The 288358-nt window shown below is 45.3% G+C and overlaps 1 protein-coding gene across 1 annotated transcript; it reads right to left on the bottom strand.

The window, feature by feature from the left end:
* Positions 1-63209: 63209 nt before the first annotated feature.
* ADAMTS18 (ADAM metallopeptidase with thrombospondin type 1 motif 18) lies at positions 63210-222343 on the bottom strand. The gene is made up of 23 exons (XM_053271592.1): positions 222244-222343; positions 222018-222099; positions 212017-212333; positions 173950-174232; positions 166397-166596; positions 162073-162156; positions 159946-160105; positions 156872-156977; positions 146150-146287; positions 143627-143780; positions 139280-139375; positions 137662-137810; positions 127481-127653; positions 126323-126453; positions 125695-125818; positions 124226-124470; positions 100848-100989; positions 97736-97862; positions 88085-88289; positions 82462-82653; positions 79481-79693; positions 73977-74124; positions 63210-67715 (listed from the first exon to the last, which is right to left on the bottom strand). Exons 1-23 carry the CDS (start codon positions 222286-222288, stop codon positions 67600-67602), a joined length of 3630 nt encoding a protein of 1209 aa, XP_053127567.1. The 5' UTR covers positions 222289-222343; the 3' UTR covers positions 63210-67599.
* Between the last annotated feature and the right edge of the window lie 66015 nt (positions 222344-288358).

Below are 288358 nucleotides of genomic sequence, written 5' to 3'. Positions count from 1 at the left end.
GCACCAGTGCAGTTAGTTGGAAAGTCCTGTTCTGCTGCTCTTCTGCTGTACCAGTGCTTCCTTGCTTTGTACGCCAGGCAGTCTTTCTAGTAGAGGGTACTCCTGCACACCCCACCCACTGTTGTGTTGAAAGCAACTCTTCTAGTGTGGGATTCTGCCTTGGTTTGTGCTAACAGCACATACTGTAACATTGCTAGGTCGTGGTCATGGAATGCTGCCAACATGAAGCAATTTCTTGGCTGCCTCTATGTGTGCACTTTCACTTGTGTTTGTGTGTGAGAGTGGAGAAATGGGGGGGGGGGGGCTGTAACACTTATGCCAGCCCCAAATGAGTGGGAAGAAACCTTGACACACAGGTAAGTGTGCCAAGTTTGCTTTCAAATGCTCAACAAACTCCTGCTTAATACATAGCCATTCGCTGCATCGAGAAGCTGAGTGTTCAGCTTTGCTTCACTCATAATAAAGAAGCATTTCGACGTGGTGAACGATGTTGTTGTGTTCCGGTAATGAGATCCGTGCAGTTTCATGACCCTCTGGAGCTGCTGTTTGAGAACTCCTTGGAAACAGCTGCCACTTTTTCAAAAGGAACATGAGGCATAACCCCAACAATTTATTGAATTATTCATTGGCTAGAAGGAATTTTAAAAAGCATGTGTGTATGTGCAAGGGAGGGGGGGAGAGAAGGATTCACTGAGTGCTTTTTATTGATAGGTTTACTACCCCTTGTAGTTTTGTCTGTGAGGAAGATACAGTTTTCCTCCTCTGCAGCCATAATTCATAAAGGAAAAGAGAGGCATAAGCATGAGAAAGCTGGGGCGTTCCGGGCCTATGTTCTCCTCTTTTTAACGTGCATTTTAACATGAGGTAAAACATTCCTTTGACAATGTACACGGAGTAAATAAAGATCAGGAAGAGAGAAGAGAAATTATTCAAGTACTGAGGGAAAAATTGCTGCAGGCTACTCTTTCACACATTGTTGCTCAAGTCAGGATTATGATATGACAGTTCTAACTCTCCTGCTGACATTCTTATAGACTCTATTACATTATTTACTTCTCGTAAAATAACATTCTATTACAGCTCCTTCAAGTCCTGCTGCTATGCTGAGTTCAAGGGGAAAAGAATCTGTTCGCCCATAATTCTGGGCTTCCAACTCGCTAATGCGACTCGGTGGAGACTGCTATTAAGAAGACTGATACATGGCTCCTATTTCATGCCTCATTTTCCGTTTCAGAAAAGATGGCATACCTAGACTGTTGGGCTTCTATTAAGTCAGAATGCCACACTGAATGCTTTCTGACGTGTCTCGGAAGTCATACAGATGGATCATCCAGTCTTGTGCAGGTTTTCAAGGCCAGTTTGGAGCACACTGATCCGACCGAGGATACGGGTGTCTGTGACAATGTGTGGAGTCATTCATACTAATACAAATAAGGCAAATATTTATATACTGGTTTTCAATCAAAGTTCCCCAAGTGGTTTACAGAGATATGAATAAATGTCTCTAAAGGGCTCACAATCTTAAAAAGAAATGTAAGGTAGACACCAGCAACAGCCACTGGAGGGATGCTGTGCTGGGGTTGGATAGGGCCAGTTGCTCTCCCACTGCTCAATAAAGAGAATCACCACTTTGGTGCTTGTTTGCTCAGTTAGCAGGAGACATACATTACCTGGTTCTGACCCAAGTCCTCCAGTGCTTCCCAGATGCCCTGGCAGTCCGTATGTTTCTAGTGGCCCACTTCAAACCGCTGGTTTTAACCCTTAAAGGCCCTAAACTGGAGCTGGGCTACCATAATGGCAATCTTTTCCCAAACAACATTGACTCTCCCCTTCCATCTGAAGTATGGAAAAGTAAGTAAGTAAGGCTGGGGGAAAAGGTAAGGCTTTCTTGATTGCAGTGCCTGGATTCAGGATTGCCGTCTACAAAGAAGCCCTGTCAGCACGCCAGCCCCCCACCACTCACTCGGCCAGGCAGAGGGGTCTCAGTAGAGGTGGCCAAGACCCCTGGAGAAGTGGCGGATGGAGCGGTGGCTGCAGATGCTGCCGAGGCAGGCCTTTCATCGGAGGCCTCCCACACCATCGAGGGTCAATGAGATGGTGCAGAATGGACATCAGCGCTGACTGATGATGTCAGCTGGCCAACAATGATAGTGAACACTGGACAAAAGGAACAGGGGGGCAAGGCAGGAGAAGGGAACCAGGATGGGCAGCTAGAAGCCAAGGCCAGGCAGAAGCCCAATAATAAAGGCTGAAGAGAATGGAGGTGCCAGGTGGCAGCAGGATGTCCAACCTGCACCTCTAATGAGGTAGGTTGGAACCAGAGAGCAGGTAGTCCTTGAGAAAGAGGTCAGTTGCAAGGAGGAAACCACTGAAAAATGGAGGAAGAAGGTGAAGCAAACCTCCTCCCAATATAGAGATGGACCATATAGTGCCGAGGCCCTGTTTGACCGCCTACATTTCCGCAAGCCACAAGCTCACCCTTTGGCAGGAGTGACTCTTTAATGAGGTAAGGTGAGGTGATCACCTCCTGAGGCAGCACTTTGGCAGGGGTGGTGGGTTGGCTGCCCCCTGGTGCCCCCACTGCCTGCAGCTCCATCCAACTAGCCATCACAGCTGCCTGTTCCTCTTCCTTCCTACCATGTCCTCCCGCTCCCTGCCTGTTCAAAAGGATGAGGACAGGGAATCTGGAGAAGCAGGAAGTGTGTTGGATCACTTCCTGATTCTCCAGCTTCCTCCAGGTTATCCTATTGACCAAGCAGAGGGTGGGTAGATACAGCAGGAGGGAGGAGGAATGGTTGGGCTTGCTTCTACAATCATTAGGTAAAGGAGAAGTTTGTGAAGATGATACATAGGGGTGGAAGTTTGTGGGCAGCTTCCCTTCTCATGTGGTGGCTTTTAGAGCCTCTCAAGGGTCAAATCAAGAGCTTCCCATCTGAGCCTTGAAAATGCATTGTGTGGAGTGGGGGCAGTGTTGGCAACCTTCCCTCTTTCCCTCCTAAGTGTTACAAAGGTTGAGTGGGGATGCTCCCACCTTAGGGATGTGCCCAAAACAGGTTTCTGAAGTTCAGTCCAAATCCAAACCGGATTCAAACTGGAGCAGACCGGCTCGGTTTTGGAACCTTGGAGCCGGCTCCTGGTTCAGTTCACGCTTGAACTGGTTCGGAGATGGCTCAAAGCCCTACCAGCAAAGGGGGATCTGGCAAAGGGGTATGGGGGCTTCCCTAGCAGTAAACGATAGTAAAAATGGAGTACTTATCAGTCGCTCCAGCGGTGGCTTCCACGATCCCCGCCGGCCTCCCCCCAGAGTTTCCTGGGTCAGCGGCCTACCAATTCATGCCGGGGCCATGCCTGATTTGGGTCATTTCAGGCCTCTGCGCTGGCGTGGAGACCATCGTTTTACCGCCACGCATGCACATGGGACATTTGCATCACCACACATCATCAGGTTCAGGTCAAGGTTGAGCCTTCAAGCCGAGCCACTTAGAAGTCAAGCTGGCTCAATTCTGAGTGGGTTCGCACATCCACCTGAAGTTTGCAATGTGTTTACAGAAGTACCAGGCATGGAGAGAAGCCTGACAGCAGTTTTCCCTACCTGAGCAAGAAAGGAAAACTGCAGTCAGGCTTCTCTCCCCATGTAGTGCCTCTCCAAGCACTTTGCAAAGGTCAGGTGGGAGCACTGTATGGGGAGAAGCCTACCAACTTGCTTTCCCTCCTCACTTGGCATCTTTCCAAAGCATTACAAATATCCGGTGGGGATGCACCCAACTGGACCTTAAGGAGAGGAGGCTGCTTTGGGGCAGTGTTTTCCAGCCCCCTTTCCAGCCTTGAGAAGTGACCAAGGTGACAAGAAGGGGCTGCCGGGAAGCAGTCTCTTCTTCTCAATCTGTTCCCCTTTAAATGTGGCATTTTGTGGCTTCTCTCAACCAGGCAATGGCCCAGACAAGGATATTTTGGAAAGACGTGGCCTAAGTCAAGGGCTCTCAAACCCTGGACCCCAGATGTTGTTGGACTACAACTCCCATCACTCTCCACCACAATGAAGCTGTTCACACAACAAAAAACTGGGTGGGACAAGTGTGCCACCCAGGTTTGGGAGTTGTGCATGTTTTTGATTGTGTGGGAGCAAATGAGGGAGCAGTGATTGTGAGGGATACAGGAGCTGGGCAGGACAGCTTTCCCTCCTACCTTGATCAAGTGCTGGGTATGAAAGCTGGGTAGGAAGGCACTGTCCTACCCAGCTCCTGCCTCCCGCACAATCACTTCTCCCTCCTCCTACCGGGTTGCTTGCTCCCACACAACTGAAAATCGGGAGCTCACACAGCTCCCAAACCTGCGTAGGACCTTTGTCCTACCCAGTTTTCATTTGTGTGAACAACCCCAAAGGCTGAAAGTGCTGGCTGAAGGCGATTGTGATTGAGGATGATGGGAATTGTAGTCAAACAACATCTGGAACTTTCCCAGAGAGCAAGCTTTACTGCTGGTTATCTGTGAGGCTTTACTGCAAGTTTGAAGTTGCCAACAACAACAAAAAGGATGCAAAAAGTGGATTTTTTTACCCTAGATATATATCAAGCTACACGTTAACATGTGTTGAAAAACCTGAATTGTGTGTGAAGTGCTCCCTGATAGCTCACAGGGTCTTTGGGGTAAATTTGACTGATATGTGAGCACACACCTCCATTCCAGAGGAGATATGAATGAAAAGCCAGGTGTGAAAAACATCCTGGGTATCCAAGTTTGAGAACCTCTGAGTGATGTTAAGTGATGCTGCTGATTTGTTTTGGAACTGTTCTGGTCCTTTCTTGTCATTGGCTGTCAAGGTGCTTTTGCTTTTATTGTTTGTTTTAAAGATGGATATGGTAAGCTTTCTTGAGGGTCCTTTATAGCAGGTGGGGGTATAAATGTTTTAAATAACTAAATAACTTGTCACTGTTGCATGTCCTCCACAAATGCCAGTTACAGCTGTTGCAATAGACAATGTGAATTCACAGTTAAGGCTGAAATAGCACACTGAGTGGTTATAATGGATTATAACCTGCAGATAACTTTGGTGTAATGTGGTATGTAAATGCTAACAACTGGAATCCCCTTTTATTTATTGCAAAGGCGAGCACATTCATCAACTTGCCTAATTAAAATTTAGCAATTAACGAGCAGGGGCAAAATGGCACAAAGAGGTCAGAAGCAACCTAAGCAAACTTATCATAAATGCAGAGCATTTTAGAGTTTCTTAAAAGTTCATTCTTTGCTTAATTAACAGATCTAATTACAATCCTGACATAACAGAATGCAAAATGTTCTCTTCAAAAGACAAGAAGTCAAAGGTTTAATAGAGCAGATAACCTTTTTTAATTTTTTTCCAAGCTCACAGAGACAGAACTGCATATTGGGCAGGGGGAGAGAGTTCGCCAAGCAATCAACAGGGTTGAGGCAATGGCTTTGACAGAAATTAAAGCTCAGCAATACACAGAAATCCCAACACAACATGAGAGAGAGTAAAAACTCTCACATATCTTGGGATCTGAACTAACACCAAGTCAAGGCCTTTGATAATCTCCTTTCTTAGCAAGATGTCAGTTTTTATTCTATGACCTCTCCTGGGTTCTTGTGAAAAATGCTTTCACGTAATGGAGGTCGCAAGTTTTACAATTATTCCCTTATTGATCTAAAATATAAACATCAGATGTATTTATTTTCTCTCTCTTCTCTCTATTAAATAAGGATGCATAGGGCAAAAACACACACACACACACAAAAACCCACGCCTGTATATTGATGCTCGCTGACTATAATCATATAATCTAATTTGAATAGAGATTAGAATGTATTCCGTTTGTCCAGATACCTGTGTAGTCTGGGAAATGGAAGGGAATGCTGATTGGGAAATTAACAAAAGGAAGATGGCCTCCTTGGCTAAATGTAGTTTTAAAAAATTGACGTTTTCCAAAAGTAAAGCCTTAAACTCCATAGAGGCAAACCTAGAAGCATGGACACAATGAAAAATAGAAGGTTAGATGGCTTAATTAGTACAGGTTTGGTACCAAAGGAGAAAATTCCAACTAGAGGAAACTGACAGGGTTAAGAAAGTGTCGAATCCACGGGAAAGAGTTGTATGCAAGGATAAGGCAATGGAGTGGAATCAGGAATATTAATAGTTTAATGAAATAGATCTAATGTACAGAGAGGAAAGTGCAGACTGCTTTTCAGTGCTCTTGCTGCTAGCTGTTTGTTAGCCTTGCCTCTCCTCCAGGACTGGAATACAAGTCACTAAAGCCCGATTCAAAAGCTGGCGCAGATCAAGGAATAGATTAACCAAAAAACACCACAGAAAGCATCACAGATTTGTCATGTGTTGTGTTGGGGAGTGAGAATGTGCCACCCGCCTGGACCACCCGTCGAACCCTTGAACTCGGCATGTTTGACGTAGGGCCAGTTTGTATTTGAACTCTTTGCACGCTTCTACTGGATTCCCCTTTACCAGTAGAACCCCGAACCAATCCAGTTTGGTTCTACTGAACTGAGCTGGCTTGCACACACCTAGTTACAGCAATTACTCCTGAGGATTGCCATCAAAGAATTCAGCCTATGCTACAGAGAACTCTGGGATATGTTAGGAACATAGGAACATAGGAAACTGCCATATACTGAGTCAGACCATTGGTCTATCTAGCTCAGTATTGTCTTTACAGACTGGCAGCGGCTTCTCCAAGGTTGCAGATGGGAATCTCTCTCAGCCCTATCTTGGAGAAGCCAGGGAGGGAACTTGAAACCTTCTGCGCTTCCCAGAGTGGCTTCATCCCCTGAGGGGAATAGCTTGTTGATGTTGCTTTCTTAGAGACAAGCCACCAGAACTTCTCCTTCACCAGCTCCAGTAAAATGAATGCCACTGCACATGTGCAATGGACCTCTAAGTGGCTGGGTCATGACCCGAGGCCCATTGCTCAAAATAGCCACTGTCATTACCCTCCAAAATGGCTGCCGGAGAGGCCTACACAGAGGCCTGGAACGGGCTGGAAAACCCCCAAACTGGGTCATAATGGGGAGGCTGACTGGGGGAGGGGGAACATGCAGAGACCTCCTGTGGCTGCGGCAGTGCCCCCAGAGGCAATAAGTTTCCGTTAAACCCCCCAGTATAGCCCGGGTTACATCCCCCCCACATGCTCCAAAAGGCAGGAAGTAGTCATACTTGAAGATCCTTAACCCAGTGCATGTGGGTGGATCTCCTCAGTGCTTAAAACAGCTCAAGCTACGGAATGAAAACCACAGAACACAACAGAGAATATACAACAATATACAAACAATAATGCAGAGAAAGACAGAAAAACTGTCCCCCTACAACCAGATCATCAGCTCCAGCCTAACACAACCCGGGCGGGCCTTGGGTGACCTCTTCTACACCAGCCAGAAGACACCTCCACGGTGAGTACCAATGTACCTTTCTCGGCTGGTGTAGGAGGTCACCCAAGCTTGGGACATACCACAGCACCAACCACGGGAGGGAAAATACCCAAGCTGGAGCTACTGACCCGGAAGGACCTGTTGCAGGATCCTCCGACCAAATGCTGCTCTGGCAGCTTCATGTTCATCCAACTTGTAATGCCTTGAAAATGTAAAAGGCGACGACCAAGTAGCCACCTTGCAAATCTCTTCATGGGACACCGGTGAAGATAACACAGTGGAAGTGGCTGCCGATGTAGTTGAGTGCGCCGTAATCTGACCAGGCACCGAAAGTTTCTGGGCTTCATACAACATCGTAATGCATGAATGAACCCATCGAGCAATAATGGCTGAAGAGACCTTGCATCCCATCTTAGAAGCCTTAAAGGCCACAAAAAGAGCATCTGACTTACGAAAAGCCTGCGTCCGGTTGCACTCCTTCTCTGCAGGGTGACGAGCATCCGGACAAAAAGAAGATAATTAAATGACCGCCTCACGATGAAACTGAGACTTTACCTTAGGGATAAACGAAGGATCCGGGATAAGTCTCACTGAGTCCTTAGAGAAATTACACAAATTACTCTGAACTGACAGAGCCTGAGATTCAGAAACCCTCCTGGCTGATGTTACAGCTACTAAAAAAGGCCACCTTCCAGGACAGCATCTGCAATGATACAGATCAAAGTGGTTCAAATGGCGGAAACTGCAGACCCCACAACACAATATGCAAATCCCATGACGGAAAACAATGGCAGGCCAGAGGAGACAACAAAGCTGCCCCCCTCAAGAACTTGCGTAGAAGAGGGTGCCACGCCTGAACAAACGCTGATGAGGAAACAACATCTGGATCAAGCACGCTGCCTGGTGTTTAAGCGTGTTGGGTTTCAGACCAAGTGCAAGGCCATCCTGAAGAAAACCTAGTAATCCCCTCAACCTGCACTTGTCCAGCTGCAGGGAGAGCTTTGCTGTCCAGCGCAGAAAACTACGCCAAGTCGATTGGTAAATCTTGTTGGCTGAACACTTTCTAGATGCAAGGATGGTAAATCGGACCTTGACACAGCAGAACTGGATGGTCTGGCAAACTGAGTGGATGACCTACGGTCAAGTCGACGATCTCGGAAAACCAAGGCCCTCTGGGCCAGAAAGACGCAATCAATATCAGGGATGCCCGGAAACCCCGCAGCTTCCTGAGGCAACGGGAGAGCAGCGGCACTGGAGGAAATGCATTCAGCAGACACGGAGTCCATGGCACCGATAGCGTATCCGTCTCTTCTGCCCCCAACATCGGGAAACGTGAGTAAAACCTCTGAATCTTGGCATTCTGAGGATATGCAAACAAGTCTATCTGGGGACACCCCAGCTGCTCTGTCAGCCACCTAAATACTTGAGGGTGCAGGCCCCATTCTGCCGGCTGGATCTCCTGCCCAATCTGCCCGAACATTGGAAATTCTGTTTACATGATGGTCCAGAATGGATATTAAGTTGTTCTGTACACATTAAGATATTCCTTCCCTTCACCAAGGGCGTGAAGGCTCTTAGGGCCAGAAAGACAGCCCACAGCTTGAGCCAGTTTATGCTATGGAACAACTCTTCCACCGACCAAAGCCCCTGGGCAGAACTGTTCCAACAGTGAGCCCCCCAGCCCGATAGACTGGTGTCCGTCGTGACCATCACTCTCTCGGGTTCTATGAACAGCTTGCCCTTGTCTAGGTTCCCCGGGCCGTCCAACGAATCGACTCGCGAAGAGACACCTAGAGAGGAATGTTCTTGTCACGTTTGAGGGCAATCCTGTGCTGGTAAGGGAGGAAACCCCACTGTAACTGGCGTAGATGAAAACCTCGCCCAAGGCACCGAGTCCATAGCCGCCACCATGAGACCCAACAAACTTGCTAGATTGAGAAGGCTGGCCCACAGTCTCGAAGCAATCACACGAGCCAGTGACGTTAAGACCTCCATCCGATCCTGTGGCAGAAAACAGTTTGCCTACTGAGGTGTCCATTACCATGACCAAATGACGAAGGCTCTGTGTGGGCATCAGGTGACTCTTGCCCACATTTATCAGAAACCCATGCGCACATAACACAGACATTGTTCTGGACAGAGCCGACTGAACTGCCCCTTCTTGAGCAAGTTGTCAAGGTAACAATACAGGCGGACCCCCTCAGTGCATAAAGTGGCCACTAGCAGACTAGAACCTTCATAAAAACTCGGGTGGCTGATGAGAGACCAAAAGGAAGGGCTCTGTACTGATAATGCCTCCCCATGTAGCAGAAGTGGAGTATATGTTGACTGCGTGGATGAATGGGGATGTGTAAATAGGCCTCCTGGAGATCTATTGAAGTCATGTAGTCCCCCATCTGCAATGCCTCTGAGATGGTACAAAGGGTTTCCCCTGTTTGGGGCCTTCTCTGGCCTGATTCCAGCCTCTGTGCATGAGCAGAGGCCATTGTAGTCACCTCCACTCATGCATGGAGACCATTTGCATGATGATGCAGTTTGTGTAGTGGTCACTAAAATGGCCTCCATGCTTGCATGGAGGACAGAACTGGGCCAGAGAAGACCTGAACTTGGCCACCATTGGCCCAGGCCACCCTGGGGAGGCCAGTGGGGGGGAGCTGCCACTGCCACCCAGTCACCACTGATCATCTTTGTACTTCTGACTCCCCTCATACCCCCTCTAGGAAAGCCCCCTTTACAGCTACAGGGGAATCATCACTTGATTCCTCTTTACCAATAGAACCCCAAACTGGTCCATGAACCAGTTCAGCCAGACCCCAAACCAGACTGGACCAGATCGCTTTGAATCTCAATCAGATTCGAACCAAACTGGCAAAATCTGTTCCGTGCACACCCCTAGTTGTAACCGGTTCTTTGTGATAACATTGGTGCTGCTTCTGAACATTTCACCACTGCTGCTGCTGCTTCAAAGAAAAGTATTTTTGCTCTTGACATTTCCAAAGAAAACTTTTTCTTCCTAAAGGAAAAGCAAAAATAGCCTTTTCTTAATGTCTCAGTGCCCTCTGAAGATGTTAATCACCTGAGCCCTAACTCCAAGACAAACAGCCATTCAGTATCCTGAATTTATTGGAGATTACAACACAGCAAGATCTGCTTTTCTGTTTTGTTTTTCTGCCATTGAAGAGCTTTCAAGCTCAGACAGTACCCTTTATTAATCGTAATCCAAGCAAGCAACGTAGTTAGGAAGAATGTATAGCCCAAAAATGCTATATGAAAGGGCAATAAATCGGACTCCACTGAAAAAGGAGAAACCAAAAACAACCCCCCCCCCCCCAAAAAAACCCCACATTTAGTGATCAATCAGTTTTCACACTTTAAATTTATACACTAAGTTTGGGCTATAAAGCAGAGGTAAAATATTTGGCCTCTTCAGCTACAATCCTTTTTATAAAGATGTGACAGGAAAAAAAGGTACAAAACTGCCTTTGAATTGCCTCTGTAATCTCTTATTTTTATTTCCCCTCTGGTTTCCCCCCCATTTACTTACTTTTGATTGTAGGAAAACAACAATAATAGGATGTCTTATCAAAAAATGGCTTTGATTTCTTCTTTTTAAAAGGATACAGTGTCCTTGTACTCATATGCTCCCCCCTACTCCACACGCACACACACACACACACTGCAAGATGTAAAAGGCACCAGAAGTTTGCAGAGTGGAAGTCTAAAGCATCTGGGGATTTTGCGTTGAGACAAAAAAAAAAAGAACCCAACCGAGTGGGAGCCATTTTATAAAATGATGTGCAGTGAGGAGAAATTTAATAGAGGGAAGTTTTTATCCCTTTCTCATAATACCAGAATTCAGGGATCACCCAATGAAATTGACTGGCAGGAGATTCAGTATAGATAGAAGAATGTTTTTCCATCTTCATACAGTACCTAATTCTATACATATATGCAGTTCACTGCCTTGCCCCATATGTCCCTACCTGTTCCTTCAAGATCTTCCTCAGAGGCCCTCCTCTGGGTGCCCCTGCCAAACAAGATGAAGTGGGTGACTACCATGGAGAGGGCCTTTTTGGTGGTGGCACCCTGTCTACAGAATAGCCTCCCCAGTGAGGTTCACCTGGCTTCATCACTTTGTTCTTTTAAATGCCAGATAAGGACCGTTTTTGTTCACCCAGACCTTTTAAATTCGGGTTTTAAATTCAGCTTTTCAGATTTTATCTGATTTTAAACTAATTTTAAAATGAGTTTTCAATGCTGCTTTGTATTGTGATTTGTTTCCCCCCCCCACCTTTTTTTGTCTGTTATGATTTAACATGTTATGGGTTTTTCTTGTATGTATTAATCCTCTGTTGTGAGCCACCCAAAGAACAATTTGTTATGGGGCATCTAACAAATAAAGTTGTAGTATTATTATTATTGTTGTTGTCGTCATCATCATCATCATCATCATCATGCTGTTTACACACAGTCTACCAGATGTTATCAACTGGATTTAGTACGTTAATTATCGGGCCCTTTCCAAGGGTCTAGGATAACTAAAGAAGATTGAAAGAATTATTGTTATTATTGTTTATACAGGCAAACAGGTGTTATTGACTCATTTGCTTTATCCAGACATCGAGTCCTTCCAAAGGACCTGGGATGGCTGGATTTTATTATCAATATTGTTGCTATTATTATTATAGATATCATCGCAGAATATAGGCTGTTTGTGTTCGGAAGTCCCATAATATTTTTGCATCTCCGTTTTCTACCACTTTTTCAATTTTGTGGTCCCACCAATCTTTGGCTACAGGTAGCTTGTATTTTTTGCAGATGTTCCAGTGTATCATCCCTGCTACCTTGTCATGCCTTTGTTTGTAGTCAGTCTGTGAGATCTTTTTACAACAGCTGATTAGGTGGTCCACGGTTTCATCTGCTTCTTTACAAAGGCGGCACTTGCTGTTTGTTGTTGATTTTCCAATTTTTGCTCTTATTGCATTTGTTCTTAGTGCCTGTTCTTGTGCAGCCAGTATTAAGCCCTCTGTTTCTTTCTTCAAGTTGCCATTCTTAAGCCATTGCCAGGTCTTGGTGATGTCTGATTTTCCACTTATATTGTGCAAATATTGACCATGCAGTGGCCTATTTTTCCATTTTTCTGCTCGGTTCTTGACTTGTTCTTTCTTGTAGGCCTGCTTTGTTTCATTGGTGTTGAATAGTTTCTCGTTCTTGACCATTTGAAGTGCATCTTCTTCACTGTCTTGATATATTCTTCAAGGCCTCTTTTCTCCTCCTCTCCTGTTTGATGGACATGCAGCATTCCTCTTCCGCCTGAGCTGCGAGGGATGTATAGCCTATCTACATCACTGCGAGGGTGCAGAGCATGATTGATGGTCATTATTTTCCTGGTATTACGATCTAGCATCTGTAGCAATGCCTGGGTCCAGTCGATTATTCCTGCAGTGTATCTGATAACAGGTATAGCCCAGGTATTTATGGCTTGCATGGTGTTCCCGCCATTGAGTTTGGACTTTAGGATTTTTCTAACTCTCCTGATGTATTCACTCCCCAACGCCCTTAATCCCTGGCTATTGGCCACAGTGGCTGGGGATTATGAGAGTTGTAGTCCACATACAGCGGGGGGGGACAAAATTGAGCAGGCCTGGTGTATATGGTGCTTTACAGACAGATGTTTGGATTCAGTGACCTCTGAAGATCTTCCCATGCTTGACCTGTTCTTGCATTATAAGATCCCATTTCTGCTTTGTAGGGAAATAACTGATCTTTGGCAGTGGCAAACCTGATGGCTCATCATCTCAGATCTGTCTGTCTTGCATATGCAGGTGTAAGCAAAATGCTAGGACTAAGCAAAATGGATATTGATTCTTATCTATACCAATTGCCTCCCAAACTGCCCATGTCAGCAGTAAAGGAATGCAGGAATACTGATGGTCACAAATGACTTCATCTGGACTCGAAGTGTTCCTGCTCATAATTGCAGGGAGGGCCTTCAGGATAATCCATTATGCAACATGAATTCAACTTTGCCCCAGCTAACCCCCGCCCATGCACCCAAGATTTGTAAGCATGTGCCAGGATTTTTCAGGGTATGAAACAGGCCTCCTTCAGGAAGTGTAAGATATTTGCTTGGGAAGTCAGGAGTTTATGTTTCCAATGTGTGACAATCTTGGACCATGTGACAGAGTCTGCAGTCACACCTCCTTCCTCACACCCAATCAGTGCTCAGACAAGGGCACTTCTTCCCATATCATGGACTGTTGCAGTACTGGAAGTCAATGGAAGAGTCCACCAATCCATCTCATCTTACAATGTGAATAAATAAGATAAGAATCGTTTGGACAATGGTTTTCCTCGTGACTCTCTATGGACGCGAAAGCTGGACTTTGAAGAAGCAAAACAGAAAAAGTATTGATGCTTTTGAACTCTGGTGCTGGAGAAGACTTTTGAGGCAACCATGGACAGCCAGGAAAACAAACAAATGGATCATAGAAAAAAATCAATCCAGAATTTTCACTTGAGGCACAAATGACCAGGCTCATACTATCATACTTTGGAAACATTATGCAAAAACCCAGCTCCCTTGAGAAGTCCATAATGCTGGGGAAAGCTGAAGGACAGAGAAGTAGAGGATGACCAGCAGCAAGTGGATGGACTCGATTATGATAACAATGAATGCACCACTGAGAGACCTAACGGGCCAAATTGAATACAGATCATCCTGGAGAGAATCTATCTGTGTGATTGCTAAGTGTCGACACCTACTTGACGGCACTTAATCACACAACACATACTCAGCTTGTGGAATTCTCTTCCACAAGATGTGGTGACAGCCAACAACCTGGATGGCTTTAAGAGGGGTTTGGGTAACTTCATGGAGAAGAGGTCTATCAATGGCTACTAGTCGGAGGGCTATAGGCCACCTCCAGCCTCAAAGGCAGGATGCCTCTGAGTACCAGTTGCAGGGGAATAACAGCAGGAGAGAGGGCATGCCCTCAACTCCTGCCTGTAGGCTTCCAGTGGCATCTGGTGGGCCACTGTGTGAAACAAGATGCTGAACTAGATGGGCCTACTTGGGCCTGATCTAGCAGGGCTGTTCTTAATGTTCTTATGATATTACTTACATCTATCTATATACACATATTTGGAGTCTTTCTTAGACAAATTGCCTACAGTGTTGCACAGACCCACCTGCTGTCACCCATTACCCGGCTGGCTGACTGTCGTGATGTGAGTGATTCCCCGTCATCCAGCTGTTTGGCTGGCTGGCTGACTCTGATATTGCATATACATGACCCAGGTTGTCAGTGCCCCTCCCTGCTTGGTGTCCTAGACAGCCACCTAGTTCACCTAGCAGGCAGGCCTGTCCTGCCTAACAAGAACTCTAACTGCTAGTGCAGCTTGGGACGATGACTCCAAGGGCCTTTAGGCCCCTGCTCCAAAATTACCTTGGTGCACCCAGGGGAGTGTGGAGGCCATAGATGTCCGTCTGGACTTCCAGGGGTAAGAGCGCCTGTGTGTTCAGCTTCTGTGTACATACCACTATACATGCACAGAACCCATTCTCACATTCAGCCCACTGCATACAAGTTGGACCTGGGGCAGGTTGCTGCAATCCCACCCTCCTAGACACGCATACCAAGCACATGATATGCAAGTGAGAAACTGACTCTTCTGGAATCCATCCAGTGGCTATCTTATGTTTCTTTTTTAGATTGTGAGCCCTTTGGGAAAAGGGAGTCATTTTATTTATTTGTTTGTTTGTTTATATCTTTGTAAACCGCTTTGTTGAAAAGCGCTATATAAAAATCCGTCGTATATTTTTATACTGCTGTGAGCCCTTTGGGAACAGGGAGCCATTTTTAAAATCTATCTATCTATCCTTCTTTTAATATCCCACTCTTCCTCCAAGGAGCCCAGAGTGGTGTATTAGATACTTAGGTTTCTCCTCACAACAGCCCTGTGAAGTAGGTTAGGCTGAGAGAGAAGTGACTGGCCCAGAGTCACCCAGCAAGTTTCATGGCTGAATGGGGATTTGAACTCGGTTCTCCCTGGTCCTAGTCCAGCACTCTAACCACTATACCATGCTGGCTGGCTCTATCTGTCTATCTATCTATCTATCTATCTATCTATCTATCTATCTGTAAACCGCTTTGGGGACTTCTGTTGAAAAGCATTATATAAATATCTGTCGTAACCCCTAATAACTGAGCAAAGAGGCACCTTCTAAAGTGGTGATTCTCTTATATTTAGCAGGGGCAGAGGAATTTGCCTTATCCGACCCCAGCATCCCTCCAGTGGCTGTTTCTGGTGTCAGCCTTATGTTTCTTTTTAGACTGTGAGCCCTTTGGGGATAGGGGACCCTCTTATTTATTTATTGCTTATTTTTCTATGTAAACCTCTTTGAGAACTTTGGTTGAAGAGTGGTATATAAAAATTCGTAGTAGTAGTAGTATTGGTAATGTATTCCCAAGCCAAATTAGTATGCCGTCCATCTAGGACTCATGCCACTGAAGCATATGTCCCTCTGCCACAAGTGTTCACTGGTAGTTAAGTTGCATGGATTTCCAACTGTTTTTATGCAGTGCGTGATGATTTTTTAAAAAAACTTTGTATTTTATTTATGCCTTCATTACACGTGTAGACCACCTTTCTGCCGTCGCACTCAAGACAGTTTCCCCTTTAAAACAATGAATTAAATTCTAAGAGGCAGTATCGAAAAGAAAAGAGGTATAGGAAGGGAATTTTATTTCTTTCACGTATGTCACCTTGAGTGCTTTTAGCTAGAGAGGAAATGTTTTATAAATAAATACGCGGAAAAATATGGTGCCTAGTTTGCTTTGCTTGACACCTAATTCAAGTTATTCAGAGGGTTTTTTTTTTTCCCCCATTCTGAGCACAGCATTTAGGCATAGAACTGACCTTAGTGACAGACCATCATGGGAGGGTTTTTCCCCAGCGAATTGAAGGGGGCATGTTGTTGCCTCTGGCATGCATATTCACTCCACCATGACCTTTGGTAAAGAAATTGTGAAGGTTTTTGTGTATTGCTTCAAAAATTGTAACATAGGGATACAGTATGCTGCCTTACACCAAATCAGACCACTTGTGCATCCAGCTCAGTGTTGCGAACATTGATTGGCAGCAGTTCTTCATGGTTTCAGGCTGGATTCTGCCTGGGGATGCTACCAAGGATTGAACCTGGTACGTACCTCACACATGCAAAGCAGGTACTGTACTTCTGAACTGTGGCTCCATCCCATCCCCAACAGTAGAGCGGATCGTGAGACAAAAGAATCACATACACTATGGACAATGAAGTTCTATCATTACCACCAAAACCCCTTAGAAATCGAATATTTGTCACCAGCCAACATTTCTATTCTTGGAATGTCTGGAACAATACTCCCTTGTCACTGATACAGAGTAGCATAATACATAAATATAAAGCTTGTCGGTCTTCCACTGAAAATGACAAACAGGAGGAAAATGTGGAACTCAGTACTTCTCTGTCATTCCACAGGGTCTGGTTGTTGCAGGGAATCTAAGACACTGTGCTTACATTTTGCCATTAAAACTCTACTGTGATCCTTAGAGACCAAAACACCAGATCCGGCAACAATTTACAGCCTGAGTCAGAGTGTTGTCACCAGGATGGTGGCAAATGTTATCTTGAACAACTGTAATTCTAAATTACGTTGTTGTTTTGTATGAGCCTGCCATCTCAGTATCAATCATTTTAATGCTGGCTTGGTGTTGGAGTCTGGTTTTCCGAGGCTGTCACAGGACACTATTACGCTTGGTGCTTTGTGAAAATAAACTGGATTTACTTCCTACTTGCTCGATTTGTGGGGAAAGGTTTATTGTTGCTGTTAACACAGCTGTTAAGGAGAGACTGGCAGTGTGGAGAGGTGGCACGTTATCGCACAGTTTATATGCAACAACTTCTTACAGCTATTCAATTCATTTTGGGCACTGTGCTGAATTTGGTCCATTACAATTCATCTGCTGTAGTCTATTTGAATCAACTAAAAATGGGATAAATAACTGGATGTAACATGTGGTTTGTGTATTAGTGTATACAAGAAGAGGCTGAGGGAAATCCAAGGGGGAAAGTTGTGGTATGCAAGGACAAGGCAATGGAGTGGAATCAGGAATATTAATAGCTTAATGAAATAGATCAGGGTTTCTTAACCTTGGGCCCCCAGATGTTGTTGGGCTACAATTCCCAGAATCCCCAGCCACAAAGGCCATGTCTGAGGATTCTGGGAGTTGTGGTCCAACAACATCTGGGGACCCAAGGTTAAGAAACCATGAAATAGATATTAAGGCTCTATACAGGATTTGTGTGTAGAGGTGGAAGGGGGTTTGCGGGGAGAGTGGGCTTCACCTGCTCTCCCCACAGACAAGCTTGGAGCTCTACCTGGGCAGCTGGATTGGCTGCCCAGACGATTACCTCCGTTAGGAACTATTTGGGGTTGCAGGGTTTGGGGGCCTTCTCAGGGGCGTAACTATAATGGGGCAAGGGGAGACAGTTGTCTGGGGGCCCACTGCCTTGCACCCCCCCCCCGAGGCAAGTCACATAACTGACTCCCCCAGACACGCACTCACCCAGGCTTTCTTCAGTTGTATTCATCCTCCATAGTGGATGTGAGTGTTAAGACCTGGAGCTACCAGAACAGCATGTCTTTCTCTAGTACCATTAAATTACTTACATTGTCCACAATTTACAAAACCTCTGAAAAAAATTTTTAGGATGATGTTCTATTGTGGCACATAGGAGATAGATAGATATACATTTTACAATGCTTTTTGTTACCACTATTCAGCCTCATTTAAGATTTCTTTACTTCATGAGCTGAGCTTCAGTGGTAGTGGTGGGGGCATTTTAAAATCTTTTCTCTGGGCCCACTCCAACCTTGCTACACCCCTGGGCCTTCTGGTACGCATATGATGCCAGGAGGCTTGTTGTAGCCTCCCAGTTGGGAGGCTACTCGTGAGTCATTGTAGTGTGGCTCCCAGCGATTTTCACACACAGTGGAAAGCGGGCTGGGCTCCCTGGTTTCCAACGTGCATGAGAATAGCCTCATAATTATATACACAGAGGCAAGTGCAGATTGCCTTTCTGTGCTCTTGCTGCTAGTTTGTTAGCTCTACTCTCAGTGTACCCTGAGAGGAAGGCAAGAAAGGAGGCACCAGTGTTCTCTCTAAAAAAATTTCATCTGTGTGTGGAATGAGTTTTGTTCTGGGTGGCAGTATCAAGGCAGTGTATACGCATGTGCATTCAGAGTTGGGCCTTCCCGATTAAACCTGAGCGGGATCTAAAATTAACTGAGCAGACATCAAAAAATGTGTGAGCGCATGCACGTGTGCACGCCTTAGAGGGAACACACTGGGAGGCACCCAAGCAAGTGACCTCTTGTCTTCAGCTCCTGAAAAGACCAACAGCCTAAGACATCATCATCATTTTTATTTTTAATTTTACGTAATTTCCTTGTTTCAAACCACTTGTAAACCACTTTGAGTGCCTTTGTCGAGGCAGCAAGGCAGGATAAAAATGCATCACACACACAAACAAATAATATTCCAGGACTGGAAAACAAGTAATGGATTAACCCCATTTTGCTACAAAATTTTGTACAGGGTGCTGTGCAGGAGCTATTTGTCATGGCTTTCAGTGGCGGGCTTAACGTTCACACAGTTGCACAAAAACACTTGTGAAATTCTTTCATTTAGTGCAATAGCACTCTTGCACAACTGTGCAAATGTCATACTGCAAGGTGCACATAACATTGCACAATATATCGGCCACTGTCTTCACGTCTCCTTCCCTCCTCCTTCATGTCTCCTTCCCTCCTTCTCCTCTGATGAAGCACTAACAAAAAAAACCACAAAACACCTCATCAATGCTATTGCATATTTGATTGCATCAAGAGCCATTTTATGCAGTTCTTACCTATGTACTTGTGTGCACTCATTAAACACCCCACAAAAAAGACCAGTAAGGCAATCATACAAAAAAAGCATTGAGACTGGGTTTTTTTTTAGTGTTTTACCTTGCATGTATATACACTAAAGAGAAGAAACGATGCATGTGACCTGAGGGAACTGAAAGCTAAAGCAATCTGTGCTAGCTTCCATTCTGGAATTAATTTGAGAAAATTTCCTCACTACACCAGAATTCAAGAGAGTGGAATGTGGGACATGATCCAATAAAGGAACTGGCCAGGGGTGAGGGGGAATTGCCTAGAGAAAAAACTGAGTTCAATTTGGAGGATCCTTCATAGTCAAGGCATGTGAGGAATGTAAAAAAAGAGAGAGAGAGAGCTTCAATAAGACCAGCAAAATTTCTTACGGATGGTTTGTATGCTCACATGTCCTTAAGTTGCTGCTAAAATGCACCTAAAGCAAAATTTGTGGAAATCTAAAGATGTGTGAGTATCGTGATCAGGTACTGAGCTAGATGGAGGAGAGAATAACTGGTCTTGTGGTAGCAAGAATGACTTGTCCCCTTAGCTAAGCAGGATCTGCCCCGGTTGCATATGAATGGGAGACTTGATGTGTGAGCACTGTAAGAGATTCCTCTTAGCGGATGGAGACACTTTGGGAAAAGCAGAACATTCCAAGTTCGCTCCCTGGCAGCATCTCCAAGACAGGGCTGAGAGAGATTCCTGCCTGCAACCTTGGAGAAGCTGCTGCCAGTCTGTGTAGACAATACTGAGCTAGATGGACCTATGGTCTGACTCAGTATATGGCAGCTTCCTTTGTTCCTATGGACCAATGTATAAGTTTCCTATTTGAGAAAGGACACGGGAGCATGGTGAGATTAAAGGAGATGAAGGCCCTTATGTTGACCAATATCCAATGTATTTCTAACCTACAGACCTCACACTAGGCAGACAGCAAACATAAATGTAGACACACAGAAGATATATCTGTCTGGCCTGTCCTCCTCATTCTGCCCTGGCCCAGAAATCTCCATCAATGGAGAATGATTTGTGCTTCTTGTGCTGAATAATATGATATTAAATATTTTGGTATCCTCAATCTTTTCTTAGAATTAAGTCTCACTGCGTTCTGTAGGACTTACTTCCATGCAGGGTAAAGAACATGGGATAAAAGATTAAGATCTTCAGGGGAGGTTCTCCTGAGTGTGCTGCCAGTTTGTCTGGTGATGATTCAAAGGAGAGCCATCTCTGTTGTTGCCCCAGAGGTGTGGAACACACTTCCCAATGAGATTAGAGCTCCTCCATCCCTGTTGGCTTTTAGGAAACAACTAGGAATGGGCAAACAGGTTTGATACAAAGGCCATTGTGCAGGTGCGGCAACCTCCAAAATGGCCACTGAACCTGGGGGAAGGGACTTTTTGACTAAGAGAGGCTGGAGGGGTACCTCCAAGGACCTCCCACCACCACCAATGCTGGCTTGAACAACTCCCTCAGAGGGGGTAAGTTTGGGGGAAAAAATTTAAGCTTGTGAACCACCACCCCAGACCGAACTGAACAGGGGGTTGGGTTGGGAGGGGGTGTTGGACTGAACTGGCCCGGTCCAGTTTGGACCAACCGGTTCTGTGCACACCCCTAGAACCACACCGCAGAGCCAGCGTGGTGTAGTGGTTAGAGTGCTGGACTAGGACCAGAGAGACCCGAGTTCAAATCCCCATTCAGCCATGAAACTAGCTGGGTGACTCTGGGCCAGTCACTTCTCTCTCAGCCTAACCAACTTCACAGGGTTGTTGTGAAAGAGAAACTCAAGTATGTAGTACACTGCTCTGGGCTCCTTGGAGGAAAAGTGAGATATAAATGTAATAATAACAACAACAATAACATGTGTGCTGCATTAATAATGAACAGAGGGAAAATAATAAAAAACAGAAGGAATAAAACTGCCCAATGGAAGCAAGATCAAGAACCTGGAAGAGAAAAAAACATTATAAATACTTGGGCATTCTCCAGGCTGATAACATCACACACACTGAGGTTAAAAGAAAAATGGGAAGTGAATACATCAGGAGAGTTAGAAAAATCCTTAAGTCCAAACTCAATGGTGGGAACACCATGCTAGCCATAAACACCTGGGCTATACCTTTTATCAGATACACTGCAGGAATAATCGACTGGACCCAGTCAGAGCTAGAGAAGCTAGATCATAAGACCAGGAAAATAATGACCATCAATCATGCTCTGCACCCCCGCAGTGATGTCGATAGGCTCTACCTCCCTCACAGCTCAGGTGGAAGAGGAATGCTGCAAGTCCATCAAACAGGAGAGGAGGAGAAAAGAGGCCTTGCAGAATATATCAAGGACAGTGAAGAAGATGCACTTCAAATGGTCAATAACGAGAAACTATTCCACATCAATCAAACAAAGCAGGAAGAACAAGTCAAGAACCAAGCAGAAAAATGGAAAAATAAGCCCCTGCATGGTCAATATTTGCACAATATAAGTGGAAAATCAGCCATCACCAAGTCCTAGCAATGGCTTAAGAATGGCAACTTGAAGAAAGAAACAGAGGGCTTAATACTGGCTGCACAAGAACAGGCACTAAGAACAAACGCAATAAGAGCAAGAGTATAAATATCAACCACAAACAGCAAGTGCCGCCTTTGTAAAGAAGCAGATGAAACAGTGGACCTAATCAGCTGTTGTAAAAAGATCGCACAGACTGACTACAAACAAAGGCATGACATGGTAGCAGGGATGATACACTGGAACATCTGCAAAAAATACAAGCTACATGTAGCCAAAGATTGGTGGGACCATAAAATTGAAAAAGTTGTAGAAAACGGAGATGCAAAAATATTATGGGACTTCCGACTACAAACAAACAAACATCTGCCACACAATACATCAGATATAACTGTAGTCGAGAAGAAAGAAAAACAAGTGAAAATAATCGACATAGCAATACCAGGGGATAGCAGAATAGAAGAAAAAGAAACAGAAAAAATCACCAAATACAAAGATCTACAAATTGAAATGGAAAGGCTGTGGCAGAAAAAGACCAAAGTAATCCCAGTGGTAATTGGCACCCTGCGTGCAGTTCCAAAACACCTTGAAGAGCACCTCAACACCATAGGGACCATAGAAATCACCATCAGCCAATTACAAAAAGCAACATTACTGGGAACGGCCTATATTCTGCGATGATATCTATAACAACAGCAACAACATGGGCAATAAAATTCAGCCATCCCAGGTCTTTGGGAAGGACTCGGTGTCTGGATAAAACAAACCAGTCAATAACACCTGTCTGACTGTGTAAACAAGAAATAATAATAATAATAATAATAATAATAATAATAATAATAATAATAATAATAGAAACAGCTAAGGACACATCTCTTCAGCCAAGCTTTTTAGCTATTTGGTAGTTTTTATACGTATTTTAATTTGATCTTTTATATGTTTTTACTGTTAAAATTTCTTGGCTTCTTTTTTGTCTGTAAACCGCCTACAGACTTCAGTAGTGGGTGGTATAAAGATAGGTTAAATAAAATAAAATAAAATAAAAATGATATCATACATACCCCTGGTGTATGCGCCACCAGAGCCCCTGGTGGCGCAGTGGTAAAGCTGCCGCCCTGTAACCAGAAGGTCACAAGTTTGATCCTGACCAGGGGCTGAAGGTTGACTCAGCCTTCCATCCTTCCGAGGTCGGTAAAATGAGTACCCAGAATGTTGGGGGCAATATGCTAAAAAATCATTGTAAACCTCTTAGAGAGCTCCAGCTATAGAGCGGTATATAAATGTAAGTGCTATTGCTATGGTGCTATACCTAGTAATCATACAGCATGATAATCATCAGCTCTAGGAACTTGCCAGGTAGCAACATCAAGCTGACATTTCTGCAGTTTCCTGGCTCTTCCTCCCCCCACCCCCTTTGAAGATATGGTCCATGTTTGCTCATCTCCAGTCCTCCAGCATCTCTCCCATTCTCCAGGAGTATTCAAAGACTACAGTGTTCTGAGATCACATCTGCAAATTCCTTCAGTGCCAGCGGTGTAATTCATTTGGATCTGGAGACTTAAGCTCATGTAAGGTGCGGGTTCTTGTCTGGCTGCCCCGCCCACAACCCAGGCTTACCCCCGAGCAGGAAGGAGACAGAGCAAGCACAGCAAGGCCAACTGGGAGGCGTTGGCCCTGGGCCAGGCAAGAGCAGCATGCTTAACTTACCAGGCTGTGGCCTAGTTCAGGTTTCTGCTTGTGCACAGAGACCATTTGATTGAGCCCAAGCCACTCCAGGAGGCTCAAATCTGGTCTGGATTCAAGCCGAACTGGGAAACCCAGTTCCATGCTCATGGACGTGACCACCTAGTTCACCTAGTGGGCGGGGCAACAGGCCTGCCCTGTACATGTGAGATCAAACCAAGTTTCGTTTTAGAAAGCCGCCATTCTTGATCCCCCTCACTCCAATCCAGGTACAGAATCAAATGAGCTGCTGAAGGAAATGGAGAGGAAGAAAATAATTCCAAGAACATTAATAAAATAAAAGCAATATCGCCATCCAACAAGACACTGTAACTTTTTTAAAAAAAATAGTTGTTTATTAAACTGAATCACAATGTTCTGACATTTTAGGTGGAAATACAGAAACCAGAACACTTTGTTCTGTCTTTCCCAGCCTAGGACTTGAGCTTATTGTGAAAAAGATACAGGGACAAGATAAAATGCAGGGTGAGAGTTCTCTTTATCTACCCATCCATTCATTTATTGCTCCAATCCATCTGTCTTTTTTAGGGGCTTCATGATTGTATCAGGTGTCGCTTTAAGTGCTTCTGTTAAATGTCAAAGGATCTATATAGCACTGAGCTCGTGCGACATTATTCTGTCCTGACTTTTTTTTAAAGCAACATTTTGATCTGGAAGAGTATTTTATACATGTATTTATTCATGTGATTGTACAGCCCTTAGCTGTGTACTCCATATCAATAGAAAGACATTTCCCCTGCAGTAGAGCACATAAACTTTAGGGCTGCAACACAGACTGTTACCCCTACTAACATGGCAAGGAGGCACCTTTTAACGTGGTGATTCTCTTTATTTAGCAGGGGGAGAGTAACTGGCCCTGTCCACCCCCAGCACAGTACCTCCAGTGACAGTTGCTAGTGTCTATCTTATGTTTCTTTTTAGACTGAGAGCCCTTCGGGGACAGGGTTCCACCTTATTTGTTTGTTATTTCTTTGTGTAAACCGCCCTGAGCCATTTTTGGAAGGTGGTATAGAAATGGAATGAATGAATGAATGAATGAATGAATGTTAGGAAATAGGGTTTTTTTTTTCTATTTCGCTCCTCATTTGCCCACCTGCAATTCATGTTTGAATTGGTTGAAAAGGAGATAACAATTAACAGCCAAAGTGCCAGTAAGGCTTCTTTGGGTCATGTTGTGAAGGGAATGCTATTTATCAGCAACCAAGGCTGTAAGAAGCCACGAAGTGGCCTGTGTAGGTTCTCCCCAGGGGCATTCTTTGGATAGGACTTCCGGGATGAGATCCAGTCCCTAGAGCACTGGATTGATTAACTGATTGATTAAGTTCCGTCAAGTTGACTCATAGCATAGATAGATTCTCTCCAGGATGTCTTCAAATTGGCCTTTAACTCTCTCATTGCTGTCGTAATCGAATCCATCCACCTTGTTGCTGGTCATCCTCTTCTCTTTTCTTCAACTTTTCCCAGCATTATGAATTGATTCAAATGAATCCCCACTCTATTCAATGGTTCCAAATCAAATCAATTCAAATTAAATTTGAATATGAACGGAATTCGGTCAAATTTCATGCACATCCTTAGTTGTGGGATTTGGCGGGGGGGAGGAGTCCAAAAGGAAACAGAGAGAAGGGAGGATTGGTGAGAGTCAGCCTTCTGCCCTTGTCAGGATCCTGCTGCCCGATATGATATCATGGACGGGGTGTGGCCCATGAAATGAAAGGATGTCTCTGTTTCTGTTGAAAGCATGTCTCTGTTTCCATCACTGCAATGTTGGAGGGTATGCAGTTGGATCCCCCTGGAACATAAGAACTTTATCGGCTTTCGGGGGATGAAGCAGCAAGGTCTCCTTGGCTCTCGTGTATTCCTGTCTGTGACTTCTGGCTTGACTTATTCATTTTGACTCTTGTCTCCATTCCTGCCTCCTGGCTTGCTTCATGGTCCTGAATTCCAGCTTAACTCCCCAGTTTTGACTTTCAGCTTCAGTCCTGGCTCCTGCCTTGCCGGCTGGTCCTTACTCCTGACAATCCAGGGCTTGCCTATTTGGGGGTTGGTCAAATTCCAACAGTTGCTGCAGCATGTGTAAGGAGGAAAGGAGCATCCCTGAGAAGGGAAGATGCACCCACTCCTTCATCATATGAATGGGATCTAGCGTCCAAGTTAAACAACGGAGTGAGCTTATGATGTTGTTATTGCCATGCTGGCTAGTCACCTCACCTCACGTTTGTCTGGTAACTGAGCACCAAGGAACGGACTGATGAAGTTACAGTTTGGCATCCGTGCATCCTAGCAGATGGCCCCAGGTATCCGGGGGGAATTGGGAATATGCACGAACATTGCACTGAGTGTTGAGGGCATGTTTCCCATACAAGAACACTAAAGCAGCTGTCTGGCTGACTCTTGTGGACCCTAAGAGGAAATGCCACTACTAATCCAGGTCTGCTTCACATTCACTTTCCTCCAAAAAAATAAAATAGCATCTGCCAGCATATCAGACAGGTTATTCGCCCCCGCTGAGCCAAGGAGAGTGAATGGCATAAATAAAGAGAAGAGGAGTTCCTGTGGAGTTTAGCAGTTTGGGCGTGATGGACTGAATGTGAAGAGGAAAACGGAGGGTGGCCAACAGCACCCTACAGCTTTTTGGCAGGCAAACAGCAAATATTTATTAAAAATGAAGGCACGAGGCAATGATCATCTTTTTGCAGCCCAATTGTGACAAGATGTCTCTCTTTTCCTCCACAAGAATGGAATATTAATGCCTTGAATGCTTTTAGCTAAGGTTGAAGTATATGTGGAGGTGCCATAATACATCTAGCTGTGACTCATGCATTTGAAGATCGGGGTTCAGGAACATAGGTAGGGTGGAGCCCTTGGGAGCACTATTCCTCCCTGTGTGAGGATCTCTCTCTCTCTTTTTTTAAAAGACTTTTTAACATTTAGGAGGGTTGTTTTGGTGAAAGTAATGTTCGCTGGATTTTAAAAATCACATGTCTCCAACAAGTGGTTCAGACTGCATCGGTTTCAGGAACAGGATAGATTCGTGTTCCTGAAACCCACCCAGGTGCAATTCCTCGTTGCATCATATTATGGAACACAGAAACATAGGAAGCTGCCTTATAGCAAGTCAGACCATTAGTCCATTTAGCTCAGTATTGTCTACCCAGACTGGCAGCAGCTTCTCCAAGATTGCAGGCAGGAGTCTCTCTCAGCTCTATGTTGGCATGCCAGGGAGCGAACTTGAAACCTTCTGCTCTCCCCAGAGCAGCTCCTTCCCCTAAGGGGAATATCTTACAGCGCTCACACATGTCTCCCATTTAAATGCAAACAAGGGCAGGCTCTGCTTAGCAAAGGGGGCAATTCATGCTTGCCACTACAAGACCAGCTCTCCTCCCCATTAGACTTATCATGATCATCAGCATCCTTATCATGCTATAAAGGCAGTTCACACAATTATGATTAGGATAGGGCAAGAACCCTACCAATGTCCGGGAGCTGTGCATGCTCCAATTCTGTGACTGTGTGTGAGGGAAGCAGCCAAGTGGAGAGGCAGGAAGTGATCATCTGGGAGAGAGGAGCTGGGTCGGATGACAATTCCTCCTACTTCAGTAAAGTGCTGGGTACAAGAGCTGGGTAGGAAAGCACTGCCCAACTCAGCTCATCTCTCCTAGATGATCACTTCCTGCCCCTCCACTTTGCTGATTCCCTCACACACAGCTACAAAACATGAGTGTGTGCAGCTCCTGAATAGGGATGTGTGAAACGATTTGAGTACAAAATGATTTGTGCCCAAATATGGCTGGTTCGGATGATTTGTAGACAAAACAAATCACCCAGATTCAGGTACAAAGCAAAACACTTCAGATTCAGACCTGAAAAATTTGGAGATTCAGACCTCCATTTTGTGGCCAAAGTGGGTTGGGTCGTAGTGCCCAATTGGTGGAAGCTACCACCCACATTTCAAAGAAATTGGGCAAAGGGGTGATTTTTAAAGAAATTTTGAAGTTGGCGCATCTTTAAGTTTTTCCCCATAGGGAATAATGGGGATTTCAGCAGCCTTATAGCTCCATATTGAGGACACCAGGGTGGTCCAGAGTGTGGTGTGCTGTGGTGGTAGTGCGCAATGGGTGCAAGGAAGCTACCACCCATATATCAAAGAAATTGGGCAAAGGGGTGTTTTTTAATATTTTTTTGAAGTTTGCATGTCTTTGTGGCAGATTTGGGGCAGAAAAGAATCCAAAAAGTGGATTCACTCATTTCCTACCAGATAATCTACTCTCAGAACACCACAGACATTGAAAACAACAAAACCCAGTGCCCTGTGGGCTTGCCATTTTGGGGGTGGTTGGCACCCTATGTGCACTACACCACAACCTGCTCTGGGCCACCTGGTGCTTCTCAAGTGGAGCTTTGGGGCTGCTGAAATTCCCCATTATTCGCTATGGGGGAACAGCTTAAAGATTCACAAACTTCAAAAAAGAATTAAAAATCACCCCTTTCACCAATTTCTTTGAAATACAGTATGGGTGGTAGCAGGCACTCATTGAGGCACTACCACCTGGCCACCTCTTCTGTCCCGAAACCCCTTTTCTGGCTTCCTTAGCCCGGTTTTGCCTGTGTGTGTGAATAGCCCCAGTTTCTGATTGTGTGAATGACCTCCGTGTTTCTTGCAAATGCGGGGGTAAATGGGATTTGTGAATGGGGATAAATGTTTGTGTAGCTGCTGGTTTTTAGAAGCATCAGAGCTGTCTTATGGCTCAGCTGTGTTCTGGCTCCATTAGACTGCATCACGTCAACCTCTGATTTTTTTATTTTTTTAAAAAAATAATGGCTTTGGATGACATCAGAACCCAGGAGCTTCAGTTGGAAAATTAAGACAAGGAACCAGGATCGAATCCTGGTCTTATCATGCCATTTGTTATCCACAGTTAAACCCCATTCCTGGGTTTGGACACCGTGCAGAGCTATGTTTTAATTGGCCAGGATTCCTCATCACAGCTCTGTGCCCAGGCTGAGGAGGAGATAAAAGGGGCATGCAAGCTCAGTGCTCCTTGCACTCATGTTCCCAAACCAACAAATCATGTTCTCTTGAGTTGGCTGGTCAATTTATGAGGACATAAGAACAGCCTACTGGATCAGCCCCAAGGCCCATCTAGTCCAGCATCCTGTTTCACACACTGGCCCACAAGGTGCCATTGGGTAGCCCACAGGCAGGAGTTGAGGACATGCCCTCTCTTCTGCTGTTACTCCCCTGCAACTGGTATTCAGAGGCATCCTGACTCTGAGGCTGGAGGTGGCCTATATCCCTCAGAGGTGTAGCCATTGATAGACCTCTCCTCCATGAAGTTATCCAAACCCCTCTTAAAGCTATCCAAATTAGTAGCCAACACCACATCTTGTGGCAGAGAATTCCTCAAGTTGATTATGCATTGTGTGAAAAAGTGCTTCCTTTTGTTGGTCCTAAATTTCTTGGCAATCAATTTCATGGGATAACTCCTGGTTCTAGTGTTATGTGAGAAGGAGAAAATTTTCTCTTTATCAACTTTTCCCATGCCATGCATGATTTTATAGACCTCTAGCATGTCTCCCCTCAGTCTCCCCACCTCGCCAACTAAAAAGCCACAGGTGCTGTAGCCTTGCCTCATAAGGAAGGGGCTCTAGGCCCTGATCATCTTGGTTGCCCTCTTCTGCACCTTTTCCAGTTCTACAATGTCCTTCTTTAAGTATGGTGACCAGAATTGTACACAGTACTCCAAGTGTGGGCGCACTATAGTTTTGTATAAGGGCATTATAATATTAGCAGTTTTATTTTCAGTCTCCTTCCTAATGATTCCTAGCATTGAATTGGTCTTTTCCACAGCTGCCGTACATTGAGTTGACACTTTCAGTGAGCTCTCCACCATGACCTCTCCAGGTCAGTCACCGACAGCTCAGATCCCATCAGCGTATATGTTAAGTTGGGTTTGTTTGTATACGCTTATATGCATCACTTTAAACTTGCCAATCATCACTTTAAACTTGCCAATACTGAACAGCATTTGCCATTTTGTTGCCCACTCCCCCAGTTTTGAGAAATCCTTTTGGAGCTCCTCACAATCTGTTTGGGATTTCACTACCCTTAATAGTTTGGTGTCATCTGAAGATTTGGCCACCCCAACTTCTAGATCATTTATGAATAAATTAAAATGCACCAGCCCAAGTATAGAACCCTGGGGGATCCCACTTCTTACTTCCCTCCATTGTGAAAACTCTCCATTTATACCAACCCTCTGTTTCCTGTCCTTCAACCAGCTACCAATCAACAAATGTACTTGTCCCCTTATCCCATGACTGACAATTTTTTTCAAGAGTCTTTGATGAGGAACTTTGTTGAAAGCTTTTTGGAAGTCCAGGTATACTATGTCAACTGGATCACCTTTATCCACATGCCTGTTGACACTCTCAAAGAACTCCAAAAGGTAGGTGAGGCAAGACTTACCTTTGCAGAAGCCATGGTGGTTCTTCCACAGCAGGGCCTGTTCTTCTATGTGCTTTACAATTTTATCCTTGAGGATGCTTTCCATCAATTTGCCTGGAACAGACATTAAGCTAACCACCTGTAATTTCCTGAATCACCCCTGGATCCCCTTTTGAAAATCTGTGTTACATTGGCTACTTTCCAATCCTCCAGTACAGAGTCTGATTGTATGAATAAGTTATATATATATTGCAAGGAGGGCAGGAATTTCCCATTTGAGTTCTTTAAGGACTCTTGGGTGGATGCAGTCTGTCCCTGGAGATTTGTTAGTTTTTAATTTTTCCAGACAGTTTAGAATGTCATCTCTTGTCACCTCTATCTGATTCAGTTCTTTGCCCTCCATTCCTGAGAAGCCTGGTTCAGGAACAGGTATATGCTCAGTATCATCTGCCGTGAAGACAGATGCAAAGAACTCATTTAGCTTCTCTGCAACCTCCATATCCTCCTTAATAATCCCTTTCACTCCCTCATCATCTAATGGTCCAACCGCCTCCCTGACAGGTTTCCTGCTTCTGCTCTGATGTATTGAAAGAAGTTTTTGTTATTGCCCTTGATGCTTTTAGCTAAATGTTCCTCAAACTCTCTTTTCGCCTCCCTTATTGTATTTCACCTTGCATTTCTCCAGAGTTTGTATTCCTTTCTGTTCTCTTCATTTGAGCAGGCCTTCCAATTTTGGAAGGAAGTCTTCTTCCCCTTTATAGCTTCCTTGACTTTACCTGTTAACTATGCTGGCATCCTCCTGGTCTTGGTGGTACCTTTCCTCCTTTTTGGTATACATTCTAACTGGGCTTCTAGTACTCCATGCATTCTGTAGTGCTCCTGATCTTCCCTTTCAGCTTTCTTTTCACCAAACTCCTCATTTTAGAGAAGTTTCCTCTTCTGATATTCAAAGACATCCTTGGTGATATTCTCTCCGCATGTATGCTGACTTTGATCGCACTATAGTCACTGTTCCCTAAAGGGTCGATGACAAGGATATCATGGACCAGGTTGTGGTGGCCACTCAGGATTAAGTCCAAGGTCGCCCTCTCTCTGGTTGTTTCCATGACCAACTGTTCTAGGGAACAGTCATTCAGAGGAGGAGGAGGAGATGACATTTTTAAAGACTGCATTCCTCAAATGTTTCTATAAGTTCATTTCATTTCAACATTTCATGGTTTTAGTGTGTGTGTGTGTGTGTGTGTGTGTGTGTGTGTGTGTATACAGTCAACTTTTAAAATATATTTCTATTTTTTTTTCATGTTCCAATTTGATATTTGTATTGTTTTAGTGTTTAATAGTTTTGTATTTTTTTTGAGGGGGAAATGTAAACCGGCTTGAGATTAATGAAAAGCAGTGTATGAATCTAACAATAAACTAATATACCTTGCACCATTTCAGCACTTTAGGAGTCAGGCTGAGTGAAACTATCACTTAACACCATGATCTTCACTATTTTTCAAGTTGGGGCTATTTTGACAAAACACCTTCAACGTGAGAGCCATTTCCTGCTACACTGCTGACCTCTGTGCTATGTCTTTCCCCTTTTCCACTTGGAAGTACACGAAGATCTCTGGGAAGGGTTGTCCTGCCTCGCACTTTTACCACAAAGCTCTATGGGGAAAGTGTTGGGAAGGACTACACTTCCCTATGTTATGTGCAGTGCACATCTTCCAAGATGGCCCTGGAGCTTGAGAGGGCTCAGTTTCTCTTAAAGGAGCCCAACCAGTGATGGACAAAGTGCAAGTAGCCACCTGTATGTGCCAGGGGGCTGAATTGAGTTTTGGGCTTCAGCCCAAACTTTGTGCATGTGTAATCAGCAAATCTGTGGGGTGGTGACTACCTTGGTCAGCCTGATGGATAATCTCCAATTGGGAATTGACAGAGGGAGTGTGACTCTGTTGGTCCTTTTGGGTCTCTCAGTGGCTTTCAATACTATTGACCATAGTATCCTCCTGGAACAACTGAGGGGATTGGGGGTGGGAGACACTGCTTTACAGTAGTTCTGCTCCTACCTCATGAGCAGATTCCAGATGGTGTCACTTGGAGACTGTTGTTCTTTCAAATCTGAACTTTCCTATGGTGTTCCTCAGGGCTCTATATTGTCTCCGATGTTGTTTAAAATCTACTTGAAACCACTGGGAGAGATCATCAGGAGATTTGGTGCACGCTGTTATCAATATGCTGATGACACTTAAACCTATTTCTTCATGTCAACATCATCAAGAGAAGGCATAACTTCCCTAAATGCCTGCCTGGAGGCTGTAATCTGAGATGACCTGGAGACCAATCTGGCTGCCGCATTCCATACCAATTGCAGTTTCCTGACTATGTACAAAGGCAGCCCCACAGAGGATGCATTGTGGTAGTCAAGTCTGGAAGTTACCCCCATATGTACTACTGATTGCCAGCTGTTATCATTTATTGATGCTGCATCTAACAGGCCTTGCCTGATCCTCCAAGCCCAGCACTCTTGCTTCTGCATTTTTCATCAAAAATAAAAGCCACTCAAAATGATCAGTGGATAAAGCAGTCTTACATCAAATGGAAGAAATATGGAAGCTAACAGACAAAGCCCTTATTTATGTCCTGGAAGAGCTAAGGGCTGTTTTCACCTTTATCAAGTTGCAAGTATGATTTAAATCTCCTAAACATAGAAGATGGCTTTTGTTTTACTACAAAGCTCCTGGATCTTTTATCTGATTGATCTTTTATCTGCAGCAATGATAATGAGAAAGAAAAGAAATTGATAAAGTCAAGCATTTCCATAAATTATGCAGAAGGCTATATGTAGATGAATATAACCTCTGATATTTGAATTATCATGAGCTCCTTGTTTTGCTATCTGCATAATTCTGGAAAAAACCACAGGAGATGTGCCAAAACTGCCTAAGAAATTTCCCTTGTCGTATAAAAACTCATCTGGCTCCCCTTGAAAATTCTCACGTTTCTCCTTGTCAGGAACCGTGGTATTCATTTTCACTTACTGTGAAATTTCAATACAAATCCTTCGAATGTGCCAAACCCCCTGCGAAATTTCAGTTGTCTTATAGAAACTTCCTTTTTGCTTCCCTTAAAAATTCTCAGATGTTTCTCCTAGCAACTGAAATTCACTTTGAATTTCACTGCTTAGAAGTGTCACTTCTTCTAAGTGTCTTAGAAGGAGAGGAGAGGTCTTGTGATAGCAAGCATGACTTGTCCCCTTAGCTATACAGGGTCCACCCTGTTTGCACATGAATGGGAGACGTGATGTGTGAGCACTGTAAGAAATCCCCCTTAGGGGATGGAGCTTCTCTGGGAAGAGCAGAAGGTTCCAAGTTCCTTCTCTGGCATCTCCAAGATAGGGCTGAGAGAGATCCCTGCCTGCAACCTTGGAGAAGCCACAGCCAGTCTGTGTAGAAAATACTGACCCAGATGGAGTTATGGTCTGAATCAGTATATGACAGCTTTGTTCCTATGTCAGTGTCCTGGAATGGTAGCAGGAACCACCATTCATCATTGCAGGATAATCGAGTGGGAGAAGATGACTCATCTTTACCAAAAATGGTCAGATGTGGGGCAGGAAGCATCTCAGTCAATACCATCATGCAAGCACATGGTTGCTGACCAGCCAACATTCCTGGCTAACACCAGCAACTTGCAGAATGCTACCTACAACCTGTGCTCCACTGCTGCCTTTTGATGATTGGTTGTAGAATCATGGGATTTTAGAGTTCGGACCTTGGATGTCTTCTGGTCCAACAACCCCCTGCTGAGTAATGGAACTGCTACAGGAGCCTTGACAGATGGTTATTCAGCCTATGGAAACCACCAAAGCCCATCAGTGTCCAACAGCTCTTAGAGTTAGGAGCTTCTTCATAAAGAGGTGAGTCCATGATCAGTGGGACCCACAAGAATGGGGTTTGCAGGGAGAGCTGGCTTAGCCCGCTCTCCCCACAGATGATCACTACTGCAGCCCTGGGTGGTGGGATCAGCCACCCACATAACTGCCGGCTCTGTCACGGAGCCGGTGGGGGCTGCAGTGATGCGGCCCCCGGAAGTTCCAGGATGTCCCATGCAAGTGTGTGGGACATGGTGGAGAGACCCCCGAGCCCAGGGGTGTCCTCATATGTTGCCGCGGCACAGAGCCACACCACAGCAATACACGATCAAAAAATAGGGTTAGCAGAGCACTCACTCCGCTAACCCCATTTAAGGGGAGGGGTATTTCAACAGGTTACCTGATTTGGGGAAACCGGGCTCACCTGCAAGCCCAGTGGTTCCCACGATCCGTGGAAAACGGGCTAAGCTCCCTTAGCCTGCTTTCAACTGATTGTGAGAATATCCTCAATGTCTAATTAAATCTGTTTCCTTGTAATTGTAGTGCAGTTTGTTTAACTCTCATCCAGATTATGTGGTAGATTTCCACCCCCAGCTGTGTAGATAAGCAAACGACTGCACTCTTAGCTATGCTCTTGTTGTCCAACTCTTAGCTGGACTGGCACACAATATATCTACAAATATGCCCCTTCATCAGTTACGGTATTTATGATATTAATGCAAATATGACAGGGTAGAAAACTACCCCCAAATGAATAGACTCCCTATGATGGGATGGAATCTCTTCCATTCCCATGTGAATTCAATTGGGAGAAAAACCACCCCAGAAAGTATTGAAATCCCTTTGATGGAATGGTTTCGATCCCATCCCTTTGTTAAGTCAATTGGGATTTTTTTTTAAAGACACCCCAGAAATGAATGGGCTTTTTATGATGAGGTAGTTCTTATCCTGTGCCCATTTTAAGCACTTTGAAATGGCAGAGAACACCGTTTCTCTTGGGAAACTTCAGTTTTGCTTCCCCTTGCAAGCTCAATTGACCTTGAAAGATGTCTCTGCAAAATAGTCTGAGGGACTGCATAGTTTTGTGCCCCTGAGTACAGGAAGATGAAACCAGCCCCTCACACAATGTCAGATCTAGTGAATAATTCAGAAGCATCTGACCTTGCAGAAGCAGGGATTTTAGCCAGCAGAATGAAGCCAAAGAGATCACAACAGCAGCAAACACAACATGTCATCTGCAATAAGCCTGGCCTCAGTGGAGTCCATCTGGGATACAGCCTAGAAGGGGGTGGGTCTGGAGCTTGGTTCAAAGTGGAGAGAGTGGGAAAATGTAGGGATGGGATGTGCTGCACAGAGCAGTCTGCTGAACCTCACTCACCTGTCAGTGAAGGTACCGAGATAGTGGTTTACATGACAAGCAGAAATGGCAAAAGGTGGTCTAAAATCAGTCCATCACTGGCCCAATGCATAGGAACATAGGAAGCTGTCATATACTGAGTCAGACCATAGGTCCATCTAGTGCTGTATTGTCTACCCAGAATGGCAGCAGCTTCTCCAAGGTTGCAGGCAGGAATCTCTCTCAGCCCTATCTGGGAGATGCCAGGGAGGGAACTTAAAACCTTCTGCGCTTCCCAGAGTGGTTCCATCCCCTGAGGGGAATCTCTTACAGTGTTCACACATCAAGTCTCCCATTCATATGCAACCAGGGTGGACCCTGCTTAGCTAAGGGGACAAGTCCTGCTTGCTGCCACAAAGACCAGCTCTCCTAGCACATGTTCATGCATACATCATACATGGACACACAGGGATAGCATGTGGAACAATCAGAGATACCGTCAGTCCCTCACACCACACCCTGTGCCTTACTCACCCAGAAAACGGGAAGCAACATCCAAAGATGTAAGAGTGGTGTGGGTTCCTGCTATGGCTTAGAGGTGGGACCAGAGTGAATAGTGCTGGTCAAGCGATGGGAGGAAGATTGGCAACAGCATGGGGCAGCAGATGCTGGTGTAGCAGCTGGTGTGCACAATGGTGATGAGGCAGGGTTTCTGATACCTTAGATAGCCCCGAGATGTGCTCAAGAAACAGTCAAAGGAAGGTAGGCAAGGAGGTTCACCAGGGAAAGACAGGGATGGAGACAGGAAATGGAGGAGGAAGTAGGAAGCCTTTCAAGCGATGTATAGAACTTACACAAGCAGTGTGTGTTGTGTGAATGGCCCTAGTCTCTGTTAACTTCATTCATTCATTCATTCATTCGATTTCTATAATTTCATCTCCAGAGCCCTATTCAGACTCTGAGGTCATTCACACAATCAAAAACTGTGTTCTATCCCAGTTGGGGAACTGTGTGTGCTCCAAGTTTTCGGTTGTGTGGAAGCAAGGTAGGAGGAAAACCTGGGTAGAAGTGATAGTGTGGAAGCAAGGTAGGAGAAAAAGGTATTTGGGAATCTGTCTAGGAAAGTATCATCCACCCTTTCTGCCTCGAGAAATAGTCTACAAAAAGTTATATTGCTTTTATTTCTCTCTCTTTTTCTTTTTACCCAGATCCTTTTAACTGGGTTTCATGCTTAGATTCCTAGTTTTCTGTGCAAACATATGCATTCTTTACATACAATGCAACCCCACCTCCCATTCTGTTGGGGATATTGCTTTTAAAGAGGATATATCTTTCAAGTTCTCTATTCCAATTATGAGTCTCATCCCACCTATCAGATCATATTTGCCTCTCTGCATTAGGATTTCCTCCTATTTGTTTCCCATACTCTGTGTCTTAATGTTTAGACTTCACTCTGTGCATTAATGTTTAGACATCAGGAGGTATCACTCGAATATTCCTGTTCTCAAGAAAGGATTGAGAGCTGAGGGGCTCCCCCTTTAGGGATTTAATTAAATACTGCCTTACTTGCTGAGACTCACAATGGAACATTAAGGTGTGGAAAAGGAAAGCAAGTCATTTCATTCCTTTTTGTTTTCATTTATTTCATTCAGTATACAATTCATTTCCGTGGCTGAGATACTATGCAAACTTTTTAATGCAAAAAAAAGCTTGTGTAATGGATCGGCCACTTTATTTTCATTTTCCTATTCATCTGACATTGAAATCAGTGGAGACCCATTTTATGGTCAATACAAAAGGGCACACAGTAAAGCTATTAGGGATGTGCACAAATTGATTTTTTTGTTTCAATATGTACCCAAATCAAAATATCCCTACTTGTTTTGGGTCCAAATCTGAGCCCCCCCCCCGAATCACCCAAGATTTGATTTGTACCCGAGTTTTCGGAATCTGAATCTGTAATCAATTTGGATTTTTAAAAAGGGTCCTGGGGCCAAAAGAGTGGGTAGGTGGTAGTGTCCAATGGGTGGAAGCTACCAACCAAATTTCAAAAAATTGGGCAAAGGGGTTATTTCAAAAGAATTTTTGAAATTTTTGCATCTCTAAGATGTTTCCCATAGGGAAAAATGGGGATTCCAGCGACCTTATAGCTCCATGTGGGGGGCACTCGGGTGGCTCAGAGCACTGGGGTGGCTCAGAGTGGTGTGTGGTGCATGGTAGTGCCCAATGGGTGCAAGGAAGCTACCACCCATATTTCAAAGATTGGGCAACGGGCTGATTTTTAAAAGATTTTTGAAGTTCATGAGTCTTTAATCTTTTTCCAATAGGAAATAATGGGGATTTCAGCAGCCTTAGTTATAATTTCCCAGTGGGGGTGGCACCAGGGTGGCCCAGGGTGGATTGTGGTGGGTGGTAGTGCCCAATGGTTGCATGGAAGCTACCACCTGGATTTCAGAGTGATTGGGCAAAGGGCTGATTTTTAAAGAATTTGTGAAGTTTGCACGTCTTTAAGATTTTCCCCATAAGGAATAACGGAGATTTCAGCAGCCCCATAACTCCACTTGGGGGGCACCGGGGTGGCCCAGGTCGAGTGGTGGTGTAGTGCACATAGGGTGCCAACCACCCTCATACCCACAAGCCCATGAAGAACTGGATTTTGTTGTTTCTGAGGTGTTCTGAGTACAGATTCTCTGGTATCAAATGAGAGTGGATTCATTTTCAATGACAAACAATAAATCCACTCTCATGGATTCTATGAATTCAATGAATCCAATCTCATTTCTATTGCTATTGGATGTGTTCTGCTCTGGTTTTAAGCTGTATTCAACTGTTTTTATTGTGCTGTGTCATGTTCTATTGCTTTAATTTGGAATTGTGATGGACTATTGATCCTTCTAGCTCAGTATTGTCTATACAGACTGGCAGCAGCTTCTCCAAGGTTTCAGGCAGGAGTCTCTCTCAGACCTATCTTGGAGATGCCAGGCAGGGAACTTGGAACCTTCTGCATGCAAGCACTAGGGATGTGCAAACAGGTTCGATGTTCGACGCATTCGACATCAAACCTGTTCAGTTCAAAGGTTCAGACTCAAACCAAACCACCCCCTGTTCGGTCCGGCCCTGGACCAAGCACCCCCGACTGTTCGGAGATTTTCGGACTAAAATGTTTTTTAAAAAATTAACCTTTCCCCCTTCGGGGGAGTTGTTGGAGGAAGAGGGGGGGTTGGTGGAAGTTCACTGTTCTTCTGCCACCCAGAAATCTCATTTCTGGTGGCATTTCCTGTCTGGAGGCAGCAAGGAGCAATTTTGTGACTCTTTTACACACACACATAAACACACAGAGAGCTGAAAATTGGAGGGTTTGGGGGTTGAGGGGTATTGCTCGAGAGTAAGATACTGTGTTGTATTTTTCTTTTTCCTGCTTCCTGCCTTGCTGCTTTTTTCAGGAATTTCAGCACACTTTGTGGTTGGGGGACCCTAACCCCCAATCCCTATGGGCTTAAGATTACTTTTTTCACACTTTCTGTTTTCATGTTTGTAGGCGAGAATGAGACTCCTGTGAAAAAAGAGGGCCTTGTGTACACTGAAGAGTCCTCAAAACCTTTTCATTCAAAATAAATTTGCCACCATTTCTCAACATATCCACATGGAGGCAGTCTAGAAACACGTATGTTTTTCTACTTGGCAGAGAATAAGGATTCAAAACTGTGTTTAGTTTTGTTCTTCAACCATGCAGCAGAGGGCAGCATTCTTTCACAAGCATGGCATGAAAGACCATCCGTTCATTTAGATGGAGAAACTGAAAGTTATTCGAATGCACATTCAAATGCTGAATTACTCATATGCTCTGGGATAAATAACTTGCATGTTTTCACAGGTAAATGGGCAAGATCTGAGATTGTGCCTCAGAGCCTTCTGAGAAGCTTTTGATGGCAAATATCTCCTGAACATTTACGTCCGATACTTAGTGTGAACATTTGAGCACAGTGGCAAAAAGTGTGAACTGTGACATTCGAATCGGGCACAAATCCTTACTGTAGATGGCCTTAATTGAGCCCTTGATTCAGTTTCCATGTTTGAATATGGGAATAATCATAATAAAAGGTAAATTGCCATCGAGTTGGTGTCGACTCCTGACAACCACAGAGCGATGTGGTTTTCTTTGGTAGACTACAGGATACCAGCCTATATTACAGGGCTGATAAAGATTGCTAAGATGAATAGAAAATACTTTAACAACAACAGCAACAACAAATACAGTGGTCCCTCTACTTACGAAATTAATCCGTTCCGAATGCACATTTGTAAGTCGAAAAGTTCGTAAGTCGAAAAGCGGTTTCCCATAGGAATGCATTGGGAACGGATTAATGCGTTCCGGAGCCTAGAAAAAAGACCCAGACCCCCAGTAAGGCTTGCAAACTGCACAGGAACATTTCTTTTCAAGAATAAACAGGCAGTAAACAGGCAGGCAAGTCAAGGAAACCGCATGTAAAATTCGTAAGTCGAGGAAACCCCATCTAAAAATTTGTAAGTCGAAAAAACCGCATCTAAAACCGGATCTAAAACTGCCGTTTGTAACTCGAAAAATACTTATGTCGAGTAGTTCGTAAGTCGAGGGACCACTGTACTTATATGCCACTTTTCAACAAAAGGTTCCAAAGCAGTTTACACAGAGAATTAATAAATAAATAAGAACTTGAAGAGTGTTATATAAATGGTAAAGGTAAAGGTAAAGTGTGCCGTCAAGTCAATTTCGACTCCGGGTGCACACAGAGCCAGCCCTGTGGTTCTCTTTGGTAGAATACAAGAAGGGTTTACACTGCCATCTCCCACGCAGTATGAGATGATGCCTTTCAGCATCTTCTGATATTGCTACTGCCTGATATAGAACCAGCAGGGATTTGAACCAGCAACCTTCTGCTTGTTAGTCAAGCATTTCCCCTCTGTGCCAAAACCAATATTGGGCATCCTATGCTATCTGGTTTTTCCTATTGGGCTGGACATTCTCTGTTTTGTCTTTTTGGCATCTGGAGGTTCAAGATGACAACATGGGTGCCCAAGCATGGTAGGAGAGGGTTACTGTACCTTTAGGGATGTGCAAATTGATTCGAATTTGAATCGAATCAACTCTAATCTGGGTGATTTGAGTGATTTGAATTCGGATTGAATCACCCCTTTAAAAGGCAATTCAATTTGAACTGAAATCAAATTTTTGAAATTCAATTCAAATTCGATTTGAGAGCCATTTGGAACCTTTTAAAAACCATTCAGGGCTCCTGATTGGTTAAAAAGGCACCAAAACTGGGTCAAATTGATTAGAATTTGATTTTGACTCGAATCAGATTTTCAGACAGGATTCGAATTTGATTCAAATGTGAAATGAATTTTCAGAATTCAATTCTAATTTGAAATGAATCATAACATTTGTTTTGTGCACATCTCTGGTTACTTTAACTTGGCAGAAATCATTTCCCCAGCTCAAATCCCCCAACCAGATCGATGGGTGTCTTGTGTGGAATGGTGAGGAATGATGAGAGTAATTATGTCCTGTCCTGGTGCTTTGTCAGATGCGCCCAGGGTGTAACTCCCCCTTAAGCTTTATAAGAGTTCTCCTGTCATTTTACTGAACTCTCCCCATGAATAACTGATATCTTCAATCTCTCTCTCCCCACAACAAGTCTATCTGCACCACCACCACCCTCCAATTTAAGTGAAGAGTTCTTCTACAAGTATTCCATCTGCCTGCATCCCTGGAGGTGCTAGTGCTGGATTTCCAGCATACATGGGGAAGGGTGGATTTCAATGACTTCCCCTTTCCCTGTAGGTCCTCTGTGTCACCCAAAAATAAGTCCCTGGGGGCTGCAAGACCCTCAAGGACATATTTTCAGGTGACACAGAGGGCTCTTAGGGGAAAGGGGGCTCATCAAAATTTATTTATTTTACATTTTATATCCCGCTCTTCCTCCAAGGAGCACAGAGCAGTGTACTACATACTTCAGTTTCTCCTCACAACAACCCTGTGAAGTAGGTTAGGCTGAGAGAAAAGTGAATGGCCCAGAGTCACCCAACAAGTATCATGGGCTGAATGAGGATTTGAACCCGGGTCTCCCCGGTCCAACTTACAATTTACAACTTCCGGTCCAAATTCCAACCCCCCTGCACAGCTGCCAGAGCTGCGTTACTCAATCCTGTCCACAGCACCAATGGATCTCATGGAACACCAGTACTTTGTTTGGATCTCTGCCATTATTTTATTTCCTAAATGCCTAAGAAGGTGATTTAAATAAATCACATTAACACTGTCAAGTCTCAGCCAATAAGCTTTCATTCTGAATCATCAAAAGTCCCATCTGCATCTTGCATTTGAGGGGACCTGCACCTAGACTCACTCTCAAAATGAATGTATGTACAGTCATTCACACAAAAATATTTGTGTATATACAGACACCTGCATTCTAACACAATAGGTTTAGCCATATAAGGGAAAGGAAGGAAGAGGGGCTAAGGCAAGGCAATGGAGGAAGAGAGGAACAAAGTTAAAAATTACAGCAAATCAGGGAAGGCTGGAGAAGAAAAAATGGTCCTGAAGTACTTCTTCGTTAGCTATGAAACCTTAATTTTTATTCAGTAATTAGGAGAGAAATGCTGTTCCTTGTGGCGTTGTCACTTTAGATGGAATTTCCCATTGAGGCAAACAATTAAAACTAACAGCAGTTGCTTGTGGGGAGGGGAATCTGGAATTTCCCCACCGTCTCACATAACAGTAAAGACAAATTTACTGCAGATATAAAGCAGAAAGGAAAACAAATAATATACCCCCTTGCGGGGGTCTCACCTTAAGAACATAAGAACATAAGAACAGCCCTGCTGGATCAGGCCCAAAGCCCATCTAGTCCAGCATCCTGTTTCGCAAAGTGGCCCACCAGATGCCGCTGGAAGCCACAGGCAGGAGTTGAGGGCATGCCCTCTCTCCTGCTGTTACTCCCCTGCAACTGGTACCCAGAGGCACTCCACCCCCAAGGCTAGAGGTGGCCTAGAGCCCTCCGACTAGTAGCTGTCAATAGACTTCTCCTCCATGAAGTTATCCAAACCCCTCTTAAAGCCATCCAGGTTGTTGGCTGTTACTACATCTCGTGGCAGGGAATTCCACAAGTTGATTATGCGTTGTGTGAAAAAGTACTTCCGTTTGCTAGTCCTAGATTTCCTGGCAATCAGTTTCATGGGATGACCCCTCGTTTTAGTGTTATATAAGAGGGAGGTGGATCATGTGAAACCAGCCCCAAAGGAAACAATGACCCACCAACATTCAATTCCTTCCAAGCAGTGACTTCCATATCAAACAGCACAAAAATTTAGGACGATGCTAATGAAAACCACTATTCTTGGCTAGGAAACCTCCTGGATTAATATGGGGTTGGTGGGGGGGGGAGTAAGTAATGATATTGGAATAGATTAAAACTTTTGAGTCATCACCTGAAGTGAATTTCCCCCCCAAAGGAATAATAAAACGTGTTCTCAATCTCTTTTCGCCCCTCCTTCTTCATTAGAGATGACTGCTAAGATTTAAATCTCAGCAACTCCTTTATGCAGATTGCAGTTCAAAGATAGTAGCAGGACCATTGTTCCAAAGCCATACGTTTTGATCAGCAGAGCAATCCTGTCAAAGTGGATTATTGCAGAATAGTTTGGTAGAGAATGTTTCTCTACTAAGAATGTGGAAGGGGGAGATCTCGAAAGTGAGGGGGACATGGGAACTAGAGGAGAATGTCAAAGTCCCTTCTCCTAGCATGTTATGCAACGAAATCTATAATATATCAGTGATCAAAGTTTATTTAAAGCATTAAGCACTAGCTAAAATAGCCCGTATTGGTTAGGTTTGTGTGTCAGTTATCAGGAAAAACACTCACTTCAGAGATCCTTTTTTCTTTTTCTTTTTGTCAGTTATAGAAAATTGGCATCACTCCAATAGACGATTGGTTCAGAAAAATTCACGACAAAATCAAGAAGAGACATGTGGAAAAGCCAGCCCCAAGAATAACAAACTTCCTAGCTGCTTTCTAACTTCAGCCCAAGAAAAGAGATGTTGAATCATCTCAAAATGGGGGGAATCTGTCTTAAGTAGACAGCTTCAGAAGAAGAAAAAACATATTATATTATCAACCTTAGACAGAGCATGAAATCATTGTTCTTACTTTTTGGACATGAATTCATTGCTGTTACCAAAACAAAAAACAAAACAAAAGCCCACAAAGAAAGACCAGCAGGAAATGACATTAATAATTCTGGATTATTGTAAGTGCTTTGTTATGTTCTATTCAGGATCAAGATATAGGCTTCAGCCAGCCTTAATGATTACATCTAGAACTGGAACCAACATTTCTCTTCAAAGAAAACTGAAGTCTAGTTCAGGGTTCCTCCCAAGGAGAAATTTCAGAGAATTTTCTCTGAGGGTTTCTCTACCTCCATAACACATGGAAGCTATTCCCACGATCGGCAAAAATCGGGCTAAGGAAGGCTAACCTGATTTCCCCCAATTGTGGGAAGTGATGGGAGCTGTGCGGCTCCCGGCAGCAAGCTTGCTTAATTCATGTGCGAACTGTGCGAACCATGTGTGAACCATGTGCGATTCATGTGCGAACCCCCCCTAAAATGAGGTTAGTGGAATGCACACTCCGCTAACTCCATTTCCAGTTTGTTGCTGCTGTGTGGCTCCATGTTATGGCGACTCATGAGTAGCCTCCCAACCGGGAGGCTACAACAAACCTCGTAGCATTGGGAGGCTCCACAAAATGCCCCGTGCACCTGTGGGGGACATTCTGTCACTTCCGGGGACCAAGAGGCCCCTGAACTCTGCTGCCCCAACCAGTTCCCATCACAGAGCTGGTAATCATCTGGACGACTGATCTGGCGGGTGAGGGGAGGTTTCCTGAGAAATTTCTATTGAGCTTTCAAAAATTCTCCAAAAGCCTCATGACTTCTCTCTCTTTGATACAGCAGCTAGATGTATCATTTTTCAGAAATGTGTTTATTTATTTATCATATGTATATATCATTAGGGGTGTGCATGGAACCGGCTGGTCTGGTTCAGTTCAGGTGTGGCCTCACAGAGGCCATTTGAGCATGCATTGTGACCTCCAAAATGGCCACCACACAGATCTTTGCAGGCCCGAATGGGCCCGAAAATCAGCCCAGGTCTGTGGCGGTGAATTAAGAGGCCGGCGGAGGGAGGGGAAACCTTTGCAGAGAGCTGTTCTTGTGGTAGCAAGCATGACTTGTCCCCTTAGCTAAGCAGGGTCTGCCCTGGTTGTATATGAAAGGCAGACTAGAAGTGTGAGCACTGTAAGGTATTCCCCTCAGGGGATAGAGCCACTCTGGGAAGAGCAGAAGTTTTCAAGTTCCCTCCCTGGCTTCTTCAAAACAGGGCTGAGAGAGATTCCTGCCTGCAACCTTGGAGAAGATGCTGCCTGTCTGTGAAGACAATACTGAGCTAGATAGACCAATGGTCTGACTCAGTATATGGCAGCTTCCTATGTTCCTAAGTTGCTCAGGAGTCTTCCCTGCTTGATTTACCTCTTCAGTGCTGCTTATTAATCAGTTTGTGTCTCCTGTACATATGGGTTTCTCCTGCTATATTCATTCTAAATCCCCCTGTCACCAATTCACAGGGGTCTCTACAAATTGCTCTCACCCTGTACCCCACATATTTCTATTCATTAATGCTAACTACCACATGGGTTTAGATGTGGCTGTGAAGATTCTAGACATGCTGAGATCAGTAATTTTTAAAAACATTCTTACTACAGGAATGAGGTGTAAGGTGTAGGGGATTTAAGAATTGTACCTGTCATGCCTTGGTGCTAATTAGGATTGTGCCCGGATCGTTTTGGCACCTCAGAGGCATCGAAACGATTCGGGCAGCCGTATCCGAAACATTTTGGTTGCTGGGGCTTGGTAGCTTTAAGAATTGTTGTTGTTGTTATTTTGATTTCTATACCGCCCTTCCAATAATGGTTCAGGGAGGTTTACACAGATAAATAATAAATAAATAAGATGGCTCCCTGTCCCCAAAGGGCTCACATTCTAAAACGAAACAAAAGATAGACACCAGCAACAGTTACTGGATGTACTGGGCTGGGGGTGGATAGGGCCAGTTACTCTCCCCCTGCTCAATAAAGAGAATCACCATGTTAAAAAGGTGCCTCTTTGCCCAGTTAGCAGGGGACAGAATGAGGCACACAGGTCCTTTCCTGCTCCTCCACCACCCCACTGCTGTTCTGAATTTGGCACTGTCTTCCCAAAAGGCAGCACACAGCTGAGTCAGGGGTGCAGGACACACATGCGGGGCAACCATTTAAGATGTCAGCATGGTGTTGCTGACCACACAAAAGGCTGCTGCTGTGACACAGCTGTGCAGGGCCTTTTGAGAAGGACAGCACCATAACTGGAACAGTGGTGGTGCATTGGAGGAGCAGGTAAGGACCTGTGTGCCTCATTCTTAAAGCTACTGCTCTCTGCCTGCCCCCCCCCCCCCGCCACGGCTGCCCCAAACAATTCCAGCACATCCCTAGTGCTAAGAGGCGGCAAAAGCTGCTAATCAACCTACTGATTTGCAAATAGAGCTGGCAGGTGAAGAATAACCTTTTAGACTTACAAATTACATTTGTTTAGGTACAGGACAGAAATAGCTATGGGCCCTGAAGCTATTCGGAATTTTTCTGACTGTCAAAAACTGGACAGGTGAGAATGAAATAATGACAGAGGCGCTCTTACCCCTGGACCTTGGGGTCTCACTCCATGGCCTCCTAAGTCCAGGGGGACCTCCAGATTTCCGGGGGGGGGGCTCCTGCTGCCCCATGCCACCATGCCACCGTGCTGCCCATTTTGCCAGTTTTTTGTGATCTTTTTTTTGGGGGGTGGTCACCATGTGCCCGAACGGGTTGTGGGGTGTGGTAGAGATGCAGCAGCTGGTGGGCCCATCTGGCTGGGCCTTCAGTGCCTGCACAGTGGAAATACTGAGCTGCTGCAAGCCCCAGCTGCTGCACTGCTCGGCTCGGCTCATCCCACCCTGGCCACACACATGGCAGCCACAAAAAGGGCAAGGAGCAGTGTGGTAGTTGGGGCAGCAGTGGGTCAAGGCATGGCAGGAGGCCCCCCAGGAGGCCCAATGAAGGTTCACATTGAAAACGTTTTAAAGGGGGCCTCGTGGTCGTGGTGGCTCATGGTGAAGGCTCTGAAGCCCTTCAGATCAGGGGACCAAAATTACCTAGGTGAGCCCCTGTTTAATGATCAGCCCTCTTTTGACTGATATCTCTCCCTTTATATATATATGCTGGAGTTAAGTCACACAAATTACAATACTACCACGAGAAACAAGGAAGGCACGAGCCTTTAAAAGATGCACCTACTTCACACTTCAACAAGGGTTCAACACAACCCAAGTGTTTTAAATATGTTGGTTGACTACTGGTGGGCAGAGAGGGGATGGCAACCCAGAAGAGCCAACTTCTATTTGCCATCTTAAAACAAGTAACCCTTTGAGTATACCAAGTATACCTCCTTCCTGTATATCTTGACTGGTCCTCCATATCTTGAGAAGGAGGTAGATCACAGGATGCCTGTCACACCCCTTTCCAAGAAACAGTCAGGCAATTGGTGATCCTGTTGAAGATGTGGATCCTTGGAAACTTTAAAAATAACTTTGCCGCATTGGCCGATGTATAATTGTGGTTTAAAAACCAAGATTTAGGAAAGGAGAGAAGAAGCCAACTACAACAAAGTGGTGAAAGGCCCACTTGGAGCGTGACTATATTTAAGAAATCTGAGACTCCGGGCTTGGTTTTATGTGCACCAGCCAGTGGTGGCACGTCCACTAAACACTGGTGGGTTTTGATAATGATACGAGTCATGTTAGGAGAAAAGCAACTTGATAATTTGGATTTAAAAATACCAGTCAACGTCCCCTTCCGATGGGTGCAGCACCAGCTGCTACAAAGAACGCCACAACTTCATGTTTTGCAAGGGAAGGCAAAACAAGCCCTTTGAGTGCCATATAGATGCAGTGATCCCTGTAGGACAGTTGCTTTGAACTTATGTTCCAGTTAATGAATGCCAAATGAAGTATTCATTGAGGCAGTTTTCACGCACAGGCAAACCCAGCTAAGGAAGCCAAGCCTGATCTTGCCTACGTGTGAGAACTTCTGAGATTGCATTCAAACCTGGTGGTGCCTCTGTGGCATACCCAACATAGGAAGCTGGCATATACTGAGTCAGACCATAGGTCCATCTATGCCAGTATTGTCTATGTCTATACAAATTGGCAGCAGATTCTCCAAGGAGAAGAGAACTGGTCTTGTGGTAGCAAGCATGACTTGTCAGCTTAGCTAAGCAGTTGCATATGAATGGGAGGCTTGATGCATGAGCACAATAAGATATTCCCTTTAGGGCAGGGATTCTCAACATTGGGTCCCCAGATGTTATTGGACTTCAACTCCCATAATCCCCAGCCAAAGGCCACTGGGGCAGGGGATTGTGGGAGTTGAAGTCCAATAACATCTGGAGACACAACGTTGAGAACCCCTGCATTAGGAGATGGGGCTGCTCTGGGAAGAGCATCTAGGTTCCGAGCTTACTCCCTAGCAGCATCTCCAAGATAGGGTTAGCATGTGAGCATCATAAGATATTGCCCTTAGGAGATGGAACTGCTCTGGGAAGAGCAGAAGGTTCCAAGTTCCCTCCCTGACATCTCCAGATAGGGCTGAGAGAGATTCCTGCCTGCAACCTTGGAGAAGCCGCTGCCAGTCTGTGTAGTAGACAATAATGAGCTAGATGGACCAAGGGTCTGACTCAGTATAGGGACACTTCCTATGTTATTGTTCTGATGTTGCAGGCAGGAATCTCTCTCAGTCCTATCTTGGAGATGCTGCCAGGGAGGGAACTTGGAACCTTCTGCTCTTCCCAGAGCGGCTCCATCCTTTAAGGGGAATATCTTACAGTGCTCACACATGTAGTCTCCCATTCAAATGCAACCAGGGTGGACCCTGCTTAGCAAAGGGGACAATTCATAATGGTTACCACAAGACTACAGCTCCAGACTTAACATAACTAGCTAAGACAACAGCTTTGCACAATATTCTTTCATTTGTGGTGCGTAACTTTTGATGTCAGTCTGTGTTATAATATCCAATAAAATGGGGAACAAGAGAGTTTTCAGAACCTTGGTTGAACCAAGCACCGTTCCATGTGTGTTTGAACGAAACATGCACACAGTTTCACAAATGGAGGTGCACAATCAACGGCCACTGCTGGTGTGGTGTAGAGGTTAGAGTTCAAATCCCCATTCGGCCATCAAACTCACTGGGTGACTCTGGGCCAGTCACTTCTCTCTCAGCCTAACCTACCTCACAGGATGGTTGTGAGAAGAGATATAACCATGTACACCACTCTGGGCTCCATAGAGAAAGAGTGGGATCACTCTTGCGCAGCTGTGTATACATTCCGTTAAAACATACAGGAAGGTTGCGCAGTATGTATCCCCTCATGAATTTTGGCAAGAAAGAAATCCAGCAACTTCCTCAGTACACTTCGGATTTTGAATACTTTCCAGTCTTTCTGAGCCCCATGATCTTACAGTTCTTTGGCGCCTATTCACAAACAATGCCGTTTTGGCGAGCACATCACTCCCGAAAACCTTTGCCAAAAGAGCAACTGGGTCATCTTTCACATGAGATTATGAAGGGATTACTGAACATTATCCTAGCAAAATGCATCCTCTGAAGTCTTAATTTATTTAAGTGATATAAAGGAGCTAGAAATGCCCTCGGAAGACATTGGTGCCAGAAGCCAGAGTTAATATTGGAGGATCAATCCAACTATGAAGCCATCTGAATTTGCCCACATATGTGGCCATGACATTTAATTAAACCTGATGTGTCTGATGATGACTACTTCATTTGTGTACAACTATAAAAAAAATATGGAGAGGTTTGCAGAGGCTGAAGAGACAATTTTTACAGAGAGTTTAAATAAAAATTCTATAAAATTAGGGTTTGTAGAAACCTTGGAAGGGGTCATAGCTCAGTGTGAAGCCCATGTTTTGGACAGAGAGATCCCAGGTTGTAGATGTAGACATCATGTGGAACCATGGTTTATTTCAACTAACTGTTGTTATATTTGAACCCATGCCCGTCAACAAACTGTGGATTATTTGGGGAAGTCAAAGCATGATTTGAGCCCAAATTTTGAATTTGGTTTGTTATTTTATTTTATTTATTCAATTTCTATACCGCCCTTCCAAAATAGCCCAGGGTTATAACGGTATAATCATGGCCAAATCTTGGATTGTTTCAGTAGCTTTGCCCTCAAAAGGTTCTTGCAAAGAGAGAACAAAGCTAGTTCATGGGAGGTAAAAGGAAGGAGCAGGACCTGAACAAACCATGATATGTGGTGATCATCTGGGGTGCCAATCCATGCTTGTGAAGTAACACTTAGGGGCTATTCCCACAATCTGCAAAAATCGGGATAGGAGAGCCTAGCCGGGTTTTTGCAGATCATCAGAACCACTGGGCTCGGCTGCGAGCCCAGTGGTTCTAGAGCAGGTAACCCGCTAAACTACCCCTGCCCTTAGACCGGGTTTGCGGAGCGAGGACTCTGCAAACTCGGGCTGCCTGATCATGAATAGCTGCAACGTGGCTTCACGCCATGCCTACTTATGAGTAGACCCCCGGAGGGGAGGCAAAAAGCCACCTCCCAACTCCAGGGGTCTCTCCAGTATGCCCTGCATGCTCACGCAGGGCATACTGGGGCTTCTGTGGGCCGTGCGGCCCCCGAGCTCCCCAGCCCCCACTTGCTCCGTCTCAGAGCTGGCAATCGTGTGGGTGGCCAATCCGGCCACCCAGGGCTCCCTCCTCACTCTTGTGCGGGAAGAGAGGTGCATGGGAAGGAACTGGGTCTCACTGATCATGAGTTCCAGACCTTGTTAAAACAAACCATAGGCCATTTCAGACTGTGAGGTCATTCACACAATCAAAAACTGTGAGGCGAGTCTTACCATCAGTCTGAATGGGGTTAGTGGGAGCACACTGACAGCCCTGGGTGGCAGCCACAGCATCAGCCGCGCACACGACTGCCAGCTCCGTCAAGGAACTGGCGGGGCCTGTGGGGACCGGAGGCCACGTGGCCCCCGGAAGTTCCGGGATGCCCTGCGAGAGCCTTAGTCCGCTTTTGGCCAATTGTGAGAATCTCCTCTGTGTTATATGCAGGATTGGGAGCTGGGTTTGCTCACAATTTTGGTTGTGTGGAAGCAAGGTTAGAGGAAACCTTGGATAGCTTCTCCTTCTACCTTGCTTCCACACAATCTCTCCTACCCAGGTTTCCCTCTAACCTTGCTTCCACACAACCAAAAATTGAGCACACACAGCTCCCAAACCTACACAGAACACAGTTTTTGCTTGTCTGAATGACCTCATTATGCTGTATGAGGGTACAGATGTCTATACACTCGTACATGTGTTTATGTGAAGGAATGTACCTGTGTTCATTTTAAAAGTGAACCTGTATACAGGACCTTCAAATGCATGGTAGAGATAGAAAGTGTACTTCTGTACCTGTGTAGCTGAACATGTGAATGACTGTACCTGTGTACAGATCCCTGCTTGTGTACACTATACACTCGCTGAATGTGTGTTGAACATAACATGTGAATGGGCCTCATTTCTGAACCTGCTCATTCTTTTAATTTGCGGGTTGTAGTTTCCTTTCCCTTTGTGACCAACAGGTAACTTCCAGCCTAGAATTACATTTTCCCAGGTTACTTCAGTCCTTTCCAATCAGGTTCCTCCCCCAAATAACCTGATTGGCAGTTAAGCTCATGTGAGGAAAGCTGGTCTTGTGGTAGCAAGCATGACTTGTCCCCTTAGCTAAGCAGGGTCCACCCTGGTTTGCAGGTGAATAGGAGACTACATGTGTGAGCACTGTAAGAGATTCCTCTCAGGGGATGGAGTCGCTCTGGGAAGAGCAGAAGCTTTCAAGTTCCCTCCCTGTTAGGGCTGAGAGAGATTCCTGCCTGCAGCCTTGGAGACGCCACTGCCAGTCTGTGAAGACAATACTGCGCTAGATAGATCAATGGTCTGACTCAGTATGTGGCAGCTTCCTATGCTCCTGTGTTCCTATGATGCTCCTATTCATGTATGGTGGCAGTCAATGCAGGTCTTGATGAATTTTAATCCACTTGGGATCACGGTCCACACATATCAAGAGGTGTCAATTAATCACAAGACACAACAAGGCACCGCAATGAATGGGAACAATTTGTCAGACAGCCACAGGCCTTGAAGGCTGCTTGCCAGTCAAAATAATTTGCAAATCAATCCAAGCATCACCCACATTCCTTTCATAAAGAGTTGTACATTTGCAGATGTGTCCTTTTCAGCCCATCTGCTGTTTCAGCCAAACCACTTGCCTCCTTTATGGTGCTTCAACTCATTTCACTGTGGTTGTCTCGTTCTTTTGTGGGATGAAGTTCTTCCTGACTATGGCTTGTGTTCCTTCATGGTTATGAGGAACTCCACAATTTCCATGTAAGAAATGCAATGTACATTTTGCTTTGGAACTTGCCCTGAATGAAACTATTAGCACTGAAAATAAGATGTAGTGAGCATGAAATGATACTTGGGCAGACAACAAACAAACCAACCCCAGGGTGAATTCTCTCCTGTCCCCAAACAACATTTATGCAAAGATAAAAAACATAAGTACATAACAATATAAGAACAGCCCTGCTGGATCAGGCTCAAGGCCCATCTAGTCCAGCACCCTGTTTCCCTCAGTGGCCCACCAGATGCCTCTGGGAAGCCCACAGGCAAGAGCTGAGGGCATGCCCTCTCTCTTGCTGTTGCTCCCCTGCAAGCGGTATTCAGAGGCATCCTGCCTCTGAGGCTGGAGGTGTCCTAAAGCCCTCAGACTAGTAGCCATTGATAGACCTGTCCTCTGTGAATTTATCTAAACCCTCCTTAAAGCCATCCAGGCTGTTGGCTGTCACCACATCTTGTGGCAGAGAATTCCATAGGTTGAGTATACCTTGTGCGAAAAAGTACTTCCTTTTGTCAGACCTAAATTTCTTGGCAATCAGTTTCATGGGATGACACCTGGTTCTAGTGTAATGGGAGAGAGGGAGGGAAAATTCTCTCTATCCACTTTCTCCACATCATGCATGATTTTATAGACCTCTATCATGTCTCCCCTCAGTCATCTATTTTCTAAACAAAAAAGCCTCAGATGTTGTAGCCTTGCCTCATAAAGAAGATGTGCTAGGCTCATCATCATCTTGATCTTCCATGCTTCTTACATTTCTCCACCTGCCCCTTCCATGTTTCTTTATTTAAATTTCTAAATTGATTCGTGCAAATAACTACCACAGTTTCCTTCCTAAGGTGAAGGAACTATCCAACTTCTTACTCTTCATACCTCCAGACAAACCATGTTGCTAATGAAAGTTTGTGCTCTGTCAACTCACTTCACAATAATTATTGTTGTCCATTATTAGCAGAACTGGGCCTAATTTTTCTGTTAACACCATCCATCCATCCATCCATCCATCCATCCAATCTACCAAACAATTAAATAGCAATTCCCTTTGCTTACTATCATTAGATATCACACATGTGTAAAAGGGCCTCACTTGACTATCTCCACCACCTTGATTCAATTTAGAAGCTCAGGACTGTAACGTGTTGAAGCCACCTAATGGCACAACAGGAAAGTAACTTGCCTAGGGAAGCAAGAGGAACAAAGGAACATAGGGAGCTGCCATATACTGAGTCAGACCATTGGTCTATCTAGCTCAGTATTGTCTTCACAGATTGGCAGCGGCTTCTCCAAGGTTGCAGGTGGGAATCTCTCTTAGCCCTATCTTGGAGAAGCTAGGGAGGGAACGTAAAACCTTCTGTGCTTCCCAGAGCGGCCCCATCCCCTGAGGGGAATATCTGACAGTGCTCACACTTCTAGTCTCCCATTCATGTGCAACCAGGGCTGACCCTGCTTAGGACAAGTCATGCTTGCTATCGCAAGACCAGCTCTCCTTGCTGCTTCAAAGCCCCACTGATATGTTTCCCAGACTATTTGAAACACCTATATCAGGCAACAGCAATATAGGAAGATGCTGAAAGGCATTATCACATACTGCACAGGAGATGGCAATGGTCAACCCTCCTGTATGCTACCAAAGAAAACCGCTTGGCTTTGTGGTCACCAGGAGTTGACACCGATTCGACGGCACAAGCTTTTACTGTAATATGTTAACTAGGGGAGGAAAAATGCCCTTGGTTTTCTAAGCAATAGTGTAACAAATTTGTTGAATGCACCAAGGCATAGTAGACAGCTGGAACAGAGCAATGAAAGAGTTGGGATCCTATTATACTAACAGCACAGAACACTATAACACATGTAAGTTATAAATGCTAGAGATGTTCCCAGACCAATGTCAATTTTTTCTTACATCTGATGGGCTTGCAATAAGGGTCACTCTTTTGGGGGGGAAATGTTTCTATATAACATTGGGATGATAGATGGATATGTAGTGACACTAAATCCTTTGATTGTGCTGTTGGACTAAAGGTAAAGTAAGGTAAAGTGTGCTGTCAAGTCGATTTCGACTCCTGGTGCCAACAGAGCCCTGTGCTTTTCTTTTGGTAGAATACAGGAGGGGTTTACCACTGCCTCCTCTCATGCAGTATGAGATGATGCCTTTCAGCATCTTCCTTTATCTCTGCTGCTCAATATAGGTGTTTCCCATAGTCTGGGAAACATACCAGCGGGGATTCGAACCGGCAACCTTCTACTTGTTAGTCAAGCATTTCCCCCCGCACCACTTAAGGTGATACTGTTGGACTACACAGATGGAATTTATGAACTGAGCAATACAAGATGTCTGAAAATGGTCTGCAGTTGAAATACTTATTGTTAGTTAATTGCAAAGTAAGAATCTTTCGTGTAGAAATCACTGGATTGTAAAACATGGGAAATGGCGGAAATGGCATAAGTGACTAAATAAATTCAATTACTTAGGGACCGTCTGCTCCCACAGGTTTTTGCTTGCTTAACGAGGTCATCAGAAGGGGTTCTGCTTTGCATGCCAACAATGAGGGAGACTGTCTCTCATGCATGTGGGACGGGGCCTTCTCAGTAATTGCCCCCAGACTTTGGAATGCTCTCCCAGTGGGCATCCACTCCTCAGTCTCCATCACAGTTTTTAGAAAGCAAATGAAATCTTGGCTTCCACCTCAAGCTTTTATGTAAGTGTTTTATTTTTGTTGCTGCTCTGTATTTTATGGTCATATTTTGTTGGTTGTTTTTTTTAAACAACCTTTTAATTAGTTTTATACTTTTATATTCTAATTTAATATTTTTATTGTGTAACTTTTATAGTTTTGTATTGTTTCAGAGGTTTTGTAAACTGCCCTGGGATTGTTTTAATTAAAGGTGGTCTATAAATTTAACAATAAATAAATACAATTAAATAGTCCACCATTATTAATATCATGAAGATAGAAGATAATTTCAATATTGGAGGTAAAGTGTGCCGTCAAGTTGATTTCGACTCCTGGCACCCACAGATCCCTGTGGTTTTCTTTTGGTAGAATACAGAGGGGTTTACCATTGCCTCGTCCCACGCAGTATGAGATTATGCCTTTCAGCATCTTCCTATATCACTGCTGCCTGATATAGTACCAGCGGGGATTCAAACCGGAAACCTTCTGCTTGTCAGTCAAGCATTTCCCTACTGTGACATTAGGTGATATTAGTATAATTTAATGGGCTATTTAAATGTGGTTGTATCTTTCATTTTCATCTTCATTTCAGAAATTAGCAAGAGAGGGAATCTTGGGCAACATCCAGAGTAAAGAAATAAATGTGGCATTAGCCCTGAGGATGGTCAGTTGCATTAAGAATTGTAATTGACTTGGTAGTAATTCACGAGATTCTATTGTTGATACATTCAATCTAATACAAGGAGAAAGACACTGTTCCAGTCAATGCTAGTGAGGAAGACCCTTTTGAGACTGAAATGCATCTGCCTCTCTGTGACTTTTGAGATGGTCTCCTTTTGGAAGTTGCCAACAGGTTGATTTGGAGTTTCCCCTTTGTAGCTCATTCTTCAAGCATGCATGCGTAGTACAACAGGAGTCTGGAACATAAACTTCAGATTTAGCAGTACTTGGTGGAACTTAACAGATTGTTAACCACCCTGAGCCATTTTTGGAAGGGTGGTATAGAAATTGAATAAAAAATAATAAAGAAATAATAATAAGATCACTTTGGGAACTTCTGTTGAAAAACGGTATATAAATATTTGTTCTATTCGTATTTGTACTAGCTAGCACAGCAGTTTTATGTTAAAGTCCTTCCTGTAGCTGTTGACATCATCCCCTCATTTGAGCATATAGGGTAGGATGTTTTGTATTCTCCAGATATATGGAGAGGAAACACACAAACACTGCTCCCCCCCCCCCACACACACAGATGCTCGTACCTTTGACCAAGCTTATAATGTCAACCATATCTGTTGGAGTTTTCTTATTTGGATAAGTGGCTTTGATAACTTTTATAATAAGGGCACAGCACCATATAGAAGAAACATGAGCAACTGAGTGAGAACGGGACCTTGGAAATATTGTGAAAATTTATTCAGATTAAAAGGAGTCTGGAGGCACCATGCCCTCATGAGAAAAATATATGGAAAGTTACTGAGGAAGACTACGAGTCGAAAAACATCTGACTTCATAAGGATCGAGAAGGACTCAAACTCTACTTGAGCGCCCTATTTTAGTTAGTTGTTTTACTTCACATTTTAGCTATTTCCCCTTATGTAACTATGAATACCTTCATATTTACCCTTGTTTTATCTCTATTTTATTAGGCCCCCCCTACATTTTTTGGAGTTGTATTTTATTAGGCATAATTTTATAGTCTATTAATGTTTAGGAATTGAGTTGTAATTATTTCAAGATAATTTGGTCTATAATAAATTTAATGTAATTGCCACATAATCTTTTATTTTATTGTATCTGTTTTATATCCTGTGCTGGTCTTTGACTGTAATAAAGACGATTGATTGATTGATCTAGTCAACATATGTCTGAGGACTTTTACAATATTTGAATTAATAACCTAACCAGCACATGTCTGAGAACTTTTAATGTATTATGACTTTTTAAAACAACCCTTGTTCCATTTTAAGCATTTTTATGCAGCATTATTATCCTTTACTATTAAAATACCAATTTATATTTGTATCTTTTGTAAAGTGTGCCGTCGAGTCGGTGTCAACTCCTGGCGACCACAGAGCCCTGTGGTTTTCTTTGGTAGAATAAAGGAGGGGTTTATTACCATTGCCATCTCCCGCGCAGTATGAGATGATGCCTTTCAGCATCTTCCTACATCACTGGTGACTAGTCTGGGAAACATAACAGCGGGGATTCGAACCGGCAACCTCTGGCTTGCTAGTCAAGTCATTTCCCCTTTTGTAGTTATATATTATTAACCTAGGACCATATTACATTTCCCCCATATCTTTTGTATTCCTTTGTTTTTCACTTCAGATGTGGCTCCATGCTATAATCTGAAAAAGCTAAGCAATTCATCTACATGATTTAGTGTTAGCTCTCAGATTCGAAGGATCAGGATGGATCATTCAAAGGGCAATGCTGAAAGCTAAGCAATGCTAATTAGTGCAATCACTTAAATGTGTTTAGCTCGGATTGCAATTTTTCCATATACCAAATTATAGCCTCTCAGTTCTTTGAGTATCAACATGGTGGGAGACTAAAGAAGGAAACAAGCTTGTTGGTTCTGTTTTTGGATCAAGGAACGATGTGTTCAACCAAAGTTAAGGCTTGAGACAGTTAGTTGCTCAGTTTTTTGTATTTGTATGTGCAGAGAGGACAGGGAAGACCACTCCTAGTCCTGGAATGCCTGTGATGCAGAGGCTGACATACCACACAAAGCTGTGTCTACTGGGCCTTGAATTGCACAAATTCAGTTCGGCGACAGAAATCCACTGGAAAGCATGGCCTCCTTAGGTGGATTAAGGCATAGGCAGAGGAGGTGTCTACCTATGGCGCCAAAATCTGAGGAGCGGCAAGTTGCCAAATTTTGTCGGGTGCCTCTGCGGTAGCTGTGGGGAGGGGGGGGCACGAGGGGAAATCCTGCTAGTTGTCTATTAAAATTGCCGCTGTCGCAGCGAGATGGGGCGCGCTGTCAGTGGCTAACTGCAGGGAAGGTGGAGGGGGCAAGAAGGAGACAGTACCCTCCCTTTACCTCTTAACATGCTGCCCATGCCCAGCGTGGCGCCCTCTCCCCTCCAGTAACATCCATCTCATCCCTTCCTGGCAAAAAGGGTGTGAGCAAGCGGCCGGTGAGTGAGCTCTTCTCCCCTCATTTCAGGCAGCCATTTGCTGCCTGAACGCCGTTTATTTAGCTTTCTCTCCTGAAATGAGGGGAAGAGCTCGCTCACCAGATGCCTGCTCACACCCCCTTTGCAAGGAAGGGACGGGATAGATGGGAGGCGAGCTGGTCTTGTGGCACAGGTGGAAGATGATCTTTGTCTAGAGATGGGTTGTCTAGAGATGGAGAGGAGAGCTGGTCTTGTGGTAGCAAGCATGTGTCCCCTTAGCTAAGCAGGGTCTGCCCTGGTTGCATGTGAATGGGAGACTTGATGTGTGAGCACTGTAAGATATTCCCCTCAGGGGATGGAGCTGCTCTGGGAAGAGCAGAAGGTTTCAAGTTCCCTCCCTGGCAGCATCTCCAAGATAGGCCTGAGAGAGATTCCTGCCTGCAACCTTGGAGAAGCCACTGCCAGTCTGTGAAGACAATACTGAACTAGTTAGGCCAATGGTCTGACTCAGTATATGGCAGCTTCATATGTTCCTGTGTTGATGTTCCTGTGTTGATGAAAAATCATGGGCGGCACTTTAAGAGGTAAAGGGAGGGGTACTCTTCCCTCCTCGCACCCTCCACTGTCCCAGAGAGTTAGCCACCAACAGCACACCCCATCCCGCCGTGAGAGTGGCAATTTTTATAGGCAAAAGGGGGGAGCTCCCCTCACGCCGCCCCCCCGGCAGCAAAAATCCTCTTTGCCTATGGGCAGCAAAGAGGTTAATCCACGCCTGATGGCCTCGATCACACAACTGTGCACATTTCTAGCATCCCGTGCAACTCTTGCACTGTGCAAGAGTCAACAACTGCACAAACGCTTCGTTGCTAGGCAGATGGGGCTTTACATCAAACGGCAGCACCAATTCGAAGGCAGGGTTGGTTGGGGTGGAGGGAGGAAAGAGGCCTGATGTTACCACTGCAATGTTTGCAGGCAAAAGCTCAGTTGTGGATAAACAAAGCTTCACCCACGCTTGGCAGAAAAAGCAGGACTTCACCCCCATTTTGATGACAGATATGTCCCCGATTGCAGACCTGTCTTCTTTAACTTTTACTTGTTTGGAATAGATGGACTATAAAGTGCCCTTTTCATTCTTCATTAATTCAGACAAATCTCTCTCTCTTTTTTTGAGCTTTACCCTGTCAAAAGGGCAGAGTCCCCTGATGTTTACCATATACTGTAACCAGTGGTGCATTTCAAAAAGATTTGTCCAGAAAATGAGTGGCATCCCACCCCCCCGCAAAACTGGAAATGGAATTTGACCTTCAGTCTTATTCAAGGAAGCTACTGATCCATCCTGTTGGATTTAACTCTTCCATTACCCTGTGGGTTTTCTTTCCGTTGGGATTTGTACTGTACATTGGCAGATGCTTTCTTATGCTTATTAATATTTTACCACCTCTTCTTGTCTTTCTGCACTAAAAAGTGGAGCATGCAAATTATTAACTTGAAATTGTTAATAGGAAAATGTGCAAAGTTCCTGGCATCACGAAGTTTAGAGAATGAATCATCTTGTCACATTCAGGAGATCTAACTGGCCATAAAGAACCATGCACATACACAGCAGGGATTAGAGGATTTCCCCCATTCCATTCTTTGATTTGTTACTCACGGTTTGCTCTGGCCTGCATTCCATTCCTCTTGAATTCTGGTTTAACTCAGAGCTTTTCTAACATTAATTTGAGTACTGAAGCATACACGGTTTGTTGAAGCTTTCCGTTTGTGGCTCTTTCCCTTCACTGCGTCACCAATATGCAAGAGTGCATTGATACAATAATGGGGAAAAATTAGTTTTGAAGAGATCCTGCGTAAGATTGCATCCATATTCTTTTTGTGCAGGGTTTTCCTGGAACATAGGAACATGGGAAGCTGCCTTCTACTGAGTCAGACCATCAGTCCATCTAGCTCAGTATTGTCTACACAGACTGGCAGTGGCTTCTCCATGGTTCGAGGTAGGAGTCTCTCCCAGCCCTGTCTTGGAGATGCCAGGCAGGGAACTTGGAACCTTCTGCATGCAAGCATGCAAATATTCTTCCCAGAGTGGCCCCATTCCCTAAGGATGAGGCTCTCACATGTAGTATCCCATACAAATGAAAACCAGGGTGGACCCTGCTTATCAAAGGGGGCAATTCATGCTTACTACCACAAGACCAGCTCTGCTGATGCTTCATGATGTGCATGATAGTACACCATATAGTGGCTGGCATGTCCAGCAACACAATGTGGGCCCTATAGATCCCCCTCCATCAATGTGGGGCTCTAACATACATGACAATGCTTTTGTGCAGTAGGGCTCTTCTGGTACAAGAGGGCTCCTTTGTAAGATCACAGATTGTGTGCTACTTTCACTGTGTGTGTGTTAGAGCCTCATGGTGGAAAGGTCAGGTCTGCCCTACTCAAGTTACATTGTTGGCCAATGTGTCAATAAACACACACACACACACACACACACACACACACAAATAAAATGTACTTTTTGCAATTTTTTAATCAATGCAGACAAGTGCGTCAGTTGCACAGAAGGAATCTTGATGAAGCCATGCATACAATCACATCAAGATTGTTTGAGCTTCTTTTAGGTGTGTTATTACGAGCACAATCACATCAGTAGTACAGTACAGAAAACAAATGCATCAAAGGATCCAAAAGATGCAGCAACTGCACATGCATAGTAAAGGTAAAGTGTACTGTCGAATCGGTGTCGACTCCTGGTGATCAAAGAGCCCTGTGGTTGTCTTTGGTAGAATACAGGAGGGGTTTACCATTGCTTTCTCTTGCACAAGTACGAGATGATGCCTTTCAGCATCTTCCTATATTGCTGTTGCCCGATATAGGAGTTTCCCATAGTCTAGGAAACATACCAGCAGGGTTTCAAACAGGCAACCTCTGGCTTGCTAGTCAAGTAATCGCCGCGCCATTATGGCACTCTCTACTAAATTTGGAACTAAAACAACAACAAAAAAAGGATAAAGGCTATCCAAGGTATTGGTTCTACTTCAGAAATCAAATCAATCAATTTGGAACACACACACAAACCCAGAGAGAAATCCAGAGGGAAAGCATTTTGGACACACTCCCCATCCTATGAAGCTGTTCTCGCATTCATCCTAACCCAAGATAGGGAAGGGCAGCCTGGGTTGGGCTGTGAGGCCATTCACACAATCAAAAACTAAAGCTATTCTCACGATGACTTAAAAGCGGCCTAGGGGAGCTTAGTCTGCTTTCCAGGGATCGTGGGAACCACTGGGCTCGCAGGTGAGTCCGGTGCTCCCAAGGCGGCTAGCCCACCGAACTACCCCTCCCCTAGGACGAGGTTAACAGAGCGAGTGCTCTGTTAACCTCATCTTTTTGCTCGTGTGTTGCCGCAGCATGCGGTGACATGAGTAGATCCCCGACCGAGAGGATGCAAGCCTCTCGGTCTCTTTGGGATGCCCTGTGCTCGGGGGTCTCTTTGGGAGGCTCGGGGGTCTCTTTGGGATGCCCTGTGCACTCACAAGGGGCATCCTGGAACTTCCGGGGGCCACACGGCTCCCAATCCCCACCACCACTGTCAGCTCTGTGACAGAGCCGGCAGTAGTGTGTGCGTCTGCACAAGCAAGTGGGGCATCCTAGAGAGACCCCCACACCCGGGAGGCTGCTTGCAGCCTCCCAGTCATGGGTTTACTCGTTTGTCACTGCACATCGCGGCAACACACCAGCAAAAAGATGCGGTTAACGGAGCGCTTGCTCCATTAACATTGTCTTAGGGAAGGGATATGTTTGAAGGCTAGCTACCGGGAGTCACGCAGCTTCTGTTGCAGCACACAAATGCCCCAAAGCAGGCTAGGCTCCCCTAGCCTGCTTTTGGGTGATTGTGAGAATCGCCTCACAGTTTCATTATTTGTGGTTGTAGGCATGGAACCTAACCCCCTCGAATAACAAGGTCTGCCTGTATACAGTACACAATTTTTTGAAATGAAAGTGATATAGTAGCGGTTCTTTTGGTGTTGGAGAAATTATGGTGGGCAAAACTTAAGAACAACTTAAGCATTGTCCGTTTTTCAATTACATCTTAGAAAATGAGACTTGTGCTTCCATGTGTATTTCCCCCCCAACTTTTTCTTTCCGACAAATAATCTGCAGGGACAAACTACAGGGACAGAAAACCCAGATCCTCAGGTTAAAATTTGGAAGACTAAACACAAAAAAAATATGGGGAAGAATTATCTGGAAGTGTCTGCTGGCGAGGTGACAGGTCGTGGTGTTCAGCTAGGAAGCAAATTCAATTTAAATCAGTGTGAATTAGAGTTGCCAGTGACAGTTGCTGGCTCTTCAAAACAGTGGAGGAAATTTGAGGGAAGTGAAATGAACTTCTGGTAAGTGTTGTGCAATTTAGCAGGCAGGAGCTGTGCCATAAATGGCCATTGATCAATACCGCACAGATTTCACGTACAGAAAATCTCTAGGTCCGTCTTTCTAACTGGGCAAAGAGACACCTTTTTTAACATGGTGATTCTTCTGATATAGCAGGAGGAAAGTAACTGGCCCTATCCACCCAAAGCACAGTACCTCTAGTGCCTGTTGCTGGTACTTATCTTATGCTTCTTTTTAGGTTCTGAACCTTTTGGGGACATCTTATTCATTCATTCATTCTCTATGTAAACCACTTTGGAAACTTTTGATGAAAAGTGGTATATAAATTATTATTGTTCTAATAGGACCAGAGAGGAACCCTGTTAAAACAACACTAATGTGAACGGCCCCCAGAGTTTTCAGAAATATCTTTACTGCACTTATATGTGACTAATATATGCTCTCATAACTTGCTCTGGTCTGTGGGAGGGGAGCTGGTCTTGTGGTAGCAAGCATGACTTGTCCCCTTTGCTAACCCTGGTTACATATGAATGGGAGACTTTGCGAAGCGGGGTCTGCCTTGGTTACATATGAATGGGAGACTAGAAATGTGAGCACCGTGAGATATTCCCCTCAGGACATGGAGCTGCTCTGGGAACAGCAGAAAGTTCCAAGTCCCCTCCCTGGCATCTCCAAGAAAGGGCTGAGAGCGATTCCTGCCTGCAACCTTGGAGAAGCTGCTGCTGCTGCCAGTCTGTGTGGACAATACTGAGCTAGATGGACCAATGGTCTGACTCAGTATATGACAGCTTCCTATGTTCTTCTAGAGCTTGAGTTCTAGACTAGTTTTGCACAGGCACAAGCCTGCTTGTGCAACAGTTGTACAGCTGTGACAGGACTCATTTGCTTTAATGGGAACATTTGTGCAAGGTTCTATCATGCTATAGAATAGCAATAGCATTCTAGTGAATGACTCCATCTTAGCATTGCTAAACCATCCTCTTGATCTAGTGCAACAGTGCTTGTTCTGCACATGGTTCTTTGATTTGGATGTCAGATTGGAAATGTGCTAATGCATCTATTTCACAAATATAAAGATATATGTATTAAGATGGCAGCAGATAATTTGATCACTTACCATGGTTAAAAGGATTAATCCGGCAATGTTGTCCGTGACTGATAAGATGACATTACTCTGAGTATACATATACTCCATATTTTATTCAAGACTTGTATGGGTAGCAAACATAATGGAACCATTAAGAGTACTTTTATTATAAAACTTACTTATAAAATAATTAAATAGTACACTTTATACTTTGTGGGTTTTTTACACCATAATCCATACTTTTTTTTTTGTAAAACTTTCAGAATTGCTGCCACTTACTTGGGAAGCAAGTGATGAAATAAAAAGGAAAAAAAAGCTATGCATTAATAAATTAATATTTTTACATCAAATAAAAAGGACACCATTCTAGAACAAAATCTTGGCATTTATCGGGTGAGGAAAACACCCCCCCCCCCCTCGAAAGTATCAGCTAAAAATGTTCAGTGTTCAAGACACAGAACATTTACGAGATGAGATATGGTTCTAATAATAATTTCTTAGGGTATCAGAGAATACATGTTTTCTCTCCATTTAAACTGTTGCAAAAGCAACTGTTAATTTTAACTGACCAACATCTACCATTAGTGCTGATGTGGCTACTTTTAGTTTGGAAATGATACTTTACTGTAAGAAACAGTAAAGTTGAGTAATATTCATCAAATGAAGCTGTGGGATGGGTGGAAGCAAAAGAAAAATTGGTCTTTTTAGCCACTCCCCAGAAAATTACAGCAGGACACAAATCTGCCTTGGCCATATCGGTTTTGGCAAAGACATGGGTGCCTTTTCTCCCTCGGTTTGCACATTTACCATTCAGAATCCATTGTGCTCAGATTCCGAAGGATACTCAATCTGCAAATATCAGCAGCACTGGAAAATGATAGCATCAACTAGATCTATTTAACAAGAGCCAATTAACTGGTAGTAGATATATTTCAAATATTTTGTCTACATTTCCAGTAAAGACAAAAATTACTGTGCTTGGTAGCCATATGACTGTAATATGATAGGATACATTTAACCGGCTAGTGGGCTTCAATGTAAATGTCTATCATTTCTTCTTCTGATCCCAGAGGTACAGGGCAAAAGGAGAACGTGAACAATCGCATTTCAAAATGCAAACCTTAGAAATCATACCGATAATTTCTTTCTCATTGTATTATGTAATTATAACAATAATAGTGATAATAATACTTAGCATTTGTATTAGGGATTGTTTTGGGCAGCCATGGGGAGGGGGAGCAGAGAGCGGTAGCTTTAAGAATGAGGCATGCAGGTCCTTACCTGCTCCTCCGCCACCCCGTCGCTGTTCCGATCTCAGCACTGTCCTTCCCAAAAGGCTGTGCACACTGTGTGCATGCTGCCATCACAACACAACCACGTGCAGCCTTTTGGGAAGGATAGTGCTGTGACCGGAACAGCAGCAGAGTGACAAAGGAGCCGGTAAGGACCTGCATGCCTCATTCTTAAAGTTATGGCTTGCCCCCTGCCAAAACATTTCAGATGCGGCCACCTGAATCATTTTGGAGATGATTGGGGCTCACCCCTAATTTGTATAACACTTCCTAGTTTTCAAAGAGCTTTACATGCATTATCCTGTTGGTATTCTTACAACAAACTTTTAAGGCAAGTACTATTATGCCCAGATTGTCAGCTGATGCCGAGAGGGCGCTTAAGATTACATCCTGAGTTAGAGATCAATGCAACTCTAGTGCAATACCTTATTACCGTGCCTCCAGCATGTAGAATTGAATTGCAGTAGTGACCTCCATAGTGACCAAAATGCTTTCCAGTTGCCACATAAATATGGCTCTTTTCATGCCCATTTGTATCTACCATTGTGCCATGTTACTGCTACGTACAACTCAACTATGCTGATCAAGGTTATGGTAAACAGCAATGCCAATGTACATTGGGAGTGTTTGCTTCCAAGCTGGCTTGGGAGATTACCACAACCACCACAGATCATAGGCTTGGATCTAGAGATCCCAATGCATGACTGAAAGACATTTATGTTCTTTCCAGGGGAATATGATTCCTTCTTCCCATCCATTGTCTCCTGAACCCATGCAAAGTGGTTCCAAATTTCCAAATGGTCAGCAGAACTTCAGAGTGGCTTTTGAGGGGAGGAGGAGGAAATCAGGGATCCCATCTGTAATATCAGAAGTGCCTTCCACTTGTGCCATAAGATCATTGGATCCCAGCCATTATGTTGCACTGGCGCAAGAACCACTGAACTAAATAATGATATTTGTTCTTGTATATATTGATAATATTATAATATTAGCAGTATTATCTCAGCAGTAAGTGAAAAGCATCTTGTATCTTAATAGTGCAGCATTATGTATTATGTCTCGCAATGCATCGTTTTACTCCTAAGGGCAGTGAGGAAAAGAAGCCATATTTGAATTCACCATTCTCATTCTGAAAACAAAATCTGGTTCATGTTTTCTGCAGAAAATTCCACTTCTCTGGCAATGCTTGAGCTTCCTTGCTGGGTCTTCATGCCAGAAAACTCAAATTTTACACTTGGAAAACTGGTTTTCACATGCAGCACTCAAGCCAAGATTCTCCAAGAGCTGCAAATATTCAAAACAGAATTCAGTGATAACATGCTGGAAGTTCATAGTATTTTGGAATTCCAGTGGTCATTTGTTTCAGCACTAATGATAATGAGGTACACCAGCAATTGTTTGAGTTTCATGGTTTAGGTGAAACGTGGTATTCTAGTTTGCTCATATCACAACACAATGCTCGAAAGAGCATCCCGTGTGTGTTCTGTTTGGTAGGCACCTCTATGAGTGCCTCTCAAGTGGTTTTTCAATCATGCCTGAGTTACTAATCCAAGTAGAAAGGGCAACAAAGTAAATTTGAAATAATAAAGCACTTGCTTCCCCAGCAGCAAGTGAAAAAGCACCTTTTATCTTGATAGTGCACCGTACGCTCGGGTTATGAATCACATTAGACCTGTGTTCTGTTTGGTGGCAATGCATAATTCCAGCAGCCACTCTTCTTGCTTTGAGCAGTTGTGCTCACAGATGTTGAAATGGCCACCATCTCTCTAGAGTAGGGGTTCCCAACCTTTTTGAACAAGTTAAGTGTAACTCCTCTATCGCAAACAATTACCCGAGGGGGAGAGGGAGAGAAAGAATACAGCTGAACCTCAGTATTCATGGAGCTTCTGTGCTCTGCTATTAGCAGAGATAACAAAACCGCAAATACAGAATTATAATGTCTATGGCATTGTGGGGTTTAGGTTCCTGGTGCATGAACCCCCCCTCATACCCCAAAGGTCCCCCAAATGGCAACATAGGGCCCTACCATGTTCTGTGGGCCTTCAGCAGTCTAGCAATACCCCCCACCCTGGCCAAAAGTCCAAATTTAAAAGCAAAAAATCATAGAAGAATGTCATTTTTTCCCATCAAAATGAGCCACAAGATGGCTCCTCGTCACAAAATGGCAGCTGGAAATGACCTCGGAAGTCATTTCCAGCCATCCTCAACCCATGGATATGCAGAATTAACCCTTTATTTGCTGTTTTTTTACCCACATATACCAAGGCTGGGTTAATTACCCAACCATGGATACGAGAATCCGCCGATAACGAGTCCGCAAATATGGAGGTGCTCCTGTATATGCATACACAAATTTAAATGTTACACTTATGAGACAGGCTACACCAGTCACTGGCTTACATCCAGACTCTATCCAGACTCTACACCAGTCACTGGCTTACATCCAGAACTCTCAGAGTTCTCTAATGAGAACTCTCATTGAAATTAATGGGACAAGTCTACTTGTCCTATTAATTTCAATGGGAATACTCAGTGCTAATTTTCTGAAGTCTGTCAATCAGGTTGAGGAAAGGGGTACACTGAACTTCAGCATGTAGCCAGCCAATCAGGAGCAGAGGAGGAATTATGTGTCCTCTGTAGTGGATACATCACTAAGGATGTGTCGACTTCAAGCAGGTGATTTTCAGTTTGGGAACAAATAGCTGCAACATGGAGAGGCAGGAAACCTCTGAGTACACCCTGGGAGGCTTTCAAGTACCACTAGGATACAAGTACACCCTGTCGGGAACCGCTGCTCTAGACAGTACTGCCATGTTGCAGGTTCTTCATCCTGGGCAAACTAGGAGCATCATGCAAAATGTGCCGATCCAAGATCAGCTATGGATGTTAACAAAGTAGTGTAGTTTTCTTGGCTTCCAACAAGGGACATTGGAAATGACAAATAGACAGAAGACTAAACAATGCCCCCACCTGCTAGTGTTCAATGATACCCTGTGCATTTGGTGAGAATCCAGTCCTTGTACACCCATCATTCATCAAAAGTCGTACCACCACAACTATTGCTCTATGCTATCTGAGTCTCTTCAATTGAAAATGTACAGGGTGTTTGGATCAGGAAGGCAGGCCTTTAATTTCACCATCAACTGAAAGGGAAACTCTTGCCATCAAAGGGTCAAATGGAAACAATTTTTGTCAGTTCTTTCGTGTGCACGATTTGCAGCACTGCTTGCCGTAAAATTTGTGATTGCAGACGCCATGTTGGGGAACCAGATGGCACCAACTGAAGAAGTCCACGCAAGAAGGGTCATCTGCAATGGAAAAATTCTAGATAAGTATATTTAGTTTATAGCACACCTCAGGAATGTTGGAGCTCAGCTATTTTATGACACCTGGGCTGGCTGATATGCAGATTTCATTGCTCCCATTTATGCATAGTCTGCTCAAACGCACAGCATTAAGAATGGAGAAGAGGATTCATGGAAGATCAGCGAGCACTTTCTGTGAGCATGCAGTGCTCCTGAGTGTGACTCCGCAAGCCTGGAAGCCTTCTTCTCAGCAGTTACAGGACCATTTGTGTCAACAGCTATATGTTCATATTGGTGGGATCACTGAATGTATGAACCATCTCCAAGAGGTCTACTTTTTTCATTCTCCTTTTGCAACTTCCTTTGTATTGGTACAACTTCAAGAGCTGGGCCTTTGCAGGGAGGGAATTACCCATTACACAGAAGCGCCAAGGAGCAGATGAATTCCCTCGTTAATGCGCATCTCACCTCAGCAAAGTCATCCATAGAACTCTGTAGGGCAGTCCTCACAATCATTATTAGGACAGGATACTTCTCCTATCCAATTCTGGAGCCGTCCGCATTTCCAGTATTTGAATATGTGTTTGAGAAAAGTAAGATCAGAAGCAGAGAACTTGTTTGTCAGAAGCTGGGACAAAGTCCCAGTTGGGTAGGACAAGCACACCTTACCAGATTCCAACCCCAGCTTCGGAACCAGGTAAGAGGAAAAGTTTTCCTACCCAGCTGGGGCTTGACAGAGGAGCAAGATCCTCACCTCCGACCTTACTTTTGTCTAACACAGATCAAATATTGGTGGCGCGTTGGGACTCCCGGACAAGGTAAGAGAAGCCTCCTACCATAATAATAACTGGGAGAACAGCCCTCATACCTGTTTGAATGAAGTTTGGAGAAGATCATCCCTATACTTAAACCGTTACCATTATTTGAAGAACAAATGAGGAAAAGGTTTCTGGTTTTTTTAAAAGATTGCCCTTCCCTTCTATGCACATGAAACGGCTTCCCCCATAATGCCAGCTGAGTCTTCTCTTCCTTCCCATGAATTGTACCCCTTGTTCAGCTGGGTCTCCCCTGGTTTGCATTTAAATGGGAGATCACATGTGAGCAATGTAAGATATTCCTCTCAGGGGTTGGGGCCACTCTGGGAAGAGTATCTGTATGCTTGCATGTAGAAGTTCCAAGTTTCCTCCTTGGTATCTCCAAGATAAGGCTGAGAGAGACTCCTGCTTGCAACCTTGGAGAAGCTGCAGCCAGTCTGTGTAGACAGTACTGAGCTAGATGGACCAAGGGTCTGACTCGGTACAAGACAGCTTCCTATGTTCACTTTATCTCACGTGGGATCATCTGGTTGCTCAGACTCCCACTTTTTATCGAACAGAAATACATTTTAAAATTCATGCTTTCTGTGAGCACAGCCTTCATGCTAGGGACTCTTAAATAACTGCAGAGGCTCCTGCAAGATTATGAATAGCCAGCAATGTTACTTCGTGACCAGCAGAGAACCCACAGAGGGCTGATGGGAGAGAGGGAAGCAAGAGGCCCTCCATGTGCAGAGGAGAGAATGGATTGTGTCCCACATTTCATTAATTTCTGTATATTGCATTTTTAATGCAGTGATCAGTTGGATTAAAATATCACATAGCGAGTTCTGTGGTTTGGTCATAGCTGATTTATGCTTTACATTTTGTACTTAAAGGGAATAGCAATGAATCATATAGATGCTCTATAAATAATTTTTTTAAAAGAAAGAGAATTAAAACACCAAAGTGAGTCTAGGAAAGATTTACAGGCATCCAGCTATTATAAGAACATGGGAAAGCATTCCGGTATAACCTCAGAACTACTGCGGGAGTACATAATAAAGGAAATTGATGTGGATTTTAATACAGACAAAAATCCCAGTTGCCAATTCTTTATGCTTTCTGATCAAAGTCATAACATGGATGGCACAGATGGAAGTGCTCTCATTTGTAAAATTCAGACATTCACATCTTCACATAATATGTAGACTACCAGCTCTTGCCCCAAATCTCCAAGAAGTTATTCTGTGACTTTAATTGCTTAGTGGCAGAGAACAGTTTGGCTGTTACAGCTTTCCCCGAAGTGGAGCTGCATTGGTGGGCTATCCCACATGTGCTGAATTTCTCCAGCCGTGCATCTGTTAAGGACACAGGAGCACCCCATGGGACAGGATATTGGCAACTCCAACAATTCTCTAGCCCCCACACTGTTTCCATCCAGTTTCATTATGTTAGAGAAACAAGGCTGAGTTCCTACAGTTTTGGGTCAATCGCAGTTTGCATGACTTTTGCTTTCCACTCTAAGTGAACCAAGTTGACTTATGGGCTTAAATTGGAAATGAGGAAAAATGAGCAGAGGAGCAGACCCAGCTTGTCAAGGGGAGCATGTTAACTCTCCTGAAAGGCTCATTTCTTTCCCGTGATCTCTCCCCAATGACTCACCGAGCTGGAACTATGTGGTGGGTAATTGAGAGTGATTGGCTTCAATACAGATCTAACACAGCTGGCCCCATTCACTGGTGGAGACAGAGACTTAGAGCATGGTGGAGAGATAATTGATCTCCAGAGCCTGAAGACCTAGTTACAGTAAAGTCAAAAGGACTTCTACAGCTGCAGGGAGGGGGAAGGGAGAAGGCAGCAACGAAATGAATAACAGACACTGGATAAGAAATACAGCTAGAAGGGGGAAAGGTACTGTAGCAGCACAGAAAGTGGGTATTGTTTGAATGGTGCAAATATTGAGGCACTTCACACCACACGTGTGAAGCACCACAAAACGTGTGAAGACACGACACAACACAACACAAGTGAAGTGCCTGAGGGGATTCTGTGAGGAGAGCGGGCTTAGCCGATGAGCAGCCACTAGTAGCTAGGCAGCTGGATAGGCCACCCACATGACTGCCGGATCCATCACGGAGACAGGAGGGGCTGCGGAGCTTGGGGGCCACACAGCCCCCAGAAGTTCCAGGATGTCCTGCGTGAGTGCGCGGGTCATCCTGGAGAGACCCCCAAGCCCAGGAGTCTAATCATGTGTTGCCGCATGCCATGGTGATACATGAGCAACAAAATGAGGTTAACGGAGCGCTCACGCCGTTAACATCATTAAGGGGAGGGTGGTTTAGGCAGGTTAGCTGCCTTGGGAGCACCAGGCTCGGGCGGTTCCCACGACCACTGGAAAGCAGGCTAAGTTCCCTTAGCCCGCTTTCTAGTGATCGTGAGAATAGCTTCGTTAAGTATGGGTGAAACCAGTCCAGAAGATTCTAAGAAATAATCAGCTCCTGGGGATTCTAGGGGCAGATTTCCATTTTTTAAAAAATCTGGGGAAATGATATTTTGGGTGGAATTGTAACTGATTTCTTCAAGTGGTTGTCTGCACAGTCACACCAGTGGGATCTGTGTCTGCACAGAGAAACTTTGGAAAATTCTAGAGCAGAACCAACAGGATCTGGCAGTTGGGAAAGAAGGCAGGAAACGGGATGGCAAAGATGACCACTCAACCATATGGATCAGCAAAGTATCTTCCTTCCCTTTGGTTCTGTGCAGTCACACTAATGAGAGACTAGTGAACTGACCAACTTGGTGTCATCACACAAGGAATCCCTGAAGAGTGGAACATCCAGAAGTGACATCAGCATAGTCCTTTGTTTAAGTCAAGGATGGGGGGCACACAGTCACTCTGCAGGCAGTGCCACACCTACCTGATTTTGGCACCCGGACTGCCACTGCCAGAAGACACCCCACAGACACCCCTGCTGCAATGCCCCCCTCTGCTGCCATGAGATCTGGCCATGCTGAACCATGGCTTTTCTGTACTTTTAGCTATGAAGCATGGGGGTGGGGGTGAGCTGAGCAGGTCTCCCCCCCCCCCAACGTGGTGGCAGTGGCGGTGGGCAGAGTGGCTACTGGGCCTGTCCATCTGGCCCAGTGGCCCTCAAAAACTGTGAGGTGTTCCAATAGATCGCTGCAAGCCCATGACGTGAATTGAGGAAAAACCAAGATAGGAGGGGAAATGGACGAACCACCTTGGTATATGTTTTATGAAAGGTGGTATACAAACCAACCAACTAATCGGGTAGAGGAGGGTCCAGACCATGGTGACACTGATCTGCAATCTCCAATGGGTGTCCCTCCTGATACAGAAGTCAAAAGGTTGTCACTGAGAGGAGGTGGGCACCACCCATGGAACATTAGATCTAGGATGGCTTGGGGCAGAGACCACTCACGCCCCACAGAGCCCAACCTGCTGATGGCATTAGTGACGGAATTCAGATCATCCACTGGATTGCTATAAGAGCATTGTCAGCTATGCACCAGTTGCTGTGAAGTAAAGGTTGGCAGCACAGGAAGCAACAGCACAGCAGGCAACCAGAGCTGGATGGGACTGCAGGGATCGGGGGCTGCCTGGGCCCCAGAAGTCCCAAAATGCCCTGTGCAAGTGCACGGGGCATTCTGGGGAGACCCCTGAGGCCGGGAGGCTTGTTGTAGCTTTCTGGTCGGGGTTTTCCTCGCAAGTCATCAAGGCGTGGAGCCACACCGATGCACGATAAAAAAACCGGGGTTAGCGGAGCGTTAACCTCGTTTAAGGCAGGGGGAATTTTGGCGGGCTAGCCCCTGTTGAACCACGATGGAGGAAAACCGGGCTCTGCTCCCTTAGCTCAGTTGTCCTCCATTGTGTGAAGAGCCTCAAAAATTGTGTTCTACCCAGGTTTGGGAGCTGTGTGCTCTCCCAGTTTTTGGTTGTGTGGAAACAAGGTAGGAGGAAAAGCTGGGTAGAAATGATTGAGGCTCTATACAAGAGCTGTGTGTAGAGTCTAACCAGGCTCTGTGGGGAGAGTATTGTCCTGAAGATCTTGATGACCCTGGAGGTTAGTTGTTGCATTTCGATGCCAGTTATCAAGTGAGGTACATGCACATGTAAAACGATGCAGCCTTTCAATTTTGGCCCTCCTGCAGATGTCGGCCTACAATTCCCATAACCCCTGGCTCTTGGCCACTGTGGCTGGGGATTATGGGAGTTTTGGTTCAAAAACAGCTGTGGGGGCTAAGCTGAGCAGGGCTGGCCTAGGATTTGAGTCTAAGAGAAGCTGAAAGACACTAGTGTTTATGGCACGCCTGCTTAATAAATCACTGACAACGAGGGCTACAATGCACCTTGTAGGACTCGCCAAGGCAGAAGAGAGAAGAATTGTGGTCATCAGAGGATGGAAGCTTCACCTTGCAGGAATGGGCAGTCATTGTGTCATCACAGATGTGCACTGTCCAGGAAGCACCTGGGACTGTATAGCAAGTAGACCTAACTCCTTGAAAGGAAAACAAATTGGGATACAAAGTCCTCCAAAGAGAACAGAAAAGAAAAAGAGAAAAGGCCCGATTAAGGCCAAAGTTATTTAGAGCTTCCCCCCCAAGCAGCTGCTCACACAGCAGTGAGACAAAAGCTGAACAGGAAGGTGTTTTCCCCACTCCTTTGGATGGGGATCCCTTCCTTCAGAGAGAGAAGTGACTCTCTGGCTCAAGCCTACAATTTCTGAAGTTGCTCTGTGCAGGTGCACATCTCACTGGAGTGACTGCACAGAGACCACAAAGAAGAACCCTATGCAAGAATTCGTTCTTCTGCCCAACTAAAAGTCAGTTGCTTCTCGTGGAAGGTTCTTTCACATATGGATGCTCATCAGCTGATGACTTGCTATTCTGAATGAGCCATTACAGATCTAACACCATAGAGAGAAGGGAGACCACATGGGAGAACTGTAAGGAATTCCCTTTAGGGATAGGGCTAGTCTGGGAACACTGCATGCAAAGGGTTCTAAGTTCCCTCTCTGGCAGCATCTCCAAGATAAGGCTGAGAAAGACTCCTGCCTGCAACCTTGGAGAAGCCGCAGCCAGTCTGTGCAGACCATACTGAGCTAGTTGGATCCAAGTTCTGACTTGGTATATGGCAGCTACCTATGTCCTCATGTTCCTTTCATATCACCCAGTATCGTCCTGAAGATCTTGATGTTCCTGGAGGTTAGTTGTTGCATTCAGGTGCCAGTCATCAAGTGAGGTACATGCACATGTAAAGCAATGCAGCCTTTCTGACTACTATTGCAGGTTTTCCACACTTTGTCCATGTTTTGTCTTCATTTGCCTGGCGCTCTGGTGGGATTGCCTAGCTTTCAAATTTGACCATTCAGCTCTCACTAGTTCTAAGAAACCAGGGATGCAGCTCTGTTCTGCCACACCTTTACTTAAAGGGGGCCCTTGTTACCTTTCTTCTCCGGAGCCAAGCAGAAGTTAGTGTTGCAGGCTCTTGACATTGCTGGCTTCTGATGGGGCAGACACCCCGCCACCGGCTGACCCTGTCGAAGGCACTGCACAGTCCGTGTCTGCACTCCTCCACCACACGTCACCGTGCACTGAAAAGGGGCAGGAATAAGAGGTTATATCCCATGTTTCTTTCCAACTTCCAAAAATCACAATCATAAGAACATAAGAAAAATCTTGCTGGATCAGGCCAAAGGCCCAGCTAGTCCAGCATCCTGCTTCATGCACTGGCCAATCAGATGCATCTGGGGAGCCTGCAATTGGGAGAAAGAGGGCAATGGCCCCTCCCATCAGATCACCTCAAAGGTAAAGTGTGCCAGCAAGTAGATTTCAACTCCTGGCGCCCAAAGAGCCCTGTGGTTGTTTTTGGTATAATATAGGAGGGGTTTACCATTGCCTCCTCCCGCACAGTATGAGATGATGCATTTCAGCATCCTTAGATCACCTCAGTTTCCAAGGTGACTGAAATTTATTTATTTTATTTATTTATCATATTTTTATACCGCCTGATGTGTACATCTCTAGGTGGTGTACAAAATTTGAAATATTTAAAAGCCACAGAGTACAATACACGACACAATAAAAACAATAGAATAAAATATTTATTCAACCAAGTTTTTAAAATTATTAACATTAATTCTAATTAAAAGCCTGCAAAAACAGGAAGGTCTTGAGGTTCTTCCTGAAAACAAACAGAGAAGGAGATGCTCTTATTTCAGCAGGGAGCATATTCCAAAGCCCTGGGGCAGCCACAGACAAAGCCCAGTTCTGGGTTGCCACCAAACGAGCCAGTGGCAACCATAACCAGACCTCTCCAGAAGATCGTAACAGGCAACAGGGTTTATGACAAAGGAGGCACTCTCTTAAATAGCCTGGACCCATGCCGTTAAGGATTGACATTATCATGAAATTGACATTTTGTCCTTCCAGTGTAAAAAAGATGGCACTAAGAGCCTTATGTCCATGTTCTGTCCAACACATGTGCAATCTGTATACAGTGTTCACATAGAGTTATTCACACATTGTTCAGCATGTGAACAGTAGGACACTTCCTGCATTTGTCAGTCTGTACCTAGTTTCACTTTTAAAATGAACACATGTAGAGTCATTCACACAAAAACAATATGCATGTCCAGACATCGGTACACCATATCTGAGTAGGGCTAAGGACTGAGGCTTTTCTGTGGTGGGACCTGAGAGAGGCTTACATATGTGATCTGTATATTCCTAGTGTGCTAGAGTTGTAATTGCATTATCGGTTTTCATTGCAATTTTTTATTGGGTTGTTTTAGATATTGTTTTGTTTGTCGCACTGTGAACCACCCTGAGAAGAGCCGGCCTTGTGGTAGCAAGCATGACTTGTCCCCTTAGCTAAGCAGGGTCTGCCTTGGTTGCGTATGAAATGGAGACTAGAAGTGTGAGCACTGTCAGATATTCCCTTAAGGGATGGAGCAGAAGGTTCCAAGTTCCCTCTCTGGCATCTCCAACATAGGGCTGAGAGAGATTCCTGCCTGCAACCTTGGAGAAGCCGCTGCCAGTCTGTGAAGACAATACTGAGCTAGATAGACCAATGGTCTGACTCAGTAGATGGCAGCTTCCTATGTTCCTAAGTTCCTATCTGGCCATAGGGCAGAAAGCAATCTGAATGAGTGTATGAGGCTCTACACATGATCAGTGTGTAGGACCCAGTGGTTCTCATGGGGAGGAGGGGATCGGGCTGGGCTCCCTTAGCCTGGTTTCCCCCCATTGTGAGAATAGCCTCAGTGAATGAAATGAATGACAAGGTTGTGTCCTAACATCCACCTTGCCACTTTTTGTCATGGCAGGAAGCAGGAAAAGGGTTGCATGGGATGATTAGGGTCTTGAAAATTAGGAATGGCAAGATAAGACCAACAGGCATGTAGAGAAGAGATCGCTACTAGCAGTCTTTCTAATCCTCCAGCTGGCTTGGGGCTATGGAGTGTGTAGTGGTCCGGTCCTATAAACAGTTCAAATATTCAGTGATTGGGGAAACTCTTCACAGAGTCTGCATAGTACAAGCTTCCATCAGGCATGCATCATTACGTATGACCAGAGACAGATGTGCGTCCATCTATCTATCCATTTTCTAAACCCAGCATGACTGGGGGAATCTCCAGTGAGTGAGTGTGTGATCTATCCTTAACAGAAGTCCGCCTGAACTCACTTTCAAGTGGACACATTCTGTGTAAGCAACACTCTGACTGAGAGCAGATCTTTACTTCACAGATCCCAGAGATCAATATAAAAGCCAGATTTGAAAAGCCACAAATACTGATCTTCAATTGCTTACAGCCAAATCTTGACAACAACCCACAATAGGTGCTTAAGTGGGGACGTCTGCTTAAAGGATAAGCACTTGAAAGTGTTATGTATACATTTATTTTTGGAGTGTATCTCCCAACACATGGCATCATGGAGCCCCCAGGGTGATTAGAAAAGAGGCTATTCTGTGCAGGGGAAAATGCAACTATAATGGGGGGCGGGCAGAGTGGGGAGGAACATAGGAAGCTGCCATCTACTGAGTCATACCATTGGTCTATCTAACTCAGTATTGTCTTCACAGACTGGCAGTGGCCTTTCCAAGGTTTAGGCAGGAATTCTCTCAGCCCTATCTTGGAGATGCTCCCAGGGAGGGAACTTGAAACCTTCTGCTCTTCCCAGAGTGACTCCATCCTGAGGGGAAAATCTTAACAGTGCTCACATTTCTAGTCGCCCATTCATATGAAACCAGGGCAGACTCTGCTTAGCTAAGGGGTCAAGTCATGCTTGCTACCACAAGACCAGCTCTTTTCTCTAAGGAGAGGGAAGAAACCCTATTTCCTTCCATCAAGAAAACGGTGAAGCATCATCAGTTATGTGAATCTTTCCATCTACGAGCATCATGTCCCCAAGACAAAAACCATAACTTTCATCTGATTATGAAAGTTAAGGATCCAAAACTGCATGTATGTGCTATTCAAGGGGCAATTAACTTAGGGGTATGTGACTCATACAGTATGTCAGCTCCAAAATACAGAAGCTTGTTTGCAAGATTGTGGAACAAATGCAGACTGATCCAGTAATCAATCACCCTCTTTAAGGAATTCCAGACAGTCTCCAGCTCCCTAAGGACATTGTGCAGTAAGATTTGTAACAGTTCAACCACAGTGCAGCCCTCAGAAGAATGGGATGGAAAGGACCATGAAACACAGCATGGCTGCAGCCGCAGGAAGATGATTATGCAAGTGACTATAATCTGTTTCCAGACAACTGAAGCAGTCGTGCCAATCTGATCCTGCTGAAACTATTAGTTCATCAATAGGACTTGCTGTTTTGCAGCTGATGTGCACACATCACAGTAATGAGACGGTCAGTGGACAGGACAAAGATGCAGAAAGAGGAAAAGGATTGAAGATGGATTCCTTAGGAATGCAGAGAGAGTTAGTATAATAGGTCTTGCTGAGTGGTTTTGTTTTTTTTTAATTTATTGTCATTTTTTGATTCAGAGACAATTGTGAAAGATATAACCTTCAATTATAGCTCAATTAAATAAACCAGGTTATCCAATATAACGACAATAGAATCAAAAATAGGTCCCAGAGCCCACCCCAGAAGACATGAATGCTATTCCAGGAACCTGTAATAGATTAACTCAGGGCTGATTTAAATGTGCAGAAATAATACTTAGTGCAGACTGCAGGAGGGGGGCAAAAGCTTCTCCGCATTAAGAAATTGAAAACAAACAGATCAGTCTCCTCAAGAGGGCGAGTTTCCATATGCAAGCAATCTGTTTACATGATCCAAATCCCATTGTCAAATGCTACTGTAAATACCAAATGTCAAATGCTACTAAAGATGGCGTCCACACGTGCTCAGATGCCATTTCCTGCTGGGAACAGGGAACTTCCTGTTCCTAAGCAAATGCAGCCAGCAATCAGAGAGCATGGATGCTTCACACAAACAGTGCCGCTCTGGAGTGGCGCGGAGCACTGGAGCAGCAAGGGAGGGGCAGGTAACGCCGGCCTTACTCCTCTTAAAGTGCCCGCTCTCCACTGCCCCAGATGTGCACAAAACACTTCATGCACATCCCTAATTTATGATGTGACAAATGAGTGTAGAGGGAAAGGAGGGAGCAATTTTTGCTGCTCTCTACTCCCCCCAAGAGGACTTTTTAGCTTCTGAAATATGTCCTTGAGAGTTGTGCAGCCCTCAGGGGCATATTTATGGAGCTAAGAAGCACTCCCCCCATCCCTCCTCACATGTCTGCCTGCTCAGCAATGCTCTGAGCTGAACTCCGAGACAGCGTTTCTGCAGCAACACTGCTCTCTGCTACCCTACCAATAGTGCTGTACAGAATGTGAGCCAATGGCTATCAGCAAAAGTGTAGCAAGGTTGGTTTGCTCTGGGACAAATGGTGAAGATGGGTCCTGTAGGATTCCTGCCAAAGATATGCTTCCTCCACTACCATATCTTTGTTGCAGAAGAACTGCAAGGACATGACTTGCTGCTATGCAAATAAGATCACACTCTACACATACTGGATAACCTCGTGATTCACAGGGGTTCCGTTCCTCGCCTACTACCATGAGTAATGAGGCATTACGTCCAGTTACGGTTGCCACCAGCTCATCTGGACCGGCCTTTTTCTGTGGCTGCTCTAGGGCTTTGGAATAGGCTCCTCACTGTAATAAGAGCATCTCCTTCTCTGTTTGTTTTCAGGAAGACCCTCAAGACTTTCCTGTTCTCATAAGCTTTTAATTAGAATTTTAATAATTTGTTTTATATTGTTATTATTGTGTTTTATGTATTTTAACTATGATTTTTAATATTTAAATGTGTACACTGCCAAGAGATTTACATATCAGGTGGTATAAAAATATAATAAATATTCGTATTTACCCACTCGTATGGGTTCCAGGATGGAAGGAAAGTGCCTAAAGGGGTTGGGGAGAACCGTAAAAGCACAAAATTATGTACTGTACCATGCTCCATGTACCCAGGATGTGTCCAGAAATACCCCCAAAGCCATAAATGGCTCTGACAGACAAGATGGCAGCTGGAAGTGACCTCTATGTTCACTTCTGCCTCTCTAGGAACTGCAGATACGTGGTTTTTGACCCTTTCATATCCACAGATACTGAAAATGGGTGTAAATCAGAAACCCCACAGATACGCGGAACCACAAATAGTGGTTCCGCAAATAATGAGGTTCTATGGTATAGACAGTTTTGCACAGGCACACTTGAGTTCATGCATTTCCCTGCCTCTAGTAAGAAGCCATCAGCGTGCCAATGAGTCAGGGAGATGAGAACGGAGAAGTGAAGAGTGAATTGTTGCCCAGCTGGAGGCCTCCCTCCCTCCCTCCAGTGCCTAAGGAATAATGTCCCCACGCCTTGAAGAGATGGGTCCAGAATGGCTGCTTCAGATCCCTGTCAGATCTTGGATTACCTGCTGCCAAGGTGAAGAGTACCATCCTGACACCCTGTTATACACGTGATGCAAAGGACATGCTCCCCAGTTGCAGACCTCTTCCAGTTCAATGTTTAGCTGTTTCAGATTTCGACATCGCCGCTGTGGGAAAGTGATCAATTTGCCATTGATGCTTTTCTCGCTGCATTGCATCTCCCGCCTCCTTAAGCCTGGACCACAGGTGGCTGAGCACTGCAGAGGGCAAAAGAAGTGAGTGGGGGGGGCGGAGAATCAGCAACAAGCTATTGAAGAACATCATTTGGTTTTTATCAGGCTTCAACTATAAGATTAGGAACAGAACTACATTTGACCAGAAAAACATCTCACATTTTGTTAAGACCAGATTTCCTCTCCCTCCTTCCCTCCCTCCCTCCCTCTCTCACACACACTTATATCCTGATTTTCCTCTGAGGAGCTCAGAGAATTGTATTTGCTTATTTTTATCCTCAAAACAACCCTGTGAGGTAGGTTCGGCTGAGTGATACATGACTGGCCCAGAGTCACCCAGTGAGTTTCATGGTTGAAATGGGGATTTGAACTCGGGTCTTCGCGGTCCTAGTCCAACACTCTAACCACTACATGATGCTGGCTCTCGTTAAGAGCAGCAGAGGCGTATCTAGGGAAAATAGCACCTAGGGCAAACACTGAAATTGTGCCCCCTGTCCAAGCATCTGACACACATCTTTCAGATAACTTTACCATAATATCAGCTGAAAAATACAAGTCAGGCTCGTTAATCTTTTAATCTTTCAAAAACTATTTTAGCAGTGGACTTAGTCAGACCAAAAAATGCTGGAAAACTACAAATTTCAGTATGCTGGGGCTCATGAAATACCCAAATACTATGTGGAGGTGTACTTGGAAAACTAAACAGAAATGCCTGTCTAATTCTCTACTATGTATTGTAGCATCACCATTACATAAGTTTTAAAAATCAATGGAGAATTTGACTTTTCCCAGATACTCTGTAAATAATTAAAGGATATGCAGAGTAAACTGTGTCACTGCTTGGCATATATTCTAGTCTTTCAGAAAGACAGTTAAAATGAGAGAAAGAAAGCAAGAAACTCCCAGTGGGCCTTAATATTAAGGATTTCACACTGATTCAAAGACAAATTCACCATTAATAGCCATATTAGCAAGACATCACATTCAACTCACTTATCACAAGAAGCAAAGTAAGAGCAAATCAATACAATCCTAGCTCATAAGCATCAGCTCAGTATTCACAAGCCCTGATTCTCTGTACATAGTGCCAATCTGAATATGTGTACAGTGACTTATATTATATATTATTATTTTTTTACCTGTAGCCCCTTCGGGGGTTACTGGCCTCTAGGGCCTCGCAGGGACCATTTGAGCACGTGCAGTGGCCATTTTTAAATATCTTTTTTTAAAAAAATGGCCACTGAAAACAAAATGGCCACCGCACATGCTCAAATGGCCTCTGCAAGGCCTGGCAAGACCTAGGGCCTCACAGAGGCCATTTGAGCATGCACGGTGGCCATTTTGTTTTTGGCAGCCATTTTTTTTAAAAAAATTAATTTTATAAAATGGCGCCCCCTTCAAGTGGCGCCCAGGGCACGTGCCCTGCCTGCCCTACCCCTAGATATGCCCCTGAAGAGCAGGCATGTGTGTGGCCTCATTCAGTAGTGACTGGTGTGGGCACCGCACCACGGTGGTGGCGGCAATGTAAACTAAGAGGTGCTTACCTCTGCTACTAAAGCCACTAAAGTTTAATGGTGCAGTGGGGAAATGACTTGATCAGCAAGCCAGAGGCTGATGGTTCGAATCCCCGCTGGTATGTTTCCCAGATGATGGGAAACACCTATATTGGGCAGCAGCAATATAGGAAGATCCTGAAAGGCATCATCTCATACTGCATGGGAGGAGGCAATGGGAAAGCCCTCCTGTATTCTACCAAAGATAACCACAGGGCTCTGTGGTCACCAAGAGTCAACACCGACAGCACACTTTACCTCTGCTACTGCAGCACCTGAACGTTGCTTTGAGCAGCAGCATGCCACCAAGCACCCCTTGTGGTGGTGAATCGCCTCTGCGATTCTGTGATCTGGGGCTTGGCTCTGTGGAGTCCAGGTGAGTGGTGGAGATGATCCTCTGCTGCAGGGGATGCTGGGCAACAAGCTGCTGCTCAGAGCAGTGTTCAGGTGTGGCAGTAGTGGAGGTAAGCACCTATTAATTTGCACTTGACTCTCGTCGCCCCACCTCCACCCCGGTGGTGCCCACACTGGCTGCCACTAGCCTAATTCCATGCAATCAGAGAATTGAATATGACACTCGATCTTGACTTTGTTGTGTGCATGTGTGAGGGGGGGGAGAGAGGGGGGAGGGGAGAGAGGGAGGAGATTGTGAGCTCTCTTGGGACAGGGAACCTTCTTCTTATACCTTCTGCTGTGTAAGCTGCTTTGTGGAGAAGCATGGTATCAATATTTTTAATCACCATCATCAGATTAGTCAAAAGTTCTAGATGATTTATCAGTGGGGGTCAGTTTTGGTAAGCACAGGCATAATTAATCCAGGGCATTGAGTGTCAAGGACATATATTGTATAGCTTTCTTGTATTGAGCAGAGGAAGAACAACTGTCCATAACTTCCAGAATAGCATCTGGTTTTAAATACAGGGATCTACAGCCATGGTTGCTATTTGGTCCTTATTAGGCGGTGAGATTAATTTTGTGTCACAGTCTTGGAGAAACAGAAAAAGGTTCCCAGCATTTTTTCCTGTATGCCTTGATTTTTTTTTTAGTGGGCAGTTACTCCATCTCAACAAGATGGCCTCTTTTTCCATAACATTTGGCCGCAACAGAAATGCCACTGTTAACCATTGATAAAAATATGTGCATCACCAGTTGGTCATGGCTCTCTTTTGAATGCAAAACCATTTGATGTGCGAAGGCTATCATAGCTGAGCCCTGTGCCTAGCAGGTCTGTCCCTTTACCTCACTCCATGCGGAAATCACCCATTGGAGCCGATCATTTTTCGGACATCGCCCCAACACACACGTCTGCTGACTTTCTGGCTTCAATTCGTTGTTGCACATAGTATCTGGCAGGATTTTCAATGTGGAGAGGCCCATGCTTTTGCAGAAAATATCACGTTTAATTATGCCTCTTCCGCATGTTTTAGAACACTGTACAGAAAGGGGAGAGAGGGTGATGTTAGAGTTAAGGAACTTTAAACTGGCAAGAGAATTAAGCAAGTGAATCTCCGCCTTATCCTTAGACATTAAAAAAGTTGCCTTTTGCCCTGTCAGGCCATTGGTCCATCAAGCTCAGCACTGTCTATCAGGGAACTCTAACAGGGATTCCCAGATGTTGTTGACTACAACGCCCAAAATCACCAAGCAAAAGCCATTGCAGCTGGGGATTCTGGGAGTTGTAGTCAACATCTGGGAATCCCTGTTAAGGGATTTGCCCAGTCAAACCTGGAGATGCAGGGATTAAACCCAGGACCTTCTGCATTATTTATTAATTATTATTAATTATTATTAATAATAATAATTCAATTTCTATACCGCCCTTCCAAATATGGTTCAAGGTGGTTTACAAAGAGGAATAATACATAAATAAGATGGATTCCTGTCCCCAAAGGGCTCACAATCTAAAAGAAACATAAGATAGACACCAGCAACGGTCACTGGGGGTGAATAGGGCCAGTTACTCTCCCCCTGCTAAATAAAGAGAATCACCACGTCAAAAGGTGCCTCTTTGCCAAGTTAGGAGGAGTTTGCCTTATTCATATGGTTAAGTATGACTGGGAAAGCATGCCTCAAATCATAGACATCTCCATATCTTATAAAATCTGATGCACTGGAGAGTGGGAGAGCTGCAGAATCTCTGCGGATTCTGCAGGCAGGAATCTCTCTCGGCCCTATCTTGGAGATGGCAGGGAGGGAACTTGGAGCCTAGATGCTCTTCCCAGAGTAGCTCCGTCCCTTAAGGGGAATATTTTACAGTGCTCACCAGGCCAGATTAAGCTCTTTGCCGCTCATGGTCAAAAAGGCCTTTGCCACCCTTTTACCTTACACACAAAAAAGTTAGTCCTCCTCTTTTACCTTATAAAAGAAAGACATTCTCCTCTCCGCTCCACCCTTGCTGCAGCCACCGTTGCCCACAGAGAGGGGCGGCAAAACTTGAGGGGCAAAATTTGCTGCTCCTCAAATTTTGCCACTGTAGGCAAATGCCTACACTGCCTCTCCATTAACCCACCACTGGTGCTCACACATAAGGAGAAACATGATTCCTAATGTGTGCATGTGTGAGGGAGGGAGTGGAGGGAGTGGAGGGAGATTCTGTGACATTTCAAGTTTTTAATATAATGTGTTAGCTACAATTGAGCTGTTGTGGTTAATTACTGTGAAGCTATTTCTACTAGTGGCAGCAACTTATAACAGAGCCAAACCACTGATGATAGTCAAGCTGAACAGAAAAAAATATGCTCCTGGAGAGTAGGCCTCCCGCAGATCTGGAAGTTCACCATCCCTGCTAGGGACAAATGGCCAGTTCCAATGTTATGGAGTCCATCGGGGGGTGCTCAAAAACACACTTCCTCATGGTGAAAGCTCCCTGTGGTCGCCCAAACAGGAATGCCAGCCATTTAAACACGCACGGCCAACAACAGGAAGTGCCATGCGTGTGCATTTCCATGTAAACGTGGCACTTCTTTCAGACCAGATTTCCAAAAGGAAAGCCTGGATTTGCCCTGACTACGGATTTGAATATAGGTTTCCCATCTCCGAGCCGAGGGCTCTAGTTACTGAGCTACTACGCTGGCTCTCTCGTCTGCAGAATGGCAGCCAATCCTAGAAACCTTAGGAACCCTAAACTCAGCCCTGGAAGTGGGAAAGAGAAGAATGGCAAAAGAGCTGCTGCCAGCTATTTCTCAGCTGGTGGGTGAAACCACAATGGGCTATTCTATAGTCCCTGCACGGAGCAGTCTGTGCTCGTATGCACACAGACGGATGGGGAAATCGGCAGCATATTCAGGAAGGCAGACAATGCTTTCATTCTCCGTCATGATAATTAAGCAAAAAACAACCTCTCACTTGCTTGCTTTTACAGCTGGATTAGACGGGAAGATATTGCAGAAGCACATCCACTGCCGTTAACACTTTGCAATATCTCTGCCTTGCCAAGTTGCAAAATAGCAAGAGCGCGTTTCACTTGAGCGTGAAGGCAGTCAGGCATCCCATATCTTTCTGAAACAGGGTGTGTGCGTGTGTGTGTGTGTGTGTGTGTGTGTGTAGGAATTTGCCTGAGGCCCTGGTGCTACCAACTGAGTGCTTTTGAGCACAGTTGTCACTGTAATGTGATATTAAGTTGCTTGAAACAACACTTTATCAAAGGAAGACAAATCAGTGAGCTCTTTCTCACGATCTGTGAGAAGGGCTTGAAGGGGAGAGGGAGGCAGCCTCGATCCTCTCCTCGTTGCTGGGCGGGCAGATCGCCTACCCAGACGATTGCCAGCTTCTGCCAGCAGCAGGGAGGTTTGTGGTACGGGAGCACCCTTGGAATTCCCATAATGCACTGTGCAAGTCTGTGGTGCATTATGGGGAGTTTTTAATGCTGGCTGGGAGGCAGCTGGTGTGTGGGTGTCGGGCAGAGCCGTGCGACACCGACACACGATCCGTTACCCCGAGCTAATGGTAGCGGGGCTCCCATGAGGGTTTGCTACCATGCTGCCACTGCAAACTGTGCATCTCAGGGTGGTTCTCACGCACAGGCAAAACCGGGCTGGGCTTCCCTAGCCCAGTTTTGCAGGTGCACGAGAACAGCCTCAGTCGGTCTATGGGGTGCTGCTGATAATCAACAAACACGGAGTGCCTGCCGTGAAAAAATGAATGTGTTTGTACCGAGCAGGCCATCACAATGTTGGGTTGAGGTTTTGGATTCCTGTTCATGCTGCTACATTCAGGGCTGGGGCAGTCCTTTCAGGAGGCAAGGAGAGGCTGTCATTTCAGGTGGAAGGTTATTTGGGCACTAAGAGGGGAAATCAGGTGCCCCCACCACCTCTGCTGCCATTAGAGCACCTCTTTGGGTCCAAGCTGACCCTTGGAATCTGTGCAAGGAGCATCTCTCCTTACTCTACTTATAAGGCTTGCAAGAAGCAGAAGGAGAGAAGAGGGGGTGCTGCCAACCTCCCTCCCTCCCCGTCTCCTGAGTTACTGTCAGGCTTGCAGGAATTGGTTTGGAAAGGGGCTGGCCGCTACCAGGGTCATGGAGCAAGACAATATTTGACGCCTTGCCTCAGGTGCCATATCTTGGGCCGACACTGATTGAGAGCACATTTCCACACAGGATTCTGCACATTTAAGCTCAGTGCAAGGAAAGAGCTCCATTGCTTAGTTGTGGCCATGTGCACCACAGAACACACAAGGGAGAAGAGAACTGAATGAGGAGAAGGTATGAACCTGCCTGACACTGATTCAGACAAGGAGACTCCACACAAGCAGTGTGGAGAGCCTACGAGGCTTGGCCTGCTCTCCCCACAGACGATTGGGCGGCTAGCCCTGGGTGGCCAGATCGGCCACCCACACGATTACCAACTCTGTCACGGCCCCACATGAGTGCATGGGGCATTCTGGGAAGACCCCCATGTTGGGAGGCTTGTTGCAGCCTCTTGGTCGGAGGTCTACATGTGAGTTAACACAGCGCCGGGCCATGGTGTCTTACAATAAAAAAAAATTGGGTTAGCAGAAAACGCTAGGTTGGTTGAAGAAAAGCCGACCCCTTTTATGTGGGAACTCTGTGTTTATTTTCTTTTTTTTTAACATATTTTTATACTGCCTGTATGTTCTGTGTTGACAGAAGAGAATACATGCCAGAATGGATCTTCGAGATCCGGTCTTAAGTCCGCAGTTGAGAGATCTTGTATGGTGCAGTGGTTAGCTAGCATGCTGGACATGGCCTGGGGAGATCTGGGTTCAAATTGCTGCTTAGCCACAAAGCTCATTGCATGGCCTGGGCAGTAGCAAACTAACAGAGGCAATTCACATGTGCACGCAAAACCAGGCTAAGTGAACCCAGCCCAGTTTTGCATGTGCATGTGAACCAGCAGGATCAGGCCGATCCTAGCGGCACACCCACCTAACTAGCCACTCTTTAAAATGAGGTCAAGGGAGTGAGCACTCTCTTTATTTTAAAAAAGTTGTCTGGCAGCCGTGGCTGCCAAACTGTGGGGAGCCGAGGAAGGGAGGGGGGGTCCTCATAATGCACATGCACTGCACACTTGCACGGTGCATCATGGTATTTCTAGGGGCTAGGGAACACATCCTGGTCCCCAACCCTCCCCGCTGCCTGGGTGCATGGGGAATCATCTGGGTGCGCAGGGAGAGTGCCTAGCACAGGAGGAGCAGTTATTTTCAGGGAAGGTAAGTCGAACCTGCCTTCTCTGCAGCCTGCTCTGGAGACCTTCTCACTGCTCATGAGAAGAGGCTCAATGTCTGTCAGCCCCAGGTGTGGAGGGAGGCCAGCGGCGGCCCGGGTTCTGCTGCCACTGCCGCAGTCCCCTAGCCTCACCCCCACGCGCCTGACATCAGACACAGGGAGCATTAAGCCACGCCCCCCGCACCGAACAACAGACACGGGGGCATGTCTGGGGTGTGAGGCGCAGCCCCTGAGGTGTGGTGGCCCGGGTTCTTTGAACCCGTCTGTTCAATGGTGGCTCTGCCCCTGGTAAGCCCCTGAAGGAATGTTGTGAGGATGCCCAATAATCTCTATGTTTGTAGCCCTAAGTTATCTGGAGGAAGGGCAGGATATTAATGTAACAATTCAATGCACAATGACTTAAGAGCTCCCTTGGAACCTAAATTAGAGAGGTTATTTTGTATATGTTTTTAACTGGTTTTATGCTATTGTTAACCGCCCAGAGACGAAAGTTTGGGGCAGTGTACAAATTTGATAAATAAATAAATAAATGTACACCACCTAGAGATGTACATATCAGGCGGTATAAAAGAATAATACATAAACAAACAATGCCTCAGAAACAGTATGAAGCAATATCTTCAAACGAAACATAATTTACTGAATCCACTGCTGCAAAATGTGTTCATGACCACCACTGTAAATAGCTTTAAAAGGAGATCAGACAAATTCACGGAGGCGAGGTCTCGCAGCAACGATTGATCATGGTAGCTAAATGGAACCTCCATCTTCAGAATCAGTCTCCGTGTGAATAACAGTTCCTTAACAATAACGCTGGAGGAGGGCTTTTGCCTCCATACTCTGCTGGTGAGCTTCCCAGAAGAATCTAGCTGATCGCTGTGGGAAATAGGACGATGAAGGAATGTGCTGATACTCTTGAGAAATGCCACTTATCTTATGGAATCTCATATGGTTTCCCTCATAAATTCTCCAATGTGTCTCCTTGGGAAATACCCTGAAATCCACCTTGAATTTCAATACACACACACACACACACACACACACACACACACACACACAGAGGTGCCAACTCCATTGTGAAATAGACGGGTTTTGATCCAATTCTGCAAAGCCCATCTTACGTTCTTATTGGTAATACTACAATACAAAGCAATGCAAGCCACGCCTCTTAATTACCTGAGACCATGGGCCAGGACTCCATTCTGGTGGGCACTCTTGATTATTACATGCCTGGATTTGCGCTGGTGTGCTGACTGGGCAGAGCGCATGGGCCACAATTTCCTCCTTCTGAAAAGCCTTTCTCTGCACACACTGGATCTGACGGCTTTGCTGCCCTCCACCACAGGATTGGCTGCAAGCACTCCACTCATCTGATGACCAGCTTCAAGAAAGAGTACATTCATTGGTTGCAAATATCCACAGAGCAGAGAAGAAATTGATGCAAAACAGAGGTGAAGTCTACAGATCAGTTATGAATCAGTGACTGGAACATCTCTTCATGGATTCTGAAAATCATGGCCTACTCTACAAATACTTCATTCGAAGTACTAAGCTCTACTAACTGGGCAAAGGGACACCTTTTCAAATGATAAAGATAAAGTGTGTCGTCAAGTTGATTTTGACTCCTGGTGCCCACAGAAGCCTGTGGTTGTCTTTTGGTAGAATACAGGAGGGGTTTACCATTGCCTCCTCCCACACAGTATGAGATTATGCCTTTCAGCATCTTCCTATATTTGCTGCAGCCCAATATAGTACCAGTGGGTATTCAAAATGCTAACCATTTTGTTAGTCAAACATTTCCCCACTGTGCCACTACTCTCATATATTTAGCAGAAGGAGAACAACAACTATTTCTATTCATCCCAGCAGAGCACTGCTTCAGTGGGTGTTATTTGGTGCTTCTTTTGTGTTTCTTTTTCAAATGCAAGCCTTTTGGGGGCAGGGAACTAGAGATGTGAATGAAACAAAAAATTTTTATTCTTTTCAAATTTGAATCAAATTTTGAAAATTCATGTTGAATTCAAACCAAATTTGAATATGGTCTGACAATTCAATTTGAATTTGAATATAATTTGAATCAATTCAATCCTATTTGGGTGCCTTTTTTAACCAACTGGGGGCCTCAGTGGTTTTTAACAGTTGCCAAATGGCTCTCAAATTGAATTTGAATTGAATTTTGAAAATTTTATTCAAATTTGAATCCAATTGCACTTTCAAGGAGTGATTCAATTCAAATTTGAATCACTCAAATCACCCAGATTCAAGTCAAATTGATTCAAATCAATTTGCACATCCCTACAGGGAACCATCCTCAAATTAATTATTGATTTAGCTATATAAACTGCTTTGCAAACTTTTCTTTTGTTTAAAAACTTTATGTACATAATAATGATGGTTAGCTGTACTGGATGCTACAGCCCAAAAGGATGTTGATTCAAAACATTCAGAGAACAGCTACATTGACAGGAATGGCAGATGGAAACTGATAGAGTTGTCCTAGAAAACAAGAAGATGGCATCACAACCCAGCCCCAACTAGTGATGGGCTAGCACTGGCCCCAGGAACACAGGAAGTTGCCTTACGCGAAGTCAGACAATTGGTTCATCTGGCTCAGTACACTGACTAGCAGTGGCTTCTCAAAGATTTCAGGCCAGGGTCTTTCCCAGCCCTACCTGAAGATGCCAGGGAATGAACCTGGGACCTAAAGCAGAAGCTGTATTACTGAGCTATGTCCCTATACTGGCCCCAAACCAACCCTTGACCTTGACACCAAGCTGGAACGTAGGAGATGCACAAAGACAGAGCCCCTCAAGGCAGCTCCCTGAACCCCCTGAAATGGCACTCTCTGAACCTGATCCCCCAGGGGATCCAACTCCTCCCTTTCCATCACCCTCCCTAATACCTGTACATCAGATATCAGACAGGTGAGGTGGGATCGACTGGAGAGAAGGTGTTGTTCCAGACACCAGGTCAGAGGTCTGCCCCTTGAAGAGTGATACTCTCTAGGCAAGGTGCTGGAAATCAGTAGAGACAGACTGACTCAGAGGTATTTAAGTCTGCCTCTGGTTGTTGAGCATCATTGTATCCCATAGAACTGTCCATGGTGCTATTCCAATTTATCCTGCCTTGCTTCATCAGCCACCAGACCTCCTGGGATCTATGCCATGGGATGGGACTGGACAGGTACTGAGGCTTGGAGACCATTCCCCAATGTATAGGAGAAGAACAGTATAGGATCCTGCCTTATACCATTGGTCCATCTAGCTCAGTGTTGTCTACATTGACTGGCAATGGCTCTCTGAAGTTACAGGCAAGAGTTTCTCCCAGTACTACCTGGAGATGCCAGGGACTGAACGTAGAACCTTCTCCATGCAGTTGCTCTTCTACTGAGCCATGCCCCCTTTTTCCCTTAAGGGGTCAATTCAGGCACTGATTTTGTGAAGGGCCTTGTAGTCTCATATCCAAATGCAAGCCAAGGTGGACCCTGCTTAGCAAAGGGGACAATTCATGCTTTCTACCACAAGACCAGCTCTCCTTAAATGGAGAATGGGAATATTAATTCAAGTTATCCATAGGGAGGGCCATTCCATGTTGATTAATTCTCTCCCCCTCTCTCTCTCCATTAAGTATCCAATCACTTTGAAGTGTGAGTTTAGGAAACAGGTATATGACCTTGATACTCAAAACAATGAATGTCTAGTTCCTAACACCAAAATGGCCCCATAGTGTGTCATGCTGAATTACAAACATGTGGTTGAACCTTATTTAATGGAAGTGCTTGGCTTTCTTGTTCGAAGGCTCACTATTAACAACTAACACTGAAAGGCTATGGCTACAATCCAAAGCACCGGGAAGGAGGTTCAACTGAATTCAAAGACAAATAAGTCCCAATTGGACAATCCTTAGGGTTCCAGCTACAGCCTTTCACTGTAAATGAAAGTAGGAGTCTGGGAAGCTATTCTCATGATGGAGGAGAAGTAGGCTAAGCGAGCCTAGCCTGGTTATCCCTCATCTTGAGCCCAGTGGTTCCAAGGCAGATGGCCTGCCTAAGAACCCTTCCCCTTAAACCAGGTTAACTGAGCGCTCTGTTAACCCAATTTTCTTGGTTGTGAGATGCTGTGGCGTATCTCCACACCACAGAAACTCATGAGGAGACACCAACCAGTAGGCTAAAACAAGCCTCCCAGCCTCGGGGGTCTCCCCAAAGTGCCCCACACATTTGTGTGAGGCATTCTGGGACTTTCAGGGGCCAGGCGGCCCCCGATCCTCACAGCCCCTACTGGCTCCATGATGGAGCCGGTAATCGTGTGGCTGGCTGATCTGGCCACCCAGGACTAATAGCCTGCTCATCTGTGGGGAGAGCGGCTAAGCCCTCTCTCCCAGCAGAAGCCCCCATAGCACTTCACAATAATTGTGTGAAGTGCCTCTGGGTGTCTTGAGTGTAATCTAGTGTACATTCAGCAGTAGTAGTAGTAGTACTTTATTACAGCCAATGGCCACTCAATACAACAAAACCACACACAAAACTACACGTCACTTCAGAAACATCAAAAGAAACTGCAATAGAAACAGTACAGTAAGAGTATCATACATGAAGAATTTTGTCTAGATAAAATCTGTTCACCCTCCTACTATACTATGCCAGCATCTAACCTCTCAACACTCAGCTGTTTTGGTGTACATGCACAGGAACTGTTCCGCATATACATGTTCTTGCTGTTTCTGGCCTGGAATCTGAAGCACAGAGCTTCCCTGTTCCTTTATGACTGTGAGCAGGGATTAGGGCTGTGCACAGATCAAATCTTTGCATCCAATCCGATGCAAGTGATTAATGTATTTTTCTTCCAATATTAATATTAGCTTGGATCGAATCGGCTGATGCATTGTTATCAGATTGATGCATCATCCAACAGGATATAGCGACTCATAGGTTATAATGGTAAATCACCAAATTAGCTAGACATATATAATTGTAATTCAGAATGGGATAAAACTTCAGGCATGGTAGACCTTTGCTAAGTTGACCTTTGAGAGTGCTTGATCTTGTTAGGGCTTGATCACATCTTATGCAGAAGTGTCATGGGTTCTGAGGATAACCTCCCCCTCTCCTTTTCTTAAGTTTGCTTTGAATATATACTTGCATCCTTGCTTTACTTGGATGCTTGAAGGCAATTGAAAACCCTCTTGAGAGGGCTTTGTCCCCAAAGTGCAGGCTGATATGTGTCAGGGTATCTGAGAAGAAGGTGCACTTCCCTGTCACATTACTGCTTGCTTGGAGAAGACTGAAGGGATTGAACAGAATTAATGCAGAGTCTGTCTGGCAGGCTGGCCAGCTAAATCTACATCCATATCCCCAAGAGCTATGACTAGAAGGGAATAGAAATGCAGATAATCCCCTCAAAAAACACCCAAAACCCAGCCCTGCTGGATCAGGCAAAAGGCCTATCTAGTCTAGCATCATGCTTCACAGACTGGCCAATTAGGTGCTTCTAGGAAGCCCACAAACAAGAGATGAAGGCATGCCCCTTCTCTTGCTGTTGCTCCCCTGCAACTGGGATTCAGAAGAATCCTGCCTCTGAACCTGGAAATAGCCTATAGTCATCAAGACTAGTAGCCATTGATAGACCTCACTTCTGTGAATTTGTCATCTTTTTAAAGCCGTCCAAGCTGGTGGCCATCACCACATCCCTTGGCAGGGAATTCCATAGAATAATTATGTGCCATGTGGAAAAGTACTAATTGGAGCATGCTTTGAACAGCTGCAGACTGGAGGAGAATCAAAGCAATGTGCATCTAGAGGTGGAAAAAACCTTGAAACACCCCATTGGTTCCCATGGGTAGCTCCTAGGGACACCAAAGCGGGTTGGGTGGTAGGGCATGATGGGTGCTACCTACCACTGAACCCACAAAAGAAATGGGCAAGCAGGTTTTTTTTTAACACATTTAAGCTTTCCCCCAAACCCTCATAGGGTCCCATGAGGGTTTTGGAGAAAGGTTAAAATTAGGGGTGCTTTGTGTTTCCCCATTGTTCCCTATTGGAGATATACACAGAATGGATTTTACTTCTGTTCCAAGCTTGGAATGGAATGCAAAATGACCTGAACATTCTGACCAAAACACCTGAGCAATCCTGGGGCACCCCAGCTGCCAATCCCAAGCGGCAACAGCATGTCTCCAGAGCTTATCTGGCCTCCATGCATGCACAGAGGTCATCTGCATGGTGAGCATGCGTTGACCATGTGGCACCAAGGCCAGGTGAGCTCCGGAAACACTCTGCTGCCACTTGGGATTGGCAGCTGGAGCCCATTTCGAGTCAAAACATTTCAAAACCTTTCGACTCAAAACTTCTTGCACACCCCTACAATATGACGCAAAATTACTGCGGATAGGGGCTGTATCGATCCGATACGATTGTTTCAATTCCGTGCACAGCCCTAGCAAGTCCACTCCATTACATGCATGCAGTTGGAAATCCATACAGGTTAACAAAGCTCTCCAGGTAATAGATGAGAGTGGGATGCTCCTTCAGAAATAAGTTTTTGATTCATGTCCCACTGGTGAAACTCCTGATTTGCAGGACATGTTGACATTTATCTAAACCAGTTTTAAAATGGCATTGACTGCCATGACCTTGTTCAGGGACTCTGGAAGTTGTAGTTCTGTTCAGATGGTCTAGGTGGAGATATGAACCCTTCCCCTAGTCTAGACCAGTACATGAGGTACTATTCCACCCTGGCTCACTATGCTCAACTCATCCTTTTGAACACAGGAAGAACAGAATAGCTTGCTAAATCCAGCAACCCTGTCATTATAGTCTGGAAGATTAAGAAGCTGTCTCCTGGCATATGATTTAAAAATCTTTTTTTAAAAGTGACAGTGATTAATCAGCTGACCACTGATGGACAAATATATCCTCCGAACATGCCATAGGCTTCACAAATTTGGCAGGAGAAAATCCCAACCCAAGCAAACACGTTATTTACTATGACCTGAACTACAACATGGAATAAGGTGGATTCACTGAGGCTATTCTCATTAGTGAGCAAAACCGGACTAAGTGGGCCCAGCCTGGTTTTGCTCGCTTGTGAGAACCACCGGGCAAGCCCACCTAAACAGCCTCCCTCTTACACGAGGGAACAAGTGCTCATTTTTTTGATCGTGTGTCAGTTGCGGCTGCTTGCAGCTGCAGTGGACACACTCGGGGGGAGAGGCTCTCAGAAATGCACTGCATACTCGTGTGGTGCATTACTGGGGCACCAGGGACGCTTCTCTTCACCCAACTCCCGGAGCAGCCAGGTGAGGTGTGGGCAGACAGCAGGAGAGCCACTGCGTGTCTGGGTGGGCGATCCACCTGCCAAGGGACCAAAGCAGGGTTATCTGTGGGGAGGTAAGCTCTTTTGGGATTCCTCCCTACCAAAGAGGGTAGCCCTTCTCACTTGATCGTGAGAAGAGCTTCACTTTCTCTACTGCCAGGGTTCTCAAACTGAGGCTCTCCTGCAGATGCTGGCCTACAACTCCCATCATCCCTGGCTACTGGCCATTGTGACTAAGGATTGTGGGAGTTGTAGCTCAATAACACCCAGAGGGCCACAGTTTGAGTTGCCTGACACTCTCTTCCCATTCACACATAATCCGGAGCTTAAGGTACCAGAGGTTGCCAAACTTGTATGTACATCCAAACGAACGCAGGAAACTCCAGTTCCATGCAGAGAGCGATCCGAGGTTTTCTTTTCTAAACTCCAATTTGAACCCTCAGGTTGTGTTGAGATTCACCGATCCTAACCTGAGGTTTGCTGCAGCCTGCATTATGTGCAAATGTGGAACTGCAGGGTCGGCTGTCTGGAACCACCATTGAGAGAATAAGTTCCTCCCTCTCTTCCACTGGAATTGGCTGTGTGGGCTGTCCTTCATGCAAGAAGGAAGCCCACATAGCCAGTTCCCCCTTCCTCTCTGCAGTCTCCCTGACTGCAGAGATCCTGCTCTCCATTACGTCCAAATTTGATCAGGAAAGTGGGGGTGGCATCGTCAGGTAGGGCTGGGGGAAACTACCACCTAAAACTTTGGAGAGCCATTGCAAGTCAGTGTCGTCGGTACTGAGCTAGATGGACCAATAGTATGACCCTGTATAAGGTAGCTTCCTACGTTCTTAGCCATGTGTCAGAATCTTTTACACTTGCTATTCATGTTCTCAGTTCCGTGCTTTATCACAGAAGAATGCCGCAATATTTGCTCAGGATTGCATGCCATTCTGTCATTAGCACTACATGGGCACATGCTAATGTAAATTGGCAGTGGCCAAAAGAACTGGAACAACTCATCAGGAGGCCTGTTAAGAACACACATATGATGAGAAGATGAATATCCAGAATGTGATTGTTCCTTTCTCCAATTATTTTTCATGAGCACTGAGTTTTCTTTTCAAAGCTAGAACACTGGAGAGGCTTTCAGTGTCTGTCTCTTCCAACCAAACACTTATGATCGACACACCCAGTTTCAAAGTTTCCAGTAATGTCAGAGGCATATGACGACTGCGACTTGTGTGGCTTTTTCTTTGATTAAAATAAATGCTATGTTTTAGAAGTTGCCAACCACAATTAAAAGGCAAATACAAACAGCCTAAAGAAAGCCAAAGGAAATGTAATAGAAGCTTTTCTGTCTGCAAGAACCAGGGCCCATGGGTACCAAAATAACATTTGGCAGCAGATTAATCACATGCAAATAGATTATTTGGCCAGGGAGATTACTTCAAATTAGTTCTTCAGACAATGACAAAGCTCAAGGCAAGGCAATAAAACTGCTGAAGTGGCCACACGATATGCTACCCCAATTAAACCTTATCTCTGCCTTCTCGTGGTTCTGCCATAGGTTTATTTTGGATTCTAGGTCTTCTTAGTAATAGTATTATTTTTAGTTTTATATAAAATTCAACTTGATTGGTGAAATGTATTTGAAAATCCCACAATACACAAAGGTACTGCACCAGATCTCATTTGTTCATTGACTTGAGGCTAGTGGAGTCAGGTTTCTACACAAATCTGCCTCCAAGAACAGGTTGGTGTTACATCAGGTGGTTTAAAACACTTATTGTTTAGCCCATGAATCTCCAAGTAAGGCTGGGTTAGATTCCTGTCTAAAACCTTGGGAAGCCACTGCTAGTCAGTGTAGATAATATGGTGCTAGATAGACCAAAATCTGACTCTGTATAAGGGAATTTCCTATGTTCTAGATCAAGAGTGGGCAAGGCTAGAACCCTGGAAATCCACCAGTTAGGAACACAGGAAGCTGCCCTCTACTACCTTGGACCATTGGTTCATCTAGCTCTGTATTGTCTACACTAGGGATACTCAATGTTGAGTTCCCAGATGTTATTGGACTTCAACTCCCATAATCCCCAGCCCCAGCGGCCTTTGGTTGAGGATTATGGGAGTTGAAGTCCAATAACATCTGGGAACTCAACATTGAGAATCCCTGGTCTACACTGACTGGCAGCAGCTTCTCCAAGGTTTTAGGCAGAAGTCTTTCGCAGACCTATCTCATGTTTAACCAAAATAGCCAGTGTTTGAATCACATCTAGCTCGTCATTTAAAATTATTGCTTCTTGCTCAGTCTGCAGTGGACTGGATGACCTACTGGGGTCTTTCTCTCTGATATTCCTTTCAATAGAGTAGGTCTATCAATGGCTAGTAGAAAATAGCTAGAAGGCATCCTCGTGAACAGAAGCAGTATATCTTTGAATACCAGATGCTGGTAACGAAAAAACGGGATAGCTATCACATTTATGTCCTGATGTGAGTTTCCAGCGGCATCTGGCCACCTGATGTTGGAAACAGGATGAAGTTGACCTTGACCTGATTCCAGAACAGCAATACTGACATTTATAATATGTGACAACAGATAGCCTTTCATCCTTTTTCCTCTAGGTGAAAAATATCTGCTTCCTTTAGCCTTTCTAGCTCCAGTCTTTACTCTCCCCATATGTGTGTGTGTGTGTGTGTGTGTGTGTGTGTGTGTGTGTGTGTACGCGCGCACACAAGAACCTCAGTATTCGCGGGAGTTTTCTTCCCTGCTACTCCTGGGGATACAGAAACCACAAATACTGAGTGATTTGGGCTATGGAAATCCAGGGTTAGGTTCCTGGAGGTCAGAAAAAGTCCCACAATGTAAAAGGCCCTAGAAATGGGCAGAAAAACGTGGTCTTCCAGGTTTTTTTTTGTGTGTGTGTGTGTGTTTGTGTTTGCAAAAGGAAACATAAAATGGCTCCTGATCTCAAAATGGCAGCCAAAAATGACCTCCAAGGTCATTTCCAGTCACCCCTGACCCATGGATACAACCCTTTAAAAACCCTTTCCCCCCACTTATACCAAGGTCGGGTGTCTAGTACCTGGTCGCAGATCCGTGGATGCTGGATCCGCAGATATTGAGGTTTTACTGTACACATACACAAACATACATAGGATACTGATACAGAATTATATGCCACTGAAAACAATGGCCATAATATTGCACAATTGAATCCTTGCAAATGTTGCATGAGTGCTTGGGCATACCCGTGGCATACCCATTCTCTTTCATTTGCAACCGTGAAATATTTCATTAATTAATGTTTTGGTGACAACACACCCTGAGTTCTCTCACAGCACATCAGAGTGTCTCGATACAGTAGATGTACAGTGCACAAAACATATTTAAACTTTTTGGGGTTTTGTAGAACATTGTGTAGGGAATTGTTTGTGCAGAAAGGAATGGTTTTATCACACAGAACTTGTTAACGCAGATTCAAACACAAAACCTTGGCACAGAAACGGAGGAAAACCCAATGATACTTACTAGGCGGGGCATGGATTTGTGTTGCATAGCTTTGTCTCTATTAAGGGCTTAGTCCATGGACCACAAAAAGAGGAATTGACTCGGGTACGGTGGTCTTGTAAGCACACAGCTTTTGCTATCAAGTGCCCTGTGGAGACACCCAAGAGAGATCCAATAATTGGCTATCCAAAGGAGATATTTGAGAGATAAAATAATTAGTACATTAAGTTAAGAAGAGATTGAACTTGCCTAAAAATGAAAATTACCCATGAAGGCTGCTGAAATCCCCATTATTCCCTATGGTAAAAGATGCGTGAACTTCAAAAATCTTTTAAAGTTCACCCCTTTGCCCAATTTTTTTGAAATATGGGTGGTAGCTTCCTTGCACTCACTGGGCATTACAACCCACCATAACCCACTCTGGGCCACCCTCGTGCCCCCCACATTAAGTTAAAATGTTGCTGAATTCCCCATTATTCTCTATGGGGAAAAGCTTTTCAGCCTCCCAGTCGGGGGTCTCCTCGTAAGTAGCTGAGACACAGAGCCGCAACATGGCTACTCACAATTTCAAAAACCGGGTTGGTGGAGCACTCGGGCTACCTAAGCAGGCTAGCCATGTGTAAGCCACCGGGCTCGCCTGCAAGCTCTCCTAGCCCTATTTTTGCTGCTCATGGGAATAGCCTCACAGTTTTGTGCCAAAATGTGGATGTGGGGGCTAAGGGTGGCATTTGCAGGGGGAGATTGGCAAGAGGGAGAGGTGCTTAACTTCTCCTATCCCTTGCAGTTGCCCATTGGGGGGCCATTTCCCCATACAAACACACACACACACACACACACACACACACACACACACACACACCCGTTTCTTCCTATTCTGGAGCATGGCTGGGGAACATGATTCAACATGACTGGCACGGGGGCACCTGCAAAGAAGATTTGGTGGGTGGGCAAAGAGATGAGCACCTCTTTCTGCCCATCTATGAGGCTATTCTCACCTACACTGAAAACTGGGCTAAGGGAACCCAGCTCGGTTTCCAGTGAGTGTGTGAACGATCGGGAGCCACATGGCTCCTGGCGGCAGGCCCACTTAATCCCCCACCTTAAACAAGGTTAGTGGAGCGAGCACCCTGCTAAACCCATTTGTCTGATTTTGTGCTGCCACTGGGCAGCACTGCACCATGCTGACTCACGGGTAGACCCCTGACTGAGAGGCTACAACAAGCCTCCTGGTGTTGGGGGGCTCCCCAGAATGCCCCACACACTTGAGTGGGGCATTCTAGGACTTCCAGGGGCCAGGAAGCCCCCGATCCCCACCGCTCCTATTAGCTACATGACAGAGCCGGTAATCGTGTGGGCAGCTGATACGGCCGCCCAGGGTAAGCTGTGTGCTTGTGTGCAGGGAGAGCGGGTCAAGTCCGCTCTACCGTCAAACCTCCTGCAGGGTCTCCACATTGCTTGTGTGGAGAGCCTCTATTTGTCCCTTAACATGAAGTTTCACTCCAAAAGCCTACATCAAGTGGTGGAGGAGAGACATTTGCAAGGGATAATAAGAGAGTTAAGCATTCTTTTCCTGTCCCCAGCAAATGCTCCCTCTAGCTTCTACATTAGCATTCGCTGCCAGGTTCATCTTGTAGCATGTCGGTCCACCCTGGGATGTCGACACACGGGCAAGGCACTGGCTTCATGCTGATTGATTCTCCCCTACATCTGTCCCTCCCCAATGGCATTAGCTTTTTATTTCCATATGCAGTCCCCACCCTAAGAGCCTGAGTCCTTAGTTGATCTTGGCCAAGTCACTATCTTTTAGCATCAATTTTCTTATCTCTAAAGGGGAAACCCAACAGGATGGGTGTGAAACGAATGAAGATGAAAAGTTGTACGCTGTCAACTGCATGTATGTTGCCAAACTAAAATGCTGCCATAAATGCATCTACTAGGAATTTGACTCAAACAACATTCAATTTCATGCAGCTTGGGGCTTGAATTAAGCGGCACTGCACCACCAACGTAGCCCAACTCCCAGCACAAAATTATTTAATGTGTTTGACTAAAAACAGGGAAGTAATGTTCAGTTGATTCTTTGGTTAGATTAATCAGTTAAAACCCTTTTGGCTGATTAAAAATCAATCAGAACTTTATTGTGGTCTCTGACCAGCTGATTGATTAAAAAGGCAACCCTGATTAATTATGCAACTTTAAAAAAAGAAAGAACATAATTATTTGAATAAAAGAACTTCCAGAAACTTTTCATCTGATCCGTGAAAAGCACCAGATGGGGTTCAACGGAGAGAGTGGGCTTAGCCCACTCTTCCCACAGGTGATCAGACCTCTAGCCCTGGATGGCCACAGCAGCCACCCACATGAATACCGGATCTGTCATGGAGCTGGTGGAGGCTGCAGGGATCGGGGGGCCCCTGGCCCCCAGAAGTCTCAGGATGTCCTGCGCAAGCACGCAGGGCATTCTGAGGGGGGAACAACACCGGGAGGCTGTTTGTAGCCTCCTGGTCTACTCATGTGCTGCCGTGCATCACCACAGCAAACGATCACAAAAACAAGGTTAAGGGAGTGCTCACTCCTTTAACCTCATTTAAGTGGAAGGGGAATTAGGTGAGCCTTGGATTGCACAGCATGGAGACTATTCCCACGACCAGGAAAAACTGGGCTAAGGGAGCCTAGCCCAATTTCTTCTGGTCGTGTGCTGCAACGGGAGCTGTGCATGCTCTGCTAACCACATTTACCCAATCGTGAGATGGCGCTGTGTGGCTCCGCGCATTGGCAACTCATGAGGAGACCCCTGCTAGGAGTCTACAACAAGCCTGCCAGCCTTGGGGGTCTCCAGGATGCCCCGTGCACTCGTGTGGGGCATCCTGGGACTTCCGGGGGCTGGGCAGCCCCCGATCCACGCCACCCCTACTGGCTCCATGACGAAGCTGGGAATTGTGTGAGTGGCCAATCCAGCCACCCAGGGAGAGCGGGCTAAGTTAGGCTTGTGTGGAGAGCCTCATGGTCTGTAGCTGCCTACCTTGCAGCCCTACTAAAATGGGTTGCGGGGATTTTAAATGAATTGTCAAATGGTATTCCACACGAGTTGGACACGTTCTTGCAATCCAGGCTTTGGAAGCAGGTTACTCACCCCCACCACACGTGGCTGAGCAATCTGACTGCACCGTCACCCAAGAGTAGCTGTGCCGTTTGGTGAATACCTTGTTCTCATTGATCACTTGGGAGAAAGTGTACTGCCAGGCCACACCAGGGTTTTTGCCTTGTAACAGGATCTAGGCATTGCGGGGAGAAAAATACATTATCAAGGGAGATGAAAAACATTGCAAAACAATGCAATGCAATTTCAATATGACACAGAATCAACCTGATCTGCTCTGGTTGTGAATTATGGGATATGCAGCCCAAGATCCCTCGCCTGCTAACACAAACTCATTCATGTCCATGGAGGAAAGTTTCACTCAGTGGCATAGCTTCTATTGGACAAGGGAGGAGGAATATCTCTGGGCTGCTGGTGCCCAGGGGCCATCAGGGTGGCCCCTTACCTCCCCACACCCAGCCAGCAAAAAGAAAAAAAGAAATCAATTTGCAGTTTTGAAGTGGTACAGTTCAATCTAACACAAATAAAAACGGCTGCAAAAAAAAAAAAGGTCTCATTCCAACAGTGTATAGACATCATTAAATAATGATCTCATTTAAAATATGAAGCCTTAAGTCTCCCACAAGCAATATGATTCATTATTAAATAAATATGTTAAAAAATGGCCACTGGTTGGTTTGTTAACTGTTGTAGAAAATGCCAGTTCTCTGGTCACATACTCCACTGGTTTAACACTTAATGGTTGCTGAATTGTTACAAATGATTTTAAATATTAATAATTCTGATTTTCCACTGATATAGAATGAGACTTTGAATATGGCAGTCTTCACTAAAGGGGTATGATGCACAGTCTGGTGGTTCATCATCAATTATCTTTGGAAGAGACGGACAAGCCATGTTCCTTCTGACATGGTCATGCTCTGGGAGAGATGAACAACCCTCACGCTTTCCCAGCTAGCTTCCAGTGAGGGAGAGAAAGGAAGCACCCAGTTGGTGAACAAATGTTGTCATCACATGAAACTGATTGCCAGGAAATTTAGGACCAACAAATGGAAGTACTTCTTCACACAACATATCATCAACTTGAGGAATTCTCTGCCACAAGATGTGGTGACAGCCAACAACCTGGGTGGCTTTAAGAGGGGTTTGGGTGACTTCATGGAGGGGAGGTCTATCAACAGCTACTAGTCTGAGGGCTACAGGCCACCTCCAGCCTCAGAGACAGGATGCCTCTGAGTACCAGTTGCAGGGGAGTAATGGCAGGAGAGAGGGCATGTCCTCAACTCCTGCCTGTGGCTTCCAGTGGCATCTGGTGGGCCACTGTGTGAAACAGGATGCTGGACTAGATGGGCTTCCTTGGGCCTGATCCAGCAGGGCTGTCCTTATGTTCTTATGACACTGCTTAGTCAGGGGCTACCATCACCTTCCCTACACCTCTGGTCCCACACAGTCATCCTTCCATGAGTGTGGAGCATCCCCTTCCCGGAAATGAATGGTGAGCCTTGCACACTCTGAAGTGTCTGGAATCACTAGGCCTAAAATGAAATGATACACACTTCTAAGATAGATAGATAGATAGATAGATAGATAGATAGATAGATAGATAGATAGATAGAAACACTCCACAAGAAACTGGATAGAAGGAGCCCAGAGGCAAATTCTAACTAGGAGGAAGAGTTGCCAAATCCTAACTACGGGGAAGAGTTCGTCTGCAAATCTTCTTCCACACAATTGTTCCCATGCTTCCCAGGTGGAATCAAGCTGCAAAGGACATTGCACTGTAGGATGAAACAAAAGTAACTACAAGTGGAGCAGAACTGTAATGAACTCTCAGGCAGAGGCGTAACTATAGGGGGGGCAGGGGGGGCACGTGCCCCGGGCACCATCTTTTCTGGTCACATGGGGGGCACCGCCATGACAAAAAAATATTTTTAAATTTTTTTAAAAAAATTCTGTTAATACAAATGTTTCCTGCTCAGTGCAGCAGCGCTGCAGCAGTCAAGGGAGCGCATCGACGCCCCCTCCCCGACGAGCGGTCCCTTCCGCACTGCCCGCGCGCCCCCCATTGCTTTGCTGGCGCCTGGCGGCCAGTCAGTGGCCTGGATTGGCGGCGGCGGCGAGCACTTGTGAGGAAAAACCTAAGTATAATGTAGTATGTTGGGGGGCGGGGGCGCGCGGGGGGGGGGTGCCATTTCAGTGCTTGCCCCGGGTGCCATTTTCCCTAGTTACGCCTCTGCTCTCAGGAGAGCCAGTGCATTGAAGCACAGAGGAAGGGAAGTGCAGAGGAACTTCAGGTCAGCTCAGCAGAACCCATGGCAGAGGGATGCTTGCAGAGTAGCATGTAGTGCTCACGCCTTTGGAGAAGTAGTATCTCAAGAATTGTTTTAGATGAAGGACACTGATGAACTGCAATGGGTTCAGAGGAGGGCAGCCAAGATGGTGAGAGTCTTGAAACCACGTTCTAGGGAGAATCAGCCAAAGTTGCTGGGTATGTTTAGTCTGGAGAAGAGAAGATGAAGGGGAGATATAACTGTCTTCAAAAATTGGAAGGGCCGTTATGTTAACGAAGGAGTGGATGCATTCCATCTTGCTCCTGAGGGCAGGAGTAGAACCGATGAAGTTATAGGGAAGCAGATTTCAATGAGAGTAGGAAGAACTTCCTAACTATTAGGACTGTTTGACTGTGGAACAGTCTGCCTTATGCACTGTTGGGTTCTTCTTTGCTGGAGGTTTTCAAATAGAGGCTGGACGGGCATCTATCATGGATGCTGTAGCAGATTCCTGTGCTGAGCAGAGGGTTGGGCCTCCAAGGTTCCTGCTAAAATTCTATGCTTCTATTATTCTACAGCATACATTCAAAATATTTATGAATCCTAGTCAGCTTCAATAAGTCCATTCTCATGACCATGAGACAGGTAGGGAGGGTGAGTGGTGGGAAAGGCAGGGATGGACCTACCTTCCTCCCAGATAATCTCTGAACTCCTCTTTGGTGCACACCATATGCCAACACAATCTGTGCTGCTCAATGCTGCATGGAACTCTGGAGACCAAGACTCATTTTCTTGGCCTCCAGGAATCCCACAATACACCGCATGACAAGCATGGTGCATTGGGGAATCCCTTTGAAGTTGGGTGCTCTAGGCACCCGACTCTGTATATGCTTGGGCTGAGTGCAGTCCGAGCTTACTCACAACTCCAGGATAGAAGGCATGCTCCCATCCTTTAACGTGTGCTGTCTAGTTGGTGTCGACTCCTGGTGACCACAGAGCCCTGTGGTTTTCTTTTGGTTGCATACAAAGGGGGTTACTGTTGCCTCCTCCCGCGCAGTATGAGATGATGCCTTTCAGCATCTTCCTATACTGCTGCTGTCCAATATAGGCGTTCTCATAGTCTGGGAAACATACCAGCAGGGATTCAAAGTGGCAACCTCTGGCTTGCTAGGCAAGTCATTTCCCTGCTGTGCCATTAGGTGGCATTCTCTAACACAGGTAAAATCCTGGGTAAAAAACTCGGGCTACCAGGCAAAGCAGTGCCAGGATTGACCTGGATCCCAGCACTGCACACAAGAAGTCCCACCCAGGTAGTGCTGACCTAAGCTGGGTTGGGCTGATAGCCTCAAAGTCTAATTCAAACCCTGCATCTGCAACATTCATTTTATAGATAACAATTTGCTTTACCCCTCTTTCCTGTCTACAGCAGTGCATTTATTATAGTTGTGCTTGATGGAAATACTAGCTTCGCATATTACATTTAACTAAATTTTATTTTTTTTTGAGAAAGGAAAGATTTGGCTACAAAGAGCAGCCAAAATGTCCCACAAAACATCCTACATCGCCAGTGTGGTTAACCTTACACCTAACCATTTGATAAATCTTTAAAAGTTTGAAGTGTGAATTCTAATTGCATATAAAAAGTGGCCTCAAGGGGCATCAGAAAAATAGGATGGATTGCCAGTGTCAACCAGTATCACCTGGACTGAATCCACGAAGGGATATGTAGTCTCCCAACGAGAGCAAGGAAGGAGGAAGGGCAGTAAAGTTTTCTTTTTTAAAATCAAGGACATTCTATTAACATTTTTAAATGCAAACAATGGGATTTCAGCTATTCAGAAAATGTACACATTGTGTGTGTGTGTGTGTGTGTGTGTGTGTGTGTGTGTGTGTGTGTGTGTGAACGGGAGAAGAAATGAGCCATAGCTGGGTTTTTTTGGTGTTTTTTTTTTTAAAAAAACCACTTTAAAACAAATTTGCATGGACTCTAGTCCAATAATGTGGAACATATGAAAGAGCTGGGTAGCTCGCTATTTGCTTTTGTATAGAAAAATGTATATGCGGGGGGGGGGGCAGAGTGGAGAGAAGAAGGATGATATATTTTCCAGTCCTACTCGCCAGATTCTATTTCAGTCCATGAATTCTGGTAGTGATCCAAACCGGAAATATATGACCTCGTCCACCAATATACATCCATCCACCAAACTAATAGCTTGGCTTTCTCTTTTATTGCAAGGCCTGGGTTGAGAAACACCTAATATCAGGCAAATGTAAAATAATGTCAGAGATTTTATGGAAACCAGGGGTGTAATCAGCCTCTCTTTTGCACCCACCCACACAGAGTGCTATGTGCAATGTCTATGTGCGCTTCCAGACACACACACACACACGAAATTATAATATTCAATGATACACTGTAAATAATCAGTACAATTAGCATCCCACTACCATTCCTGCCTGTGGAACACACAAGCTGCTATTTGGTCCAGCATGTAAAAAGATCTGTAATGCCGCTCCCCGCACCCGCGCAGTGAGGCAGAGTGCAGGGTTGTGCCTCCGGCCACCGAAGCAGGCATGGTGGCCACCATCTTGGCCCCCTCCACATGGCCAGGGCCGGCCCATCAAGAGATGGGGTGGGGAGGTTTTGCCCGGCAGCCACCATCTTACTCAGTAGCCCCCTTCAGGGTTTTGGCGGCCCGGAGGACTGGAAATGACCCCCACTCGGGGGGGTGACTCACCAGCTCAGAGCTTTAGAGGGCCAGATCCAGCTTGGGTGTGGGGTGGGTCGGGCTGCTCCTCCCTCAGCAGGGTGAAACCTCGTGGTGAGAGGACATGGAGCCTGACTGAATCAGGATCTGGCCCTTCACCCTGGTGTGGGATGGCCCTCACTAGTAGGGGCCACCACACAGGAGGAGTACCCACACTCTGATTAGTTAGGTAGCTTGTTACAAGATGGTTATCCATTGTACATTAATAAATGGGCCCTTATTTACTCCAACTAAGCATGTCCTGTCTTCATTGGGGCCAGGGAGGGCAACCACTTGCTCACAATCAGAAGCTATCTCACTGCGTTCAATAAGCTGGTCTTCTGTTGGCAAGCATGACTTGTCCCCCTAGCTAAGCAGGGTCTGCCCTACTTGCATTTGAACGGGAGACCACATGTAAGCAGTGTGAGATATTCCCCTCCATCTGTTTCTATATGGAGCCACTTTGGGAAGAGGAGAAGCTTCCAAGTTCCCTCCCTGGCATCTCCAAGATAGGGCTGAGAGAAAATCTTGCCTGAAGCCTTAGAGAAGCTGCTGCCAAGTGGTGTGTGTATGGATATGGATATGTGTGTATGGTGTGTGTACACACACACACACACACACACACACACACACACACACACACACACACACTTATGACATGTAGCCCATACACCTTCCAAAATAAGGTAGCTTTTTTATATAAAGGGTCCCAAAAGCCACCTAATGGCGCAGCAGGGATTTAACTTGCCTAGGGAGCAAGAGGTTGCTGGTTCAAATCCCCACTGTTATGTTCCCTATATCGGGCAGCAGCAATATAGGAAGATGCTGAAAGGCATCATCTCATACTGTGAGGGAGATAGCAATGGCAAACCCCTCTTGTATTCTACCAAAGACAACCACAGGGCCCTGTGATTGCCAGGAGTCGACACCGACTCGATGGCACAACAATCCAAAAGCAAGGTAGTTGACTCTGCATACTGAGGAAATTCTGTAGGTATACAGTAGAAAAGCATGCATTCTCATCATCATCGACAGCAACAACCTTGAGAACTGGGTCTTTGAGCTTCCAGGAACTTACTGGAGGTGGCAGAGATAAGAAAATGCTAGAATAACACATTATCTGGAGAGAGAGAGAGAACTCTTGTTTTTTTCTGCTACCTTTTGAGGGAGGGGCATGGCACTGCTGCCCAATCTGCTGGACACTAAACCTCTAGATTTCTCCTCTGTTGTTTATGGGCAGTTTTCAATGCCTGGGGTGGGGTGGGATGGGGTGGAAGAGGTCTGGAAGGAACCAGAAGTCCCAAACGAGACTTATGACTCAATCGACCATTACATTACACTGAGAACAGCTGAGACAATGTATTGAAAATGGGATGAACACATCTAGATGTAATTCTCCACCTCTCCAACTTCTCTGCTCTAGTCTCTGCTCCCCTGGTTTTCCTATGAGTCTTCTCTCTGACCTTCTCTTCTCCCTTCATTCCTCAGTCCACCAAGTTCCACCCACTGCTGTCCTTTCCTGCCTGCTGCTCCCCATTCCAGACCCCTTGCACCTGCTTTTTGAAGACTTGAGCATGCTTCTTCTGTTGTCCCTCTGATCATCGGCTTCTACCTGCCCTATCTATTCTTAAGACCTGTAGAGTTCAGCCGCGACAGGCAGAGACACTTCTGCCTGCTGCATCATTCTGTGACCTGAGAGCAGCTCAGCCAATCACAATTAGAGGCCTGCCCACCACTGCAAAAAAAACTCCAGTGCATTACAGTACAGATGACAGATGAAGCACTGCATAGCTGCAAAATGAGAGCCTGGTCTTACTTTCCATTGCATCCAAAGTGCTGCATAATAGTTGTTTCCCATTATGAAGGGAGAGCTATTGCCAAGATGTCATTTTTCAAAGTGACAAGAACCTGCAGAACAAAACATTATCTCTTCCTACATCAGCATCAGTTAAAAAGCTTTTCCATAGCAATCCAATATCTAAGGTCAAGGTATACCACCATGTTATTAAAACTACAAATTTGGAAAGACCTCCAGCACTTCAGTCTACTTAACTGGACACATTCCAGAGACTTCCCAGCCAATTGGCGTTTGCTCCCAAATTTACAGCTGGCAAACAAGCTCCTTAAACATTTCCAGGTCTTCCAGAGAACTGTTTAATGTCTACCTTTAACACACCAACCACCTGACTTCAGACACAACACTCAGCAGCTTTGACCGCAGGGTGCAGAGTTATAAAATTTACAACTTCTTACATTTAAAAGCCACAGACTTGATGGCTAAGATCTGCCAGATCTGTTCGTAAGAACAAGACTTTTGTTTCGGGCATTTAAAAAAACCCCTTAAAACAATGGACAGATTGAACTCTTGAGTAAATAGCCATTTTCTTTCCCTGTTCATTTTCATTTCAAAGTTAAAACAATAAATATTCTTAACCAGCCGTGCATTTATTTTTATGTTTGGGGTTTTTGCTTCCTTGCCCATTACAGACGTGTAAATGGATATGTACATTAGTGGGTCAGTTTAGCAATTCCTTTTAAATATATGTCAACACTTGCGTTAAGCTATTGACTTCCTTTGAGGGTTTCTTTAGATAGTATTCATGCATCTGGCCATTAGTGCTAACTAGCAATTAATTACACTGAACATACATTGACTGATGGTTTCAGATTTGCTGTGCCAGCAAATGTGGAACGGGATGTAACATCTATTGTACCAGCATGAAGTCAAATAACATGGCTGTGTGGATATTTGCTCCACTGACTTATGACATTGGATCAAAACCAAAAGGTAAGCAAGGGTCTGGAGACACTAGACGAGAGAGCAGCAGCACCACCAATCACAGGATATGATACTGATGACTGTCAGCAAGTCCAGTCATGGGGAATCCAGATAAATGTACAAAATATGTAGTTTTCAAGGCTAAGAGCTGGAGCAAGTAAGACCACAAATAGGGGTGTGCACTGAACTGGCTGGTCCGGTTTCGTTAGAGTCTGAACTGGACCCAATCCAGACCAGGCCAGTTTGGTCTGGCACCCCCTCAAACCCCCTCCCCCAGTCTGGTCCAGGGATGTCTGAACTTTTTCTTCCCTTCAAAATTTTAAGGGTTTAAAAAAAAAAACAACAACCTTACCCCCTCTGAGGCAGTTGTCCGAGGTGGTAGTGGGGTCTGCGGAGGTTCCCCCCCCCCGCTGGCCTCCCTCCATTCAGAAATCTTCTTGTTTTAGGGCTTTCCCCTGGCGTGGTGGCCATTTTCCAAAATGGCCATTGCGCCAGGGGGAAGGGCAAAAATCGGCCGAACTATTTCTGTATTAAGGAAGACCTGCGGGGGGAGGGGGAACCTCTGCGGATCCTCCTCCACCACCACGGCCACCTCGGACAACTGCCCCAGAGGGGATAAGTTAAAAAAAAACTTTAAAAATGGGGGGGCACTTATGAACCGCCGGAGGGGGATGCAGTCCGGGTTCGGTGTTTGATGTCAAACCAGGTTTGACATCGAACACCGAAAACTTTGTGGTTAGGTATCCCTAACCACAAACTCAAGGATCAGAATGGTCCAAAAGTGATGATGTGGCACAAGTGAAGATCTCTGTTGAGAGACGGTGGGTGCAGGGTGGGAAGAATGATGGGGAACTTACTCCATTATTGGGGAGAGCCTGACCATCGTGCCGCATGCCCCATTCACCATCCCGACTTGCGGGGAATGACATTCTGGCTGAATCTGAGTTCACTGCTTCCGAGCCACTCACCAGTCCATTGACACTGCCAGTGAAAGCAAGGGCTCCTCTATGCCACCAACACATTGCACCATCACAGCAGCAACCTCCTCCTATTGAGAATGATAGGAATAGGTGTCAGCTGCAAGGATGCAATGCATCAGTTGCACAGAGAAGCCTTCACAATTGCTAGTAGCGACCAACACATTGGTGAGTAAGCAGCGAACTCAGATCCCTCTTGAATCCTCGGCTTGCAGCACAGAATATAAGCCAATGAATTTCCTATGGATCTCTTGCATCAAGCAAGGAGTTGGATTTAAAAGTCTCCTCCAACTCTATGAAGTCACTGCATTAAGCTGACCATTCGTTATCCTGTGCAAAAATGAACGTGACACAGAAAATTTAATAAGAAAAGAGAAGAGCTGGTCTTGTGGTAGCAAGCATGAATTGCCCCTTTGCTAAGCAGGGTCCACCCTGGTTCATATCTGAATGGGAGATGTTTGAATGTTTGAGCACTGTAAGACCTTCCCCTCAGGGGATGGAGATGCTCTAGGAAGACCATCTAGGTTCCAAGTTCCCTCCATGGCAGCATCTCCAAAATAGGGCTGAGAGAGACTCTTGCCTGCAACCTTGGAGAAGCTGCTGCCAGTCTGTGTAGACAATACACAGCTAGATGGACCAATAATCTGACTTGGTGTATAACACTTTCCTGTGTTCTGGTACATATGTTATGGCTTTGGAACATGCTCCCTGCTGAAATAAGAGCATCTCTTTTGTTTGTTTTCAGGAGGACCCTGTAGACATACCTATTTTCCCAGGTCCTTTCAACTGAAACCAATTTTTTAAATTTTAATATGTATTTATCTATTATGATTTTTATCTATTATGATTTTTATCTTTTTATGAATTTTAGATGTTCTTTATTTTACATTATGTTTTAATTCTGTACACCACCTAGAGATTTCTGTATTAGGCAGTATATAAATTCAACAAACAAACAATACATTATTCATTCTTTTTTCAATATTCAATTTCTTCAGTAAAATTTCACACACACACACACACACACACACACACAGAGAGCGAGAGAGAGCCAGGAACTAGAACTTGAGATGTTATAACTCAGGAAGACTAGCAGATGGTTCTGAGCCCTGAAGTTCTGATTCATTCTTGATGGCATAAGTTGTCTTGGTCCTTATTAAGAACATATTAGGCCAGCCTGGTATTCCTCTCCAACTAACTTTCTGGGCTTGCAGAGTCTCAGAGTTTGAAGCAGGCTGTTTGTAGCCAAGGCAGTTTGTTATCATATATCAGGGACCACTCTGATAGCATCAGATCCACTGATATCCTAGATACTCTCTTATTCATCTGGATGGCTTTAAGGGGGGCTTAGACACATTCATGGAGGACAGGTCTATCTATCTCTATTAGTTGGTGTCTATGGGCCACCTCCAGCCTCAGAAGCACGATGCCTCTGAATACCAGTTGCAAAAGCGAGGGCATGCCCTCACCTCTTGCCTGTGGGCCTCTTGGAGGCATCTTCTGGGCCACTGTTTGAAATGGGATGCTGGACTGGATGGGCCTTGGGCCTGATCCATTAGGGCTTTTTAATGTTCTTATGATCTAGAGCAGGAATTCTCTAGAAGCAGGAGTTGTGTCCCCAGATGTTATCGGACTTCAACTCCCATAATCCCCAGCCCCAGTGGTCTTTGGTCGGGGATTATGGGAGCTGAAGTCCAATACCTTCTGGGGACCCAATGTTGAGAATTCCTGCTCTAGAGCAGACTGTCTCCCATGTTAATTCTTTCCTGACACAGAGTACCCCTGTGGTTTTGTGCAAGCTTAGATATGGCAAGCCATGGTATAGTGGAAGCCTGGACATTGTTCTAGAGATGCTTGAGGAATAGGCTTTTTCCAGCCACCACTGGAATTCTCTTGCCAGGAAATCACATTTATGTTCAGAGGCCAGGGGGATATTTTTTAAGCCGGGGTGTGTGTGTGTATTTATTGAGAAGGCCTTTTCAGTGGTAGCACCCCATTTATGGTATAGCCTCCCCAGTGATATTTGCCTGGCTTCATCATTTTGGTCTTCACCTGGTGTCTAAAAGAACTTTTTGTTCACTCAGGCCTTTTAAATTTTGATCTGATTTTAAAATTAATGTCTTTTAAACTGTTTTGTATTGTATTTTATATTTTTCTCCCCCCTCCTTTTGTTTTTTGGTCTGTTATGATTTAACGTGTTGTGTACTCATCTCATGATTTAATGTTGCGTTGTAAGCCACCCAGAGAACAATTTGTTATGGGGAGAGTTTAAAAGTTTGTTATATTTATTTGTGGTTGTGGTGCTTGTTACCATACCAGAAAGGCCCTTCACAATGTGGGACATGATCTGAGAAGCTACCAAAAAATGTAGGTTCAGAAGCTATGGGGGATGATGGTGAAAAGGAAGAGTCACTTCCATTTGAACATATGGAAAGATTTCTTCAACTCCAAGACAGGCTTACACGCCTTCCTAGACAGCACTTTAAATCCAATCTTTAAAGTGACATGAAAAACGGGAAGTTCACACAACCCCACTTAAAGCCCAGACAAGAAAAGGTATCCTTGAAAGGTCCTTCTATGATCTCATTCCTTCAGCTGGTTTCTATTTGTCATTGTATTTCTCACTCTCTCTTCTTCTGTAAACGTCATGTGCTAAACACACTAGTTTAAGGGATACAGCCCATCTAATCTTTTTCACTTAAGCAGAACCCTTTTATCCCTTACATTGAATTTACATCTGCATCTCATAAGCGTGGCTTTGCTCTGTCCAACACACACTCTCTTTAGGGGGAAATCAGAGCTAATTTATCATCTAGTAGCCAATAATAAAAGAAAGGCTTTAGGACTGCACCCTGGCTCTCACCCAGTGGCTGCTGAATTATCAGCAAAGTCCTTTCACCTGGTTTCCTTCCTCTCTTTTTTTTCCCTTGTTGGAACGGAGGAAATAATTTATTGGTTTTAATTAGACATCTTTTCCTGCTTTGAAGATAGGTTCCCTTTTTGCTTCTTGTGAATGACTGCCACTTTGTTAAGTGTCCTATCCATCTGTTAAACATTGCAGTGGAGATAAACACATCTTATTTCATGGGATTCTCATAATTTCCTTGTTCCATCGTAGGCAATTTTGTTCAAGGTTTTGATCTTCCCATTAATTATGTGTCAAGTCATAATCTTAAAATCTCTTCCAATTTCTTTCACACATCGTGGCAACATTTCAAAAGACAGAAAGGGGAGATTTTGTTACCAATTCAGTGGCTTATATACCATACAGTTGAAGGAAGAGGCCCCCGCAGAGCAATGTTTTCCTCAAAACCACTCCATCCCTGCTTGCAAGCATGCAGAGCCTCTATGGCTCCTCTTGATTGCATCATCACTGCAGCAACACAACTCCCATTATTCCCAATGGGTAAGCATAGCATCATCATGGAGATGATGCTATGCTTTAGAGGCTCTGAGGCGATTCTCATGATTGCCATGAGTGGGTGGGGAGGGCACAGGGGAAAGGCTGCTTTTAACTTTACTTCCCTCAAGATGACCAAGTAGTCCATCCTTGGTGCACCTCCTACACGCCCACACATTCTGCACTCCACTAAGGGGCGCAGAGGGATCTCAGGCCAGAACTCTCCTCCTCCTCAAGAGGAGAGCTGGTCTTGTGGTAGCAAGCACAACTTGTCCCCTTAGCTAAGCAGGGTCTGCCCTGGTTGCATATGAACGGGAGACTAGAAGTGTGAGCACTGCAAGATAATTCCCTCAGGGGATGGAGCCACTCTGGGAAGAGCAGAAGATTCCAAGTTCCCTCCCTGGCAGCATCTCCAAGAAAGGGCTGAGAGAGATTCCTGCCTGCAACCTTGGAGAAGCTGCTGCCAGTCTGCGAAAACAGTACTGAGCTAGATGGACCAATGGTCTGACTCAATATATGGCAGCTTCCTATGTTCCTAACTTGTTGTTCTGGCCACCTGCATCCCACAATGCAATGCACCATGTGTGTGTTGCATTGAGGAAGTCCACCAGCAGATGGGTGCGCATCTCTGTCTTTCAATACCCGGAAGCCACGTTACCTGGAACACACGATACCCGGTAGCCATGTTAAAGGTGCGAGAGCACCCTTAGCCTCGGCTAACAGCTGGATTTGTTAAGAGGGTTAGGCAGGTGGAGGGATCTGTGAGGATTCTGCCACTTCTCACAACCAGCGTAACCCAAGCTGGACTGCCCCAGGCTGGGTTAGACTGACTGTGACAGCCTCTCTGCATGCTTGCAGCCAGGGATAGGGCGGTTTTGAGAAGAATGCTGCTGTGCAGGGACATCATGCTTCAAAGGACAGTAGACTGGGTATTGTTATTTATTATTCATAGATTGCCTAGCAGAAAGCAAGTTCCCATGCTAAGGATCACAAGCTGAGGCTCAAAGTTCAAGCTGTATGGTTAACAGAAGTCTGTGATTCTTCCCTCCTTGTTTTTTCATTCTAATAAACCCAAAGCAGTGGGGCAGGCTGTATCTGGGGGGCGAAGGGCACATGGGGGGTGCTGCTTAATCCTTTCCCCACCTGTCATTTTTCAGCAAAAAATTGCTCTCATCAAGCTTTTATTTCAGCCACAGGGGGAAACAATATGGTATTTCCAGGTCATGATTTATGTCGTACCATAGATGTGTTTTTATAGTGTAACAAGGAAAATCTAGATTCTTGCCTTGAAGAACTTCCAAACTAAAATTCTACATTGGGGAGATAACAGAGGGAGGGGAAAGAGATGGAAAGCCAGGGTGAAGAGGGGAAGAATATGCATTTAGTTCAGTTAGTAGGTCCTTAGACTTCATTTCAGGGGTGAGGGATGGGGATAAGGGCTTGTGCCCAGGATTTGAGAAGGTGGGTTAAGCAACCTCTCCCAGTCTGCTGCCCTCCTGTTTTGATGCAGCCTCTCTCAGACTGCTTTGGATGTAGAGAAAGAGTGCGGAGGGAAGAAATATAGGGCCCGTGAGATAATATTGATGAGATAGTAATATATACAGAGATCCAATATTATTATATCATATGTGTATTATTATGTATGCTTTAAATTTTGGTCTATGACCGTAAACAGACATGACTGACTGACTGAAGCCCGTTCTCACCTTTGTAGGAGAGGGAGAGAGGGGAGGAAGTTCAAAAAGCTCACCTGCAGAAGATGATTGCCTCTGGGTGCGAAGATAATTTGCCCAGATGTGCAGCTGCCTCCTCAGGCAGCAGGGGGGTGGGATGCATCGCCCTGCCCCCATAACTCCCATAATGCACCACATGGGTTCACAGTGCATTCTGGGGATTCCCCTGACCCCAGCTGGGAGTCCTGCAGTCTGCCAGCCCCAGCAGACAATCAAAAAATGGGGCTACGGGAACGCTAGCTCCCTCAACCCCATTTAAGAGGGTGGCTAGCTTGGCGGTTTGCTGCCGAGGCGCTGCTGGGATCGGATGTGATCCCATCGGTTCTCACACAAGGGCAAAACCAGGCTAGGCCAGTTGCTTTCCTCCTGCTAAATATAAGAGAATCACCACATTTAGAAGATATCTTTTTGCTCAGTTAGCAGGGGCTATGCTTGAGATGGAAATCTGGACAGCATTACACATGGCTGAGGTTGGCACCATGTACCCATTCACCACAGTCTAAGGTTGGAGCAAGAGAGGGAGGACTGAGGAAGGAATCCCAGTCTTCTTTCAATGTCTTAAGGAAGGAAAAATCATGCCATCAAGTCAGTGTCAACTCCTGGTAACCACAGAGCCCTGTGGTTGCCTTTGGTGGAATATAGGAGGGATTTACCATTGCCTCCTCCCACATAATATGAGATTATGCCTTTCAGCACCTTCCTATATTGCTGCTGCCTGATATAGGAGTTTCCCATATTCTGGGAAACACACCAGAAGGGATTCGAACTAATAACCTCTTGCTCCCTAGGCAAGTCACTTCCCCACTGAGCCATTAGGTGGCTCATCTTTCAATGTCTTAGCCCTGTTGAAAAGATGTAGGAGGCATACATCTATCTGAGCAGCTGCAGTGTGAGAACTGGCAGTCTTTGAGCTGCAAAATGCCTCGTTGTGCACCAAAGTTGATGCTTCAATTTCCTACTTCAAGATTGAACTTCTAGAAATCCCAGCAAGAACGCTGAACCTTGAAGAATGACAATGCTGGCAACTCACACCAAACATTTTACTAGGACCGGCAAAAACAGAGACAGTAATTTTCTAGGAACAAGTATCAGAACACAGGACTGTCCTTAGCAAATACAGATGACTTGAACATATGCAGTTAATTCCTCCTGGTTAGAAAGCCACATACACCCCGCCCAATTCTTTGAACAATTCTACACACTGAAACCAGATGATGACCTAAAATTACCTTTGCCAGAATCTCAAGAAAATATTGTCGTGTTAAGAACTTACCTGAATTACAAATTAAACTGAAAATATCTTCTGCAATCTCTACCTACGATGACACAGCTATATTACCAAAAGGTAAAGTGTGCCATCGAGTTGCTGTCAACTCCTGGAGAGACCACAGAACCCTGTTGTTTTCTTTGGTAGAATACAGGAGGGATGTACCATTACCATCTCCCGTGCAGTATGAGATGCCTTTCAGCATCTTTCTATATCGCTGCTGCCCTATATAGGTGTTTCCCCTAGTCTGGGAAACATACCGGCAGGGATTCAAACCGGCAACCTCTGGCTTGCTACTCAAGTCATTTCCCCACTGCGCCAAAACCATATGCTAAAAGCTGCTATTAATTTGTGATGAGTGACAATCACTGGATTATCATATAGCAACAATTCCCACCCCTCACCCCTAGCCAATCTGCCTGATTTGAAGAGCGGCTGTTTCTGTTACTGTATATCAGTTTTCACTGACTTCTGTAAACTTGACAGGCAGTGAAGCTATTCACATGCACAGCAGAAACTGGGCTAAGGGAGCCCAGTCCAGTTTCGGCTGCGCATGAGAACCACTGGGATCTGCGTGGTGGTGAGTCCTCTAAAATAGCCCGCCACTTAATTCAGGCTTTGGGCTTCACCGGGTTGAATGCTCGTGTGTCAGCCACAGCTGCTTGCCTGCACGAGACACAGACGGCCCACAGGAGAGCTGCCGCTTGTCTGCGTGGGTGATCTGCTCACCCAGGGATCACCTGCGGGGAGGGTTGGGAAAACCCACTCTCCCCGCAGACCTCGAGGAAGCTTTCCTCACTGATCGTGAGAAGCGCTTCAGCAAGTTATAAAAATTTGGGCTTCTGCAGCACAGTCAGGAAGCTCCAAGCAAAAGGGTTTCCCATTTTTACTACCTAGGCTGGCTTTTCAGGTATCTGCAGACTCATTTGCTTGTCTAAGAGCAAAGTGCTTCCGTGTTCAAAGTGCACACACTCCTGTATCAGGGGCTATCATGGCCCTCAAGCATCAGCCAGAACTCAGTTCCTGAGGGGGAAGAGCCATGAAATCCTCCAGTACCAACACCAGTTACCAAAGTGTAGGCCCCAGTAGCGAGGGTGAATTGGGCAATTAGGAGCCCCAGGAAGTCGAAGATGGACCTCCAGAGATAGTCTCACTGCAGCCTGACCCACCTAAGGGGGCTGGACCCAGACATAGCAGGAACCCTTTGCCCTTCAGTGCCAGCTCATTGATGCAGGGAATGCATCAGATGAGAGGTGGCAGAGAGATGACTCCAGTCTGGGAACTGTCCCTTTAACTGTCCCACACTTGGCAACAGGAGAATAGCCTGGGGCAGGTAGTCAGGGCTAAGACTGGGATTCTTGCTCCCTTGGAGCTCTCCAAGGTCCTGAAGCTTCACTTCAGGAGACCTCATGGGAGACCAGACCAGGGCAAGACATTTTCTGCTTGCTGTCCCTGGTGCTCCTGTCTCTATTTTTGGTGGATGCCTTATAAAAAAGTTGTTAGGATGTTGCTAGAGTTGCTCTTTGCCACACACTGGCTTGGAATCACAGTATACAACCACCTCCCTTCCTCTGATCCTGTTCATAAGCTGTAGAAGTGGCCTCAGAAGTGCTAGTGAGGGGGTTAATTTTCACCCTATTCCTCTACCAGCTGGCAGGGAGAGGGGTACCAGGAGACTCAAAGTGAGGAGTCAAATCACTCCCATCTCTCTAGACCTCCTCATCCCTGGCCATCCAAACCCTAAATAAAGCCCTGCAATCAGGGCAATCCCAACCATCCTTTCTTGACTCTGCCCTCTCCAATGTAGCTGCCTGCATCCTCCCTCCTTTAGTTGTTGCCTGTCTCACCAGCTGTTGAGGCCCTGACTTCTCCTCTTACCCACCAGGGGGCAACCTGTTGGGCCATGCTGACCCATCCATGGTCTGTGGGTTCCTGGGTGTCCTGGCTCTCCCTGGCAACTGTGTAGGGTCCCAGCTGACTTTGCCTGTACCCAGCGGCTGTATTGACTCCATTTTCTTGGCAAACCAACTGGGTGAGTATTTGGGTCTGCCCATGGCCAGCAGGAAAGCCCAACACTCTTCTTCAGGGTTCAGTTCCTTCCCCTGGCCTCTGGCTGTTAAATCTCAGGGCCAGGGAGAGAAGCATCTTGGCTGTAGTGCACGTGCATATAAATACATACATATGAACCCATGCAGAACAGTCTGCCATTCCACAGCCTCCAGCTGCTTTGATACACTTTGAACTGCTGGTAACACACTGCAGAACTTCCTAAGCTCTAACTCAAAGAACACACACCCGCTTGGCTTTAAGATCCGTGCAAAACAGTCTGTTCCAAAGTAAATGAACACAGCAGTTGGCAGATGGGACCTTCCATATATAGATACTTGCCTATAAAGCAGAAGGTACAACTTCAAGATGTCATGGAAAGAAGATATTACTTGGCACCACTGGATTTGTGAGAAGCGATAAAACAGAGTAGGGGTGTGCATGAATGGTTCATGCTAAACCAATTCACCTCTAAACAGGGCCAGTTTGATTGTGGACAGAACCAGGGGAGGTTCGGTCAGTAATCAAACCAAGCAAGGCCCAGTTTGGGCAAAATGGTTTGACACGATAAGGAGGCCAGGCGGGGGCAGTGAGCAAGAGAGTAAACTGCTTACCTGGCTGGCGCAACTGTTGGCACCTCCACTTGCTGCCACTCGCCCTCCTGACAGACCCAAGCAGCATGCCCCCCCACCTTTTCCCAAGCCACCACCAAGCCGGTGGCTTGGTAAAAGATGAGGGAGCGTGCGGCTTGGGACCACCGGGAGGGTGAGCTGTGATGAGTGGCAGTGCTGGTAGTCACACCAGCCAGGTAAGCAGCTTACTTACTCACCACCCCCACCCGGCTGCCCCTTTCCCCAGAAAAGGCCGCCACCCCCTGTACTTGTAAAGTACAGAATCCTCACCAGATTTACATGTATATCCCCCAAACCGGTTTGGCCCTGTTCGATGGTCGTACCAGACACAACCCAGTTTGGGCATACCTGGAACCAGACTGGGCCTGGTTGGTTCGAATTCAAACTGGATTCGAACCAAACCAGCCAAACCAGTTCTGTGCACACCCCTAATAGAGCAAATGCTTTGTCGGCAGAAGAGGTTCAATTGCCGGTGTTTCCAGTTATCTCAGGTTCTTGGGCAGCAAGACTGAGAAATATCCCTGCCTTGGTCATAGATTTTGCTAGAAGGACCAACAGTGTGACAGCTTCATATGCTCCAATAATATAGACCACAGTGTGACAATAAATGACATTCCTAGGATCTCATTTTAAATGTATCTCTTGATACCTGTTTCTGCACCACTAAAACAATGTCACTTTGCACTCCAGACTTGAAGTATGTTTGGGTTCAGGAGACAATCGCTCTCTGTCCCAAAATGCAAAGTTTAATGAGAACTCTTTATCATCATCTGGGTTTCTCTTATCTTCTGCACTGTATTGCATTAGAATATAAGCTGGATGGTGTGAGTTACTTGAGAATTCAAAAGGATTGTACTTGACAAATCTAATGTCACAGATATTTCTGTTCACAAGAACCTATCTTGAAGGCCTCTAAACATTCACATGAGTAAAAGCCATCACGGATCAGTTGTCACTGTTTACTGTGGGTTTTTAAAAATCATTTCACTAGGGTATCAAAACTGAACTGAACTGAATCCCCCTCTTGGTAAAATTCATGATGGAACAGATGGCTCCAGATGATTGGATTCTGTAAAATATGGAGATTCTTTACATTCTGTATGGTTGTACAAACTAGGTCTGTGTGCAACTGATGTGATCAGGATTGAGACTGACCTGATCCCAGTCATTATTGAATAATGTATGAGATTGATGCATCAGGGTGGGTGGGGGGGCATACCTTTAGTGAAGATCCAGTTTCTTTGAAGAAATCAGTTGCCTGTGGCATTTAAAATTGCAACTTTTCCTTGCCAGGAATTGCCCTAAGATGCACCATGAAAGGAAGCATCCTTTTCCTGGTGCATGACTGGGGGGAAATATGGCTGTGCCCTGTAACTACAGAGTATAACATTTTTGCCAGTAATGCACAAGGAAAAGGATGAAACATATTGTTGCTTCCTTTCCTGGTGCATTATTGGGAGAGACCAGGCAAGGAAAGGCAGTGATTCTATACATTTCTTCTGCAGGCAGCTACTTTTTTCCAAGAAATCAAATGGTCACTAAAGGTCAGCCAACCCCCAACCAATACAATTCGATACAGAAAGTATACGATGCAGCATTGTATTGAACGGTTTGCTAATTTGGGAAAGAAATTTTCATTGGAATGGTGAAAAATCTTTCAATAAGCCTTGCATCATCTTGGACCTGATTATCCTGCTGAAGTGATGCACAGCCCTAGTATACACATTATTTAAATGCATACTTCATAGCAGCTGTGTGTGTAGAAAATACATGAAAACACTTGGGGGGAAATGTCTTGGACGCTGATGGGAAAACAGTCTGGAGATTTTTTTTTTAGCAGAATAGAGCACAGAGGAAATCAAAGAAAACTATATGAAGTTCAGAAGGAGTGGAAACAGAGAGATCCAGTCACCTGAAGGTGGATACCAAGTTGGGATCCAGTGTGCCTAATACACACACACACACACACTCAAAAGTTCAGGTGTATGACATTATTGCTAGGGTGGATTTACATAAACATTCCATATTCCTCAGTTTCTTGTTTCCACCACAGTTTAAATATGTATTCACTTAAAGTCGCTTTTAATCTCTCTTAATTCCCTCTGGGTTTTTAAATCTGCAATTAAGCCTTGCTAATACCTCTGCTGGAATCCTTAGACTGTTTTTATTGAATTTTTCCCCCCAGGTCTCTTATTTCTTTTTTGTTTTTAACTGACTGTTAAGCCTGTATAAGAGTCTGCTCAGCTGGGAGGTCAGTCACGGAAGATGTGCTTCCCTGAAATATAGTCACTACTACTAACCTCATCAATGTGCCATGATGGGGGAGGGACAATCGGTGTTTACCGGGTCTGTTCACAGGATGAAGCCCAGGTCAGGAGAACTGGTTGCAAGCATGAATTGCCCCCAATTACTAAGCAGGGTCCACTCTAGCTTTCATTTGAATAGGAGACTATGGGGCTATTCTGACAATCAGCCAAAACTGGGATAAGAAAGCCAAGCCTGGTCTCAGTCAGAACCACCAGGAGCCACATGGCTACTGGCAGCAAGCCCACCTCTGAAGCCAGCCTTTAAAATGAGGTTTTTAAAATAATCATCTGCAGGATGGGAGACAGGAGGGCTCCCAGGCAGTGTCGGGGGACTCTCCATAATGGACCGCACACTCGTGCTGTGCATTATGGACGTTCTGGGGGCCTCCCAGCCCCCAAACCTCCCACCCACCCAGCAATCATCTGGGTGGGTGATCCACCTGCCCAGCAAAGCGATGGAGATCATTTGCAGGAGAGGTAAGCTTTGTGAGGCTTCCTCCCCTGAGCATTCAAGCCCTCTCACACAGATCATGAAAAAGGGCTCTACATGTGTGAGCAATGTAAGGTATTCCCCTTAGGAGATGGAGCCATTCTGGGAAGAGCACAAGCCTGCTTGCATGCAGAAGGTTCCAAGATCCCTCCCTGGCATCTCCACATAGGGCTGAGAGAGACTCCTGCCTGCAACCTTGGAGAAGCCGCTGCCAGTCTGTGTAGACCATACTGAGCTAGATGGACCAAGGGTCTGACTCAGTATATGGCAGCTTCCTATGTTCCTGGGCCTGCTCAGTTTCTCCATGCACTGAATGTGTGTCCTGGAACATATGCAAATCCTTTGCAAAGACAGCTGTCCCATTTAGTTGGGCAGGGTTAAAAATAGCTGAAAAGTAAATTGGAAAATGTTCCCTGGAGGCATAAATGCTGAAAACCACTGATTTAGGTGAAGCTGGTGTCCCTCCTTACTAAGGCAGTGACTGAAGTCCCTGCAGACCTCCTTGTATGTAACTGACAGCACAGTTTCCTCCTCAATTTTTTATAACCTCCACTCCAACCACTTGCAGCTGGAGGCAAGATGGTTAAAATAAGCCAAATGTAATCTATAAAGGATGCAGCCACCTAATGGCACAGTGGGGAAATAACTTGTCTAGGGAGCAAGAGGTTGCCGGTTCGAATCCCCACTGGTATGTTTCCCAACTATATGGGGCAGCAGCGATATAGGGGGCAGCAGCGATATAGGAAGATGCTGAAAGGCATCATCTCATACTGCGCGGGAGATGGCAATAGTAAACCCCTCCTGTACTCTACCAAAGAAAACCACAGGGCTCTGTGGTCGCCAGGAGTCGACACCGACTCAATGGCACAACTTTACCCTTAAGCTTTAAAGGACCCACAAATAAGATTGTGCGGGGGCGGGGGGATCCTATAAATTAAAATGATACTGACAAGTTCCATCATTGGAAAACAGGGCAAACAAATCTTCAGGGAGTTTCAGACAAGATTCAGGGCTGGGCTTTTGCAGAACTCCAGATTAGAGAACTTCATATATGAGGAATCATCACCAAGAATGGATGCCTACCTGCCAGAGGTGGCCAGTGAGGGCGGTGCTGGGGGCGGCGGTGCAAAAGGTACTTTTAAAAAACCATTACCAGCAATACCGTGAGCACCTGCGAGCCACCAGGAGCAACAGCGCCTCATCTGGGATCCCAAGTGGCAGCTGCTCCGGCTATGGCATTCACCTGTCCTCTGAACATGCATGGCGGCCATTTGCATGTTCAGCATGGTGTTGCTGACAACACAAAAGGCCACCGCGCATGTGCAGAATGCCGTATCCAGGGCAGCCGCCACATGGGATCCCAGATGAGGCGCTGTTGCTCCTGGCGGCTTGGTATTGCCGGTAATGACATTTTAAAGGTCTCTCTCACCACCCCTCCAGAGGCACACTCACTGGTCCCATCTGCTATGGACAGACTTGACATATGGGTGTTTTGTTGGCATCAATCCTTTCCCTAACCGAGGCAACTTGATATGCACTTGCTGGTTCAGGCAGCAGAGCTGCATGTATTACAGGTCGAGTATCCCTTATCTAGATATCCAAAATCCAGAATGCTCCAAAAACCAGACAGAACGCCGTAAAAAAAAAAAAAACAACCCATACACCACAGCCCATTTTTAAAATGTTGTCTAGCCACCTTCCTCAGGGTCAGGGCCTCCCTCAGGGCTGGGCCAGGCCATCCCGCCGCCTCCTCACTGCCGCCATTGTTTTCTCACCCGCAGCCGCCTCCTCCACTCGCCTCCTCACTGCTGCCATTGTTTTTCCCGCTGGAACTCTTGCCCGCTCTCTTGAGAGTTCCGCTTCACCGTACTGTTTATGGACGATTCCAAAATCCAGAAAAGTCCAAAATCTGGAACACTGCTGGTCCCAAGCAGTCCAGACAAGCGATACCCGACCTGTATTGTAACACTAGCTCTGCCTTTTAAAGCCTGCTTGATATAGATGACACCTTTTGGCAAAATGTGAGGCAATTTAGAAATGTCATTGAGCCTTTGTAAAATGGTATGGTCTGTCATTGGGCTGAAAGGGGTAGGAACAGTGTCCACTTTAGACCTCAGTTGTGGGGGGTGTTGTAGAAGAGCAAGGAGGATTTCTAGGCATCTCAACTTCCATCTCTCCCACTGAATCATGGTCCAATCCTTGCTTGCGGTTTTCTACCCAGGAGATCCATTCATCCTTGGATGCTTCCCTTATCTCATCCTCAGCCCTTGTCCTCACTCTAAAGACCTGGTCACAGTCCCCACAGGTCTCATGAGGGATCAGGTCCAGACCCAAAATGAAACTATCCCCTTGTATGAGTTCCTCAGCTACCCAATTCCACCCCAGTGCTTCCCTGCCTATCTCTGGGGCCAAAGTGACTGTTCTTTCCTCAGCCGCACACACTCCTCACCAGGGTCACATCAGCCTTTCCATGCTCAGCCATCAGCCAGTGGTCAGCCAGCAACAACTCTTTTCTCCAATATGTCTTCCAGTTTGCTTGGGCACATTTGCTCCCAATCGCAGGTAGGCAGATGTGCCATAGACACATCATAATTTGTTGTGTTTTTTTACCTCAAGCATGATTATGCCAACAATTCCAAACATGACCACAACTCACTGTTCTTCTCCACACCCTTTAATGTGTCCCAGAGAAACACCACCCCACAGCTCTCACTAGGAATTCTATCACAGACATCAGGGGTGGAATGAAGAGAAGGAAGCTTACTTCAAAAACAAGGGTCTCGTTAGTTGGCCCAGCAGCGAAGAGTCTCTCGGGATAGTTAAAAGAGCGCTGATAATCAAACATGGTCCCAGCAAAGTAGAATTTTCCTGGCCAGTCAATTGTCCAGTCTTTTGTTAGGTAATATTTCTTGTTCAAGTTGCGCACAGCAAGGTAGCTACTGGACATTTGCAATTCCTGGATTTCAATGCTGCGCGCTCCTGCTGGAATGGTAACAACTGGGTAATAATCTAAAAGGACAAGAGAGATAACATTTCATTCCAACTGTAAGCTAAATACCCTCTTTTATTCAAACCAGAGAACCATAGCATTTTCTCTGTTTTAACATGAAGAATATTCCACCATGCCACCTGGCTGAATCAGAGGAGAACTTCATACAATAAGGCCCATTCCATTGGCTCGGCAGGGAAAAACTGCAGTTTGGCTCCTCCCCTTCCAGAACTACCTTGATCCCAGGGCCAGTGCCAGACTAGTTTGTGCCCTAGGCAAGGCTAAAGACTTTCACCCCCCGCAAAAAATCCCAACTTCAATTATCAAAACAGATGTTTTGTAGAAAAAGTGAAAAGCACAAAACTTGAAACTGCTAAATTTATTTTAAATTGCAAGAAGAGGTAATACATCCATTTTTGGTTATCTTTCTCAAATACAAAAGAAAATATTTTGGCACACAAATCATTTTGAACTAGAAGGCCGCTCAGTAGAGCGCATACCTCTGCCAAGGGCAACACAACCCTCAACACCACATCAAAATCTCACTTTGTGTGCCTTTTCCTTTGCAAATTTTGCAAGTTTTGCCACCAATTAAATCAGATCAAGTGCTGATGCCTGTTCATGTTCCATTGATATTGTTGCCAAGCCAACTAGTCCCTTTTGCGACATTGTTCAGCGCATGTAAGTTTTTATATGTTTGAGCTTTGAGAAACTACGTTCACCACTTGCCACTGATACTGGAAGTTCTGAGAAGGATCCTTAGAGCAATGGAAATGTTAGGCACATTATCCAGGAGTTTTTGTTGTAGTGTGAAGAGAAGTACTCCTTGTGGTGGCATAGACTTTGGAAGTCATCGAGCTATTGCTGTAAGTTCACAACACAGATCTTCAGCATCAATATCTTTGTTTCCATTATACATCAATGATTTTTTCCAAATTCTTGCAGGCCTTAAGTACATCTTCAGTAGATTTTTTTCTGTATGATGTATATATCATACAGGAAGCCAAATAGGGAATTATATTGTTGTAGCTGTTGGAATATCTCTTCAACAGATTGTATGGTCATGTCTAAGACATTATAGTAGAAACCTACTTTGAATTGTTAGTGTTGAAAACGATGAACTGTTTTTTTCTTCATATTTCTACTCATGATTCTGGTTTCCCCACCTGGTTCTATAGCAACTGCTTCCCTGGTTATACTGTCATGAGAAACAAAAGAGTTCCATGAGGAACAGCATTTCTTACCATTGGTTTTGTGCTGTGTCACGTCATGGCCTGAAAAGAACTTGCATGTGGAGTTGTCCCCTTTGCAGACTCCACAAGCGTCCAAAACAGCTTTGGATCCAAGCCGACGATCGCACCCTACTTGCTGCAACAAAGAAAGCATGAGCGACCAACTAAAAGGGACACATACTTAACAGCTTTTCAACACAGTCAGTTTCCCATTGATGTTTCTCATAAACATGACCATACTGTATTCTCCTGAATCCCAGACTAGGTTTTGTCCAAGTTCTTTGATGTTAGAAATCAGGGGGCTGTCTTAAATTCAGAATCTTCTTCCTTTTGAGTAAAAACAGGTATAACCTAAATATAACCTGTATTTTTAAGGGGTTCATCTTAAATTCAGAGTCGTCTTCTATTCAGGTAAATACGATATGAAGTTGTCTTATGAGGTTAGTTTATCAGTCTATATACAGCAATACTGTCAACAGCTCTTGGAGGTTTCAGATAAGGGTTTGTACCAGTTCTGACCCCTGAGCGCCTTTTAACTGGAGGTGCCAGTGATTGAAGCTGGGACCTTCTGAATACAAAGCTTGTGCTCTGCCGTTGAGCTATGACATTGCAATGGAGAGAAATTTCAGCAGAAACTTACTTCACAAACCCCATCAATGCACACATCATCTCTAAACAGGGAGCAAGGCGTTCCGTCTCTCACTCTGTTGGACATGGCAAAGAAAAAGTCAAAATCTTCCGCTCTGCAGTAGAGTTTGCAGCGATCTTCCTCTGAAAAGACATAAATTCTTTATGGAATTTATGGAGTGGGGGGGAATACTGTTAATCTTCCAACCTGGGAATTGCTGGCTCCACAAAAGAGATATTAGGGGTGTGCACAAAACCAGTTTGCCGGTTTGATTCAAGTCTGGAATGGACTTGAACTGGATTGGGCATGTTCAGTTTTGTGCACACACACCCATTTTAGATCAAATTCAAGCCTGTCTGGGGTTTGATATGTAAAAAAAAAATTAAACTAACTGTTCCAGGGGGGTCTCTGGACCCCCTGTCCAGAAAAGGGAGCGGGGTCTCTGAAGTTTCCCCCTCCCCCTGCCAGGTTCCCCTTGTCATTTCTGGGCCAGTTTGGCCTGTTTTCAGGCCTTTCCGGCCCTCTCATAGCGCGTGGTGGCCATTTTGAAGGCCGTGGCACACGTGCATGGGCTATTTGCATGTCCAGGTCACAACCCTCAAGCCAGCCCGGTTCGATGGCAAACCTAGGAGATTAGATGTTTTGGATGGTCATACTATTTCTGAGGAACTTACAGATAGGAACATAGGAAGCTGCTATATGCTGAGCTCAGTATTGTCTACATGGACTGGAAGTGGCTTCTTCAAGATTTCAGGTAGCAGTCTCTCTCAGCCCTATCTGGAGATGCCAGGGAGGGAACTTAGAACCTTCTCCATGCAAGCATGCAGATGCTCTTCTCAGAGTGGCTCCAAGGGAAATATCTCTCAGTGTTCACAGGCAGTAACCCATTCAAATGCAAACCAAGGTGGATCCTGCTTAGCAAATGGGGACAATTCATGCTTGCTACCACAAGACTAGCTCTCCCGGCATTTCAAGGTATGCCAGATATGATCCTGGCATTCCAAAAAAGCATACCACTAAATGTATATGGAAATATGCTTCTTCAAATCACCCTTCTCCATAACTACGTCGACAGATGTCAATCAGAGGCAGGGCATCATTGCTTTAAATAATGAATTATACAAAACAGAGAAGATCGGCCTGAGTTCAGGCCAATGGTCACCGGCTTACCTTCCACTTTCATATATGGTTTCCATTTGTAGTACCATCCACGGAAAGGCTTGCTGTTGTATTCGGCACACTGCTGGGCACGGAAATCCGGGCTGTTAGATGCACACGCCTGAACATTGCAAAGCTGGTAAATGCGACTCGAGCCCTGACAGAACTTGCCACCATACTGAGGCCTGGGAAGAAAAGAGGACCTTTTGCAAGACCAAACACTGAATAGATAATCACCTGTAGATGCATTCTCATTGTCAGGGCATAGCCAGGTTGGAGTGGGACCTGGGACCAGTGTTCTCTCTAATTGTTTCCATCTGTGTGCGGAATGTGTTTTGTTCTGGGTGGGAGTATCAAGGCAGTGTGTGCTCACATGCATTCAGAATGGGGCCTTCTTGAGTCAAGCTGAGTGGGATCTAAAATTAACTGAGCAGATATTAAAAAAAACTTGTGAGCGCAGGCATGTGTGCATGCCTAAGAGGGAACACTGGTCACAGCCCTTTCTGCTTCTGAGGGGGAAAGGTGCCTAAAACTTTTACCATGATCAGGCACAGGCATAGTCAACAAATAACTGCAACAATCTGATGTGGGTCCATATTTGTGTCTTTTAACTGATGTCTCTATATCTTTGGACCAATTCCCTGCCCCAAAGGGAAAAGGCTCACAATCAGTGGTCCCTCTAATTTTTCACATCTCTGTGCAGAACATGTTTTGTTCTGGGTGGCAGTATCAAGGCAGTGTGTGCACATGTGCATTCAGAGTGGGGCCCTCCTGATTCACCCGGAGTGGGATCTGAAACTAACTGAGCGGACATTAAAAAACGTGCCGGGTACTTCCGGTCTGACGAGTCAACGGGGCAGCAGGGAGGTACGCTTGCCACCCCGCCAGACTCTTTTAAAATGCAGCGCTGGTGGGGGGAAAGCAGTGGGAGGGGTAAAAGCACCCTTCCCTTCCAGGTATCCACCCACCCCTACCTTCAAACCGCCCCTTGCCAGTTTATATTAATGGTTAAATAAATATATATTTATGTTTATCTGTGTGTTTATTTAATTTTAACTTATATTTTTATGTATTTATATTTCTTTTATATTCCCTCAGCAGCACAGAAGCAGCATTAACCAGATTTCCCTGCCTTTTTCATAGGAAGCTGCATTTTGCAGAGTTAGACGGTTGGTCCAGCTAGCTCAGCATTGTCTACACCAGGCCTGCTCAACTTCGGCCCTCCTGCAGATGTTGGCCTACAACTCCCATAATCCCTGGCTATTGGCTACAGTGGCTGGGAATTATGGGAGTTGTAGTCCAAAAACAGCTGGGGGCCCTAAGTTGAGCAGGCCTGGTCTACACAGATTGGCAGTGGATCCCCATAATTTTAGGCAGGAGTCTCTCCCTGCCCTACCTGGAGAAGCTAGGGACTGGACCTGGGACCTTCTGCATGCAAAGCAGATGCTCTACAAGCATCTGTAAACTGCCCAGCCATTTGTATATGGGGCAGTATAGAAATGTGTCAAATACATAATTAATAAATACATTCATCCTGAGTCTCATAGGTCAGCTCCAGCCAATAGGACTTACAACACTTCCACAAAAGTCACTCAGGCTTGGATTTTAGTGAGTTAGTGGTGGTTTAAATATAAACTCTAAAGTCAGAGTCAACACAGTTGAGATATGGAAGATCTGGTCGTAATTCATTGAGCACTTTTACTTAAAAATAGCTGAGAACGGGGCGGGGGGAGCTCTGGATTCTAGCAAAAGCACTTGCATCCCCCAGCACCATTTCCTCATTCTAAATCTCCCCAAATCTATTTGCCTCCCTGCCCCACTCCATTTAAATCCAGAGCTCCCTATGAATGGCCAACATGATCCACTTGTGGAACTCTCTGCCACAGGATGTGGTGACGGCCAACAACCTGGATGGCTTTAAGAGGGGTTTGGATGACTTCATGTAGGAGAGGTCTATCAATGGCTACTAGTCAGAGGGCTGTGGGCCACCTCCAGCCTCAAGGGTGTGCCTCTGAGTACCAGTTGCAGGGGAGTAATGGCAGGAGAGAGGGCATGCCCTCAACTCCTGCCTGTGGCTTCCAGCAGCATCTGGTGGGCCACTGTGCGAAACAGGATGCTGGACTAGATGGGCCTTGAGCCTGATCCAGCAGGGCTGTTCTTATGTTCTATGTTCTAACATGACGCGCAGCCAAAAGTCGGTGTTTCTCTTCCATGCACAGAAGATCTAGCCCTGGTGGAGTGGCACAAGAATGCAATTGCACAACAACTCAGAAATGTGCATCTGTACATGTGCAATGGAAATTTCATTGTATTCAGTGGAAGCGCCATTATTTTATTTACATTTGCATTTATATTTATATTCCAAGGAGCCCATAGCAGTGTATTACATACTTAAGTTTCTCCTCACAACCACCCTGTGAAGTAGGTTAGGCTGAGAGAGAAGTGACTGGCCCAGAGTCGAACCCAGCAAGAATCATGGCTGAATGGGGATTTGAACTCGGGTCTCCCCGGTCCTAGTTTTTAGTTGTGCAGAACCCCTGGAGGAAGGGAAGTGCTAGTGTTCAGCTGTGATTTATGTCAGTCACTGATTTTTAGGTACATATTAGAACAGTGGGAAAGCCATCTCTCTCCCTGCATCAACCTTAAAATGATCACAGATCGTTTGCATCTCTCTTGCATCTTAATGAACTGCACTGCAGAAATGAATGACTATTATATAGCCAGGAGGCTAGTTCACAGCTGCCAAAAAATAATTTAAATTTACTGGTCATTGTTATATGACTTGTTGGTCACGGATCGACCCACAGCAGGCTCTCCTAGGGCTAATGACATGACACAATTAGTCAGCAAACAAGACAAGTATTCAACAGTCGGCAGGTGATGAATTATGCTCCCGATTTTTGAGCAAACGCCATCATTTCTTACAAGCATATCTCCTAAACACACATGTCATGAAATCAGCCCTGGGCTAATCTACATTGGACTAATCCAAGGACCACTTACAGCTGCATTAAATCATCCTGATACAATTAGAAGAAACCATTTTCACGCTAAGGCACAGTATTTACCCAACAATGATGTCTAAATCCCTATATGCTGAGTAATCAATGGATACTAAGTCCATTACATGCAACTAGCTATCATATCCTAATACGCTATTCAGCTGGATCCATCAGGGAAAGGGCATGCTAACATATGTAGAGTGGAATCCAGGTGCAACATACACAATCAGATGGTTATATTCTCTGCTCATAGTCAACATTCTAATCCTGATATATTTACAAAACAAGCTGGAACCCGTTTCAGTGGCTTTTGCGCCTTTAAAACTGTAATGCTGACTGAAGAGCTGACTTTTCCAAAAGCAAGAATACAGAACAACTTCTGTAAATGGACACAAGAGAAATGATCTATAATTCCATTTCTAACATGGGCAGAAATGCAGCTGGACAAGTGAAATCTTCCTTCAATAAATTGTGCCCTTATGAAGTCACTCAATTTAGATCTCAGTATTTCATTTTTAATTTGTACCCTCTTTTCCTGCCTTTGGCCATTATGGCTGGGAATGATGGGAGGTATAGTCCAACAAGATCTAAGTTCAGGTATCCCTGGGGAGAGCTGAAGTTCCCAACTTTAGGCACTGAGATGTTATTGGACTACATGCTTGGACTATAGGGTGGACTACTACGAGCTGGTTCAGTGGTACGATAACAAACTGAATGGCATGGTTCAGTTTGTGATTGAACCAAACCAAACCCGGTTCGAACGAACCAGTTTGGCAGTGAACAGGAGGTTGCATGAGAGAAGGGGTAAGGTTCTTATGAATGCACCAGGAAAAGGATGAAACATATTGTTGCTTCCTTTCCCGGTACGTTATTGGGAGAGACCAGGCAAGGAAAGGCAGTGATTCTATACATTTCTGCTGCAGGCAGCTAATTTTTTCCAAGAAATCAAATGGTTGCTAAAGGTCAGCCAACCCCCAACCAATACGATTCAATACAGAAAGTATACGATGTGGCATTGTATTGAACGGCTTGCTAATTTGGGAAAGAAATTTTCATTGGAATGGTGAAAAATCTTTCAATAAGCCTTGCATCATCTTGGACCTGATTATCCTGCTGAAGTGATGCACAGCCCTAGTATACACATTATTTAAATGCATACTTCATAGCAGCTGTGTGTGTAGAAAATACATGAAAACACTTGGGGGGGGAATGTCTTGGACGCTGATGAGAGTCTGGAGTCATATTCTTATGAATATGCGAAATATCTCTATAGCGCTTATCAATAAAAGTTCCCAACAGAGGCGCTCTTACTCCTGGACCTTAGGGCCCTGGTCCGTGGCCTCCAAATGACTGGGTGGGGACCATTTAACGGGGGTGGCATCTAAGAGGGCTGGCCGCCAGGAGCCACACGGCAATCAGCCAAAACCGGGATGCGTTCCTTTAGCCCAGTTTTGGCTGGTTGTGAGAATAGCCTCAAGCACTCCTACCCTCCTGTGATGCACCTTTTGACAGCATGCTGACCAGTTTATTATGTCATAAGCTTTTGTGGACAAGAGCCCACTTCATCAGATACAAGTAATCCACAAATGCTTATTCTACAACACCTGTTTTTATAGTACCACAAATCTCTTTACTGTTTTGCTGCAGCAGACTAACGCAGCCATCCCTCTGGAATTTGCACTCCTGAGTATACCCGTTCAGAAGTCAGTTCACTGAAATCATGCTTCTTCAGGGTATTTCTTCAAGCCGTAATTAGGACCGGGCTGTTTGAGGTCCAAGTTTTTTTTGCATAATGTCAGCTGCCCGTAGGATTCAAATCTTGCACATCCCTCCAGTATTAGACTAATGACTGCTCTATTTTGTATATTCCATTTTAATTTACAGGTCTCATTATCACTCATCAAGCAACAGCATCCAACAAATAAAGTAAGTAGTACATATGTTGAAACCATTTTATTGCTTTGATTTTTTTCCCTTTAAGGCACATGTACATCTAAAATTGCATTCTAATATTCTAGCGAACAGTGTGCTATTATGAAGCAGGTAAGACTCAATCCCACAGATATGAGTTAGTATGAGCTTACGTCTCCTGGGCACTCTTCTTTACAGCCAAGCTATTAAATTATGTAATCTACTTCTTTCTCGGGAAAATATCTAGATTGTAAAATGCTGTGTTGTATGAAAACCAGATCCATGAATGTATGCTGCAGCAGCTTACAAACATAATGATTTTTGCAAATCTGCATAGCTAGCCCTGTTGTACTGTAGATGACCTCCAAAGGTGTTTGGTGTGGTAAGGACATACCTAATGCTAAGATATTCAGAATACCATAACCAATCTCCTTACACATAGAAAGCATTCCACTTATATTGTACACTCTTTACCAGGCCAAAAGTTGAATCAGTTGACATTAGTGTAATAAGAAAGTTGGGTTCAGACAGCACATGTTCCCTCTAAATGGATGTTGACTTTTGCAGTAATGGGCCGCATTCACATATAAAGAAGGACCAGAGTTGCAGGGAGCTGCAGTTTCCTTATGTTAGGCAGAACACATGCAACTCTGGTTCTGTCCCTTGCACAACCCAGGGTTGCTCTCTGGAGACTCCAATTTGAACCCTTGGTTTGTAGTGAGGTTCACTGCTCAAAACCAAGCATCCATGGAGCCTCCGTTCTGTCTGAATGCAGAACTGGAAGCTATATTCAACCAGACTGGAGCTGAGGAAGGAAGCTCCTCTCTCCCTCTCTCCCTCCCTCCCTCCGATTGGCTGTGCGGACTGTCCTTCAAGCAAGAAGGAAGCCAACGCAGCCAATTCCTCCTCCTCTTTGCAGTCACACTGACTGCAGAGAAGATGCTCTCGCTGTTGGCCAAATGCGGGCAGACGAGCAGGGGGTAGGGGAAACAGAACCGCAGGTCCATTGGACCTGAAGTTCCATGTGACATGTGAATGCAGCTATCATTTGATAGGAATCAAGCAGAGTACATCCAGTATGCAAAGGACTCCAGAGTCAACACATAGGCTGGGTTCACATGCAGCGGAGAACAGGCACTTCGGCCATGCCACTGGAGCCCCAAGCATGTGTATGAGTCCTATTTCTGGTCTTTGGAAGGATATGTGAAGATGGGGCATGTCATACAAACCCACCAGTCTCAACATATTGAGACAGAGAGCTGGTCTTGCGGTAGCAAGCATGACTTGTCCCCTTAAGCTAAGCAGGGTCTGCCATGGTTGCATATGAAAGGGAGACTAGAAGGGAGACCAGTTGCAGGGGAGTAACAGCAGATGTGATGGCACACCCTCAACTCCTGTCTGTGGCTTCCAGTGGCATCTAGTGGGCCACTGTGCAAAACAGGATGCTGGATTAGATGGGCCTTGGGCCTGATCCAGCAGGGCTGTTCTTATGTAAGTGTGAGCACTTTAAGATATTCCCCTTAGAGGATGGAGCCGCTCTGGGAAGAGCATCTAGGTTTCAAGTTCCCTCACTGGCAGCATCTCCAAGATAGAGCTGAGAGAGATTCCTGCCTGCAACCTTGGAGAAGCCGCTGCCAGTCTGTGAAGACAATACTGAGCTAGCATAGACCAATGGTCTGACTCAGTATATGGCAGCTTCCTATGTTCCTATGTACTCTGCGTCTTAAGTTTTAAATTGAGGGAGAGATGTCATGTTCCATTTCACAGGTTGGGTAGAATATGCTGAGACTGCTGGTTTCATACCACATGACCAATCTTGGCATATTCTTCCAAAGACTGGAAGTAGGGCTTGCACACATACTCGGGGCTTCAGCAACTAGGGATGTGCATGGACTTGTTCGGCGTTCTATTCTTAGAACACCGAACAGGTTCAGAACCCCACGTTCGAACTGGTTCGAACTCATGGGCTGGGGTGGCTTTAAGGATGGGGGATGGTGCACTTACCTCCCGCTGCCACGCTTCATCCTCTGGGGCTCTGCAGATAAATAATCCCATGGGGTGGCACCCACGTAAGGCACTTCCAGTCATGGAAGCAACAGGGCGGCAGGGAGTTACGTTGCCATCCTGTGCAACTATTTATCTGCTGAGTGCCGGAGGGGTAAGTGTGTGGGGGTAAGTGCATCCTCCCCCATCCTTAAAGGCACCCCCACTCCACCATTGGCTTGATGGGAGCTGGTTCCATGCATATTCCTACCAGCAAGTTGGCCAAACCCCCAGTTTACCACTACGTGGGAATCTGGCTATATTGGACAAGCTTCAATAACCAACAAGATCATGGCATCCATTGGTAATCCAAAATTCAAGACACATCAGATTCTCTGACCTACAGAACTTAATACGAATACAAAGGATATTTATATACTGGTTTTCAAAAAAGAAAGAAAGCCACCAAAGTGATTGCTTCCACACAATCACTTCTACCCAGGTTTTCCTCTTACCTTGCTTCCACAAAACCAAAAATTGGGAGCACAAACAGCTCCCAAACCCAAGTAGAACACAGTTTTTGATTGTGTGAATGACCTCCTTTAGTTCCATTGATACATTTTCCAACCATTTATGTTTTGTCTTATTTTAAACTGTGAATATTTTGAATTATAGTATTACACCAGATCTATTTGTGGCTTACTTTTCATTATATGGTTATTATATAGTTTGGTGGGGATCCTACTGGGCTTCAGAAATCAAAGACAGAAAGACATAACCGTCTTCGGAGCAAAGAGGCATCTTTCAAAAGTGGTGATTCTCTTTATTCGGCAGGGGGAGAGCAACTGGCCCTATCCAACCCCAGCACAGCATCCCTCCAATGGCTGTTAGTGGCTATCTTATGTTTCTTTTTTAGGTTGTGAGCCCTTTGGGGACAGGGGACCATCTTTATTTATTTATAACTATGGGACATGTGTGGTAGATTGCTTCCACACAATCACTTCTACCCAGGTTTTCCATTTACCTTGCTTCCACACAACTTAAAATTGGGAGCACACACAGCTCCCAAACCCAGGCAGAACACAGTTATGATTGTGTGAATGACCTCAGTATGTAACATTGCAGGGCTGGTAAAGTCCTTGGTGCAGAGAGTGATGTGATGCACAACACGTAAGTCCATACATCCACAACGGTGACCTGGTGGCCTCTATTTCGCTGTAAGTTTTTTCAAGTGGAAAATGGCCTTCACAATATACTCCTCCACATGTGTCAGGGTCCAATTATGTTAGCAACCACCTCTACTATATCTGGATAATTCACTTTTTTAAAAAAACAGATTCTTGTAAGGTACAATGTTCCCCCATACACAAAACAGTCTGACAGTTCATGGGGAACGTGCTGTTGATTATATCTGTATATAATCAACACATGGCGCAAGCAAGTGGGGTTATCCCTGCCATCTCTGTGTCCAAACCTAACACACGGAGCTCATTCTCACAATTAGAGAATGAGCCGGGTCTTACGATCAGTGAGACCCAGTTCTTGAGAGTGAGCAAGGAGGGAGCCCCGGGTGGCCGGATCAGCCGCCCACACAATTGCCGGCTCTGTGATGGAGCCAGTGGGGGCTGGGGAACTCGGGGGCCGCGCAGCCCCCGGAAGGTCCAGTATGCCCTGCGCAAGTGCGCTAGCCAGGAGGCAGCTTTTCGCCTCCCCTCTGGGGTCTACTCAAGAGTAGCCGTGGCACAGAGCCATGCCGTGGCTACTCGTGATTGGAAAAAGCCTGGGTTTGCGGAGCACTCGCTTCGCAAACCCGGGCTTTGGGGAGGGCTACAAAAGCGGGCTAGCCGCTTGTAAGCCACTGGGCTCGCCTGCGAGCCCGGTGGTTTACACAATCAGCAAAAATCGGGTTAGGTTCTCCTAGCCCGATTTTTGCTGATCATGAGAATAGCCCCAATGAGTTCTAAAGGAGCAAGGAGAGGAAGCCATGAAATGCTTACCTCCCACACACCTGAGCACTTTCCATTCCTTGGGTTGGCGAATCACCCACCCAGACAAGCAACAGCTGCTGCTAGTACCTCCAAGCGTCAGGGTGCTGGCCCAATAACGCACAGCACCTGTGCACAGTGCATTATGAGGATCCCCCTCCTTTCTAGCCATGCCTGTTCACGGCAGCAGTTGACAGACAATCCAAAAAATCTGCTTGCTCTCTTAACCTCCTGTTCAAGGGAGGCTTCATAGGTGGGTTTCCTGCTGTGGTACTGCCAGGATTGGGCCCAATCTCAGCGGTACACACATGCGCAAAACTGGGCTGGGCTTCCTTAGCCAGGTTTTGGATGCATGTGTGTATAGCCTCATTGATTGGCTTTATCCCATTGATCAGAGTATTGCAAAATGCAAGGAGGAAGGCACTTGTATAGCCTCTGTGCATGGAGGTGCTGCACACACTGAGTCAATCAATGCATGCAGGCTGGGGGTGGGATCTGACCCTGTAAGCCTTCTGGCTAGAAAACCACCAGCAATCCATATGTAAGTTACTGTAAATACTTTGTGTGTAGGCTATATTGAGTATTTTGAAAGAAGAGTACAATACCTAGAAAATAAATGAATGAACCCAAAATTAGAACCATCTGGACATGCCTTAATCCTGAGAGGGCTTAAAATCAGATTCTTTCAGTTCTAGCTGAATTATCACTTGCAAAAGCTAATTACATCAGACAGAGAGGGATCAACCAACCTCAGGCACCACCAGCTCAGAACCCCCCGACTCAAAGCCATCTATGGCAATGCAATGCACAATAATCCTCCACAAACACAGTTGAGAAAACATCAGAAATTGCATTTAGCTCTGAAGGAAGCGTGTCAAAACATGCAGATCAGTTGGGAAGCTACCATTAACAAAGCCATTCTTCAGAATTTGCTGATGAAAAACTGTGGGTCACTTTTTTATCCCTGAGGGCCAAAACACATAACCATTGCTCCAGAGTTGATATTTAGCAAGATATCTAAGGCATCCTGAAAAGAACCCCTGATAGCCAAAATCCAATGTGTGGACTCCCATTCCCAAATGTTGGAACTTAATGCCAACTCTATTAAAATTCATTCATTAGCATCTTTAGTTCAGTTTGGGGGTCACTGCCTAGAAAGAATCTTCTAGAAAACTCTAGTCACCAAACAGGGGAAACTCAGATGCTTTGCAAACATATTAAAATTGGCCCATGCAAAAATCGACTCTGTCCCCTATGTTGTTAGGATAACAAAGAATGATAAAAAGAATACCTTTTCATATCAATGTCTTACTTTGGATTGTTGCAGTGTCGCTCTTGGTACATAACTCCACCTCCACAGGTCCGAGAACACTCAGACCATTCAGACCACAAGGACCACTGGCCATTGACAGGTTTGGGACCATGGTCTCCATATCGAACACACTGACCTCTTCGACACCACTGTGGGGAAAAGTGTGGGAAACCAACACTTAGCGCTTGCCAAGATGGCTGGGAAAAGACAAAAAGAACCAGATGGCAGCCATTATGCACCATGTGAGCAGAAGGGAAGTCACACAGGGCAGATGGTAAGACAAATAAATCATAAATATTATGGAAATAATTTATTTGGGGAGGGAAGAAATGGTGGAACCGGATTAAGTAATAGAGATTTTAGTTGTGTTTTCCTATTCCTTTGGCCCGCTTTGTTTGGCCTAGTTTATCCTGTCTTGGTTTCCGGGTGCGGGGGGCATGAGATGAGAAGAAACAAAGTGAAGTAAAACCACTGGAATTTGCTAACTGAGCAAACAGGCACTTTTAAAAAGTGGTGATTCTCATCTTTTAGCAGGGGGAGAGCAACTGGCCTTCCAGTGGCTGTTGCTGGTGTCTATCTCATGTTTCTTTTTTAGATTGTGAGCCCTTTGGGGACAGGGAGCCATTTTTTACATTTATTTAGGTTTATGTAAACCACTTTGGGAATGTTTGTTGGAAAGCGATATATAAATATCCGTCGTATTTGTATTATGCCTGTTTTCTACCGGCATTTTCCACATAAGCTGTTGGTGTGTGTGAATCAGTATCTGTGTCTCTGAATACCTTACGCACATTAACTATGGGAAATGCCGTCTGGTTTCTGTGTAAAGTGCAAAGCAAAGCAACTCAGCAAAGCAACTCTTGCAAAGCAACTCATGTGCCAGCACAGAAGAATGGAATGTGGGTCTTTCCTTTCTAAACACACTAGTATGGCCAAAAAGCAGTATAGTTGCTTTCTGAGTAGTGTTGAGAGTCCCTTTGGGACCATAAGGCTGGATACAATTCTTTTTAAAGTAAATGTGATAGGGGCAGCTGATTCTTTCCTGACCCTTGCCATTCAAGCAATGAAATGTGCACAAAGCCACAGTTCATCACTTCAGGATGCAAGGTGACATGTACAAAACAGCCCACCACAGTTCACAACAAACTATATTTCCTCATTCTGTCCTTTTTTGAGGAATCGGGGCGGGGGAAAGCTAGTTCTATGATACAGTAGAGTGAAATCAAGCTTGTCTCTGGTGAAGAATTGGGGTGTCCCCCCTCCTCACCTCTGCTGTACCCAGCAGCAGCAGCAGCACACAGCTGGTGGTGGCACCCCTCTAGCCAGAACAACTCTAAGGGTGGCAACACCATCACAACTCTATGGGAGTAAATCCCACTTCCTCTTCCTGCCTCCTCTTTTTTTTTTTTTTTTTGGTTCCTCTTCTTTCTCTTTTTTTAACTGAATATGGAAGGGGATGAAGGAGGAAATGTGGCAGCTGTGTCATTCATGTGTGCCTGATGATGCTGTTTTTTAGAAGAGAACAAACATTCAGATGTGTGGTTTCCCCTGCTGTAGTTTGAGCACCATGTGAATCTGCTGAGCCAATGCTTAACAGCTAACAAACCAAGGAACCTACCATGCTTATCCCACAGGGTGTCCCTTCTGCAGCTGGCATAAACTTTGTCTCACACCGATGGCCTACTTTATGGCACCAGAGTGATTTGCATATATCCTGAAATATTTTTAAAGCTTCCATTAGTTTGATTCCTACATGTCTAAAACAATCCAATATTTTGCATTCCTCACATATTAATATTTAAAAGAACAAGACCAATGAAGAAGAGAGAGGTCTGAGCTTGATAGTTTGGGCAGTGAAGATTACTTCTCTACCATCTCAATGTTTTCTTTGTTGAGTGACAACAGGGCTGGTGTTAGGAGTCAGCACTCCCACTCTCATAACACTGGAAGCAGGGGTCATCCCATGAAAATGATGGCCAGGAAACTTAGGACCAACAAAAGGAAGTACTTTTCCACACAGCACGTAATTAATCGATGGAATTCTCTGCTATGGGATGTGGCCATGGCCACCATCCAAAGGCTCTGGGGCAGTGCACAAGTTTAAAAGACATTTTAAAAACACCATTTACCTGTAAAACACACTGCTTAAAACAATATAAAAACAATTTTAAAACAATTCAGAATCATTTAAAACAAATTAAGATACTTAAAAACAAGGTAAAAACTTTGGAAGGCCAGGCCAAACAAGCAAGTGTTTAGGGCTCTCTTAGAGGCAACAATGAGCCTAAATTACAGATATCTGCCAGGAGTGCATTCCATAGGTCAGGAATAACTACAGAGAAAGCCCAGCTCCAAGTCACCACCAGACATACCAGTGGTAATTGGAGACTGACCTCTCCAGATGACCTCAATGTGCAATGGGGTTCATACAGAAGAAGGCATTCTCTAAGGTAGCCTAGACCCAAACAAGTCTTTAAGGCTTTCAGGCAGGGCTTGTTCCATTCACCTTGTTGATACCTTGTGTTGCCACCTGCAAGGCTCAGTCAGTGTCCCAAGACTCCTTCCATGCCAATCCCTCATCCTGGAATGGCCCCTTATCACTGGCCAGTCCTCCCTTATATAGCTCCTGAGAGCTGGGGAGAGTCTCACGAGATCTTGCCTTGAGATCTCATGAGAGCTGCTCCCGATCCTGCAAAGCTACACTGTCTGTTGATGGCGAGGAAACATCTCCCTGCCAAAGCCAGCATGAAAACGTCCAGGTGAGCTTATTGATGTCTACTTCTTTCCCCCAGCTAATAGGATCTTCCCCATAAAACCCAGCAAGGGGAAGCCCTGACATGAAGCTTGCCATGTTTACCCATGGCAACTGGCTCCACCTTGGGGATTTCTCTACAGCAAGTTGCCTCTAAATGCTAGTCACAGAGGAGCAGGAGAGAGGGCATGCCCTCACCTCTTGCCTGTGGGCTTCTCAGAGGCATCTGGTGGGCCACTGTGGGAAACAGGATACTGGATTAGATCCAGCGGGACCTGATCCTGCAGAACTGTTCTTATATACCACTGGGTAGCTGGAAAGGACCTAGGGATCCCTGAAAGTAGGGCTGCTAACTCTGACTGAAGCTGCTTCTGGAAGTTTTTACCAATATTTCCCCAAACATTTTTCACATCATCAAGCCATTCCAATCTTCAGGACTGCTTTCAATAGACACCTGGAGATTGAAGCCGATTCCTGGAGATTCTAGGCCAGTCCTAGGGGTTGGCAACTCTATTAGAAGGTTCCACTAGACCCTAAGGTCTAAGGGCCCTAAGACCACCTTTGTGCCCATATCCTTAATGTAGAGGTGGTGGGCAACTCTCTTGGAGCCAACCTGGGAAGGAGAGGGCCCATGGACGGCAGCTTGCCAAGAGTCCTAGAAACCTGAACTCAGGACAGAGTGAAAACATTTATAGCCCATCTTTTCCACAGAAAGTCCAAGGCTGCTAATAAGACCAATTTAAAGGATATGTTGGCTGATATGCCACACTGTGGAAGGTGTCTAAACCAGGCCTGAACCTATTGCATGAGAGTGTTCTTGTGCAGACAGGTAAAATTGTGAAATCATGCTTGGGCAATGCTACAGCTATTTCCAGTAAGCATTTGGTACGCAGTGTGGAACACTAAGAAGGGAACTCAGTAATTTGGACTGTACCACCCCTAGAGAATGAAAATTTGAGTTCATACACATTTGGAACTGTTTCCAATGTATTTAACAGAATGCCTTCTGCATTATAAACCCCACTGCCTATTAAGATCATCAAAGGAGGTTCATCTAAGGGTGCCGCCAGTTCATCTGGTAGCATCCTGGACATGAGCCTTCTCTATAGTTGCCCCAGGGCTGTGGAACGCACTTCCTGTTGAAATAAGAGCTGCTCTGTCCCTGATGGCTTTTAGGGAACTGTTGAAGATGCACCTGTTCAGGCAGGCTTTTAGTTGGATTTTTAAAAAAATTGTTTCCAATTGAATTGTGTATGTTTTAAATGTTTGTTTGTAAATCTTGGAGGTCATTCACACAATCAAAAGCTGTGTTCTACCCAGGTTTGAGAGCTGTGTATGCTCTCAATTTTTGGTTGTGTGGAAGCATAGTAGAAGGAAAGCCTGGGTAGAAGTGATTGTGTGGAAGAAAGGTTGGAGGAAAAGCTACCCAGGTTTTCCTCCTACCTTGCTTCCACACATTCACTTCTACTCAGGTATTCCTTCTACCTTCCTTCCACACAACCAAAACCTGGGAGGACACAGAGCTCCCAACCCTGGGTAGAACACAACTTCTGATTGTGTGAATTACCTCATTGGCTCTTTTATATGACTGTGAACCACCTTGACACTTCTGTTATAGGTGGTATAGAAATGTATTAAATAACAAAATAAAACTGGCTGCATATGAATGGGTCCTACAAGAGTCATATCTAGAAAGTTTCCTGGGACCTTCTCCGGAGTTAATAGGTCTTCAGTTCATGTCTCATTGTTGCGATGACCATGTTCAATATCACACATTTCTACAGTGACAGATCACCACATTTCAAATCAATCATGATCAAATACCCTCTTCCTCCTCCCTCTTTAACAATGTCATCATCCAACTGGTTTCCCAGGCAAAGATCTTCAAATTGATATTTTACTCCACGCTGTTTTTTCCTACAACAGTTCAAGCTGCTAGTGCAGCTTATCCCCACCCATCTTATCTATCACAGCTGCCAAAACTCTGTGCACACTCTTGTTGCATCTTGCCTCAAATATAAAACCTTCCTTTATCACACTGCCATCTCCTCTATTCTGTCGAGTAAATGCACAAAACTCTATGGCTTGCTCCCCCACTCGGTCATATCCTGTCCTCTTCAATTTCTCCCATGGATTTCTTCATATTCATATTTCACTTTTCCCTACAATCACCTTGCTTCTCCTGCCTGTTGGCTCTAATCTCTTGCCACAAAAATTGTGCATGTTTCATTCTGGCTGCATTCATGCAAGCACAAGGATCCTGGTTTAAAAGTTAACTAGGATTACAGAGGCCAGAGAAGCTGATTGTGTGAACACAGAATTTCAGGGCAGTCCTGGTCAAACTGCTTCAGTTAAACAACAACATGCCTTTATTAGTCTACACACCATAATACAATCACCAACTAATACAATAACAAAAAAAAATACAATTAGTGACATAAGAGAGTCACCTCAGCCCCTTACAATTTATATTATTGATTCAGCTATTACTAGAAGAAGACATTTGTCTTCTTCTAGTACTGACAGCAACAAGGTATTTGGCCGTACTTATTGTTACTTCTTTATCATATCCGGCAAGATAAGCAGCATAAAAACCTCTGTACTTCCCCTGAAGTGGAGTCAACAAGGGATTCACAAATTTACTTCTATCATCATAATACACACAGAGGCTATTCCCACGATCGCCCAAAAGTGTGCTAAGGGAGCCCAGCCTGCTTTTGGGCAACCGTGTGCTGCAACGGGAGCTAGCCTCATTAAATCCCCCTCCCCTTAAACAAGGTTAATGGAGCGATTGCTCCGTTAACCTTGTTTTTTGCTCGTGTATTGCCATGACATGCCCCTGGAGACGCCTGGAGAGACCCCAAATCCTTGGCCACCTACCAACAGCAAAAGGCTTAATCTGCCCCTGAATTTGGGCTGCCCTACAAGCTCAGTGAATCCTGGGTATCCCCTGTTCTTCTACTATGTTCCCATGTTCCTTGCAATTTGCTTCTGCACCCTGCACGAAGCTATCCCTGCAGCTATGCAGGACCACCTTGACTTCCATCCCAGACAACACCTTCAAAGTCAGCAGTAACGTTGCCAAATAATTTAATGTTTAGAAACAGTGCAGCGTGCAGACCCTGGAGCTCATTGGAACCCCTCCACTCATTCATAACCTTCTCATTTAGAACACATTGTTATTGCTGGAAGAAGGCGGCTTTTTAAAAGTACCTTCACGAAACTCAGGTTGCAGAGCTTTGCTTTGGCTCCAAATTGCCATTTGCACTGTGTGTCGGCATCGTAGATCTGTCCCGGGAGCTTATCTGGGTATTTGTATTGTCCAGTTTGCTTGGGTTCATCTATCAGGCAAGTGGCTTGAGCTGTACTGCATGGAAGAAAGAAAGAGTGTCCATCTGTTTATGAACTGTTTGATCATTACGTTGCAGCTGCCATATGGCCACAGAACCAAATGGTGTGATCTGCCGCTTAATATAAACATAATAAATAAATAAAATAATAAAAACAAAGTACTATTCATTAAAGGGCAAAGCGAAAAAGGCAAGATTCTGTGGACATTTGAGAGGCTGGTTCTGCCTTCATGCACATAACCTGCAAATGCATCACTCACGATTGCCCAAATGCGGGCTAATGGAGCCTCGCCCGCATTTGGGCAGTCATGTGCTGCAACCCTCCATTAGCCGCGTCTTTTTTCTTGTGTGTTGCCGCAGCGTGCGGTGACACATGAGTAGACCCCCAACCAGGAGGCTGAAAGCACTCGCACGGGGTATCCTGGAACTTCCAGGGGCCATGTGGCCCCTGATCCCCAGAGCCCCCGCCAGTTCCATAACGGAGCCGGCGGTCGTGTGGGAGGCCGATCTGGGTCCGCAGACCTCTTCCCGCAAACCTCTTCTGATCGTGAGACTCGCCTCTTTGTCTGACAGACCTTACAAGCTGCCGCACAGAACCTAGTAACATTGTATGTGAAGGTTAGCTTTTCATCCAAGAGCAGCATCTTAGGGTAGCCTTGACTGGGACACAATCTTTCATGAGGTAGGAGAAAAAGGCCTCTGACCCAGCTACTGCTTAGAAAGCACACCAATGTGCCAGTGCCAGATCCAACCTAGTTTCTACTGCACACATGATCAGAAAACAGAAGCATGCACAGCTCCTGAACCGTAATCAACCAGGGAGGAGAGCTGGTCCGGTGGTAAGGTAAAGTGTGCTGTCGAATCAATTTCGACTGCTGGCACCCACTGAGCCCTGTGGTTTTCTTTGGTAGAATACAGGAGGGGCTTACCATTGCCTCCTCCCATGCAGTATGAGATGATGCCTTACGTCATCTTCCTATATTGCTGCTGCCCAATATAGGTGTTTCTCATAGTCTGGGAAGCGTACCAGTGGGGGTTCAAACTGGCAACCTTCTGCTTGTTAGTCAAGCATTTTACCACTTCGCAACTCAGGCGCTGTGATTGTTCTACTTGGAACTACTAAAAAGCAAAGTGTGCCCTCGAGTCGGTATTGACTCCTGGCAACCACAGAGCCCTCTGGTTGTCTTTGGTAGAATACCAGAGGGGTTTACTATTGCCATCTGGAACCAGCGTGGTGTAGTGCTTAGAGTGCTGGACTAGGACCGCGGAGACCCGAGTTCAAATTCTCATTCAGCCATGAGACTTGCTGGGTGACTTGCTCACTTCTCTCTCAGCCTAACCTACTTCACAGGGTTGTTGTGTAGAGAAATTTAAGTATGTAGTATACCGCTCTGGGCTCCTTGGAGGAAGAGTGGGATATAAATGTTTAATAATAATAATAATAATAATAATACTGTGTAAACAAGAGATAATAATAATAATCTCCCGCACAGTATGAGATGATGCCTTTCAGCATCTTCCTATATCTCTGCTGCCCGATATAGGTGTTTCCCATAGTCTGGGAAACATACCAGTGGGGATTCAAAGTGGCAACCTCTGGCTTGCTAGTCAAGTCATTTCCATGCTGCACCATTAGGTGGCTAGACAGGATATTAAGACCTCTTTAATGCGTAAGTAAAAGAATTAAAAACAAAGATCTTAGCAACCTTGAGCACACACATTTCAATGTTACAACAGCATTCTCAATGCTTTATCTCAAACAGCTGGAAACTCTTGAGATTAAATACAGCAACTGAAACTAAATAACCAGTCCAAAAAGAGGGGGCTGGGGAGAAGTTGATGACACTACAGAACAATGTGTGTTGTAAGCCGCCCAGAGAACAATTTGTTATGGGGCAGCTAACAAATAACATTTATTATTATAGGCACATATTTGTTGTAATGAGTTATATACAAAGACTGTAGCATTACAACTATGGTGAGATGGGTTCTGTGCACATTTTGACTCCCCCAGTTTCTCAGTGTTGGGTTACTCAATAAACAGGTCAATGCCCTAAACCAAGTCAGGTCATAGTCTACAGCAGGGATTCTCAACGTTGGGTCCTCAGATGTTATTGGACTTCAACTCCCATAATCCCCAACCAAAGGCCACTGGAACTGGGGATTATGGGAGTTGAAGTCCAATAACATCTGAGGTCCCAACGTTGAGAATCCATGGTCTACAGTGACTGGCAGCTACGCTGCCTGGAGAGGCCAGGGACTCTGCAAGGTGGGTGCTCTAGCATTGAGATACAGCCCTCCCCCAAACCTCGGTTTGCCCGTTATTGGGCTTATCTTCATGGATGCTTACCCCAGAACCAAGATTCGAAAAGCCACTCTCCCCTACCTGAGAAATTTGTTAAGATACTGCCGGCTGCACACTGACCATGAAAACACTCCGTTATTTCCTGTGAGGGTGGGAGACATGATGTTACCTTCGGCTTTTCTGCAAGGGTTGCCTTCTCCATCATGGATCATGCCAAAGCTGGAAGGACAAACAAAGGTAAATGACTGAAACAGAAATATTAATTGTACACTGCCTAGAGATGTACATATCAAGCGGTATTTGATAGATAGATAGATAGATAGATAGATAGATAGATAGATAGATAGATAGATAGATTATAGATAGAGAGACAGAGACAGAGAGACAGACAGATAGATATCTGGAGAGAGAAAGAGAGAGAAGAATTCTAGCATGGCTTTTACCTTTGGACTTAATAGCATACAACAGTAATTTGGTCTTCAACCTCTCAAGCTCCTTTAAGCTCAATGTACATAAAAGATTTAATTCTATTTTTTAAAATCTCATCAATTATTTTTGATCTCACTGTATCTGCCCCTAGCACAGCAGTGTTTGGACACTAAATGAATACAAACAAGACGGCTTTTTATATACTGCTTTTCATCAGAAGTTTCCAAAGAGGTTAACGTAGATATGATTAAATAAATAAAATGAGCCGCAATCCTCTGCACATGGGGAAGGAATAAGTGATGTGCTCATGAGTGATCAATGACATCAGACACATTATGAACCTGTTCTCATTAACATGTGGGGGGGGGAGCTGGAGGGAGGCACCCTCCAACCTTGTGCCTCCCAGAGAACCCAAACTTTGAGTTGGATTAATTTACCCAACCCCCAGATTATTAGGCTGCTGCACGTTGCAAGGCGGGGGAGCAATCCCGAGTTGGGTTCTCCAGTATCCCATAATACATTGTGTGAGCAGTGGAAAGGCAACCCTCAATACAGGAGATGTTCTGCTCTCTGCCCAGCCCTGAAAGCCCAGAACTCTATGATAAACATGGCCGCTGGCAATCAGAGCTACATTTATTGAAAATTGCACACACAGACAACCACAGGAGATGACAGGACAAGATTGGTTGGCCTCCTACCTCAGTTTTAACCTGGTTCGTAAACAGTGTTCCCTCTAACAGGGATTCCCAGATGTTGTTGACTACATCCCAGAATCCCCAGCCAAAGATCACCGTAGTGAACCACACCTGGGAATCCCTGTTCGAGAGAACAGTGGTCATGAATATGGGCTACCCAGGTTCAGCATGGCTGGGTGGGGAGGGCACCCAGTTCCCCAGACAACCAGGGATCCCCAGGGTTAACCCTCTCCCATCCAGGGTTTGTGTGGAAAGCCTCAAGGAATGGAGTATGAGCTTCACAGAGGCACAGATAACCCATTCACATAAATTTCCGCCCCTTATAGATAGGATTGTGCAAACTTGCTTCTCCGCGGACTGCCAGTTGTGTAATAGACCTTTATTTTCTGTGGGAGTTGCTCACATGTGAGGAAGGGATTGTGCCCATTGATTAATTCTCATATTATAAAGAGCCATACTACCACTAATACTAATACTACTAATGTTTATATACTGCTTTTCAAGGAAGCGCTCAGAGCGGTTTACGTAGAAAAATAAATAATAAAGAAGATGGTTCCCCTTCCCTGTCCCAAAGAGGTGCACAATATAAAAGGGAATATAAGGTAGACACAAGCAACAGCTCCTGGTGGGACGTTGTGTTGGGGCTGGATAGGGACAGTTGCTTCCTCTGTGCTACGTACAAGACAATCACCACTTTAAAATGTGCCTCTTTTCTCAGTTAGCATGGGGCAAGAGGCATGGTGGCAGTTGTAATAGGTACTAGGGATGTGCAAAAAATTTCGGGCACAGAACGATCTGTGCCCGAAATGAACAATTTCGGGTGATTTGGGGCCGAACCGAATCACCCCCGATGTCCCCCGATATTTTTCGGGCACGAGCCGAATCACCCGAATTTCGGGCATGAAAAATTTGGGTGATTCGGTTCACGGTTGATTTTTGGTGAATTTTTAAAGTTTTAGTGACTTTGGGGCAGTTAGGGGGCATAGAATGGGATCTGGGCAAAAGGAGTGGGGTGGGGTGGTAGTGCCTAATGGGTGCAGGCTACCACCCCAATTTCAGGGGGATTGGGCCAAGGGCTGATTTTTGGTAAATTTCTGAAAATTTCATGTCTTTGGGGCAGATTGGGGCAGATTGGGGCAGAAAGTGGGGCCTGGGGCAGAATAGTGGGGTGGGGTGGTAGTGCCTAATGGGTGGAGGCTACCACCCCAATTTCAGGGGGTTTGGACAAAGGGCTGATTTTTTGAGAATTTTTGAAGTTTTAGTGACTTTGGGGCAGTTAGGGGGCAGAAAGTGGATCTGCCCCAAAATAGTGGGGTGGGGTGGTAGTGCCTCATGGGTGGAGGCTACCACCCCCATTTCAGGGGGATTGGGCAGAGGGCTGATTTTTTGAGAATTTTTGAAGTTTGGGTGTCTTTGGGGCAGATTGGGGGCAGAAAGTGGATCTGCCCCAAAGGAGTGGGGTGGGCTGTTAGATAGTGCCTAATGGGTGGAGGCTACCACCCATCCCCAATTTAAGAGTGATTGGGCAGAGGGGGGAATTCTGGTGAATTTATTTTTATGAGGTTTGTCTTCATAAGGTGAAGTGTGCTAAATTGATTACTTCCTCATATTCATAGTAAGTGTGAAAAAGTGAAAGTGGGGTCATGAGAGTTGTTTAATTGAAAAAAATCTCATTTGCTATGATAGAATGAGAATTCACACCTCAGAAGTTTTTTCTGAGGTGTGAATTCTCATTCTATCATAGCAAATGAGATTTTTTTCAATTAAACAACTCTCATGACCCCACTTTCACTTTTTCACACTTTCCTTTACTATGAATAATATGAGGAAGTAATCAATTTAGCACACTTCACCTTATGAAGACAAACCTCATAAAAATAAATTCACCATAATTCACCCCTCTGCCCAATCACTCTGAAATTGGGGATGGGTGGTAGCCTCCAGCCATTAGGCACTATCTACCAGCCCACCCCACTCCTTTGGGGCAGATCCACTTTCTGCCCCCAATCTGCCCCAAAGACACCCAAACTTCAAAAATTCTCAAAAAATCAGCCCTCTGCCCAATCCCCCTGAAATGGGGGTGGTAGCCTCCACCCATGAGGCACTACCACCCCACCCCACTATTTTGGGGCAGATCCACTTTCTGCCCCCTAACTGCCCCAAAGTCACTAAAACTTCAAAAATTCTCAAAAAATTAGCCCTTTGTCCAAACCCCCTGAAATTGGGGTGGTAGCCTCCACCCATTAGGCACTACCACCCCACCCCACTATTCTGCCCCAGGCCCCACTTTCTGCCCCAATCTGCCCCAATCTGCCCCAAAGACATGAAATTTTCAGAAATTTACCAAAAATCAGCCCTTGGCCCAATCCCCCTGAAATTGGGGTGGTAGCCTGCACCCATTAGGCACTACCACCCCACCCCACTCCTTTTGCCCAGATCCCATGCTATGCCCCCGAACTGCCCCAAAGTCACTAAAACTTTAAAAATTCACCAAAAATCAGGATTTTGCCCAATCCCCCCGAAATTGGGGTGGTAGACTCTACCCATTGGGCACTACCACCCCACCCCAAAATTTTGCCCCTGGGCCCCTTTTTACCCCCCCAAATCGATTCGGATTCGGATTCAGATTAAATCCGAATCCGAACCGAATCAAGGGTGATTCGGGTGACCCAGATTCGGGCACAAAACAGAACAGGGGTGATTCGGTTCGGGTCCGAGCCGAATCACCCGAAATCCCAAATTGCACACCCCTAATAGGTACTAATAAAATCGGTAGCATTCCAGGTGTCCACTCCATCACACCCATCACAAATAACTCCCTCCCAGCAACTGATGTGGAGAAGGCCCAAAATTAAAGGCAGTCAGAGATTTGGGAGAGAGAAGTCATTTTATTATCCAATTTTAAGAAGAAAAGGATGCTGAGATGAAGAGTGCAGAATATAGCTGACCTCCCAGCTGCCTTTCTGTCCAGGCATTTTCCTGCAACTTGGGTTCTAATCCTGGCAGTGGTCCTGGCTGAGAGGAAAGGTCTGGGGGATAGAGGCTGCCTCAGAGACAGAGAGTGGGGAAATGAGTTACAGGAAGGAAGGGTTTCATTATCCTCATCTAAAATCAGACCTTCACCTTCACTTTTGAATAGGGCAGTTCCATGTTTAAATATGCAGAACTGATACTATCTCATCTGGCCCCAAATATCCAATTTTAAAGCTTCTGGTGTTCATAATTAAATTTGCGAGCAATCTCTGTGATCTCCTCAATTTTAAGGGGAAGGAAGCTCTAATAAATAGTAATTTATTGGCAAAATAAATCCCTTATAATTGTTTCAAATGTTCCCTCCCATCTATAATTACTCCCTGACTGCTAATAGGATCATTAGGCAACACTTCTAAGGATCATCTGCCTCCAGGCATCCAAAGGGCATTGCTGCCAATTTCCCATATTATACAGCTGAAAAGGCACAAGTTTAGACAAATGAAAATGGGGGAAATTTCAAGCAGTTATTGGGAAATGAAAGGATGGCAGTCTTTCCAAGATACCTTTTTGGAAGGCATTTCATAAATCCTTCCTGTCCGGATATCAAAATGTATATGCCAAACTGAAAAGGAAGGGCATAATAGAAAAAAGAAGAGAATTTGCAGAGAGAGTGATAGACATTGGTCTATACTACTGAAAGACAAATAGAAGAAGAACAGAAGATGAAGACAGAACAATACATTTATATACACAGCTTTACCTACTTATTTTTGCTGGCCACAATCCAACAGGAAGTTTTAGTAAGCAAGCCCCCTCCTGCCCCCCGCAAATAGCAGCTGTCTCCGTTTCTAGCTCGTATTCATTCTGAGCAGCCTTTTGCAAGAGAACTTCCCAGAGATACACTCTTATGCAGCCCTCATTCATTGCAAATGGTTATGTACAGGAGAAAGCTCTAACCAAGCTCCTCTTCATTTCAATGGAACTTGTGCAAGAGAAAATCCCAGCATCATGATCTTTCACCATTCCCATTCTTTTCAATAGGGCTGGGATAGGAGAAGTTTCAAGTGCCTTGTTCTTACTCCTTAAGAAAAGAGTCCTTTTAAATGCAGGAGGTCCCAGGTTCAAACCCTGGCATCTCCAGGTCAGGCTGGGAAAGATCCTTGTCTGAAACCCTGGTGAGTCCCTATAAGTCAGTATAAATAATACTAACCTAGATAGACCAGTAGTCTATCCACATATACACAGCTCCAATATGCACAGCTCCCATTAATTTCAATGGGATATGACCAAGAGAGTTTCCTGGCAGATTATTCTTCCTGTGCATAACACAAGCACTTCCTGAAATTGACAGAACTGATCTTCAGGGTGGATTCCATGACTGCCATGCATTTTGATTGTGTTGTAGAATATTAACCAGAACTTGCCTCCCAAAATATGTATTTTAGGACTAGAAATCAGAATCATCCCCAGGGTGGGTTTTCGGGACTCAAGGTTTAGAATCACACAAACTTCCGGTCAAGGATAGCCTTCTGGAGAGACACAGGTGGTCTGATGCAAAAATGCTCTTACTCCTGGAGTTCTGGACTGAAGTCAAGGACCTTCACACCCTCTGAGGGCCCCCAAATCCAGTTTAGTCTGTCCCGGGTGATATGGTTGCCACGTTGCACCACTGGCCCATGATATGCCTGAGGCTGACCTTTCCTGCACCTACCCAGTCATTCTGGAGTCTGAAAAACTGGATCAAAGATAATCCATCCCAGCTCCAAACTGGCTACATTAGGTCATGGATTTGATTCTATGTTTTTCATACTGAACAGCAGTTAGAAGTAGCAGTTCTGAACTTCATCTTTTTGTTGTTGTTATTGCTTACCCTTCTCCCACCATTGAAATCCCTGACAAAGTTACGACTGGGTTCAGGATTAGTTCTTAATACCTCATTTCCTTTCAGATGAGCAGTAGCCTATGAAAGGGCCACTCATGCACACATGAGATCACAGGCAAGCTCTGCCGAGTATTTACACAATACGGCTTGAATAGCCCCGAGCAGTCATGCAGAACCAGGGATTCATGGAACCAGCCAACGGGAGGACAGCAGTGTGGCCATTGACAAAAGGGGACGAGCTGAATGGAGCTGTCAACCAACAAAGGGGAGCTTCTGTGCGGGATGTGTTTTCAGAAAGACTCCTTCACAAAAGAAATTCTGGATTTCATCCTGCCTTCATTCTCAAAACCATGGTCCGCCTGCTACTGATACCTTGGGAATTCAGTGTCACTGTAGCTCAACATTCTCTGTAAGAGGGATTCCTGGATGCTGTTGACCACAATGCCCATCATCCCCAGTTGCAATGGCCTTTGGCTGGGGATAATGAGAGTTGTAGTCAACCACATTTGGGAATCCTTCTTACAGAGAATGCTGAGCTGCAGATGCTTGTAGGAAACCCAGAAGAAGGCCTTGAAGCCAATAGCTCTCCTGTGCCTTTATCTGCCTTCAACAACTGCTATTCAGAGGTATACTGCCTATAAACACACAGTTCCTTTTGGTTATCATAGGTAATAGTACCCGATGGTTTGTCCTTGGTTGCTTTAAGCCATAGTTGCCCATGGCTGCAGCCTAATGACAAGGGCTCAAGCCACATCTTGGTGAAAGAAGAGAATTGGATTGCTGTTTACCGGGCACCCACTTTCTCTTGTGCAGCAGATTGCTCATGTGGTGGTTCAATGCTTTGTTGTCATTGCTTGTTTTATCATCACTGATATTTTAATATAATCATAATAAAGCCAGGTAATCAAAAGACTGCAATTGCATAAGTTGTAATAATACTGGATCAATAAAAATAGATCTGTGTGTTTCAATAAACATTATACAAAATAATCAGAGATGCTAACAACAGCTAAACCATCATGGCAGGTTGAGTCCATTATGGTGGGTAGAAAGAGACCCTCCAGAAAACTGCCACTGAGGAAGACTCGACAGAGTCAAAACGCTTATGGCGAGAATATCATACTCATCAGATGTTGTCAAAATTATCACATGAGACTTCATCTTGGGAATATCCACTGGCACTTCGGTTTGCCAGCAATATCTTCAAAATGAACTATCTTTTCAGTTGGACATAGAGACGATTTTGATGAGTATTGTGATGAGTATTGTGATCCCCACCGCACACTGAGGTCATTGAGAGAGGTCCATCTCCGTATGCCGCCGGCTTGTCTGGTGGTGACTCGGGAGCAGGCTTCTCTGTAGACACCCTTCAGCTGTGGAATGCGCTCCCTATAGACATTCGAGGTTTAACATCTTTGCCAGCCTGCAAAAGAGCCCTTAAGACACGTTTTCCCCCCAGCCAGGCTCTTAGTACTCTCTGAATGTTTTTAAGTTTTTAAATTGCTGTTTTTAATGGCTCGTTTCATTTTGTTCTTCTTGTGTTCATTTTTGTGTACCACCTAGAGCCTTGGGAGTCAGGTGCTATATAAATTACATAAATAAATAAATAAATAAATAATGAAATTATTACAACTTATGCTACTGCACAATCTTTTAATTACATGGCTTTGTTATGATTATATTAAAAATATCAGTATATGATACTTGGATTCCATTAATGCTGGCATATATTGTAGCGATGTGTGAACAGATTGAGGGGGGTTCAGTTCTATGTCGAACCGGGCCACGCCAGGCCTTGCAAAGGCCATTTGCGCATGCACAGCGCCAGGCAAAATGGCCACCACGCAAAAAAAAAAAAAAAGCCAGAACAGACCACAGTGGTGATTACCGAGGCCAGAGGGGGGAGTGGGAATCTTCATGGACACACACACACATACACACACACACAGCCTAGAGGAAGCCCCCCAAATGGGCTAAAGGTAAAAAAAATATTAAAAAAAAAAATTGTGAACCCCACCCGGACAGAACCGAAACAGAGGGTTTTCTAAAGCGGGGGGGGGGGGGGACCGAACTGGTCCAGTCAGGTTCAAGTCCAGTATGGACTCGAACTGAACTGGGCCAGCCGGTTCTGTGCACATCCCTAATATATCATTGAATCCATATAGGGTTTTGTTTCCTTTTGTTTGTTTTCCATCACTTCCAGGCTCATGCTGCCTATGATATCAGCCCAAAGCCAGGTGGTATAACAAGCTATCTTTACAATGCTTCCAAAAATGACTCCATTCTTGCACCTGGCATGCCTCCAGGAAAGGAAGTGCCACAGGTGAGGGCCAGCTGCCAAGAGCTCCATCTCAAATATGAAATGGATTGGGTCTTCCAGAAATCACAAGGGGAGCTAGGGCAAGATGATTTTGTGCAAACATGCAGCAGCAGCCAACCTATTCTTCACTTAGGACATACCTAGATGGTTTTCACCATTGTGATCGGGTGCATGGTCACAGCATTTCTGAGCAATGCACTCCAGAATGCTTTGATTCTGTCCAGGCTGGTCTGTCAGAGGTCCACACAGATGCAGGATCAGCACAAGTGCTGGTGGTCACCAGCCAACTTCCTGCAGTAACCAATAGATTTCCTGGTGGGGTGAGACATGGCTCTTTCCTTGCTCTTGTTGTAATACAGTGCCCAATGGAGAATGCAAGGAGTTTCCTTTGCATGCCCAGAATATCAAAACTGAGGATCCTTGCACTAGAGTAAAGCTATTATTGTAGATAAGACAAGGTGCTGTGATCCAGGGGGTCCCTGGTTCAAATGCCACCTCGCTTATGGACAATGCCACAGGCATTCTGTTGTGTCAACCTCTGCCACCTCATCTGTAAAACAGGATTAATCTGGTAAATTTTACAGGGCATGGAAAACAAAAATAATGTAAGCAAACTTCCTTGATGCCTTTGGAACAGGGCTGCTCAACTTCAGCCCTCCTGCAGATGTTGGCCTACAACTCCCATAATCCCTGGCTACTGGCCACTGTGGCTGGGGATTATGGGAGTTGCAGTTCAAAAATAGCTGGAAGCAGAAGTCCATGGTCACATGGGAGAAGCTGCTGGTCTGGTGACCACACACTGTTACTGCCACATTTCCTCTGAGGGAATTAGGTAACACTAGTGACAGAAGGAACTGAATGGTGGATTCATCCAACATGGTCTGAGTTTTCCTTGAGTGGCACAGGAAGGAAATGCTGCTACAATACCAAGGACAACCAACCAACCAACCAATCAACCAACCAACCAACCAATTTTATACAGCAAGAGTGCCTTAGAAGCCATCCTATTTTATTTTATTTTAAATATTAAAATCAGCTAATTGCTTCTGCAATGTCACGTTCTCAAAACCAATTGAGAAATGCCACAATTTCTCACACAAGCTGTGCATACATAGTAACATAGGAAGCTGCCATATACTGAGTCATCTAGCTCAGTATTGTCTACACAGATTGGCAGTGGCTTCTCCAAAGTTGTAGGCAGGAATCTCTCTCAGCCTTATCTTGGAGAAGCCAGGGAGGGAACTTGGAACCTTCTGCTCTTCCCAGAACACCTCCATCCCCTTAAGGGGAATATCTTACAGTGCTCACACATCAAGTCTCCCATTCATATGCAACCAGGGCAGACCCTGCTTAGCTAAGAGGACAAGTCATGCTTGCTACCACAAGACCAGCCCAATTGCCTTTGTCTATATTCAATAACAGAGAAATAAGTTCATATCACTGAGGCCACACAATCACGTTGTGAGAAATGGAACACATAGAGCACAGCACACCACCCATGGAAGTGTGGAACTCGCGCACTGGCTCCATGAGTCTGCATAGCCCATCAGTGCTAGAGAACTCAGAGAGCCTCTGTGGCTCCTAAGGATTGCATCTGCACTATAGGATGCTTTTCCGGTTAGGAGAGAGAAGTGTCTTACAGTGATGATGCAATCTTTAGGAGCCACAGAGGCTCTCTGCATTTGCTAGCAGCATCAACCGGATTTGCAGACTCATTGTACCAGTGCACATACCCTGCTCTTCCATGGGTGGTGCACCGAGCCGTATATAAGTCAGTAACCCCCCAGAATGCCTCCTAGGAGATCTATAAAAGAAGCAGATTTAATGGCTGATGTGCAGTTAGAGCCCTGCTAACTGCGCAAAGAGACACCTTTTAAAGTGGTGATTCTCTTAGATTTAGTGGGGGGGAGGGAGCAACTGGCCCTATCCAACCCCAGCACAGCATCCCTCTAGTATCTGCCTTCTGTTTCTTTTTAGATTGTGAGCTTTTTGGGGACAAGGAGCCATCTTATTTATGTATTATTTATTTTTCTATGTAAACCATTTTGACAACTTTGGTTGAAGAGTGGTATATAAATATCTGCCATCGTCGTCGTGTTATGCAGCCATAACAGCACCCTCATGCAGAGTTCTAAGGCAGCCCCAATGCTAAGAATGTTGTGCTAGCAGTGCTTCTGCAAGTTTCCCCATTCATGACAATAGGGAGAAATGCAGAAGTGCTGCTATTGCAACCACCTATTACCAGCATCAGGGCTACCATACGACTCCACGACAGCCTTGGGGTGTAGTGTTGTAATTCTGGGGTGCAGAATGCCCTGTTGTAATTCTGCACATCATGTCAACGAATGATTTCCTCAAAATTACCGGACAGGCACGGACATCATCTTTCATCAAATGGGATATTAATGTCTTGGCCAAATTTCACAGGAAAGGCACTAAAGCAAAGCATGATCATCATCTAGGGTATTACTTGTAGGGAGAAAGACTCACGAGAAATCGCTTACTTGTGTCCAGATTCGTGTGCAATAGTGAATGCCAAACCAAGCCCAGTGTCTTCATTGATGGTGCAACTGCGGTATTTACTGCACATTCCACTGATGGGAGCGAAACCTGCCAGGAAGCAACAGGGAATGAGAAAGCGGCAGAAGAAAGGGATGCCATTGTCGGTATCTTCATAGAGATTCAGCACAGATTTTATTCTGGTGCCTTGGAATGATTCTGTGCGCATTTAGTTTTGTCATGTAGAAGGACTACACAAGCCAAACTCCGATGCACATGGACATTCTGGGCCCAATCCAAAAAAAATGCATTCTGTCTGCAGCAGCTGGCCTACAAAACTAACACAGGCTCGTTTTCTCTGCTGACTCAACACCAGTCCAGTCAGCTGGGAAAGCTATTTTAAAAGGGGGGCGCCAGCTCCTTTCTGAAGGTCAGCCAGAGAGAACAAGAGCGCCGTTGGCCAGAGATATTTTCTAAATCTAAAACAACACGGCTGAGCTGAAGATTCCCCAAGCACAGTGGCTGTCCAAAAGAAGTCTCCCTGGAGACCTCTTTTTGGGGGCCTGTTTTGCCGGGCCTCAGATCCTGCCAATTAGATATGCTGCGGGAAACTGTGAAAGACGGGCATCGACTAGCTACTTTCTACTTCACTCTTCCATTCACTAATTGAGCTGCAACTGGTTGTGGATTGAACAAGGAGCTAAGTACGCGGCAGAGCAGGGACCATTTCAGAGCAGAGGATGAGGCTTAGCCTGCTCTCCCTGCACATGAGCAGTTGCTCATTGCTGGGTGGCCAGATTAGCTGCTCACACAAGCAGCTGCTCTAGTCAGGTGCTCCCGCTCCCGACAGATGCTCCCGCTCCCAGCTGTGCCTCTGTCAGGAGCTCCGGGGATCAGGGGAAAGGGACCACCACTACACGGCACCCCAGCCCCCTGAACCCCAGGAAGGCATCACGTGAGTGCGTGTCGCCTTCATGGGGTGCCCCCTCCCCTCTCCCCCCCACCCTGAGTGTGCCAGCCGCAGCTGCAAGCAGCCGCGGCTGACACATGAGCAGAAAAACAAGGGTAACAGAGCCCTTGCTCCATTAACCTAGTTTAAGAGGAGGGGTTGTCAGGTGGGCTAGCTGCTGTTGAACCACCAAGCTCGCCTGCAAGCCCGGTGGTTCCGACGATCACTGAAAACCGGGCTGGGCTCCCCTAGCCGGGTTTTCAGTGATCATCAGAATAGCTTTGATGTCTTACATCAGGGGTTCTCAAGCTTGAATCCCCAAATGTTATTGGACTGCAACTCACATCGTGCTTAGCCACAACAGTCCAAGGCCATTGTGGCTAGGGATGATGGGAGTTTCAGTCCACCTTTTGTAGATGATTTGGTTATTATGGTTCAGCTTTGGCAATGTGACTCTCCTGATGGTTTTAACACAACCAAATCATGTTCCCAGCTGTTCTTTTCAGGACTCCCTCATTCACAAAGACATATACATGTGTGCAGATATCTGTGCAATCTTTGTGCAGATGTCTTTGCCTTGATGACCCATAACATGTCCTAACATGAGCCTCCTGTCCTGTCTGCCATCTCTTTCAGAGACTCTAAAAAACTATTTGCATACATTCCAATATTTCATTTGAACAAATTCAAATTCAAAATGCTTTCACCTGTAAATAAGCAAGTAGGCAAGTTTAAAACTAGTTGCATGATAACTCTTTGCATGCCATGACCCCGCCACAACTGGGGGATGGCGCAGGAAGTCCAGGGGATGAGATGAGGTGGGAGCAACCTAAGATTCAGACCCTGGGTGATGGGGCTACTAGGACCCCCCCCCCATACCAGGAGAACCAGGGAATCCAAGCCAGCACTCCCACCACAACCCAAAGACACAGCTATGCCTTCCTCCTCCAACTCAGAGGAGTCCCTTGAGGATCTGTCAATCTTAACAGAGCCTCCCCACCAAAGTCTCCAGAGTTAGCACTTGGGAAATCGGGCAAGGCCTGTATAAGGAACAGAGCCTCTCCTAGAGAAGGGGAAGGGGCAATTCACCCTGCCTAGACAGCACCTATAAAAAGCAGCAGTCTGCTCGGAGATGTTACTGGAGCAACAGTCCCATCTGTAATGTAGTACCCAGGTCTGGTTCCCCTGCTCTGCGCTGGCCAGGGTCCTGACTCTGGATTAGGAGCTATCCAAGGTCTGACATGCTCTTTGAGCCTTTGAGACTCTGGCAGCAAGCCTGGAATAGGATATTCCCCGACCACATACTTATGACTTCCCTCGACTTCATAGCATCCACATTTTGGTTTCCATATATAAATGAACATGGATTAGAGCTATAACAATCATACTAATAATAATATCTAAAGAGACCTATAAAGTGCTCCTGGTGAATGGTATATGGGTGGCCTAAATACTGCTCTACCTTGACACCAGCAATGCGCAAACTTGCCTCTACAGCTTTTCTTGAACAATTTATTGTGGCTGGTAATGATGGGAGCTGTAGTTCAACAACTACTGGAGGGCCAGGTTTGCTCTATAGACTGCCTCAAAGTGCCAATGTCAGTGATGAGGGTTTTCTCGAAAACATTGAATCAAAAAACGGTTTCTAGAAACACTTCCCAATATCTTAAACTGATCCGGATCTGAATTTCATGTTTATTTCATGTTTATTTCATGGCTTATATTTGGTAAGCCATACTGTTTTCAAAAAGCATACCATGTTAATTTCACATGCTGCATATATAGCTCACTGTTTTTCCAGTAAGCCAAACATACTAGAACTGACAAAATATTTTTAGGAGAAAATTTCAATAAGACATAATGAGGCTATTCTCATGATGGGGGAAAACCGGATTAAGGGAACCCAGCCCGGTTTTCCCTCATCGTGAGAACCACCGGGTGGTGGTTCTACAGCGGCTAGCCTAAAATAGCCCTCCCTTTAAATGAGGTCTCCCTGCAAACCCCCTAAAGGCGAGTCTCACTGATCATGAGACTTGCCTCAGAATCTGAATAGGCTTTCACTAAATCTAGATGAGTTATTTCATTTACACTGTTGTCATTAATTTCCCATAGCAAAGTTCCTTACCATACCTAAAGTGTCACACGGTTCATTCTTCCAAGAGCAGATATCAAATCCGGTAAGCAAAATGGCATGGTCATGACGCTTCCCATTCTTTCCAACCAGAGCTGATTGCCACTGACAAAAGCTGTTTAATGACTGGTCTGCATGGTGATTGATCACTAATCCACCCTAGAGATAATTCAAGGACAGAAAGAAAATGCTACCACCAACAACCAAAAAAGGAAGAAGGCATACAAGGCAAAAAGAGAGAGCAAACGATGTTTCTAACATTTTCTTTTGTAAGGCCACTTTCGTGGTTTGCGAAGTTTTTGCATACTATGAGGGTCTTCTCATGACCGGGAGGTGGGGTGGGCAGTGGGAAGGCTGCGCGAAACCTATCTTCCCTCCAGGCAACATTGGCAATTCCTCAACTGATCACAAATCAGTGATGCTGTATACAGTCTGCATCTCCGGAAGCTGGGATGATGCATCCCAGCCTCCATGTATCCCACAATGCACTTACAAGGAGCATTGTGCATTGGTGGATTCCCCATGAGATGGGTGCAAGCAGCCCAAGCACATACATGATCCCAGCACTGGGGTTCAGGCCATCCTCACATCCTTAACCACAGCTATAGGCTGGGCTTAAAAGTAGGGTTAGCTGGGTGGGCAGTGCTGGAATCCGCCTGACTCTAAACACTTCCCTAGCCTGGGTTCGGCTGCTCGTGAGAATGGCCTTTATGCTTTCTGACATTATAGATGGCAAGGGAGCATGCTTAATCAGCTTCCAAACTAAAATGCAACTGCTTGACATTGATGTCTGTCATCAATGGCGACAGTCCAATGAAGCTAAGAAATCAGAGAAAAGTGCATACAGAGTCCTTCGGACTTTTGAGTTCTGCTTTAGTTGCTGATAGAGGCAAGCTGCTTTTTGGTTTCAAAACAAAGAAGTTGCTTGCCTCTTCAGCATGTGGGGAAAACCTCAGAGGAATCCCTGGCTCATTAAACTATGTCTCCATTATTGTGGACATTTCTCAGAGCCCATCAGAAACCAAACCAAGGACCATGGGTTAAGACCTGCTAGTCTGCAGTGAATAGAGTAGTCTATGCCTTCTGTGTCACACTTTGATGCGTGACACACCCCTCATATGCTCAGTACTTGAGCTGACTTGAACTGTACTGCGGCATGATGCAGTACCAATGCACCAATGTGCCTTGATGCATTAGCACAAATCAGTGATGGAACATCTCCTGCACATTTCTTATTGAAATTAATGGAACATGTGCAATAGCATCGATAAACATTTACATTGTTTCCATTTATTTCAATGATGTTGGTGCAATGATGTGGTGCCCATTGGACCCATGGTTCCATGTTACATGTGAACGCCAGTGTCACCCATGCTTATGTAAATTCAGTCACCTCATTTTCAATGGACTCTTAGCACCCCAGGGATCTGTATCCCTTGCAGGTTCTGTGAGATTTTATTAGCTTTGCATTCATAGCAGTTGAGAGCCCTGTTCAAATAAGATGCCAGGCACCTGCAGTGCCGAAAAGGTAAATTTTCTTTGCCCACCCAGTGCCACATTCAAAGAGCCAGCATGGTGTAGTGGTTAGAGTGCTGGACTAGGACCGGGGAGACCTGAGTTCAAATCCCCATTCAGCCATGATACTTGCTGGGTGACTCTGGGACAGTCATTTCTCTCTCAGCCTAACCTACTTCACAGGGTTGGTGAGAGGAGAAACTTAAGTATGTAGTACACCGCTCTGGGCTCCTTGGAGGAAGAGCGGGATATAAATGTTTTTTAAAAAAATCAGGCATTAATTACAGCCCTTCCCAACTGCTGTTTAAGAATTTGTCAATCACCCAGTCTTGATGAATATCAGAGTCACAATATCAGAAAGTCACAAGCCTTTCACTCCCTCCAGAACATGATTTTATTTAATATTTTATTGAGTAATTCCCCCCAGTGCCCCCCAAACCCAAATTAGTTTAAGAGAGGTTAATTCAAGGATTAGCATGGTCATCCAATCACAGTGTTAGTGTGCCTGGTGTATAATGTCATGAGCATGCTCTCTGTGAAATGGAGTGGGGCTCAAAGAAGATCAACATCAAATATGTCCTGATGCATACGGACAACATCATATCACTTACTGGTTCCTGTTCCAAAAGGAGAAGACTCACAATGATGATATTGATGTCACTTCCAATGGTACCATCCTTAAAAAGACTTGACACCTGGATGAAATTTGATGCAGACAAAAGAGTGAGGAAAAGAATTAGTTGTAAGTGAAAGAATGGCACGTATGCAATCGACTACCTTCATAATTTGTCTGGGGTCGTCAGCCCTGGATGCCCCTTCATCCCCGATGACAAGGAAAGATTTGGGGAACTTGCCAGCAGCCTGGCTGAAGACCTGAGAACCCCACAACCCCACCTGGAGTTCATCAGGTGTGTTGCCAACAAAATTGGATAGTGCAGTGATGCCATGGCATCTGTCTAGCCAAGCATGTCCAGTTGCCAGGGCAACAGGACAAGCTCTGATGGGAGACTACTAACTGAGCAAAGAGACACCTTTGTGGTATCTCTTATTTTGTGGTGATTCTCTTATTTTAAGCAGGGGGAGGGCAACTGGCCCTATCCAACGCCAGCACAGCATCCCTCCAGTGGCTGTTGCTGGTGTCAGCCTTATATATATATTTTTAGATTGCGAGCCCTTTGGGGACAGGGGACCTTCTTATGTATGTATTATTTATTTTTCTATGCAAACCGCTTTGAGTACTTTGGTTGAAGGGATGTATATAAACATTTGTAGTAGTAGATCAATAAGTAGGGAAACTCTTGTGAACCCTACTGTAAAATGTTGTGAGGTTTCCTTTTTGTAAGGTCCCTCCTTATACAAACGCTTCAGACAAATATACTTACATTAGTAACTATATTTACCTCAGAATAATATCTAACATTTCAGACCAATACACTTCAATTAATAATTATATTTGCCTCAAAATAATATCTAATACTTCACAGAACAATAATCTGTAAATGATATTTCTGCCAATAAGAATGAAGCAGAAAAGCCAAACAGGAATTTAATTAAAATAACTGTCCTTCTTCTGCACAAGGACTCCCAAAAAAGGGTGGTGAGGGGACCTCAGGTGTTTGCCAGCCAAAGAATCTGTAATTCAGAAGACACCAATAGAACCCCTTCAAGGTCAAAGCGAAGTTGACCTCAGAACGTGTTCCGTGGTAACTTTACCCTCTCAGGTATCTTCACAGCCACACCCCTCTTCTCTCTCACAGCCACTCTTCTTCACAGATTCCACAACCACTACTCTTCTCAACATGCAATTTGCTCAGCCCCTTCCTTCAAATGGACTGCAGGGTGCATCACGTTTAAGCATACATAAGGAGAAGGAAAACTCGGGTGCCATGGGAACTCTTCCCTTACCTTACTGAGGTCTCCTGGGGAAAATGCACACAACCACTAGAAAAAAATGTGGGTAGCATCTACATTTATTCACGTATTAGTTTACAGATTACAGATTAACAGATTCATACGGGAGAAGTTGATTCTTCAGATGCCACAGCTCCAGACTGGGTGCCATGGGGAATCTCCCCCTCCCTTACTGAGGTCTCCAAGGGAAAATGCACACAACCACTCAATACAATGTAGGTAGCATCCATATTTATTCATTTAAGGTCATCTGAGGAGGTCCATCTCCAGTTACCACTGGTTCGTTTGGTGGCGACTCAGAGGCAGGCCTTCTCTGTGGCTGCTCCGGGGCTGTGGAATGCACTCCCAGCAGAAATTCATAAACTTAATTCCTTACTGACCTTCAAGAGAGCCCTAAAAACCCATCTGTTTGGCCAGGCCTTTCAGGGTTTTTAATTAGTTTTAATTGTTTTAATGTTAACCTGATTTTCAGGGTTTTAATTGTTATGATAGTTTAATTGTTATCTCTGTTTTAATTGTTATTGGTTTTAATGGTTTCTGTTTTATTTGTAAACCACCCTGAGCCTTTTCGGAAGGGCAGTATAAAAATTGAATAAATGAATAAATAAATTTATTAGTGCACAGAAGATGACATTTACAGATTAACAGGTTCAGACGGGAGAAGTTGATTCTTCGGATGCCACAGCTCCAGGCTGGGTGCCATGGGAAATCTCCCCCTCCTTTACTGAGGTCTCCAAGGGAAAATGCACACAACCGCTCAATACAATGTAGGTGGCATCCATATTTATTCATTTATTAGTACTCAGAAGATGACATTTACAGATTAGCAGATTAATATGGGGAAAGGTGGCTTTTCAGACACCACAGCACCAGGCTGGAAAGGCCTTTACAAGTAAAAACGAGCACTTTGTAGTGTGCTCGGAAATGACCTGGAGCTAGTGTAACAACATGCTTCCTGCTATTAGCAAGAAAGTGTGCTGTTTCCCCGTATCCTGTGTTGCCCCCGGCTCTTCTACCAACTTCAGGTCCAAGCGACTATCCACCCTCCCTCGTTAATGAAGAGCAAGAGCTCTCCTTTCCAAAGGAGCAGGCATTCAGACTTCTAACCAGCATAAGCACAGAGAGGTCAGGAGGGGAAAGGGGAACAAGTTCATCACCTCCTTTCTTTCCTTGCACTGGAGCAAGGTTTAATCACTCGAACAAGGCCTTGGGACTGATTGCATTGTGCTCTTTAATTTAAAATGACACTGCTCCTTCCAAGTAGGAGAGCTATACACAGACCAGGCCAAGCACTGCTGAGAAAAGGAAATGGGTTATGAAAGAAAAACACATCTCTGCAGATATAGTTCATTCTGCCTTCGCTATGCAAGATGATCAGGCAGCTTTTAAGTAGGGCTAGGCCAAATATTCCCTAATTTCAATCTGTGCATTGAAAGGAGCTCATTCAGCACAGCCAAACATACTAAGCCCCCCACCATTAAAAAAAAAAACCCTCTCTGTGCCAAACATTCACGTCGTTTCAGTGATGTTCAATGCCCTTCATTTTCTTTCTTCTCTTATAGCTCCTTCAGTCATCTGCCTCTTGTAAAGTTAAGTCAATTTCAACTCCTGGCACCAACAGAGCCATGTGGTTTTCTTTGGTAGAATACACAATACAGGAGGGTTTTACCATTGCCTCCTCTCATGCAGTGTGAGATGATGCCTTTCAGCATCTTCCTGTATCGCTGCTGCCTGATATAGGTGTTTCCCATAGTCTGGGAAACACACCAGCGGAGAGTCGAACCGGCAACCTCTGGCTTGCTAGTCAAGTCATTTCCCCACTGCGCCATTAGAACATAAGAACATAAGAACAACCCTGCTGGATCAGTCCCAAGGCCCATCTAGTCTAGCATCCTGTTTCGCACAGTGGCCCACCAGATGCCGCCGGAAGCCACAGGCAGGAGTTGAGGGCATGCCCCCTCTCCTGCTGTTACACCTCTGCAACTACCCACAACTCCCCTGTTACTCCCCTGCAACTGGTACTCAGAGGCATCCTGCCTTTAAGGCTGGAGGTGGCCCACAGCCCCCCGACTAGTAGCCGTTGACAGACCTCTCCTGGTGGCTCTTGTGCCTACATTTTATTTATGTAAAATATTACACCCCTCCTTTCTACCAATAATAAGCCCTCCTGACAGTTTGCAATTAAAATTATAAAGCACCTGTTACTATTGAATGGCCATAACAAAACAAAACAAGAATTAAAACCAAGCAAATTCAGCCAATGAATAGCAGTGAAGAAAACCCAAGATAACCCAAGATAAATTACAATCAAAGGCTGCCAAAACTACATTTAAAACAAGTTGTAATTGGTGCCTAATGCTGTCATAGCACAGTAAGAGGAGGAGAGCTGGTCTTGTGCTAGCAAGCATGAATCATCCCCTTTGCTAAGTAGGTTCTGCCCAGGTTTGCATTTCAGTGGGAGACATGTGTGAGCACTGTAAGATATTCCCCTCAGAGGATGGGGCCACAACGAATGTTCCAGCAACAAATCACCTAAAATGGGCAGTTTTGGGTACAGATTGTTCTGTACCCGAAATGCTTCGCACATCCCTACAGACAATTGGTCTATCTAGATCAGTATTGTCTTCACAGACTGGCAGCGGCTTCTCTAAGGTTGCACACAGGAGTCTCTCTCAGCGCTATCTTGGAGAAGCCAGAGAGGGAACTTGGAACCTTCTGCTCTTCCCAGAGCGGCTCCATCTCCTGAGGGGAAGATCTTACAGTGCTCATACTTTTAGTCTCCCTTTCATATGCAACCAGGGTGGACCCTGCTTAGCTAGGGGGACAAGTCATACTTGCTACCACAAGACCACATCTCCTCTGGTTTTGTGTTAGCAAGTCTTTTCTCAAAATACAAGCTAGGAAAATTCATATCCTGAAAGACAATTCTGAATTTAACATGATCACTAGCCAGTGATCTAGAACTTTCCTTCATACAAGCATATAGAAGAGTTAAGTCACATTCATCAGCTTCCTTGGCCTTACCATGTTCATAACAGTTAAGATGTACGTCGTGACATTCTCCTTGCTGTGTTTCTCCAACATTTTCTTGTCTGCCACAACCAGAGTTTCAACATTCAAACTTCCCCCCTTCTGGCTTTTAATGGGAGATCTTTTCAATCTTGCTGAGCTCCCATATTCGTCAGCTAGGATTAATGTGTCCTCAGTGGGTGGTTTAGGTGTGTCTAAAAGGAAACAGAGCAGAGATTTGGAAAAGGCCCAGAGCTGGCATTTTTCTTTTTTTATGAGCAGGATTGTTCCATCCTAAAGTGTCAAGGGACTAGGATCCTGAATGAATCTACGATATAGCGTTGGATGCCAAAGACTGATTGAAATGCACTGTAAGATGCAGAGTTCTTTTCAAGACATTATTAACTAAGTCCTGATTCATCCTTTTTTGAAAAGGAAAGGGGAGGAAAGACTCTAAATACAATAAGCCACTGAGACTATAACGTTCATCTTGCAAAAATAAAAAAAAATGAGTTTCACATGCTCAGGTCGAAAAGGCTTCACATTTCTAACTAACTTTTTATCGACCCATGGTGCACAAACACTCACAAATACTCCCTTATTTTTAACCTGCCCAATATAACATATAAGGACCAATTCAAATGACTATTCTGTGTGTGGCCAGGCATTTTTAAAAAATTCTAGCTGGGTTTCACCTAAGTTAATGAAAAGAACACACACAAGATCCCCATTCAGACATTACGTTCAACACATTTGCAATCTATGTACAGTTTCCACACATAGAGCTCTGCAGGTATGTACAGTTATCCACACATTATGATCAATGCACATACAGTAGTACACCTTCTATCTGTAGCCTGCATTTGAGGGGGGCCTCACATTTAAAATGTACCATCATGCAGGCAAAAATATGTACATGTGAACAGACACCTGTACATATATACAACATATATTTTGAACAGGGCTAAGTTAAACCATGTTAGCAGGAAGGCTGTGAGTGCAATCCTGATTTATGCTTTGGAAGAAAGATGCAGGAGACTAGTTCAAATTAAGTAAGCTGCATATGGGCCAAGTGAAAGGAGATGGGCCTATCGGGTACTGTTTGTGCAAAATGACCCAAACATTCAACAGACTAGCCCTCAATTAATCCATCGAGTAAAGGATTCTAAGGGCTGGTTCAGCTGTCATATGTAACCGTAGTTAAAGCTGAGCTCCATGCAATGTCCCAGGGGCGTAGCAATGCAAGTCATTTAATGGTACTAGAGAAAGACATGCTGTTCTGGTAGCTCCAGGTCTTAACACTCACATCAATTTCGGAGGAGGATGAATACAACTGAAGGACACCCAGGCGGGTGTGCTTCTGGGGGAGTCAGTCATGTGACTTGCCTCTGGGAGTCAGTGGCCCCCCGGACAACTGTCTCCCCTTGCCCTATTATAGTTACGCCCCTGCAATGTCCCTCAGCCTTAGAAGTGCACACTCCCCCCACAAATCCCTACACAAGTGTTTACATCCTATCTAGGTTGGGATACGCTGAGACTGACAGCTGAACTGCTCCTCATGGCTTATTCTGACCTACTTGCTTCAGAGAACCTAAGATCTGAACCCAAGGGCTGAAGAGAGTTTCAGATCTTGGGTTCTCTGGTGAAAGTACTCACTATAAGCTATGATTGAGCGGTTTGAACATGGTGTCAATCTTGACCTAACCGCAAATGAATCTAATGGCAATTTAACCTAACTTGAACTTAACTTAATGTGGAGGTGCTTCACATGACACGTGCGAAGCGCCTGATGGGGTTCTGCGGGAAGAGCGGGCTTAGCCTGCTCTCCCTGCAGACGAGCAGCTGCTGCTACCCACACGGCTGCCGGCTCTGTCATGGAGCTGGTGGGGGCTGCGGGGATCGGGGGCTGTGCGCCCCCTGGAAGTTCAAGGATGCCCCACGCAAGCTGCTTGAAGCCTTCCGGTCGGAGGTCTACTTGTGTTTCACCACAGTGACACACGAGCACAAAAACAAGGTTAACGGACTGATCGCTCCGTTAACATCATTTAAGGGGAGGGGAGTGCTCTGTTAACTTCACTTCTTTGCTCATGCGTCTCCACGGCACGCGGCGATACATGAGTAGACCCCCAACTGGCAGGCTGCAAGCAGCCTCCCGGGCTCAGGGGTCTTTCCAGGATGCCCCACGCACTTGTGCAGGGCATTCTGGAACTTCTGGGGGCCACACAGCCTCCGATCCCCGCCGGCTCTGTGATGGAGCTGGCAGCAGTGTGGGCGGCCGATTTGACTGCCCAGCTACGAGCAGCTGGTCGTCTGCGAGGAGAGCGGGCTAAGCCTGCTCTCCCCACAGAACCCTGCCAGGCGCGTCGCATGTGTTATGCGAAGCACCTCTTTTAACTGTTTTTCTTAACATCCTTTGTGCATCCTTTTAACATTAACTATATTGTTTTGCTTTCCGTGTGGCTTGGCTTTGTCATCTGATGGTATCTTTGAGTCATCTGATGGTATCTGCCCTGTAACCACCAGCTGTTGCTGCTGCTGGATCAGGGCTTTGGAGTCTGAATTGTCTTAGTTGATCAACTTGGGATGATGTTTCTGTTCTCTTGCTTCCTTAGGGCCTTTAATAAGCAACTAAAATCCTTAGAGCCAGTATGGCATAGTGCTTAGAGTGTTGGCCTAGGACCAGGAAGACCTGAGTTCAAATCCCCATTCAGCCATAAAGCTCACTGCGTGACTCATGTATCCAGTCATGTATTTCTCACCCTAACCTACCTCACAAGGTTGTTGTGAGATAAACATAACAATATATGTTTATGTCCTAAAAAGGAGACCTGGGCTCCTTGGAGGAAGAGCAGGATATAACTGTAAATAAATAAATAAATAACATAAAATTCAGTCCTTTGCCCGTTAGGGTCTCCTGTTGCTGCTTTGTTTCTGTATTTTATGTTGCTGCTCTGTCTGTATTTAGCAATAGCAATAGCAGTTACATTTATATACCGCTTTATAGCCGGAGCTCTCTAAGCGGTTTACAATGATTTAGCATATTGCCCCCCAACATTCTGGGTACTCATTTTACCGACCTCGGAAGGATGGAAGGCTGAGTCAACCTTGAGCCCCTGGTCAGGATTGAACTTGTAACCTTCTGGTTACAGGGCGGCAGTTTTACCACTGCGCCACCAGGGGCTCATTTAATGTTTGTATTCTTTTAATATGACTTTCAATGTATGTGATTGTCATAATTTATTGTCATAAACCACCCTGGATTAACAAACAATCAATAAATGTGAAGATGATCTTCCCTGCAACAGATAGCTCAACCCGATAGCCTTTTAAAAGGGTTCATTCAAACCCTGGGATTTGGTGAATCTATATTTTCTGGCATCTCTCTAACTATGATTGTGTATGCACTTTCTTACAAATGGGAAACTAATCTTGATTGGAGTAGGAGCCTCCTTGCCCTACGGTGCAACAGATTACGGAAATGAGTGTGTGGCTTGTACACATAGACTTAATCGACTTTTCCAGTTTGTTCCATTGAGCAAAATGGACTCCTCCAGTAGAGTCTGGCATCATGATTCTAATGTAATGAAAGCCCGAGAAATGTCACTGGTCTTGAGGAAACTTAGGTTGGCCTTCCTTCAACATTGTTCGATACTTCCATGGAAGGAACCTGACTTAACTTCAAATTTCGCTTTTTTTGAAATGAAGGCAAGTCAAATGTATCAACAAACTATGTGGCTTATTTGCAATGCACAGGCTAAACATTTTGTTTAGCTGGGAATAAAGGATCATATGATCTTCAAAAAAAATAAACCGCTTTGTCAGGCACAGCAGGCAGCTTTTCTCAGCCACTTTGTCTTGAGATTAGTCTTGTCTTTTGCTGCTGCTATTTTGCCATTAAGGGAAAAAAGTTATTAAAGAAAGAGAGCAGTATTACTCAAGCGTGACTTGCTAACTGTGATCCGCTTGGCATGCCTGCTCTGCAATTATGTACCTTGGGATGAGTGACTTTTTAAGAGACAGCTGACTAATGCAGATTTTTATAAAAATGGCATGCTGGGTTGGTTATTGAAATGAAGCTGAAAGGAGCAATGTTAGACCTGTACACAAAACCTAAAAGATGTTGATTATGTTTGTTTATTTTGCCTTTAAAAAAAAAAAAAAAAGCAAAGCTTGTTCTTTTCCAAGTAAGGGTTTATTATACCCACAATTGTACACACAAATTTTGAAGTCCTATGTATACGTTCACGTGTGTGTGTGTGTGTGTGTGTGTGTGTGTGTGTGTGTAGGGGGGAACCATGGTTGCAGTTCTGCCTGGTGGCCCCACCTCTGACCACTACATGTTCAAAGACCCATGTACCCAGGACTTATGTGTACACCCCTAAAGTTCTGCACATGCTGTCTACATACTCGACTTATTCAGGATAGCAGACTGGGAATACAAGAGCCCATGTAAACAGTAGGGATGTTCGAATCAATTCGGGTATGAAATGATTTGTACCCAAATCTACCAGTTTGGGGTGATTTTTTGACAAAATAAATCGCCCCTGTGCAAGCTGGCCAGACTGGGGTCCAAAACAAATGGGCCAGATTTTGGAGTTGAAAAATTGTAGATTCAGACCTCCATTTTGTGGCAATCTCTCTTGCTGTCTCCATTTTGTGTCAGGAAAATTTTTTGAAAATCCCGCCCTCCCAAGCTTCAGATTACAGTGTGCAATGATTGGCTGGTGATCCACCCCCCCCCCCGTGGATCCAGATTGGCTAGATTCCATTCAAATGAGTGGATGGGCGACCCCACATTGGCTAGGAGAAGGGTCAAAGAAGGGACAAGGGTGGGGGAGTTCAGAGGAGGGATTTTCAAATGTACTTAAAGAGGCAGCCGGTCACCATTCTGCCTTTCTGATTCATGGGAGAAGAGAGAGAGAGAGAGCCAGAGGAGCTTTGCCTTGCCTTGCCTTGCCTGCCTGCCTGCTGCCTGGAGGGGATTCTCTGCTTATTGTTCCTGCTTTCCTGATTGAGGAAAAGAGAAGAGAAATTTTTTTCAACCCCTTCCTGATGCTGAGAGAATCATTGCCTGCACCTGCTGTCTGTAAGAATTGATTTGGGTATAAAACTATTTGTACCCAAAACTACCTATTTTGGGAGATCTGTGGACAAAAGAAATAGCCCCTGTGCTAGCTCGCCAGATTCAGACCCAAAACAAATCGGGGGTAATTCGATTTGGGTACAAAATGAACTTAAAAAATTGATTTGTGCAAATCCCGAATAAACAGGCCAACAAAAACCTTGAACACACAGATGCTATGCGTGTCCCTGCTAACTGGAGCAAAGAACACCTTTTAAAAGTGGTTCTTTTCTTTATTGAGCAGGAGAAGAGCAACTGGCCCTATCCAATCCCAGCACAGTATCCCTCCAGTGTCTGTTGCTGGTGCCTATCTTGTGTTTCTTTTTAGACTGTGAGCCCTTTGGGGACCTTTATTTATTTATTTTTATTTCTCTATGTGAACCACTTTGGGAACTTTTGCTGAATAGCTGTATATATAAATATTCGTCGTAGTAGTAGTCATCGTCATCATCGTCATAGTGAGGTAGTAGCAGTACAAGTAGCAGTAGCAGTAGTATTAGATGGAGAAGCCAGAAGATATGTCTCCAGCGACCAGTTTTGATACAAACTGGACACATGAGCAGTGCTTGAATTACCAGAATATAGTCTTAAGGCACATAATACAGCCACCTTGCTGAAGCTAAGCAGGTCCAGATCAGATCAGTGCCTGGATGGGGGACCACCTTAGAGCACCATGCACTCTGCATTGAACTCCATGATGGAAGAAAGACAGGATATTAATGAAATAAATACATAAAAACGCATGTGGCTTTCAGCATTCTTGGGGGCTTGCGGCAGTTTTGTTCTGCAGAGATGAAATGGGGACATTTTAAAACTGCATCACTAGGCAGCCATTTCAAGATGGCAAGCCATTTGTGTGTGATGGCTGATGCTAAGCTGATGCTAAGCAACCAAAAAAGAAAAGGATTGAGTTGTCAGAGGTCCCTACTGTGCAGTTTTATGGAGCGGCTTTACAAGGAAACTGAACAGTCCCTTGAGGAAGATTAAAAATCAAGATGCATTGGAAACTCCAATCTGGTCATCTTTGGGTACCATGACACTGCAAACCTCCTCTGGAAAAGGTTTCAAGTAGCCTAGAGAAAGTCGTCCAATTTGCATGGTAAGCTGCTGTACTAGCTACTTCATGTGAAACACTTGTTGTGGGGACCAATTTAAAGTGCCGCCCTCATGGGCAGCCATTTTGTCTGCACCAATGCTCAGCTACAGGTTTGCCTTATGAAAAATCCTGAACACCTGCTGACAGAACATGTATGTCATGCATCTGAAAACCACGCCCATGTGAGCATCACAAAATTCGCCACTGCTATCACAAATGCCAGTTTCAACATGCTTTCACAGATGCAGTCGCGTTGGACTGTGTCCCGTGGAAGCCGTTTCAGGCACATCGCTCACAATAGGAGACCAAGGTCGTCATGCTGTCATCTCAAATCTCCATGTACGAACTGGGCCTCAGCATACTGGCACCATGCAGAGATGACCATTCTCACCATGTTTGCCGAGTGCCACGGAGGCTCCTTTAAGGGAAATGGAGCCCTCTTAAGCCCCTGTGCAGAAGTGCAAGGAAATGTACCCATTCCTCCCAGGGCTTTTAAGAGAGGGCTCTGTTTCTCCTAATGGACCCTCCCAACACAGAAAAAAAAGTGCAGTACTATGCAGAGGTCAGCACACAGTGGGAAATGGTTCTCACATTGAAGGGTTTTTGCCATAGTGGCCCCTGCTTGGAAAATAGGGAAGATTGCTGTTCTAGAGTATTCTTAAACATGCACACATATCAGCATGAGCATAGCTTTCCCTATGCAGTCCAAAGTAAAGTGTGCAATAGGGGTGCAGAAATATTACCCCCGTTCAGTAAAGAGAAAAGTTGCTGCTCTTATAGATCTCCATGTATACAACAGATCCTCTCATGTGCTCACCAGCATCACCATTCTTGCACTTACAGAAATGAATACCGATAGTTTAAAATTGTCCTTTTCCAGCAAGATAATTTACTAGAGATGTGCAGGAAATGAATTTTTTGATTCATTTCAAATTTGAACTGAATTCCAAAAATCAATTTCAAATTTGAATCACATTCGAATTTGGTCCAAAACTTTGATTCAAATTCAAATCGATTCTCCCTTGTTTTGACACCTTTTTTTTAACCAAGCAGGGGAGCTGAATAGTTTTTAAAAGGTGCCAAACAGCTCTTCAATCAAATTTGAATTGAATTTTGAAAATCAATTTTGAATTTGAATTAAATTGCCCTTTTAAGAGGTTATTCGATTCAAATCTGAATCACTTTAATCACCCAGATTTGAGTGAAATTGATTCGAATCAATTTGCACATCTCTACAATTTACATTATGCAGCCATCATCAAAGTGCTGACTGCAAACCACTGCAAAGAGAAGCACCTCATCATCTAAGAACTACTATGTCAAAAAGAAAGAGAAAGTTTCCTTACATACATTTCTTGCGACGTCCACAAAAATGCTGTTTCTGAAACCTTCCATGGTGGTAATCATTCGCTTGAATGTGATACTTGTGGGCAGTGTGATTTCTGTGATGGCCAGGGGGAAAATGTTGGGGATTTGAATCTACTTTGTACCGGTGAACCTTCTCTTCGGCTGTCCGTTTGTATAATACGTGAGGGTGGTGTCCAGCAGGTGATGTGTAGTTGTGTTCCTGTGCTAGGTGTTGAGGTAATGGAGATATAAGGAAGTCATTCTCCTGTGTCCTTATCAAACCTGACTAAAGAGAGAAATATAAAGAAAAGAGATGGTTATAAATTATGTTCACTATCCATGAGGTTCTCAAATGCAGCTGTTCATGACTTTATAGGGGGCCAAGAGGGCTCAGTTTGTTCCATTGATCTGTGTAGGATTTAATTGTGCTGGGTCAGCCCCTGTACCCCACCCCTATGGCCACAATCTGTGTTCTGTGACCTGCTAAGGGCACAGCAAAAAGACCAGTCTGATAGTAACTGCAGTCACTGGCTGGCATGATGAGCAGTTCACAGGGACAAGAAGCGACTTGTGGAGCTGCTGATGCAGTGATGATAATATGGTGTTGGGGAGGGCTGATCAAACAAATTTAAAGCTAAGAGTATTCACTTAAGAATCTCCCTCCATGTCTCATCCTGTCCTGCAGACAAGAGCCCATGAAGTCCTGGACGCAAGGCAAGTCAGGTTTCAGCACCACAGACAGCTCTGTGGGATGCGGTGCTCTGAAACAGCCAGTGGTTGACTGAGCTCTTAAATACTCTTGAGCTCAGGCTACCATTCCTAGTAGAAGTAACATTTCTACAGCTACCTCCACCAAATCTCTCCAGTCTCACCATTGCTTCTGTCTCTGCAGCAACAGCAGCTCCACAAGCCCTACCATCTATGTCAGCCAATAATGCTAGATTATTATGGCTGCTTCTCAGAGGGACAAACAGAGCTCATCTCTACCACCTTTATGATCAACCACTGCAACTTGAAGACTTGGAAACAGCCAGAGAAATTGTTCAGAAGACTAAAGAAGTAAGCAGCTGTTGCACCATGGCCAGAACTCAGTCAAACAAGTTGAAGACTTGCAGAATGAGATAGTCGAGAACGATCAAAGTGACACAATTAAAATTGAGATTTGGACACAGCAATAACCATTTGTCACAGTTTGAAGACAATTACAGTAAGAACTGGGTGATTCTTCAGTGCTGAGGTAGAATAGGACAAAAAAAACCACCTCAGAACTACCCAGGCACCAAATCACAACGTCAAAAAATGGTTGTGCACTTCTAAAGAAACACAGGGTCAAGAACACAGGGTCAGGGTCCAGAGAAACTACAGGCCATAATGGATTTTGGAGTCCCATGAATGGAGCTCTCAACATGATGTTCTTCTTGTATAAAGAGGCTCACAGAAAGCCAATTTGGACTGGTGCCACATCAACAGGTTAGAAGAGCCCACCCCTATCCTCTGTACCAGAGACCAGATTCAAGTTGCCCCACTCCAAAGCTTCTATTCCATATAAAAGATGCCAGACACCAGGTGGTAACATAATCATATCATGTTGAATGGCAATGAAAAGCCAGCTGGTTTATGTGAGGGGCTAGTGGGAGCAGAAGCAGGGGCTGCAGGGGTGCCACTACTTGGTGGTGGTGGGGCCCTGGGGTGGCAAGGCCCCATGGACCCCCACTGATAATGGTGGCTCCCAAGAATCCATTTTTCAAGGCACACAGTCATGCAATTATAGGTCAGCCCCTAAGCTTGTGCCTCTAACCTGCCTTGCTACATTCCCTGGCTGGTCAGCAATTCAGCCTTACAGCGGGGAGCAGCAGAACACCAATCAGGGCTAGGAGCCAAGCCCCATGCTGCTTACCCCCATGAGCAGCAGCGGGTCCGCTCCCTCCAGCCCTGTCGATCAAGGCTGGCCCCTTCAGAGAAACAGTGGGACAATCCCTGTTGAAAGCGAGGACTCGCTGGCACCTGGGAGCATCCGGTTGCTCCCAAATTGGCCCCTTGGTATACGAAAGAATTACAGAAGCTGAAGCGGCAAGGTAGATGACTGGAGTGCAAGTGGAGGAAGACGTGACTCAAATAGGGCAGACTACACCATAGCGTGTATTTGAAGACCTACGCTCAGGTGATATGTGTGGCAAAGAAGTGATTCTTTTCTGCCAGTATTACATCCACAAGCTCACATCCAGCAGAATTTATTAGGGTTGTGAGAACGCTAGTGGTGCAGAGGTTGTTGTAGAAGGCCCGGTAGATATTATAAATGCTTCTCTGAGGGAGGGTAAGATGCCTCCCTGTCTTGAGGTAATTATTCGACTGCCTCTGAAGAAGCCTGAATTGGATCCTTCAGAATTAAGCAACTATAGGCCGGTCTCCAACTTGCCAATGGATGGGCAAGTTAATTGAGAGGGTGGTGGTCTTCAGATCCAGGCAGTCTTAGGGAAAACTGATTATCGAGACCCATTTCAAACTGGTTTTCAGGTGGGCTATGGGATGGAGACTGCCTTGGTCAGTATGATGGATGATCTCCAATTGGGTATTGACAGCGGGAGTGTGACTCTATTGATCCTTATGGATCTCTCGGTGGCTTTCAATACTATCAACTATAGTATCCTTTTGGAGTTTCTGACGGGGTTGGCAGGGGGAGGGACTGCTTTGCAGTGGTTCTATTCCTACCTCTCGGGCAGATTCCAGATGCTGTCAGTTGTAGACTGTTGTTCTTCATATGAACTTTTATATGGTGTCCCATATGGCTCTATACTGCCTCCAATGCTTTTGAACATCTATATGAAACCACTGGGAGAGATCATCAGGAGATTTGGTGCAGGGTGTTATCAGTGTGCTTATAACACTCAAATCTATTTCTCCATGTCAACATGAAGGCATAATCTCCCTAAATGCCTGCCTGGAGGCGGAGATGATCTGGATGAGAGATAACAAAATGAGACTGAATCCAAATAAGACAGAGTTACTTATTGTGTGGGGTTGGAACTTGGGAGACAATTTTGATCTGCCAATTCTGGATGGGGTCACACTTCCCCTGAAGGAACAGGGATGCAGTCTGGGAGTGCTTCTGGATCCCAACCTCTTCCTGGTGTCTTAGGTTGAGGCAGTGGCCAGAGGTGCTTTCTATCAGCTTTGGCTGATATTTCAGCTGCATCCATTTCTTGAGATAAACGACCTCAGAACAGTGGTACATTTGCTGGTAACCTACAGACTTGACTACTGCAATACACTCTATGTGGTGCTGCCTTTGTACATCGTCCAAAGTTGGTACAGAATAAGGCAGCCAGGTTGGTCTTTGGGTCATCTTGAGGAGACCCTAATACTCCTATATTAAAAGAACTACACCGGCTACCAATAAGGTTCTGGGCAAAATACAAGGTGCTGGTTATAACCTAAAAAGCCATAAACAGCTTAGGCCCAGGGTATTTAAGATAATGTCTTCTTCACTATGAGCCCCATCGTCCATTGAGATCAACTGGAGAGGTTCGAGTGCAGTTGCCATGAGCTTGTCTGGTGGCTACACAGGGATGGAGCATCTCTGTCACCGCCCCCAAACTCTGGAATGTGCTCCCTGCTTAAATAAGAGCCTCCCCATCTCTGACAACTTTAAAAAAAACTCTTAAAAGCAAATTTATTCACCCAAGCTCTTTAACAATATCCATGGTTTTAAATTGTTTTAAGGTGTTAATTTTTGTTTTAATTGGTTTATGTTGCTATAAACTGCCAAGAGATGGATATTTGGGGTGGTGTACAAATATAAACAAACAAACAAAATAAATACATAAATAAATATACCGCTACCCTAACCCACACACCCACAGACACACCAATTATGTGTCTGTAAGGATCATAATGTTTCCAGCCCTTTTAGAAATAGTATATAGGTGTCATTAAGGAATTGCATGCCACCTTTGGACCCACTTTCAGGTTCACCTACACACACACTACACTTGATCCTAGACAAAAGGCCCAGAAAAATGTTAGCTGGGAGCTTGTCTGGAGGAGTTCTAGGAGTTAAATTTGTAGGAGTTCAAGTCAAGGCAGCTCCACAGTTAAAAGGATCTCTACAGTTAAAACCTGGATGGCTTTAAGAGGGGTTTGGATAACTTCATGGAGGAGAGGTCTATCAACGGCTATTAGTCGGAGGGCTGTGGGCCACCTCCAGCCTCAAAGGCAGGATGCCTCTGAGTACCAGTTGCAGGGGAGTAACAGCAGGGCATGCCCTCAACTCCTGCCTGTGGCTTCCAGCGGCATCTGGTGGGCCACTGTGTGAAAGAAGATGCTGGACTAGATGGGCCTTGGGCCTGATCCAGCAGGGCTGTCCTTATGTTCTTATCTCAAGCAACCAGGTAGCAAAAGTCCCTTTCCTCAGCTTGGAGAACTGTTGCCAATCAGTGTACATTATATTCATCCTAGGTGGAGCAATAACTGGGACCCCTGCTAACTGGGCAAAGAGGCACCTTTTACCGTGGTGATTCTCTTTATTTAACAGGGGGAGAGTAACTGGCCCTATCCACCCCCAGCACAGTACTTCCAGTGACTGTTGCTGGTGTGTGTCTTATGTTTCTTTAAAGAATGTGAGCCCTTTGGGGACAGGGAGCCATCTTTGTTTGTTATTTCTCTTTGTAAACCACCCTGAGCCATTTTTGGAAGGGCGGTATAGAAATCGAATTAATAATAATAATAATAATAATAATAATAATAATAATAATAATAATCTGACTCAGAAGAAGGCAGCTTCAAGTGTGCATATGAGCTAACACTAATATGAAGCTGGATTGCTGGCAACAGCATCACATACACCTTCATGCTTGGCTTGTGAGATCCTTGGAACCATCTGGTGGGCACCATGTGAATGAAACAGGATGCCGGACTAGATGCAACATCACTCTAATCTAGCCAGGTTCTCCTTATGTTCTCAAATGAATGATAGTTGCAGTTGACTGTGCTATACATTTATCACATGATCGGATGTGTGACGTGGCCCTGAAATGATTTTTGAAGCTACTGCCTCTTCAGATGGAATATGGAGACTTCTTTTTGCCAAGGGATATTTTTTTCTCCTCTTCTTTTCAAAGGGAATTATTTAAGCCTACCCACCCCCATTGAAATTCTTCTTCTGCATACAACTTTGCTGTCAGTGAAAGGACAAGGACTTGAGAAGAGATCATCTTTGGCAAGAACTTCATTCAGTTGCTTGGCCTGCTCAGTGAGCTGGTAATCTTCAAACTGGCAAGTCACGCTGGGACACAGAGAAGCATATCCCTACAGGGGACAGAACTGATATTTTAATCCTTATGCTTTATGTCATCAGATATTTGGAAATGACACAATTGATGTGCAGTTCAGAGTAAAATGGTGGGAAACCCCTAATAACTATCTGCTATTCTGCACCACTAACTGGGCATCTGCTAACGGATTTTTTACTCCCTCCTATTACAAAGCAAGAGAAAAGGAAAGAAAGAAACATAGTAAATCTGGCTTTTATTTTGCCATTTTAACGGTTTCCAACATCTGAAATTATTCCTACAGGATTCATTTCATAAATGATTTGAACCATATGGAATAGAATTGTCTTGTGTTTTCCTTATAAGAACCTGCTTGATAGGCACCATACTGAAGTCTCCACTGTACTTTCACCATTCCACCTTACATTGGTGAGCTGAGTATTCACAACTCTATTCTGATTAGGATTATCTACCAATTAATCATTATAATTGATTAATTATTATGCTTTACTATCAATCTGCATATTACAAGAAGCTCAAGATACAGGCCTTTTTGATATATTGAAGGAACTGGAAGACAAAGTACAATTTCCAGACAACTTTCTGTGCAGAAGGGTGTTGGTGTTAGGGCCCACTAGGGCTACTGTGCAGCCCCAGTGGTATGGTAGAGGCACGAAGTTGCACAACGACCTAAAACGTCACTTTCGCAGCACTGCTTCCATTGCAAACAATGCTGTGTGTTGTTTTAGATTAGGGATTCTCAACGTTGGGTCTCCAGGTGTTATTGGACTTCAACTCCCATAATCCCCAACCAAAGAGCACTGGGGCTGGGGATTATGGAAGTTGAAGTCCAATACCATCTGGGGACCCAACGTTGAGAATCCCTGTTTTAGATCATTCTGCAGTTCCCTACACTTTTCATATTGCACAGCAGCCCAACAGGTCCCAAACCACTGGGGTACTGTGCAGAATGTTGGCCATTCTGTTTCAATACAGGAGAACCTCGTTACTCACTGGGTTCTGTTCCTTGCCTTCTACCATGAGTAAAAGAACCACAAGTAATCATCTCAGAGAGACCACATTAGTCCTCTGCTGATGGAGCTTCACTGGCTGCCAGTAGGTTTCCAGGCAAAATACAAAGTGCTAGTTGTAACTTACAAAGCCCTAAATGGCTTAGGCCCTGGGTATTTAAGAGAGCATCTTCTTCACTACGAGCCCCACCGCCCGTTGAGATCATCTGAGGAGGTCCATCTCCAGTTACCACCAACTCATCTGGTGGCTACACAGAGACTGGCCTTCTCGGTCGCTGCCCCGAGATTGTGAAATGTGCTCCCTGCTGAGATACAATCCTCCCCATCTCTGGCAATTTAAAACAAAAAACAAAAAAATCTGAAAACCCATCTTTTCACCCAAGCTTTCCCAGCTTTTAAAAACTGTCTGTTTTTAATTTTATGGCTGTTGTTGCATTGTTTTAACTTGTATATGTGTTTTAATTGTTTTTATGTTAACCATCCAGAGATGAAAGTTTGGGTGCTACAGAAGTCAAATAAATAAATAAATAAATAAATAAATAAATAAATAAATAAATAAATAAAGGGATGGGGCATTACAGCTATGGGGAAAGGCGGGGTTAGGTTTCACGGTGGAGGGATAAATTAAAAAAAAAAAAACCAAAGTGGCCCAAAATGACCCAGAACTTACTGTGGCATGCTCTGTGGGTCCCTTATGTGCCCTGGAATGCCCCCCAGGAAAAAATGCCTTGGAAAACTGTGAAAAATCACGGGGGAAGTCCAGTTTTTGCCAGAAATTAGCCAATGAATGGCTGTTTGAGATAAAATGGAGGGCAGTAGTGATCTCCGTGGTCACTTCCAGCCCTCTAGGAACCACGGATACATGGATTTTAACCTTATTGTATCCATGGATACTGGAAATGGGTGTCTATTAGACACCATACAGATACAGACACCATACAGCTGTGAAGAGCAGCTCCACGAATAACTAGGTTCTCCTGTATAATATTTTCTACTTCAATCCACAGAACTACAACATGTTAAAAAGGAGAATGCCCCTAATGTGCTTCCTGACCAGTTAAAATCTATCCTCACTGATTAAAATGGGTGTCCTTCATCAATCAAAGCTTTAGTTGATTGATCTGTCATTTAAGCCAATTAAACCTTGCAGCACAGTTCTAATTAGTGATGGGCAAATAGCGCTCAGTTTGAATTCAGTCTGCAAATTTGAGGGTTTTTTAATTAGTTTGTAATGTTGGCTGCCTCATCATTTTCAACGATCCCTCAGCTTTGATCAGCTGGGATTATTATCCAAACAAGGTTTAAATTAAAAGCAGAGAAACATTTTCAATGTTTGTGTGACTTGTTCAGCTGTTCAACAAAAGATTCTCCCTCACTGAACTTTTTTTCCAGATGCACCTACAGAGGTTCCTGATTGGTCCTTAGGAGGCAGATATACAGAACCTCATTTTGCATGCCGAGCCAGAGAAGAATTTTTCAGAGAAATTGTGCTTGATTTAAAGTACACCCAAGCATACTAGCTGAACATATTTTTTTACTGAAAACCAATTAATTACGGAGGTGGGAGAAACTCCTGGTCCAATGCCAAGCCAACCCCCCCCCCCAAATGGCAAGTTTAGTTAGTCCTGGCGCAGACAAACATGTATTACTTCATTGTTAAGAATTTGGTGACTCATAGCTGAATGTGTGAACCAACTGCATTGAAAAGGACGGTGTGTGAGGTGAGGTCATATGGATCTTCTGATTGGAGCTTTTGGAATCTGATGGCATATTCACACAGCTTAACCATTGGCTTAGGAACATAGGAAGCTGGCATATACTGAGTCAGACCATTGGTCTATCTAGCTCAGAATTGTCTTCGCAGACTGGCAGCGGCTTCTCCAAGGTTGCAGGCAGGATTCTCTCTCAGCCCTATCTTGGAGATGCTGCCAGGGAGGGAACTTGGAACCTTCTGCTCTTCTCAGAGAGGCTCCATCCCCTGAGGCGAATATCTTACAGTGCTCACACTTCTAGTTTCCCTTTCATATGCAACCAGGGTGGACCCTGCTTAGCTAAGGGGACAAGTCATGCTTGCTACCACAAGACCAGGTCTCCTTGGTGCTCTTTTAAGAACAGTTATCCTGACCACATTGCAAGACAGCAGAACATGACACAAAAAGCTGGTTCCCCATCCCCTCTCCACTCCAGAAAGCATGGCAGCTATGCATTTCATAGTTGCATCAAGTCACTTTCATGATGTGTTAATCAAATTACAAGCAGCTGCTCATCAATATGCATTTATGATTGACCAGAAATTCACAAGCCCTCTTAATGAATTAATGAAGCCCTCATTAATTCACAAATAATGAGGTATGAATTGAGGCAACATAAAATTCAAAGAAGACACGAGGGTGATCAGACTAACCAACTGCTCTCCATGCGAAACAAATCAAGTTAGCTGGCACAGGACTTCTGGTTGTAAATCTGACCTCTTTGCAATTACAGCAGCAGCCTTGGATGGACCAGCATGATCTGGTCAAACATCTCATGAGTTGTGTGAAATAATAAATCAGAAGCAAAGATCCTGGCTGACCTATTGTGCAACCTTATGACCATCTCATAATGGACCGTGCACACAGTTGTACAAGAGCACACTGGCACAAAATACAAGAACTTCCACAAACGCAGCTGCACGATGGACAGCCACTGGAAACCATGGTTCCCATCATGCAACTGTGTTTGCACAACTGTGTGCTCGTCCATTACAAGGCAGACAAAAACATGTCAGCTCCTAATTCTAAGGGCCATGAGACACTACACGAGACACAGGATTGCTGAGACCAGATTTGTTAATAGTTCTAGGTTTTGTTTGTTTCTCCACTACAAAGCAGGCACAGGGAGGACCAAAGTGGAGAGGATGTAGGACTGGAACCAAAGCGTCAGTGCTTGTTGAATGTTGAATTGTATTGCACATGAGTTTCCAATTAATGCAGTATCAGTTTTTGCAGAAGAGGGGAATCTTGAAGAACTCCCCTTCTCCAGATGTCCTCTGTGTCACCCCAAAAATATGTCCCTGAGAGAGGGAGGAGCTGGTCTTGTGGTAGCAGGCATGACTTGTCCCCTTAGCTAAGTAGGATATGATCTGATTGCATTAGAATGGGAGACTACATGTAAACACTGTAAGATATTCCCCTTAAGGGGTGGAGCCACTCTGGGAATAGCATCTAGGTTGCAAGTTGCCTCCCTGGCATCTCCAAGATAGGGCTGAGAGAGATTCATATGGAAGCTTCTTCAACCGCAGCTGGAGAGCCAAGGTTTCCTGCCCCTGGTTTAGAGAGTCACTGAGCATGCACACAGGGGAACAGAATTGTGCCCATGTGCAGTAAGTGACTGTGCATGAGTGCAATTCATTTCCCCTGTATGTATGTTCAGTGACTCTCGAAATGTTGGCTCTTGGGCCACTGTCGAACTACAACTCCCATCATCCTCAGCCACAATAAATTGTGTCTGGCACTGATGGGAACTGGAGATCAATAACAGCTAGAGTGCCAAGGTTGCCTACCCCTGATTTAAACAGTGCTAAAATGGCGCAGCAGGGAAATGACTTGACTAGCAAGCCAGAGGTTGCCGGTTCGAATCCCCTCTGGTATATTTCCCAGACTTCTAAATTGGGCAGCAGCACTATAGGAAGATGCTGAAAGGCATCATCTCATACTGCGTGGGAGATGGCAATGGTAAACCCCTCCTGTATTCCACCAAAGGCAACTAGAGGGCTCTGTGGTCGCCAGGAGGCGACACCAACTCAAAGGCACACTTTACCTTTACCTAGGCGACAACAACCACTACTACTACTATTGATATTTATATTCTTCTCTTCAACAAAATTCTCAAAGTGATTTACATAGAAAAAGAAAAAATACATAAATAAGTCGGCTCCCTGTCCCTAAAGGTCTCACAATCTGGAGGGGGGGGGAACCATAAGGCAGACATCAGCAACAGCCACAGGAGGGATGCTGTGCTGGGGCTGGATAGGGCCAGTTGCTCTCCCCAGGCTAAAGGCTTAGAGAACCATGACTTTAAAAGGTGCCTCTTTGCTCAACTAGCAGGGGTTCAACTGCAGCTGGAGAGCTAGGCTTCCTAATGAATGCAAGAGTGGAGTGTATCAATTCACACATGTTTATTATATACAGATGAACTATAGCAACATGGAAACATCCATAAAGAATAGCAACTGTTGAGTCACTAACTAGAGAAAGTCAGGAGTGGACTCAGGATAAAAAGAAAATCTAAAATGGTGCATCTGAAATGCAGACATAGTTTTGCAAAAAGAAAAAGCTCCCGGCAAATGTTTTAAAAAAATAAAATGACAAAATGCTTTTTAAAATGCTGCGCTTTGGGCTGGATACAGAGGATGCTTTTGTTTTGTTTTGTTTTGTTTTGTTTAGCAAAATGACATAGCTTTCTTGCAAACTATGTATTTCTAAACTGGAAACCTTACGCTGGTTTAAACAACATAGCATTTTACTTCCCCCACAAATTAAAGGATCTTCAGCAAGATGGATCTTCAACCAACCATTTTGTTCTCTGGCACCAAGACCGCTCCGTGGAAGTTCAGTGCCACAAGAATGAGCACAGTTTCTAAATGTTCAGCAATGGTTAAAAACAAGGTAACTAAACTAGCCTTCCTTTTAATTATTCGGATATGTACAGGGACAAGGCTGTGCTGAACGGTGTCTTTGTACTTTGGCAGTTGACTGAAACTTCTAAAAACATCTTTGTGCCATCCTGTTTCCATTGCCATGTAGTAATGATGTCGTATTTTAATCCATTTCCTGGGATAGGTTGTGTGGAGTCATTAAAAAAAAAAAATCATTGTTTCCACTGGAGTATCTTGCTGAGATCCTCAGATTTTTTACTAAACAATGTCCCTCCTTCTCCAGCTCCTTTTACCCTTGTTAGGTGGTGGTGGTGGGAATACATGTGCTTGTTTCCCTTCCTAGAAAGCAGCTGCAACAGCCCAGGATTACTGTGCACCTGAGGTAGGGTGCCAAATTCTGCTCCCCTGCACACACCTTCCTCCCTTGCCTTCTCTTCTTTTTGCTAAAGTGGGATGGGGAGAAGGTTGCGGCTTTGCTGGTGTCCCAGTAATAGGAACATAGAAAGCTGCCATATACTGAGTCAGACCATTGGTCCATCTAGCTCAGTATTGTCTACACAGACTGGCAGCAGCTTCTCCAAGGTTGCAGGCAGGAATCTCTCTCAGCCCTATCTTGGAGATGCTGCCAGGGAGGGAACCTGGAACCTTCTGCTCTTCCCAGAGTGGCTCCATCCCCTAAAGAGAAACGTCTTACAATGCTCAAACATCAAGTCTCCCCTTCATATGCAACCAGGGTGGACCCTGCTTAGCCAAGGAGACAAGTCATGCTTGCTACCAGAAGACCAGCTCTCCTGCCTGTGAGAGAGGTAAGTTTGTTCCTATGTTGATCCACTTCTTGTTGCTGGGTGGCCATATCAGCAGCCCAGACAGTTGCCGGCTTCTGCCGGTAGCTCAGAGGGTTAGGGTACCGGAACATGTTGCCCTGCCTCCAGAACTCCCATAATGCACCACATGAGTGTGCATTATGGGCATCTCCCTCCCCTCCCCGAAGCCAGTGGGAAGCCCCGCAGTCTGTCATCCCCAGCTGGGACTGGAAGATGAACAGTAAAGTGGGGTTAGGAGATCTCTCACTTTCCTAACCCCGTTATAAATTACATTTATAAACTGCCCCATACAGAGGCTCTGGATGGTGTACAAGTTTTCAGAGAGCTTCACATGTAATATCTGGTTGTGATCTTTACAATAAACCTGGAAGGTATTATTAAACCCACATTACAGTTGTGGGGCTGAGGCTGAAAGAAAGCAGCTTCCCTATAGCCACTGAGTGAGATCATGACACAGAGAGATTTGAACAGGAGACTTTCAGATTGACATAATAGGCTCAGAGCCAGGAATGGCATGTCCTAACGGGCCTGGGGGGCACCAAAGGAGGCGGATCAGGTTGCTCCGTTCTCTCCTGCCCCACCCAAGAGTTATTGGTAGACTTGCATGATTGCCCAAAGCGACATGTGTGCTGCTGTACACATCTATGCAACCCACTGCAAGGTGCATAAGGATCTGTGGATTGATGCACTTATCCAACACTGGTAATAGAAGAGAAGAGGGCATTTCAGACTCCCTCCTAAAACTAGTCAGGGGGAAACTCTTCTCAATAAACAGCTCATACACCTTCTCAGAGAACACTTGAGGGAAAGATCAGCTCAGAGCAGAGAAACACAATCACACTGTGTCCCACTTCCTTAGCTGTTCCCTTCCGCATATGCACCTACAAAGTAAAGTAAACATTGCACAGAAGGCAATTTACATCCCAAGCTGGAAAAGAACTTCTCTCTAACAATGGCATTCAGCTCATCATACATCTGACCATTACCCACTGGGTATTTTGGTCTTCCAAACTAAGTCATTACAAACTTCAGTGACAATCCTATCTAAAAACCCATGAGCCAAAGAGGAGGCAGAGAAGCTGCCATGGCCATTATAAGATACCAGGGAGGGATCTCAAGCTGGGATTTTCAGAAGTTGGCACCTTACCTCCTGTTCCACCTGTACTCTGCTTCCTCTGAGAGCCCAGCAGACTGAGTTCTATAGTTCAAGGATGCCATCTAGGCTGCTGTACCAACATGCCTGAATATCGCTTAGATCAGGGATTCTCAGTGTTGGGTCCCCAGATGTTATTGGACTTCAACTCCCATAATCCCAAGCCCAGTGGCCTTTGGTTGGGGATTATGGGAATTGAAGTCCAATACAAGCTGGGGACCCAACCTTGAGAATCCCTGGCTTAGATGACCCCCAAAGACCAAGCCCTATAAACTTCATGGGTTGCTCCTCGATCTGACCAACTGTGCCAACTCTCCTGCTGCCTGATGGCCTCCTTGGATCTTGACACTGACTTGGATCTAACTATTGCCTGCCTTTGAGTTTTTACCAGGGTTCACAGCAATATTAATACAATGCACCCATTTTCAGAAAACAACTGTTCTTTTCATACATTAGGCAAATGTTTGAAGCGGATGGATCAGAATCATGCCTTCTGCCCTGGCTCCCAACTGCCATGCATTTGTCCAAAGATGTGAACCAAGTTGTATGTACACACATTGGTTCTGTTCAGACATTCAGAGATTCAGATCAATGTGTGAGAGAACAGAACTGGAGGGCCAGACATGATCCCAATGGCCTAATTCTATGATGTGTTCACTAAATGCATAAAAAGTTTTAATGCCTATCTCTGTTCCTCATCTGAGTTATAATCCCAAAGGGTGTTTATTCTATTTTTAAAAAATTGGAAACGTTCATAGGATTGCCACCATTATTAGGAATGAGGAAGGAACAGATAGCAAACTTCATTCGCTCTGTTTTCCAGTAATTGCCCATACAAAAGAGAGAAACATTCCTGGCACATCTGAATCCCATTCTGATATTAAAAGGTGATAGAGTAATACATTTCATTTCTGTTTGGATACAATTCAAGCTGTTAAATTTGAATTCCAGAACAGCAGTATTCTGTGGAAGATCAACAGGTTTAAAATCCCATCTCTTCATTTTTCGAAAGGTTTTCCACAACATTAAGAAGCCTAGGTCACAACTGCAAGTTATAGATATATACTAAATCAGATAAACATCCTCCAACCTTCAGGTTTTAATAGCAAACAGATCCCCGAGCGCAAAGCACGCCTGTAAAATGACAAGTGAATCATCATCGTGCTGTCTGTTAAATATGACACATTCTTGAGCCAAAAGCCCACAGTCATAAAACTGCCTTTATGGCACTCTGGTAAGCTATAGTGATCTGCAGTTACACATAGAAACTCATGGTTTGTGGGACAAATGTGATTAATATATGCAACTGCACACAGGGACTCAAAAATTCACACGTTGACCCCCAAAGGGGGTGACATTTGCCAAGTACTTTTGAAGCTGTCTTTCAGACACTTCTCCATTGTTCATAAACTGGGTAAGCTGTATCCAGGTTCAGGGCAAATGGTAGAATGCAAAATAGCCACACCCCAATGCTGATGTACTTCTTAGACACACTCCAGGCTCTGCCCCCAGCAGGCTCTCCCTGGGTTAGGGGTGTGCACGGAACCAGCTGGTCCAGTTTGGTTCGAATCCACACCAGACCCAGACTGGGCCAGTTCAGTCTCACACCCCCTTGAAACCCATCCACTAGGGGTGTGCATGAACCGGTCCGGAGGCCATGTTGGAGGCCTCCGAACCGGTTCAGAGCCGGACCGGTCCGGCGGTCCGGCACCGAGGGGGGGTCTCCCTTTAAGGGCGGGGGGTAGAACTTACCCCTCCCGCCGCTCTTCTCCCTCCGGCGCTGTAGTTGAAAGCGAAGTTATTGGGGCGGCAGCGTTCCTCGCTGCCGCCCCTGCCCCCGTCGCCACTTGTTAGTCTCTGTAATAGTAGCATGCATGCGCGCATGGCGGCGCGCGCCCGTCACCACCACGTGCGCATGCGTGCTACATGGACCATGCACATCCCTACCATCCACCACCCTGGTTGGTTCAATCTAGGGGAGTTCACAAACATTTTAAAAAATAAAAAATAAATGTGTTTACTTTGGGGGAGTTGTTGGAGTTGGCGGGGTGCTGGTGTCCACAGAGGTTTCAGCCTGGGTTACGCAGGGGCCAATTGTGCAGGTGCAACAGACTCCTAAATGTCTGCCGCATCAGAGGGGGGGAAGGCCTGAATGGGTCAAAGAGCTGGCCCGCTGGTACAGGCATCAAGGGAGGCCGGCAGGGGGAAGGGGAACCTCCACAGACCCCTCCCACCGCCTCCAACACCTCCCCCGGAGGGGATAAGAAAAAATATTTTCTGGAACCCCCCCACCCCCCCAACATCCCATGTTCAGTCCGGGGTCGGACCGAACAGGGGATGGTTTGGTTCAACCCCAATCGGTCGAACTGAACCAGTTCGCTATCAAACACGCTCGGTGTTGAACCTGTTTGTACATCTCTACCCTGGGAATAGCTTTTGCCTTTGCAAACGCTGTAGCTGGGGAGAGCTATAATGCTTTCAAAGGCCCCTAAGATTAGGAACTGTGTTAATCCCCTCCCCAACTCCAGTTTAATTGCCAGTGTAAATAATTACAGATCCACTTGTGGGGAAATGTGTTGACAATCCTGAGCTTTTGAACGGCTTGCGCTGGCCTCACAGAAAATGGCCCACATGATGCTGCAAATGGGGAAAACTGCTGAAGTGGTATTAGCACAAGTACTCATTCTGAACCACATCAGGGCTTGTTTAGGAGTCCACAGCAGTGCTATGGAGTCGTAATCCTGTGTATCATGTCAATGAGTGCTTAGATTTTATTTATGCATTTTTAAAAAACATTTATACCCTGCCCACTACTGCTTGAGGCGGCTCACAACATTAATAAAAAGATACAATGTAAAATAAGCTTAACAGGTTTAAGTTAAATTCAAGTTTAAGTTTAAGTTCAATACTGCATCCAAATTCCTTTGAATTCAATATGGCCCCAGTCAAGACATCCTCGTTATATTTCTCTCACTTGCATAAAAAACACTTGCAAAGAATGATCCATATGCTTTATTCACCTTAAGTGGTGCAACGGGGAAATGCTTGACTAACAAGCAGAAGATTGCTGGTTCAAATCCCTGCTGGTACGTTTCCCAGACTATGGGAAACACCTATATCGAGCAGCAGCAATATAGGTAGACACTGAAAGGCATCATCTCATACTGCACAGGAGGAGGCAATGGTCAACCCCTCCTGTATTCTACCCAAGACAACCACAGGGATCTGTGAGCACCAGGAGTTGAAATCGACTTGACAGCACACTTTTACCTTTATCAATGGTTATTGCTGGATATGCAGCTTTAAGTTTAAGTTAGGTTAAAGTTAAAATTCAGACTTTGGAGCTAAAGGTTTACTGGAAGCCCTACTTTCTCATTCAGAAACCCCTTCCATGCTCTGTAGTTCGTCAGTGGGAAGGGAAATGCACTCTGCATATGTTCTCTGATACTGCCACCTATCCGTACCCTGTATGCGTCATTGTTGTGGCTTTGCAAACAGATTCTGGGGCTGAGCCTAGCACATGTTAAGCCCATCTCAATGGCATCACTCTAATTCAGCTTGCCTGAGAGTTATGGTCTGAGTTCACACCTTGCCCCATTAAAAAGCCGTCACATGTGATGACTCCGCAAACACAGGCAGTTTCATGATGGTGTTGTCATGCAAGGCATATTGCAAAATGTCTGGGAGGATTTGTTTGCTTCCTTTTGTACATTACAGCGGTGCAGCCTGCAGAAATGCAGAGATTTCTAGGTTCCAAGTTCCCTCCCTGGCATCTCCAAGATAGGGCTGAAAGAGATTCCTGCAAGAATCACAGGCGAGATGAAAGAAACAGCATGGAGAACATGAGATCCCCTTCCCCTTCCCCCCACCACCCCCTTGTGTTTTTCTTTTCAGCTGTTTATAAACATGTCTACGGGTGGGGAAGCAGGGTAAAAAAGAGAGAGGCGTGATTGCTGAACGTTTTCGCTCCATATGGCAGACATGCATTTGATTATTATTTGTTTCCAGCGTGTGAATATAGTTTCTTGATGGAAAACGTTGCCAAGCAGCGGGTTTCCAAAATTTACTGCCGAGAACAGAATGTTCTGCAAAGATGGTTTCAGGGACCACCAATAAACGGGGGTATTCTTTAGTTTGATGGCAAAGGACCGAGAAGCAGAGACAAAAGGAGCCACCAATGCATTGGTTTACTCATATTTAGTATTTAGAAAATGTTTTAGAGAGCTCGAAGCACTTCACACACTATGAGCCGTTTCTCACGAGCAGGGAGAAACCATAGGGTTTGTGGGGAGGAAACCTCCCTGCGGACGATCCGTTGTCTTCCCTTGGCCGGTAGCTCCGAGGGTCAGAGCACTGGGGCACTTCACCCTGCATTGCCCTCCCCCGAGCTCCAATAATGCACCGTGTGAGTGTGTAGTGCATTATGGGGATTCCCCCCTCCCCTCCCTGGGAGGAACATAGGAACCTGCCATATACTGATTCAGACCACTGCTCTATCTGGCTCAGTATTGCCTCCACAGACTGGCAGCGGCTTCTCCAAGGTTGCCGGCAGGAGTCTTTCTCAGCCCTCTCTTGGAGATGCTGCCAGGGAGGGTACTTGGAACTTTCTACTCTTCCCAGAGTGGCTCCATCCCCCGAGCGGAATATCTTACAGTGCTCACATGTGGTCTCCCATTCATATGCAACCAGGGCAGACCCTGCTTAGCTAAGGGAACAAACCATGCTTGCAAATGCATGCTTGCTTGGAGAGGAGAGCTGGTCTTGTGGTAGCAAGCATGATGTCCCCATAGCTAAGCAGGGTCTGCCCTGGTTGCATCTGAATGGGAGACTTGATGTGTGAGCGCTGTAAGATATTCCCCTCAGGGGATGGAGCCGCTCTGGGAAGAGCAGAAGGTTTCAAGTTCCCTCCCTGGCTTCTCCAAGATAGGGCTGAGAGAGATTCCTGCCTGCAACCTTGGAGAAGCCGCTGCCAGTCTCTGAAGACAATACTGAGCTAGATAGACCAATGGTCTGACTCAGTATAGGGCAGTTTCCTATGTTCCTATGTTCCTTACCACAAGACCAGCTCTCCTCTCGAACCAGCAACCTCTTGCTCACTAGGCATGCCATCTCCCCACTGCCCCATTAGGTGGCTTCACAACATTGTACTAGTCATATTGAAATCCCCTCTGAATTCTTCAGGTACTTCTCCAAGCAATAATCTCAATTACCCCCATAAATCTCACTCTCTCCCTCATGGGCTGACCTGACACAGCTGTGCTCCACCACCTTCAGCAGCTGAGACACAGATCTCTGAGGTACTGTAGCATCTCCTGATCAATCCATATAGGATCAAGCTATGATTATGACCGGCAAGATATATGTTCTAGTCCTACATAGATAGCAGCAGCAACAGGGCTGATCTGCTTTTAACACCCTTGAATTGTATTAGGGATGTGCGAACCGGTTCGGCTCAAGGTTTGCCCTTGAGACAGACCTGGCCTGGTTCAACTCAACCTTGAGCCAGTCCGGGGTTTGAAATACATTTTTTAAATTTAACAACTCACTGCCAGGCCTGGGTCAACTTTGCTGCCTTTGGTGGGTGCTGCTGTAACTGGGGGGGTTCTAAAACCTCCCCCTCCCTCGCCATCCTCCTCCTGGTCTTTACGGGGCTGGATCTGCCCATCTTCTGGCTTTTCCGTCCCTCTCCCAGTTCACGGTACCTATTTTGAAGCCCACTTCACATGCGTATAAGCTACTTGCATGCCCAGGTCATGACATTTCTCCCCTGAACCCTGGACCTGCTCGAACTCGAGTCAAACCGGGGGGCTGTTTGGGGTACACAAAACCAAACATGCCTGGTTCGGTATGAGTCTAGCCTGGACTCAAACCGAACCAGGCAAATCGGTTTTGTGCACATCTCTAAACTGCATACGCCTGGAACAAAAACAAGTACACTTCCAAAATCATGCACAGAAAAAGACTTATTTCCAACTCACTTAATTTATCTCCCTGATGTGCTAGGATTACTCCCTGCAGCCTTGGAGTAAATTAGACATTTTTAAAATATCAAAACTTTGATAGCAGTGATTTATTTCTGACAGTACAAAATACATTACTCTATATTTAACTGTGCCTGAAATGATTAAAAAATTGTGCATGTTTGAAAGAAAAATGTGTATATCACTCATTTCTTACAATGTATGCCTACCAATATGAGTCTAACTAAGAGAAGGTAGTGGAAAGCCTCAATCTGCATTAAACGTATCTTTATCTCTTTTCTCTTCTTAAAATCTGTATGATGTAATGCATTGGTCAGCTGGTATCCTGGGAGGGTTACACTCTTAAGCCGGCTGTACTGTTCTTGCTCCTTGGTTCAGAGTTTTGGTTTCTATTTATTATGCATTTCCCACATATCTATCCCGCCTTCCTGCCAATGCACTCAATGTGCTTCACAGTGTAAGACAAGGCTGCTCAACTTTGGCCCTCCTGCAGATGTAAGCCTACAAATCCCATAATCTTTGACTACTGGCCATGGAGGCTAGGGATTATGGGAGTTGTGGTTTTGACAGAGAAAAGGGGGGAAACAGGGAGAGGCCACATGCAAAGGAGGACAGAACTCTTTTTACTATTGTGATTGATTTGATTTGATTTGATTTGATTTGATTTGATTTGATTTGATTTCTATACCACCCTTCCAAAATGGCTCAGGGCGGTTATGAAGAAGAGGGAACGGTGGGCACACCAGCTTGTGCAACGATCAGAAAATCTGCCAACATTCCGACTTCTCCTTTGTATCTGGTTATCTCAGAGAAATCCTTTGGACAGGGCCATGAAGCAGGGCAATCTCCCTGAGCCCTGTGCCATTCCGAGCATCACAAACGTGGCAGCAGCATGGAGATACTTTCCTGGATGCTCCCTGTGCGCACCACCGCCAGCCAGGGGCAGAGCCACCATTGAGTAAATGGGTGTGAAGAACCCAGGCCACCACCACCAATCAGGGGCCATGCCTGGTGCCCCAGTCACGCTCCCTGTGTCTGACATCAGACACATGGGGCATCGCTTTGCTTGCAAGCAAGCCCCGCCCCCTGTGTCTGATGTCAGATGCAGGGGCAGGGCTTAGTGTCTGCCATCTGGTGCAGGGGGTGGGTCTAAGGGGCCATGCAGGCAGGGTGGATCTCCCTCCACCCCTGCCACCTGCCTCGGAGTGCGGCTCCTGCCACAGCAACTGTGCTCTGATGCAACAGGGCCCTCATGGCATGCTCTGCTTGCCTGTTTGCCATGCTGGCTCCGGCTGGGCTGCTCTCCTCTCTAGTTTGCCCAGAGAGGAGTGAAGCCCAGCTGGAGCTGCCACAGCACTCAGAACCAGCACACAGAATCTCCACTTCTTCCCCCGCCACTGTTGAGGTAGTCAGCAAGGCCAGCAACCTTCCCAAGCCAGCACCCTGCCCAGGTTGGGCAGCAGGAGGAGACCTGGTCTTGGGGTAGCCCACATGAACTGTCCCCTTTGCTAAGCAGGATCCACCCTGGTTGCATTTCAATGGGAGACCACATGTGTGAGCACTGTAAGAGGCCCTTAGGAGATGAGGCTATAGATCCATGTAAGAGCACCTGCATGCTTTCATACAGAAGGTTCCAAGCAGAGGCATAACTAGGGAAAATGGCGCCCGGGGCAAGCACTGAAATGGCGCCCCCCGTGCCCCCCCAACATACTACATTATACTTAGGTTTTTCCTCACAAGCGCCCGCTGCCACCGCCAAGCCAGGCCACTGACTGGCCGCCAGGCACCAGCAAAGCAATGGGGGGGGGCCGCAGGCGGCGCGGAAGGGACCGCTCATGGGGAAGAGGGCACCGACGCGCTCCCTTGACTGCTGCAGCGCTGCTGCACTGAGCAGGAAACATTTGTATTAACAAAAAAAATTAAAAATTAAAAAAAAATTGGTCATGGCGGCGCCCCCCACGTGACCAGAAAAGATGGCGCCCGGGGCATGTGCCCCCCCTGCCCCCCTATAGTTACGCCTCTGGTTCCAAGTTCCCTTCCTGGCAGCATCTCCAAGGTAGGGCCGGGAGAAACTCCTGCCTGCAACCTTGGAGAAGCCGCTGCCAGTCTGTGTAGACCATACTGAGCTAGATGGGCCAAGGGTCTGACTTGGTAGAAAGCCGCTTCCTATATTCCTATGCTCCTATGTTGCTATCCAGCTTTATAATGTCTGAATATGGCTACTGAAGCCATGCAGTGCAAATCAATAAGACTTCTTCCCAAGTAAAATGCCCTTAGGATCAGGATGCAAGCTTTGCCGCTCTCAGTCCAACCTGCGCCAAAAATATGCACATTTCTTTTTATGGCAAATTATCCCTGCCTGCAAATAAACCACCACAACCGCTGTTACCCCTCCCCCAGGAAAGCCTCTTAGCAGAACAGGTGCGACACTTCAGACTTTGCCTTTCTAACTTCGAAACTTTCCCAGCCTTCTCATCTGTCACAGTTTTCAACTACTGGCCGGTTTTCTTAATTGTGACTTTTTTTTTAATTTTTACCTACAAGAAACATTTTCAATTACAATATTAACTTTAAACGTTTCCTGCGGTTTGGACTAGACTAATTTAAAGCATATGGAATTGATAAAAACATCCCAAGCTCCCTCAAAATAAAAATCAATGTAAAATTAGGAATGTGGTACAGAACACAAGTTGGGTTTTTTTTCTCCTTTAAGTACCAAGAATACTCTTTTTTAAAAAAAAAAAAAAAAGCATAATTGTTTGCATAAGAGAGAGGAAAACAGTTCTGATTGAACACTATGACTTTGAGGAGTTGACAAAAAGAGCCAGCATGGTGTAGTGGTTATTTTAAGGACCAAGCTAGATGTGATGTGAGATCTACATGATCAGATCTTCATGATCAGACGTGAGATCTACATAATCAGATCTTCCAATGCATTTTTCTTTGGCTAAAAGAAATTTAGGACCAACAAAAGGAAGTACTTTTTCACACACTGCATAATCAACCTATGGAATTCTCTGCCATAAGATGTGGTGACAGCCAACACCCTGGATGGGTTTCAGAGGGGTCTTGATAAATTCATGGAGGACAGGACAATCAATGGCGACTAGTCTGAAGGCTATTGGCAACTTCCAGTCTAAATACCAGTTGCAGGAGAGTAACAGTAGGAGAGAGGGCACGCCCTCAGCTCTTGCCTGTGGGCTTCCCAGGGGCATCCGGTGGGCCACTGTGTGAAACAGGATGTTGGACTAGATAGGCCTTGGGCCTGATCCAGCAGGACTATTCTTATGTTCTTAAACTGTGTGTGCTGGTGGGCTCCACATACTGTATTGCAGCCACAGAAAACAGATAGAGGACAAACCATAATGCACTGCAACTATAGATAATATATATGCTAAAAATCCAGAATGTCCCTTGTCTCAGAACTCTGAAACACCAAGCCAGAGATACAGCCTTTATCATACTGGAACCAATGAGATTTCATAATTTCTGTCCTCATGGCCCTGGAGACACATTCAAAGATATGACTACTGGAAAAACACCAAGAAATATATATATAAAGCAAATGATTACTCATTTTAATTGTCCCTGAATAAGGAAAGGCCTCATTATACAGATGGAATGTAACACCAGACAAATTAAATAAATATTACTAAACTAATGGTGTCACCTTAAGTGGCACAGTGGGGAAATGCTCGACTAACAAGTGGAAGGTTGCCAGTTCGAATCCCTGCTGCTACTATATCAGGCAGCAGCGATATAGGAAGATGCTGAAAGGCATCATCTCATACTGCGCGGGAGAAGGCAATGGTAACTCATACACATACTGTATTCTACCAAAGAAACCACAGGGCTCTGTGGGTGCCAGGAGTCGAAATCGACTCAATGGTACATTTTACTTTAAATTAATGGTGGGTTCAATTGATTGGCCAATTTCTGGTGAGCAACCATTCCTGGTGTGAGCCACAAGTTCAGCTCATATCATGGTGTCTGAAAGCACCAGTCTTGGGTTGCTGGCAGTACCTCCCCCACCACCTGACATCTGCCACCTAACTTCAAATTCAGGTTATATATGTCAAATGGCGGCGTGAAGAGCTGGTTGGCAACCCAACATTGGCAGAACCTGACCTGCTGTTGGTCGTCTGCATCCATCCTTACAACTGGGGTTGCTGAAAAGGTTATCTTCCGGATCTGACTATTTTGCAGATGTGGTGGCTCTGCCCAGCTATTAGTAAGAACTGAGCAAAGATCCTCAATGTAGTCCACAATATGGCTGGATACAGCCTTTCCACTGATTCTAGAGTGGTGTTATTGGGTGTCCCCTCTACAATTCTGCGCATAGCTTTGATAAGAGTTTAAAGAAAAACCCATTCGCTGCTGCCAAAATGATGACTACGGAAAACTGGAAATCACCCAAGAAGCAATCAATCATGGAACAGTAGAAGCAAGGATTAGACATAGTGGAAATGAATAAATTAACTGCTTTCATACACCTTATAGACAAATCCATGGAGGAGATTTCTATCAGTAACTATTAGTCATTATGGGTATAGGGAGCTTCCTTACAATTTGGTTGGCCAACATCCAGACTAACCTTGACAGTAATACGCCAGGTTTTTCTGTTGCGCAAGGGTGAATTTTGGCAATCTCCTCTCACACTACAGCTGCCTGTGTCTCCTGAAATGATGTCCCTGTGGGTTAGGAACACAGGAACATAGGAAGCTGCCATATACTGAGTCAGACCATTGGTCTATCTAGCCCAGTATTGTCTTCACAGACTGGCAGCGGCTTCTCCAAGGTTGCAGGCAGAAATCTCTCTCAGCCCTATCTTGGAGAAGCCAAGGAGGGAACTTCAAACCTTCTGCTCTTCCCACAGCAGCACCATCCCCTGAGGGAAATATCTTACAGTACTCACACAGCAAATCTCCCATTCATATGCAACCAGGGTGGACCCTGCTTAGCTAAGGGGACAAGTCATGCTTGCTACCATAAGACCAGCTCTCCTCTTAGGGAGATTTTAGGTTAGGCTCTCTTCAGATGTAAGAGGAAGCAGTGCAACACACACTTACATGCACCAAAAGCAGATCGGAGGTCCTGCCCCAGACCATCACCTGCCACCTCCTCTATGCTCATGGATATACCAGCATTCATCATGAAGAAGCAAATGCTGTATCCATGATGGTGGTTGGTTCCATGATTGAGAAGATCACAGAAGCACCTGCCATCACAGATACAGTCATCCTCCATGAATTTGTCTAAGCCCCCTTTAAAGCCATCCAGGCTGGTGGCTACCACATCTTGTGGCAGATAATTCCATAGATGAACTATCTGATGTGTGGAAAAGAACTTCCTTTTGTTGGCCCTAAACTTCCTGGCCTTCAGTTTCATGGGGATGACCTCTGTTTCTAGTGCTGTGAGAGAGGGAGAAAAATCTCTCTCTGTCCACCCTCTCTACCTCATGCATAATTTTATACACCTCTACCATGTCTCCCCATAGTTGCCTCTTTTCTAAACTAACGAGCCCCAGGAGTTGTAGCCTTGCCTCATAAGGAAAGTGCTCCAGGCCCCTGATCATCTTGGTTGCCCTTTTCTGCACCTTTTCCAGTTCTACAATATCCTTCTTAAGATACGGTGACAAGAACTGTATGCAGTACTCCAGATGCGGCAGCACCATCGATTTGCATAAAGGCATTATAATGTTAGCATTTTTATTTTCAATCCTCTTCCTAGTGATCCCTAGCATGACATTTGCCTTTTTCACTGCTGCTGTGCGCTGAGTTGACACTTTCAACGAGCTGTCCACCATGACCCCAAGATCCCTCTCCTGGTCAGTCACCGACAGCTCAGATCGCATCAGCGTATGTGTGAAGTTGGGGTTTTTTGCCCCAGTAAGCATCACTTTACACTTTATCAGGGAAGCACCCGCTGATACAGATACAGTGTCCGCCTCTTCAGACGCACGCCACCATATCTGGAAGCAGTGTGGAAGAGGTAGTGAGAGATGGATTGTGGCAGGATTTTTGACCTTCTTTCAGCATTCATATGTACTGCACCATTCCCCCTAACGCAGCTGCAGAGGGAGACCAGTGGTGGCTGGGGTTCTGCTGCCGCCACGGCTGCCCTCGCCCCACCCCCTGCATCTGATGTCAGATGCAGGGAGAGGTTAGCCACACACCCACATCTGGTATCAGAGGAGGGTGTCTGGTTTAACTCCCAAATGGGGCCACGTGGCCCTGTTTGGGAGTTAAACCAGCCAGCACTGCATTCGCTGTATTCAGGGAGTAGGCAGGGAGAGTTGTGCTGCAGTTGTGCTGCAAATGTAGCACTACCCAATTTAGCTCCCAAATGCAGCCATGCAGCCCCATTTGGGAGCTAAATCACGCCCCCTACTTCTGCTGTCAGAAGAATCAGAGCAGGAGGACTTGCCTGCTAGTCCTCCTGCTCTGCAACAAGAATTGGCAGAGAAACCAGACTCTGGAGCTGAAGATTTTCAGCAGCTGCCAGACTTGGTTTCTGATGAGGAAGAGCCTGGGATTTCCCCTGTATTGAGACGACGTATCAAGAGACAGGCTCAGTGGGACTCACACAGGTGCAGGAGATCACAAGAAAGAAAGCCAAACTGCTGAGTCAGGGAAGCCTGATTGGTTGTTGGTTCTGTGGAACCATATATATTCAACAGTCTCCCATGGCTGAGTTGCTGTTTGCAACTTCGCTGGCAGCTTATAGTGTGCTCTTGCATGTTATATCTTTTCTGTGTTCCAGTTTGTCTTGTCTGTACTTCCCTGCATTGTTCCCTTTATTCCTTGTTCTGTGTCCTTCACTTGTTTCATTCCTTGTTTTGTCTTTTCCTTCCACTTATTACTCAGTTATTGTTAGAGGGGGGTACCTAGTTTCAGTTCAGGGGACTTCATTCATTTACTGTTTTCTTTGCAAGCCTTTGTTTTCCTTCATCCAGTTTCATTGCTGCTTTCTGTTTACTTTCATGGGCTTGTAAATCCTGTAGGGTTAGCTGGGCTATTAGTTCACAACACTCTCAGATGTGTGTGTGGGGGGGGGGTGTCTGGGGCACCAGGTGTGGCCCCTGGGAGCAGCAGTCTGGGTTCTTTGAACCCATCCACTCAATAGTGGCTCCACCCCACCTAATGTCTGAAGAAGGCTATAGTTTCAGGAGGCATAGGCATCTGCAGAGGGGAGAAGAGGTTGCCAGAAACTGCCCCACCTCCATCGCACATGAAAAATGTGGCACATAGCCAGAGGGTTAGTCTGGACATGTAAACATGAGGTCTTAGCACTCACTCCACTAAGCTTGTTTAAGGCGAGGGTTGCTTAGGTGGGCAGGCCGCAATGGAATCACTAGGCTTGCCCGCAAGCCTGGTAGTTCCGACCATCCCTAGAACTACTATATCACTGAGGTCCACATGGCAGCTTTGCGAATGTCAGATATACTGACACTGGCCATGTGGGCTGCAGATGTAGCCCTGGCTCTGGTGGAGTGAGATCTGACTGGTCTTCTCTGAGATCTCTTGTGTCTTCTCCTGGAAATTATTTCTCAGTCTGCACCCCCAGTTTGCCTCAGATTGCTACATAAGAACCTGAACAGTTTCCTCCAAAAAACAGGAAATGGCTCGACTATCCACCCGTGAGTCTCCAGATCACTTCCTTCCACTCACTCACTGCCCTTGCCACTGCTGCTCATGCTCCAGTGGGTGTGCGGAGAGGGAAAGGGTGGAGTTTCTTTTACTGCTAACCCTGATAAAATGGTTTCCAAGGGATACTGGTACCTGGCTCACTGAGGTGGTACAACCAAACACTAGAAAGCTGGGGAGGGGGAGAGACTCCCCACCCTTCTTCCTGCCACTGGAGCCACGAGGAAAGAACAGCAAGGAAGTGGGCAGGAGCAAGGGAGGCTTAGTGGCAAACAGGTGGGTAGCAGGACTGAAGGGCTTGGGGGGTTAACATCCAAGGCACAGAAGCACTCAAGAAGCTGTTGCAATGCTTGCCTCAAATTTGAGGTAAGCATTATGCGCCTATAGAATTGAGAGTTCACTGTTTGAGCCTGCCGATTACACACTGGCAACATCCCTATTCGTAACATCTAAAAAATCTAGATGTTTTGAGGTTCTTCAAGAACAGACACATATTTTTAAATTTGAAGACAGTCATTTTGGTGGTGGTGGGGAGATCTGTTTGTCACCATCAGCACTTTGACACCTGAAAGTTTTTCACACAGGGCTTTTAAAACCCTTTAATGCACATCTTCTCTGGAATGGAGGGGGTGCGTTCACATATTGGCCAAATTTACCCCAAAGTCCCTGCAAGTTATGGGGCAGAAGTTCATACACATTTTGAGTTTTTTGCTGCACGTTAGAGTGTAGTCTGATTTATATCCAAGGTTTTAAAAAATCCACTATTTGTGTTGTTTGGGGGGAACTACTTTGAATTTGCAGTAAAGCCTCCTAGGAAACTCATGGTAAAGCCTTCTATGTGTAAAGATCCCAGGAGGTTATTCACATTTGGCTTCATGCTTCGGGGTAAATGTTGAGCAAAGCCACTTTGAAGTACACTCGTGGCATTGAGAGAAGCAGCCCCTCCCCTCTGCTCTTGGGTTTTGTTTTTGCAAGTACACGTGGCAAGTGTCAGTGTTTTCCTTCCTATCCAATGGTGAGGGAGAGAGTTCCCTGCAGGGATAGATGTGCATTTCTGAAGAGACCATGCCTCTTATAATGCTAATGATTCTATGTCAGCACCTCTCCCTTTCTGCTCTGGCATTTTCAGAAAAAGTAGTTTAAAACCAGCATTTTAAAAATCCAGAAATACTTCAAAATAAGCTAGAATTCGCATCACAAAGCCTGACATGTGAGGAGTGGGTCCAAGGATCTCGTTCGGAGTTCGGGGTAAGTTTGGCTGGTGTGTGAACACACATTCTCTCCCAAAGGAGATTTGGGGCAGAAGCCCTGTGTGTAAAGCCTCCTGGAGTTATCTGTTGGAGACCAGAACAAAATTCCCATCCGACATGTTTCCTGTTGATATAATTTCCATCGTGTGTATGTGTGTGACACACACACACACACACACACACACACACACACACACACACACACAAACACACAATACATGCACACTATATACCTTCTGCCTTACTCCCTACTGTTTGAAACCAAAATCTAATTTAGCTTTCAGCAGCCCATGGCATAGCTAGTCAAATCAATGTCAGAAAATATCAGTGCAGACCGCTTGCTGTGCACTTTGAATTTATAGTAGAACTGCCAAAAGGGAATTTGGCAAGAGTGAAGTAAAACTCCTTTTCCCCGCTGATAGTATCAGAAAGGCAGACAGTAATGTAATTGGTGGTTTTCTTATCCAAAGAATCTACACTTGAGCCATGTCTACATGAACTGTTGCTTCACAGACAAATGCACTTGAAAGTCTTGAACACAGAAGTTCTCAAATTGGGGTCGCCAGATGTTATTGGACTACAACTCCCATCATCCCCATCCACAATGGCCTCTGCCTGGGAATGATGGGAGTTGTAGTCCCACAAGATCTGGGGACCCCAATTTGAGAACTCCTGCTTTAACACATTTTAATTCCAGTTCTGTTCACACTGAAAGAGAAGTCAAACAAGTGAAGGAGCAGGTCTCTGCTCTTCTATTCAAAGAGAATAAGACCCCTGACGCATGCCTGTTTGTGTATGTTGATAATGTCCTGCTAAACCCTGACTGATTGAAACTGTTCCTCCTCTCTGTTTTGACAATACAGTCTTCAAGATGGCAGATTTTAAAAATATTGTTCAACAACAATATATTTTAAAAACAATAAAAGAAAAAGTATTAAATAGTAAGTGAAGATGGCAGGAAAAACAGACATGATGGAAGAGAGGGAGAGAGATGAAGGAAGGAAGGAAGGAAGGAAGGAAGGAAGGAAGGAAGGAAGGAAGGAAGGAAGGAAGGAAGGAAGGAAGGAAGGAAGATGCTCAGTAGTTGTCTCTGGGTAGAGCTTTTTAGGTGGCTCCACGACAAAAGCATAAGATGTGTTCTGATGAAAGTCTATGAAAGTCCATCTAGTCCAGTCAGATGCTTCTGTGAAGCCCAGAAGTAAGGAAAATGGTCCTCTTTCACTGTTGCTTCCCAGCAACTGGTACCTGGAGGTAATAGCTACAGCCATCATGACTGGGTGCCATTGACAGATCTGTCATCCATGGATTTTTCTTCTAAAGCTAGTGGCCGTCACCACATCCTGTGGCAGCGAATTCCATAAATTAATTTGTCACTGTGTGAAGAAGTGCTTCCTTTGGTCTCTTCTGAGAATCCTGCCCATCAGTTTTGTGTGAGAGCAAGTGGTCCTATCCAACCCCAGCACAGGAACCCTCCAGTGGCTGTTGCTGGTGTCTACCTTCTGTTTCTTTTTAGATGGTGAGCCCTTAGGGGACAAGGAGCCATTTTATTTGTTTATTTAAATCTATGTAAACCGCTTTGGGAAGTTTGGTTGGAAAGCAGTATCTAAATATTTGTAGTAGTAGTGATGGTCTCTCCTGGTGCTTCTTGTAGGCAGTGTGAGGAGAGGTGGTCCCTGCAAAACTTACAAGGCTCACACTGGCCCTGAAGAGCTGGAGGTGATGGAGGACAACTTTCTGCCCCACTGGCACCCCAGTCATCTACAACCTGAGGCAGTTGCCTCACCTCACCTCATAGAAGGGCTACTCCTGCTTGTACTTTAATGCCAGTCCTAGGTCCATTGTTTATTCCTAGTTACACAAACTTCTCTTCTCTTCTCTCTCTCTCCCTACTTCTCTCCCTCTCCCTCTCCCTCCCCCTCCTTCTTTACCTCTCCCTCCCTCTCTTCCTCCTCCTCTCCCTCCCTCTCTCCTTCCTTCTCTCTCCTTCTCTCCTCCCTCTCCCACTCCTTCCTTCCCTCCCACTCTCCCTCCCTCTGCCTCCTCCCCCTCTCCCTCCCTCCCTCCATCTCCCTCCTTCTCCTACTCCCTCTCTTCCACTCTCCCTCCCTCTCCCTCCTTCCCTCTCTCCCCCTCCCTCTCTCCCTTCCTCTCCCTCTCCCCCTTCCTCCCTCCCTCCTTCCCTCTCTCCCTCCCTCTCCCCCTCCCCCTCCCTCTCCCTCCACAATTCTCAATGCAAGCAAAAGCAGCAACCAGGCAACTGATTGATTGAAATCTCTAGGTTGTCTCTCCCCACCCCATACAAAAATAAAAGAGTGAGATCAAAGAATCCCTGCAGTCTATTGAAATGCAATTGCTTCCAAATCACTTTGTGGTATTCCAGGCTTGAAAGACTGGGTCACTGTGGTTTTATTGTGGAGAAGCCACAGCTAATGAAAGGTACAATGGAAAGATTAGTGCTACCAACCATGTAGAAGCAACATCGCTTTCAGTTTAATTGCAGCGGACAAAGCAAATAGGAAAGAAGGGCAACCGAGTGACAGGCAGAGTTGAGGAAGGATAGAGATGGCGGCTATCCATGAGGTAGTGCTGATGACAGCGCAGCATTCAGTCAACACGCAGAGTGACAGGTATGGATCAAAAGCAAGGGTTGCATTATTGTTTGTAGATGGTGGCCCTTGCTTTGAAGCAATAATAGCAATGAACCAGTTGTTGATTATTGACATTTTCTCAAATCCATGTATTGCATAGCAATTCTTTCAGACAGAGTGACTGACATTATGAGGAAACTTATAGTGTACTGTTGAGTCAATTTCACCTCCTGGCGACCACAGAGCCCTGTGGTTGTCTTTGGTAGAATACAGGAGGGGTTTATCATTGTCTCCTCCTACGCAGTATGAGATGATGCCTTTCAGCATCTTCCTGTATTGCTGCTGCTACTCCTATTGAAATTAGAAGGACAGATTAGCCAAATCCCAGTTTGTCCTTTTAATTTCAATGGGACTATTCTGAGTAATCTTCCTCATGTCAGTCAGTGTAATCTATCTTTTTTTCATATTAATATCCAACCTGAATTCTGTACAATTTGTGGAGCTTGTGAACTCCATTCAATTTTATTCTAGGATCTTAAGACCTAAGAGATCTTAGACGTTTCACAAAAGTCATACTCCAAGGTCTGCATTGGCTCCCAGTTTGTTTCCAGGCACAATTTAAAGTTCTGGTTTTGATTTAGAGGTCCTTTGTGCCCCAGGTATTAAAAACCCGCCTGCCCTCATGTGAATGTCACTATGTGTTTAGCTCTTCTGTTGTGGTTCTGATCTGGGGCTCTCACCTCCAGGGTGAGTAGGGTGATCTGTTTGTAGTGGCACCCAGAATACTGAACACCCTTTCCAGGTATAGTCATCAAATGCCTACACTGCTATATTTTAGGTGCCAATTAAGAACTCTTTTTTTATTTGCCCCAACTTTTGGCAACATAGAAATTTTATTTTATTCAGATTTATCTGCTGGTTTAATGGCACTTTCTGTATCATTCTGTTTATTATTAAATAAAAAACTTTCTGTGTTGTTTTGTTATTGTTTCTTGCTGTTTATATTATATAACATAGTATTTTAATTGTTTGTTGCAAGCCCCCTTGGCTTTGAGGAAGGATATATATATATATATATATATATATATATATATATATACACACACACACACACACACACACACACACACACACACACACACACACATACATTGATTGATTGATTGATTGATTGATTTGCTGTTTCATAGACCATCATGTCATCATGAGAGCAACTGGAACAAGAAGCAGAACCTTCACATCTGTAACAGGGAGAAGAGCTGGTCTTGTGGTAGCAAGCACGCATTGTCCCCTTTGCTAAGCAGGGTCCAGGCTGGTTTGCATTTGAATGAAATACTGCAAGTGAGCACAGTAAGATATTCCCCTTTGGGAATGGGGCTGCTCTGAGAAGAACACCTGCATGCTTACATGCAGAAAGTTCCAAGTTCCCTTCTTGGCAACATCTCCAAGTTAGGGATGAGAGAGATTTCTGTCTGCAACATCGGGGAAGCCGTTGTTAGTCTGTTTGGAGAATACTGAGCTAGATGGACCAATGGTCTGACTCAGTATATGGCAGCTTCCTATGACAACCACAGGGCTCTGTAGTTGCCAGGAGTCGACACCAACTCAATGGCATACTTTACTTTACCTTTTCAGAGGCTACATCTTTTCTATACTCTGTTTGCCCAGTGAAAGGAAATCTGAGATAGCAACTATTTTTCTCCTCTCAGGGGGAGGGAAAATTAGAGTGAGGTACAAAAATCCCCAAAATTCCTCCCCCCCCTGAAGGCCTTTCTAAGAAGCACTTGGAAACCAGAGGGGAACACCCCTGAAATTTTGCTGAAGATTGATTGAAGGTATTTCCACCCAGCACCAAGTCTGGCCGATGCAAACTCCAGAACAGATTCTCAAAATCATGCAGGGGCATGACAAGAACAATCTGCTGGATTTCAGCTATTTGGTGCAGGAACAAGAAGTCTCAAGCAAATCCACTTTATGATCTGCACAGATGTTTCAGTGGCGTTCCAAGCACTCAATGAATATGCATAGGGTGTGGGGAGTGGTACCAAAGTAGCAGGCTCTGACCCAACATGTCGGTTCACACATCTGCAACATGTATTCAGTAATCCATAAATCTTCGGTTTGAGATGAGAGTGATGATGCTTTACATTTTCACTTGTGCTCTAAAAGGAATGGGAATTGCCAGTTAAGTTGCCCATCCACTTCCACACCATATACGCTGTAAGACTTTGTACAGTCTGGTATATGACGATGGCTTTAGAAATGAGGCTCCATGCACTCACACCTTGCCTTGGCCTATCAGCTGGACATTGGGCTGGGGAGGGATAATCCAGGCAGATATTTAACAGGTGCAGCTTCCAGTGTTCCCTCTAAGAGGGCTTCCCAGATGTTGTTGACTACAGCTCCCAGAATCCCCAGCTGCAATGGCGTTTGCTTGGAGATTATGGGAGTTGTAGTCAACAACCTCTGGGAATCCACTAGCAGCTTCCCTAATCACCTCCTAGAGATGCCCGATGAATTTCTACCTGACGCAGCTCTGTTCAAAGTCAGTCTGCCAACACCTTATATGCCACCGCAAACCCCTCCTAACTGGACAAAAGAGGCACCTTTTATAACGTGGTGATTCTCTTTATTTAGCAGGGGGGGATAACTGGCCCTTTCCACCCCCAGCACAGTACCTCCAGTGACTGTTGCTGGTGCCTCTCTCACGTCTCTTTTTAGGCAGGGATCCATCCTATTTATTTATTTGTTATTTCTCTATGTAAACTGTTTTGGTAATGTGTTGAAAAGCGTCACTTCGCCTCCGCCTTGCATTCCCTGGTAAGTACAATTCTCACCTCATTGCCATCTCATGGCTGCCATATGTGGCTTCATAAGTCCATTTGCCACCCTGTCCCCACATAGTTTGTAAGGACCCTGTTACTTTGCCACTGGCTTGTGCTTCTTCATAAGCATTCACTCTAGTTTGAGTTCTCTCCCACAACCCATTGCCACCTTCTTGCATTGTTCATACACCACTCCACCAGCGCTGGAGGACGTACAGTTCCCAGACATCCCCATATGCTTTTTCAGTGTCACTGTGTGAATTCTGTTCATCCTATTCCCAAGTTCCCACCCTCGGAATTACTACCCGCATCTCGCATTGGATAAATGCATCAGTTTCAATTGATGTAGAGACTGAATAGAGTAAGTGAATTTACTTAAGCAAAAAAAGTGCTGGATATTTTTAATACAGCTTTCTGACTTCTTCTGAACAGCAGTGCAAGTCAGAGACATCCCTATGACATAAGTGCGGACATTTGATTAGCATCTCGTTCTCACTTGCACTTCTGAGGTCAACCGCACAAGTTATTTAAAACTCTTAATTGTTACAGTCTTCTTTGAAACCACAAAAATGTCTACATCCATTTTTCCTGACAACACCGCACACCAAGAATTCAATACTGACAGAGAAAAACCCAGAAATATATCATGAACCAGAGGGCCACTGCTAATTTGTGTATTCAGCAGTATGTCATGAACATATGGGAAACACCTCTATCGGACAGCAGCAATATAGGAAGATGCTGAAAGGTGGCATCATCTCATACTGCGCGGGAGATGGCAATGGTCAACGCCTCCTGTATTCTACCAAAGACAACCACAGGGCTCTGTGGGCACCATGAGTCGACAGCACAGTTGATTCGACAGCACAGTTTACCTTTACCTGTGGAACTCTAGACTGTGTAGGAAAAGATTGTGTCATCGAGTCGGTGTCAACTCTTGTCAACCATTCATTCATTCGATTTCTATACCGCCCTTCCAAAAATGGCTCAGGGCAGTTTACACAGAGCCATGTCTTCTTGGTAGAATATAGGAGTGGTTTCCGTTGCCTTCTTCCCGTGCAGTATGAGATGATGCCTTTGCCGATGTCACTGAAGTGAGCATCCTCCTTCAGCGCCTTCCTATATCGCTGCTATATCCTATATCCAGACTATATCCCATAGTCTGGGAAACATCCCAGCGGGGATTCGAACTGGCAACCTCTGGCTTGCTAATCAAGTCATTATCCCGCTGTGCCATTACATAGGAACATAGGAAGCTGCCATATACTGAGTCAGACCATTGGTCTATCTAGCTACACATACTGGCAGTGGCTTCTCCAAGGTTGCAGGCAGGAATCTCTCTCAGCCCTATCTTGGAGATGCTGCCAGGGAGGGAACTTGGAACCTTCTGCTCTTCCCAGAGCGGCTCCATCCCCTGAGGGGAAGATCTTACAGTGCTCACATGTGGTCTCCCATTCAAATGCAAGAAGGGTGGACCTTGCTTAGCTAGGGAGCAAGTCATGCTTGCTACCACAAGACCAGCGAGCTCCACAGAGGTCCTCATATATAGAAGCTGCCAATTGGGTTCCTTGTTGGGGAATATTCCACCAATGCACAACGTATCTTCCATCTCAATAACGTGAGATCGAGATTCTCCTTGAATGCCTGGAGCTCCATAAAACACTCTGAAGCATTTGTATACACCCTGAAACTGCCAGAATGTTACATAGAGATTCACACAGAGGGTCCATTGTAACTAAAGGTATGGGGTGTGTGTGTGTGTGTGTGTGTGTGTGTGTCTGTGTCTGTGTCTGTGTCTGTGTCTGTGTCTGTGTGTTTGCTTGCAATATTCATTCATTCTTAGACACAATGGTCTTGAATGTGATTCTTGCCTAAAAGGGGCATAAATTCCCTAGATTTGAAAAATGGGTTTAAGATTAATAGACCTGGGTAGCAGAGTAGGTATAGAGAGCCAGCGTGGTGTAGTGGTTAGAGTGCTGGACTAGGACCGGGGAGATCCGAGTTAAAATCCCCATTCAGCCATGATGCTTGCTAGGTGACTCTGGGCCAGTCACTTCTCTCTCAGCCTAACCTACTTCACAGGGTTGTTGTGAGGAGAAACTCAAGTATGTAGTACACCGCTCTGGGCTCCTTGGAGGAAGAGCAGAATATAAATGTAAAAAAATAAAATAAAATAATTAAACCAAAACATTTTCCAGACTGAGGCAAAGACCCCATAATATGCGAACTAATATTGGAAAGGAAATATAGTGGTTTCCAGACAGTGACGCAAAAAGTGGTGTGAACTGCGATGTTTTGCGGTGCCGATTTAAAACTGCAGTTGAAATCCGTTGCCTCCTACAGTGCGCAAATACAGCTCTCTCTTTTTCCCCCAACACAGATGCGACGATGACGTTATAGGGCTGTAATGAAGCAAAAAACCACGAAAGGCAGCATTGGAAATGTGAAATGGCACCTTGCTTACAGCACAGGGCCTGCAATGTCAAGACACAGGCAGTACAGAAGAACACTTAAGGGATATGTCATGACACTGTGGAAGTCTGCAATCTGGAAAGTGCCATCATAACTGCAGCCTTTGCATCCATATACATCATTCTCATACACACACACACACACACACACATATATAAACACACACACACCTCCAGACTAGCAGGCATATGCAATAGAACTGAGCCTTCTTGCAAAGATCTTGCTTTTCAAAGTTCAGAATGGTTTGGAAAGAACTGGGAAACATCAGAGCACTGCCTCTGATGTTTCACAGATGAGCTAGAGATGTGCTTGTAACGCCTGGATTCTCACACCAAGAACGATTTCCAAATCCCCCACTTCCTCCACTATTAACGGACTGGAGAGAGTTCTTCACCTCCTGCTGTATGCTACATGTGTTTATTCTGTGCAATACTCTATTCTCTAGTGATTTTAAAACTGTGGAGTGCTTCTTTTCATAAAAGCAAATCAAATCACACTGGGAAAGCATACGTGCCTTTACAACATGTTATCAACTGTTGAAAATACACCTCTCAAGCTGCAGTCTGTGCATTGCATGGTACCTACGTTCACAAACACTCATTTTTCTACATCAGCCACCAAGATGCCCAAGAGACCAGGCACAGCCAATGGGGTATATGTCTTGGATATTTATCTACAGGTGCCTATTGGGAATCTGTGATGGGTGGCTTACACTCAGTCTCACTAACTTGGCTCACAGGGTTTTCTCAGTGTCTTGACAAGCAAAGCAGCAGTAAGCCAACCATGCCAGATGCTGATGTTGATGGCATCTGAAAGTGCCTCCATCATCCAGGAAATGGCAGGTGCTGATAACATCTGAATGTTCCTCCATCCTCCAGGAAATGGAACTATCTCCATGGGATTCTCAGGGACAGGTGGTTTGGGGGGTGGGGAACTCATGTAAGATGGGATTTCCTCTTTCCAATGAGATTGTGCCATCTGTCAAGTCCTGTTTAATGGCAATGGGACCTGTGATGAGGAGGTAGGCAGGCCAGATTCTGGCAGCACCTAGAGAGGAGCAGCCAGTTCAGGATTCTGATAGCTTTGGGGGCCTGAGGACAACAGCTCATGAAGGAGATGGAGGCTGTACATGGTAAGGGGGTGGGAGGTTTCCCCACTCCTTCACACAACCATTTTGAGGTCAACGGCAGAGCAGAGAGCATCATGGTGCCCCAGAGTTAAAACTGCAATACTTCCTTACGCTAAAATAAGAATCCAAGAATCAGGCCTAAGGTCTATTAGTCCAGCATCCAATTTCTATAGCAGCCAACCAGATGCCTCTGGGAAGCCCACAAGCACGAGATGAAGGAATGCCCCCCCTCTTCCACTGCTTCCGTGCAACTCATATGAAGCATCCCACCTCTGAACCTGGAGATAAAAAAATAGCCATCAAGTCTAGTAGCCACTGATAGACTTGCCCTCCATGAATCTGTCGAACCCCCTTTTAAAGCCATCCAAGCTGGTGGTCATAACCACATCCTGTGGCCAAAAAATGCCTTCGACTTATTTTGCCTGTCCTAACTGTAACATGGAGAGACCGTAGGAAGGGAGATTCAACCCTGAAGAATGACAATGCTAGCAGTTCACACCAACAAAATGTTAGTGCAGCCCCCACCAAATAAAGAGCACAGCAAAATGCTACATGGACCCTTCATAGGAACCCTGGGCTCTATTTTGATTCAACTACGATGGAAATTGGACACCTTCCATCTGTTTTTCCACATAATATTATGGATTCATTCTGCAAGTATGGTTCATCCAAGCAAATGAGGGGTAACCAAAGAAGCAAGAACATACATAGAATGTATGCATACATTCAGGAAGGATCTTGACCCGTGTTGTACCAATGAGATGCTGTTACACAGATCTCCAGTGAATGCTTTGTTTGGAAAGGAAAATCCAATGGATTAACTACACACATCCACACCCAAATGATTTTCATTAGGCCTGTCTTCAGGGACCAACCTAAAGATAGCACAGAAAGATATTATCATCTGTAATTAATGTTCTCTTGTTGAATAGGAGTACATTGATGAGCCAAGCCATGGGAAGAGGGGGGACAATATGTCAAATCAGATGGAATACCGCAGGAGCCTGAGATGTGTTGAAATTGTGAGGTCCAATCTGTGTTGAATGTTGGCTGCTGAATTCGGACTGCACACAGGTGTTGGGAACTTAACTGGTTTACTTATGGGTTTATACAGCTCCCTGGCAGGAAATCTAATGCAGGCCTGCCAGAAGGTTTCTCCTAGGCTGAGGCAGGAGCCTTGGGGCTGGACCATACTGGCCAGTGCCTGGATACAAATACACCAGCAAAGATAAGGTGACATGACACGTTTCTTTAAAGTAGACACTTACCAAGCCTATGCACGTCGATATGGCTACCGAAGAAGAGCTATAGTTCCTTATAAATCCCTGATAGAAACACTGCTCAACGTCACGTTCCTGAGAATCTGCAGTGCCATCTTTCCCAAGTACCTGGACAGCAAAACTGCTGCTAAACAGGACAGAGGGTCTAAGCTCCAAGTGGAGTTCCTGTCCAAATGCTGAAAATTTGTAGTGCACGGAGCTCCTAATGCTCGGGGCCGACCTCTTTCTCCGAGCGCTGTGCAAAACGTCGTGGGAGATGTACGCTCCGCTGGAGTCCACCTCGACCGGGGTGACAAAGATGTAATCTGGAAAGGCAAAGTGTCGTTAGCCATCCGCCTTCAGGTTTGCCTGCTTAAAATAATCAGCCTTCTTGAGATATATTTCTAAAGCACGGCCACTCAGTAGGGCATGGTCATTATCACTGTTTATAGAGCCGTACCGGGAGCCTGCAGTCTGTGTTGATATAGTCATGCATGCATAAATACTTCTAAAGCCAACTTCAGCCGGCCCCACGTAAATCACAAGGATTATAAAACAGGGCTCGTTTCCTCTCTCTGCCTTGTGACGGTTCCTGCTAAGAGAGACAGAGTGGCGTAGCTGTGAAGTTTCCCACAGTCGTTTGGGTGAAGACATTTGTCATTGTTGGGATGTCTGTTCTTCCCTTTTCCCTTCTGCTAATTGATGACAAATGGGAAGGTGATTCCCCACCCCCCTTGTTATTTCTCCCCTTCCCTCAAACACAGAGCCACGAATACAGCAATTTCTGTAGAAATTGCACCATTTGTTCAGCTGGATTAAAGGATTAAGTTATTAGTGTCTCAAAGGACTCAGACTTTATCCCCTTATAGTGACTCGGATAGGCTATGTTTCAAGCCCTAACTGACCTTCCATTGGGAGAGATAACCTCCTACCTGCAAACTTTGACTCCAAGATTGTTAATTTGCTACCAAGGAGATTAACTGTTCCAGATCAAACAAGCCAAAAGATGCCATGGAGAGCTGTGAGAAAACAGTCTCAGAACAGATTTCCTAATCTTGGCCAGAACCAGAACCCCTGCTAACTTGGCAAAGAGGCACCTTTTAACGTGATGATTCTCTTTATTGAGCAGGGGGAGAGTTACTGGCCCTATCCACCCCCAGCACAGTACCCCCAGTGACTGTTGCTGGTGCATATCTTATGTTTCTTTTTAAATTGTGAGCCCTTTGGGGACAGGGTTCCATTTTATTTGTTTGTTATTTCTCTGTGTAAACCGCCCTGAGCCATTTTTGGAAGGGCGGTATAGAAATCGAATAAATAACAACAACAACAACAACAACCATCAACTGCTGCTATGCTATCAGAAGATTGTTCATGCATTTAAAAACTATTTTGTTCATGCATTTAAAAACAAACACCAGCACTTAAATGGGGGATTCATCCATGGCCCACTTCAATAAAAATTGGTCCTGAGAAGCAAACTGGGATGCTACTTTTCTCCACTGGCATCTTTAAAGCCTGATTCATACAAGACAGGGGCCACAAGTTTGCCATTCACACCTGGTCACATCTCAAAGGCACTCCCCAATTGGCTCATCTGCATGTAACATTTAACACACCAGTGATGTACACACCTGAGCCAATGCTTGGTGGCTTGCTAACTTTAATGCACCATGGGTGTGCATACACAGTGAGCATTTAAATGCACCTGGTTATGCATAAAATCCTTCCCGTTACCGGTTTTCCCCATAGCCTGCATTCTCTATAAATCAAGTCAAAGACATGCATGGGAGCTGGAGGAAAACAGAGGCAGGAGTGACTTTCTTGAGATAGCTACCAATCTTCAGAGGTGTGCGGGCAAGCCTGGTCCCTGAGTATCTCTTACAGAAGGCTTGGCAAAGGATTCTGGGTCATGTTCTGGGGTGCACTCTTTGCTCATGCAGAGTGCCAGTTAGGCCTGTTGAATCTTCTTTCCGTTCTCCACGATATGAGCACATGCCCAAGTCTTCGCTGCTCATGGCAGGGAAAGATCAGTGATGGTAGGCTTCAAGGGGGAGGAGGTGTGTTCCTGCCCTTTCTTGTGCCCAGAATTACAGGATGGGAACAGACAAGGCCAGCCTCAGAGCAGGCTTGGGGCATCCAGCTGATTTCCTCTCCAGGGGAGCTTTCAACTCCCATGCTCAAGAGTAGCCCTCATCATCGGCTGCATTGGTTTTAATGGCGCCAGTACAAAGCAGACAGGGCTTAACACCTACTCCAAGCCCCGCCCAACCCTGGTCTCACTTCCTGCCACACCCAATATGGCTGCCCCCCTGGAGCGGTTCCCTGCTGCTCTCCTTGCCTCACCTGCTCAACCCCACCGAGACCCAACCAGCTGCCCCCCTGGAGCGGTTCCCTGCTGCTCTCCTTGCCTCACCTGCTCAACCCCACCGAGACCCAACCAGCCTGGAACCATCTCACCCCTGCTCCCTTCAGGGAAAAACAGAAGCCCCAAATGAGGGATGCCGTACTCTCTGCTCAACTCCACAGGGCCATGCAGGCAACCAGGTAAGGCGGCATCCCGACAGCAGGCAAGCTATATCTCAGGAAGGTTTGTCTGCCATGACGGAGAAGTCCTCCTTGAGAAGCTTCTGGGAAACCCCATGTTTTCTTAGGAACATAATTTGAAAACCACCAGCCTCGAACTCCAGCCTAGAACTTCAGCAACACCTGCTGCTGCCTGTCATCACCATATGGTTTTTCTTCTTGGATCTCAAGAGGAGAGCAGCTAGGCAGGGCGCCTTTGTCTGCCAAACCTGCGCAGCTGGCAAGATGCAAGAGATAGTGCTAAACAGGCTTATCAGTTCATTACTAAAGCAAAGTGTTGGCGAGATTAAGACAGCTGAAATTCTCAACACAGTTTGCCTACCTTCGGGGCTGCCCTTAGGGGTGGGAGAGCCGGGCAGTCACCCAGGATGCCCACCTGGATGCCACTCTTTGCCCAGGGCATTCCTTGCCGATCTCTCCAACAGATTAACTGATGTAATACCGATAGGGGTCCAGTTCGGTTCAAGTCTGGACTAGACCTGAACCAGACTGGGTCAGTTCGGTCCGGCAACCCTCAGACCCTGCCCCCTGATTTGGTTCTTTCCAGGGGAGGGTTCATGAGTTTTGTTGTTGTTTTAATTTAACTTTAAAAAAACCCAAACAAAAATCTTCTTTCGGCCAGTTTTTGGCCTTTCCATTCTGGAGGCCGACACACCTGCACAATAGTCCTGTGTGGCTGATTTCTGAAGTAAAGGAGACCGGTGGAGGGGAGGAGAAACCTCCGTGGAAACCCCCCCCCCAGCTGGTAAATTTAAAAAATATATATTAAAAAATGTAAGCTCTCGAATCCCTCGGTCGGGTGGGGGGCGTCGGTCTGGGGTTGGACTGAACAGGAGGTGGTTCAGTTTGACCCTGAATAGTTGAACTGAATCGGTTCGACGTTGAACACATTAAACATTGAATCTGTTTGCACATCCCTAAATACTGATGCACAATCTCCCGGGATGGACATGATACAGCATAAAATTAAACATTGGTATTGACAGTCTAATTGATCAAAACAGACTATGAGGTCATTCACACGACTGGGTTTCGCTTTTCGCTCTACGTTGGCGAAAGTCAACATGGGGCATAGCGTGGTGGGGGAAAGGATCTTTCAATGGTAATATCACACAAGTATTGAAAAGAGACCACCTGGACTACTTGAGAGATTTGTTATTCACACTAAAAAAATGGAAGGTTGAACTGGATCTATTTAAAGGATCCTCTTCAGTTAAGCAGCTAAGGAAAACAATTTATGGAGAGATTCTAGAAGTGGGTTTTTAAAAACCTGATTTAGAACGTAAACGCTACAAACACCGCACTTCACAGTACTTGTTGCAACCCGATCACCCTATCGCTTTCTTTAAGGAGAAAAAGGTCCCTTTCCATTCATGGGAAACAAGGTGGCGCTTATACCACCAAGTACTACCACTTAATGCAGCTAAGCCATGGCTCCCAGAGGACAAGCAAGAGTGTCCTAAAATCACCTGCAAACAAAAAGCCAGTGAGCTAGGCAAGACATTCAGGGAAATCCACTCACATTTCTTTAAAAAGTGTGTGGTAGCCAAAAGAGTGTGGCAGGGAGTAAGCAAGCTGTTAGAGTGGCCTGATTTGGAAAAACAGACTTGGGAAGAACTAACCTCGGGTTTGAGCGACAGAACCTCTTTTCAAGGTCCCAGAAACAAACCTTCAAGGAAACGGGACGGAACAGGTGCCCCCATACTAGGGAATTGGAACGTTCCCCTTCTCGTAATCAGGTTAGTAAACCTGTATGTCATTTATGCAATGCTCCTGCATAGGAATAGGGGGGGAAGACGCGACCAAGAGGTTCACGTGGATGAGACAGTAAATCTCTTCTGGAAAAGTTTGTATGGTTATGTGAAAAAAAGACAAGAGTATCTCTTCTAAACTGCAATGGGACAAATTGTGGAAATGGATGTTGGAAGTAACCCCCCCCCCCAATTACCTGATGTGCCTTATAACCCCCACCCCACTGCCCAGTATTGGTGTTTCCCATAGTCTGGGAAACATACCAGTGGAGATTCAAAATGGCAACCTCTGGCTTGATAATCAAGTCATTTTTCCCCTGTGCCATTACATAGGAACATAGAAAGCTGCCATATACTGAGTCAGACCATTGGTCTATCTAGCTCAGTATTGTCTTCACAGACTGGCAGCAGTGGCTTCTCCAAGGTTGCAGGCAGGGATCTCTCTCAGCCCTATCTTGGAGATTCTGCCAGGGAGGGAACTTGGAATCTTCTGCTCTTCCCAGACCAGCTCCATCCCCTGAGGGGAATCTCTTACAGTGCTCACACTTCTGGTCTCCCATTCAAATGAAGCCAGGGTGGACCCTTCTTAGCTAAGGGGACAAGTCATGCTTGCTACCACAAGACCAGCTCTCTCTCTCTGGTCTCATGCTTAAAGACTCTGCTGATCCCAGACAGGCACAGTTCCTCTCATACTTTTGTGATGGTTAACAAGACCAACATTCAATGAGTGCTTGGGTAGATGAGAAAACCAATATGGGATAGTGAAGAAAGACCTAATCCCCATTCATCCATGAAGTTCACGGGAGTGGGGAACGTTAGTGCAGTTATGGGGGAGGCTTTGTATGTTGGCCTGTGCTCATCAAAGTAAGTGTGTAGGATACAAATGTAATAAATAATTTTCTTGGAAATATCGAATTTTGGCCTACATCTGTACATCCAGTGGAATCCATGAGGGGAAAAACACAGGCCTCTCTAGACTGCCAGTCAGAGGGTAATTCAGGGATTTCATATGTTGCTCAACTTTTGCTGACTTCAGCCAAAACCAGGGACTGGTCCCAACTGGCCCTCCTGTTACGGATCATCTCTCTTTAAAGGGTTGACTATATTCCATTCTATAGTCATTGCACCCTAGAGAACCTGAGGGAGAGTCATTGTTCTGGACGGATGCAGAGAGGCAGAACTAAAACCTAACACTCCCATACTGCCCGTAACTCTTTCTTTAACATTTCCATCTAGCATCCCTGTGATCTTGGTCCACCAGGGGATTCTTGCATAGAGATGTGCCAAAACGTGATTTGGAAACCGATTCGGGGGGCACCGCCCTTTAAAAAATGAGGGCTTTCCCAGCCCCTTTAAAGTGAAGGAGAGCAAGTCCATATCTGCTCCTCCTCCAATCACTTCCATTGACATACCCCCGGTGTATGGTTGCTGACCACGTAAAGACCCTAGTTCAAATCCCCATTCAGCCATGATACTAGCTGGGTGACTCTGGGCCAGCCACTTCTCTCTCAGCCTAACCAACTTCACAGGGTTGTTGTGAGGAGAAACATAAGTATGTGGCACACCACTCTGGGCTCCTTGGAGGAAGAGCGGGATATAAATGTGAAGAAGAAGAAGAAGAAGAAGAAGAAGAAGAAGAAGAAGAAGAAGAAGAAGAAGAAGAAGAAGAAGAGCAGAGACCATGTGCATTGAGCACTGGGTTTAGGAGCAGCTGGGAGACACCTCACCGGCATGCTGTTAAATCTCGGCTGGGAGTACGGCAATGGCAGCGATCAGAGGAGAAGGAGGTATGGACCTGCTCTCCTCCACTTTAAGGTGGCTGGGGAAGCCCTGGTTTGCCCCGCGATTCAGCTTCCGAATCGCATTTCAGCACATCCCTATTCTTGCATTCTCAGAACCGTTGTCATGTTTACAGGAGGTTCCCTGGCATCACACAAGTGTTTACCGCATGAAAAAATGTGAATAACAGACATATACACAGTCTTGTATATGCTCCTGTATATGTCTGGCAGAGGGTCCCAGACATGTGAACACATACAAAATTAATGTATCGGATTCACTGCCACCGGATGTGGTGATGCTACTGGTCTAGTTGGGCTCAAACAGCAATTAGATAAAATTCATAGAAGACAAGTCCATCAGTGGCTACTAGTCATGAGGACTATATGCGAACTCCAGGTTCCGATCCAGGATGTATCTGAAGACCAGTTGATGGGCAGCTAGAGACAGAAGGGGCAGTTTGACTACATGTCCTGCTTCTGGGCTTCATGGTGGGACCTAGATGGCCACTGTGGGAAGCTTTTTGTGATGGGCTTTTGCTCTGATCTGGCAGGGTCCTTCTTATGTGTTTAAGCCACCCACCTGTAATTTACACATTCAGGGTTTGCTGCAGGAAACACCAGTGTACTGATGTACACACAACTGATGTATCATAGCAAAACATGATCGCCATGTAAAGTGAGGAGTCAGTCTTGCTTTTACTGTATTTACCCAAATCCAAACAAGTTCCGCCTTCCCCCTCCCCCACCGCCCCATCTTTCCAGTTAAATATGGGGTGATCATCTTGAATTCAGAGTCTGCTTTTTGGGGGGGAAATACAGGTATAACCTGTTTTTAACCTCGACCTTTTAAGGCATTGTCTTAAATTCAGAGTCACCTTCTATTCGGGTAAATAGGGTATGTGGGGGGATATTTCAACTTTGCATTAAGGCTTTGACAACCAAAAGCACTAATCCTTAATGCAAAATGTGAAGTTCAAGACTTGTAGCAAAGGCCATAACTGTCATGTGGCTTTCAGACTGCACATTCATTCCATAAGTAAAGTAAAGTGTGCCGTCAAGTCAGTGTTGACTCCTGGCGCCCATGGAGTACTGTGGTTTTCTTTGGTAGAATACAGGAGGGGTCTACCATTGCCTCCTCCCGCACAGAATGAGATGATGCCTTTCAGCATCTTCCTATATTGCTGCTGCCCGATAGAGCTGTTTCCCATAGTCTGGGAAACATCCCAGTGGGGATTCGAACCAGCAACCTCTGACTTGATAGTCAAGTCATTTTTCTGCTGCGCCATTAGGTGGCCGTAAGTAACCCCTCCCAAAAAATACTTCCAAGTGGAAGCACCCTAGTGGTGACTGGATCATACACCCATAGGCATAGTCATTATGGCAAGGCTTGTCTTTTAAATCCATCAATTACGTATGCTGTCGTTAATATCTTCTAAACTTATGGACTGACATGATGAGGAAAATACGGTACGGTAAATATTTATATACTGCTTTTCCACAAAAGTTCGCAAAGTGGTTTACACAGATATTTGAATGAATGAATGAATGAATGAATGAATGAATGAATGAATGAAATGGTACCCTTTCCCAAACGGCTCACAATTTAAAAAAAGAAACCAGCCACAGCCACTGGAGGGATGCTGTGCCGGCGATGGATACGGCCAGTTGCTCTCCCCCTGCTAAATAAAGAGGATCACCACTTTTTAAAAGTGCCTCTTTGCTCAGTTAGCAGGGTAACCAGCCAGATAACCAACCCTGGGAAACTCAGTTATTCTGACTCAAAATAACCCCATTGAAATCAAAAGTGCTTTTTAATTCCAACGGGACTACTCTGAGTAACTCTCCTCATCACATCAGCCACAGAGGACACTTCAGCAACTACCCCTGAAAGCAAGAAAGCCATCTGATTGATTCTCCTTCTTGAAGATGGGCGGAGGGGGGACCAAAAGAAAAAGCAGGTCCATTTCGAAGGCATCCATTGCTACCCCGACATCTTTGCTGCCTTTTACAATCGCAAAAAGTAGCCCGAGAGAGGTTGCCTTTGCGGCAGACAGTGGAAACAATACATCAAGAGTCTTTCACTTTCCTTCAGTGGTGTTAATCAGTGGCAGAAGTTCAAGACGCGAAGCAGGCTGGTAGCCAAAAATGCAAGCAGCTGCAAGAGGGAGGGAATTCCCCAGCTCACAGACATAAGGCACACCAGGATTCGCCTTCCCCAGTCCCTGTGCATTCTGTCCTTGTTAACACTCCTAGCAAAGCACACCAGGTTTCTCTCTTCCTATCCCAGGGACACATGCACAGATGTTCATCCTGCTCCGTATGGATGCAAAATGTAATTAGAGTAGTTTTCTATCCGTCCCTGCAATACACACTGGACTGAAACAGCACACAGTGCAATTCTTTAATTATTATTTTTGGAACATGCGCGATCGTTTTTTGAATGAGAAATTTGCCTTCAGTCAATTATCGCCTTCAGTCTCCCGGCCTCTTTGAAATCTAGGAATATCGCCGGCCTGTTTATACACGTCTTCCTAGATTGCTACATTTCATGAGCCTCCCCCCCCCCTTTCTTTTTTTGGACGGAGGGTTTGAATATTTTTTAAAGTTTAGAGGTTATTTCTGTTAAGGTGTACTTCTTCAAAATGGCAACAGCAATTTTTAACTTCTCTTCCCATGTGGTGATGGGCAAAGATAGCGATATCACTATGATATTAAATCAGCAACTACCTTCTACTTCCACTCTGATCTAAAATGCATTTCCACGGGAGCAACTTTTATTAGTTTCAATGGGACTGACTTTCAATTAGCACCATTAACCCTTGCACCCTAGTCTTATGCACCCTTGAGACCAAACACTGAAACAAATGGAATGTACTGCTAGCTAAATCGATTTGCGATCAAGGTGCAAGTTTCTAGTCCTCATTCATACCCACTGGCCTAGACTAATCACATATTTATTAGGAAGGTGGAACTGGCTGGCTGGATCAGACCAAGGATCCAGCCAGTCCAACACTCCATCTCCACCACTGCTGCCAGCCAGATGCCCTGGGAAACTCACAGTTATTCTTACTCTTTATATGCAAGGCACTTTCTAGAGTACATGGTGGTAAGTCCCTGCCCCGAGCAGTTTACAATCTAAACGCTGACCTAGGAAAATAATAGGTGGAGAGATGGGAGCGGAGGCTGAGGAGAGGAAGGAGAGGCATTCAATGTATTGTAAATACACCATAAAATGTATTTACAAGCAAATTAACAAGTGCTCCTTATCGCCAACAACTAGCAAATCAAGGGGATACGCTGGGTATAGAGGTTCTTAATCCACAGCAAATAGAAAAGGCTAATAGAGAAAAGGGCTAGTAGATCAACTCATCGTTTATCAGCAGCTCTTTAACAAGCAGTCCGCATTTTACCCGTTTCTTAAGCAGAGGATGTGCACACAAGCCTACGATATGAGAAGCGCTGTGCGAGAGAGACAAGGCATTACGAGGCTAAAGGGGGGAACACCGGGACACAGAAAGCTGCCGTTTACTGAGCCAGACCATTGCTCCGTCTAGCTCAGGACTGCCCACACAGACTGGCAGCGGCTCCTCCAAGGAAAAGCAGAAGGACTGCTATATGAAACTGGAGGAACGGCTGCAACTTCTCAACCTCCCGATCCTGCAGACGGGCCACCCAGAGGCCATAGCAACGTGCCCCACTCCACCCGGGAGCCCCGCGGCTGACTCCGCCAGTCCACCGAGCCGCTTCTCCGCCCCCCATCGCCCCCACCCCGACCGTCCAGGAAGATGCTGCAGTCCGAGCCAGCCCCGCTGTCTGTCCTGGCCCCACCGTCGTCCACCCCACCACCAGGTCCCCCACCCGGCCGGCGCGTGCGCCGGGGAGCGCGGATACCCACCATGGCTGAATCCTCCGCCGACGCTGTCGCCGCTCAGGGCCGCCGCCAGAGAGGCGCAACAGAGGCAGCCCAGCTGCAGGCTCTGCGGGAGGGGAGAGAAAAGAGAGGGGCGAGTTGCGGGGGGGCGCCCAGGCAGGGCTGGCCGCGCCGAGCGAGTCGGGGGGCCAGCGGGCAGGGGCTGGCCCCGCACACCCCGCCGCCGCCGCCTCCCACCCACCGGCCCTACCTTGGCGATGCTGCCCAGCCAGAGGATGGCGAGGGGGTGTTGCATGGACGTGCCGTTGCGGATCGCCGCCACCACGGGCCAAGTGGCCAGCAGGAGCAGGAGGCAGTCCATGGCCCCCTCTCCGCGGCGCATCTGGGAAGGGGGAGGTGGTGGTTTTTTTTTTGGGGGGGGGGGGTTACCTGCCGCCGCCCCCGCCGCCAGCCACGTGCAGCGGCAGAGCCAGTCCCCGCCACATGTTCACAGGGCGCCGGGCAGCGCGGCTTGGCATGCCCCGGCTGCACCGCCCACCGCGGGCACCACCACCACCACCACCACCACCCTCCTCGCCGCCAGTACCGGCGCGAGGCGGCCCATGGCGAGAGACGCGTCGCGCGGGAGGGGGCTCTCTCTCTCTCTCCCCGCCTCCGCCGCTGCCACTCGGAGCCCGGCGGCGGGAAGAGGCGGCCGTCGCCGCCAGCACCAACAGGGCGCAGCTGCCCCCGACGCGCGCGGCGCTGGCTCCGCGGCCCCCGAGGAGCAGAGGAGGAGGAGGGGGGATGGGGTGGGGTGGGGGCGAGGGGCGGAGCCAAGCTCCCCTTGCCTCAGCTGGCCCCGGCGCTTCTTCTCCGAGCTGGGGGGGGGGAGGCGCGTCCTCCCCCACCCCCGCTCGGGTTGCTTTTTCAGCACGGCTTGCGCGGCGGACAGCACTGCCGAGAGGGATGAGGGGCGGCTGCCACCTGCTGCGGGCTGGCTTGGGTCTCGCTGCCTTCTCCCCCGAGTCAGACCCTCGGGCCGTCCAGCGCAGGGTTGTCGACCCAGACTGGCAGCGGCTCTCCTCCCAGGTTGCAGGCAGCGGCTCTGCGGCAGCCCTGTCTGGGAGATGCTGCCAGGGAGGGGACCTGGACCCTTCTGCATGGAGGGCATTCTGCAGGAAAACGCGCGCACGCGCCCCATCATGCGCACCTGACGCCTCGCTGCTCGCCTTGGGTGGCAGGCCAAAGTGTTCTTGGGTGGCATCGAGGGCGGACGGGACACCCCCCCGCCTCCCCCGCCCCATGGGTGGCTGATGTGCGGAGGGAAATTGCATGCATACACAAGGCGCCCCAAGCCTCGGAGCTCCGACCTCTGTAGACAGGGGCAAATAAGGAACGAAGATTCCATAGGAAGCGGGCTTCTACCGAGTCAGACCGCTGGTCCACGGGAGCTCAGTACTGACTGCACAGGCTGGCAGCGGCTTCTCCGAGGTTGCAGGCAGGAGTCTCAGCCCGGTCTTGGAGATGGGGAGGGGGGGGCGGCTTTAGGATGCAGGTACTCTTCCCAGAGTGGCTCCATCCCCTAATGAGAATATCTTGTTTGAAGGAGGCTATGATTAGTCCACTTCTTAAGAAGCCTTCCCTAGATCCCTCAGTGATAGATCGTTATAAGCCGGTCTCCAATCTCCCATGGTTGGGCAAGGCGATTGAAAGAGTGGTGGCTTACCAGCTCCAGACAAGTGGACCTGAAACATCTACATGAAACAGCTGGGTGAGGTCATCAGGAGATTTGGAGCAGGGCGTTATCAGTATGCTGATGACACCCAAATCTATTTCTCCTTATCATCATCATCATCATCATCATCATCATCATCATCAGGAAATAGCATTCACTGGAATACACAGTGAATGTGTAGAGTACACAGATCCCTTTCTCTAACTTAGCTCTGACTTGCCAGGCAAACTTTATTTTTATTGTTGTGTTCTGTGTGGGTGGTGGTCACTCACACAGTTCCAGCACCTTTTAAATCCTCCCCCGCTCCCCACTCAGAAACACCAAGTTGTGAAATGGCTGGTGAGAAAATGAAAGTGTTTTAGGCACACAGGTTGTGACTGTCTTGAGGAAGTGCATATATTCTTCTATACACCTTCTTGTCTGTTATCGGCACTCTCAGATGGACATTCTGTCCCATTGACCAACATGGGGGCAGTCTGTGGGGGTTTGGCCCCTTAGGGACTTTTCTTCAGATTTTTTTGAACACCTATATATCTGTGGATCACCCTGAAGCTACTATTACCTCCAGCTTGCTCGCAAGCATCCTGATTCTCTGCTCATAAGGATTATATCGTTTCCAGCTCTTTCAGAAATAGTATATAGACTGACTTCCCAATTTAAACCTGACTTCCCAATTTTTGACCTTGACCTTGGCTTGTAACTTAACCTAACCTATGCTTGCTTCCTCGTGAACCTGACTTCCTGCCTCCTGACCAGAGCTTGTGACCTTGATTTATGCTGAGCTCCCCTGGTGAGTCCTAACCATGAGACCAGCACGGTCAGACCCTCAAGATATGAGACCACCTCCCACTTGTCCACAGGCGTTCCAGTTACCCATCCATAAGGACCCCAAATTTCATCACTTTTGGAAATAGTGCAGTCTATAGACTACCTTGCAACATCGGGAAAGGTGCCTAACTAAATTCAGTTTTGTCAAAACTACCACTGTGTATGGTATGGCATTATTTTCTTCCCTTTCTTTTGGGGCTCTTTTAGCAAATTCTCTCTCTTCAGAAACCATAACTTGCAGAAATACCTGCAGAATCCATAACTTGCAGAAAAACCATAAGTTGCAGGAAAATGGAAAAACCTGATCAAGGCCTCCTGTCTTCTAGGTTCTTCCCATATGCTGAATTCATATTAAGATCAGCAGGACTGATGGGTGTTTAGAATGCCTACTTATTTGCTTTGACTTTTGTTAGAGCAAATTCTTCACTGTGCAGTGAAGGGTGATCATTGCTGAGCAAATAACTCAGCTCAGTTATGTGACAAGCCAGACCACAATTTCTCAGACCAACTCATGTGGCCAAATCTGTGGTTCTTGCTGTCTTTAAAAAAAAAATCATTTAAAATCATCAGACACCATTACATTTATAAAAATCATTATTAAAAAGAAAAGAAAAAAAGAGGCCCAAGCCTAATGATTACAAAACATTAAACATTAATGTCGGGTTCCCCCCATCACCCAACATCTGCTGCTCATCCTCAAATGCAAGGTACAGATGTTGGGTGGCAGAGGGAACTTGAATTTGACAACCCAACATGGTGAGTTCGGACACTAAGGGAATGAGCAGGAGTACCAGCTCATGCCAGGAGCACATGCTTACTGGGTATCTCTGGTTCCCACCCACACCCTACTTTTAGGGATGTGCACAAACCGGTTCGGCACCTCCTCCGGGAAGTGACGAATCAGCTCGTGTTACGCCGGCTGGAGGGGGAGGGGAGCGGTTCCTTTAAGGAGCCGGCAAGGAGCCCTCTACCTGCTCATCCCCACCCTGATGTTTTACCAAGTGTGGCGCCTGGACCCCAACTGGCCATGCGAGGCTGGCAGCACTGTTCCATGCAGCCTCCATGTGGCATTGGCACACATGCGCAATGAGCATATGTGCACTGCAACCCCACGCAGCCTGTTCAGGACTGGGCATTGTGCCCAGAAATGTGGTGGGATGGGGATGAGCAGGTAAGGAGCTCCATACTGGTGCCTTAAGGGAACCACTCCCTACTACACCAACCCTTGCACGAGCCATTCATGCACATCTCCACTTACTCTCCAGGGGTCATGTGAACCCAGCTGTAGAATCATAGAATGGTGGATTTGGAAAGAACCTCCAAAGTCTTCTGGTGGAGGAAGTGCAGTGAACTTCAGAGTTAAATGGAGATGTTACATATACCACAGGTACATGATGGACACTGAGATGGATCTTTGCCATCTGTCTTAAGAAGACATTGTTATTGTCTGATTGATCAAATTGAGGAAGACTTAAGGTTTCTCTCTCTCTCTCTCTCTCTCTCTCTCTCTCTCTCTCTCTCTCTCTCTCTCTCTCTCTCTCTTTCATAGCCTGCCAAAAAAACCATGTAATTATGGGCTGCAGAACTTCAACCTTCCTGCAGATGTTGGCATACAACTCCCATAATCCCATGATGGCTACTGTGGCTGGAGATTATGGGAGTTGTCATCCAAAAATAACTGAAGGGCCAAAGTTATGCAGCCCTGATGTAATTAATGGTATGGGTACTGTGGTGTTTTGGGATAATCCATTCCGTGATCCAGGCCAGGTTTTGAATGGGACTTTAGTGGCTTGCATTCCAATCCTGGAGTAGGAGAGGCGGGGCTAACTAACAGCCAGCACCAAAAGCAGGGAAAAGCAATCTGCACTTGCGTCTCTGTACATCTTATCTATTTCATTAAACTATTCCTGATTTCACTCCACTGTCTTGTCCTTGCATACCACAACTCTTTCCCTTAGATTCTACAGGTACTTAAGGTGGAAAGCAGGAGATTCAGGCTGGTGTTTGCATGCCATATGGCCTGCAGATGCAGAAACACATCACAATGCAAAATCAACTTGTGGAATTCTCTGCCACAAGATGTGGTGACAGCCAATAACCTGGATGGCTTTAAGAGGGGCTTCGATAACTTCATGGAGGAGAGGTCTATCAACAGCTACTAGTCGGAGGACTACCTCCAGCCTCCAAGGCAGGATGACTCTGAGTACCAGTTGCAGAGGAATAACAGCAGGAGAGAGGGCATGCCCTCAACTCCTGCTGTAGGCTTCCAGTGGCATCTGGTAGACCACTGTGTGAAGGAGGATGCTGGACTAGATGGGCCTTCTTGGGCCCGATCCAGCAGGGTTGTTCTTATGTTCTATGTTCTTATGGGAAGACCAAACCTCATGAGCTGAGTGTAATGTCTGCATTAGCTCTTACTTACCTCATGGGGTACATAAATTGGCAGATGCTCTTCTTTGTTTTTACTGAATCAATGGGTGAATTCACACATGTATGTTCAGTGTTCAGTGTCTGGAATGTCAACTGATGACTTGCAGATGAGAAATGGCGAGCAGAGCTCAAGTACCACAAATGGGAACCAGTGTAGTGTGGTAGGTAGATAGATGGTTAGATGAGGAAGGGCCAAGTCCAAATCTCTGCCCAGCCATATACTGAGCTCCTACCATATGGAAACGCAGAACATTACTGTCTCTTGTAGATGGATCAACAAAGATGGGAGGAGGCTGTTCAGATCTCACACTATGTGTACACTACTTACAGCCATGGCTAATGTTTCCTTCTCCTGGCATACCATTTCACCAGCTGAATATGTGTATGCATGAATTGGCTGTAAATCAGTTCCTACAATTTGAAGGAAATAAAAATAATAGCTTGTTAGGCCCTTAAAGGACGGTAGTGCATGCAAAACACATGTTCAGGAGTGGGATTTCTCACTATTGCACATTAGCAGCACACATTCTGGGGCTCTAAACCAGGAATTCTCAACGTTGAGTCCCCAGATGTTATTGGACTTCAACTCCCATAATCCCCAGCTAAAGGGCCCTTTAGCTGGGGATTATGGGAGTTGAAGTCCAATAACATCTGGGGACCCAACGTTGAGAAACCCTGCTCTAAACATTACCCTCATCGCTACTAAAGCTATGAGAATATGGCTCGATGGCTAAGATCACTGCTTATTTGTGGAATAATTATACCTCAGATGAAATATTTGTGTTAGCCTGGGAACCATTCATAAATTACAGTTTAGCACAGGGTTAACATCCACACCCAAGTATTTGGGTTTGTTTAAAAAAATATTGAGGGCTGATTAACACGTTACTTATATCTTTCTGTAATATCTGATGTGAGGGGGAAGGTTGGCAAAAGGTGGAAGCGGAATCCCGGATTGTCATATTTAACTGTTGGAAGTTCAAGAGATGATAATGTAATCATGTTATTTCTTTCTATTTTCTTATTAAAACATTATTTTAAAAAATAATAATTAATAAGCATTACCCTCAACACATGACAGCATCGCCACTAGTATCCATATTCTGGCAACCTCCAGGCTGCCTTTGAAGTCTACTTGGAGACTTCAAATGGTCCAGAATTTGGCCATCAGACCACCAGCCAGAACCTGTCAGAGAGAACTCAACAACATCACTGACTATCAATCAATTTCCAAGCACAAATAAAATTGCTGGTTTTTTACCTTGGGAGCCAGCTTTCTGGTCTTGTGGTAGCAAGCATGACTTCTCCCCTTACCTAAGCAGGGTCCACCCTGGTTGCATATGAATGAGAGACTAGAAGTGTGAGCACTGGAAGATATTCCCCTCAGGGGATTGAGCCACTCTGGGAAGAGCAGACGGTTTCTAGTTCCCTCCCTGGCAGCATCTCCAAGATAGGGCTGAGAGAGATTCCTACCCGCAACCTTGAAGAAGCAACTGCCAGTCTGTGAAGACAATATTGAGCTAGATAGACCAATGGTCTGATTCAGTATATGGCAGCTTCCTATGTTCCTATGATCCTAAGAACCACCTGTTCACCTGTCCAACAGCCGAGATCTTCCTAAGGTGAGACACATGTTACCTGGAGAAAGGGCCTTGTCGGTGGTGGTGCCCCATGTATGGAGCTCCCTCCCCAGTGATGCATGCTAAGGCTTCAGTCCCTTTGGTATCAGGCAAAGAGCTTATTGTTTATTGTGCAGATTTCAAGATTTCACGAGTTGAGGAATGGTAACTAGGTAAGGTTCATTGTCAAGGGAGTGTGGCTGTGTCTTGAGTGCAGAGTTCTATAGATGGGTGACAGTGGAGGTCAGTTGGAAAATGGCAGTTGACAGCTGATGGGAAGAAGGATTGATGGCAAAGAGATGGAATGGTGCTGTGAGGAAAAGCAGAGCCTAAGAGGGAAATTCTGTAGGAATTCTATGGCAATTGTAATCAACTAAAAGGGACGGGAGTTGATTCAAGGAAAAAGTGAAAAAAAATATCCTTCAAAAGACACTTCTGAGAAAGATACCTGAGATCTCCTTAGTCTATCATAGCTGGGCATACACTTTGAAATAGTGAAGAAAGGCTACAGCTGAGATGGTGGGAGATTTAATATGGGTCCTTTCAGATGACAAGAAGTGCTACATTGAGAAGCTTTCACACCAAGATCCAAGCATGAGCTTATCTGCCACACACTAATGCTAGCTTCTGTCTTCCTTCCTAGCATGGATTTATTCTGTGGGCACATCCAGATGCAATGCAGAACTTTGGCTGAATTTCAACACTTCTGGTTTGCTTTTTCATCTGAACACACCTCCCAAATTCAGCCAAGAATCAGTTTGGCCCACCTTTTGTAGGTTGGGTGGTAGGTAGCACCCATCATGCCCTAGACACCCAACCTACTTAGGTGTCCCTAGGAGATGCCCATGGGGAACAATGGGGTGTTTCGAGCTCTCCATTGTTCCCTATGGCCAAAACACTCAAAACATTTCTAGTTGTTCTGTCAAAACAGCCACCCCGACTGCTATTTCAATGGAACGTTTTGGCTGGTTTGTGTTTCGTTTTGAGCTCAAAACAGAATGCAGAATTCGTTTCATGTACGTTATCATCCTTACCCTTAAGATACATACAACGGTTGCCACCCACAGGATTGGGTCATTTAAACCAGCCCGTCATGCAGATGCTGCTTAGAGAAAGAGATCCCAACAGCTGGGGCAAGATTCCAGAATCCCCAGAATTAAGGTTGCTTTTTGTTTAGGGCTAATTGAATTCTCTCCCCTGACACACCATGTGCCTGTCACCATGCCACTGCCGACTCTGTTAAGAGATTATTTCATTTCAGCTGACATGGAAACCGAACAAATAACAAAAACCTGCTAGTCCTTGACATGGTATGGTTCCTCCATCAATTTATGTGCCTTAAGAGCCAGAAAAGCTCCTCGAATCAAATTCCAACCATTTCCCCAGTCTCTGTATTAAATTCTACATTCTGCAGAAGCCTCAAAATGTATTGTTAGAAGTGGAACTATTTCCTCCAATGAGCTCTAAAACGCACAATGCTGGGGCTGAGTCCTACAAATCCTGGCAAGCTCCAAGCAATAAAGAAGCATCTCCATGGAATTGGTTTTCACCATATTTATCGTTTATTATCATTATCATTTCAAAATAAACCCTCCAGTTCATTTTGCACAGCTTTCTAATCACGTTAGCTGGAATCAAGGTCTTGAACTGGCATTCCATTTTGCACCCTAAACTCACAAGGAAATCCAAAAGGATTAGTGTTTACATTTCCACTTTGTCTGACTGCTCTGGTCCCGAATAGATGCTTTTGATTACAAATATTAAATAGCAATTTTCTGCTTACATGAATTGCTCTGTATTGCACAGCATGGATGTCCTAATTTGATTAGTTCTACACATTTATTTGTGTTTGCTGGATATCCTTTTTCCTGGCAGAGAGAATGAAGTTCTAGCTATCCTGCTGACATCCCGGTATTGTATTTTCCGTGCTCTAATGCCTTGATCCAGGGCAGAACTAAGACTGCACTTCCATGCTGAGTGCTTAAGGGCTAACATGCAATGCCTCCAGAGATGCTGTTCTTGTTCAGTGATTGCTAAAGGCTAATGCCTGGATCTGAAAAGAGATTAACTGACTTGCTTTCCCAATGTCACCACCAGCATTTTAAAAAAAACCAAAAACACACCACTAGAAAGGGGAATTCCAAGCCAGGAAAGCAAAGGAGACATCCTAGAAAGTGGGCAAATACCATTCCTTTGGACAGATTCCAAATATCACGAGTTTCTGTCATAACGCACCCAACACTCCAACGGCTGGGAAATGAACAAGGGAGAAGCTGTGACTCAGGATGTGAATCTCTTTCTCATGCACACAAAGAGAGAATTAAATAAAAAATATCCATCAATAAGCAGAGAAGTGGGGCGGGGGGGAGAGAGAGAGAGACGTGTCATTGTGGGTGGCCCAAATTAGATTTTTCAAGTGCTTTATTTTAGACAAGTTTCCTGGATGCTTGCCAAGTGTAATTAAAGAACAGGTAACTCTGAATTCACAGAACTCTAATAAAAACAATTTTATGCTTTACAGTGTCGTAGACATGCCAAGATGGTGGGGGTTGGGGGGAGTGGGTGGGTTTGTACAATGAGATGGGATCGAACAGTACAGAGGATTCTGACAGATGCAAGGGCGTCATTTACATATGCTAATTTATACTATAAAAAGCCACCTAATGGCACAGCGGGGAAATGACCTGCCTAGCAAGCCAGAGGTTGCCAGTTTGAATCTCCACTGGTCTGTTTCCCAGACTATGGGAAAACCTATATCAGGCAGCAGCGATATAGGAAGATGTTGAAAGGCATCATCTCGTATTGCATGGGAGGAGGCAATGGTAAACCCTTCCTGTGTTCGACCAAAGAAAAACCATAGGGCTCTGTAGTCGTCAGCTGTTGACACCGACTCAACGGCACACTTTAGCTTTTAATTTATACTGTATACATTTTGAAACCTCTGAAGTAATATATTGTTTCAAACATCGCATGTTTGTGTCATGGACACAGACAATACTTTCTGAAATACAATGATCTGGCAGAAAGAACAGAGTGGCTTCATCACAGCCAGTGACTGAGAACTTATAAGACACTATTATGCTCATGAGCATAATAGGGGCAGGGAGGGTAGGTGGGAGGACAGAGATGGACTACCTTTCCTCCAGACAATAGACAATGTCTGCTTTGACCCACTGTTGTGTGTCCACACAATCCAAACTGCTCCGCGCAGCACACATCTCTGGAGACCTGGACTCATTTTCCTGGCTTCCAGGAATCCCATAATGTGCTGTGCAATGATTATGGTGCAATGGAAGATTCCCCCGGACGTTGGGTGCTCTAGGAGCCCAACTCTCTGTATGTTCGGGTTGTGTGGAGCCAGAGCATACTCATGACCCTGAACCTGGGGTAAAGGACGTGCTCATGCCCTTTATTCCAGGTTAAAATCGGGGGTAAATTCCCAGGTTTGCAGAAGAGGCAGTGCCCAGGATCACCCACGATCCTGGTTTGACTGCTCATGTGCACAGCATCTACGATCATTTTAAAAATAATAATAATAATCCACTGTAGACTCAATAGAAAAGCCACATCTTCATCTTCTTATTTCTTTTTCTTCTATCCATTTGAAATTGCACTGAGAAACAGAGGCCTGACTGTTCATATTTCTTTTAAAGATTTTCACCCTGCCCTTTCATTATTATTTTTTTTAAAAAAATAAAGATGAGAAGAAATAAGATAACATAGCAATTCCCAACAGGTCACATCATGAGAGCCCACTTAAAACAAAACAAAACAAAAAAAAACCCCACCACTTTAAGAACCATTTTTAAAAAAACCCACTACAAATTGATTTAAAAAGCATACTACAAGCTGGTTTCACAACCAACCACTACAGCCATGACCAAGCTAAGTGTATTGAAATGTGGTTTGGAGTGTGTCTGGATGGGAGGAAGGGATTGAACTGAGCATGGAAAGTTGACATAAGGCAGAGGGGAAGGATAGAATGATGGAGGGAAAGTTAGATTTGGACAGTCATAGAGTCATTTGGATTTGGGATTTGGGATAATGATGGGAGGATAGGATGCTTAGGGTAGGCCTAGGTTGACAGATTAGTAACCTGTTTGAACAGAGCTAATTCATCACAAGGATCAAGAAACAGCTTTTGCTATTGAATGTGTGATTATCCTCTCTTTGAGAATAGACCATGTTACATAATTAACATTGATCTGTGCTCTCTGAGAATCATGGATTTTGAATTTCAGTACCTACCTGGAAGTAAAATTGTTGGCACAGTCAAGCTTTAGCACAAGATTATGTTTACCTCTTACCTAAAAAAAAAAACAAAATCGAAATTGGTACCAGGCAAACAAACAGAAGTGGAGATGGGATTCCACCATTGAGGCACACCACCAATGAATAGGCCTTATCCCTGCTGGTCAATTATCTTGCTTCAAAAGGTCTTGAGTTCCCTGTCTGTTATGACAGAATATATGACTGACTCCACGGAAGAGTACTGCATTTGAAACCATGAACATTTTATCTGTGATGCTACTGTTGTGAGGATTCATTCCCACATGCCAGCCATCGCTTGATATTGCAGTTGTTATTAAGGGAGAGACATGCAAAGGTGAACCAGGCCAGAACTAACACTGCAAACATGCAACATATTTTATTTCGTGTTTGCTGAAGTTTGTTGGGTATTGGTTGTCTGATATTATTATATTATATCAGACAATATTATTATATTATATCAGACAATATTATAGAGGAAAGCGCATGCTTTACTGTAATAAGAATATAGGAAGCTGCCTTCTCCTGAGTGAGACCATTGGTCCATTTAGCTCAGTATTGTCTACACAGACTGGCAGTGGCTTCTCCAAGGTTGCAGGCAGGAGTCTCTCCCAGCCCTTTCTTCGAGATGCCAGGCAGGGAAGGAACTTGGAACCTTTTGTATGCAAGCATGCAGTTGTTTTCCCCCAGAGCGTTTCCATCCACTAAGGGGGATATCTTACAGTGATCTACATATGCAATAGAATGAGATGCTAATAAAGTGATGGAGTCCTTATGGAATGGACCACTTTAATTTGCAGGTGAGTCTTTCTTAAATACCTCCCTATGTTGGTTTAAAAAAACAACCCCTCCTTGTAAGTAGAAAATGATCACAACAAAGAATGTCCTCTCCGACTCTAAAATTCTATGAATGAGCTGGACTATAACCTTTCTCTCATTTTGTGCAAGATTTTTATTTATAGGAATTATTTCCTATGGCATACATTTTAAAAAGTGCCTCCACCACAGTCTGAAGTGGTACAGTCCATTGAACCCCCAATGGATTCCTACCATCTCATTATGATGCATGTTTAAAGTAAAGTGTGCCGTCGAGTCAATGTCAACTCCTGGAGACCACAGAGCCCTGTGGTAGTCTTTGGTAGAATGCCGGAGGGGTTTACCATTTCCATCTCCCATACTTAATCAACCAATCAATATTCTCCAAAAGTCAGTGCAACTATTAACATGGGCCTCTGGGCTTTTAAGATCCAAGATGTCTGGTTTCCTAGTGGTCTGGGGGGAAAAATCACCCTTTTTTTCAGGACTGGCACAAGAATGTGAAGTTGGCCATAAACAATTTGGGGAGATGGCAAGGCATGCAGAGGATCCCAGGTTCAATTCCTGGCATCTCCAGGTAAAGGTAGAGTAAAGTTGTGCCGTCAAGTCGGTGTCGAGTCCTGGTGACCACAGAGCCCCGTGGTTGTCTTAGAATACAGGAGGAGTTAACTATTGCCATCTCCCATGCAGTATGAGAAATGCCTTTCAGCTTCTTCCTATATCGCTGCTGCCTGATATAGTTGTTTCCTATAGTCTGGGAAACACACCAGTGGGGATTCAAACTAATAGCTTCCTGCTCTCTAGCTAAGTTACTTCCCCACTGCACCATTAGGTGGCTCTCCTATAACTAGGGACACCTAGAATGTAATTCTAAAGGCCATGAACAAACTTTTAGAAATGAAACTGTAAGTATTACTTGTAAGCCACAGACTTCCAAATGGAAACAGGAATATTTAAAAAGTGTCACAAAGATCGAAGAAAGTCTAGACTCAAAGGAGATTGGAGAATTACCTCACGTGTGCTTAAATCAACATATCAGTCACTAGCCAGGTACAAAGCAAATTCAATTGTTCCATCAGGCATATGGTACAGTCATAGGAACATAGGAAACATAGGAAACTGCCATATACTGAGTCAGACCATTGGTCTATCTACCTCAGTATTGTCTTCACAGACTGGCAGTGGCTTCTCCAAGGTTGCAGGCAGGAATCTCTCCCAGCCCTATCTTGGAGATGCTGCCAGGGAGGGAACTTGAAACCTTCTGCTCTTCCCAGAGCGGCTTCATCCCCTGAGGGGAATATCTTGCAGTGCTCACATATCAAGTCTCCCATTCATATGCAACCAGGGCAGACCCTGCTTAGCTATGGGGACAAGTCATGCTTGCTACCACAAGACCAGGTCTCCTCTCCTCTTTATACCACCGGAGAGAAATACAAGGAAAGGATCATGGGTCTGAAGCCCTCCCGCACAAAACACACAAGAAGAGACAGATGCCTCGGGGAGAAGAAAGCACTGGAAACTTTTTCTCAACACATTGAGGCTATTCCCACGATCGCCCAAAAGCGGGCTAAGGGAGCCCAGCCTGCTTTGGGGAGATCGTGTGCTGCAACGGGAGCTAGCCTCATTAAATCCCCCTCCCCTTAAATGAGATTAATGAAGCGATTGCTCCATTAACCTTGTCTTTTTGCTCATGTGTTGCCGCAGCACACGGCGACACATGAGTAGACCCCCAACCAGGGGCTGCAAGCAGCCTCTTGGGCTTGGGGGGTCTTTCCAGGATGCCCCCTGCACTTGCGCGGGGCATCCTGGAACTTCCGAGGGCTGCACAGCCCCTGATCCCCACAGCCCCCACTGGCTCTGGGATGGAGCCAGCAGTAGTGTGGACAGCCGATCTGGCAGCCCAGGTATGAGCGGCCTGACTGCTGGCAGCCCGTGTATGGCCATGGCGGCGGCCCTGCTGACCCTGCCCCCCACATCTGACGTCTGACACAGGGTGTGTGGTCTGGCTCCTGAACGGAGCCGTACGGCCCCTTCGGGAGCTAAACTAATGCAATGCCAGCCTTTTAACTCCTGAAGGAGCTGCACGGCCCCCGCTCAGGAGCTAAACAACCACCCCTCATGTGACATCAGACGCGGGGTGAGTGTCAAGGCTGTGAGGTATGGTCCCTGATTGGGCACGGCCCAGGTTCTTTGCACCCGTTGACCCAATGGTGGCTCCGCCCCTGAGCCCTTACTCACAATCTGGGAGAAAGGGCTCCACGCTGCAGGGGAGGAAACCTTACAACCCTTACCTCTCCCACAGACCATTCTTGTATTCTGGCTGGGGAAGTGGATCGCTCTCCCCGATGTTTGACAACTGCCACTGGCAGACAGGTTTGGGGGCCAGGAGGGGAGGCCCCCGGATCTCCCATAATATACTGTACGAATGTGCAGTGCATCATGGGGAGCTTCCCAATGCACGCCAAGAGGCTACTTATGTGTAGGTGCCACCAAGACACACAAACCATTTTTAACTAAACCTTCTGTCACTGAAAGTCAGTTCTTCACAGTCACTAGCTTAGATGATTTTTAAAAGGTGTTCCATGCATTCATGGAGGATGGATGTCGTGTCTATTAGCTATGATAATTAAATGGAACCTCTATATTCAGAAGCCGTTTACCTCTGAATATCAGATGAAGGGGACAAACAATGAGTGAAGCTGGTGCTGCCATGCCTTCGCTTGTGAAGGCTTCCGAGATGCATCTTGCTGCCTGAGGCTATTCTCACAACCAGGAAGAACTGGGCTAAGGGAGCCTAGATAGATTCCTCCTTTGCCTCCCAGCAGCAAACCCCACAAAACACCCCTCCCCTTAAACGAGGTTAGGGGACCAAGTGCCCTGCTAACCCTGCTTAGTTGATCATGTGCCGCTGCAGCATGGCTCCGCGCCATGGCGACACATGAGTAGACCCCAACCAGGAGGCAACAAAAAGCCTCCCAGCCTTGGGGGTCTCCCTGGGATGCCCCACACACTCATGTGGGGCATCCTGGGACTTCTGGGGGCTAAGCCCGATTCCTGCTGCCCCTACCGGCTCCATGAAGGAGCCGGTAACTACGTGGGCGGCCAATACGACTGCCCAAGGACGGCTCACTGCTCGTGTGCGGGGAGATCGGGCAAAGCCCACGCTCCCCTCTCACCACCTTTATGTGCTTCACTTTGCTCGTGTGAAGCACCTCGATATTGGACTAAGTGGGGCCTTGGCCTAATCCAATAGGGCCATTCTTAAGAGACTTCTCAATGTATGTGTTCAGCTCTTCATAATCAAATATTTCGTTCCTGATTATTTACATTTCAGCTTGGGGTCTATCGAAGTAATAAAATGGTTTCTTATGCCGAGAGACAACATCTTTATTCAATAGCTTTTCGTTCCAAACTGCTCCAAACTTTTCTGAACTTTTGCTCTGCAGAATTATTCAACGTTCAGCTGCCCTTTCCAATTAAGAATTAAATTTGATCTACCCATTTCTCAGCCAGTACCAGCAGCAGCTTTCGGTGGGAGATACTAGAGATAGACAGCAGAGACTGCCAAGTTCTAGGAGTGGGATTTCACTTGTGGCTCAGCCTTCAGCCAATAGTAAATCTGCAGTTAGTTGACCATTTACCAAGCCCAGTTTCATCTAAGCAGATAGAAAGTTATTTTCAGGCATTCCATTCCATGAAGCAGTCTGTCTCCTGATCTTCAGATAGCGAGGTCATTCACACAATCAAAAACTGTGTTCTACCTGGGCTTGTGAGCTGTGTGCACTCCCAATTTTTAGTTGTGAGGAAGCAAGGTTACTCACCCTTCCCAGGCGGGTCTCGTTGATCGTGAGACCTGCCTCATTGTGTGGAAGCAAGGTAGGAGGAAAAGCTGCCCAGGTTTTCCTCTTACCTTGCTTCAACACAATGAGGTCATTCACACAATCGAAAACTGTGTTCTACCTGGGTTTGGAAACTGTGTGTACTCCCAATGTTTGATTGTGTGAATGCAAGGTTAGAGGAAAACCTGGGTAGAAGTGATTGTGTGGAAGCAAGGTTAGAGGAAAACCTGGGTGGCTTTTTCTCCTACCTTGCTTCCACACAATCAAAAATTGGGAGTACACACAGTTCCCAAACCCAGGTAGAACACAGTTTTCAATTGTGTGAATGACCTCAATCACTTCTACCCAGATTTTCCTCCTACCTGGCTTTTATACATTTACTTCTGCTTAGGGTTTCCTCTTACCTTACATGTCTACCCAGGTTTTCCTCCTACCTTGCTCCAACACAATCACTTCTACTCAGGGTTTCCTCTTACCTTGCTTCCACACAATCACTTCTACCTAGGGTTTCCTCTTTACTTGCTTCCATACAACTAAAAATTAGGAGCACACACAGCTCCCAAACCCAGGTAGAACACAGTTTATGATTGTGTGAATGACCTCAGACTCTTGAGATGTACTTAACAGTCACATCTGTATCATATTGTTCTTTTAAGGGGATGAGGGTTTATTATTTCAAGAGATTATTTCTGTATTATCTTGTGAACCTGAGTTTTCACCCCATACAATTCATGTTTGGGCTGTGCCACTTCAACTTTTAGGTGGGCAGGGCCAGCTCTCCATGGGCTCTCTCCTACCTGGGTAGGCCCAGAGAGAATTGCTCTGCTACCACCACACAAAGCCAATAAGAAAGAATCAGCATCAGCAGTGGACAGAATCAGTGATCAGCAGTGGACCACTCTGAGAGCGCAGGGCCCTCTTCAGCACACCTCCAACTTTCCACTAATGAAAACCAGGTCATAGCTGGCTGTGAATAAATGTGTAAGGGGCATGGCCAAGGAGCCCTTGAAGTGTGGTATATAATATATAGAAAGTATAGGGGCTGTTCACACGGCCACAATCAGGTGGGCAGGGGGGAAGGCAGAGTTCAACCTACTCTTCCCCAGGCAACCACTCACAGCATGGGCGGAGAGCAAGCTATGCACTCACATGACCAGCGCTGCCAAGAACAGCATGGATAAATCTCCACGCTGCTCCCAGCATCACTGGTAAACAGAGGGACATGTCTTAGCCTCCATTAATCCCACAATGCACTGTGCAACATGCACAATTTATTGGGGGATTTCCCCAAGAGATGGGTGCTCTAGGCACCTGTCTTTGTGTGTGGCCAGGCTAGTAATAGCCTGGCTCACACAAATCCGTAGCCTGGGTTAAGGGAGTGCTCGCTCCCTTAACCTTGGCTAACAGCTGGGCTAAGAAGAAGGGCTAGGTGGTGCTGCCCCACCGGGTCTGATCCCAGTGGTTCTCATGCACAGCCCAACCCAAGCTGGGTGTCCCTAACCTGGGTTTGGCTGCATGTGAGAACAGCCTCATAGTCAAGGAAACAATCTGGGATTATAGGAATTCTGTCTACAGGTATGCCACAAATGGCAATAAAGTGCATGCCGAACATATTGTTCCAGATTATCAAAGCAGTTGATTCAAGATGATTCCAGATTGCCAAAGCCGATGAGCCAAGCCAGATTCCAGATAGCCAAAGCCGATTGAGCCAAACCAGATTCCAGATTGCCAAAGCCAATGAGCCAAGCCAGATTCCAGATAGCCAAAACCGATGAGCCAAGCCAGATTCCAGATAGCCAAAGCCGATTGAGCCAAGCCAGATTCCAGATTGCCAAAGCCGATGAGCCAAGCCTGATTCCAGATTGCCAAAGCCGATGAGCCAAGCCAGATGCCAGATAGCCAAAGCCGATTGGGAGAGCTGTAGAGGAGAGGAGAGCTGGTCTTGTGGTAGCAAGCATGACTTGTCCCCATAGCTAAGCAGGGTCTGCCCTGGTTGCATCTGAATGGGAGACTTGATGTGTGAGCACTGAAAGATATTCCCCTCAGGGGATGAAGCTGCTCTGGGAAGAGCAGAAGGTTTCAAGTTCCCTCCCTGGCAGCATCTCCAAGATAGGGCTGGGAGAGATTCCTGCCTGCAACCTTGGAGAAGCCGCTGCCAGTCTGTGAAGACAATACTGAGCTAGATAGACCAATGGTCTGACTCAGTATATGGCAGTTTCCTATGTTCCTATGATTGAGCCAAGCCAGATTCCAGATTGCCAAAGCCGATGAGCCAAATCTGCTTCCAGATTACCAAAGCCGATGGGCCAAACCTGATTCCAGATTACCAAAGCCGATGAGCCAAGCCTGAATCCAGATTACCAAGGCCTATAAACCAAACGCATACCCTCCAACATTTCTCATTTGAAAATAGGGATACACTGGTAGCAACTAATTTTCATACAAATGTTTACTGACCGCACCTACTATTTACTCCCACATCTGCTATTACACATTATTCAAGTCTGGATTCTGTCTGCTATATGCTGTGCACAACATAGTCCTGTAGTGTTGTGCACTGTTAAAGTGTCAGGCCTAGCTGAAGCTGCGAGGGAGTTTTGTGGGGCTGTGGGGTCACCACTGGAGATGGGGGAAGCCAAGTATCATATCATGTCATGGTCATGGTTTATTTGTTTATGTTGTATTTTTGTGACCATTTCTTTACTTCAAATCTGCTTCGGACTTTTGCCCATAGACTAATAAAAGCTTAATACACAGCAGAATGTTTAACTATTGGACCAGAGTTTTGCAAATGGGTCAAGACTGGCTGCTCAGGTTGTGCTTTGAATAACAGCAGAATGGCTCTTGAAAATTCATGGCTTCAGAAACTTACAAAACCATAAACTCTGTTGAACTTGCCATGCTTGTTAGATTTCATTAATTTCTGAAAGCCAAGGAAGACCAAAAGGGGATCTATAGGCTGTGACTTAGGGCACGTGAGGGCACGTGATGTGCATTCAAGGCAAATCCAAGATCATCTCAGAATAGCAAGAGAGGAATGGGACATGTCTCAGAATCATTCAGCAGGATATGTGTTAGAGAGTGTGGAGGGGAGATTTCTTTGCAGTGCAGCTGCAGTGGAAGTGCACAGTTAAGAAGAACACTGCTAATTAATATTGTCTAGAGAGATGTGTAGTTAAAATTCTAAATATAGTAGTTTATTTAGAGAAGATAGATACATCAGGGAGATAGATTAAGGCCTAACTGCCTTGCTGCTAGCTACATACAGGAAGTTGGGAAGGGATGAGAAGGAAGTCTCCAGGTGAGAGAATGAAACTTGAGACTCTCACTCTAAAAAAGGAGAAGTAGAGTGGATAAATTGTAGTCAGAGAGGGGATTCTCTTGCTCACTATCTCTACCTCTACTGCCCCTAGTGGTGAATAGGGTTGCTGGTGCTAAGAGTCGCTGCCATCAGATACCATCAAGAGGTGGAGCCCCACTCCCTACTGCCCTCTCTTAGGCACTGCATGCTAGGCCACATTGTTGAAACTGAAATTGCTCAAGAGTAAAGCAGCCGTTCGGATGAACCGCCCCCACTATGGGATCCAAGAACATGCTGGGAGGACATCACAAAGTCAGAGAAAGACTTCAAGGTGGGCACACCCTCCCTTTCTTGTCCTATTCAGCGGGGAAAGGAAGCATCATCCCAAATGGCCCATAGTTTATCAAACTAGACTCCCCTAGCCCGATTTCGCCTGATCATGGGAATAGCCTCATTATAAGAGATAGAAAGTAGCCCCCCCCAAAGGATGTGATGTCGCTATGCTGAGCATTGCCCCACCCCTTACTCCTCATCCCATATAAGTAGCTATCTGCACTGGGGGTGGGGCCATGCTCAACACAACGGTGCCATGTTATGCAGTGCATGGAAGCAGATCCTATGATAAAGAAGGGTTAGAAATGGTGCCGTGCACACAAGCAGCTCTGTCCCCCTTCTAGCATCTAGTTCCACCCATTGTAATCTGATCCTTTAGTTGCTGAAAACAAATTGCTCAGGAACCTCTATTGTCTCTGGATTCATTTTATTTACTATAACAAGGGGCCGTTCTTGCCAAATTTTATTTTGCAATGGTTGGTATCTGTTTTTCATTTGCGATTCCTAATCTCTCACACATCATATTTGGAAACAAAATTCCTAATTTGCAAAGAAAACTGACAATTGACTGTCTGGTGTCAAATCCCAAAGAGAAATATTCTGGCACACGGAGGACTCGGCGTTGTTTCATAAACCATTGTTTCCCGCGGTTGCTGTGACAGCGCTTCTTTAATTTCTTATTGTGTCTGCATTCAGTGGAACGTGTTTGGTTTTGCCTACCTCAGCAACTACAAGATCTGAAATTTCACAAGAGCGGAATGAACAGGAAATGAAATTACACTGTTATTCTGATAATGGCTTGTTCCTACAACACTGGAATCAACAGCAATTCTCCAGCTGTATTCAATGGCAGCAGAACCAAGTTTTTATGTTTTAAACCAAGTTTGTTTCAGAATGGATTTTTTTTTAAGAGAGAGAGAAATGATATTTTTATGGAATAGCAACTTTAATGAAAAGCACCCTGAGCACTAATTGGTCGTTGGCAGCATTGTGCAAAAGGATTAATATTATTATTCTGAACTAGACATTTCAACTAAAAACAGTGAGAGGTCATTCACACAATTGAAAACTGTGTTCTACTTGGGTTTGAAAACTGTGTGTACTCCCAATTTGGGAAGCAAGGTTAGAGGAAAACCTGGGTAGAAGTGATTGTGTGGAAGCAAGGTAGGAGAAAAAACTACCCAGGTTTTCCTCTAACCTTGCTTCCACACAATCATTTCTACCCAGGTTTTCCTTCTCTTTTGCTTCCACACAATCAAAAATTGAGAGTACACACAGATCACAAACCTGGGTAGAACACAGTTTTCGATTGTGTGAATGACCTCTGAGGCTATTCACATGATGGGATAAAATTGGGTTTGCCTCTGCTAGCCCAATTTTGTCCCACTGTGGGAACCACCGGACTCGGCTGCGAGCCCAGTGGTTCTTGAGCGGGTAACTCGCTCAAATAGCCCGCCCCTTAAACTGGGTTTGCAGAGCGAGCGCTCTGCAAACCCGGTTTTGGGGATTGTGAGTAGCCACAGGGCGGCTCTGTGCTGTAGCTACTCATAAGTAGACCCCAGGCTGGGAGGCTGAAAAGCAGCCTCCCAGATCGGGGTCTCTCAAGTATGCCCTGCACGCTCGCGCAGAAAATACTGGAGCTTCTGGGGGCCACACAGCCCCCAAACTCCCCAGCCCCTGCCGGCTCCATCACGGAGCCGGCAGTTGTGTGGGCGGCCAATCCGGCCACCCAGGCAGGTCTGCCCAATCGTCTGTGGGGAGAGTGGGCTTAGCCCGCTCTCTCCACAAACCCGGACAAAGCGGGTCTCACTGATCATGAGACCCACCTCCGCATCTTTTTCAAAAACTGTTTGGAGAACACTCAAAAGGGCTCTCAATGATAATGAGAAATGTTAGGACATGTAGGTGATTGGCTAGTATCCTTGTAACAGCCTTACTGGAAGGGCAAGGATGGTAAGCAACAACGCTATCTCTTCTTTACAACAGCATGCCCTGAACCAGGCTAGGCCATGGGAAGTTTGGGGATTAGAGACACTAAACCCCAATAAACAGTTACAAAATCAGGTGGTGGTTTATTTTACCAAAGGAGTAATGCCCTGGATTTGAAAAGGAGAAAGGGAAAGAGAAGTTAAAACACAACACATTTACTATCAATATTTCTACTATGAATATTTATATATCGCTCTTCAACCAACATTCTCAAAGCGGTTTATATAGAAAAATAAATATACATAAATAAGATGGTCCCCTGTCCCCAAAGAAAAGAATAGGGCTGAGGGAGACTTGTGCCTGCTTCTCCAAGGTTGCAGGCAGGAATCTCTCTCAGCTCTATCTTGGAGATGCCAGGGAGGGAACTTGGAACCTTCTGCTCTTCCCAGAGCAGCTCCATCCCCTGAGGGGTATATCTTACAGTGCTCACACATCAAGTCTCTCTTTCATATGCAACCAGGGCAGACCCTGCTTAGCTAAGGGGACAAGTCATGCTTGCTACCACAAGACCAGCTCTCTTCTTTATTATAATAAAATACATAATAATATTCAACCCTTTATCTCATTTGGTGTAATTTAACACCAATAATATATTTTGTATTTTTTTTAGAATAAAAAGTATTCCGGATATTTTTATTGTCCTGTTTATATCTGTTATAAAAAGAAAAAGAATTAACCAAAAGGACTCAAAGATGCATTTACTGAAGACACCTTCTGATCTTCAATAACTGACAGAATTATGTGCAACCAAATCAAAGACACTGGGAAAAGAATATCCAACTCCCTCCCGCATGGGCGTGTGTTTAATCAGTTTTTAACCCCAGTAATTCTGTGTTTTTCCTCCAGTGCTCGCATCAGGCATTATGAGCCATCAATACAGTAATCATGTGTAAACAATACCATTCCTAGCTGCGCTCTCCGCTGAATAAATAGAGCGGCATGAAAAGTATTTCTTCTCCAGATACATTCTTTCTCCGCGCTGCCGCATCGCCGTGTAAAGATGATGCGATCTGAAAGCCTAGTCTTTTGGACACAGTCCAGCCATCTGGGAAGCCTTTGCATGTACCTGAAATAGAACTGAAAGGGGGCACACCGAGGTGAGCAGTTTCCCGGTTCTACCTGAAAGCTCGGTAGGTGGCCGTAGGCCACTTGAATCTTCGCCAAATCAGGCACCTGGCCCTGAGCTGGATGACTGCCAATTTTAGATCACATTCTGCTCCTTGAATTATGGCGTCTGGACCCCTTTCATGGCGTATTGTTGTACGTCTTTTTCAAACTAATTCCTCACTGAAAGATGTTTGAAATCCAGAGCTTTCCCCACCCCCAGCTCCACCCCCCCTCCAGCTTCCTACTGAATTCAGAGCTGCTGACACTTGTCCTGTTGGGTCAAAGAAAAATCTGTTTGAAGATTGCATGTCAGGGGGCTTTAAAATACGTTAACTCTTTGATAGCTCTTCCACAAGCAGACGCACTCCCTAAGTGCCTTGAAGTGCATTTGTCAGTAGCCACTGAAAGCAGGGGTGCTGACAGCATTGGGCCGCCTGGGCATGTGCCCCAGGTCAGTTCTCGAGTGCCCCAGTGCTGCCTGATGTCAGTGGATGCACTGGTGATTAATAGGAATCCCCCAAAGTGGGAAGACCACATTGGATTCCTTTAGAGCAGAGATTATCAATGTTGGGTCTCCAGATGTTATTGGACTTCAATTCCTATAATCCTCAGCCCCAGAGGCCTTTAGTTGAGGATTATGGGATCTGAAGTCCAATAACATCTGCGGACTCAATGTTGAGGATCTCTGCTTTAGAAAACGTGAAAGGTTTTATGTATCTATTAAAATATTTATACCCCGCCCCTCCAGTACAGGCGATTCACATGATAGTCCTGGGCAGGCAAGGAGGGTGTGGGGAGAGTCTGCCCTTAACCTACCTTTCCCCCAGATGAACAAACTGTCCATCCTCAGTGTGCCTTCCACACACCCGCAGGGGCAGCCCTATTCCATGCTGCTCCGTGAACTTGTTGTTCCAGCCTCTGGGCAAACCCTGCTAACTACCCCTCCCTTTAAACAAGGTTAGAGGAGCAAGCTAACCCTGTTCTCCCGATCGTGAGATCCCGTGGCGTGGGACCATGGCATGGCAACTCACAAGAAGACCCCCGACCAGGAGACTCCAACAAGCCTCCCGGCCACAGGGTTCTCTCTATTCTGGGACTTCCGAGGGCCCTGATCTCCGCTGCCCTTACCAGCTCTGGGACTGAGCTGATAGTCAGGTGGGTGGCCGATCTGGCTGCCCTGGGACAGCCCCATGGTCATGTTCGGGGAGAGCGGCCTAAGCCTGCTCTGTGACTTCACCAAGACATGCCGTGGAATCAGGTGATGGAATGGACTGCATCACTTCAAACTTTATTTTATTTTTTATATATTTACATTTTATATCCCACTCTTCCTCCAAGGAGCGCAGAGCTACATACTTAAGTTTCTCCTCACAACAACCCTGTGAAGTAAGTTAGGCTGAGAGAGAAGTGACTGGCCCAGAGTCACCCAGCTAGTATCATGGCTGAATGGGGATTTGAACCACATTTTTGCACTGGGGTAGAATATCCCCTTGTATGTAAATTTCTATTTGCAGATTTCTTTTTTAAAAGGAGGCACTTTCAAAAACTCTCTCACACAAATGGTTTGAAGTAATGTGATCTATTTACACTTTATGATGCACTTTAGCATTTCAATGCCTCATTCTGCTGTATGCATGGATCCAGTCGACCATTTATAATAGCATACATTTGTATCTTCACAACTACTGTGAGACAGACCACTATTAGAGATGCAGGTAAGATACAGTGATGTGCCCAAGGCCACAAAGTTATCAATGCCAGAAAAGAAATTTGATGTCTCATATCTTTCCCCTCTCATATCTAAATCCAGATGCTTTGTCAAGCAGATTTCAACCAGTTTTAGTTAGCTTTCATCAGGAATGTAGGAAGCTGACTTATACTGAGTCAGACCATTGGTCCATCTAGGTCAGTATCATCTACAAAGACTAGCAGCAGCTCTCCAAATTTTCAGGCAGGAGTCTCCACCAGCCCTACCTCGAGTTGTCAGGGATTGAACCTGGGACCTTCTGCATGCAAAGCAGATGCTCATTGGTAAAGTATCCCCATATCACTTCCTCTCCCGATTCATCAGTTCCTAATTCTTGCATTGTGTTATGGAATAAAGGTAAAGATAAAGTTGGGCTATCGAGTCAATGTTGACCACAGAGGCCTGTGGTTGTCTTTGGTAGAATACACGAGGGGTTTACCATTGCCATCTCCATACCAGGGATTTTCAACACTGGGTCCCCAGATGTTATTGGATTTCAACTCCCATAATCCCCAACCAAAGGCCACTGAGGCTGAGGATTATGGGAGTTGAAGTCCAATAACATCTGGGGACCCAACGTTGAGAATCCCTGTCCCACACAATATGAGATGATGCCTTTCAGCATCTTCCTAGATTATTGCTGCCCAATATAGCTGTTTCCCATAGTCTGGGAAACATACCAGCGGGGATCCGAACCGGCAACCTCTGGCTCGCTAGGCAAGTTACTTCTCCTCTGTGCCATTAGGTAGCTTGTGTTATGGAATAGAGACATGCAGTATCTGCTACTGTGACTGGCAGCCCATATGAAGCCTCTGAATTGGCCAGGCCTGAATTGGCCAAGGTAAAGACCATTTATCTTGGGGAAAGTGAGCTAGGAAATGCATCTTCCAGATCAGCATTCAGCTACAAATACCCACAGTCTCATGCCAGCTCGGACACATCATTCCTTACACTGGGACTTGTTCAGGTTGATCTCTCTTCTTTAGAGCTAGAATCGTAAAAACCCCAGTCTTCAATCACAAGACCATACTAGATTTGCATGTATAGGGGCAACACCAACATGTATGTGCAATAAAACATGAGTTTTTACAGTGAGCTAGGTACCCTCAGATTTTTGCAGTGTCCAGAAACTTGCCTTGCTGGTCCATCAAGCCTTTGCACAAACTTGGACCACCGTAAACATCTCAACAACAGCTACTTGGCAGACATTAGACTCCGAGCATAGAGTCCCTTGTCTACTTACTCTGCTGCCAATTCCATTATATGGATTCCTAGTGCAATGGAGTCTTGCTTTTCTAATCCCCATGCCTGACAGTTTTCACATAACCCCATCCTATTCCCATCACCTCTCAGCAAAGATGTTCATAGCATTGCGAAGTATTGTGTTACAAAGACATCAGGGAGTTTCTAATTCTCCCAGCCTTCTTGCCGGGAGCATTAAGCCATATCCTCTGCTAGTGTGAACTGACACAGCACCACCGAAGCCAGCCTAACCAAGGCCCTCAACTAGATAGAATTTCAGGTCAGTTTGGGAATATAACAAGTCAGTACAGCTGCACCAACTGGCGGGTTGATTGAATAGCAAACTGTAAGGTCGGGCCAAGCTCATATCGTTGAATTTATCACCAAGATAACTCTCTCCCAATTTTCACTGAAACACACAGCATATCAGGACTAATAAGGCTAGAAGCTGGGACCAGGAGAGTCAAGCAACCCATCAAGGTTCAAGCCACAGGACAGGACTAAGCCAGAAGTCGAGCTGAGCAGACATTCAGGAAGGCAACCTCTTATACTTTTCCTGATACAGGGTGAGTCAATGAGTGATCCCACAGGGTGGGGCTTGCTCAGGGCCTAAAGCAGGCCTGCTCAAACTTGCCCCCCCCAGCTGTTTTTGGACGACAACTCCCACAATCCCCAGCCACAGTGGCCAATAGCCAGGGATTATGGGAGTTGAAGGCCAACATCTGCAGGAGGGCTGAAATTGAACAGGCATGGCCTATGGCTTTAAACACCTGCTCCATGCTACAAGAGGCAGCAACACGCAGAGCTTCAGACAGGGAGAATAAGGCACAACGTAATGGGCTGAAGGCGAGCCATGGCATTTCCTTTTTATTTGTATTCTAGTAATGGTGCAGCAGGGAATGACTTGACTAGCAAGCCAGAGGTTAGGAACATAGGGACATAGGAAGCTGCCACATACTGAGTCAGACCATCGGTCCATCTAGTTCAGTATTGTCTTCACAGACTGGCAGCGGCTTCTCCAAGGTTGCAGGCAGGAATCTCTCTCAGCCCTATCTTGGAGATGCTGCCAGGGAAGGAACATGGAACCTTCTGCCCGGCAGCTCCATACCCTGAGGGGAATATCTCAGTGCTCATACTTCGACTCCCATTCATATGCAACCAGGGTGGACCCTGCTTAGCTAAGGGGACAAGTCATTCTTGCTACCACAAGACCAACTCTCCTCTCCTCACCATCTGTGGAAAAAGTCCTGTACAAACACTTCTTCTAGTCAAGCAAATATACAATCCTTAAAACAGGAACGATTCTCTAATTTTCAGTCTGTTAGTAGAACTTCAACAGGAAACTGGTTAGCATAGTCCTCTAATGGAACTTTAGGATAGTGATTTCTTAAGAAAGATTCCTGCCTGCAACTTTGGAGAAGTTGCTGCCAGTCTGTGAAGACAATGCCGAGCTAGATAGGTTGCCGGTTCGAATCCCCACTGGTATGTTTCCCAGACTATGGGAAACACCTATATCAGGCAGCCGCTATATAGGAAGATGCTGAAAGGCATCATCCCATACTGTGTGGGAGGAAGAAGCAATGGTAAACCCCTCCTGTATTCCACCAAAGACAACCACAGGACTCTGTGGGCGCCAAAAATCGACACCAACTTGACGGCACACTTTACTTTAGTATGGCAGTATCCATGATAGCTCTGGTACTTTGCCCATGCTGTTCTGCAGTTCAAGTTGTTGCCAGGAGGCGTGATTTGGAACTGGAAAGTTATGTGGAGAAGAATTAAACCTCCTTCTCCAAGCCGTGCTATTTTAATCAAAAGCAGCACTCTTGCAGCTGCTTTTCAGTTTTTAAAAAAAATCATGGATATCCTGAACTATGTCTGGTCTGTCCCTTAAGCAAAGAAGCCAAGAAACAGGTGAAAAGAAAAAAGAAAGGACATTCACCAGTTTAAACTAGGCACAGGGGAGTGGACTGTGATCCCACTCCAGACTAGAAAAATCAAGAATTGTCGAAGCCTACCAGTTTCAAAAGAATCATCACCAGCATTCCTTCTTATCATATTTATACAGTATCATAAATCTCCTAGATGCTTAGTAGCTGTTTCTTTAAAGTTTCTTTCCTGCTCACCCTCCTCCCACTCTTTGGAATGGAATGGGGAGCTGTAATTAGTTGTTACAACTTCTGATGCTAAACTGGTAATTTAAAATGGAGAGAACCTAAAACTGTCTGGACAAATGAGATATGTACTCAAACGACTGGCGACCGTCCAAGGAAAAGAAGGTTTGTTATTATCTACTGTTGCCTCGATTGCCAGAATAACGAGAGAGCTTTGCAAATCAGCATGACAAATTAGGAAAGAAAAATAAAAATCTCCAAAGGCAGGAAGGTTTTTGCCTTACTTCAAATTAAACTTTCCTGGTTGGATTTATTTCCCTAAATATACAATTATTGCAATTAGCTACTGGGACCGTGGGGCTTAATGATTTTTTAATAAATTCTTTACAAACCATTAAGAAATTGAAAGACTGCTGGGGTGATGAGCTCGTGGTTCTCTTGCTGCTGTTGCTCTCATGAGCGAGAAAGGTGAAATCAAAGTTTTAAATCCACTAGGGATAATTATGGAGAATGTCTAATTTCCCTGATCCTGAGGTTCAAAGTACTCACTGCATTCATAGCATGCATAGCCATTAGGTTCTGAACTAAACAGCAACCAGGGGAAGCCATCCAGTTTGAGATTGTACGGGAAGGAGGAAATATTCAGTGGCCTTTGCTGTCACTGAAATCCCATGATGTACTGAGCCCTCACCCCTATCAAAGAGTGGCTTGGAAGGAAAGTTCACTTTGGAACCCATTATATGGGGGCTTTTCTCCCAAGGCAAATTTTAAAGCCCCTTCTCCTGGGCTTTACTCTGTATCCCAATGGAAAGAGAGCTGGCCTCGTGGTAGCAAGCATGAATTCCCCTTTTGCTAAGCAGGGTCCACCCTGGTTTGCATTTGAATGGGAGACTACATGTGTGAGCACTATAAGATATTCCTCTTAAGGGATGGGGCTACTCTGGGAAGATCATTGGCATGCTTCCATGCAGAATGTTCCAGGTTCCTTCCCTGTCATCTCCAAGATAGGTAGGGCTGAGAGAGACTCCGGCCTGCAACCTTGGAGAAGCTGCTGCTATTCTGTGTTGACAATACTGAGCTACATGGACCAATGTTCTAACTAATTATAAGGCAGCTTCCAATGTCCGTCCTTCCAAAGGGCCATAGGAATGGATAGAATTTCCGGATTCCATGGCTATTGGCACTCACAGCTCCCAAACCCTGGCTGCTGGCCATTCTGAAATTCAATGCATTCCATGACCCCTTGGAAGGAACTAGCGGTTTTCAGGGGGCATTCCCTGTCATTCATTTTAGTACATTCCCTAGAGCGCTTGCATGCTTGCATGCAGAAGGTTCCAAGTTTCCTTCCTGGCATCTCCAAGATAGGGCTGAGAGAGACTCCTGCCTGCGACCTTGAAGAAGCCACTGCCAGTCTGTATAGACAATACTGAGCTAGATTGACCAAGGGTCTGACTCAGTAGAAGGCAACCCCCATGGCAGGCACATTAGAGACACGACACAGACACAAAATCCACTTGGGAACTTCATCTCTAGAAACGCTGAGGAGGGAGCTGTGTCCTAAAGAATGACAACTCTAGCAACTCATGCAGGGAAAAAAATGGAACAAGGCATTGCCAAGAGTCAAAACTAGGGACAAAATAAGAACAGCGATTTACCGGGACAGATGGTTAAAAGTGGCAGGTGGAGCCTATGCATGCAATTTGGCCCACACTTGCTTATTGGAGTGCTTTTTATGCAGTCACTCAATATGTGGCAGGAAGCCTCAGAATCTGATGCCTGCACTGCCAGCCTCCTGAACTCAAAGGTGTTTGTCATATCTGAGTCAAAGGCAGCTGTCGAAGCTCAGAAGCTCAGGCCATAGATCCAACTCTCCTCAGATCTGTGGCTTGAGTCCAAATTACAAAATACTATTATTACCCAGACAAGGTCCAACCACATCATGAAGCCTTTGTAGTCCTTCTTAGCAAGGAGAGCCAATGGCCAACCTTAGGTGGGCAACGTCATTCCAGGCCCCAGGAACTTAGCAAGGAGAGCCTATGGTCAACCTTGTGTGGGCAAAGTCATTCCAGGCCCCGGGAATCTTTTCGTGTCTAGGCAAATGCTGCAAATGGCAGCTCACCACAAAAGGTAGAGCTCTGGGTTCCTAGTTTAAATTCCTACAGTCCTGACAGTCAGGGCTGTCCTTAGGGCAGGGCGACAGGGGCAATTGCCCTGAGTCCTGCTCTGGCACAGGGCTCAGGCATAGAGCTTTGGTATTGCCCTGCTCTGGGCATAACTCAGTGCAGCCTGCCCTCCTCTCTCCGCCAGTCCCAGCCACTTATCTTTCCCTGCAGCCCAGCCGGAGCCAATCTTTTGTGTCTGTGTGCAGCTTGCAAGGCTCCCCGGCAAGCTGCTAGAGCTCCCTCTTTTCCCGCCTCTCAGCTGTTCAGCAAGTGGGCAGGGTTTCTAGGGAAGTCTCCGTGCAGGCCTCCCTGAGTGCCCAGCACCAGAGCTCTCTGCAGACCCTCTGCCTTAGTAATGGAGGTATGAAGTGATTTCCTTTCTGTGGTTATCTCCCCCACCCTTGAATATTTAGGGATTGGCTTGCCATAGGGCTTTGGTATTCAGCAGAGATGTAGGGCAGGGTGGGAGGAATATATATCTTGAAATGGATTGGACAAATTGTTGGTGTTAAAAAAAAAATCCAAAAAGTCCTATAAGTGGCTTGTTGAATGGCAGAAAATTACAAAATCTTCTGGAACGAACAATATATAATTTGTTTGTTTGTTTGTTTGTTTGTTTGTTTGTTTGTTTGTTTATGAATGCACTATGCTCAAGTTGATTTGCAACCCAGAAGGTCTGAGAACTGTGAAGCATGTGTTGTGCTTTTTATTCTTATTTCTTTAGAAATGCATTCTATGTCCAAGCTAGTTGGACATGTCCAAAAACCTCATTCACATGATTTACACTGTATGTCATCAATTGGTATGATTCTGTAATGATATGAAATGTTAAGGAGGAATGTTAATGATATGAAATGTTAACTTCCTGACTCATGGTGTGCTTGCCGAAGGACATTATCCTTGCACAAGGATGTTTCACAGGCGAGTTCCTCTACATCAGGAGCTTGTGTTTCAGTTGAATATTATGCTAGCAGAATTGGTTGTAGTAACTTAAGGACACAGCTCAGGGATGTGGCACAAAGAAAGGAACATCTGCTTGAGACGAGTCCTTGTGCTCGAAGAAAGTTGTCAACAAGAAGCCTCATGCACTTACAGTTGTATATTAGTAGGTTCTCTTCAGCCCTTTGGCTGGATACTCCAAGGCTGACGGCAGGACCAGTGGGTCCAATACCAATCTCACTCCTCACTTGCCATCTTTTGCCATCTTTTCACAAAATATTGATATTTTTCCCTGAAAACCCAGTAGGAAAACTCTCTGAGGCTCTCCACACAAGCACTGACCTGCTCTCCCCACAGACGAGCACAAAGCCTGCCCTGGGCAGCTGGACTGGCTGCCGACACGATTACCAGCTCCGTCACAGAGCTGGTAGGGGTGGCGGGGATCAGGGGCCGCCCGGCCCCTGGAAGTCCCAGGATGCCCCACTCAAGTGTGTGGGGCATTCTGGGGAGACCCAATGAGGCCAGGAGGCTTGCTGCAGCCCCCCAGTTGGGGGTTTCCTCGTTAGTTATGGCGACTCATGATCAGGGAAACAGGGTTAGTGGAGCACTTGCTCCGCTAACCTCATTCAGTGTGGGAGTAGCACATGGCATCTGGAAAGTGGGTTGGGCGCCCTTAACCCCCTTTCCAGCAGTTGTGAGAATAGCTTCTCTGAGATAGTCAAGCAAGATCCAGTTTATATTCTATCCCTGCCCCCCCAAGAAAAACTACTCACATGAGGTCTACTTGCATTAGTGGTATAATGTTACGGGGGGCGGGGCGGGATGGAGAGAACCACAGGATGTTGCCCCTTTCTCTCCATGCACTGGATAATTGCAAGTTTTTCAGCTTATGGAAGACAAGCTACAATCTTTGCTGGAATGCCTTATTCTGATGCTGCATTGTAGGGCTGTGCAGTTGTGTTGGTCTGACAGGCATGTCAGACCCAATCCGCCCTCTTTGGGGCATTATTGGAATGAGTCCGGACATGACACCGGGACATGACACCAGGACAGTTGGAACTCTTGATGGGCTGTCCGCTTTCCTGAGTGAACTCTGTTGGAGTTCTGACATTCCTTTTGGACCCGTTAAATGGCCAAGTTAATATCCCCTTTATTATTATTATTATTTCATGTAGCCCAATTCTTGAAACCAAAAAGAGGGGTATTTACTGTACCCCCAGAATAGCATTTTCTGTAATTTGTAGGATTTCTTTCCAACAATTGCCACCCAGCTGCTTCTGGGATGTACTCCCATGCTGTTTATCTCCAGCATCTTGTGTTCAGAGAGGTATGCTGCCTGGAAAATGTACTACATTAATTGGCAACCATATGAGAGAGAAAATTGACTGGCCACATTCACATGTAACGTGGAACCAGAGTTGAAGGGGCCAGAGGTTAACAGACCGTTATGTCCAAATGCAGGCCAGCCCCTTGGAACTCCTGTTCTGTTCTCTGAACTGCAGGACTCCAGTTCTGCTTGCCAAACTGCAGTTTGTACCCTTGGGTTGTAGTGAGTTTTGCCACTCCAACAGAAGGTTTAACTCAGCTTGTGTTACATCTGAGTTAGCTCCTCCCTCTCCCTGGCTCTCATTGGCTGTGTGGGCTATCCTTCATGAAAGAAGGAAGTCTGCACAGCCAGTCCCCACTCCTTTCTGCAGTCTTGCTAATTGGAAAGAGGAAGCGTGCCATTATGTCTGAATTTGGACAGAGGGGCAGGGGAAGGAATGGAATCACAAGTCCATTGGACCTGTGGTTCCACATTACATGCCAGTGTGTGCCTTTCAAAGCTCAAAAGCCTTGAGGAGGAAGCTCACCGGGCTATAAATAGAATTTATTAAAAGTAATAGTGGCGATGGTGAAGGAGAAGGAGAAAAAACTAGAGATTGCAGATTTGACCTCCCACCCCCACCCCCGCTGTGCCCTAAATCCCACTACTTCTGATTATCAGTTTGGCTAGGAGAATACCTTAAAGAAATTCCAGAATAGGACCACACACAGTGAGCTGCCACTTTCATTTCTATTAATTTACACTGCCCATGACTACTGATCTACATTCGAACTGCTGTAAACAAACCATTTTGATGTGTCCACACATACGATTGCATCAAGATTTCTGTGTCATGTTTTACCGACACACATGTGCTCAAGGGCATTTTTTAAAATGGCAAAAATGCAACTGATGTGATAGTATGCATGACTGCATATTCTTTTTGTGTGGTGTTTTACTGGTGCTCACCTGGACCATACATAAAATAATATTGATTGATTGACTGATTGATTGATTGATTTGATTTGATTTATTTGATTTATACACCACCCCTCAAAAAATGGCACAGGTTCATATGGTTGATACAACCATATGTACAATCGCATCAAGGTGACCTTTTTTTGCAATGCAATGCACACAGGTGTAAATGATTCAATGGTAAAACAGAGCACAAATAATATTGATGCAACTTTACGTAGAGGAAACCTTAGGTACATATTTGGTGTGAGGAAGCGTTCTAGACATTCCCTAGTGACTCAGGGAGTCATGACTGGGGCTTCTCTATTTGGGAGGACCTTAAAGGCTTCATGGCTTGCAGGGTGAGGGGAGCGAGATTTTCGGCCAATTGATACCCTTGGCTGGTTAGCTAAGGGGAGCAGTGAGCAGTTCCATGGTTGCAGTGCTGCTCTAACCTAGGTTGTAATTCCCCAAAAATAAACTCAGGCTAGGGATGCATACAGTAAATCTCAGAATTGTGGTGGACTCTCTGGTAACCTCTAGGCTTGACTACTGCAATACACTCTACGTGGGGCTGCCTTTGTATGTTGTTCAGAAACTTCAGTTTGTTCAAAATGAAGCAGCTAGTTTGATCTCTGGGGTGTCTGAGACCCATCTGTTTTAAAGTAACTTAAAACATACCCGTCTGTTTTAAAGTAAAAGAGACACGTCTGTTTTAAAGTAATCGCATTGGCTACCAATAGGTTTCTGGGCAAAATACAAAGAAGCTATTCTCACAATTAACAAAAATCAGGATAGGAGAGCCTAGCCTGATTTTTGTTAATTGTAAGAACCACCATCGCAAGCGAGCCCGGTTGTTCTTGAGCAGCTAACCCACTGAAGTAGCCCGCCCCTTTGCCCGGGTTTGCCAAGCAAGCGCTCCGCAAACCCGGGCTATCTGCTCGTGAGTAGCTGTGGCGTGGCTCCGTGCCACAGCTACTCGCAAGTAGACCCCCGACCGGGAGGCCTCCCCAGTATGCCCTGCGCACTCGCTGGGGCGCTTCCGGGGGTCCGATACTGGGGCTTCCAGGGGCCGTGTGGCCCCCGCTCCCCCCAGCCCCCAACGGCTCTGTAATGGAGCCAGCAACCATGTGGGCGGCCGATCCAGCCGCCCAGGGCTCCCTGCTCAGTCATCTGTGGGGAGAGTGGACTTAGCCTACTCTCCCCACATTTTTCCAGAAAGCAGGTCTCACGGATCGTGAGACCCGCCTCAAAGTGTTAGTGATTACCTTTAAAGCCCTAAATGGCTTGGGTTATCTTGGGTTATCTAGGAAAGCGGCTTCTCCTTCATGATCTCCACCTCACATTGAGGTCATCGAGTGAGGTCCGTCTCCGTATGCTGCTGGCTCTTCTGGCAGTGACTCGGGAGCAGGTCTTCTCTGTAGTTGCTCCTAGGCTGTGGAATGTGCTCCCTATGGACATTTGGGGTTTAACATCTTTGCCAGCCTTCAAAAGAGCCCTTAAGGCACTTTTTTTTCCCCAGCCAGGCTTTTAGTAATCTCTGAATGTTTTTAAATTTTAAAATTGTTGGTTTTGGCAGTGTTCTTTTTTGTTTTTCTTGTGTTTATCTTGTGAACTGCCTAGAGCCTTTGGAAACAGGCATCATATTGATTGATTGATTGATTGATTGATTGATTGATTGATTGATAGTTGGGTCTTCATTTTAAATTAAATCAGCCCTGTCGAGGCAATGGGGGATTAAACCAATCCCCATGCTTTTCTATTTGACTGTTGAATGTAGAGAAAGTTGTAGCCCTTTTTCTTCTAGTTCCTGCCTTATGTTTCATTGGTGTGTAGGCAACGTACATGCAAATCGGTTAGGGAGAACAGGGGGAAAGACGAGAGAGAGAGAGAGAGAGAGAGAGAGAGAGAGAGAGAGCCATATCATAAGAACATAAGAATAGCCCTGCTGGATCTGACCCAAGGGGGCCCATCTAGTCCAGCATCCTGTTTCACACAGTGGCCCACCAGATGCCACTGGGAGCCTACAGCAGGAGTTGAGGGCATGCCTTCTCTCCTGCTGTTACTCCCCTGCAACTGGTACTCAGAGGCATCCTGCCTTTGAGGCTGGAGGTGGCCTATAGCCGTCCGACTAGTAGCCATTGATAGACCTCTCCTCCATGAAGATATCCAAATATCCCTCTTAAAGATCTTCCTCTTTAAGAGGAAGATATCTCTCTTAAAGCCATCCGAGTTGTTGGCTGTCAGCACATCTTGTGGCAGAGAATTCCACAAGTTGATTATGTGTTGTGTAAAAAAAGTATTTCTGTTTGTTGGTCCTAAATTTCCCGGCAATCAATTTCATGGGATGACTCCTCGTTTTAGTGTTATAGAAGAGGGAGAAGAATTTCTCTCTATCCACTTTCTCCACTCCATGCATGATTTTATAGACATCTATCATGTCTCCCTACAGTCATCTTTTTTCTAAACTTGAAAGCCCCAGGTGTTGTAGCCTTGCCTCATAACAAAGGTGCTCTAGGCTCCTGATCATCTTGGTTGCCCTCTTCTGCACCTTTTCCAGTTCTACAATGTCTACAATGTATAGCAAACTGTGGTTGTGCTTGAGCAATGCTACATACACAGTTTGGAAATATAAAATGGAACACTAGGGTTGTCAGCACTAAGCAAAATTCTCCCTATCAACTTAGTATTCAAGAGCTGGTGATCACTGGGTTAGAGATTTCTCTCAAAGGAAATGGACTATGGTTTGAAAATGCAGGTTAATTGAAAGAAATCACAACTCCTAACTAAGAGAGCTAATCAGAACCATATTTGATGTTTTTCTTTAAATGAATTTTTTTTAAACCAAACCATATGAAAATATCATCTTTTGTGTTCAAGCAGAAGAATGTGGTGGTCTCAAAGAGCATGTTTATTTTTCAAACAAAAGAGAGAAGCCACCAGTCATCTTTATTCCATCCAACGTCTTCATTGTGGTCTAATTAATCTCGTCAAAATGAATCAAAACTGGTAACCTTTTGCCAAACACATAAAAGAGATGTCTGTTGTTGACATTTAAATAAACAACTCCTCTAAAGAAAGGTTTGCTTCCTGAAGGGAAAAAAATTGCTTTCGCCAATTCAGAACTTTTTAAACTTTTCCCACACTTTGGTGTCTTACAAAGACTAAATATAAATGTACCCGCTCATCCATCATAATTAGTGCCACCCAGGAATGAAATATCTTGGAAATTATTTTGACGAGGGGCATGATCCAACTCAAGCTAAGCCCTTTTAAAGACTCATTGAATTTAATGGATAAGTTAAGCACATACATTTTGTTGAATACTGACAATCTCAGCTAAATTTTGAAAATGTCTGAAAACTGAAAGCTCTTTGGTGACAGTCATCTCTATCTAGTTGGTAACACTCACTTGTGTACATCTGGCAAGTGGGGAAACAGACATCTGTTTTCAGACCCTCTCAACATTCATTTGAGGTTGTCAGCACTCACACGTGAATGGCCACAATCGCCACTGTTTTTACATTCACCGTAACATTTATTAGAATCTAATTACAGCCAAGACAATGTATTGCTAGTGGGTCAGTAGCCACAGGAGCGTTAGGAACAATGTTGTTTCTCAACTAGTTGGTTGGGGCCCACAAATGAATTGTGGTAGGTTGAATCAGTGGTGCAAGAACTTTTTTTCTTTAAAGAAAAACATGGAGGAGGTGGAGGTGGAAGAGGAGGAAGATACATAAAAACATGGAGGAGATGGAGGAGGTAGTGGAGAAGGAGGAGGAGGAGGTGGAAGAGAAGGAGAAGGAGAAAGGGCATGTCTACCCTACATATCTCTAGTGCTGTGTCTTCAAAAAATCTGATAAGAAATCTGCTAGGGATCCCTATGCACTTGGAGTGGAGCACTGCCCTATAGAAATACAATTCCCAGGATTCCATTAGACTCTGAAGGAATGGCTGACAAAGCAGAATTGCTGCAGTGTAGATTTGGGATGTGCAAAACATTTCGTCAAAATGTTTCGAGTTGGAACGGGTTGTTTTCAATGTTTCAAGCTCGAAACAAAACACCCTTTAAATAAAGGGCATGTTTTGAGTTGGGGGGAAAACAACCCCATTTCAATTCAAAAGGTTTTGATGTTTTGAGTAACATTTTGGAGGCCTGTTTTCCCCTTGCTGATTCATTTTTTGGCACCGGTTTCCGATTGTGATATCCTTGCTTCTTAAAATTTGTTTAAAATTGCCTGCTTCCCCATTCTTTTTGTGGGTTGAGTGGTAGGTAGCACTCATCATGCCATACCACCCAACCCACTTTGGTGTCGTTAGGAGGTACCCATAGAGAATAATGGGGTATTTCGAGTTGCCCCATAGTTCCCTATGGCCAAAACATTTGAAACGCTTCAAGTTTTCTTTCATCGAAACAACTGGGTCGAAGGCTGTTTCAAAAAAACATTTTGACCATCTGTATTTTGTTTTGAGCTTGAAACAAAAATGCAAATCTGTTCCATGCACATCCCTAGTGTAGATGTGCCGAGAAAGAGAGAGAGAACATGAAGGGCACAGATATTTTAAAAATTACACTGAGCCCATATTACAGGATTGAGGTTTAGAATGAACCTTGGCTCTGAAAAGACTGAAGACTACCATACTGTAAAACAGATGATGCCATCATCAACCCATGTTTCAGGATCCACAGACTAAACTACACAGTGTCCCATATTACTGGTAATGGCAGTAAATGCTCAGTTCTGTCTCTGGGTTTTGAGAATATTGCAACAGTAAACTGAATAGACCTTTGCTGCAATGCCAAATGAGGCCCCATTCCCAACGACCCATGTAGATTTCTTACGGATCCATGGAAAGCTTATTGTCAAAAGCTCAGAAAGTCTGGGGCCTGCTCCAGAGCAGCACAGGATCAGACCGCATAACCTGGAACAGCTTAATATTCTGCTATATATGCACATATCTTAGCCACCGAATGGCTCAGTGGGGAAATGCTTGACTATCAAGCAGGAGGTTGCTGGTTTGAATCCGCACTGGTACACCTATATTGGGCAGCAGTGATATAGGAAGATGCTGAAAGGCATCATCTCACACTGTGTGGGAGATGGCAATGGTAAACCCTTCCTCTATTCTACCAAAGACAACCACAGGGCTCTGTGGTCTCTACGAGTCAAAACCGACTTGACGGCACATTTTACTTTACTTTACTTTATATATACACATATACCTTATGCTGGTCCTTGCAACAGGTGTGTTAAACTTAAGCTTTTTCTGCTTGACTAATCTTGCTTTAATCAATATGATAATGATCTGCAACTGAAAACCGTTCTCTCATCAATGACCTTAAAGGAATTTTCAGCAGTATTCCCTGTTGAGGCAAGCATATTTTAAACCACAATGGTGCACAATGTCTTCAGAATTGGCTTCCTATCCAACTGCTTTCTATAGCCTAAAAATCTTCTGACCCACAGAGTTGTATCCCCCCTGTAATAATATTGAGAGCATAAAGAGGTGTTAAATAGAAATGGCTTGAAATTCAGAATTTTAAAAACATTGAGCAAAAGCACATGATTTGCATGCAGATGGTTCCCAGATTAAACCCCTGGGATTTCTAGTAATAAAATACAACACATATCTCTGTTTGCTGGATTGGGAAAGACATAAGAAAGTAGAAAGCTTCATTTTAGGAAATCAGACCACTGGACCATCTCGTTCAGTATTGTCTACACCAGGGATGGGGAACCTTGGCCCTCCAGCTGTTTTTCAACTACAACTCCCATCATCCCCAGTGGCTGGGGATGGTGGGAGTTGTCGTTCAAAAACAGCTGGAGGGCCAAGGTTCCCCACCCCTGGTCTACACAGACTGGCAGCGGTTTCTTCAAGGTTGCAAGCAGGAACGTTTCTCAGCCCTGTCTTGGAGATGCCAGGGAGGGAACTTGGAACCTTCTGCATATCTAAAGGAGGCCCTTTAGATAAGCTAGTTCTGAGCTATTGAGGGCTTGAAAGGTAATGATCAGCACCATGTGTTTGCTGTAGCTAAATGATAACAGAAGACACAAGTCAATGGTGGCCATGTGTTTCAGGTGATGTGTGGTTTGACTGTGAAGTTAATCATCTCAGTCTTCTATTTCCTTACACTCCTTAAACAGATGGATGGGGTAGTGATATATTATTTAATTCATTATGAATGTAACCAATGTTTTGACTCATTACCGGCACATAAGACTTTCCTCCTAAGAAAGCTCCCGGAATTACTTCAAGTCAATAAATAATTACCAAAGGGATCCCACATGGTGTACACATGGTCCCTGTAGGACAAGGAGGAAGGATGCAGCCCACATTCCACTATTCAAGCCATCATCTGACATGATTGGATTTGGGAGTTAGCAGCAAAAGGAGAAAGGAAAGGGAGCTGGCTTTCAGAGAGCAGAATCTGATCAAACATAATGGCTGCATTCTCATGTAATGGGGGACCAGAGTTCCCGGGGTAAACCCTCCCCCGCACCCTTAGAGGTATTCCCCCTGCCTTCGAATCGGCCAAACTGCTGGTCTTTTGAACCCATAAAAGGGCCTCCAAACAGCTTTGTTCACATCCCTAGTGTATGCTCCTAATTTTCAGATGTGTGTAAGCAAGGTAAGAGTAAAACCTGAACATAGGAAGCTGCCATATACTGAGTTAGATCATTGGTCTATCTAGCTCAGAATTGTTGTCACAGACTGGCAGTGGCTTCACCAAGGTGGCAGGCAGGAATCTCTCTTAGCCCTATCTTGGAGAAGCCAGGAAGGGAACTTGGAACCTAGATGATCTTCCCAGAGTGGCTCCATCCCCTAAGGGGAATCTCTTAAAGTGCTCACACATCAAGTCTCCCATTCATATGCAACCAGGGTGGACCCTGCTTAGCTAAGGGGACAAGTCATGCTTGCTACCACAAGACTAGCTATGGTGTGTAAGCAAGGTAGGAGGAAAACCTGGGCAGAGGTGACTGTGTGGAAGAATGGTAGGAGTAAAAGCTACCCAGGTTTTCCTCCATACTTGCTTCCACATAACAAAGAATTGGGAGCACCACAGCTCCCAAGCCCAGGTAGAACAGAATTTTGGATTCGGTGAATGGCCTCTAAATTGACCAGCCCCTGTGCATCAATGATCAGAAGGATGCGTGCATGCCGGTTAAAACAGGTTGCATAGGTGCATTCTCTAACATTCTTCCTACCTCCTGATTTTCTTGACTGATGATCGTTTTGCTTCTTTGAGATTTCTGCCTGGAATTGTTTCTGCAGACTTTGAGGCTACTCACATGCACAGGCAAAACCGGGCTGAGGAAGTCCAGCCCAGTTTTGCCGTTGTGTGTGAGGTTTGGAGGTCCACGGCTCCTGGCGGAAATCCCACTTAAAGATCCCACCGCTTCGCCTGTATTTTGGACATTAGGGTGCCCTTAAACTGGGCTTCGTGCTCATGTGTCAGTGCCACACGACGCCACAAAGCACCTACACGCCAGTAGCCTCCTTGCCAGTGCCAGGAGAACGCCGATTTTGCACCGTGCTCTCGTGCAGTGCCCTAAAAGCCTTGCAGGGGCTGGCAAAATACATCCCAGCCCCCAACCCTCAATGCTGCCAACAGTAGCCAGCAATCGTCTGTGCTGATGATCTGCCTGCCCAGGAAGTAGCCCTCGATCGTCTGCCAGTGAGGTAAGCATTTTAAGGCTTCCTGCCCTGCGGATCAGAGCCCTTTCTCACTGATCATGAGAATGGGCTCTTTGTCTTATTAGCTGACATCCAGACTATCACTGCCCTGGCACAAATGTTGTGATAGTGCAAGGCTGCTGCACTGGCAAATTAAGTTAAGTCAGGAGCTGGCTACCAGAGTAGTCTTACACTCGTGCAACACCAGGGAGCACTAGCATCAGAAGGCACAGAAGCAGATGTCCCCAACCCTTGCATAAGCAGAAGAGAGTGTATGGGGTCACACACAGCTAGGAACATCTGTGCAGCAGCTGACAAACATCTTCTGACTTGTGTGTAATTTTGTTTGTTAGGCGAGAGCAGTATTAGTCTGTGTGTAAAGCCAGGATGTGTTTGGCAGGGAGAGGGGGTCAGGTCCGCTCTCCCCATAGACGATCAAACCATGAGACCTGGAATGGCTGCCCACACAACTACCTTGGCTGCCCACACAACTACCGGCTCTGTCACAGTTCTGGTAGGGGTGATGGGGATCAGGGGCCACCGAGCCCCAAGATGTCCCAGACTGGTTGTAGCCTCCCGGTCAGGAGTCTACTCACATGTTGCCGTGCGGCACACGATCAGCAAAACAAGGTTATGCTCGCTCTGTTAACCTGATTTAACCTCTGCTAACTCAACCCCTGCTAACTTGGCAAAGAGGTGACTTTTAACCTGGTGATCATCTTTATTTAGCAGGGGGAGAGTAGCGGACCCTATCCACCCCCAGCACAGCATCCCTCCAGTGACTGTTGCTGGTGTCTATCTTATGTTTCTTTTTAGATTGCGAGCCCTTTGGGAACAGGGATCCATCCTATTTATTTATTATTTCTCTGTGTAAACCACCCTGATCCATTTTTGGAAGGGTGGTATAGAAATTGAATTATTATTATTATTATTATTATTATTATTATTATTATTATTATTAACAACAATAACAACAACAAAATACAAAGATCGACAAATTGAAATTGAAAGGCTGTGGCAGAAGAAGACCAAAATAATCCCAGTAGTAATTGGTGCCCTAGGTGCAATTCCAAAAGACCTTGAAGAGCACCTCAACACCATCGGAGCCACCAAAATCACCATCAGCCAATTACACGAAGCAACTTTACTGGGAACAGCCTATATTCTGCGATGATATCTATAATAACAACAGCAACAATATTGATAATAAAATTCAGCCATCCCAGGTCCTTGGGAAGGACTCAATGTCTGGATAAAACAAACCAGGCAATAACACTTGTCTGACTGTGTAAACAAGAAATAATAATAATAATAATACTTTAAGGGGAGGGGTTGCCCTGCGAGCCCAGCGGTTCTCACAATGGGGGGAAACTGGACTGCGCTCCCTTAGCCCAGTTTTCCGCCATTGTGAGAATAGCCTCATTATTTTATTATTATTTAGTTTTCCAATATTAATTGTTGTGTACATGTTTTCTTAGCTGCTCTGAGGGAACTTCTTTTAAGGGCAAAGGTTGGGGTGGGAGTGTTTATATACCAACTTCTAAATCAGGGCTGCGTAACTTTGGCCCTCCTGCAGATGTTTATTAAAGCCCCATCACCCTCCATCACAGTGATAGATGGTCAGGGATTATGGGAGTTGTAGGCCAGCATCTGCAGGATGGCCAATGCTCTAGATCCCTATTCTAAATAATTGCCAACATAAATAGTGTGTTTCACTGATAGAAATTGTGACTATGATTACTAGCGTAGGTGGCTTAAAGGGGGATTAGTCAAATTTGTGGAGGAGGAGAAAGAGAGGTCTATGATGAACAGCTAGTAGCCATGATCCCAAAATGGAACCTACTAGGGTGGAGTGCGGTGGGGTGGGGTGACATTTGACTTCATGCCCTGCTTGTAGGCTTCCAGGAGACACCTGATTGGCCACTGTGGGAAACAGGCTTTATGCCCAAAGCAGTTTATACAGAGAAATGAAAAATAAATGAATATGGACCCCATCCCCAAAGGGCTCACAATCTAAAAAAGAAGCATAAGATAGACACCAGCAACAGCCGGTGGAGGGATGTTGTGCTGGGGTTGGATAGGGACAGTCACTCTCGCTCTGCTAAATATAAGAGAATCACCACTTTTAAAAGGTGCCTTTTGCTCAGTTATCTGGACCACATAGTCATCAATGTAGTCTAGCAGGCTTCTTCTTACATCGTTATGGGTGCCAGGTTCTGATGGGAAGCTAAGGATGCAAAATCAGCCATTTCTTCGCCACAGTATGTTGAAAGCGAAGGGGGGAAGGTCAGTTGTTTTGGAGCTTCAAAGTTCCCATCATGCTTACTGTGAAAAGACTCTGAGCTGAGAAGAAGAGAGGCAGGCAATTTTGTTTTCTCATGGATGTGGTCTTCATAAGCCAACAGCCCTACACAAAGAGCCCACCCTGTTCTCTGAAGGCAAGGCTCACTGTTTACATTTCCTTTCTGAACTGTCGGCCGACTGCTTTGTCACACAATTCACAATAGCCCCGCTTTGGAGCTGATATCTCGAAGAACTGGAATTCTTCTTAACTTATACCAGGTTTCTCTGCCCATTTTGGACTTGCTTGGACCTGCTCAGTGTTGTTTTGCTTCATTTAGGAGAAGCAGGACAGAGTCTCAGAAAGGAAACCTAAGATGTTCTCAAGGGTCTTTGGTTTCAAAGCTGCACAAATGGGGCAGGTCGCTTGAATTTTGGGGTGGTTCTTCTCAAAGCCCTCCTGTTGTGGGTACCCTCTGGTAGGCTGTGGGCTGTTTCAGTAGACATGAGTGTGGAATTTGTTTTTGTAGGGTGATACAAATAAAGATTTTATTAAAGAAAATAGCAGCGTAGGAACTGGAGGTCTTGTCCTTTGCACATCAACACACAGAGGGATCTGTTTAACTTGCACCGTTCCAAAAGCAAGGCAGGACTGCATGTCATGGAAGGCTTACATTGGTGATTGTTTCCATCCCAACCCCTGCCTATTCCTGCTCCAATTAATAGCAGCACCTCTAATTATTTTAGAGAGAAAGCAAATCTGTGAATGTAGTAATGTGGGAATGGGTGGTTGTGATGCAATCAAACTGTAAAATATTATTTGGGATGTATTCTGGCCATGACCCAATACTCATTGGAGCATGGTGATCCTTCATAAAGCTTGAAAGAGATGAAGAAGAGAGAAAGTAGATCTGTTCAATGTTACATTGTACATGCACACCAGTGTTTGTACATAGGAAGGAGAGGTGGTCTTGTGGTAGCTAGCATGACTTGTCCCCCTTTGCTAAGAAGGGTCTGCCCTGGTTGCATATGAATGGGAGATTAGATGTGTGAGCACTGTAAGATATTCCCCTTAGGGGATGGAGCCACTCTGGGAAGAGTAGAAGGTTCTAAGTACCCTCCCTGGCTTCTCCAAGATAGGACTGAGAGAGTCTCCTGCCTGCAACCTTGGAGAAGCTGCTGCGGGTCTGTGCAGACAATACTGAGCTTGATGGACCAATGGTCTGACTCGGGTATAAGGCAGCTTCCTCTGTTCCTATCCCATTTAATCATATTTTAGGGAGGAGGGCTCATCTTAAGAGCATAAGAACACACGAAAATAAGAACAGGCCTGATGGATCAGGCCCAAGGCCCATCTAGTCCGGCATCCTGTTTTGCACAGTGGCCCACCAGATGCCATTGGAAGGCACAGGCAGGAGTTGAGGGCATCTTGTGACAGCAAGCATGGCTTTTCCCCTTTTCTAAGCAGGGTCTGCCCTGGTTGCATATGAATGGTAGACTACATGTGTGAGCACTGGAAGATATTCCCTTTAGGAGATGAGGCTGCTCTGGGAAGAGCAGAAGGTTCCAAGTTCCCTTCCTGGATTCTCCAAGATAGGGCTGAGAGAGATTCCTGCCTGCAACCTTGGAGAAGCGGCTGCCAGTCTGTGAAGACAACACTGTGCTAGATAGACCAATAGTCTGACTCAGTATATGGCAGCTTCCTATGTTCTTGTATGACTGACTGTACACGTGTTCATTTCTAAAGGGCTGAGGACAGATCCCCTCATATTCAGAATACATATAGGGACCATACTGCTGTATGACCACTGAATATAATGAGCGAATCACTGTACATGCATACAGTCCTGCATATGCATATACTGTATGCAGATTCGTCCTAACTTCAATATGTGTTGAACATAACATGTGAATCAGTGGCAGTCCTTCTGGTGTGTGTTGGGGGGGGACACGAGTCACAGGTGTGGTTCTTTCTAACTCTTCTCACCCCATCACAGCTGCCTTGCTCCATTGTCCTACCATGACATTAACCCCATGCGGACATTTGCTGATTGGGGAACCAGTCAAAATTCCATCCCACACACCTGGGGGTTAATGTCATGGCAAAGCAAGTCAAGGAGAGTGAGGGAGTCAGGACGGGGTGGAGAGAATAGTGGGAACAAATGGCACCTGTGAACAGGGCATCTTTGGTGTGAATAGGGTTAATGCCACCTTCTGATTTCAAACATATTGGTCACGTTCGGACATAATGCAAAACTGAAGTTAAATAGGGCAGAGGTTGGAACTCTATTATATGCAAACACGGCATTGCCTCCATGGTTCTCTGGTTGGAGAGGAACTTAAATAGACCAGGAAAGAATCTGGTAGGTCATGGGAGGAAGACGGGTGTAATTTGATGGAATAAGAAAAGGCACAGAACAGAACTTCATTGGTAAAGGGGTGAGGTGAGTGTCTGCAGCTTTACCTATCACTGATATATACAGAGCACGTGACTTCATGGTGGACAAATTAGACAGTGCAAAATATTTCCCCAGTGCAAAATATTTAATATGAAGCTGCCATCACACTGGGGACAAAGTAAATCCAAGGAATTGTAAGAGTGCTATGCCACTGGAAGTTGTGGGTCACATGACTTGGTGGCTCCATCTCCTTATTCTGCAGAGTTGATTCTGGCAAGTTCCCTCCTCTGACCAGATATAGTTGCACAGGAAATAAGAATCTGGTGCCTTATTTCTGCAGGTTTTGAGACCCACATTATTTATTTATTTGTTTATTTTTATATTTATCTACCGCTTTTCCTCCAAGATGCCCAGAGAGGTGTACATGGTTACCTCTGCAAGGTAGGCTAGGCCAAGAGGGAAGTGACTGGCCCAGAATCATGGCTGAATGGGGATTTGAACTCGGGTCTCCTCAGTCCTAGTCCAACACTCTAACCACTATCCCACTGTGGCTCTGAGATGGCTCTGAGATGGACCTTCCTTTATCAAGCCTTGTTTTGAGTAGTATTTGTCCATTTTACTCAGGAATAGGCCAGGGATGACCCAAGACATTCCTCAGACTAAGGCAGAAAATCCAAAATGGTGCCTCCTATGGTGAGAGATGACATTTTGCTACCCTATGATAGTTTCTCAAAAGTTGGAACATGAAGGAGGCAGCCTTACTGTGCCCAGTGCAAGAGTGCATTCATGCCTTCCTTAAGAACGTCCCATCAAAAAACCTTCTAGAGCCCCCAATGTTTTCATATCAGCTGTTGTATTTGTTTCATATGGCCTATGTTGTCTGATTAACCTTGATGGCAGAATTCAGGCTCCACATAGGCGCTGATCGATAAGCAGCACCTTATTCTAATAAGTTAACTAACAGCATTATCTACAGATCTGCCGACATCTGAAATGCATAAAGTAGAGAGAGCGGGGAGAGTGTGAGAGAGAAAGTTTTCTCCCTCTCTCACAACACTAAAAGCAGGGGTCATCCCATGAAACTGATGGCCAGGGAATTTAGGACCAGCAAAAGGAAGTACATTTTCGCACAGCACATAATTAATAGATGGCATTCTTTGCCACAGGATGTGGTGATGGCCACTAGCCAGGACGGCTTTAAAGGGGGCTTATACATATTCATGGAGGACAGGTCTATCAATGGCTACTAGCCTGAGGGCTATAGGCCATCTCCAGCCTGAGAGGCAAGATGCTTCTAAATACCAGTTGCAGGGGAGCAACAGCAGGACAAACGGCATGGTCTCAACTCTTGCTTGTGGGCTTCTTGGGGGCATCTGGTAGGCCACTGTAGGAAATGGGATGCTGGACTAGATAGTCCTTGGGCCTGATCCAGCAGGGCTGTGCTTATGTTCTTATGAATACACAGGTTTGTAGCAGGGTTCCTACTAGTCAAGTGGAAGGTAAGAGAAATCTATTTGTGCTCTATGTGGGGCTGCCTTTGTATGTAGTCCAGAAACTAGAGTTGAGTTGATCCAGAATGCGGCAGCCAGGTTGGTCTCTGGGTCATCTCAGAGAGACCATATTACTCCGGGCGGCCGATAAGTTTCCGGGCAAAATAGAAGATGCTGGTTATAACCTATAAAGCCCTAAATGGCTTGGGCCCTGGGTATTTAAGATAACATCTTCTTCGCCATGAACCCCACTGCCCATTGAGATCTTCAGGAGAGGTCCGTCTGCAGTTGCCACTGGCTCATCTGGTGGCTACTCGGGGATGGGCCTTCTCCGCTGCTGCCCTGAAGCTTTGGAACGTGCTCCATGCTGAAATAAGAGCCTCCCCATCTCTTACCATTAAAAAAAAAAATCTTTAAGGACACATCTGTTCACCCAGGCTTTTAATTAAATACATTACAGGCAACAATTAGGTTATTTACAGAATCAGAAACTGTGTTCTACTGGGGTTTGGGAGCTGTATGTACTCCTAATTTTTGGTTGTGGGGAAGCAAGGTAAAATGAAAACCTGGGTAGAAGTGATTGTGTGGAATCAAAGAAGGAGGAAAAGTTACCCAGGTATTCCTCCCAGCTTGCTTCCCCACAATCACTTACACCCAGGTTTTTCTCCTACCTTGCTTCCACACAACTGGAATTTGGGGGGAAACAGCACCCAAACCCAGGTAGAACACAGTTTTTGATTCTGTGAATGACCTCAATGGCCAGTGAATTTCTTGCCCACAGTCACACGAACTAAAATTGCCCAACACAACAGGGAAGCTGTTGGTGATGAGGGAGGGATCAATGCCCGCCTCTGTGATGAAGAAAGGTAGTTGGTGCCTCTAGTACAGTGACCATTTTCCAAGGCACACTTCAGCTCCCCTTGTGGCACACAGTTCAGGAACGGCTGGCTTTGAAACTTGATCCCAGCCCAGAAATGTTGTTTGCCTAAACTGCTCTGTGTGGTTTCGACAACGTGGGACAATCGGTGGGTGGCTCCAGCTCAAGGTTATGCAAGTTGACCACAATGATAGGAGAAGCTGACAAGTGTGATTTATGGGCTTCAGATGGAGGCCCACTTATCCGCACTCTGTCTGACAATTATTCCTTGGAGACAGCAAGGAGATCGTTTATTACCATGGTTCTGGAGGATTTCTGTCTGAGAACAGTGATAACCAGAACTGCAGACCAGGCGTGATTGTCCGTGCTAAGTAAGTGTTGGCATAAACATGGAGGTTTCCTTATTTCAGACATCTGTTAATCAAATATTTACCTCTGCTCTTCGATATGGAGAGATGACGAACAAATCTGACCGGGCCCTCAGCAAACATTGCATCAAACCCCCACTACCCGACACTGCCATATTAGCAAAAAAGAAAATGATATTATATAATGCATTACTACTGTGTCAAGAGTTCCCATCATAAGGCCAATTTTCCCATGGACCCTTTCACATTATAGAACGGCTTTTCAGGCCAGTGTTTGGGTTACTGCATTTTGAAAGTCCTGAATGTGGTTTTTATCTACACAATTCAGCAATGCGGTTTATCAGTTAATTAATGCAAACTATCCTTCAGATTGAAATGACTTATGCGCTCATAAATGCTGATGTGAAGAGGGGAACACTTGACAGCAGTGCAGTCCAGAGGTTTTGCTGTATGTTATCTCAAATATAGTGGAATTCTTATTCTAATGAAAACATATATTGTATGAGTCAGAGTGAGTGAGTGAGTGAGTGAGTATGTATATGTGTGAGAAAAGAGAGTCATGCCATGATACGGGTCGCTGACCTACAGGAATGTCATGCGAATCAACTAGTTGGTCAGCTGACCTACAGGAATTGCACATGACCCAGCTGTAAGGTCAGTTGACCAACAAAAGCATCATATAGGTAGAGCAGTAATGCATTGGAGGGGGAGGGGTATAAAATTTTAAATTAAATTAAATTAAATCTTAGGGGAAGGGTGTGTGTGGAGGGAGACGATATAAAAAAGGGAATAAATTTTAAAATGTTGTTCAGAAAAGCCGTGTTCGGACGTTACATTAGGAACAGAGGAAGCTGCCTTATACTGAGTCAGACCACTGGCCCAGCTAGTTCAGTATTGTCTACACAGGCTGGCAGCAGCTTCTCCAAGGTTGTTAGTAGGAATCTCTCTCTACCCTGTCTTGGAGATGCTGCCAGGGATTGAAGCTGGGACCTTCTGCATGTAAGCATGCAGGTGCTTGTAAGTATGCAGGTGCATGTAAGCATGCAGGTCCCAGAGTGGCCCCATCCCCTAAGGGGAATATCTTACAATGCTCACACACACAGAAGCTATTTTCACGAGCAACAGAAACTGGGTTAAGGGAGCCCAGCCTGGTTTCTGCTGCTCATGTGCAGCAAGGGGAGCAGCATGGTGCCCGACTATGGCTTGGTGGCAAGCCCTCTTATAGAGCCTGCCACTTAACCCAGGTTTTGGGTGTGAGCATACCCAAAAATGGGTTAATGGATCGTATGTCTGCCACAGCTGCTTGCAGCCACGGCGGACACACTCGAGGAGGGGGAACCCAGAAATGCACCGCAAACTTGTGTGGTGAATTACTGGAGCTCCCGGGGGTGGGGTGTAGTAGCACCTACCTTTGCCTGACCTCTCAGAGTGCCTGAGAGAGCTGCGGTCAGGTGTGGGAGCGCTGGAGCGAAGTCATTGCTTGTCTGGGCGGGTGATTTGGCCACCCGAGGAGGTGTTATTGATTGTCTGTGGGGAGAGTGGGTCAAGCCTGCCCCACTCTCTCCGCAGAACCCCTTTCAGCTCTGCACACTGATCATGTGTAGAGCCTTGTGATCTCCCATTCAAATGCAAAACAGGGTGGACTCTGCTTAGCAAAGGGTTGCTACCATTAGACCAGTTCTCCTCCTGCAATCAGCTAGGATGGGGCCTCACCTGGAGTACTGCTTCACTCCACTTTGGATTTTCTTTTAATTCGCTTTTTAATTTGTGACATGACAGTGAAAGTCTAATCTCTAAGTAGCATAAACTACATCACTTGTATTGACTCTTATGCCTTTGTTCATTATATCCTTATCATAGCCAACAAAAAATATGCCAGTCATTTAACCTCTGGTGTTCATAATCATGTTTCTGTTCCTCTTCTTTTACATAGCCTGTTGTGTAAGTTAATCCTCTGAAATGTCTTCATAGGCTGGTTCAGACTTATCTTAGAGAGCGCCTTCTTCTACATGATCCCCACCACATGTTAAGTTCATCTGAGGAGGTCCGTCTCCAGTTACCACCGGTTCGTTTGATGGTGACTCAGAGGCGGGCCTTCTCTGTAGCTGCTCCTGGCCTGTGGAATGCACTCCCAGCAGAAATCTGCAATCTTAATTCTTTATTGACCTTCAGGAGAGCCTTTAAGACCTATCTGTTTGGCCTGGCCTTCCAGGGTTTTAATTAGTTTTAATTGTTTTAATGCTCTAACCTGGTTTTCAGGATTTCAATTGTTCTTATTGTTTAATTGTTTTTAAGATGTTTTAATTGTTAATTGGTGTTAATATTTATTGTTTTAATTGTTGTTGGTTTTCTGTTTTAATTGTAAACCACACTGAGCCTTTTCAGAAGGGTGGTATAAAAATCGAATAAATGAATGGATGAATAAATAAATAATACTACAGGATGGTAATTGGTCATTGCTGCTATAGACTTAAACGTATCCTTTTCACTTTACCAAGCATTTTAGCTTTCTCTTTCTGTGATCAGAGCAATTCTTTTTCTGTGGACAGAGCTCCTGTCTGGATCATTCTTTTTTATATATAGCGTCATGGTGAAATGTTATTTTGTACAGGAATGACTTTCAATCGGATTAAGATCCTGCTAATTTTGAACAGGAAATGTAGAACTAAAGCAGAGTCTGCAAGAGCAATTCTGCTCCCATTAAATTTTCAGAGTATATAATCAAGAGTGAGATTTATTGGAACAAGTCAAAAACAGGTAGATCTCTCTTACATGGATGGAGAGAGTACTGGAATGCCAAATCAGCCACAGTGTTCGGGAAAATCCATTGGGAGTAATAGATCCCTAGTACAGTACTGACGTCTCTGGCTGGATTTTTTAAAAGCAAGGACTTGGTGGCTTGATTGCATATTATTCTAGTATTTCTCTGCAGTGTCCACCAATTAACACATAAAACAATGTTTAAAGTCAAGGTTTTTAAAGCTCCAGATGGTTTTTATACTGACCCAAAAAATGTGAGAAGAGAGAAAATTTACAGCGCTCATGTTATGCTGTGAGCCAAATTCTCACTGGCTTTTTAAAGGTGCATATTCCAAGGAAGGTGAACATTCTGTTACTAGGCAATAAACTTGTGAGATGCATGTTTTACAGATTTCTGTAGTCCGGGGGAAAGCCTGCAACTTTCATCAAGTCCTAGTCAACAGATTAGGATGAACAATTGTCCCTCTTTTCTGAAATCCTTGGGATAATGTCTGTGTTAAAAGGACATCTCCCATTTCCCTAGGTTAGTGATAGGGGCTGATAAACGACACAAACTTCTATTTACATTTCAACAAAGCATTTGCACAATTGCAAAGAACACTTTTGCACAGTTGTGCAATGGACAGCCATTAGAAATCATGGACATCCACTGAGAGCACTGAAAGCCAGACTGAACAGGGGCTCAAGGTTGACTCAGCCTTCCATCCTTCCAAGGTCGGTAAAATGAGTACCCAGAATGTTGGGGGGCAATATGCTAAATCATTGTAAACCACTTAGAGAGCTTCGGCTATAGAGCGGTATATAAATGTAAGTGCTATTGCTATTGCTATTGCTAGCATAGTGGTTAGACTGGAACTGAGGAGTCCCGAGTTCAAATCTCTGCTCACCCATGAAACTCACTGGGTGTCTCTGGGCCAGTCCCTTCTCTCTCAGCCTAACCTACCTCACAGGGTTGTTATGAGGAGAAACCTAATTGTGTGCACTATTCTGGACCTCTTGAAGGAAAAGCAGTATATAAATGTAAATAAAATAAAATTGTGTGTGCTTGCTCAAGGGCTTTGTTGAAATGCAAATAGAAGTGTGTACTGGATGTCAGCCACTTAACTGTGGCAGTCACTTTCAGGTGTCAATCCAACCATCTGGATTGCATTTGAATGGGAGACTACATGTGAGCCCTGTAAGATATTCCCCTCAGGGGATGGAGCCGCTCTGGGAAGAGCACCAGCATGCTTGCATGCAGAAGGTTCCAAGTTGCCTCCCAGAAATCTCCAGATAGGGCTGAGAGAGGCCACCTTCCCACAACACCAAACTGGAGGTGAGTGAGCCAGAGGTTCCATTCCGTGATCGTCCAAATGTGTGAAACTGTGACAAAGGAGACTTGAGGCTTTTGAGCCCAAACTGTCATCTGAACCTTTGGTTTGTAGTGAGTTTCACTGCTCCGACCTGAGGTTGGAAGGTGGCATCATGTTGTCCAAATTCTGCCGCCATTGTAACCTGGGTTTTGTGCTGTGCCTGCTGCATAGAGAGGGCGGCTCAGACCTCAGCCCAGAAATATGCCAGCTCCATACCAAAGACAACCACAGAGCTCTGTGATCACCAGGAGTTGACACCGACTCGTTAGCTCACTTTAACTTTATGCCTGCTGTGCATCTCGCTGGCCACCTCTCCGAGAAACTGCCTCACCCCACCACCCCATCACTGCACCCCTCCAGCTGTTGCCCAGCAACAGGGATGCCACACTGCCATATCCCAAACTGCAAAGCATGTTAAAGGGGAAAGCCACATTGGGGGGATGCCTGCTTTCCACTGTGTTCCATGCTACCTCTTTTGGCTATCTGCAGAAAAAGAGATGGGATGACAAGACAGGTACTTTGTGGAGAGGTCTCCACCTATCCAGTGATAAAGATGTATTTGCATAAGCACATGGAGTCCCAGCGACAGCATGAACCGGGAAAACCGATTTCCCCCCAACAATGAAAGCACATGTCAGGGGAGTGATTTCCGGGGTCTAGGTTGAAAGGCAGCCTCTGGGATTCTTGAGTGCCTCTGCTCTAATTTTTGTAGAAATTAGTGGGGGAAGGGGGATCCATTCCCACCCCCTTGGGTGCAAGCAGGCACTCTGTGGCATTACTCATAAGAAGAACCATATTGGGGAACACTGGGGTTAATCACTAATAATGTGTGATGATGCCCCTTCTCCCAAGGACCACTCTCATGAGAGTGGCAGGCCATAGATACACACATGTGGGTCACAGGGCTTTCACAGCCCAGCCCCATTGCTAGATCCATGCAAGCCCCAAGCAAGGGTACCACACCAACACCTTCCCAGGGCACGGCGACTGGCAGACAGCAAGAATGAAAGTGCTCACTCTGGTCTGGCCAATCCTTGGCGGAAATGCATGTTTATTTTTGCTCAAAATGGCCACCCAGTTTGCCAGGGATCTCTAAGAACAGGGGCTCCCCTCACTCCCAATTCCCTGAGGTGGCTGATCTGCATACACCACAATGCCGGTCACAACCCAGGAATTTTGTACTAGGAATCCTCCCCAATTTTGCCAGACTCTGTCCACAGGGAAAGAGTGGGACATATGGAACAGCCCAGATTCCATGGAAGTCTGTAGGGGTTGAGGGGAGATTCTGTTTTAAAACAAATATACCAGGGAGCCCACATCAGCAGGAGCCCCTATAGGTGGATGGCGTAACTCATGAAGGTTCCATCCTATGGAGACCCAGAGCTCATGGAGACTGACCTTTTCATGAGAGGGCTAATTCCTGAACAGCAAGCTGACATGGGGGCAGGAGGAGAGGAGAGCTGGTTTTGTGGTAGCAAGCATGACTTGTCCCCTTAGCTAAGCAGGGTCTTCCCTGGTTGCATATGAATGGGAGACCTGCTGTGTGAGCATTTAAGATCTTCCCCTCAGGGGATGGAGCGGGCTCTGGGAAGAGCAGAAGGCTCCAAGTTCCCTCCCTGGCTTCTCCAAGATAGGGCTGAGAGAGATTCCTGCCTGCAGCCTTGGCAAAGCCACTGCCAGCCTGTGAAGACAAAACTGAGCTAGATGGACCAATGGTCTGACTCATTATATGGCAGCTTCCTATGTTCTATGTACCTATGTTGGGGATTCCTAGACTGCCTTGACTACGTCGTCCATTACAAGAGCAACCTTTGTCAAAGTGGACCATACCCCAGGATCCTTTGCCTGCCTTCATATATATATTCCCTCATAGGACGTCAACATGATCCTTTCCCAGAGTAACAGGAAAATAGTGCCTCCTCCATCCTCCCCATTACCATTAATAGAGTTTGGGCAAGAAAGTTTGGCCATGGGGTTCTTGCAAAGGCAGTGATGCAAGTGGTGTGAGGGAAAGGGTTTAGGTGCCAATTAAAAGGGTTTAAATGCCGTTTCCTAGATGAGGATAGGCTAATTGGATAGGATAAAGAGGTCCGTCTCCAGTTACTGCTAACTCATTTGGTGGCGACACAGAGACGGGCCCTCTCGGTCGCTGCCCCGAGATTGTGGAATGCACTCCCTGCTGGGATGCGATCCTCCCCATCTCTGGCAATTTTCGAAAAACACCTGAAAAACCTTCTTTTCACCCAAGCTTTCTCAGCTTCCTAAATTGTGGGGGGTTTTAATTTCAGGTTTATTTTACAATTCAAAACCCGATTTCAGGGTTTTTAATCGCTGTAATTGTTTAATTGTTGTTTTAAAATGTTTTTAAATTGTTAATTGTTATATTGGTGGTTTTTTAAAATTTGTTTTAGCTTTTACTGTTTTAGTGGTGTGTTTTAATTGTAAACCTTCCTGAGCCATTTTGGAAGGGCGGTATACAAATCAAATAAACAAACAAACAAATAAAATAATTCTCAAAAGGCCATGCCAAAAAGGCATGATTGTGCTGGGCACACCCCCTTGAAGATCATGACCAATGGCTGCCACCCTGCTGACATCTTGCCGACATTCTGGCTCCTCTGCCCTGAAACCAGCGGTTACTTGACCAGGGTTGGAAGATTGTCTGTGGGATGCTTCCTGGGTTCAAGGCTTAACCTAAGGTTTCATTGTGGTTTGGTGTTATATGTGAAGGCAGAGAGAGACTCCTGCCTGTAACCTTAGAGAAGCCACTGCTAGTCTGTGCAGACAACACTGAGCTAGATGGACCAAGGGTCTGATTCAGTAGAAGGCAGTTTCCTATGTTCCTATGTCTAATCACTATACCACGACTTTCAATGGAGCTGCAATTTATTTTTATTTTAAGAACATTCCCTGTGTGTCTTCAGATTTCCAGAGAAGGCAGGATGCAAGCAGAACTGAGTAAGTGTATGCCATGTTGAAAACCTCTGCAAAATGCAAAAATAGACACATCAACTGGAACTCCTAATTAGTTGTCCTCCTGAAATGCTACCTCTTCTCGCTGGCAAAGATTCCGATCATTGTTTGCTGGAGCTGGTAACCCCCGAGGAACATCAGGGTCATGGGAATTGGAAGCAGGGCGGGAAGCAGAGCTGAATTCAGTCTCAGCTGCATTGTTGAACAGTTGGCGCGGGCTGTGGGCTTCCGTGGGCAGCCAAGTGCAACTCCAGGCAGGTCCTTTATAAAGCTTTCCCTGTTGCAGACAGGTGGCAGCTGTGTTGCAAAGGCCCTTCCTGAGGTTGAGAAAGGGAACATATGGGAGCATATATTTAACATTTATGAATGTCTCCCCTCACCACCACTGCCCCTTGCTTCGTAGTCTGGAGCAACAGCTGGCCGAACAGAGCTGCCACATTCAAAGCTCTTCTCACAATAGCAGATGCCGTCTCAAACACGACGAGAGAGCTTCTCCAGGGAAAGGGAGCTGCTCTCCTGCAGCCAAAGCCTGCAAATATCAGTAGGAAGACAGTTGATTTACAGATGGGAACTGCTTTGTATGTTGTGGGTTTCCCCAACCCCATCCTTCTATCCACCATCCTTACTGGCCTTATGAATGAATTCGTTGCAAGGGGACAAAATGCTGTGATTCGGTTCTGTATCAGACAAGGGTGTAGCTATAATTGAACAGGTGGGTTCAAAGAACCCAGGGGCCACAGCTTCTGAGGGGCACCCAGCTCCACCCCTCCCCATTTTCTTCATTATCTGGTTATTACCATTAAAGCTCTAAATGGCTTAGGTGACCTTAGACAGCGCCGTCTTCTGTATGATCCCCACCGCATGTTATGGTCATCTGAGGAGGTCCGTCTCCAGTTACCACCGGTATGTCTGGTGGAAACCCAAAGGCAGGCCTTCTCTGTAGCCGCTTCTGGGCTGTGGAATGTGCTCCCTGCAGAAATCAGTAATCGGAACTCCTTATTGACCTTCAGGAGAGCCCTAAAGACTTCTCTGTTTGGCCTGGCCTTCCAGGGTTTTTAAATTGTTGCAAGTTTTTTTTTTTTTTTTTATGTACTGGGTTTTTTTAAGGGTTTTTAATTTTTTTAACTGATTGCTTTATGGTATTTTAATTTTTTTGTTTTTATTGTTGACTGATTTTAATTGTTTTTGTTTTGCTTGCAAACCGCCCTGAGCCAAATTAGGAAGGGCAGTATAAAAATTCAATGGTGTAGTGGTTAGAGTGCTGGACTAGGACCGGGGTGACCCGAGTTCAAATCCCCACTCAGCCATAAAACTAGCTGGGTGACTCTGGGCCAGTCACTTCTCTCTCAGCCTAACCTACTTCACAGGGTTGTTGTGAAAGAGAAACTCAAGTATGTAGTACGCCACTCTGGGCTCCTTGGAGGAAGAGTGGGATATAAATGTAATGATGATGATGATGATGATGATGATGATGATAATTCCAACATTCCAACTAATGAGAGACAGTCTGGGACAGCCAGTGAGTGAGCGCTTTCACTCCCACTATCTGCCAGTCACCATAACCTAGAAAGGTGTTGGTGTGGTACCCCTCTCCAGGGCTTGCATGGATCTAGCAATGTGGTTGGGTGGAGAAAGCCCTTTGGCCCGCATATGTGTCTCTATGGCCTCATGAGAGAGTGGCCCTTAAGAGAAGGGGCATCGTCACACTTTATTAGTGACCTAATGTATTATTAGTGTGTTTAAAAATTGAATTTGTGTATTTAGAAGCCAGCCACCCTATTTAACGCCTTCCATGATGCGCAGCAATATGGAGACACAAGGTCAACCCAAGGTTTTTGGTGCCCTGGGTAAAGTTTGGTTTTGGCACGCGCGCGCGCACACACACACACACACACACACAGAGCTGAGAAGTGCAGAGTCCTGGCTTTAATTTGAGCCACACAGGCTCCTCATATGTGACTCAAATGACCTGCCTGCACGGATGACCAGGGAATGTTTAGCCTGCGCTGGTTCGAGGATATAGTCGGAGAGAGTTCTGAGTGTATTACAGGGGCAAAGTCCTAACACTTCCAAGATGAAAAGATGCAGCTGTTAATCTGGAAATCCAGTCTGAGTCAATTTCTTTGTGGAAATGAATGCTGAGGCAGGCAATTCATACTGAAGAGAGGGAGGGCAGTTTAAGAGATTGGCTGATTACTGGGGGCTGAGGTGCAATGAGCAATGAAGACTGTGTCTTTGGGGGCACAGTATTTCATCTTACATTCTTACACCACTGTGCTGTATTTCAGGGGTGCAATGTATTCTATATTCTGCCACTATTTATGTGCCCCCAAGAATGGGTGCCCTAGGCCATGGGTTCTCAACCTTGGGTCCCCAGATGTTACTGGACTTCAACTCCCATAATCCCCAACCAAAGGCCATTGGGGCTGGGGATTATGGGAGCTGAAGTCCAGTAACATCTGGGGACCCAAGGTTGAGAATCCCTGCCCTAGGCAATCTCCTACAGTAGGTCCGCCTAGTGGTCAGACTTGCCCTGCAGGGACATAATGTTGTACCCCAGAGCTGTTGCAGACTCACAAGACAGCCCCAACATATTTCAGAAGCAAGGTTTGCTCAAAGATTCTAGTGCAGATTTCCCCACTGAGGTGAATAGGGAAAACTGCGGTAGCATTGATGCACAATTGTTGAACAGTGCCGTCTAGGAATGCAGCATTACATATCTCTAACCCTGCACATCGTGTAAGCCATTATATTTAAAATTAGAGATGTGCACGAAACAAATATTTTGAGTTGTTTTGAATGCAAATTGATTTTTGAAAATTCATTTTGAATTTGAATCAAATTAGAATCTGGTCTGAAAATTTGATTTGAATTCAAATCGGATGTAAATCACTTTGGCCCTGTTTTGGCACCTTTTAAAACCAATCAGGGGGCCAAATGGTTTTGAAAAGGTGCCAAATGACTCTCAAATTGAATTCAAATCAAATTTCAAAAATTTAATTCAAATTTGAATCAAATTGCTCTTACAAAGGGTGATTCAATTCAAATCTGAATCACTCAAATAACTCAGATTCAAGTTGAATCAGTTCGAATTTGAATTGATTTGCACATCCCTATTTAATATGTTGCCTATAACTCCCATCATCCCTGAATATTGTAGCTGGGGATGCTGGGAGTTGTAGTTCAAAAACAGCTGGAGGGCTGCAATTGAGTTGCCCTGCTATAGAAGGGAAACTTTTTCCAGGCGTCATTTTAAAACTAAGCTGTGAAAGATGCTACTACCTTACCTAGGATAAAAATAAAAATGAAGCCTGACTGTCTCCTGCCCATGCCTGGTAGGTAGCAAGGTGTGGGAGGTGTCCAAGCTTCAGCTCCAAATAAAAGCATTGGCTCTGAAATTGGCCAACTCGAAGCAGGACCTCCCCTCAAAGCTCTTGTGGTAGTAAGCATGACTGGTCCCCTTAGCTAAGCAGGGTCCGCTGCACGTGAGCACTGTAAGATATACACCATAGGGGATGAAGAGCATCAAGGTTCCAGGTTCCCTCCCTAGCATCTCCACGGTCGGGCTGAGAGAGATTCCTGCCTGCAACCTTGGAGAACCTGCTGCCAGTCTGTGTAGACAAGACTGAGCTAGATAGACCAAGGGTCTGACTTAGTATATGGCAGCTTCCTATATTCCTCTTCCTCTGAAGGGATCCCCAAAGGTTTTCAGTAAACTGAAGTACGGCTGCTTCACAGAACCCTAATGGATTTCCTTCAAGGACTTTATTCTGCGGCATCCAGGCTCTAACATCCCCTTCTGCTTAGTTCTTCCCAATTTATTCTCGAATGGCAACCGGCCAAGCAGAGGCTTGTGGTAACCTCACAGTTTTTTCAGTTTTGCTTTGACAAAAATCTCCATTTAGATGATTCCCCTGACGGTTTGGTCTTCTCCATGTGCTGTGGAAACCAAGGTATCGGAATTCCTTCTCCTGAATAGCTTCTTCATTACTTCCTCCTATTGTTGTTGGAATCCACTGCTTCTAAGAAGGAGGGGAAGAAAAACACCCCCACGTTCGTCTGCAGTCCAGAAATAATACTAACACCAGCCACTCTTGTGACTGCAACTTTAACTGTTTCCTCAGAAGGAAAGACAGCATCGCTAGACATTGAAATCTGTGCAGCAGCATCTGTTTCCTCATATTCACAGCCTTGACAGAACAAATGAAGTTTTTACAGTACAGAACTGAAGCACCTGCCTCAGCCTTCTAGGGGGAAGCATGGCTTCGTTTGGAATATGATTCGAATTCAAAATGAATTGAAAAATTCATTTTGTGCAGATCTCTACTCTCCGGTGCCTCATACAGGAAGGGGGAGTGCCCTAGTAACGTAATAAACAATAAATAAATAATATACAATGTATAAATAATATACAATACACATAATAATGTATAATATACAATACACCAAATACAATACAATATACATACAATATAAAAATGGTGCAAATGATGTTACACTAGAGTAAGCCCATTCAAATGAAACATCAATTGCACAATTTTTGCATTTGCTCCAATATTTCTTGACTCCTGGCTATAGTTCGTATGAAATATAAGGCAGTGACTGTAGCAAATACTATTAAAATAATTTGGACATTTTGTTTATTATTTAACTGTGAAAGTCTTCAAATGTATTCAAAAGTGGCCTTTTAACCCTTGGTGAGAATTGTAGGGATATGCAAACCGATTTGGGGGTTTGCAGTTTGCGGTTTTGGTTTCGGAACTTCGATGGTTCGGGGTCGAACTGAACCACCACCACCCCCGGTTCCAGCCAAACTGGAACCTTGCAGAGGCCATTTGCACATGTGTGGTAGCCATTTTTTTTTTAAAAAAAATAATAATAATAAATGGCCGCCAAAATAAAAATGACTGCCGTGCATGCACAAATGGCCTCTGCAAGGCTCTAGGCCAGGGCTGCTCAACTTTGGCCCTCCTGCAGATGTTGGCCTACAAGTCCCATAATCCCTAGCTATTGGCCACTGTAGCTGGGGATTATGGGAGTTGTAGTTCAAAAACAGCTGGGGGGCCTAAGTTGAGCAGGCCTGCTCTAGGCCATGCCAGCAGGTGGTGGACAAAATAGCCACCGCTTGAGTCTACAGAGGCCCGAACAGGTCTAATAAAGCAATTGAACAAGCCATGGCAGTGATGAGGGAGGCCAGCGGGGGGAGGGGGAACCTTTGCAGACCCCCCCCCGGTGGCCTAGATAAAGCCCCCCAAAGGGGCTAAAAGGTGTGTGTGTGTGTGTGTGTGTGTGTGTGTGTGTGTGTGTGTGTGGCAAACCAGGCCACCACTGGCCCAGGATACTCTAGGGGAGGCCAGTGGGGGTGGGGGGAGATGCCGCCACCACAGCTGCCACTAGTTTTGTAAGTACTAAATTACTCCCCTCCTGCCCTCTCTAGCCTTAGTAAAGGACTCCTGCCCTGCCCCTTTACTGGTAAAGGGGAATCCTCTCTGGTTTCCCCTTTACCAGTAGGTACCCAGAACTGTTAAGTTCAAACTGGGTCCGATTCAGTTCGAACTTGGACCGGTTGAGGCTGGTCCGGTTCAATCCTGAACCCATTGAGCCAAGCCGATTCAACATCAAAACCGGCTTGAACTGAGTTGGCTCGCACACCTCTTGCCAGGGAGGGAGAACCTATCACAGAACTACAGCAAGCACCCCACCAGCAGTATTTGCATGCTTGCAGGGACTCAGAGGTGCTCAGGCCATCCACATTCCCTTGAACAGTATGTAAACTGATGACAATTCATTGATTTATTTAGCATATTTGTATACCTCCCACTACCACAATCTGTAGGCAGTTTATAATTTTTAAACAATTCAAAACATATAGAAGTTCAAATTAAAATAGGTAAAAGCCATTAAATAGCTAAAAAGCTTGGCCGAAGAGATGTGGCTTCAGTTGTTTCCTAAAGGTCAACAGGGATGGAGCAGCTCTAAGCTCAGCAGGAAGTGTGTTCCACAGCTTTGGGGCAACTACGGAGAAGGGTCACCTCTGAATTGTCACCAGATGAGCCAGCAGCACCCTCAGATGAACTTCCCCTGAAGATCTTAATAGGAGGCAGGGTTCATAATGAAGATGGCTTTCTCTTAAATACCCTGGGCCTTAAATACTCTTAAATACCCTGGTTATTATAGGTAATAACTAGCACTTCATCTTTTTCCTGGAAACCTATTGGTTGTCAGTGTAGTTCTTTTAAAACCGGAGTAATATGGTCTCTTTGGGACGACCTGGAGACCAATCTGGCAGCAGCATTTGGCACTAATTGCAGTTTCTGGACTACAAACAAAGGCAGCCCCATGTAGAGTACATTGCAGCAGTCAAGCCTGGAGTTACCAGCATGTGCACCACTGTCTTAAGGTCACTCACTTCCAGGAAAGGGCACCGTTGGCAAATCAGCCATAGCTGATAGAAAGCACTCCTGGCCACCACCTCTACCTGAGGTATCAGAGAGAGGGTTGAGTCCAGAAGTTCTCCCAAACTGCGGACCTGTTCCTTCTGGGGAAGTGTAACCCTATTCAGAACCAGAAGGTCAATCCCATTTCCCAAACTGCGGCTTCCTACAATGAGCACCTCTGTCTTGTTTGGATTCTGGCTCAGTTTATTATCCTTCATCCAACCCATTACTGCCTTGAGACAGATGAAGCTGACATGGAAAAATAGATTTGGGTGTCATCAGCGTACTGATAACACCCTGCACAAATCCCCTGATGATTTCTCCCAGAGGTTTCATGTAGATGTTAAAAAGCATTAGAGACAGAATGGAGCCTTGAGGGGCACCATACAAAAGCACTCTCTTCCTAGAGTAACAGTCTCCAAGTAACATCTTCTGGAATCTGACTGAGAGGTATGAGCGGAACCACTGATGATGATGATGATGATGATGATGATGATGATGATGATGATTCCTATGCCTTGCTTATGGACTTCACAAAGACATCTGTGCTGAGCCTTATTAGAGGGAGAATTATGGGCTCAATCATAGAACTTGGTCTGATGTACAAAGGGAACGTAGGTTTTTTCTAGCAGGAGCTGAAACATCCTCCTGCTTGTACCGCAGGCCCTGATTCCACTAAAACAATATTCTGATCCCCTCAATTAGAGTTCTGCAGAAGTGCCCTGAGTCAGCAAACTGTTGTGTTTCACGCTTTAAATCAAAAGCAATATTCCCCCTCCCATTCCATTACTGACAAAGAATTCAGTGCTGCCTTTTAAGTGGATTGGATTTCAGTTCTTCCAAATAATCCTTTAGAGAGATGCCCTTTGGAAAAACACGGAAAGGAGATTCCAGTATGCAGTGAAAAACCCATCATTCCAGCTAATAAAAAACACTTGTTCAAGCAAAGATGAGCCCAGGGTGGAAATGTGATTTTCAAATTAACGAGGATAAATGTATTGTGCTATGAAATAACCTCCCAACAGAGAGCATATACATTTTTACAACAGATCCCTGTCATTGCTTGTTTTCTAGAATCCTGAAGCATATGTGTTCCATTGTTGCAATATGCCCTGTTTCTGGCACGGCCACGTCAAACAAACAGGCTGAATGCTGATGTAGCAGATTGGAGCTTCACTGAATTGGGAGAACAACATTCCCTCCCCACTTAGCCTCTTTCAAAACATTTGTCTTCTGTGAATCTCTTGCGATGTAGCAAAGTTTCAAGCTGCAAGTCTAGCTCAGTAGATTAATCAACTCATGCAGTGGTTTTCAACTGGATTCCCGGGAGCCATGGGATTCCTTTGAAGCTATCAGACCTCAAGCTGAAGATTCAGAATCAATCCCTCAAAGACTGCTCTGCTACACTAGAGATGGGCACAAAATTAATTTTTCTATTCATTTCAAATTTGAATCGAATTCTGAAAATTTGCATTGAATTCAAATTGAATTTGAATCTGGGTTCAAAATTTGAATCGGATTTGAATTGATTCAACCCTGTTTTGGTACCTTTTTTTAAAACCAATCAGGGGGCCTAAATGGTATAAACAAAGGTGCCCAATGGCTCTCAAATCAAATTTCGAAAGGAGGCAGACTTTTCCTCCTACCTCATTGAACAGCTGGGTAAAACTGCTGGGTAGGATAAATCTCTCCTACCCAGTGGGAACTCTCATATGATCACTTCCACCCACCCTGTTTCTTATTTGCACACACTCACAAAATGGGAAAGCGTTCGACAGGAATGCATACCCAATTAATCCTTGTGAGAAGCAGCTTACTGAGTCCGGCCCTTGGTCCATCTAGCTCAGTACTGTCTACACTGACTAGCAGCAACTCTCCAAAGGTTTCAGGCAGGAATGTTTCTCAGCCCTACTTGGAGATGCCGGGAACTGAAACTGGGACCTCCCAATTCCATATTGTGTGATTAACTGTATTTGTCCACCTTGCACACCAGCTGCATGTTTGCTGAATGTACTGGGTGCATATGACTTCAGCCTCAACCTTCCATCTGTAACAGAGGGAGACTAATGCAAGCCTAACTCACAGTTTGAGAAGTGCCTTGAAAACTACAGCACAATGTGAGTGCTTGATATGATTATAGTGTAATGAGTTATTTTGGCTGCAAACCTTCACACCTGCAAATATGTCCATCTTGCAGTCTGCTATCAACAATGTTTTCCATTAAGTGTTCTTTTGTCTCCTAGTGCTTCTGCAGCGAAAACTCCACCTTGAAGCAAAACTGACTTAATTTGATGGGACTCATATAGGACTGAAGTCTATGATTTCTAAATTTAATATTATTCTTGAGCATCCTTTGGAATGGGGGTAGGGGGAAAACCAATCTTTTCTTTAGATCTGTGATTGTGGTTCAAAATATGGTAATGTATGATTTGGTGAGATCTAGCCCACCAGTTTCAGCCAGATGTACTTTTTAATGTTTAATTTTTTCCCCAGGATACGGTACATCCTGAGAACACATTTCAAATATTTAATGTTGCTCCTTTCTTGATGCAGCATTTTAAAGCTCAGTCTGTCTTGTCGACACCGCAAAGATGTAAACACTTTTTAAAAAGAAATAAAGAATGCAACCCCATCAAGAATGAAATTTCACCCACAAGACTTATAAAGTGGCTTTGGGTGTTGCAATGTTAAAAGCATTCTTCTTTTTCAGATTGTTGAACTTGTTCTAACAAGGACTTGAAAGATATTTAAGTGTTTACGGTACAGCATGTGCCCTCAGAAAACTGCACTGTATGCGATGGACTTTTTATGAAGTGTCAACATCAGATTCTCAAGAAAAAATGTATACTCTCCAGTATTTTGCAGCTGTAACTAGGGTGCAACACCCCGTATTCTCATATCAAGAATTATTGCCTGAGCATTCTATCACCCTGCATGAAATATGGAGGAGGGGGAGCTCTATTTTGCATGCTGGGCAATCTGTTAATTCTGAAGGAATTAACTAGGGATATGCAAATCAATCTAAATTCGAATTGATTTGACTCAGATCTGGGTGATTCGAGAGATTCACATTTGAATTAACTCACCCATTAAAGGGCCAATTTAATTTAAATTTGAATCAAATTTTTGATATTGGATTCAAATTCGATTCAAGAGCTATTTGGCACCCTTTAAAAATCATCCAAGCCCCCTGAATGGTTAAAAAAAAAGGCACCAAAACAGGGTTGAATCAATTTGAATGATTCAAATTCGAATTGAACTTTTTGGACAAGATTAAAATTTGATTCAGATTCAAAACAAATTTCTGGAATTCAATTTGAATTTGAAACAAATCAAAAATGTTGTATTGTGCACATCTCTAGAATTAACACCCTTTATTCTCATATCAAGGATTATTTCCTGAGCACCATATCATCCTGCATGAAATATGGAGGAGGGGGAGTTCCACTTTGCATGCTGTGTAATTTGTTAATTCTGAAAGGTCCTATCTTCCACCTATTGAGAAGCCAAGTGGATGATGGTTCTTTGGGTTCAAGATATACTTTGAAAATATAATTGTTCTACAGTATATTAACTGTTCATTTATTAATTGTTCTACAATATATTGTATGAATGAGCTTTCAGTCTATTGCTGTGCCAGCAATTTATGCATCTAGCATGTTCTATGACAGGGATCTTCAACGTTGGGCGCCCAAATGTTATTTGACTTCAACTCCCATAATTCCCAACCAAAGGCCACTGGGGCTTGGGATTATGGGAGTTGAAGTCCACTAACATCTGGGGGCCCAACGTTGAGGATCCCTGTTCTATGACACAGCTCTTTTCTCCCTACTTGATCCCAATATCCAGACCAAAGCAACACACAAGCAGAGCCCTCAGGGACATATTCTTGGCAGAGAACATGGCTTTTACGGGAAGGGGTGAGAGACAAGAAGAACCATGTCCTCATCTATCTCCCTGCATGCTATATTGATAGGCAAACCTGCAGTGCAGTTAGTTTCTCGGCTCCCTGCAAGGCAGAAGCTCTTGCTACTCCCTCACAGAGCTGCAGAGAATGTCAGCCAGTGAATTTAGTGATGAGGATTTTTAAATATATATATATTTTACATTTATATCCCACTTTTCCTCCAAGGAGCTCAGAGCGGCATACATACTCACAACAACCCTGTGAGGTATTCTCACAACAACCCTGTGAGGTAGGTTAGGCTGAGAGATACATGACTGACCCAGAGTCACCCAGTGAGTTTCATGGTTGAATGGGGATTCTAACTTGGGTCTTCCCAGTCCTAGTCCAACACTCTAATCACTATGCTATGCTGGCTCTCTTAAATCTGGAATCCAGATCTCCCTACTCCAAGTCCAACATCCTATGTACAACAGGACTACATCCTGACTACATTTGCTAGAGGAAGCCCTATTGAAATTTAGTAGTCCTTATGAGTAACTCCTGAGCAATATAGTCAGGATGTCAACCATTGACAATTGGCTCCAGGGTTCAACTAGGTCAGAAAGTCACTTCACAATCCAGAATTCATTTCTGCCTTCTCCCAAGGTGAGTTGAATTATTGAGATAAAAGGAAACAGCTCAAAGTAACAGCTTTTGTATATTTCCAGGCTGAACTCTGGTGATGAAACTTTATTATAGCTGATGCAAAAGTTCTCTTAGAAGTGGTTTTGGCAAAACCCAAAGGTGCTGAAGGGCTTCAGGATGAAACAGACAAGACAGAGCAGTTCTCAATGAAATTTGAAAGTGATGAACAGTTTTGGGATGAAACCTCTTTACAATAAGTTCTTGTAAAGTTTCTTGCAAAGTTTTGAGAGGATGGCTTACCACTTTTTGTGGTGGTGGAAGTGCGTGTCCTCTTTCTTTTATGTTTATGCTGTGCACCTACGGTGGAAGTAGCAGTCTAGCAATGATGTAGAGTCATTCTGAGGAGGATTCTCATGAGGGGTGGGAGGTAGCTTTCAGTATGTTGGAAAATTGATGAAACCCCCCTCCCCATTGTTGCTGTCTGAGAACATGGTGGGAACATCTTC

Source organism: Hemicordylus capensis, chromosome 9 (assembly GCF_027244095.1).
Source record: "Hemicordylus capensis ecotype Gifberg chromosome 9, rHemCap1.1.pri, whole genome shotgun sequence".
Taxonomy (NCBI): Eukaryota; Metazoa; Chordata; class Lepidosauria; order Squamata; family Cordylidae; genus Hemicordylus; species Hemicordylus capensis.
The sequence above is the reverse complement of the archived record's forward strand: the minus strand, read 5'-3'. Positions and strand labels throughout refer to the sequence as shown.

What these genes read in the sequence shown, in the direction of transcription:
- ADAMTS18 (XM_053271592.1), bottom strand. Translation starts at nt 222,288, where the DNA reads ATGCAACACCCCCTCGCCATCCTCTGGCTGGGCAGCATCGCCAAG. An exon ending in CACCCTGTGGGATAAGCATG is followed by an intron (nt 137,811 to 139,279) that starts GTAGGTTCCTTG and finishes TTTTCCCCACAG; the next exon opens with TGGTGTCGAAGAGGTCAGTG. An exon ending in ACGAGACCCTTGTTTTTGAA is followed by an intron (nt 100,990 to 124,225) that starts GTAAGCTTCCTT and finishes CGCAATGCCTAG; the next exon opens with ATCCTGTTACAAGGCAAAAA.